At 44.0% G+C, this 288,358-nt stretch overlaps 2 protein-coding genes across 2 annotated transcripts; both read right to left on the bottom strand.

Moving 5' to 3' along the window:
* Nucleotides 1–34,206: 34,206 nt before the first annotated feature.
* Nucleotides 34,207–208,838, bottom strand: LOC123752295 (C-signal-like). Its single transcript, XM_069315143.1, has 5 exons — nt 208,116–208,838; nt 152,685–152,736; nt 124,905–125,113; nt 75,827–76,060; nt 34,207–36,584 (listed from the first exon to the last, which is right to left on the bottom strand). The coding sequence occupies exons 1-5, from the start codon at nt 208,245–208,247 to the stop codon at nt 36,360–36,362; spliced, it is 852 nt and encodes a 283-aa protein (XP_069171244.1). The 5' UTR covers nt 208,248–208,838; the 3' UTR covers nt 34,207–36,359.
* Nucleotides 208,839–221,453: 12,615 nt separating this feature from the next.
* Nucleotides 221,454–222,341, bottom strand: LOC138358038 (uncharacterized). Its single transcript, XM_069315506.1, has one exon. The coding sequence runs from the start codon at nt 222,339–222,341 to the stop codon at nt 221,454–221,456; it is 888 nt and encodes a 295-aa protein (XP_069171607.1).
* Nucleotides 222,342–288,358: the final 66,017 nt, after the last annotated feature.

The raw sequence follows: 288,358 nt of genomic DNA on the forward strand, positions 1-288,358 counted from the left end.
TAGACCCTAACAAGCGACTGTCCACAATCACCTCTGCCATAAATTCTGCAGCCACCCAAACGCTCAGGAAAATTTCAGGACATAGGTCCGGCAAACCACTTAAACCGTGGTGGAACGCGGAATGTGCACGAACAGTCGCTTTACGTCAATGAGCCATCCAAAAACAAAGACGTCAACCCTCCCTACAGAACTGGATCAATCTCCAGCGGGCCACACCAGCAGCCGAAAAAAAAACATACTATCAGCAAAGCGAGCATTATGGGCAACATTCTGTGATAGCCTCACACCCACCACGCCACACTCAAAAGTCTGGGCTATATTTAACAGCATTAAAGGTCGCCCAACATTCCCCCTGATGATCAACAGTTCACTCTGTCAAACGCCTCGGGAGCGTACAAACGTTCTTGATTGAATGCCTTAAAGTTACCCTCTCAACACCATTCCTTCATGCCCAAGAGCTCTCCCTCAGACAAGAAATTGACCGTGGCGTACCGCTGCCCATGCTCGGCGTCGACAACATGTACACCTTAAGTGAGCTACAATTAGCCTTAAACCGCCTACCTATTGGCAAGGCACCTAGAGAGGATGGAATTCCATATGAACTCATCAAATATCTTCCATCGACTGCACATAGCACTCTTCTAAACTATTACAATCTATGCTGGACTCACAGAAAAATTCCCTTACAATAGCAGACCAGTATTATTCTTCCTTTCCTTAAACCAGGGAAAGACCCATCCCAACCTGCGTCATACAGACCTATCTCCCTACTATCATGCCTCAGTAAAGTCATGGAAAGGCTAGTACATACTCGCCTCCAATGGTACTTTGAGTATAATGATATTATACCATCACTCCAAGCTGGTTTTCGACCGCAGTGCTCCACACTTGATCAAATACTCTGCCTTGAACATGAAATCTGCAACTCTCTCAGAAGCAGTAAATATTGTCTTGTTGTCTACCTAGACATCAAAGGAGCTTTTGATAGCATTCCTCATACTTGCCTCTTGGCAAAGCTTGCATGTTTAGGCGTACGGGGAAGATTACTTCTATGGTTACAGTCCTATCTCACGAACAGGACCTCCAAAGTCTTTATACAAGGCGAGTTTTCCGAGGCATCCCAATACAAACAGGAGTCCCACAAGGCCCCATAGTAAGCCCATCCCTATTCGCTGCATTCTTAGCAGATTTGCCTAACACCCATCCTGTTCACCTCTCGGCGTATGCTGACGGCTTAACGTTGTATTATTCATACACCGTCCTGCCTAATACAGTCTCAACAATGCAAACAGCACTTGACCACCTCATAGATTGGACACAACGATGGGGCCTTCAAGTTAGTACTACCAAAACCTGCTATCAGATTTTCACTAAAAAAAGACTACTTCATCTACCCAGCAAACACAAATCATCTAGAAAACATTCGTCTATCTCTTCCCATAGGTGTGGGAATGATTTGCATTGAAAATGGTGCAGGAGAGCCTTTGAGAAACTTTTAATCAAAAAATCCAAACACAAAGGTTTTATAATAAATTGTTTTTTACAACTATTTTGTTCCTAATGTATTACAAATAGTTTTTACATGTTTAAATATAAAATTTATGGTGTTTTTTGTAAAATTCATTAATAAATTGTAAATGATATTTATTGGCTCAGTGAAACGTTCAAAATCCATTTAGTTATAATATGATCAGAAAAAAGTAGTTTTCCAAATTTTCTAAAAATCACTCTTTTTAACACAATTTGACTCCATATGCATTCCACTAAACACTAATATCATGTTTAAATATATAATTTATGTATTATTCCCTAAAATAATTTATATAAATTATAAAAGTTGCTGGAAAGTGGTGTGAAAGAATCTGAAAACGTTTTGTTGTCTTATATATTGCCGTGTTCTTATTAACTATGTCTCAAGTGCACACTTTATCAAACAAGAAGATTAACATTCGTCAACCCTTAAAATCTTATATGTTATCTTGCTGGTGCAAAATGGGTGAATCTTTAAGAACAGCTAGTATCTATATGACAAATGGTGTTTTCCCTAACTCAAACAATGTAGGGTTTATTATTCTACACATATCTCTAATGACTCTTAGATGTTTACATTCTCTGAAGTATAATTGCGAAGGCTGTGTCCGTCACTCTCACCACAGATTCTTAAACTCCTCTCTGCAGGTGCAACTATAATTAATTTCCATTCTGAATCTCCATGGACATTTGTATCCAAAATGAAACCAATGTGGTTTCAAATAAGACAAATACATGAGTTTATGATAAATTCGTTTTCTGTGATATAACATTGATATGCTCTTTTTTCTTTAAACCGCATACTAAACTAAATCACGATCGAGAGTATATATTGCTTTTTAAGAATTAATCTCCACCACTGACCGCCAATTAAGTGCTCACATCAACAGAATTGATGTATAAATGGTCAACGCTCAACAGAGTTAGTATAAATGGGGTTAAGTCAGAGCGGGATAATGTTGTAGGTTGAGTACCTCAAGGCTCTGTCCTGGGACCTCTGTTGTTTATAATACTGTATATATAAATGATTTAGATTCAGGTTTGAGTAACAACATTTGCAAATTTGCCGATGATACAAAAATCGGTAGGGAAATAACACAGAAGAAGACTCACTATCTCTTCAAGTTGATCTAAATAGAGTTTTGAAATGGGCAAAAGGTTGACAGATGCAGTTCAATGCTGATAAATGTAAAGTTTTGAGGTTAGGTAATGATATGATAGAGTTACAAGATACGAGATAGATGGTGTTGTGATTGCGAAGTCGGGTATTTCGAAAGGGAACTTGGAGTTATGATTGAGTTAATTAGGTAGTACTTAGTTTTAAACTGTTATAGATAGGAGCTGCCTGGTATGGGCCCATAGGCCTTCTGCAGTTACCTTTGTTCTTATGTTTTTGCCCTGTAACCTAAATGGTTACAGAGGCACATATATGGGCTTAGGGACTGAACCCCACAATACATTTAGCTAACCTGGTTACAATCTTGATGATATAGTTACAAAATTCAGTATAAGTCGTGACATTATCAATGGGTTCGAGATCAACCACAATTACAGTTTCTATGCAGGCGATGAGTACTCACAATAACCTTAAGCGTCAAAACAAAAATGTGTATACTCTTTTTACTCTCCTGACCTTAGTTCTTGAGTTACGTATTTCATTTTGGTACCAACGTGTTCGCAATAAAATTCCCTAGACGAACATCAGTAAAAAAGGTCACGAAAGGTATATGGATACCAGCATCAAATAAATAAGTACGTAGATGACTCGCCGTGAGTTCCCAACAGCAACAAAATGTTTTTACTCTTGGGATTGTTATTACTTCCACACTTGTCCTACAGCGTTAATTTTGGTATCAATGGACTCACAATGAAATTCCCAACACGGTGATATGAATATAAATGTAGAATAATGGTCGCGGCCCACCCGCAAAAGTGTGGGAAGTGGCGGAACTGTTACCCAGTATGGGTGACGTGACGACACATGTGCGATACAGAGCTTTGAAAGTTTCTAATTATTTCACTGTCCTGACACTATTATTCTATGTACGTCATTCATTTTTGTGCCAATGTGTTCTCAATAGAATGTTCTATGAGCCCGTAGGTAAAAAAGAGCAACAAAGCATAAGATAGAATAGCACCAAATATAAAACAACGCTGAAACATATCAGTGAGCGTCAAACACACACGAAATGTTTTTACTGTTGTTATGTTTGTCAAGTTTATACTTGCTGCACACAGTTATTTTTGGTTGTACATTGATCGGAATAAAATTCCTTAAACAGACATATGCATATAATACATGATATGGGGGAAGCATTACCAGTATAAACGGCTAAAGTCACCCACCTGCAACCCGTTTGGGACACTCATGATCAGTTGTGTTGTATTTGTACAAAACAAAGGCATTATGCAATGCCATTTGCAGGAAACACACGTTATCTTTTTGGTCCACTTGTGAGTTTTCCTGGTAAAATGGTAATTCCATTTGATCGAAGTGGTCCACACCTTTCATGAACTTATTGTACCATGCAGCCTAGTGGTGAGAAAGAGAATCTCATGGCGCGCAGTTTGAAACAAACCCAAAGTAAATCGGATTAAAATTGAATTTTATACAAATATTTTTTTGAGGACATCATTTTATGTCCACATTGCGGAAGCGGTTAGGCAAACAGGACTCCAGGTGATGTCCTGATCCGCATAATTAAAGTATAAATTGTGTTGAGAAAAAATAAGAAAAAATGGAAAAAGGGGGAGGGGGAAACATGGCAGAAAAAGAGTAAAAATACAATTTGGTCAAAAAACAGCATTGTTTAAAATAGAAAATATTGTGACGGTAACGCGTTGGTGTTCGGCTGTTCAAAGCTAGGGGTATGGCCTCGTCACATAGAATAAAAAAAAAATAGAAAATCTGGAACTTCATCTGTGGTAAGGTAAGGAGAAGACACACAAAACGCAAGTAAATTTTAACAATGGAATTTTAATTACGCTAGATAAACAAAACATGAATAAAATGGACATACAAATTCGTATAATAAAATCAATCAATCAAAATAATAAGAATAATTAAATAGCAAAATGAAAAGTTATGTTAAGACAAGTGAGCAATAACAAGCTGTGCAATATGCAATAAAATGAGAGGTGCGGGAATATTGGCTTTAAGCTATCACCTCTCTTAGTGCACTTAAGCCAAAGCTCAGTCTACCAGGAAGAAGTGTTAACCGTATGAAAGCACTGAATATTCTAAGGACTGAGGTCGTGGCGGCCCCAGACATCGAGTAGTATGGTGGGTGGAGTGCAGTTGCAGCCAGACCGGCGGCCAATCAGCGAGTAGCCAGCAACAAGACAGGTAGTTTGGCGGTTTGAGGCTGAGCAGGTGTCCCTGGCTGCATACGTTTTGCGCTCTGGCAATCCTTGGAGATGTTGTTGTTGTTGTTGGACATTTCTTCCATAGTAGTTTTATATATTTGTTGCGACGTATTTTTGGAGGGAAGAGCAGGCTCAATCTCTTGAAGGAGATTATCGTCACAACTCTCCCCCGAAGCCTGCGGTTCTGGAAGAAGTACGTCGTTATGTGGTGGAGTAATGGATGGAGTCGCTTCTACTTCATAAACTCTGGAGAGATCATTGGCTAAGATGTTGTCGGAATCTTGGTATAGTGTGTCTCCAGGTTGAATTTCTGCAGTTAGCAAGCCCATAGTAGAAGACGTTGAGATGAGAAGTGGGCGTGCTGCTGGAGGTGTAGGGTGGTGTGGTCCGTGTTGATGGTGGACCGAGCACTTTGCAGGTGTGGAGTGAAGTGCTGGAGCTTCAGGATGATGAAGAGTAGCTCCTTGCCAATGGTTCCGTAGTTCCTTGTAGCAGTAGTCGCTGACAGGTGTATTCTTCTCGCCTCGTTGCTGCATCACGACACCACCAACGTCGGTACCACTGGCTTCGACATGGAGGATGAAGGGCTTATTTGACGAGGTGAGAGTGGAATTAGAATAGGGCAAAGGAGCACGATTATTATCCTGAAAGTATTTGGGAAGAACATTAAGGATTTCGGAATTAGAAAGCGCCGACTCCTTGTCAGTGCTTTCGGGAGGAGAAGCTGGGAAGGTCTCACTGTGGATGTAGGGTTCTGTGAAGGTAGAACAGTTAATCAGGACAGTGGGAGGAGTACCATTATATTGTTTCAGGAGGTTGACGTGGCACAGCTGGGTCTTCCGCCGCCTATCTGGAGTCTCTATGACATAGTTGTTGTTATTTCTGCACTCTTTGAAGCGGTAGGGTCCTGAAAACCTGTTTTGTAAAGGTGAACCTGGGATAGGGAAGTATGCTAGAATGAAGTCTCCTGGCTTAAATTTTCTTACTTTGCTGGTCTGGTCGTAATGAGTCTTCATCCTCTCCTGGGCTTTCAATAGATTATCATGGGCAAAGCGGTGGACTCTCTCTAGAATGTGTTGAAGGTTTTGAAGAAACTGGGGCACATTCTGATGCTCACTGAAGGTGGCATCTCTGAGAGAGTCTTTGAAAGCCTTAAGGGGAGTACGGCACTTACGGCCGTAGAGCATCTCATAAGGAGATACTCCTGAGGACTCATTGGGGAGACTTCTGTAAATACACATTATAAGGTCGATTTGCTTATCCCAATCCTTAGAGGTTTCACTACAAAACTTTTTCAAGAGTGCTTTGATAGTCTGATGACTACGTTCAAGAGAACCCTGTGAAGCAGGATGATAGGGGCTGGACAATACCTGTTTGATGTTGAACTCCTCCAGTGTCCTTTTGAAGAGATCACTGGTGAAGTTGGTACCACAGTCGCTCTGAATCTCCCTGGGAAATCCGTATTGAGTGAAGATCTTCAATAGATGTTTTACAACCGTAGCAGCCGTGATGTTCTTCACTGGAACTGCTATGGGAAATCTGGTGGTAGGACACAGGATGGTTAGGATGTAGGCGTTACCTGAACTGGTCCGAGGTAAAGGACCAACACAGTCTATTATGAGTCTGTGGAAAGGTTCCGCAGGCACCTGTATGGGAATCAGTGGCGCTCTGGGAATGGAGATGTTCGGTTTGCCTGCCATCTGACATGTATGACACTGTTTTACGTACTGTTTGACGCTATTTACCATACATGGCTAGTAGTAGTCTTGACGAATTCCATGGTAAGTCTTGTTGAAGCCGTAGTGGGAGAGTGCTCCATGGGCCAGATGTAGAATAGTGGGCCGCAGGCTGGTAGGAATCACAAGTTGTTCGATGTTGGCCCAATCGTCCTCCTCCTTCAGTTTACTGGGTCTATATCTGCGGTAGAGCAAGTCGTTCTCTAGGAAGAACCCAGGAATACTGTCGGGTTGAGTCTCAGCCTGGAAAAACAATGGTGTTAAAGTAAGATCTTCCCTCTGCAACTTACGGAACTCCAACTTGGTCAGATGCGGGGGTAGTTTCTGAGGGTCTTGAGGGACAGCGGTAGCAGTAGAGTCAGCTGGCTGTGGACGTGCGGCTTGTGCACGGGTGGTCACGAGAACCGGAGGAGAAACTTCATCACTCTCTTGAACCTCTGCTGGAACATACGCTAGAATAGGGTTACTTGGCACAGAGTTACACACCTGGGGTTTGTCCATGACGATCAGGTTGGTCGGTTGCAGGTCTTCTGCCAAGTCGTTGCCTAGGAGAAGTTGCACTCCAGGCATGGGAAAAGGCTTTTCCCTGACGGCGACTTGGACTTCTCCGTTCACGTAGGGACAATCCAGGTGGATTCTGGCGAGAGGGTATGGAGTGGTAGCAGTGAGGTCAGTGATGAAGACAGTTTCTCCGGTGTAGACGATGTTGGGCACAGCCGACTTCAAGATGATCGATTGAAGAGCCGCTGTGTCCCTCAAGATCTTCAATTTGAAACGTCCCTCCGGATTTGAACCGTTGGCAGAGACAGTTCCAGTATACAGGTGGTTACTGAAAAGAGAAAGATCATTAACATTAACACCAACATTCATCACAGGCTTACCGGGCTTAGGAGGAGTTAGTTTGGGTTTCTGTGGGTCAGTGGTTCCCTTGTATTGAGACTTACCACACTTGTCTATGGTATGTCCATAGAGTCTACAATACTTGCAGTACAGTTGCGAACCAGCTTGATCGGGGCTCACTTTCTCGTAACTGTACCACGACTTCTTACTGGAGGATGGTTCGGGTGTCAGCCGGTGGATGAGGCTGTAAGTGTCAGCCGACTTAGCACACTTCAGGTAGTCGGTTTCTTCTTTATCTGCTAAGTAGAGACGGACAGGAGGCGGCACACGCCTCAAGAATTCTTCAACTAACATCAGGTTGACGAGTTCTGTAAAAGTAGAGACATGTGCTGCTTCCAGCCATTTCATGAAATATCTCCGTTTTGTGTTAGCAAACTCAAGGAAGGTAGTGGTACTTGCCTTCAGGTGGTCACGGAATTTCCTTCTATAACTTTCAGTAGAGAGGAGGTAGGCGTCCAACACTGCTTGTTTCAGAGTGTGGTAGTCATTCTCAGACGCCAAAGTACTGAGTGTGACTGCAGCTCTACCTGTAAGATGGACTCTGAGAAGTGTGGCCCATTGGTCGACAGGCCAACTGAGTTGATTAGCAAGGGTTTCAAAGGTGGTAAAAAACACATCAACTTCTGCTTCTACAAAGGATGGCATTAACTTACTTGCATGCGATATATTAAAACTGACGGGAAGATTGGCAGTAGCTTGCTGGCGTTGAGCGAGGTGTGAAGTTTCCAACGTGTATTCTCGTTGACGAAACTCTAGAGCCAGAGTCGCTTGTTGCTTGTCATGTTCGCGTTGCATCTCCAACTCGCGTTGTTTGGTTTCAAGCTGTACTCGTTCACGTTCACGGAGTAATGCGACCTCACGTTCGTGTTCTTCTCTCCTCAAGGCAGCTTCGCGTTCTTGTTCTTCCCTTCGTATGGCAGCTGCTTCCCTTAGCTGCTCACGTTCAATCTTGGCCAGCTCCAATTTGAGTTTCATCGTTGCCAAATCAGTTTTATCTGCAATATAGTAAGTTTCATGAGTTTCAGAGTCTATCGTACCTTGCTCTAAATAGTAATCCAGCAACAGGTTGTGTAGGTCATTTTTGTTGGCTTGGTAGGGAACTTCTAGTTGATACTCATGTGCAAGAGTTTGTAATTCAGTCCTCTTGGCACGACTTAAAGTCCCTATTTCACCTGCTGGATCTGCACGGAAAGCTTGGAGACGAAACATGGTGAATTTAGCAAATAAAGGTACAACGAATATTTAGTTATAATGAATGTCAGAAACAGGACAACGTGGCAACTGGTACCTATCCTGTGGGATCTTTAACAATTAAAGTTAAGTAAAAGATGTTAAATGATTAATTTAAATCAAGAGCGCAGGAAATCTTGTACCCGGTACGCATGTAAGAGGATAAGGGCAAGAAAATCCTACTAACAAATGAAACAGAGTTTCGAAAACAAATGAAACAGTTAATTGCCTCAAAAGTAAAATTGGTAGTCCAAGGATGTAGGCATACCTTGCCAAGTCTCTATAGGACATAAAGCAAGTTTTTCCTACTGAATTTAATATGATACTTACAGAATTAGCGAACTTTTGTGCTCTGAAAAAGTAAGCTAATTCCCTACCGTTGTATGTATCATCATCTCTGACTGACGTGTAGGGGTGCGAGGTGTCAACTGGTGACGAGAACTGCTGCTGAGGTCCCAATTCAGCAACTAAAGTTCGAGCTAGAGGAACTATGGCCCTCTTTGTCCTCCTACAGTCAGATTGCAGAAGATTGGGTGCTCTTGACCCGGGGCAGACCACAGTACCAGGGTACCAATATGATGATCTGTCAAAATGAGAAATATCCAAGGGACAAAGATGGTAGACACGAGTAATAACACGGAGGGAGAGATGACCAATTAAGAGTATGACTGCGGCCTACAGTCACCACGTAATCCAAAGTTGTCTCACCTTCACCATATGTTACTCTCGTAATGCACAATACACCGCACCATATAAAAATGAAATTGAATATGAAAAATAGTAAAAGCTTCGTTAACAAAGTTAAATACGCTTACCATAAATTACCACTTGGCACCAGTACCTGAGTGAAGCTCCTAGGACAGGCCCCCATATAATATGTGACGGTAACGCGTTGGTGTTCGGCTGTTCAAAGCTAGGGGTATGGCCTCGTCACATAGAATAAAAAAAAAATAGAAAATCTGGAACTTCGTCTGTGGTAAGGTAAGGAGAAGACACACAAAACACAAGTAAATTTTAACAATGGAATTTTAATTACGTTAGATAAACAAAACATGAATAAAATGGACATACAAATTCGTATAATAAAATCAATCAATCAAAATAATAAGAATAATTAAATGGCAAAATGAAAAGTTACGTTAAGACAAGTGAGCAATAACAAGCTGTGCAATATGCAATAAAATGAGAGGTGCGGGAATATTGGCTTTAAGCTATCACCTCTCTTAGTACACTTAAGCCAAAGCTCAGTCTACCAGGAAGAAGTGTTAACCGTATGAAAGCACTGAATATTCTAAGGACTGAGGTTGTGGCGGCCCCAGACATCGAGTAGTATGGTGGGTGGAGTGCAGTTGCCGCCAGACCGGCGGCCAATCAGCGAGTAGCCGGCAACAAGACAGGTAGTTTGGCGGTTTGAGGCTGAGCAGGTGTCCCTGGCTGCATACGTTTTGCGCTCTGGCAATCCTTGGAGATGTTGTTGTCGTTGTTGGACATTTCTTCCATAGTAGTTTTATATATATGTTGCGACGTATTTTTGGAGGGAAGAGCAGGCTCAATCTCTTGAAGGAGATTATCGTCACAATATGGATTGACATTTTGGTGGTTAGGTAGGTTACATTGAGTTAATTAGATAGTACTTAGTTTTTATCTGTTATAGATAGGAGCTGCCTGGTATGGGCCAATAGGCCTTCTACAGTTACCTTTGTTCTTATGTTTTTGCCCTGTAACCTAAATGGTGCATTTCCCGCTGCCTTTCCTCGTAACTCATGCCTCTTAGTTCTGGGACTAGTCTAGTGGCATACCTTTGGACTTTTTCCAGCTTCGTTTTGTGCTTGACAAGATATGGGCCACATGCTGGGGCCGCATACTCCATGATTGGTCTTACGTATGTAGTGTACAAGATTCTGAATGATTCCTTACTCAGGTTCATGAACGCTGTTCTGATGTTAGCCAGCCTCGCATATGCCGCAGACGTTATTCATTTTATGTGGAGTTCAGGAGACATGTTTGGTGTGATATCAACTCCTAGATCTTTCTTTCTGTCCGTTTCATTAAGTACTTTATCTCCTATTCTGTATCCTGTGTCTGGCCTCCTGTTTCCACTGCCTAGTTTCATTACTTTGCATTTACTCGGGTTTAACTTCAACAGCCATTTGTTGGACCATTCACTCAGTCTGTCTAGGTCATCTTGTAGCCTCCTACTATCGTCCTCAGTTTCAATCCTCCTCATAATTTTTGCATCATCGGCAAACATTGAGAGAAACGATTCTATACCCTCTGGGAGATCATTTACATATATCAGAAACAGTATAGGTCCAAGGACTGACTCCTGCGGGACTCCACTCGTAACGTCTCGCCAATCTGAGTCCTCACCCCTCACACTGACTCGTTGTCTCCTGTTACTTAGGTATTCCTTGATCCAACGGAGCACTTTCCCTTTCACTCCAGCCTGCATCTCCAGCTTTTTCACTAGCCTCTTGTGTGGCACTCTATCAAAGGCTTTCTGACAATCCAAAAATATGCAGTCTGCCCACCCTTCTCTTTCTTGCCTTATTTTTGTTACCTGGTCGTAGAATTCAAGTAACCCTGTGAGGCAGGACCTGCCATCCCTGAATCCATGTTGGTGCTGTGTTACAAAGTTCTTTCGCTCCAGGTGCTCCACTAGCTTTCTTCACACAATTTTCTCCATCAGCTTGCATGGTATGCAGGTTAGGGACACTGGCCTGTAATTCAGTGCCTCCTGTCTATCCTCTTTCTTGTATATTGGGACTACGTTAGTTGCTTTCCAAATTTTTGGCAGTTCCCCTGTTGCCAGAGATTTGTTATACACTATTGAGAGTGGTAGGCACAGTTCTTCTGCTCCTTCCTTTAGTATTTGTGCTTATGGCCGAGTGACCAAGACCAAATTCTTTTTCCTAATGAACTTAATTCTTTGGTACCTTCAATAAAATTCACATGTGAAAATGAAGAGAATGGTACTCCTACGTTTTTGGACATTATGATTCATAGAGTCAATAGAAGGTTAAAATTTAATGTGTATAGAAAACCTATCAACGTGGGGTCGTTTGTTCATTATAATTCGAATCATCATAGTAAAGTTAAACAGGCAGTATTTTCAGGAATGTTTCTTCGAGCTTGGACGGTATGCAGCCCTGAGATTTTTGATGAAGAGATAGCTAAAATATATGAAATTGGGAAGAGTTTTCAGTACCCTAAGATGTTTTTGGATTGTTCGTTTGGGAAAGCTAAACGTACGTTTTATAATAATGTCTCCAAAGCGAAACCAGAAATTAGAAACTCATTGGTGGTACCTTATGCGATGGGATTGGAGAAACTTTCCCAGGTTTTAAGAACCTTAATATCAATTTGGTGTTCACTAATAATAAATTCAAGTCTAATTAAATAAAAAAAAAACCCTGGTACAGCAGGTTGTGTGTATTTGATTCCCTGCAATGATTGTGAGTCTGTGTACTTTGGACAAACAAGAAAATCCTTACAATTACGTATGTCCCAACATACTTATAGTATAAGAACTGCCCAAACGTCTAATGCTTTGTATCTACATACAAGTTTGTGTGATCACACTATTAATTGGGATGGGGTGAAAAGCAGTGCCAATTGCAATGGCTTTGTGGAACGGAATTTAATTGAGTCTGCCCTAATTAGTCAATGTCCAAATCTTCTCAATGTTAGTACTGGTATGTACAAACTTGACCCTGTTTTAAGTTAAAATATTGCACAACAGTTTAAGAAAAAACTATGATAGTTATATTGTCTCATAACAATATTATTTTAATATTTTATGTAGGTTCAATGAGGCTTTTTCTTTAATCTTTTATTCTGACCGCTTAAATTCTTCTGACCACTCTTAGCTAATCTATATCTTTTTCTGGTTAATTCTTACCCCAAGAAGATAATGGTCAGGATCTAGTGTCTGCCTCCACTCTTCCTTTGTGATTTCTTTCAGTCAGGTGTTGACAAAGGCCCAGATCGGCCGAATCTTTCATCTCTCTTTCCCATTTCTCTGTGGATTTTCCGCATACAAATGATCAGTCTTTAGTGATCGTAAATTGCACACACACATATATATATATATATATATATATATATATATATATATATATATATATATATATATATATATATATATATATAACTTTAGAACACTTTCCCACCAGGAGACTCACCATATATATATATATATATATATATATATATATATATATATATATATATATATATATATATATATATATAAATATATATATATATATATATATATATATATATACATGTCGTACCTAGTAGCCAGAACGCACTTCTCAGCCTACTATGCAAGGCCCGATTTGCCTAATAAGCCAAGTTTTCCTGAATTAATATATTTTCTCTAATTTTTTTCTTATGAAATGATAACGCTACCCATTTCATTATATATGAGGGAAATTTTTTTTTATTGTAGTTAAAAATAACGTAGATATATGACCGAACCTAACCAACCCTACCTAACCTAACCTAACCGATCTTTATAGGTTAGGTTAGGTTAGGTAGCCAAAAAAGTTAGGTTAGGTTAGGTAGTTGAAAAACAATTAATTCATGAAAACTTGGCTTATTAGGCAAATCAGGCCTAGCATAGTAGGCTGAGAAGTGCGTTCTGGCTACTAGGTACGACATTATATATATATATATATATATATATATATATATATATATATATATGTCGTACCTAATAGCCAGAACGCACTTCTCAGCCTACTATTCAAGGCCCGATTTGCCTAATAAGCCAAGTTTTCATGAATTAATGTTTTTTCGTCTACCTAACCTACCTAACCTAACCTAACCTAGCTTTTTTTGGCTACCTAACCTAACCTTACCTATAAATATAGGTTAGGTTAGGTTAGGTAGGGTTGGTTAGGTTCGGTCATATATCTACGTTAATTTTAACTCCAATAAAAAAAAATTGACCTCATACATAGAGAAAAGGGTTGCTTTATCATTTCATAAGAAAAAAATTATAGTAAATATATTAATTCAGGAAAACTTGGCTTATTAGGCAAATCGGGCCTTGAATAGTAGGCTGAGAAGTGAGTTCTGGCTACTAGGTACGACATATATATATATATGATCGATGTTCCCTTCGGGAATCTTAATTTTAAGATGAATAGGAAAACCAGGGATATACTGAACATCTTGTTTCAGATTCTTTACTTTAAAATGCATAACGTTTCGAATACTTCTCGTATTCATCATCAGATCTAAAAGGAAAAACAGAAATCACAATCAAATAACTGGTAAACAAAGAACTCATACTGAATATAATTGCCTATCAAAGAAAGGAAAATGCTTAAAAAACAAAACACTTAAGCGCACTTAAAGTGATCAATACAAATAAAACTTACTAACTGTCACATATATTAAAGCTAATTTAAAAATCCATTAAACTACAAGATGAATTTTATAACTACTAAAACAAACCATTCTATTAAACTTACGTGAAGTGATCAGAAGTGAAACTTGATACCTAACACATAGATACTAAACACTATAACAAATATTTATATAATTACTACAAATCCACAAAAAATGTATGTAAAATACAAACAGAATAAACGACAATTATAAAGTACTAACCAAAATCTTATAAAAAACTCAAATATTAAATAAAATTAAATACCAAAAAATGTATTATATATCCTAAATAAAAGATTATATTAATGTACAATGTCAAGACTTGAAATAAGTAAGAAAGGGCAAAGACATGGTAAACTAAACAAAATTATAATAAAATTAAACTACCAAAATGAACTATAAATCAAATTACAGGGCCTACTGTGCACTATACAGTGTACAATTGAACAGCTGAAAGGTTGCTATTCAACAGAGGCCGCAGCTCCTTTATATATAAGGATTCCATTACTCTCAAATCTGACTGGCCATTCATACAAGTATCCAGAATTTTAAAATCAGATTCCAGCAGAGAATGATCAAACTCATAACAATGGTTTCTAATCTCCGAAAATGCTGGTTTAGACAATGGTAATCCAGTCCTAAAAGATAATCCCCAGTGCTCAGGTATCCTAATCTTAATGTTACGAATGGAACTCCCGATCTATCCAGCATTACAGCTGGAACAGTTATACATATATACGACATTTGAGCACAAGGGGGGTAGGCACTTTATCTTTAAATTTAAAATAAGAGCCTATGGTATTTGAGTTGACAAACATAAATCTAAAGTCTACTTGAGGATAACACTGCTGCAACTGTCTCCTCAAACGACTCCTTACAGAAAAGCTAATAGTGCCATAAAATGGTAATTTAATATATTTAAGATCCCTTTCCACTGTAGTAATCCTACACGATGGATGAAACTTCTTATTTAAGAAATTCCTTATACAGGTATAAACCATATTCAAAGGATAATCATTATTTGAAAAAAATTTCATGAGAAAATTAATTTCTTGATCAAAGTTATTCCAATTAGAACACAAAACAAAGGCCCTATTCAGTAGAGTGTTAATTGCATTTTTCTTAAAAATATCAGGAACAAAAGAATTAAAATTTAAACCTAAACCAGTAAAGGTTGGTTTCCTAAAAACATTAGTGTTGAACCCATTAAGGTTATTCACTTTTACATCAAGAAACGACAATGAATTATCAACTTCACACTCTGCAGTAAAACGTATATTACTATGTTGTGCATTAAGATACTCTCTAAATTTTTCAATATGACATTGGTCCTTAAATAACAAAAAAGTGTCATCTACATATCTCCTGTACAAGACTGGTTTAAAGGCCGAAGGACAATTATCAAGCCAATTTATTTCATTAAAACTCAAATAAGCATTAGCTAGTGCAGGACCTAAAGGAGACCCCATTGCTACTCCAATTTGTTTATAATATTTATTATTAAACATAAAGATGGAGTCTTTATCTGCTATTTCTAACAGCCGTCTGAATATTTTACTACAAAATCCAGACACTAAGTTAGTGTCAGCAAATAATTGATTTACACAGATGTCAATGGTTTCCAACAAAGGAATATTAGTAAAAAGTGATTCAACATCGAAACTGGCCAATATAGTTGGGAACTCAAAATTTAAAGAGGAAAGTTCTTTTACAAAATCCTGAGAATTTCTCACAGTAAGTTCATTATGCGTTAATGGTTCTAATAATGGAACCAGAAACTTGGCCAGTTTATAATTAAAAGTGCCAATCGCTGATAAAATAGGACGAATTGGTGTACCTGTTTTATGAAGTTTAGGTAACCCATATAAGATGCCTGGCTTAGAGCCAGTTGCAAGTAATTTAGTATAATCAAAAAGAGAGTCTTTCAGACTTCTTAAAACTCTATTCAGTTTATCCTCACATTTCAAAATATACGAAAATGGGTCTATATCAACCAACGTAAATTTAGAGGGGTCTTCTAACAACCTTTTTCACATACTCTAACTTGTCCAAAACCACTATACCCCTACCTTTATCTGGTCTAGTAATGCAAATACTCCTATCATTCTTTAAGCCATTAATACACTCCAATTTCCTTTTGTCAAAAGGAGGGAATGTAGATTTATATTTACCAAAGTCATTAAAGACTTCATGTGCTAAGGAGGAAACAGTACTGATGATATTGGTCCAACTATAATTTGTACCAATCCTTAGGGTACAAGTTTTCAATGTATTGCATAACCGCTCAAAACCTAAAAAATGATTAACAAATTTAGGTTTTTCACACGTCAACCCGAAGTCTAACCCCCAGAGAGAAAAGTTCTTTCTCAATGGGAGACAGAACTCTCTTTGAAAAATTGAAAACCACCTTATCAGGGTCCACCAAATTAAATGAAGGTATACCCAAGTTACGCAATTTCTTCCCGTGAATAAGTCTACATTTTTCAACACTTTTATCATTGTAATTTTCATATTTACATTTTAAGGATGCAAAATCAACCAAGAAAACCAAGATCTTGAATTTCTCCAAGTTCACGTGCAATTCACTTTTCAACTTATTTACCCGCTTCTGCTTTTCAGAAATTTCAAAGTCCAACAATCTTAATAACAAAGAATTATATTCACTTGTTAACGCAAATTTGTCGGAATAAACTTTAAACCTGAGGAATCTTGGGACCAAACGATGCGCCTTACAGGTTTGTAGAAATTCCAAATCCAAGTGAGCCTTCTTAACTGCAAAATCCACTTTTTCTATTCTTCTGTATAACGTAACTATAGGTCTTCCGTATCGTTTTAATAAAATATTTATGATCATTGTTCCTTTCGGGAATCTTAATTTTAAGATGAATAGGAAAACCAGGGATATACTGAACAATTGTTTCAGATTCTTTACTTTAAAATGCATAACGTTTCGAATACTTATCGTATTCATCATCAGATCTAAAAGAAAAAACAGAAATCACAATCAAATAACTGGTAAACAAAGAACTCATACTGAATATAATTGCCTATCAAAGAAAGGAAAATGCTTAAAAAACAAAACACTTAAGCGCACCTAAAGTTATCAATACAAAACTTATTAACTGTCACATATATTAAAGCTAATTTAAAAATCCATTAAACTACAAGATGAATTTTACAACTAGTAAAACAAACCAATCTATTAAACTTACGTGAAGTGATCAGAAGTGAAACTTGATACCTAACACATAGATACTAAACACTATAACAAATATTTATATAATGACTACAAATCTACAAAAAATGTATGTAAAATACAAACAGAATAAACGACAATTATAAAGTACTAACCAAAATCTTATAAACAACTCAAATATTAAATAAAATTAAATACCAAAAAATGTATTATATATCCTAAATAAAAGATTATATTAATGTACAATGTCAAGACTTGAAATAAGTAAGAAAGGGCAAAGACATGGTAAACTAAACAAAATTATAATAAAATTAAACTACCAAAATGAACTATAAATCAAATTACAGGGTGCACTATACAATGTACAATTGAACAGCTGAAAGGTTGCTATTCAACAGAGGCCGCAGCACCTTTATATATAAGGATTCCATTACTCTCAAATCTGACTGGCCATTTATACAAGTGTCCAGAATTTTAAAATCAGATTCCAGCAGAGAATGATCAAACTCATAACAATGATTTCTTATCTCCAAAAATGCTGGTTTAGACAATGGTAATCCAGTCCTAAAAGATAATCCCCGGTGTTCAAGTATCCTAATCTTAAAGTTCCGAATGGAACTCCCGATATATCCAGCATTACAGCTGGAACAATTATACATATATACGACATTTGAGCACAAGGGGGTAGGCACTTTATCTTTAAATTTAAAATAAGAGTCTATGGTATTTGCGTTGACAAAAATAAATCTAAAGTCTACTTGAGGATAACACTGCTGCAACAGTCTCCTCAAACGACTCCTTACAGAAAAGCTAATACTGCCATAAAATGGTAATTTAATATATTTAAGATCCCTTTCCACTGTAGTAATCCTACACGATGGGTGAAACTTCTTATTTAAGAAATTCCTTATAAAGGTATAAACCATATTCAAAGGATAACCATTATTTGAAAAAAATTTCACAAGAAAATTAATTTCTTGATCAAAGTTATTCCAATTTGAACATAAAACAAAGGCCCTATTCAGAAGAGTGTTAATTGCATTTTTCTTAAAAATATCAGGAACAAAAGAATTAAAATTTAAACCTGAACCAGTAAAGGTTGGTTTCCTAAAAACAATAGCGTTGAACCCATTAAGGTTATTCACTTTTACATCAAGAAACGACAATGAATTATCAACTTCACACTCGGCAGTAAAACGTATATTATTTTTAGAAATTTAGAGAGTATCTTAATGCACAACATAGTAATATACGTTTTACTGCAGAGTGTGAAGTTGATAATTCATTGTCGTTTCTTGATGTAAAAGTGAATAACCTTAATAGGTTCAACACTAATGTTTTTAGGAAACCAACCATTACTGGTTTAGGTTTAAATTTTAATTCTTTTGTTCCTGATATTTTTAAGAAAAATGCAATTAACACTCTTCTGAATAGGGCCTTTGTTTTATGTTCTAATTGGAATAACTTTGATCAAGAAATTAATTTTCTTGTGAAATTTTTTTCAAATAATGGTTATCCTTTGAATATGGTTTATACCTTTATAAGGAATTTCTTAAATAAGAAGTTTCACCCATCGTGTAGGATTACTACAGTAGAAAGGGATCTTAAATATATTAAATTACCATTTTATGGCACTATTAGCTTTTCTGTAAGGAGTCGTTTGAGGAGACTGTTGCAGCAGTGTTATCCTCAAGTAGACTTTAGATTTATTTTTGTCAACGCAAATACCATAGGCTCTTATTTTAAATTTAAAGATAAAGTGCCTACCCCCTTGTGCTCAAATGTCGTATATATGTATAACTGCTCCAGCTGTAATGCTGGATATATCGGGAGTTCCATTCGGAACTTTAAGATTAGGATACTTGAACACCGGGGATTATCTTTTAGGACTGGATTACCTTTGTCTAAACCAGCATTTTCGGAGATTAGAAATCATTGTTATGAGTTTGATCATTCTCTGCTGGAATCTGATTTTAAAATTCTGGACACTTGTATGAATGGCCAGTCAGATTTGAGAGTAATGGAATCCTTATATATAAAGGAGCTGCGGCCTCAGTTGAATAGCAACCTTTCAGCTGTTCAATTGTACACTGTATAGTGCACCCTGTAATTTGATTTATAGTTCATTTTGGTAGTTTAATTTTATTATAATTTTGTTTAGTTTACCATGTCTTTGCCCTTTCTTACTTATTTCAAGTCTTGACATTGTACATTAATATAATCTTTTATTTAGGATATATAATACATTTTTTGGTATTTAATTTATTTAATATTTGAGTTTTTTATAAGATTTTGGTTAGTACTTTATAATTGTCGTTTATTCTGTTTGTATTTTACATACATTTTTTGTAGATTTGTAGTCATTATATATATATTTGTTATAGTGTTTAGTATCTATGTGTTAGGTATCAAGTTTCACTTCTGATCACTTCACGTAAGTTTAATAGAATGGTTTGTTTTAGTAGTTATAAAATTCATCTTGTAGTTTAATGGATTTTTAAATTAGCTTTAAGATTCAGATTCAGATTCAGATAGATGTTTATTCAGGTAAGGTATATACATACAAGTGATGTTACATTAATGGATTGATATATAGATAGAGCTAGTACATACAATGCCTAAAGCCACTATTACGCAATGCGTTTCGGGCAAGAAAAACATTAATATCTAGAACTTAATGCTAATTGAGCATAAAGAATAAAAAGTGTTGAGAACAAATACAAATAAAGATAAAAAAAAGGGGGAACATGACTGAAAAAGCAGCACAAATACAATAGGTTGACAAACAGTGTTGATTAAAAAAAAGAAAATAACGGACATGGGTTGACAATAGAGGAGTGAGGTAGGTTACAGGGAATTTATTAGGTAGTGTTTAGTTTTTATCTTAAACTGGTTGAGAGAGGTACTGTCTTTAACATGGTTGGGAAGGTCATTCCACATTCTGGGCCCCTTGATTTGTAGAGCATTTCTGGTTTGATTAAGTCGTACTCTAGGAATATCAAAACTGTATTTATTTCTGGTGTGGTGCTCATGGGTTCTGTTACAACCTTCTATGAAGCTTTTGAGATCAGGATTGGCATTACAATTTAGCGTTTTGTATATGTATAGTACACATGAGAGAATGTGCAGTGACTTAATGTCTAACATATTCAGGGATTTGAATAGGGGTACCGAGTGATGTCTGGGGCCAGAATTGGATATTGTCCTAATAGCAGCTTTGTGTTGAGTAATTAGAGGACGTAAATGATTTTGGGTAGTAGAGCCCCAAGCACAAATACCATAGATGAGATATGGATAGATAAGGGAGTAATAGAGAGTCACCAGGGCAGGGCGTGGTACATAATATCTGATCTTAGAAAGAATGCCCACAGTTTTTGAAACTTTTTTAGATATGTTTAGAATGTGTCCCTGGAAATTCAGCTTGTGGTCAATGAGAATGCCAAGGAATTTGCCATCTAATTTGTTAAAAATTTGGGTATTGTTTATTTTGAGATTTATTTGATTAGAGGATTTATTGCTAAACAGAATATAGAAAGTTTTGTCAATGTTAAGGGTGAGTTTGTTGGCAGTTAGCCACAGATGGACTTTATTTAGCTCAGTATTTACTGTGGCATTTAGAGCAAGGGGATCAGGACTGGAGTAAATGAAGGTTGTGTCGTCAGCAAATAGGATTGGTTTGAGGTGTTGGGAGGCATTTGGAAGGTCATTAATGTAGATGAGAAAGAGGAGAGGGCCAAGTATGCTGCCCTGGGGAACACCAATGTTGATGGGTAGCGTGGGAGAAATTGTATTATTCACAGAAACACATTGGAGCCTGTCAGTAAGGTAGGATTTGAGGTATTGTAGGGAGTGTCCTCTGACACCATAATGATGTAATTTAAGAAGAAGGTTTTGGTGGTTGACAGTATCGAAAGCTTTACGCAGGTCCACAAATAACCCAACAGGGAACTCATTTTTATCAGGAGCTGTATGAATCGAGTTAAGCATACTAATAAGTGCATCGTTAGTGCTTTTTTTGGGCCTGAAGCCATATTGGCAAGGGCTAAGTATATTGAGTTTGGCTACATATGAGTAAAGCTGCTTATAGATTAGTTTTTCAAAAATTTTTGACAAGTTTGGCAGGATTGATATAGGTCTGTAGTTGTTAACATCTGTGAGATCACCACATTTGTGGACAGGCGTTACTCTCGCTTTTTTTAGAATATCTGGAAAGGTTTGGAGTTCAAGTGACTTGTTGAAGAGCAAAGCAATAGCAGGGGCTAAAGATCTGGAGGCTTTTTTGTAGATTAAAGTTGGTATCTCCTCAAGGGCACCAGACTTGGTTTTAAGGGAAAGGATTATCTCATTGACGTCAATGGAATTAATAGGCTTTAGGTACAGAGACTGGGGATAGTTCCCTGTCAGATAGTCCTTAATGTCAGTACTGGAAGATGGAATATCATTAGCAAGGGATGAACCAATGGAAGAGAAGAACCTATTGAACTCAATAGCAGAATCAGAGGCTGAAAGCTGACCATCGTTATTAGACAGGAGAGTCGGTTTGTTATTTAAAGACTTCTTTGATCCCAATATTTGTGAAATTGTTCTCCATGTTTGTTTAATGTTGCTCTTTATTTGGGTAAATTTATCTTTGTAGTACTTAGTTTTGGCTCGTCTAATTATCTTAGATAGCAATAATGAGTAATTCTTTGAGAATTCTTTGGAGACAATCCCTAACCTATACTTTTTCTCAAGGTCATGTTTTTTATTAATAGATTTAAGTATTCCCTTTGTAAGCCAGGGATTGTTAAGCCTTTTGGTTGTGACTTGTTTTGTAAGCATAGGACAGTGGGTATTATAAAGGCTAAGAGTTGTTTGTAGAAAAGATTGCACTGCTAGGTTGATGTCCCCTATGTTACCTAACTCGGACTCCCAGTTGACATTATCAGCAGCCGTTATAAAATTGTTTATAGCAGTTTCATTGTGCAGCCTAAAGCTTAACTCCCTTGTTTCTAGAGGTGGTTTGCTAATGTTAGTTAAGAGAAATGTGGGGTAATGGTCTGTAGTGCTATCGGTGATTATACCTGAAGTAAGCGGAGAGGTTATATTTGTCCAGATGTGATCTAGAGTCGTGGCAGTGCTATCAGTGATTCTAGTAGGTCTAGTGATTAAGGGTATGAGGAAGCAGGAATTCATACAGTTGAGGAAGCTAACAGCAGTAGGGTGTTCTGGCTCGCAGAGGTCAATATTAAAGTCCCCTGCGATAATTAGGTGGTTTTTGTTCAGTCTGTTATCAAGTATTAGATTTCTAAGGTTTGAGTTGAATTCGGACACATCAGTTGTGTTAATATATGTGACAGTTAATAAGCTTTATTTGTATTGATCACTTTAAGTGCGCTTAAGTGTTTTGTTTTTTAAGCATTTTCCTTTCTTTGATAGGCAATTATATTCAGTATGAGTTCTTTGTTTACCAGTTATTTGATTGTGATTTCTGTTTTTTCTTTTAGATCTGATGATGAATACGAGAAGTATTCGAAACGTTATGCATTTTAAAGTAAAGAATCTGAAACAAGATGTTCAGTATATCCCTGGTTTTCCTATTCATCTTAAAATATATATATATATATATATATATATATATATATATATATATATATATATATATATATATATATATATATATATATATATATATATATATATATATGCGAACAAGCCTGAATGGTCCCCAGGACTATATGCGAATGAAAACTCACACCCCAGAAGTGACTCGAACCCATACTCCCAGAAGCAACGCAACTGGTAACTACAGGGCGCCTTAATCCGCTTGACCATCACGGCCGTCAAAAGGAAGTGGCTCAAATAGCCTCGGCTATCACTTCCTTTTGACGGCCGTGATGGTCAAGCGGATTAAGGCGCCCTGTAGTTACCAGTTGCGTTGCTTCTGGGAGTATGGGTTCGAGTCACTTCTGGGGTGTGAGTTTTCATTTTCATATATATATATATATATATATGAATGAAAACTCACACCCCAGAAGTGACTCGAACCCATACTCCCAGAAGCAACGCAACTGGTAACTACAGGGCGCCTTAATCCACTTGACCATCACGGCCGTCAAAAGGAAGTGATAGCCGAAGCTATTTGAGCCACTTCCCCGACGGCAACTCGGATGGTAATCTTGGGCATAGCATTTCACCAAATCACCTCATTCTTTGGGGCACACGTGAGGAACACAAATGCGAACAAGCCTGAATGGTCCCCAGGACTATATGCGAATGAAAACTCACACCCCAGAAGTGACTCGAACCCATACTCCCAGAAGCAACGCAACTGGTAACTACAGGGCGCCTTAATCCACTTGACCATCACGGCCGTCAAAAGGAAGTGATAGCCGAGGCTATTTGAGCCACTTCCCCGACGGCAACTCGGATGGTAATCTTGGGCATAGCATTTCACCAAATCACCTCATTCTTTGGGGCACACGTGAGGAACACAAATGCGAACAAGCCTGAATGGTCCCCAGGACTATATGCGAATGAAAACTCACACCCCAGAAGTGACTCGAACCCATACTCCCAGAAGCAACGCAACTGGTAACTACAGGGCGCCTTAATCCGCTTGACCATCACGGCCGTCAAAAGGAAGTGGCTCAAATAGCCTCGGCTATCACTTCCTTTTGACGGCCGTGATGGTCAAGCGGATTAAGGCGCCCTGTAGTTACCAGTTGCGTTGCTTCTGGGAGTATGGGTTCGAGTCACTTCTGGGGTGTGAGTTTTCATTTTCATATATATATATATATATATATATATATATATATATATATATATATATATATATATATATATATATATATATATATATATATGAATGAAAACTCACACCCCAGAAGTGACTCGAACCCATACTCCCAGAAGCAACGCAACTGGTAACTACAGGGCGCCTTAATCCACTTGACCATCACGGCCGTCAAAAGGAAGTGATAGCCGAAGCTATTTGAGCCACTTCCCCGACGGCAACTCGGATGGTAATCTTGGGCATAGCATTTCACCAAATCACCTCATTCTTTGGGGCACACGTGAGGAACACAAATGCGAACAAGCCTGAATGGTCCCCAGGACTATATGCGAATGAAAACTCACACCCCAGAAGTGACTCGAACCCATACTCCCAGAAGCAACGCAACTGGTAACTACAGGGCGCCTTAATCCACTTGACCATCACGGCCGTCAAAAGGAAGTGATAGCCGAGGCTATTTGAGCCACTTCCCCGACGGCAACTCGGATGGTAATCTTGGGCATAGCATTTCACCAAATCACCTCATTCTTTGGGGCACACGTGAGGAACACAAATGCGAACAAGCCTGAATGGTCCCCAGGACTATATGCGAATGAAAACTCACACCCCAGAAGTGACTCGAACCCATACTCCCAGAAGCAACGCAACTGGTAACTACAGGGCGCCTTAATCCACTTGACCATCACGGCCGTCAAAAGGAAGTGATAGCCGAGGCTATTTGAGCCACTTCCCCGACGGCAACTCGGATGGTAATCTTGGGCATAGCATTTCACCAAATCACCTCATTCTTTGGGGCACACGTGAGGAACACAAATGCGAACAAGCCTGAATGGTCCCCAGGACTATATGCGAAAAACGGCCGTGATGGTCAAGTGGAGTAAGGCGCCCTGTAGTTACCAGTTGCGTTGCTTCTGGGAGTATGGGTTCGAGTCACTTCTGGGGTGTGAGTTTTCATTCGCATATAGTCCTGGGGACCATTCAGGCTTGTTCGCATTTGTGTTCCTCACGTGTGCCCCAAAGAATGAGGTGATTTGGTGAAATGCTATGCCCAAGATTACCATCCGAGTTGCCGTCGGGGAAGTGGCTCAAATAGCCTCGGCTATCACTTCCTTTTGACGGCCGTGATGGTCAAGTGGATTAAGGCGCCCTGTAGTTACCAGTTGCGTTGCTTCTGGGAGTATGGGTTCGAGTCACTTCTGGGGTGTGAGTTTTCATTTGCATATAGTCCTGGGGACTATTCAGGCTTGTTCGCATTTGTGTTCCTCACGTGTGCCCCAAAGAATGAGGTGATTTGGTGAAATGCTATGCCCAAGATTACCATCCGAGTTGCCGTCGGGGAAGTGGCTCAAATAGCCTTGGCTATCACTTCCTTTTGACGGCCGTGATGGTCAAGTGGATTAAGGCGCCCTGTAGTTACCAGTTGCGTTGCTTCTGGGAGTATGGGTTCGAGTCACTTCTGGGGTGTGAGTTTTCATTCGCATATAGTCCTGGGGACCATTCAGGCTTGTTCGCATATATATATATATATATATATATATATATATATATATATATATATATATATATATATATATATATATATATATATATATATATATATATATTAGTATATTTTGGTAGCAGTCTTTCCTGTAGACATATGTTATTAAATATGACCGAAAAAGTAAGATTAATAATTCTAACTCGAATTTTCTCAATCTTTCGTACATTTCTTTTCACTGTTGGAGGTAAATCAAAAATCAATTCTCCAAAATTCATTTTTATTTCTAGTCTGACGCGACACGAGCGCGTTTCGTAAAACTTATTACATTTTCAAAGACTTTCGTTCACAAATACACAACTGAATAGAACTTACGCATCTCCGATTTTATATCTACATTTGAGTGAGGTGGAAGGGGTGATGTGGCATTAACACAAGACCGAACAAGATGTGGCATTAATAGGGTTTTAATTTCATCAACACAAGACAGAACAAGAAGTGGTATTAGTAGGGTATTAATTTCATCAACACAAGACAGAACACGAAACAATGGATATTGAATAGAAGTGTTTGTAGAAAGCCTATTGGTCCATATTTCTTGATGCTTCTATATTGGAGCGGAGTCTTGAGCTGGGTAGAATATAGTTGTGCAATAATTGGCTGTTGATTGCTGGTGTTGAATTCTTGATGTGTAGTGCCTCGCAAACGTCAAGCCGCCTGCTATCGCTGTATCTATCGATGATTTCTGTGTTGTTTACTAGGATTTCTCTGGCGATGGTTTGGTTGTGGGAAGAGATTATATGTTCCTTAATGGAGCCCTGTTGCTTATGCATCGTTAAACGCCTAGAAAGAGATGTTGTTGTCTTGCCTATATACTGGGTTTTTTGGAGCTTACAGTCCCCAAGAGGGCATTTGAAGGCATAGACGACGTTAGTCTCTTTTAAAGCGTTCTGTTTTGTGTCTGGAGAGTTTCTCATGAGTAGGCTGGCCGTTTTTCTGGTTTTATAGTAAATCGTCAGTTGTATCCTCTGATTTTTGTCTGTAGGGATAACGTTTCTATTAACAATATCTTTCAGGACCCTTTCCTCCGTTTTATGAGCTGTGGAAAAGAAGTTCCTGTAAAATAGTCTAATAGGGGGTATAGGTGTTGTGTTAGTTGTCTCTTCAGAGGTTGCATGGCTTTTCACTTTCCTTCTTATGATGTCTTCGACGAAACCATTGGAGAAGCCGTTATTGACTAGGACCTGCCTTACCCTACAGAGTTCTTCGTCGACTTGCTTCCATTCTGAGCTGTGGCTGAGAGCACGGTCGACATATGCGTTAACAACACTCCTCTTGTACCTGTCTGGGCAGTCGCTGTTGGCATTTATGCACATTCCTATGTTTGTTTCCTTAGTGTAGACTGCAGTGTGGAAACCTCCGCCCTTTTCCATGACTGTTACATCTAGAAAGGGCAGCTTCCCATCCTTTTCCATCTCGTAAGTGAAACGCAGCACGGAACTCTGCTCAAATGCCTCCTTCAGCTCCTGCAGATGTCTGACATCAGGTACTTGTGTAAAAATGTCGTCAACATACCTGCAGTATATGGCCGGTTATAAGTTCATGTCGACTAAGACGTTTTGCTCGATGGTACCCATGTAGAAGTTTGCAAACAGGACACCTAGGGGAGAACCCATGGCGACCCCATCTACTTGCTTATACATGTGCCCATCCGGGCTCAAGAAGGGTGCCTCTTTAGTTCAAGCTTGGAGTAGTTTCCTCAGAATATTTTCTGGTATGTCAAGAGGAGTACAGGCTGGATCACGATACACTCTGTCGGCTATCATTCCGATTGTCTTGAACCATTCCATTGTCATGAACCATTGTCATTCCGATTGATTGAACCAAACCATCGCCAGAGAAATCCTAGTAAACAACACAGAAATCATCGATAGATACAGCGATAGCAGGCGGCTTGACGTTTGCGAGGCACTACACATCAAGAAGTCAACACCAGCAATCAACAGCCAATTATTGCACAACTATATTCTACCCACCTCAAGACTCCGCTCCAATATAGAAGCATCAAGAAATATAGACCAATAGGCTTTCTACAAACACTTCTATTCAATATCCATTGTTTCGTGTTCTGTCTTGTGTTGATGAAATTAATACCCTATTAATACCACTTCTTGTTCTGTCTTGTGTTGATGAAATTAATACCCTATTAATGCCGCATCTTGTTCGGTCTTGTGTTAATGCCATATCACCCCTTCCACCTCACTCAAATGTAGATATAAAATCGGAGATGCGTAAGTTCTATTCAGTTGTGTATTTGTGAACTAAAGTCTTTGAAAATGTAATAAGTTTTACGAAACGCGCTCGTGTCGCGTCAGACTAGAAATAAAAATGAATTTTGGAGAATTGATTTTTGATTTACCTCCAACAGTGAAAAGAAATGTACGAAAGATTGAGAAAATTCGTGTTAGAATTATTAATCTTACTTTTTCGGTCATATTTAATAACATATATATATATATATATATATATATATATATATATATATATATATATATATATATATATATATATATATATATATATATATATATATATATTAAATATATTCAGATTAAATTATATTCAGATCTTTGCTGTGTTTAAAATATGATTATGTTGGATGTATGTTATATATATATATATATATATATATATATATATATATATATATATATATATATATATATATATATATAAACATACATCCAACATAATCATATTTTAAACACAGCAAAGATCTGAATATAATTTAATCTGAATATATTTAATATATATATATATATATATATATATATATATATATATATATATATATATATATATATATATATAAATATATATATATGTCGTACCTAGTAGCCAGAATGCACTTCTCTGCCTACTATGCAAAGCCCGATTTGCCTAATAAGCCAAGTTTTCCTGAATTAATATATTTTCTCTAATTTTTTTCTTCTGAAATGATAAAGCTACCCATTTCATTATGTATGAGGTCATTTTTTTTTATTGAAGTTAAAATTAACGTAGATATATGACTGAACCTAACTAACCCTACCTAACCTATCTTTATAGGTTAGGTTAGGTTAGGTTGCCGAAAAAGTTAGGTTAGGTTAGGTAGGTTAGGTAGTCGAAAAAACATTAATTCATGAAAATTTGGCTTGTTAGCCAAATCGGGCCTTGCATAGTAGGCTGAGAAGTGCGTTCTGGCGACTAGGTACGACATTATATATATATATATATATATATATATATATATATATATATATATATATATATATATATATATATATATATATACAAATTAGTATATTTTGGTACCAATCTTTCCTGTAGACATATATTATTAAATATGACTGAAAAAGTAAGATTAATAATTCTAACACGAATTTTCTCGATCTTTCCAATGTTTCTTTTCACTGTTGATGGTAATTGAAAAATCAATTCTCCAAAATTCATTTTTTTTCTAGTCTGACGCGACACTTGAGCGCGTTTTGTAAAACTTATTACATTTTCAAAGAGTTTTGTTTACACACACACAACTGTAAGTGAATAGAGCTTAAACATCTTCGATTTTTTATACCTGCATTTGGGTGAGGTGATATGTTACAACAGTTTTGGATGAGGTGAAAACAAACTTTCAACAAATGACAGAACACGAAACAATGGGTATTGAAGGTAAGAATGGAAGTAATTGCAGAGGGCCTATTGGACCATATTTCTTGATGCTTCTATATTGGAGTGGAGTCTTGAAGTGGGTAGAATATAGTTGTGCATTAATTGGCTGTTGATTGCTGGTGTTCACTTCTTGATGTGTAGTGCCTCGCAGATGTCAAACCGCCTGCTATCGCTGTATCTATCGATGATTTCTGTATTGTTTGCTAAGATTTCTCTGGTGATGGTTTGGTTGTGGGAAGAGACTATGTGTTCCTTAATGGAGCCCTGTTGTTTATGCATCGTTAAACGTTAAATATATACGGGAGACGTGTTCGATGTATTCGATAACGTATCCGATATATATAGGAGAGACATATATGAGATGAAATATATATTAATTTATACAATTTTTTTTATTGGAGTTAAAATTAACGTAGATATATGACCGAACCTAACCAACCCTACCTAACCTAACCTATCTTTATAGGCTAGGTTAGGTAAGGTAGCCGAAAAAGTTAGGTTAGGTTAGGTAGGTTAGGTAGTCGAAAAAACATTAATTCATGAAAACTTGGCTTATTAGGCAAATCGGGCCTTGCATAGTAGGCTGAGAAGTGCGTTCTGGCTGTTAGGTACCACACACACACACATATATATATATATATATATATATATATATATATATATATATATATATATATATATATATATATATATATATATATAATGTATATAATAATGCTGAACCCGGTGCTTGGAGATGCTGCAAAGGACCTTCTAGTGGAACTTACCAGATTCTCCAACATGTGTTTGGCTGGCGGCATCCCTGAGGACATCAGGCCTGTCTTTTATGGAGAAGCACTCTGTGCTCTAAAGAAGAAGGATAGGGGTATCAGGCCCATTGCCGTTGGCAACACCCTCCGACGCCTTGTAGCTAAGGCTGCAGTGAGATCTATCAGCCAGGAAGCAGCCACCTTGCTGAAACCTCATCAGCTCGGGTTTGGGATTCCCCTAGGTTGTGAAGCTGCAGCACATGCAGCGCGGGCTTACATTGCTGATCTCCCGGACCAGAAGGCACTAGTAAAGCTTGACTTCAAAAATGCCTTCAATCAAGTCAGACGAGACGTTTTCCTCAGGGCTGTACACAACCATTTCCGTCCCCTTTACCCATTCATCCGATCGTGCTACAGTGGGGACTCTAAGCTTCTTTTTGGGGAGCATGAAAAAACTCCTGTGAAGGTGTCCTACAAGGTGACCCCTTAGCCCTCCTTCTTTTCTGCCTAGCTATCAAAGAGGTCACTGATAGTCTGACAAGCGAGCTAAACATCTGGTACCTGGATGATGGCACTCTAGCTGGAACTCCGGAAACCATTTTGGAGGATATAAGGAAAATCCAGGAGCAGGGAGCAGCCTTAGGCCTCATTCTCAATGCATCTGGTTGATACCTGGTTGATGGGGTTCTGGGAGTTCTTCTACTCCCCAAGCCCGGCCCGAGGCCAGGCTTGACTTGTGAGAGTTTGGTCCACCAGGCTGTTGCTTGGAGCGGCGCGCAGGCCCACATACCCACCACAGCCAGGTTGGTCCGGAACTCCTTGGAGGAATCTATCTAGTTTCCTCTTGAAAATGTCCACGGTTGTTCCGGCAATATTTCTTATGCTTGCTGGGAGGACGTTGAACAACCGCGGACCTCTGATGTTTATACAGTGTTCTCTGATTGTGCCTATGGCACCTCTGCTCTTCACTGGTTCTATTCTACATTTTCTTCCATATCGTTTCACTATCATCCAAATGTTAAATAATCTCCCGCAACCCAGACATCACTGGGCAAATAGAAAATGTTCTTCCAGACATTCTCGTTGTCGAGCCACCGGACTGAACTCTCCTGGGTGCCCCCATTGGCCCACGAGCAATCGAGGAGGTCCTGGTTGCAATAATCACTGACCTAAAGAGAATGCTGGACAGGATTGACAAGATTGATGCCCATGATGCTCTCTTTCTCCTCACAAGATGCCTGTCTCTCCCTAAGTTGACCTACTTTCTGAGATGTTCTCCATCCTACAGCAGCCCTAAGTTAAATGTGTATGACACCCTTCTGAGGTCCATGCTGGTGAAAGTCCTGAACCTGCCATTGGACGACTCTCAGTGGGAGCAAGCAACCCTTCCTGTAAGACTCGGCGGCCTTGGTGTCCGCACAGCCTCCCAAATTGCTCTACCAGCCTTTTTTTCCTCCTCCCATGCATCGCACGACCTCGTCAGAGATATTTTACCTGCAACTCTGAGAGATTCAGCAGGAATACACGAACCTGGTTTCACTTAATGTTCAAATCAGTGGGATGTTCTTGCAGCCCCAGCAACCATTATAGAGCCAACAAAACAACACAAACAGTCCGGCTGGGACCACCCTCTAGTGGAAAAAGTAGCTGATGCCATGCTCAGCGTCGCAACATCAGACAAGGAGAAAGCCCGCCTCAGAGTAGTGCGTGCCCCCCATGCAGGAGACTTCCTCCTGGCAGTACCCATGTCAGCAATGGGCACGCGCCTAGATCCAGAATCCCTTCTTGTAGCAGTGGCCCTCCGCCTTGGTGCCCCAATTCACACTGAATACAAGTGTATTTGCAACAGGGTGGAAGCAGACCAATACGGACTGCATGGGTTGCATTGCGGAAGCACAAAGGGCTGGCATGCAAGACACAACGAGGTCAATGACATCATCATGAGAAGCCTCGTCTCAGCTAGGTGCCCAGCGGAGAGAGAACCTCGCATCCTAGGGGTCCAAAACCCGGATTACCCCGCACTTCGCCCTGATGGCATCACCATATACTCATGGAAGGAGGGTAGACAGTTGGTGTGGGACTACACATGTGTATCCACCCTGGCTGACACCTATGTACACTTCGGAGCTGATCCAGCAGGTGGGGCGGCCAACCATAGGGAAATAGCAAAATCACTCAAGTACAGGCGACTGGAAGGTCGCCTGTACTTGAGTGGTTGCTATGGGAACATCTTTATTCCCATAGCGTCTGAGACGCATGGCCACTGGGGCAAGAGTGCCTTGGGATTTCTCAAGGAATTGGGTTCCAAGCTCATTGACGTCACCAGAGACCCAAGGGCTTCCAGTTTTTTGTTTCAGCGTCTCAGTGTGGCGATCCAGAGGGGAAATGCTTGCTGCGTCCTCGGTTCCTGTCCAGAAGCGGAGGAGCTTCAAGAGATCCATAACCTTTAGGCATTTGTCTTGTATGTTTTGTAACCTTTAAATACACAATAAAGGGGAAAAAAAAGGGAAGGGGGTGGTAGGAGAAAAGCACACAGAAACTGTATTGGAGGGGACCTACATTCCCTCCAATGCGTTATGTGTGGTTTCCTCCGAGGCTATGGGTCCCCCTTCTTCCAGCCAGAGGTGGTACTCCCTTCCCTTTTGAAAAAAAAAAAAAAAATATATATATATATATATATATATATATATATATATATATATATATATATATATATATATATATATATATATATATATATATATAATATACTTCTTCACAAACATCAATTGAACGGTTATGACACCTCTATCCAATGGGTCCCAGCACATTGTGGTATTCTCCATAATGAACTTGTAGACCAACTAGCCAATATATATATATATATATATATATTTATATATATATATATATATATATATATATATATATATATATATATATATATATATATATATATATATATGCGAACAAGCCTGAATGGTCCCCAGGACATATGCAACTGAAAACTCACACCCCAGAAGTGACTCGAACCCATACTCCCAGAAGCAACGCAACTGGTATGTACAAGACGCCTTAATCCACTTGACCATCACGACCGGACCCGGCACTCGGATAGTTATCTTGGGCATAGCATTTTACCAAATCACCTCATTCTTTGGGGCACACGTGAGGAACACAAATGCGAACAAGCCTGAATGGTCCCCAGGACATATGCAACTGAAAACTCACACCCCAGAAGTGACTCGAACCCATACTCCCAGAAGCAACGCAACTGGTATGTACAAGACGCCTTAATCCACTTGACCATCACGACCGGACCCGGCACTCGGATAGTTATCTTGGGCATAGCATTTTACCAAATCACCTCATTCTTTGGGGCACACGTGAGGAACACAAATGCGAACAAGCCTGAATGGTCCCCAGGACATATGCAACTGAAAACTCACACCCCAGAAGTGACTCGAACCCATACTCCCAGAAGCAACGCAACTGGTATGTACAAGACGCCTTAATCCACTTGACCATCACGACCGGACCCGGCACTCGGATAGTTATCTTGGGCATAGCATTTTACCAAATCACCTCATTCTTTGGGGCACACGTGAGGAACACTAACCTCACGCATTTGTGTTCCTCACGTGTGCCCCAAAGAATGAGGTGATTTGGTAAAATGCTATGCCCAAGATAACTATCCGAGTGCCGGGTCCGGTCGTGATGGTCAAGTGGATTAAGGCGTCTTGTACATACCAGTTGCGTTGCTTCTGGGAGTATGGGTTCGAGTCACTTCTGGGGTGTGAGTTTTCAGTTATATATATATATATATATATATATATATATATATATATATATATATATATATATATATATATATATATATATAAAAAAAAGGGAAGGGGGTGGTAGGAGAAAAGCACACAGAAACTGTATTGGAGGGGACCCACATTCCCTCCAATGCGTTATGTGTGGTTTCCTCCGAGGCTATGGGTCCCCCTTCTTCCAGCCAGAGGTGGTACTCCCTTCCCTATTTTAAAAAAAAAAAAAAAAATATATATATATATATATATATATATATATATATATATATATATATATATATATATATATATATATATATATTGTCAGACCACAGAGGAAAATTAAAACAAGAATTTCCTTAATTACTTTCGTATATTAATACATCTTTAGAAGGAGTTAGTTTCATTTAGTGTTTAATAAGATCGAGATACCATAAAAAATTATTTTGTATTGTTTCTACTCTGAGTTTAACTAAAAAGTTCCATAGAATTACCAAGAAAATGGTTAAAATGTATTTTTTCTGTGTTCCCTAAGCAATTAGAATAATACAATGATTTAATATTTAAGCTGGAAACCTGAGTCTACCCTATTTGGCTTTGGGAGTTTTCTACTCCCCCAAGTCTCCTGAGGGCCATGCCTTCTGATGCTAACATGATCTCTTGGGTTGTTGCTTGCAGCAGCCTTCAGACCAACATATCCTATATAAGGTAGCAGATCCGACACTTCCTATAAGACGTTTTTTCAATTGTCTTGAGAACATCCATTTGTATTAAAGTTAACGCTGTATGGATACCGGAATACCATCTCAAGCAGAGGATGGCGGTTACCAAACCAACTATCTATTTTCACAGCGGAATTATATGCCTTGTATCAAGCTCTCCAAATCATCACAACATTACCAGTTGGGATATATACAATCTGTAGTGACTCCAAGAGCGCGATTCAAGCAATTTCGTATTCTTCGAAAACATGCAAGGAGATTGTCTACCCTTGCCTTCAACTTCTTCACAAACATCAATTGAACGGTTATGACACCTCTATCCAATGGCTCCCAGCACATTGTGGTATTCTCCATAATGAACTTGTAGACCAACTAGCCAAAGCGATGCACGACACGCCTCACCTCACCCGTCATCCAATTTCCCATGTTGCACGTAAAGGAGCCTTCAAAGATACCATCTCCCAGGATTTTGCAACAAACTGGAAAACGTTATGCTCACCTTTGCACTATGGGTCCATTAAAAAGACATGGGAAACTTGGAAACATGTCAGATATAAAAGCAGAGAAATTGATGTAACGATGACCAGATTAAGGCTGGGACACACCAAACTAGCAGCACACAGCTCTAAGTACAGAACAGACATCAACGAACTCTGTACTCACTGTCAGGTGCCTGAAACAGTCGAACACTATCTCCTGCACTGCTTCCGACATTATAGTGCCAGAGTAAATTTCAAACAAGTCTTTATCGCACTTAAAATACCCTTCACCATCGAGCATATATTAGGAGGCGGTGACCACTCGTTACAGGAAAAATACCAAATAGTCAAAGCACTGGCTAAATATCTCCAATCGACCAACAAATTGGGTCACATCTGACCCGTGCCACATTTATACCTGGCGCCACCAACAGCTAAACACAGAAAACAACTACCTCGTCGCAACGCCAAGGATCAGCTGACGCCATAAACACAACACACCGCCCTACGGTGCGGCAAGTCTCCCTCTAACACACACCTCTGTTTTAATCACCGTTCCTCTATCTACAGCACAACACAACAAGCACCTTGGTAGCTCCGATCATCTTCAACATAAACGCGACCAACAACATCAGTACTGGTGCAGTCATCGGGAGGACAAACCCTTCATGCAAACTGCACCTACTATCAACAAGAAGAAGAGAAGTATTAAAGTTATTTATTTTATATGAAGAAAGGAGTGTGAAGAACCCTGTGCCACAGATTTTCATAGTCTTCTCTGACTGCAAAAAAAAAAAAAAATATTAATTACGTTCACAAACATTATTAACATGGGATTTTTTTTGCGCCCTAAACTTGCGTTTTAGCTTGCTGCAGTCAACACCATCCTAGACCATCCTAGACATAGGAAGGACCATCCGTCGTGGCCTAAAATAAACAGACGACCTTCTGAACTCACTAATTACTAATACCAAACCAGAGCAGGAGGCAGACACAGACGGAAAAATACTGTGAAGTAGCATTGACATCAGTATTAGTATTAATTATAACACATTAAGAGTAACTGCTAATTGGGTAGCGACCGCACGCATGAAGTTGGCCTCCACTTCTCTTATAAACTATGGGATATACATTGTAATAAGAACCCAGGAAGTTATACTTATCTTTCACGCCCATACTACAGTTATGTAAAAGATTATACACTACAATTTAGACAAGTGAAATTTAGGTGTTTTGGATATATACAATTATTAGCTAACATTGTATCAAGATTTGTAAACATAGCTGCAGTTAGGAATAAATCAAATCACCAAGGCAGAATATCTCCCGTGTAGGAGATCATTCGGCCATTGTGTTTCTCAGACAAATTTCTCAGGACATTAAATACTTTGCTGATACTTTCTTGAGGAGTCAAGACTGCTGTAGGTGATGCCATGTCAGTCAGCACCGCTCCAGGGTGGATCGCCACGAACATTATACCGTCTTTCACAAACTCCAGTGACAGTATTTTTGTCAACATATTTAGGGCTGCCTGAAATAATAAATACATTGTCAATGTTAATGATAACAATGTTAATGTTGCTATTATTTGAACATAACAATAATGTTTTGAAATTCATACAGACGTTATCATTACATTTATACCTATTTAATGTAGACGCAGAGAAAGATGTGACGAGCTACAACAAGGAGCAGGAGAAGATGGAGGAGAGGAAGGCCTGATGCTTTTCTAAGAAGAAGTAGATAGAGGAAAGAAGGAAGGGGGGAACCATTATGAGAAAGCACCAAGCCATTACGACTATAGCACTTGGAAGGGATCAGAATAAGGATGTGGTAGAGGAGGGAAGGAATGATGCCCAACCACTTAAACGGTCGGGGATTGAATGCCAACCTGTATGAAGTGAGACTATCGCTCTACTGTTATGTCCAAGAGGATGGAACAGAGGAGACAAGGATATTTGCTGCAGTAAGCAGTTAAGGTACATTGATGATCGAGAGGAGTGATGTTCTGTCCTCTCGTACATTCACTAAACTGATGTACTCAATTGCCCGAACCAAACCTAACGAGGACCCACGACAAGAAAATGGGACATCACATGAATTTTGGGACCCTCCATAATTTATATTACTTCACTCTTTGACCATAAGGGCCCAAAACTAATTAATGTCTAATATTTTTACACAGTGCAATAGATATCGAAACAGAAATAGTAAGGTCACTGGCCGGTGACTCGAGAAGAAATACTAGTTGGAGCGTTGGACAGTGGTGGAGCTAAGAATATATCTGTCGTTGTGGGATTTAGCTAATTTTGAGTGATTAAGGGATGTTTTAAGAAGGATATATTAGGTGGACCTAAACATTGGAGGTGGGATGTTCTTGTGACTCCAAAGGAAAGAAAATCCCAGGAACCTAGTATACCATAAAATAACTGAGTCAGATAATGATATTCCTAAATGAATATCCATTCAATTTCTAAGTCAAATTAGAACAACAGTTTGGCTAACTTTTCTAAAAATCTTTAAAAACGAAAAAAATGGAGTGCAAAACCAATCCTTGAGGAAAGAAGAGCAGGGAATGCAAATACACATCCATGAAGGTTTTTCAGACAAATTACAAAAACAAATTTGGGAAAATCTTCTCCAGCAAGGGGTGAAAAAGTAGTGACACACGAGCCAAGAGGCGCATGCAAGCAAATTTCTCTGTTATACAATGCAGCCCTTTAATTCTTTAAACCTAAAGCTATAATATATATATATATATATATATATATATATATATATATATATATATATATATATATATATATATATATATATATATATATATATATATATATATATATATTATTAAATATGACCGAAAAAGTAAGATTAATAATTCTAACACGAATTTTTTTCTCGATCTTTCGTACGTTTCTTTTCACTGTTGGTGGTAATTCAGAAATCAATTCTCCAAAATTCATTTTTATTTCTAGTCTGACGCGACACTTGAGCGCGTTTCGTAAAACTTATTACATTTTCAAAGACTTTAGCTTACACATACACAATTGAATAGAACTTACACATCTTCGATTTGTTTATATCTACATTTGAGTGAGGTGGATGGGGTGAGGTGGTATTAATAGGGTATTAAATTCCGAAACACAAGACAGAACACGAAACAATGGGTATTGAATGGAAGTGATTTGTAGAACGCCTATTGGTCCATTTTTCTTGATGCTTCTATATTGGAGCGGAGTCTTGAGGTGGGTAGAATATAGTTGTGCATTAATTGGCTGTTGATTGCTGGTGTTGACTTCTTGATGTGTAGAGCCTCGCAGACGTCAAGCCGCCTGCTATCGCTGTATCTATCGATGATTTCTGTGTTGTTTATTAGGATTTCTCTGGCGATGGTTTGGTTGTGGGAAGAGATTATATGTTCCTTAATGGAGCCCTGTTGCTCATGCATCGATAAACGCCTAGAACGAGATGTTGTTGTCTTGCCTATATACTGGTTTTTTTGGAGCTTACAGTCCCCAAGAGGGCATTTGAAGGCATAGACGACGTTGGTCTCTTTTAAAGCGTTCTGCTTTGTGTCTGGAGAGTTTCTCATGAGTAGGCTGGCCGTTTTTCTGGTTTTATAGTAAATCGTCAGTTGTATCCTCTGATTTTTGTCTGTAGGGATAACGTTTCTATTAACAATATCTTTCAGGACCCTTTCCTCCGTTTTTGAGCTGTGGAAAAGAAGTTCCTGTAAAATAGTCTAATAGGGGGTATAGGTGTTGTGTTGGTTGTCTCTTCAGAGGTTGCATGGCGTTTCACTTTCATTCTTATGATGTCTTCGACGAAACTATTGGAGAAGCCGTTGATGACTAGGACCTGCCTTACCCTACAGAGCTCTTCGTCGACTTGCTTCCATTCTGAGCTGTGGCTGACGAGCACGGTCGACATAAGCGTTAACAACACTCCTCTTGTACCTGTCTGGGCAGTCGCTGTTGACATTTAGGCACATTCCTATGCTCGTTTCCTTAGTGTAGACTGCAGTGTGGAAACATCCGCTCTTTTCCATTACTATTTTTACACAGGTACCTGATGTCAGACATCTGCAGGAGCTGAAGGAGGCATTTGAGCAGAGTTCTGTGCTGCGTTTCACTTACGAGATGGAAAAGGATGGGAAGCTGCCCTTTCTAGATGTAACAGTCATGGAAAAGGGCGGATGTTTCTACACTGCAGTCTACACTAAGGAAATGAGCATAGGAATGTGCCTAAATGCCAACAGCGACTGCCCAGACAGGTACAAGAGGAGTGTTGTTAACGCTTATGTCGACCGTGCTCTCAGCCACAGATCAGAATGGAAGCAAGTCGACGAAGAACTCTGTAGGGTAAGGCAGGTCCTAGTCAACAACAGCTTCTCCAATGGTTTCGTCGAAGACATCATAAGAATGATAGTGAAACGCCATGCAACTTCTGAAGAGACAACCAACACAACACCTATACCCCTTATTAGACTATTTTACAGGAACTTCTTTTCCACAGCTCATAAAACGGAGGAAAGAGTCCTGAAAGATATTGTTAATAGAAACGTTATCCCTACAGACAAAAATCAGAGGATACAACTGACGATTTACTATAAAACCAGAAAAACGGCCAGCCTACTCATGAGAAACTCTCCAGACACAAAGCAGAACGCTTTAAAAGAAACCAACGTCGTCTATGCCTTCAAATGCCCTTTTGGGGACTGTAAGCTCCAAAAAAAAACAGTATATAGGCAAGACAACAACATCTCTCTCTAGGCGTTTAACGATGCATAAGCAACAGGGCTCCATTAAGGAACATATAATCTCTTCCCACAACCAAACCATCGCCAGAGAAATCCTAGTAAACAACACAGAAATCATCGATAGATACAGCGATAGCAGGCGGCTTGACGTCTGCGAGGCTCTACACATCAAGAAGTCAACACCAGCAATCAACAGCCAATTAATGCACAACTATATTCTACCCACCTCAAGACTCCGCTCCAATATAGAAGCATCAAGAAATATGGACCAATAGGCTTTCTACAAATCACTTCCATTCAATACCCATTGTTTCGTGTTCTGTCTTGTGTTTAGGAATTTAATACCCTATTAATACTACCATCTCCCCATCCACCTCACTCAAATGTAGATATAAACAAATCGAAGAAGTGTAAGTTCTTGTAGAGAGGGCAAACCCGTCTCCAGTCTAAGAGTTTCAAGCCTGGTCCACATGGGGGCTCCCAGTGCAGCTCTCATAGCATTGTTTTGGGCAACTTCAAGCTTTTTCCACTGTTGGTGTGATAGATTTGTGAGTGCAGGTGCGGCATAATCGATCACTGATCTGACTGCCTGTACATAGTATGTGCGAAGGACTTGCAGATTGGCTCCTCCAGAAAGGGAGGTTAGCGACCTGAGGATTGCCGTCCGGGCCGCAGTTCGCTCTCTCAAGTATGTGACCTCAGCATTAAAATTCATATGTGTGTCCAGGATGATTCCTAGATACTGATAGGTGTCGACCCATTCCTATTGGTTGACCCTGTACTGTGAGTTGGATGTTGGGCTTCGCTATTTTTATGGTCATGGCCTTTGACTTTAAGGGGTTGAGTTTGATCCCAATCTGTTTTGCCGCTTTACTGATGCAGTCTAAGCATTTGGGTGCAAGGCGCGCCGCATCCCTTCCTTTTATGATGATGACAAAGTCGTCCGCGTAGTTTAGCAGCCTGCAGTGATGTGGGAGTTTCAACCTCATTATTCTTTCCATTAAACAGTTGAAGAGAAGAGGGCTAAGAATACCTCCTTGCGGTGTACCATTTTCATGTCTTTTGTACTCAGAGACTGTGCCATGAAGTTTTACTCTTGCTTCTCTGTTTATGAGACAGTTTTTGGTCCAGGAGAGCAGGTTGCCTCTGACCTCTTTGTCAATGAGGCAGCAGAGAATAGCTGGGGCGCTAGCCAGTTCAAAGGCTTTTTCGAGGTCCAGGAATATCAGCATTCCTGGTCTGTCATTCAAGTGGGCTAACAGAGTTGTAATACATTCCACTGTGCCAACTCCTCTTCTATAGGCATACATATCATGGTGCAGTTTAGGCATTTTCCACTCCAGTCTGTTGAGTGCCATTCTGTCAGCCGTCTTGGCTGCACAGCTTTGGAGAGAGATGGGCCTGGGATTAGCTGGATCTTTGGGTTTTGGGATCGGCACTATGTCTGCTCTATTCCAAGCAGAAGGTCTAGTTTGAGAAGTCCAGGCTAAATTAATTAACCTTAGGTATGCAGCGTCTCCCTCTGGGCCGAGGTTTCTAATCATTTTATAGGTTATTTTGTCGGCTCCAGGGGAAATATCACAAAGGACAGCTACAATTATCAGTAAGATAATTATTTCTTCTGATCCAATCCCAGTACGGCAGGCCTTGGTGGTTGGACTAGGCCAAAACAATGGAAACTCTTGGGTTGCAAGAGCAGGAAAAGTCCTAAACAGACTACATTTAAAAAACATGATTCTTGATAGAGAGGGTGATCATCCACACCCAAATTACACTCCTTCCGCGCCGTGGGAAGAGCCTACTTTCAAAATAGTAATAGAAAATCTCCCAATGAAAAAGGCTGCCTAGGATCCGACAATCCTAAGGCGCATAATAGAAGAGCAAATGTATAGCATAGCAGTAGCAGGAGCCACCCACATCTTCACAGACGGATCGGTGGACACAGAAATTGAGAGTGCTGGTGCTGCTCTTTGCACGACCAGCGTTCAGGCATATTGGAGACTGGGAGGACTAGCATCATCAACCCAAACTGAGCTGTTTGCCATACAACAGGCATTCGCATATGTGATTGCACAAAACACTCAAAATGCAATCATACACACAGACTGAAAAGCTGCACTTCAAATACTAGGACAAAAACAGTGGAAAGATAATGTGGAAATAATTACCACCATTTTGTATCAAGGAGCAGTCGCTAAAGGCAAAGGCCTCAACATAACTTTAAACTGGATCCCATCCCATATTGGAATCCCATTAAATGAAAAAGCTGATGAAATTGCTAAATTGGCAACTCGTCATCCAGTGATACATAAAACAATTCAACCCAGCCTAGAGAACATAAAAAACATCATCACCAAAAAACTCTCACATCTCAACAAAGCCTACCTGCACCAAAGAATAGCTGAAGGTTCGCCATCTGCAACATGGTATCTTCAGGCAACCAAATTAGAAAGGTTAAATATCCCAAAAGGAATCCACAGGGAAATAGCAGTTAGGCTATATAGACTACGTCTAGGTTACAGATGCAACTGGGAGATTGGTGAACCCCGACAGAGAGAGTGCATCTTCTGCCAAACTGTCACAGAAAAGCCATTACTTCACTATCTTCTGGAATGTGAAGTAACCAATGACCTTAGAAGAGCTTTAAGAGTTCCTGAATCATGCAGTGGCCACCCTGAAGCCATCAACACAGCCACTCTCCTGGTCAACAAAGGTGTCCAGCAGCTGGACACCCTCATAAAGACTATGAAGCAGTATCCTCCCCCACGATAACAGCCTGATGGTTAAATGCAACCTCAGAATACTGAGAAAAAAAAAATTGTACCACTTACGGGCTATTCATGCCCGTGCCACCTCTTGGGTGGCTTAATCTTTATCAATCAATCAATCGTGTAAGTTCTATTCAGTTGTGTATATATAAGCTAAAGTCTTTGAAAATGTAATAAGTTTTACGAAACGCGCTCAAGTGTCGCGTCAGACTAGAAATAAAAATGAATTTTGGAGAATTGATTTTTGAATTACCACCAACAGTGAAAAGAAACGTACGAAAGATCGAGAAAATTCGTGTTAGAATTATTAATCTTACTTTTTCGGTCATATTTAATAATATATGTCTACAGGAAAGACTGCTACCAAAATATACTAATATATATATATATATATATATATATATATATATATATATATATATATATATATATATATATATATATATATATATATATATATATATATATATATATATATATATATATTGTGATGGTAACGCGTTGGTGTTCGGCTGTTCAAAGCTAGGGGTATGGCCTCGTCACATAGAATAAAAAAAAATAGAAAATCTGGAACTTCGTCTGTGGTGAGGTAAGGAGAAGACACACAAAACACAAGTAAATTTTAACAATGGAATTTTAATTACGTTAAATAAACAAAACATGAATAAAATGGACATACAAATTCGTATAATAAAATCAATCAATCAAAATAATAAGAATAATTAAATGTCAAAATGAAAAGTTACGTTAAGACAAGTGAGCAATAACAAGCTGTGCAATATACAATAAAATGAGAGGTGCAGGAATATTGGCTTTAAGCTATCACCTCTCTTAGTACACGTAAGCCAAAGCTTACGTCTACCAGGAAGACGTGTTAACCGTATGAAAGCACTGAATATTCTGAGGACTGAGGTCGTGGCGGCCCCAGACATCAAGTAGTATGGTGGGTGGAGGGCAGTTGCAGCTAGACCGGCGGCCAATCAGCGAGGAGCCGGCAACAAGACAGGTAGTTTGGCGGTTTGAGGCTGAGCAGGTGTTCCTGGCTGCATACGTTTTGCTCTCTGGCAAACCTTGGAGATGTTGTTGTCGTTGTTGGACATTTCTTCCATAGTAGTTTTATATATTTGTAACGACGTATTTGTGGAAGGAAGAGCAGGCTCAATCTCTTGAAGGAGATTATCGTCACAATATATATATATATATATATATATATATATATATATATATATATATATATATATATATATATATATATATATATATATATATAAAATATATAGATGGGAGTACCACCTCTAGCTGGAAGAAGGGGGACCCATAGCCTCGGAGGAAACCACGCATAACGCATTAGAGGGAATGTTTAGATCCCCTCCAATACAGTTTCTGTGTGCTTTTCTCCTACCACCCCCTTCCTTTTTTATTTTTTGTGCTTTATTATGCATTTGATGGTTACAAGATATACATGGGTTGATACAAAAATAATAATGCAAAAAAGTGCTTAAAGGTTTGGATCTCTTGAAAAACACAACAATGGGAAACATTGATGAATGTCACAGACGGGTTCGATCATTGTTGCAAGTCAAACACTTCTTCGAATTCCTCTGAAGTATATAAAAATTCCTCTGAAAAAAAAAAAAAAATATATATATATATATATATATATATATATATATATATATATATATATATATATATATATATATATATATATATATATATGTATATATATATATATATTATTATAGGTTTAAAGAATTAAAGGGTTGCACTGTATAACAGAGAAATTGCACTGTATATTAATTCAGTTTTCCTGAATTAATATATTTTTTCTAACTTGTTCTTATGAAATGATAAAGCTACCCATTTCATTATGTATGAGGTCAATTTTTTTTTATTGGAGTTAAAATTAACGTAGATATATGAGCGAACCTAACCAACCCTACCTAACCTAACCTAACCTATCTTTATAGGTTAGGTTCGGTCAGGTAGCCAAAAAAGTTAGGTTAGGTTAGGTTAGATAGTCGAAAAAACATTAATTCATGAAAACTTGGCTTAATAGGCAAATCGGGCCCTGCATAGTAGGCTGAGAAGTGCGTTCTGGCTACTAGGTACGACATATATATATATATATATATATATATATATATATATATATATATATATATATATATATATATATATATATATATATATATATATATATATATATATATATGCAAACAAGCCTGAATGGTCCCCAGGACTATATACAACTGAAAACTCACACCCCAGAAGTGACTCGAACCCATACTGCCAGGAGCAACGCAACTGGTATGTACAGGGACGCCTTAATCCGCTTGACCATCACGACTGGACAAAAGGAAGTGATAGCCGAAGCTATTTGAACCACTTCCCCGCCGGCACTCGGATGGTAATCTTGGGCATAGCATTTTATCAAATCACCTCATTCTTTGGGGCACATGTGAGGAACACAAATGCAAACAAGCCTGAATGGTCCCCAGGACTATATACAACTGAAAACTCACACCCCAGAAGTGACTCGAACCCATACTGCCAGGAGCAACGCAACTGGTATGTACAGGGATGCCTTAATCCACTTGACCATCACGACCGGACAAAAGGAAGTGATAGCCGAAGCTATTTGAACCACTTCCTCGCCGGCACTCGGATGGAAATCTTGGGCATAGCATTTTATCAAATCACCTCATTCTTTGGGGCACACGTGAGGAACACAAATGCAAACAAGCCTGAATGGTCCCCAGGACTATATACAACTGAAAACTCACACCCCAGAAGTGACTCTGGGGTGTTGTATATAGTCCTGGGGACCTGTTGTATATATATATATATATATATATATATATATATATATATATATATATATATATATATATATATATATATGGACGACATATTCGACCTCGAGACACAGAAGAAGGTCACCACCAAAGACACCTAACAAGCAGAACTTATTGTGGAAGGAGGAAAGAATCGAGGCAATTACAGAAGCACCATACTATCCCCAGAGCTCAAAGCAGCAGCTAAGAGCCTTCGTGAGAACAAGGAGATAGTCGTCAGAAGAGGTGACAAGATGGCAATATACGTCAATCTTAAAAAAGACGAATATCTGGCGAAAATGAACCTCATTCTCTCTGACCAAACTAAATTCCAAAGGGTAACGAAGGACACTACAGCCGAATTGAAGGCAAAGGTCAACAAATTGATCGAAACTGTGAACGCCAAGAAATCCGGACTTCACCTGCCAAAGAGTATTGGGGAATATAAGCCTGGATACGCGTATGGAAATGTCAAGACACATAAGCCTGGAAACCCACTTCGGCCAATCATTAGCCAGATACCCACACCCATGTACAGACTGGCGAAGCGACTCAACGGCTGGCTGACTCCTTATGTCCCTTGCACCTTTAGCCTGAAGTCTCCAAAGGAATTTGTTGACTTACTGCGGGGAACACGGGCCACAGGGATAAGAGCCTCGTTGGACGTAGAATCACTGTTTACCAACGTACCTGTGGATGAAACAATCGAGATGATAGTGGACAGAGTGTATCGTGATCCAGCATGTAGTCCTCTTGACATACTAGAAAACATTCTAAGGAAACTACTCCAAGCTTGTACTAAAGAGGCACCCTTCTTGAGCCCGGATGGGCACATGTAAAAGCAAGTAGATGGGGTCGCTATGGGTTCTCCCCTAGGTGTCCTGTTTGCAAACTTCTACATGGGTACCATCGAATAAAAGGTCTTAGTCGACATGAACTTGTAACCGGCTATATACTGCATGTATGTTGACGACGTTTTTATACAGGTACCTGATGTCAGACATCTGCAGGAGCTGAAGGAGGCATTTGAGCGGATTTCTGTGTTGCGTTTCACTTACGAGATGGAGAAGGATGGGAAGCTACCCTTTCTAGATGTAACAGTCATGGAAAGGAGCGGAGATTTCCACACTGCAGTCTGCACTAAGGAAACAAACATAGGAATGTGCCTCAATGCCAACAGTGACTGCCCAGACAGGTACAAGAGGAGTGTCGTTAACGCTAATGTCGACCGTGCTCTCAGCCACAGCTCAGGATGGAAGCAAGTCGATGAAGAACTCTGTAGGGTAAGGCAGGTCCTAGTCAACAATGGCTTCTCCAATGGTTTCGTGGAAGACATCATAAGAAGGAAGGTGAAACGCCATGCAACCTCTGAAGAGACAACTAACACAACACCTGTACCCCCTATTAGACTATTTTACAGGAACTTCTTTTCCACAGCTCATAAAACGGAGGAAAGGGTCCTGAAAGATATTGTTAATAGAAACGTTATCCCTACAGACAAAAATCAGAAGATACAATTGACGATCTACTATAAAACCAAGAAAACGACCAATCTACTCATGAGATACTCTCCAGACACAAAGCTGAACGCTTTAAAAGAGACCAATGTCGTCTATGCCTTCAAATGCCCACTTGGGGACTGTAAGCCTCATAGAATTCAGTATATAGGCAAGACAACAACATCTCTTTCCAGGCGATTAACGATGCATAAGCAACAGGGCTCCATTAAGGAACATATAATCTCTTCCCATAACCAGACCATCACCAGAGAAGTCTTAACAAAAAACACGGAAATCATCGATAGATACAGCGATAGCAGGTTGCTTGATATCTGCGAGGCACTACACATTAGAAATCGACACCAGCAATCAACAGCCAATTAATGCACAACTATATTCTACCCACTTCAAGACTCCGCACCAATATAGAAGCATCAAGAAATATGGGCCAATAGGCCCTTTGCAGTTACTTCCATTCTTCCCATTAATTTACCCAATATATACCCAATGTTTCGTGTTCTGTCTTGTGTTGAAAAATTTGTTCACCTCATCCAAAACTGTTGTAACATATCACCTCACCCAAATCCAGGTATATAAGATGAAAGCTGTTTAAAATTATAGCATAGAAGAACTCTGTTTAGTGTTTGCATGTTATAGTTGTGTGTGTGTAAACTAAAGTCTTTGAAAATGTTATAAGTTATTACGAAACGCATTCAAGCGTCGCGTCAGACTACAAACAAAAATGAACTTTGGAGAATTGATTTTTCAATTACCATCGACGGTGAAAAGAAACAAGAAATATTGTGAAAATTCGTGTTAGAATTATTAATCTTACTTTTTTGGTCATATTTAATAATATATGTTTACAAGAAAGACTGCTATCAAAATATACTAATATATATATATATATATATATATATATATATATATATATATATATATATATATATATATATATATATATATATATATATATATACATATATATATATATATATATATATATATATATATATATATATATATATATATATATATATATGTTGTACCTAATAGCCAGAACGTTGTACTCGGCCTGCTATGCAGGGCCCGATTTGCCTAATAAGCCGAGTTTTCCTGAATTAATATATTTTCTCTAATTTTTTTCTTATGAAATGATAAAGCTACCCATTTCATTATGTATGAGGTCAATTTTTTTTATTGGAGTTAAAATTAATGTAGATATAGGACCGAACCTAACCAACCCTACCTAACCTATCTTTATAGGTTAGGTTTGGTTAGGTAGCCAAAAAAGTTAGGTTAGGTTAGGTTAGGTAGGTTAGGTAGTCGAAAAACAATTAATTCATGAAAACTTCGCTTATTAGGCAAATCGGGCCTTGCATAGTAGGCTGAGAAGTGCGTTCTGGCTACTAGGTACGACATATATATATATATATATATATATATATATATATATATATATATATATATATATATATATATGTCGTACCTAATAGCCAGAACGCACTTTTCAGCCTACTATTCAAGGCCCGATTTGCCTAATAAGCCAAGTTTTCATGAATTAATGTTTTTTCGTCTACCTAACCTACCTAACCTAACCTAACCTAGCTTTTTTTGGCTACCTAACCTAACCTTACCCATAAATAAAGGTTAGGTTAGGTTAGGTAGGCATGGTTAGGTTCGGTCATATATCTACGTTAATTTTAACTCCAATAAAAAAAAATTGACCTCATACATAGAGAAAAGGGTTGCTTTATCATTTCATAAGAAAAAAATTATAGTAAATATATTAATTCAGGAAAACTTGGCTTATTAGGCAAATCGGGCCTTGAATAGTAGGCTGAAAAGTGAGTTCTGGCTACTAGGTACGACATATATATATATATATATATATATATATATATATATATATATATATATATATATATATATATATATATATATATATATATATATATATATGTCGTACCTAGTAGCCAGAACGCACTTCTCAGCCTACTATGCAAGGCTCGATTTGCCTAATAAGCCAAGTTTTCCTGAATTAATATATTTTCTCTAATTTTTATCTTATGAAATGATACAGCTACCCATTTCATTATGTATGAGGTCAATTTTTTTTCATTGGAGTTAAAATTAACGTAGATATATGACCGAACCTAACCAACCCTACCTAACCTAACCTAACCTATCTTTATAGGTTAGGTTAGGTATCCGAAAAAGTTAGGTTAGGTTTGGTTAGGTAGGTTAGGTAGTTGAAAAAACATTATTTAATGAAAACTTGGCTTATTAGGCAAATCGGGCCTTGCATAGTAGGCTGAGAAGTGCGTTCTGGCTACTAGGTACGACATATATATATATATATATATATATATATATATATATATATATATATATATATATATATATATATATATATATATATATATATATATGTCGTACCTAGTAGCCAGAACGCACTTCTCAGCCTACTATGCAAGGCCCGATTTGCCTAATAAGCCAAGTTTTCATGAATTAATTGTTTTTCGACTACCTAACGTACCTAACCTAACCTAACCTGACTTTTTCGGCTACCTAACCTAACCTAACCTATAAAGATAGGTTAGGTTAGGTTAGGTAGGGTTGGTTAGGTTCGGTCATATATCTACGTTAATTTTAACTCCAATAAAAATAAATTGACCTCATACATTATGAAATGGGTAGCTTTATCATTTCTCTAGAAAAAAATTAGAGAAAATATAATAATTCAGGAAAACTTGGCTTAATAGGCAAATCGGGCCTTGCATAGTAGGTTGAGAAGTGCGTTCTGGCTACTAGGTACGACATATATATATATATATATATAGTAAGATACACGGTAATCTCTCAAGTAAGAGATTCAGCCTGCTCCATCCTCACCTATTCTATCATACCATGTCTATATATTCAAGAACTGTAACCTCAAGAGCAACAACAACTACTTTTCAACGTCTAGATGGTGGACTACCTCCCCCCCTACACCACATCTCGTCACCCTCCTCGCACCTGGGTGGGAGCTCACGCCATCCCACAGAAAACAATCTCTGTGGTTGTTAGCCCGAGCTGGTTCATAGTTATGCACGACTTTGGTGCCACCTGGACGGCCATCGTTCCCAATATACAGAGGCTTGACGCTCCAGCTAGTCAGATTTCTCCTGAGTGCTCTTCTGACTAGGTCTATTGGCATACTTCGGTGTGGCAACAGATTTATGCAGTCTTAGCTCTCAGTATTCCCGCACCATTTTCTAGTATTCATAAATTAACGTGACGTAAATTTAATTGTTTGTTTGACTTGTTTGATTTACACTCTGTATCAAGCCAAGCTTGGATAATATTTTTGTTTTGTAATTTGTTTAAGGTCAGTTTTCTATTAAAGTAAAGTATTTTTAAATTTTTGTTCTGTATGTCTTATCTTACAGTTACCTCAAAGTGAAGATTCAACTTGCAGTCTTCTTTTGCAGATACAATTTGCAGTCTCAACTTTTTCTTCCGTTTTTTTGCTTTTGTTTATGTTTTATGTGACTGGCATTCCATCTGCGTAGAGACACTGCACTAACATCAATTTTTCTCATCACAATGTGTATATATATATATATATATATATATATATATATATATATATATATATATATATATATATATATATATATATATATATATATATATATATATATATATATATAGTTTTATGTTCCAGCGCCTCAGTGTCGCTGTTCAGAGGGGAAATGCGTGCTGTATCTTGGGTACGCACCCGACCCCCGAGGAGCTGGACGAAGTCTTCGAACACTGATTGGTATAATGTTATATAAGTGTGTGTTTTCTGTAAACTGTAGCGTTACAATAAAATCAAATAAAAAAAAATAATAGGGGTGGTAGGAGAGAAAAAGATTAAAGTATTCAGTGAGAATCCACAAGATCTTCTCTGAACACTATTTATTTTCTTCTTCGAGTATGTGGGTCCCTTTAATTAAACCAGTGGTGGTACCCCTAAATATATATATATATATATATATATATATATATATATATATATATATATATATATATATATATATATATATATATATATATATATATATATATATATGTATATTTATATATATATATATATATATATATATATATATATATATATATATATATATATATATATATATATATATATATATATATATATATATCAAGATGGCAGGTAAGCACTTAAATCCATTACACCATACTCAGAGCCCTAAAAAGAGGTGGGAGTTCCGGGGTATTTAACTCCCAGATACCTGCCCACCCCCCTCGTTCCTCCAAGGCTAGAGGCAGTGAGGGATCCTCACGTTTTTTGCTAAGCCCTGTTATATGGGAGAACACGGTGTCCATGCTTAATGCAATGACTTGCTTAAACCACAAGTTTGAAGTATACAACTTTTAGACACACATACACCCCCACCAGGAGACTTGAACCCTGGCCATCAAGATGGCAGGTACGCATTTAAATCCACTACACCATTGTCAGAGACCTAAAAAGAGGTGGGAGTTCTGGGGTATTTAACCCCCAGATTCCCCCTCCCCCCACCCTCACAAGCTAGAGGCAGTGAGGGATCACTCACTTTTTTTGTCAAGCCCAATTTGTCACATTTTTGTCAAGCAAGGGAGCCAGTCGGCCAAGCGGACAGCACGCTGGATTTGTGATCCTGTGGTCCCGGGTTTGATCCCGGGCGCCGGCGAGAAACAATGGGCAGAGTTTCTTTCACCCTATGTCCCTGTTACCCAGCAATAAAATAGGTACCTGGGTGTTAGTCAGCTTTCACGGGCTGCTTCCTGGGGGTGGAGGCCTGATCGAGGACCGGGCCACGGAGACACTAAAGCCCCGAAATCATCTCAAGATAACCTCAAGTAGTAGTAGTAGTAGTAGTAGTAGGCATCCATCAGTCTCAGGAGACTATGGAGTTGCACTCTGGTTGTCGATCTGGAGTGGCCTCACCAAGGCGCAAAGCCAGGGTAGGTTGATTGGATCTATCTTGACCTCAAGATAGCCCTGTTATATGGGAGAACACGGTGTCCATGCTTAATTCACTGACTTGATTAAACCACAAGTTTGAAGTATACTCTCTGTTCAACCCTGTCCACAGCTGTGGTTCTTTCTCTCTCAGTTCTACTTTCTGGGAAGCCTCACTAGGACAAGAACAAACACCGGCAAATTTGAATACATTTACTGGACAAGGCACATGCACAATACATATATATGTATAATAATATGACTCCAACACTCTATACTATTGTAGTCAGGTTGCACTCCAATACCATCAGGACTCACTCTATCATCTGCATATCAAGTGGTAGTCTATGTTGACCAGACCACACACTAGAAGGTGAAGGGACGACGACGTTTCGGTCCGTCCTGGACCATTCTCAAGTCGATTGACTTGAGAATGGTCCAGGACGGACCGAAACGTCGTCGTCCCTTCACCTTCTAGTGTGTGATCTGGTCAACATTCTTCAGCCACGTTATTGTAACTCATCGCCTGCAAGTGGTAGCCTAACACTTTGCGCACCAGGCGTGCAACCTGGTGGTGGTGTAGTGGTAAGACACTCGCCTGGCGTTCCGCGAGCGCTATGTCATGGGTTCGTATCCTGGCCGGGGAGGATTTACTGGGCGCAAATCCTTAACTGTTAGCCTCTGTTTAACGCAACAGTAAAATGTGTACTTGGATGAAAAAACGATTCTTCGCAGCAGGGAATCGTATTCCAGGGACCTGCCCGAAACGCTACGTACAACCTGGTCGTGGTGTAGTGGTAAGACACTCGCCTGGCGTTCCGCGAGCGCTATGTACATGGGTTCGTATCCTGGCCGGGGAGGATTTACTGGGCGCAAATCCTTAACTGTAGCCTCTGTTTAACGCAACAGTAAAATGTGTTCTTGGATGAAAAAACGATTCTTCGTGGCAGGGAATCGTATTCCAGGGACCTGCTCGAAATGCTACGCGTACTAGTGGCTGTACAAGAATGTAAAAACTCTTGTATATATCTCAAGAAAAAAAAAAAAAAAAAAAAAAAAAAAATCCCCGCTCTCCCAGGTGGGCTTGGGCGTTTCACGGGAGCGCGCGGAAATTCTGAAAAGTGTATTCTCTTTTCAACTTTGTCACCTCAATTTTCGTCCTACGATATTGAATTTAGTATCAATGTGTTCGCAATAGAATTGTTTAGCGGATGAAATGCATATAAGCTACATAAGTCCGGCTTACCACCCGCAGCAAACAGAGAAATTGCGAGCGAGTGACCCGGGAGCGCACAAGAGGGATAAAATGTTAACAGTCCGTTCACTCTGGTCACCTCAATTATCGTCCTAGGTCTTTCATTTTGGTATCAATGGGTTCGCAATAGAATTCTCTAGAGGAGTATATGGATATAAAATAAAAAAACCTGGTCACGCTCCACCCGCCGACGAGTTGAAGACGAGCCACGCGTTAGCCGCGAGGGAGCAGTCAGACGCCCACCTGCTACACCCTCAATTCCCGCCCAGAAATGTTTAGTATATTTTCCGGCTGCAAACGTCAATTTTCGTGTTACAGCGCTCATTTTGGTATGAAATTATTCCTAATAGAATGCTTTAGATGGATATATGCATATAACCCTCCTTTTACCAGACACTTTGCAAACACGACACTTCAGACGCTTCTGTATCTTTACTTGGGCATGGGACAAGTTTCTGTTGCGACGTTCTGATTTATCCACAATACGGGGTCTTTTTGCAGCAGCAGAACCACTAGGGATAATCAGCGTCTCGTCTTCTGACTCAGACGATGAAGGTACAGGTGAAGTGAATAGTGGGCGCCTCACACCTGATGGTCCTGGTCTTGATGGTCCGGGTGTTGCAACATTTGCTCCTGCGGCATTTACATCAGGAGCATGTGGTATATCATCATTTTCCTGTGGCCATTTACTAGGATGATAGAACAGTAGTGCTGAAAGGACTTCTTCGTGGAAATGGAGTAATGTGAGTTTCTTTCTATCTGTTGTGTAGTATTTGTACATCACATAAGCATTATGTATAGCCATTTGCAAAATATAGAAGGTCATTTTCTTCGTCCATTTGATACTTTTCCTTGTGAAGTGATAATATTTGACCATTTGGTCAAAGTGATGAACACCTTTCATGTTTGAATTGTAGTCACAGATTGCTTTTGGCTTGTTGACAGTGACCTGTTTCACTGAAGATGTTCCATCACGATTCCGCACTCGTTTTCTACATTCAACTCGTTGTGTATCTGCATTGTGGCAAGTTGTTATGAGTGAAACAACTCGCTTATCCTTCCACAAAATTATGAAAGTATTGTCCTTCCGTTTGAATACAGTTTTATCTAGCGGCAATTTACCCTTTGCTTGTATCTGAAGGGTGTTAGGTGCACCACGTTGCATTCTGATGGTACCACAGGTGTATACCCCTACTTCATGCAGCGCTTCACTCAATCGAACCGAATTATAATAGTTGTCCATATATAAATGGATAACCTTTGTTCTTCAGTGGTTCAATGAAGCCCATTACTGTTTCAATCGTCGTTTTCCTAATTCTGGCATAAATGTCAAAATCAAAGATGTAGCCAGTCTTGGATTCATCAAGCATGTAGAGCTTTATTCCATATTTATCAGGTTTATTGGGATTATTGGTCTTGAAAGTAAGTAAGTAATTATAAAAAAGAAGGCACCAAACCGGGAAGTCTATGTAGCACCATCAAATGTACGGGATAATCAGAGGGAGTTAAATATCACCAAAGACACCAATACGAGAACAGAAACGCATAAGGCGAACGATATCAAAAGTATCCGAGTCACCGAGAATACTATCGAGAGACAAGCGACCGCAGGGGACGGTCGGAAAACAAGACACACGCTCGTCCCGGAAGTGAGGATTTTCAACAAGGATATGCACGACTGTAAGAGGGACAATGCAATTAGGATAATAAGGAGCAGGGCTTCGCTCCATCAAGTGACCATGAGTTAAGCGAGTATGGCCAATACGCAACCTCGCCAGAGCCATTTCACATCGTCGGTTATGGTGGCAGGAGGACGGCCACGAGGACATACAACCTTTAAGAGAACGTAGTTTGTTACCAGTAACAGACGACCAACAAGCCTGCCAACAGGTAAGGATGGAGGAATGGATAACCGGGTAAAAGTCGGAATAAGGAATACCTACACGAGAGATGGGACAAGAGCGGACAGCCTCCCTGGCGTCAGCATCCGCACGCTCATTTAAAGAGACACCAATATGGCTGGGAACCCAACAAAACTCAACCGACTTAAATTTACTGTGAACAAGAAACAGCCAATGCTGGATCTCGACAACCACTGGATGAACTGGATTAAAGGACCCGAGAGCCATGAGGGCACTACGAGAGTCAACAACAACTACAACGGAAGACTGACAACGAGAAAGCAGGAGATGACGAGCATAGAGAATAGCATAAAACTCCGCTGTAAAGATGCTAGTCTCCGGAGGTAAGGCGGCACATATAAGTGTAATCAGGAAAAACAACAGAGTAGCCAACACCGTCTGCAGACTTAGACCCATCAGTGAAGACGGAAACGGAGTGTGAGTGAGAAGAAAAGTGCTCAAGGAAAAGGCGTTTTAGAAACGTAGGAGGAGTAAAAGCTTTAGTGATGTGAATCAAGGATGTACAAAACTGCGGAAGGGGGACTCTCTATGGGGGCAAAGAAGGAACATCACGAGGACAAATATTAGAAATACGAACGGAAAGAAAATCCTGTAATCGAGATAACCGGACAGAAAGAGGGAGGAGGTGAAGAGGAACAGGAACCACAGGAGGGGTAAAAGTTAAAGCACGAAGAAGGATGGCGAGAAGAAGGATGTTGCAAGAATCGTGCAAGATAGCGAAGACAGTAGCGATCACGGCGGTGCTTGAGAGACAGGAAGACAGTGTCAACATACAAGCTGAGGGCGGAATTCGTACTGAAAGGCTCCAGAGTTGAGGCGCAACCCAGTATGGTGCAAAGCATCAAGACGGCGAAGAGTAGAAGGAGAAGCAGACGAGTAAGCAAGGCAACCATAATCGAGCTTAGACAGGATGAGAGAGGAATGTAAAGCAAGGAGAGTGCGCCTATCCGCTTCCCAAGAAGTATGGGACAATACCCGAAGGAGGGCAAGGGCCTTAGAGCACTCAACACGGAGGTAAGAGATATGGGGAGACCAAGACAAACGACTGTCAAAGAATAACCCCAAAAGCTTCGCGGAATCTTTGTACTCAAGGGGATGACCATAAAGTGACAAAGAGGGACGAAGAACGACCCGTTTCCGAGTAAAAGTCATGGCACAAGTCTTAGTAGAAGAGAACTTGAAGCCATGATCGGTGGCCTAAAACGACACGGCATCAATCACAAGATGAAGCAGACGTTGAAGGAGAGGCGAATCATCACCCTGACAGCAAAGGGTAAGATCATCGACATAGAGAGCGGAGAAGACGCCTGAAGGAAGAGAGGAAAGAAGACCATTGAGGGCAACCAGAAAAAGAGTAGTGCTCAGAACACTAACCTGGGGCACACCTTTGTATTGCTGAAAAGAGGCAAAGAGAGCAAGGCAACCAAGCCTCACCCGGAAGGAACGACGAGAGAAGAAGCTGCGTAGAAAGAGAGGGAGATAACCACGAAGGCCATAAGAATGAAGCTGGGATAGAATATGATACCGCCAAGTGGTGTCGTAAACCTTTTCCAGGTCAAAAAGGACGGCAACAACTGAGGTCTTTGCAACAAAAGCAGTACGAATATAGACCTCCAAGTTCACCAGGACATCTGTTGTGCTGCGGCACTTGCGGAAACCAAATTGAGAAGGGGAGAGGAGGTGATGGTGTTCCAGGAACCACATCAGACGAACGTTAACCATACGTTTAAAGAGTTTGCAGACACAACTTGTGAGGGCAATAGGGCGAAAGTCCTTAGGGGATGTTCCCAGAGACCCTGGTTTGCGAACAGGGAGGACAACGGCATCAAGCTGGTCCTCAGGGACTGACGACGACTCCCAGATCCGATTATACAGACTCAGTAAATACTGAGACGTGCACGGAGGGAGATGGCGAAGCATCTCATATTGAATGCCATCGGAGCCCGATGCCGTAGAACTGTAGAGGGCCAGGGCAGAACGAAGTTCAGAGAGATAGAAGGGATCGTTATAGGGAAGTCGAAGACGAGTGCAGAAATCGAAAGGACGAGATTCAAGGACAGGTTTACGAAGAAGGAAAGATTGGGGAAGATGAAGACCAGAGCTAACAGAATGAAAAGTGGGAGCCCAGTTCGTTAGCGACCTGCAATGGGTCCGCCACAAGAGTACCACGGAGGTGAAGGACCGGTGAAACATAGGGAACGAACTTACCCGCTATCTTGCGGATACGCTTCCAGATCTGTGGCAGAGGAGGTTCGGATGTAATGGTGGAGACATAAGATGCCCAACATTCACGTTTAGCCGTACGGATGGCCCTACGGGCCACCGCACTCGCTTTCCAGAAGAAAAGAAAAGAATCGGCCGTCTACCGACGGCGGTGTCTATTCCAGGCTGCACGCTTACAGCGGACATCCCGAGCACAATCTGCATTCCACCAGGGAACGCACTTCCGTGGACCCCGAGAAAAAGAGCGAAGAATAGAGAGGAGGGCAGCGTCGAAGACAGTGTCATGAAAAAGGAGGAGAGAGCGAGGGAGAGGCAGAAGGGAGAGGTCAGAGAAAGAGCAGCATTGAGGGTAAATAGGTCCCAGTCCGCTTTAGCATACTGCCACCTAGGGAAGGAGAGGGGAGAGTGAAAAGAGAAAAAGGTAACAAGGATGGGGAAATGGTCACTGCCATTGAGGCCATCAAGAACCTGCCACGTGAAATCCAAGTAAAGAGAAGACGAGCAAAGAGAAAGATCAAAACAGGAAAGGGTAAGAGTTCGAGAGTCCAAATGCGTGGGCTCACCAGAATTCAGAAGAGACAGGGAAGAAGAGAGAATAAACAGGCATAAGAAGGCGACCTCGAGTGTTCGTCAGAACATCACCCCAAAGGGAATGACGACAATTGAAATCACCCAGCAGGAGCACAGGCTCCGGCAAGGAGTCCAGTAGGTGTTTCAGATCAGGAAGAGAAAGCGGGACACTTGGGGGGAGATAAATGGAACAAACTGTGTACCATTTCCCCACAAAAATACGAGCAGCAGAACAATGGAGAGGCGAAGGAAAAAGTAAGGGGACAAAGGGAACATCAGAGAGAATCAAGAGAGCAGAAGAATTAGGAGCCCCAGCAACAACTTTGGGGGGGGGGGAGGAGAGAACGGAATAGCCACGAAAGCGACCAGGACGAGCACCAAGCATCGGCTCCTGGAGACAGACACAAAGGGGCAAAAACCGAGAAATCACAAGTTGGAGTTCGAGGAAATTGGCGAAATAACCTCGAACGTTCCATTGAAGAATAGACGTCGACGAGAAGATGAAAGGATAACAACAGAGAACAAGGAAGAAACAAAGGCGAAAGATCAACATAGCACGTTAAAGAATATCAGGGTCGGGATCAGGTTCAGCAAAGTCAGGGTTAGGGGGCATGGGTAAACTGAGCAAAGACGGAGGGAAGGAAGCGAGATAACAGACCAGAGGTGGACGGGCGGGGTCCGGAGGAGGAGGAGGAAGAGTAGGAGACAACCGAGAGGAGCAGTCAAGGATAGCAGGAGGATGAGGGGAGGAGAAAGAGGGGAGCGCACCTCAGCAAGGGCAGCAACCGAGAGGGAAACGGGGGCCAAAGAAATCTCCATAGCAGGAACAGGGGGAGCATCCACCGAAATGGGAGGGGAAGAAGCGATAGAGGCAGAAGTAGGGGCTGAGAAAGAAAGCAAAGCCTACTTACCCGCCAGGGAGGAGGAAGGAGAGGAGCCAGGCTTACGCTTCTGACTTAAAGAGACAGGTGTCCCAGCAACTACGTACTGGGCAACGGATTCCAGCGTCTCAACAGGAGAAGCTGAACGAGAGCATACACGACGGCCGTTTGGAGAGCGATGGACATCAGCCTGCACCGACAGGCGGCGGGGAGAGTCAATAGACGGATGGGGAAGGATGGGAAGGAGGATTGGAGGGAGATGATGAAGAAGACACAAGGAGACATGACAGACCGGGTAGAAAGACGGGGAACCCCAGACAGAGGACCAGGAGGTGGACCCTTCAGGACAAAAATCAAATGAACAAAGGAGGGGGCAGTGGGCGTATCAGGGTCCAAGGCCCGGAAACGGTTGTGAGTCTGAGGAAGGTGGGAAGGACGAGGAGAGGAAGAGCGCAACATGCAAGCATAAGAGGTGTTAGCATAAGGCGGGAGCCGGCGAACCTGGCACCTCGCCTCAGGAAAAGATAAACGCTCCCGGTGTTTCAAGTTGAGGACAGCTGCCTCAAGCTTATAATGGTTACACGCACGGGAGAAGGTTGGATGGGCCTCAGCGCAGTTGAGGCAACGAGCCTGGGGAGAAGTGCACTCTGACTTAGAGTGACCTTCGCCCCCACACAAAGGACAGAGAGAGACAGTCCCAGAGCAGCGGAGGGCACGATGCCAAAACCTCCAGCACTTGTTACAAAGCCTAGGAGAAGGAATGTACTCCTGGACAGAGCACCTGGCACCAGCAAGAATGACAGAGGGTGGAAGTGTCCTACCATCAAAGGTAATCTTCACAGCCCGAAGGGGCTGACGGCGACAACCACGAGGGGGACGAGTAAACGTGTCTACCCAGAGGACAGAATGGCCCTGGGCATCAAGGATATCTCGAATATCGTCGTGGCAGTCTCGCAGATCCCGAACACCGGTCGCAACATGGGGCGGGAGGAGAGTAGTGCCAACACTGGCATTCAACTGAGCATTCTTGGAGACTCAAACAGGGGTCTCGCCAAGGCAGGATAAAGCAGCCAAGCGGGAGGCCGCATCCTGAGAAGGAGCAGCAATGACACGTGTACTGAGATGGGTGGAGTTGAAGGTGACAGAGGCGTTCACGGAATCAACAAGGGGCCTATGAAAGGAGATATCATCAGCAGGCGCAGAATCAAGAGGGAAGAGATCAAAGTATTTGGCCCACGAAGCGGGACCAGACAAGGCTTGATATGCATCAAGACGGGAAGGAATCAAGCGAGTGCGGCCGTGTTGAGGACGGCGTTGAGAACCCCCAGAGAGAGAGGGGTTAAAAGGTGCAGTGGTCACAACAAGAGACTGAGCTGTGTCAGGAGGCGAGGTAGTCACCACTGGGGGCTTGAGGCTCGACCCAACCACAGAGGAGGGAGTGGAACCGAGGGGAGTAGTCAGAGAGGCCAAAGGAGGAGCAAAGTCGGGGCCCAGTGCAGCGGAGGCTACAGAGCCCAGTCTTCCAATACGGACCTAGTAGGGGGCTTGGTCGCCCACCCCACGAGCCTGAGAAGGTAAATGAGGAACAGAATTAGACATAGGTATGAAGAGAAAAATATTCATTCACGAATGTGCCCCATACCCACCATGGAGCCACAATTAGAGGCAGGACACCAAACAAGAAGCCATCGCCGATCTTGCCGGGGCCCCCTAGGGCTGCGTCGTGAGTATACGCCCCACAAACGCCACCTTAAGAACCATCACTCCGTCGAGATCGGGTTCAGTGACGAAAGTAGGGTTGACAATAAAAGGTTCCCCTCACTCTCGACGTTGGGTACTACAGTTCTACGGGTGCAAGAGTATGCCTCCTCAAGCACCCGGGCGTCAAAATAGAAGAGGTCCAAAAGAATAACAAAAACAAGCAAAAGGTCGGCAGGAAACGACAAACAGATAGGAGAAGAGGGGGGAGAAAAACGAAACATAAGGAAAAGGAAAAGCGATCCGGCACAATTAGAGAAGACAGTAGCAGGAGCATAAGGCCACAAAAGGACAGAGGACTGTCCCATGGAGCATCACACTCAGGCAGCCGTCCACCAAGCCCCCTCACGGCGACAACGGGCCGGATGGGGAGGGGGTAGGTCTTGAAAGATAGTCGACCACGCCATGCCATTGTGCCTTCATCCAAACTCAAATTTTTCTGGGGAATGTATATTGTTTTGAACTTATTTGTGAGATATTGCATGACTGATCGAATTTTTATTAGTCTGTCTAGAGTCTGGCCTTGTGGAATGGACTTACTGTTATAAATATGGAAATACTTTCCAATCAATTCATATCGTTTACCAGTCATAAATGTATTGAAACAAGGCATATGCCACAATCTACCTGTTTGCCAGTACATTCTAATTCGTGGCAACAGGCAAATACCCATCAAGATCGTCAGTCCCAAAAATCGTTCCGTCTCTTTCACTGTCATTGGTTCCCATCTCTTGTCTCTCTCCCAGTACATGCATTTCTTTCGGAAGCAAACAAATTAGTTTCATAAGTCATATATTTCAGCAAGCTTTGAGTGAGAAATAATTGAATAAATCCCAAAGGACTGCTAGGTACAGGAACAGTCAAACCTGGTATTCCTGTAAAACTCTCTACAAAGGGTGGAGTATTGTCACTACACCACCCTTCACCAGAATCTGTTGGTGTTGGGGTATGTGTGGTACGTTTGGCTCTGGCACGAGCCCCAGTACCTCGCCTTGCACATGCGGCAGTCTCAACCTCAGACTCCTCATTTTCATCGCTATCAAAATCATCCTCTGCTGTTTCCGTGTCAATACATTCACTAACTTCATCAGTGTCAGTTTCAGCAACACTTTCATCACTAGATAACTCAGATAAATCATCAAATACAGCCGGAAATTTAGAGGGTGTGAGTCTCACTCGCTTGTACTTCTGGTGTAAACTACTTAGCTTCTCCTCCTGACGCGTTGTTTTCGCGGATTTCTTACTAGAACAGCCTTGTTCATGATCACTAGCCATCGTGGAGTAAACCCAGATACTATCTAAAGTCACACAAAGAAATATAACCACGGAAAATAGCCGAAATGTTCACACGTTCGAGATGCAAGGGGAGGCGATTCAGGTCACAACAATGGAGCGTAAACAATGGGCCTACGGCGCAGGCCGACTCGCGTGGGTGCCACATGGCCTAGCTAAGGCGACGCGCACATCTATGACGCGCAGTTTAAAATCAGTCCCCAAAAAATCGGATAAAAACCGGATTTTTGGCAAATATTTTAATGGAGGACTCAATGCTGAGTCCTCGCCGGACTTGTCCCTGTTTTACGGAGGACTCAATGCTGAGTCGTCGCCGGGCGAAAGTCAGAAGTAACCTGCAAGTTCACCAGGACATCAGTTGTGCTGCGGCACTAGCGGAAACCTAATTGAGAAGGGGAAAGGTTGCGATAGTGTTCTAAGAACCACATCAGACGAATGTTAACTATATGTTCAAAGAGTTTGCAGACACATCTTGTGAGGGGCAATAGGGCCAAAGTCCTTAGGGGGAAGTCTCCAGAGACCCTGGTTTTCGAACAGGGAGGACAACGGCATCGAGCCAGTCCTAAGGGACTGACGACGACTCGATTATACAGATTGATCCGATTATACAGATTCAGTAGATACTGAGACATGCACGGAGGGAGATGGCGAAGCATCTCATAATGAATGCCATCGGAGCTCGCCACTGTAGAACCGCAGAGGGCCAGGGCAGACCGAAGTTCAAAGAGAGAGAAGGGATGATTTTAGGGAAGTTAGAGATGAGTGCAGAAATCTAATGGAGGAGATTCAAGGACAGGTTTATGAAGAAGGAAAGATTGAAGAAGATGAGAATAAGAGCTAACAGAAGAAAAGTGGGAACCCAGGTCGGTAGCGACCAGCAACGGGTCCGTCACAAGAGTACCACGGCGGTGAAGAACCGGCGAGACATCAGGAATGAACTTACCCTCAATCATGCGGATACACTTCCAGACCTGCAGCAAAGGAGTTTCAGGCGTAATGGTGGAGACATAAAACATCCAACATTCACGTTCAGCCGCTTGGATGGCCCTACCGGCCACCGCACTCACCTTCCGAAACAAAACAAAAGAATCAGCAGTCTGCCAGCGGCAGTGTCTCTTCCAGGCTGCACGCTTACAGTGGACAACCCAAGCACAGTCTGCATTCCACCAGGGAACGAACTTCCGTGGTTCCTGAGAGTAAGAGCGAGGAATAGAGCAGAGGGCAGCATTGAAGATGGTGTCATGAAAAAGGAGGAGAGGGAGAGGGAGAGGTCAAAGAGAGCAGCACTGAGGGTAAATAGGTTCCAGTCTGCCTTAGCAAACTGCCACCTAGGGAAGGAGAGGGGAGGGCGAAAAGAGCAAAAGGTATCAAGGATTGGGAAATGGTCATTGCGATGGAGGTCGTCAAGTACTCGCCTCATGAAATCCAAGTAAAGAGACAACGAGCAGAGAGAAAGATCAAGACGGGAAAGGGTGCGAGTCCGAGAGTCCAAATGAGTGGGCTCACCAGAGTTCAGAAGAGACAGGGAAGAAAAGAGTATGAACAGTTCAAGAAGGCGACCCGGGTGTTTGTCAGAACATCACCCCAAAGGGTATGACGACAAATGAAATCACCTAGCAGGAGCTCAGGCTCCGGCAAGGAGTCCAGGAGGTGTTTAAGATCAGGAAGAGAAAGCGGGACACTCGGGGGGAGATAAATGGAACAAACTGTGTACCATTTCCTCACAAAGATACGGATAGCAGAACAATGGAGAGTCGATGGAAAAAGTAAGGAGACATAGAGAACATCAGAGCGAATCAAGAGAGCGGAAGAGTTAGGAGCCCCAGCTATTGCTGGGGGGAAGGGGAGAGAAAGGAATAGCCATGGAAGCGACCTGGACGAGCACCAAGCATCGGCTCCTGGAGACAGAAACAATGGGGCGATAACCGAGAAATCAGAAGTTGGAATTCAAGGAAATTGGCGTAATAACCACAAATGGTCCACTGAAGAATAGACATCGACAAGAAGAGAAAGGACAGCAACAGAGAACAACGAAGAAACAAAGGTGAAAAGGGAATACAGAACGTTAAAGAAGTGCAGGATCAGGGTCAGCAAAGTTAGGGTTAGGGGGCATGGGTAACCTGAGTAAAGATGGAGGGAAGGGAGCGGGAGGACAGACCAGAGATGGAGGTGAAGGGTCTGGAGGAGGAGGGGGACAACCGAGGGTCAAGGAAAGCAGCAGGAGGGGCAGAAACCAGGGAGTGCACTTCAACATGGGCAGCAATCGAGGGGAAAGCGGGGCCAAAGAAACCTCCAAAGCAGGAACAGGGGGCGCAACTACCAAAATGGGAGGGGATGGAGCGGGAGAGTCAGAGGTAGGAGGCGAGAAAGAAAGCGAAGCCTTCTTACCCGCCGAGGAGGAGGAAGGAGAGGAGCCAGGCTTTCGCTTCTGACTCAAAAAGACAGGCGTCCCAGCAACAATGTACTGGGCAGCAGATTCAAGCGTCTCATCAGGAGAAGCTGAACGAGAGCAAACACGATGGCCGTTGGGAGAGCGATGGACATCAGCCTGCACTGGCAGGCGGCGTGGAGAGCTAAGAGAAGGAGGAGAAGGATGGGAAGGAGGATCGGAGGAAGACGGGGAAGAAGACACAGGAGACATGACAGACTGGGTAGAAAGAAGGGGAACCCCAGACAGAGAGCCATGAGAGGGACCCTACGGGACAGAACTCAAAGGAACAGAGGAGGTGGCGGTGGGCGTGTCTGGGTCTAAGGCCTGGAAACGGTTGTGAGACTGAGGAAGGCGGGAAGGACGAGGAGAGGAAAAACGCGACACGCGAGCATAAGAAACGTTAGCATAAGGTGGGAGACGGCGAACTTGGCACCTAGCCTCAGGAAAACACAAACGTTCCCGGTGCTTCAAATTGAGGACGGCCGCCTCAAGCTTGTAATGTATACATGCGCGGGAGAAGATAGGATGGGCCTTACCGCAATTTGGGCAACGAGCCTGGGGAAAAGTGCACTCCGACTTAGAGTGACCTTCGTCCCCACATACAGGACAGAGAGAGACAGTACTGGAGCAGCGGAGGGTTCCATGCCCAAACCTCCAGCACTTATTACAGAGCTGAGGTGAGGGAATGTACTCCTGGCACCAGCAAGAATGACAGAGGGCGGAAGGATCCTACAATCAAAGGTAATCTTCACAACCCGAAGGGTTGACGGCGACGACCATACGGGGGACGAGTAAACGAGTCTACCTGGAGGACAGAATGGCCCTGGGTATCGAGGATATGCCGAATAACTTCGTGGCAGTCCTGTAGATTCCGAACACCGGTTGCAACATGGGGTGGAAGGAGAATAGGGCCAACACTGGCATTCAACCGAACGTTCTTGGAGACCCGAACAGGGGTCTTGCCAAGGCAGGATAAGGCGACCAAGTGGGAGGCTGCATCCCGAGAAGGAGCAGCAACAACACGTGTACTGAGACGGGTGGAGTTGAAGGTAACAGAGGTATCTATTGAATCAACAAGGTGCCTATGGAGGGAGAAATCGTCATGAGGCGTAGAATCAAGAGGGAGGAGCTCAAATTTTTTGGCCCACGAAGCGGGACCAAACAAGGCTTGATACACATCAGTATGGGAAGGAATCGAGCGAGTGCAGCCGTGGCTTGGACTGCGTTGAGAACCCCCAGAGAGAAAAGGGTTAAAAGGCGCAGTAGTCACAACTAGAGACTGAGCCATGCCAAGGGACGAGGTGGGTACCACTGGGGGCTTGGGGCTCGACCCAACCACAGAGGAGGGATGGGTGTAGTCTGGAGGGTATAAGGAGGAGCAAGATCGGGGCCCAATGCAGCGGGGGCTACAGAGCCTGGTCTTCCAACAAAGGCCGACTCAGGGGCTTTGTTGCTCACCCCATGAGCCCGAGAAGGTAAAAGAGGAACATTAATTGACATAGAGATTAGAGGAAAGAATTTCATTAACGAATGTGCCCCCCCACACCCATCACGGAGCCACAATTAGAGACAGGACACCCAACAAGAGACATGATGCCGATCTTGCTGGTGCCCCCTAGGGATGTGTCGTGAGTATACGCCCAACAAATGTCACCTTATTAACGGTCAGTCCATTGAAATCAGATTCAGTGACGAAAGGAGGATTGACAAAAGGGTCCCCCCTTTTGTCAATCGAGACGTACTACAGTTCTACAGGTGCAAGCGGCCGGGCGTCAAAACAAAAGAAGGCCAAAAGAATGATCAAAACAGGCACAAGGCCAGCGGCAAATGCCAATTAGAAAGGAGAAGACGGGGGAGAAAAACGAAACAAAAGGAAAAGGAAAAGTTGTCCAGCAAAATTGGTGAGGACAGCAGTAGGAGCCACTAAAGGACAGAGGATTGTCCCATGGAGCATCACACCCCGGCAGCCGCCCACCAAGCCCTCTCATGGCAAAAACGAGCCAGACAGGAAGGGGGGTCCAGACAGCCCAGTTGTCTTCAGAATAGTGAAAGTAAAGTGCAGAGGGGCCACTAGAATCATGACACTAGAGAAACTAGTTCCTTTGGAGCTAGCATGAAATGAATTCGCCCAAAGATTTCCCACATCTGCAGCTCCTGTACGGGGTATCCGTCCTATACGAACTGCCTCACAACAGGGCAAAAACGAAATTTAAGCAATACTACCATAATTCTGAAGAGGAGCAATGAAGAGTTCGGTAGCCCTAAATATTGGACCTCGACCTGTGTTTCTCTTCCCCCCACTCCCCTTGGAATTATGTGGAAAATTTCCACATCAAATATATAAACTCTAATGTAACTGCCATAAGATGTTGTTAATTTACATTTGTAAGTCATATGAATGTTACTGAAAATGGGGGTAATGTACCCCATGGTCAAACACAATAATTCTGCCAACGTTTTGGCTAATTTAATATAAAATACACCTATCTTAGAGATGGTTACACATAAAATGAATCTACTAAATTAAATATATAGTAATAGTTAGATTTTACCTCAAACTCATTCTTCATCCCGAATCTCGAATGTAAGCAACCTCGGGAGAGGGAGGAAAAGGAAGAGGGGTTTAACCATATTAAATGTTGTGTTGAACTAGAGCTCACAAGAGAGCCTCCCACAGTGACGACAGAAATTTACTCCCAGCGAGTTGAAGAGGACAGTGCAACTCAAAAAGTTGCTATTTGCTGCCTAAACTATGCAACTTAAGAACTAAGGGAAGTGCCAGTTCGGTTAGTCTATAGCTCAGATTAAATTGACCAATTTATTCTTGGTGTTTAGGATTAGTCGTTATAAGGCATCGAAACAACACCCACAAGGATAAGTCTCATTATTTTAACAATTTAATTTCACATGTAACACCTGTACATATATGTAATCATCAGATATTATGGTGTATCGTATTTTCACGTGCATGAGATCACATGAGACATAGTTTAGCTGGCCACACCAGGACCACCCAGATGCCATTAATCACTGGAGTTCATGTGTCCAAGGGTATCTGATGTGTGATGACCAGTCAACATTACTGAAACAGCTGAGGCCTTTATAAAGGTTCTTTATATATTTGTGTGATCTATACCTCAATAGTAATTATATCTATCATTTAATTATGATAAGATTAAAATATAAAAAAAATGTGTGAAACACCAAAACAGAAGCGGTCTTGAAACACAAACATACAAACACTAATACAGAAACATACAAACTCCAATACAATACACAGGCACTCACCAAGTTGCAAACTCATACACACATAAAAGAGAACATAAATACACACACACGAAGGAAACAGATATGGCACAGCAAATACAACCAGCACCACACAACAAGAAAAACGCTATATACTGATAAAGAAAAACTCACAGAAAGGCCACTTAAGAAACAATAAATATGATAACACATGTCAATTCCATCAAAAGAAACCGTTAAAGAAAAAAAATACACAGCAATACAGAAAAAGCAAATATTTGCAATTCACAAGACAATGTCGGACACTGCCCAGGAACAGGACTAGGAAGAATGGACTCCAACTCAAGGCCCCCTCTAAAATAAACCCAGCTGAATACCATATACAACACACAACCAGCCATTCAAAATAACAGGAGGAAGGAAACACTCATAACCTTTAAAAAGTGAGGATGCAGCTCCAAACTCACGGATGAAAGATAGGACACCACCCATCAGATGGCATAATGTCATCCGACAACGGTTAATCAGACCGATAAACGTTCCTAGAAACCCGACGAGCAGGGGGGGGGGGGACAAAGAAGCGGAATCCCCAAGAGTAGAGTCTATTACCATTACCAAACCATTAATCATGGCCTTTGCGACAACTGTCACCAGGCCCCCCCACCCCACCGAGACCCATCTACACATGGGGGACCAGAACGCTGGTAGCAACGAGGGAGTGACTTTCCCCTGTCCCTGCTCTGGGTCAACCACATCCTCAATCACCACACCCGAGTCATCTTCCAAATACTCAACAAAGGTTTTCAAAATCATGGAAACGCATCCGAGAAGCCTTTCTTTCGCCTCTTCTGCGCTGGGACCAGTGGAGCCACACCCGAAGTTTCTTGAACTCGACGTGGCCGATGCACACCATTCATTGCCAAGGGAGCCGGAGACACCTCCCGAGATGAGGGGGAAACTCCATACCTAATGCCTCACCGGCAGAGCATGTTCACCAGAGCTGCTCCCCAAAGCAGATGGGGTTAGCCACCTGGGGAGCCACGTCCACCACCACAGCAGGTGAATCTCCACCAGCACATTTGGCTGCACACAGCCTGCCAGGCGTATCCTCGACAACACATATTGGAGTGCCGGCGACCCTCGGTAGATCAGGGCACTCTAACGGTATCCGGGACATGCCCACAGACAAGCACAACGTCTGGAAATCTGGAAGACGAGACATCACCACCAGTCAACACATCCGCAGAATCATCCTGGGTACGGAGGGGCCGAAAATCACCCTCCCCTGAAGATATTGTACAAGAATGTAACAACTCTTGTATATATCTCAAAAAAAAAAAAAAAAAAAAAAAAAATATTGACACGATCAGCGGCCCCTCCCTCCTCCCCCTCGCCGTAGGAAGCTGCCGCCAGTGACCCCTGCTGGTTTGATCGATAACAGGTATGGGGCTGACCTTTATACAGGACAGTGGAGCGTAAATCCCATCAGGAGGTAACGAAGATGGAAATCTCTGCTCCAGGGACATCGTCGCAGTCTGGGTGCCAGCAAGCAACCCCTGACAGTGGCCAGCAGAGACCTAATTCCAGCAAATGCTTAAGACTTTTCCAAACTGTCCAAACAACCGGGTCAACAGCTCCTCAGGCATTTCAAAGGGAACACCACGCACCACCACAAACGTCACTGTGACACCCTGGGTTGACGACTCGAACAGTGCCTGCGTCATCAGGAAAAGGGAAAGATGGCCCTACTAACACCGATTAAGGTGTTAGTATGAACCTCTGCTGAGCAGATGCGTATACATTTTAAGAACTGCATCATGATGTATAAATTTCACCACAGCACGACGGTCTTGAAGGAGCTGAACGCCCACCAAATCGGGTAACTTGACATGTAACAAATCCACTAACGCAATTCCAATCAACGTGTGGTCCAACGATGAGGAAAATTCCAAAACATTCGACCACTGCGGCTGGGCACCAACTGAGAAGTCGACAGTAAACACGTCCACCCCCTCTAGCAGCCAGCCAGTGGACCAACCTAATTAATCATTGGAGTCGAGCTAAGTCCCAGTCTTGAAGGGGTGCTCATGTGGAGCCTATTTTTAATAGGGGAAAAAAATCACCAGCGACAAATTATGTTTAATTAGCTTAATGTTAGTAGGAGGAAAATTGCCTGGAATCGATAATCACTAAAGCTGATCTCTGCATCATGAAAAAGATGGCTGAGTAAAGGATTCTCAACGTGGTTTTACAAAAAACTGCTCGTTTACCAAATTTATTTGCATTCTTTTCACTTAAATTTCAAGTGGTTAATAGCGAGATAGATTGCAACATTCCATATCTTCACTTTATGCAGGCCTTTATATACTGCTCCTCAAGAGAGAATCATTGTACAGTTAGAATCCAATTCAGTTTTGACGTGCTACAGCCACGAAGATTTCTTGCTTGACACTGCACTCAGACCCCGGATATTTAGGAGTTAAGCGTTATTACAGAAGCCGTGCCTTGATGGCCATGTGTCTCCCATTGTCGGAAATTTCGACACTAGATTACTAACACACTATAACCAGCAAACACCATTATACTAGGAACATTACTAACCACTACTAGAGAGAGAGCAGCTCGCCTCTCTAGTCAACAGGTGCAGATCTTACTTTCCACGAGCTTCGACAATTGGAACCACTGAGTCTCCGATCAACTGAAGATCTCGTTACATTGGGTAGTATTGTACCCGGTAAAATTTAATTGTGTTACATGTATGTTGATGGCCATTAATTAATTATATATACAAATTTTGCTGGTTATGATGTACGAGAAAACCCCAGAAGAGGTAAGCCATTGTGTTATTGTTGTTGTTGAGTTAGGGGCGAACGACGATCGTGGGATCGGATGCGCCCCGGCGAACCTGTTAAGGGTGAATTGCGAAGTCAGGAAAGGCGAAACGCCAAGCCAAAACGAGAAACGAGTGACGCCAAGCTACAAGAAACTAATATGCCATACAGCAAAGAAACACACAAAGGGAGAGGCACGAGCACAGAATATAACAGGGCAAACAAACAGCCAGAGGGGCACACAGCATTTCATATAGCAAATACACAGGAAATCAGTGGACATACTTGCCCGGGAACCTGGCCCGCGGAAACCGTATATTGAACGCTTCCCAGAGCACCCAGCGCCAAGGGTCCCGTTCATCCACCAGGGACGCCATAACATCCGGAACCGAGGCAACAAACACCCGCAAACAGGAGACCCAGATGGTAGTAGTCATGAGGCGAGTAGCCGCCACCCGCCCCCACATGAAGGGAACCTGCCCACCATGAAAGTTCTCCTGTCCGTCAGACAGCAGTAACTTGGCAATCTCCGTCCAAGTGACCCGGACGGCATCACAAACGCCGGCAACACGTCCTCCAGGTATCCCAACGTGCACCCTCACAGGAGCGAATTGGCCACAGGGAACCACAACAGGGGCACCCGCGGCCCCGTGCACACCACCAGACGACAGCAGGGAACCCGGACGGCGCGCATCCTTCTGTAATGTCACCACCAGGACACACCCAGCAAAAGAGTCCACACCATCCCTGGCAGCAGAAGCCACCACCCCCCACTGCAGAGATTCCCCTGGTGGAGAAAGAACCGAAGGCACGTCTGAGACACAGGCACCAGCACCAGCAGGCACATGGACCCCCGCCACCACTAACTGCAGAGACATTGACGTATCCGCATCCACACCGTCAACACCCGAAGACCCACAGTCACTGAAGTCACGAACATCGGCCCAGGCAGAAGACGAACACCAGGAACATTTGAGCACCGGCCGGATATCGTCAGAGCCGGAAGCAGACCCAGAAACACGGGTACCACGAGCCGGATGAACCGACGCCCGACACAGAACGGCAGCAGCCTCTACCACAGGGGGAACTGGGCCACACACAGCAGGAGGCTCCGCAGCCACCCCACCACCCAGCACATCCGGGACCCGAGTCACGGACACAGGGCCAGGCGCAGCATCCGAAGACGAGGGAGAAGACACAGACGCCACACAGGGATCGCCAGGAAGGTCCACGGAAGCAGCTTGGACAGTGACAGGATCAGGCAGACCAATCGACGGTACCGCAATTCCCGGAGGAGGGTCGGCAACAACCGGAGGAACGCCAGGCGTTGCCAGGTGAGCTACAGCAGCGAATGGGACGCTCACCTCATCATCACCGGAGACTGCCTCCAGTGGGAGCGGCGGGAAATCCTCTTCTCGGAACAAGTTGACAGGAGCAGCTGGGGCCTCAGAGCATCCGGCAGCCTGATGCCTCAACAGGCCACACCGGAAACAAGTACGAGGCTGCTGGGCATAATACACCCGGACGTAGTATCCCATAAGCTGGACAGAAGAAGGTATATCAGACCGCAGGTGCATTCCCAACGTGCGAATGTTCGTTCGCCTCCCAGCATACCGCCCCGAGGAGAGCGTGTTTACCCGCACGCTGACAACAGTAGCAAACCTCCTGAAGTAACGCCGGAGGTCTTCAGGGAACTCCATGGGGCGCACCATGGACACTGACATAAGTCAGGGCACCACTGAGGTCCGAAATCGCCACAGAGCCGGCATCATCTGGCAACCTGCAACGTACGCCCTTCGTACCGACGGAGGAAGTCCCGGTACTCCTCCTCCCTCACGAACTTAATAACAACCCGGTGGGCTGTAACAAGCTCCACACCATAGATAGCCTCCACCGGCATGCGAAGCATGTCACACATCACCATCTCGATGGTTGTATATCCAGCCTTACAAGTGAACTCCAGGCCCACGGAGTTCACATGCACAACAAGGGGAAGATGGCCTCCCATGTCAGAACCGCCACGTCAACATGCAGCCAGGCAGCAACAAACTGGGAGGGCAGAGAAGCCCACATCCACCTGGCGACCAAAATCTAAGCCATTGTGTATATGTGTTTTATAATACAAAATCTCTTCCCTGATATATGTTGTGTATAGTAGTGACAGGTTACTACTTATTAGTTACTTGGCAGCTGCAGTTCAATGGTGGAAGAAATAACATTGAGCAGTCCTAGTGCAACAGGAAGTATTCACGGTCACCATTAGGGCTTAAACCAAAAAGTTTCTCATACATGAATGAGGAATATCTAGTACCTATTAATAGGTTATACACAATCTATCTTGAGATCTTGAGATGATTTCGGGGCTTTTAGTGTCCCCGCGGCCCGGTCCTCGACCAGGCCTCCACCCCCAGGAAGCAGCCCGTGACAGCTGACTAACACCCAGGTACCTATTTTACTGCTAGGAACAAGTGCATAGAGTGAAAGAAACTCTGCCCATTGTTTCTCGCCGGCGCCCGGGACCACAGGATCACAAGTCCAGCGTGCTGTCCGCTCGGCCGACCGACTCCCTAATAGATAAGCAGTGTATACATTTTACTAACCGATTTTAGCAGTAGTACTAACATTAACATTCAGTTGTTATTACCATTATCTAATTATTTGATTAATAGGCTACATACATAACTACCCGCCCCATACTTGTGAACTGGTAAACACCTAGCAGGAAGAATCATTAAAATACAGTCCACTTTTATAATATACAGTCCACTTTTAAATATACAGTCCACTCTGAGTTAATAATTATAAATTAGAGTAAGTTCAATGAATTAATAATTTAATATATAAATAAATTAACTAATCAATTCCTGCTGGAGAAATACCCAACACCCACAGGGATTGGGGGGAGTTTGATTGTATCATAATTCGTCTCGTTTGTTTGATAGGCTTTATTTTGGTAGTCACGTGGGGCTTAAGGCTGTTTACTCGTGCTGACTGTTTTACCATTTCATGGTTGTGTTGTCTAAAGTTATGTTAAATGTTTTGATATAGGTTTTTCAATATATTCACTTTACTGCTAACTACCACAACGAATAGTTGCCAGATGTTCTTACTTGTCAGAACTGCTCTTCCAACCTGTCCTCGGGCTAGGCTCGTTCAACAGGTGGTCGACCTCAGTGACATTCGTCAGTTTTTTGTTACATATTAAAACTGTTGTATTTTCTGAACTTTAAGTTAAATATTACTACATACTAGAATGTTTTGAATAGTATTATCTAATTCAGGTAAAATTAGGTTAGGTTAGGTTATTGCAGATGAGGAGTCGCAATAACGTGGCTGAAATATGTTGATCTAACCCCACTAGAAAGTGAAGGGACGACGACGTTTCGGTCCTTCCTGGACCATTCTCAAGACGATTGAGAATATATATATATGTAATAATGAATCGAACAAATCCACAAGGGCCGTGACTAGGATTCGAACCTGTGTGCAGGAGCATTCCAGACGATACCTTAATCGACTGAGCTTATGACATGGTCAAAAGAGTTGAAACCAAAGTTCTACTAAACTTACTGGATCCTGCAGACTCTCTCTGACACAAATCCAGGATTTTACACAACTCCCCCATGCACTCGAGTCTTGTCAATAGGCCGTTCTCCCTCTTCTGCCCTTACTTCATTGCACACAGAAATCACAATAACCTGATGCATTAAATGAACAAATCCACAAGGGTGCTCGCAGACGCAGGTTCGAATCCTTGTAACGGCCCTTGTGGATTTGTTCATTTGTTGCATCATGCTATTGTGATTTCTGTGTGTAATGAAGTTAGGGCGAAGAGGGAGAACCGCCTATTGACATATCTCGAGTGCATGGAAAAATTGTGTAAAACCCCGGCTTGTGCCTCGGAGAGGCTGCAGGATCCAGTAAGTTCAGTAGAACTTCGGTTTCAACTCTTTTGACCATGTCTTTGTTCAGTCGATTAAGGAAGCGTCTAGGATGCTCCCGGACGCAGGTTCGAATCCTCGTCACGGCCCTTGTGGATTTGTCCATATGATGTATCATGCTATTGTGATTTCTGTGTGTGTTATTAATGAATCTGTTGTTATGTAATCTGAAGTAATGTATCTGTTGAGGAAGTGATATATGTGCTGATGAATCGACTTGAGAATGGTCCAGGACCGACTGAAACGTCGTCGTCCCTTCGCTTTCTTGTGGTTTGGTCAACATATTATTTTGGTTCTGTTGGCTATTTGTGTCAGATGCAATTCGGCCAGAGGACGGGAACAGCGCAGTGGTCGATAAGAGTACATATGTCATCAGTTGTTCATTGATGGTAAAGTGTTTTTCATACAGAGAAAAGGGGTTTGACGACCCTTTTTACTACCCACATTGGTTTCATTACCCACATTGGTGGATAGTGAAAAAGGTTTTGCTACCCACCTTGATGACATTACCCACATTGTTGACACTACCCATATTGCTAACACTACCCACATTGCTGACTCTACCCACCTTGCTGACACTACCCACATTTCTCACAAATACCAAACATTGCTCACACTACCCACATTGCTGACACTACCCACATTGCTGACACTACCCACATTGCTGACACCACCCACATTGCTGACACTACCCACATTGCTGACACTACCCACATTGCTGATACTACCCACATTGCTGACACTACCCACATTGATGATACTACCCACATTGCTGATATTACCAATCTTGCTGACACTATCCACCTTGCTGACACTACCCACCTTGCTGGCACTACTCATATTGCTGACACCACCCACCTTGCTAACACTACCCACCTTGCTGGCACTACCCACCTTGCTGGCACTACCCACCTTGCTGGCACTAACCACCTTGCTGGCACTACCCACCTTGCTGGCACTACCCACCTTGCTGGCACTACCCACCTTGCTGGCACTACCCACTTTGCTGACACCACCCACCTTGCTGGCACTACCCACATTGTGATATTACCCACCTTGCTGACACAATCCACCTTGCTGACACTACCCACATTGCTGGCACTACCCACATTGCTGGCACTACCCACATTGCTGATGTTACCTACCTTGCTGACACTACCCATATTGCTGACACCAACCACATTGCTGGCACTACCCACATTGTAATATTACCCACCTTGCTGACACTACCCACCTTGCTGACACTACCCACCTTGCTGACACTACCCACCTTGCTGACACCACCCACCTTCGTGACACTATCCTCCTTGCTGACACTACCCACATTGCTGACACTACCCACATTGCTGACACTACCCACATTGCTGACACTATCAACATTGCTGACACTTCTCCACATTGATGACACTATCCACCTTGCTGACACTACCCACCTTGCTGACACTACCCACCTTGCTGACACTACCCACCTTGCTGACACTACCCACCTTGCTGACACTACCCACATTGCTGACACTATCAACATTGCTGACACTTCTCCACATTGATGACACTACCCACCTTGCTGGCTCGGTAGCCATAGGGAGCAGGTTGTCCTGTGAAGGCGCCCATGCTACCCTGGATGGAGGAGATGTTGACCACTGCTGCCCTCTTCACACTTAAATGTTCCTCGGCGCCACCAGCTGCTGCCCTCGTCACACCCAAGTGTTCCTCGGCGCCACCAGCTGCTGCCCTTCGCACACTAAAGTGCTCCTCTACGCCACCAGCTGCCTGACGCAGCAGGGGCAACAGGGCCTGAAATATGGTGAAATTGTACCATGGTGCATTTGCTGCTACATTTTTTAAACATAAACGATGCTTGCAAATCACATAAATATATGATAGTTAGGAAAACTACAGAACACTTTCTGGCTCATACGAGGCTGCTCCTATTTAAATCCCCCCAAACTTGCTCAATATGTCAACTTATGCTTCTAACAATTACAAGTTCCTATGTCTATTATTTTACCTGGAACTCTGTTCCATAAATTAACAACGATGTTTTCAAATCAGCATTTACCCAGGTTTTTCCCATACCCAAACTTATCCAATCTATATTAGCTATTTCGTGTTTTGATTTGTGTTGATATTTATTACATTATTAATTTCAAATTTGTTTAACACTTTCACCCATTTGTTCTCTTCAGTTACGTCAGCCCAAACTCTTCACTTTTCTAGAGAATGTAAATTAAGCTGTCACAATCTCAATTAATATGGAAGGCTTTTAATTTGTGACTTGAATTTTGTCATCCTTCGTTGAACGAGTTCAAAGAAATTTTGATTCATGTTATAGTAAAATTAAAATACAAAATCAAAAGCGGGCCTACCACGAGCAAAATATACATCGTGAATACCATTAACTGTTTTATTGCTAACGTTTCTAGAAATAAATCCCAGTGTCCCATTTGTCTCATTCAGAAAGCATTTGCATTGTGTTTTAGGCATTTCTATTAACCATGTACCCCAGATCTTTATCATATTTAAACTTCGCAGTTTCAACTGCATCCTGCTGATACCCCGTGATGATACTATCATCACTACCAAGTTAACGGATTATTCATATTTCACCGTAAAACTGCATTTGACAATTTTTTATTTATTTCAAGAGCCCATCTTGATCCATCTTAAAGTATTTAAATCTTCTGAATTTATTTCTTGCAAAGTTTTCGTATTATTTGGACATTTACAAATATTGCTGCTCAATATTTAAAAAATATTCACGAGAAACCATTAACGCTGCAGCCAGTGGATCTTAATTTATGTGAAATTGAATCAAATTTATTACATGAGTTGATGTATTGTGGTCTGTCCTGAAATTCTTTTTGACTGATGGTGAATTGTATCTGGCAATAGGGTGCAGCTTCTTTGGACGGCGCTCATGCAAAAACAAGAAGTTGAGTTGTTGTCAATTATAAGAATCTAAAGAAGACAAGAGTGAGGGCAATGGAAGGTGCCATTGGCACCTTCGTGAAAACCTCCGAACCATCTCTGCAGAGGAGGACGAGAGCTTGAGGGAGGTAGCTGCTGGCCCGACAGTGGAGACAGAGAAGTTTGTAAGTATGGATTCATGAGTTAGGTCAATGAAGCGACTCAACAAAAGTGCTAAAAGAATGTTTCCTCGAAATGACATTGACCAACACCTAAATCTTTAATTCTTTCCAGGAAGGCAACTGCAGTGGTCCACAGGGCCTTCTGTACGACTAAACGTGAAAGTAGGAAATCATTGATCTCCACTATTACTGTTGGCACCCAACTGCCTTAGGTTTAGAGGAAAATCCATTAGATTGTGGGTAAATTAGTTTCAGGCATATCGCCTGTCCTTCAACTCCATGGTTCCATTGTGGCTGATCCGGTGTTGGTCGTGGATGAACTTGGTTCGCATTATTCATCCGGTAGCTCCGGTATTTATCTTCCTCCTACTTTCCTAACTCATAAGCCCCTTACTGAATCTCGGTATTTGTACTTATATAGTCGTCTACAACTCCCTTATAACAATATGAACACCAGTCCGCTCTGTCCCACTGCAGGTCTCAGGCAGAATTGACCAAGAGATGCTCCGTCTTCTCCCTTAGTGACCCTTTTAGTATTTGGGTGGCGACATCAGTCCCAGAGTTGAGGCAGTCGTTCTTTCCCTTCAGAAACCCCGTACTCAGGGGACTTCCCTTAATGGAATTTTCGTCCCATAGCACTGACGTGTTGCAGCACAACTGATATCTTGGTCGGCATTGAGGTCAACATTCGTAATTCCTTAGCTGTAATTATCTCCATTGTAGCCGTTCTTTTTTACCTGAAAAAGGTTTATGACACCACCTGAGGATGTATTTTAGTCAAACTACATTCTTTTGGCCTTTGTGCAATCTACAGCTCTTCCTTTAAAGCTCTTTCTCTCATTGTTAGTGTAAAGAGAAGCTTGGTACTGCTTATTCTCACTTTTTTCAACTTTATGAAGGTGTTCCCCACTGTAGTGTTCTGAGCAAAGCTATTTTTCCTGATTGTATTAAATGGCAGTCATTCCTCCCTTCCATTTGGCCTTTTCTGATCCTTTTATGCTGACGATAACAATCTCTGCTGACAGTGACTCCTCCTCCTTCCTCCAATGCCAGCTCCAACTGGCGATTGGTAACTAGTCCAGGATCATCAGTCATGGCTTCATGTTCTATACAACTAAGACTTGCGCTATGACCTTACTTTTGGCGTGCTATGACAAAAACCTCCCCACTACACACTATACAAAACCACAACACCTACACATTATACAAAACTATCACAGCTACACATTATGCAAATATATGACAACTACACAATATGCAAAACTCTCACCACTACACACAATACAACGCCATCACAACTGTACACCATACAAAAATATAACCTATTCACACTATACAAAGCCATCATGCTATACACAACTATGATTACAACAAATAATATATAACCATCACCATTATATTTAAGACGAAACTCTCACTACTACCAACTATGCAAAACCATCATCACATCTCACTAATGTAATGGCGGTGGTATTGCATACCACCGCCATTACACACATTAGAAAACAGTCACCACTAAACAAACTGATATTATACCAAATGAACATCAATACACACTATACAAAACCACCACCACTACACCCAATTCCAAACATCACCACTAAACAATATACAAGACCATCCCCACTACATACTATACAAAATTATGATCACTACTGGGAGCCGGTCGGCCGAGCAAACTTCTGATTCTGTGGTCCCGGGTTCGATCCCGGGCGCCGGCGAGAAACAATGGGCAGAGTTTCTTTCACCCTATGCCCCTGTTACCTAGCAGTAAAATAGGTACCTGGGTCAGCTGTCAAGGGCTGCTTCCTGGGGGTAGAGGCCTGTTCGAGGACCGGGCCGCGGGGACACTAAAAAGCCCCAAAATTATCTCAAGATAACCACTATAAAATATATACAACCATCACCACTATACATCACACGAAATCATCACCACTGTACATAATGCGAAATCATCACCACTGTACATAACGCGAAATCATCACCACTACAAACTAGACACAAAAATCAATACTATACAAACATATTATCACTACACACTATAAAAAAATCACAACTACATACAAAAACATGTTCACTACATACAAAACCATCACCCTAAAAAATCATCACTAATACACACTATACAAAATCATCACCAATAAAATCATCACCAATATTAACAATACAAAATCATCACAACTAAACTTCATAAACAAAAATCATCACTATATACTATACAAAAAAATCACCACTGTACACAACTCAAAATCATCACCACTACACACATTATACGACCATTAACATGTTATGACCACACATACACCAGTATGATCATATTGCGGTTATGATCATACTATATGATGCGTTCAAACTGTATAGTGATATCAAGTTTGATCAGCCCAGTATCACCAATATTATTGTTTCTGTAATCTCATTTAGAAAATACTCTAGTGCACTTGAGCTCATAGAAAAAGCTTAATGTCATGTATCATGCAAATACCATTACATGTCTAGGTCTCACCTGAGCTGCCGTACGGTGTAGACATGTTGTTTGCCCGCTCTGGCAGTTTTTGGGTAGTTGCCGTTTTCGCCGGCAGGGGGTGTGGGTGTCTCTACCCTCTCTGCTGTTCCTGGTAGTGGGGACATGGCGTGTTTGTGATAGGCAGCCATATTCCAGCTGTCGTGAGGGTAAACTCCATAGGTTTGGAGTTTACTGGCCGTGCTGGTTACCCGCTTGTGGACTTGGTCTTGAGTGGCATGCTCTGGGTCCCGGTCCAGGACGTATATGGTGTCGAGCTGGTCACTGCTCGCCGTGTCATCATCAAGTTTGTGGGTACAGTGTACCGTGTGTGTACAGTGTACCGTGATTTTCTCCGGAGGTACGAGGGGCGTACTTTGAAGCTGCAGGACGGCACCGGGTCTGTGACCATTTCGAACCGTATTGGTGCTGTGACATATGTAAGTGTCCATGGCGCCCCCATGGAGTTTCCTGAGACTCTCCTCCAGCGTTTCTTCCAGAGGTACGGCTCCGTCGTCAGTGTGCGGATGAACTCGCTATCGTCTGGAACGTATTCGGGTGTGAAGACCAACATTCGGACCCTAGGGATGCGACTGAGGTCGGACATTCCGTCATCTGTCCGGCTGTTAGGGTACTATGTGCGGGTGTTTTATGCCCGACAACCCCGTACTTGTTTCCGGTGTGGCTTATTGGGGCATCAGGCTGCCGGGTGTACTGCTGATCCGGTTGCTCCCATGAATTTGTTCCGTGAGGAGGATTTCCCGCCACTCCCTCTATAGGAGGACTCCGGGAGTGAGGAGGTGAGCGTCCCATTCTCTGTTGCGGATTCCCCAGCGTCGCCCGTTGTTCCCCCGGTTGTCGCCGGCCCTCCTCCGGATGTTGCGGTGCAGTCGGATGTTACTCCTGCTCCTGTCTCTGGCCATGCTGCTCCTGTGGGTCTTCCTGGTACTCCCTGTGGGGCGTCGTCATGTTTCCACGTCTTCGGCTGCTGGACCTGGCCCTGCAGCTTCACCTCGGGTCCCTCCTGTGCTGGGTGCTGGGGTGGCTGTGGAGCCTCCTGCTGTGTGTGGTCCAGTTCCCCCTGTTGTAGAGGCTGCTGCCGTTCTGTATCGGGCGTCGGTTCGTCCAGCTAGTGGTGCCCGTGTTTCTGGGGCCGCTTCCGGCTCTGACGATACCTGGCCGGAGCCCAAACGTTCCAGGCGTTCGTCTACTACCTGGGCCGATGTTGGGGACTTCAGTGACTGTTTGTCTTCAGGTGTTGACAGCGTGGATCCAGATGCGTCGTTGTCTCTGCGGGTGGTGGTGGCGGAGGTTCATGTGCCTGCTGGTGCTGATGCCCGTGTCTCGGGTGTGCCTTCTGTTCCTTCCCCCCCCCCCCAGAGGGGCTCTCTGCAGTGGGGTGTGGTGGCTTCCACTGCCAGGGATAGTGCGGATGCTGGTGCTGGGTGTGGCCTGGTAGTGACTTTACGGAAGGATGCGCGCCACTCTGGTTCCCTGCAGTCGTCTGGTGGTGTGCCTGTGGCCGCTGGTGCCCCTGTGGTGGTGCCCACTGCCCAGCCCTTTCCTGTGGGGTTGCGACTTGAGGCTCTGGAGGACGTGGTTGCCAAGTTCGTGCAGTCTGAAGTACCTGAGGACTTTCAAGTTGGGCGAATTCCTGATGTATTGCGTAGGGTGGGCGTTACTCGCCTCTGGTGTAACACCGTCTGGGTTCCCTGTATGCAGGTGTTTGTTGCCAGGGTTCCGGATAACATGGCGCCCCCGCCAATATTTTATATTGATGCTCCTGATGTTTGATTTGTTTTGTGAAGTTTTGTTTTGTGCTGTTACTGTGCTTGCTTGTTTGACATGGTTTTGTTTTTTGTGTCTTGGTGTATGCTACATTTCTCATGCATTTACCATGTTTGTACTATGTTGTACTGTGCTGTCGGCCCTTCTGACCGGTGGTTTCTTGTTCAGTTTTGTTCTGTTTTCTATGATCTTGTCTTGTTTTTTTTGTATTTAATTTGCATGTTATGCATGTAAAAATAAAAAAAAATAAAAAAAAATTACATGTCTATAGTATGGAATGCTATGTATTGCTATATAGAACATGCTAGGTGTACTATGATGTAAAGTGTACATTTGTAGATAACTGTGGTATGACTAACAGGTATACTGTGATCTAAGTCTTACATAACTCTGGTATAACGGCCGACCTGTAACTGCTGGAAATCCTCCCTTATCCTTTCTAACCACTCAACCCCCCTTGGCGTACCGTCTCCAGCCACAATTATCATGTCTAATTTCTAATATACAAACAATTAAATGTGTTTCACAGTTTTTGTATCTTCAGTGAGATTAAGTTTAAGATCAAAATGATATATTTATCCACGTTTTGTAGAGAGGCGCCTTTCCTTATCATTCATAATTATGTGTTATTATTTTTGTTATATAAAAATAATAAATATAATTTCTACTATCATCATGTCTAATAGAAATGATTTTTTTGTGTGATTTTGTATATATCATGATATATTCTCTTGCACATTAATTCCTTGACATGTATTCTCCTGTAAGATTGTACATTGTAATACGCAATTAGGTATTGTATGATTTAGAAGTAAATGTTTGGTCTTGAACTTCTGATATATGATGGAGGAGCGTTAGTTGATTGACCAAGAGCAATGTCTCGTTCGGCCTGTCTGGCGCTTAGCGAGTCACTACCCTCTTGATTTCTAAGATGGACGGACGTGTGATGTCTAGCTCTTGATTTGAGTGGGAATTTGTTGGTTTATTGATTTCTAATGTATATGTAATTATGCTATTTGTACCCGTAGTGGATCAGGCTACCGAGGTACATCATTTATACCAGGTGGTAGATGACTTTATGTGTACATATTGAGGTGGGTACTTGAGGACTGTAAGCGATTGCTTCTGTGCTTTGATATGTTTCTGACTCCTCACCTACTAATATATATATAATGTGTGACACCACCATCCTGTACTTGTGTTTAAATTTACCAATTTAGTTTTGGGCTTGAAAATGGCTTACACCCTTTATGATTCCAATATGGTGACGAGGAGACAGAATTCTCGCCAAGGAGCGAGGGCGCCAGCCGCCTTGTGATTGGTGACGGAATTGATCAATGGGGGCAGTGCCCCAGTATGGGATGTCACAGGGCAGAGGTCCGTTGATGCTGCGAGCGCCAGTGGAGCTCAGAGCTTCACCAGCCGTGATGGAGCGCGGATGTGCATCAGTGATCTTTCCATATTGTGAGGGTCAGGGAGCCTCAGGAAGTGAATTAAGCAGCTACAGTCGTTACTACAGACGTCGAGGAAGCCTTGTAAACTACAGGGGAACGTAAGAAGGCATAGTTCAGTTGGTGCGACGGTGCCAAGAGCTATTAGCTGTCAGGTCTCTGATGGTGTGAGGGGCAAACGCTGGGAGGGCTGTGTAAAGCCTGCTGGTCAAAATACCCAGGTACAACATGTGGGCTGAAGAAATAGTGTCTAATCCACTGGACGGTTAAAGGGGCACTGTGAACGAGACTATGGAGGATTGTCTACGAGTTCAGGTGTGTGAGGGAAGAAGCCATGAGTAGTGCCAGCCTTCGGTGTCAGGAGAAAGACCTGCCATAGGGAAACGAGCAAGGGGACGATGCGAGCTACGAGTTGCTTTGAGATCCTGGACAAACTGGACCTGTTCAATGAGGGACCGACCAGCGATCAAAGGACTCCAGCTACCATAACGAGGAATCAGCTACGCCTATGTAGCAGAGAAGTTAAAGTAAATCCATTTTCCCTCCCCTTTTTCCCTTGTGTTTTTAGGTGATGTAGTTTATCAGTATATTGTTAATATTATTGATCTAATGCTAGGCTATTAACAGGATTATTATAATTATATACGTGTGGCGATAGTGATATTAGTGCATATTATTCCTACATGGACTATCCGTGATCATTGTAAAAAGACAGTATCTAAGCAGTGAGAGGAAAGGTGAACTGTATATCAATATTTGAGATAAAGAGAGGTGGCTGCCAGATCCATTTGTAGGTTGAGTGGCGCTTTAAACGATCAGCTGATTGAGTTGCCAGATACGACTTACGGAGTGGTGCTGCCTTCAGCCAGTGCCGCAGATTTTAGTCACCTTATGGACCAGTGTAGGTTTGTTTTAGTAAACACATTATTATTTTTATCATTGTGTTTACATTGACTCCTCCATCTCTTCGTCGATTAATATAATAATTGATTATCGCACCACACTATATCTGTCATTGAAACCTAGACCATTGATAATTTGTAAGACCACTAAAAGTATTGGTGGGTCGTGGGTACAGGTACCCAGCTGGCAACCTTAATTACATGTGAGTGGTAAGATTCACCTGTGAACAATTTTATGTCGGCAAGCTCGGCCGAAGCATTACAGGCTTCGAACTCTGTGACAAAGAGGAAGGTCGAGCTTCTCTACTCTCCACGGGTGCAAGGCCGTGTTGCGGACAGTGACTCAGTCCATGGTAAGACTGGGGTGTTTCCAGGGTGGTCAGTGGCACCCAGGCACAAGGGAATGAAGACTCGTGACAACACCATCCTCAACAACACAATATAAAATCCATTGTTCTAGGGCTGATAGTGCCGCATTTATCTTGTAAGATTTACGCACTTTGTGAGCCAGAAGTTGGGAAACCACTTGTATAAGTGACTGATAGAGTCCTGATGGATTTGATCTGCAACCAGGTTATAATGTCATAAAGTGTAGAGGTTTATACCCAGCAAACACAAATCATCTAGAAAACGGTCGTCTATCTCTTCCCATAGGCGTGGGAATGATTTGCATTGAGAATGGTGCAGGAGAGCCTTTGAGAAACTTTTAATCAAAAAATCCAAACACAAAGGTTTTATAATAAATTGTTTTTCTGCAACTATTTTCTTCCTAATGTATTACAAATAGTTTTTACATGTTTAAATATAAAATTTGTGGTGTTTTTTTTTTTTTAAAATTCATTAATAAATTGTGAATGATATTTATTGGCTCAGTGAAACGTTCAAAATCCATTTTGTTATAATATGATCAGAAAAAAATAGTTTTCCAAATTTTCTAAAAATCGCTCTTTTTAACACAATTTGACTCCTTATGCATTCCACTAAACACTAATATCATGTTTAAATATATAATTTATGTATTATTCCCTAAGATAATTTATATAAATTATAAAAGTTGCTGGAAAGTGTGTGAAAGAATCTGAAAACGTTTTGTTGTCTTATATTGGCGTGTTCTTATTAACTAGAGTGAGTAAGAGTGAGCGAGAGTGGGTAAGAGTGAATAAGAGTGACTGAGAGTAAGAGTGACTGAAGGTGAGTGAGAGTGCCAGAGCGTGTGTAAGTGTGAGTAAGAGTGAGTGAGAGTGTGTAAGTGTGAGTAAGAGTGAGTGAGAGTGAGTAAAAGTAAGAGTGACTGAGAGTGAGTGAGAGTAAGAGTAACAGACTGAGTAAGAGTGATTGAGAGTAAGGGTGACAGAGTGAGTAAGAGTGAGAGTAAAAGTGATTGAGAGTAAGGGTGATAATGAGAGTAAGAGTGATTGAGAGTTAGTGAGAGTAAGTTTGATTGAGAGGAAGAGTGATTGAGAGTAAGAATGATTGAGAGTAAGAGTGATTGGGAGTAAGAGTGATTGGGAGTAAGAGTGATTGGGAGTAGGAGTAAGAGTGAGAGTAGGAGTAAGAGTGAGAGTAGGAGTAAGAATGAGAATAAGAGTGATTGAGAGTAAGAGTGAGTAAGAGTTAGAATGAGAGTAAGAGTGATTGAGAGTAAGAGTGATTGGGAGTAAGAGTGATTGGGAGTAAGAGTAAGAGTAAGAATGAGAATAAGAGTGATTGAGAGTAAGAGTGATTGGGAGTAAGAGTAAGAGTGAGTAAGAGTAAGAATGAGAGTAAGAGTGATTGGGAGTAGGAGTGATTGGGAGTAAGAGTGATTGAGAATAAGAGTGAGAGTAAGAGTGATTGAGAGTAAGAGTATGAGAGTAAGAGTGAGAGAGTGAGTATAAATGGGTAAGGGTGACTGAGAGTGAGTAAGAGTGACAGAGAGTAAGAGTGACAGAGAGTAAGAGTGACAAAGAGTAAGAGTGACAGAGAGTAAGAGTGACAGAGAGTAAGAGTGACAGAGTAAGAGTGACAGAAAGTAAGAGTGACTAAGATTAAGAGTGACAGAGTAAGAGTGACAGAGAGTAAGAGTGACAGAGTATGAGTGACAGAGTAAGAGTGACAGAGAGTAAGAGTGAGTATGAGAGTAAGAGTGACAGAGAGTAAGAGTGAGTATGAGAGTAAGAGTGAGTAAGGATGACTGAGAGTAAGAGTGAGTAATAGTGCGTAAGAGTGATTGAGAGTAAGAGTGAGTAATAGTGTGTAAGAGTGATTGAGAGTAAGAGTGAGTAATAGTGTGTAAGAGTGATTGAGAGTGAGAGTGAGTTAAGAGTGTGAGGTGTGAGAGGGTAGCAGGCCAGTGAGGCAGGATGTGTGGTCACAGATAGGCCTAGGCCTAAGCCTCGTGATCTCTAATGTTGGTTTTTATATATATATGTTGGATTTTTTGTCCTGTTTCAAATTATAATTATTTAGCAGGAATGTAATAAGATATTGCACAGTATTAATGTGACAATAATATATGCATTATTTCCTTGATAATCAAACTTGTTGTTCAAAGATAATATACAAGCTTTGAAGGAAACATTTTGAGAGCGCGAGCTGGCAACACTGGGCTGGTGGTGAGAGACACATGGTTAGTTGTGCTCAGACCTTCAGTGGTGAAGGGTGTGTCCCAGCTGGCCGCCACCAGCCGCCACCCGCCGCCACCACCACCACCCACCACCACCCACTACCACCCACCATCACCCACTACCACCCACCACCGCCATCACCCACCACCACCTACCACCACCAGCCGCCACCCGCCACCCGCCACCGCCACCCGCCACCACCACCCGCCACCACCACCCGCCGCCACCACCACCCACCACCCACCACCAGCCGCCACCACCCACCACCAGCCGCCACCACCCACCACCAGCCGCCACCTGCCACCACCCACCACCAGCCGCCACCACCCACCACCCACCACCCACCACCAGCCACCACCCGCCAGCACCCACCACCCACCGCAACCCGCCACCACCCACCATCACCCACCACCACCCGCCACCACCCACCACCAGCCGCCAGCCGCCACCCGCCACCACCCACCACCAGCCGCTACCACCCACCACCCGCCACCACCCACTACCAACCACCGGCCACCACCCGCCACCACCCACCACCAGCCGCCACCACCCACCACCAGCCGCCACCCGCCACCCGCCACCACCCGCCACCACCCACCACCAGCCGCCACCCACCACCAGCCGCCACCCACCACCAGCCGCTACCCGCCACCACCCACCACCAGCCGCCACCCACCACCAGCCGCCACCCACCACCACCCACCACCCACCACCAGCCGCCACCCGCCCCCAGCCGCCACCCACCACCAGCCGCCACCCGCCACCACCACCACCCACCACCAGCCGCCACCACTACCACCCACCACCAGCCGCCACCCGCCACCACCCACCACCAGCCGCCACCCGCCACCACCCACCACCAGCTGCCACCCACCACCAGCCGCCACCCGCCACCCGCCACCACCCGCCACCACCCACCACCAGCTGCCACCCACCACCAGCCGCCACCCACCACCAGCCGCCACCCGCCACCACCAGCCACCACCCGCCACCACCACCAGCCGCCACCCGCCACCACCCACCACCACCCGCCACCACCCACCACCACCAGCCGCCACCACCCACCACCGCCGCCACCACCCACCACCACCCACCACCACCAGCCGCCACCCGCCACCACCCACCACCGCCACCACCCGCCACCACCACCAGCCGCCACCCGCCGCCACCAGCCGCCACCGCCACCACCCGCCGCCATGCCACCGCCACCACCAGCCGCCACGCCACCGCCACCAGCCGCCACCCGCCACCACTCACCACCACCAACCGCCACCCACCACCACCACCAGCCGCGACCACCAACCACCACCAGCCGCCACCCGCCACCACCACCCGCCACCACCAGCCGCCATTGCCAGCACCCACCACCAGCCGCCACCACCAACCACCACCAGCCGCCACCCGCCACCACCACCCGCCACCACCAGCCGCCACCGCCAGCACCCACCACCAGCCGCCACCACCAGGCGCCACCGCCACCACCCACTACCACCAGCCGCCACCCGCCACCACCAGCCGCCACCGCCACCACCCACCACCACCAGCCGCCACCCACCACCCGCCACCACCACAGCCGCCACCACCACCCACCACCACCACCACCACCGCCATCACCGCCACCACCCACCACAGCCGCCGCCACCCATCACCACCGCCACCACCACCCACCACCACCGCCACCACCCATCACCGCCGCCACCACCAGCCGCCACCGCCCACCACCAGCCACCATCACCGCCACCAGCCGCCACTACCACCACCACCAGCCGCCATCACCGCCACCACCACCGCCACCAGCCGCCACCACCCAACACAGCCGCTGCCGCCCGCCACCGCCCACGACCACTCACCACTACCGCCCGCCACCACCGCCGCCACTGTCCGCCACCGCCAGACACAGCCGCCAGTGTCCGCCACTGTCCGCCACCGCCAGTGTCCGCCACCGCCGCCACTGTCCGCCACCGCCACCACTGTCCGCCACCGCCACCACTGTCCGCCCGCCGCCACTGTCCACCACCGCCGCCACTGTCCGCCCGCCGCCACTATCCGCCACCGCCACCACTGTCCGCCCGCCGCCACTGTCCGCCTGCCGCCACTGTCCACCACCGCCGCCACTGTCCGCCACAGCCGCCACTTTCCACCACCGCCGCCACACTCCGCCGTACAGACTTCCCTCTCTCCGTTAGTAAATAATTATAATTGTTAGTAAATAATAAAAGAAATATAAATTATTAGATTTTTTTACCCTTAAATTGGTTTTAATATTTAAATTGAAAATAATAATATAATATAAAATAAAATATAATAAAAATAATAATATAATATAAAATAATATAATTTAATTTCAAGAAATTTAACTTTAAACACAAAGATGTGAAAAGGGTTCAGATTATAGGCTCAAACCTTTCACAAGAGATTCATATTGGTATATGAATGGATTATGAATGACTCATGTTAGGATTGTAAAGTTGCCACAACATCTCAAGTTAGTGTTAGATACGAAGGTTTTGGTTTTAAGTTGTGGAAACCTATTTAAGTCCACACACAATATCGTATCTGATACGATAAAACAAACGTTTCCAATCCTTTCAAATACTTTCCAGATATGTTGTGGCAACCTAAAATTGTTTGCTGGGTACTTCCTTGTATTATATGTGAATGCTTTGTATATGTTCTGTTTTGTTATTAAATCTGTGTAGCTAACAGGTGTTGGCCCTTGTCCTAGTAAGGCTTCCCAGAAAGTAGGAAAGAGAGAGAGAGAGAAAGAACCAAGAACCATAGCTGTGGACAGTGTAGTACGGAGTAATATTTCAGAAAAGGGGATTGAGGAAATCATACCAAAAAAGGAGAGAGTGGGGAGTCACGGCGGCTCAAGTGCGTGTGTGCATGTGACAACGAGGCTAAGTATTGGAGCCGCAACCCCTTAAACGTGTGACGTTGAACCCCTCTCCAAGTGCCAGAAGCGCCCAGGGTGATCTCCTGGTCAAAATAAGCACTTTCTGGGTTTTGGGTTGGGTTGTCCATAAGGAAAGACGACCAACATCAACAACATCATAATACTACACACTTTCAAAAAATATGACCACTACACACTATATAAAAACCATCACCACTACTTATTATACAAACCATCACCACAAATACACAATACAAAAGTATGACCAATAATTATTGAAAATTATCACTTCAACACACTATACAAAATTGTCACCACTACACACTATACGAAAATATCATCACAACACATTTACATAAATATCATCACAACACATTATAAAAAATGACTAAACAATGTTAAAAATATTTCATCTACAAACTATTCAAACTTATCACCAATATACACTGCGCAAAATCATGACCACAGCTTTCTATTCAAAATCATCACCACTACACATTATACAAAATCATCACCATTATATATAATAAAAAAATCCTCACCATTATAAATAATAAAAAAATCCTCACCACTATACACTCTTCACCAACATCACCACTGTATACTTTTCAAAATCATTACCACTATGCACCTTATAAGACCATCACCATTACACACTACACAAAATAATTAGCACTACACATTGTACAAAATCATCACACTAGACACTACAAAATCGTTACACTACAAAATGTTGAAAAACATCACTGCACTCTGTGCAAAAACATCACCACTGCACACTATATAAAAGGTCATCACAACACATTATACAAAAATTGAGTGAATTCAAAATTTTTTTGGATAATTAACCCCTTTATCTGCTTCCTCAACAGTGTCGACGGATTTGTATGTGACTGCCTCGCTGTGGATATTAGACAGAGGTAAGATAAGGTAATCAAAAGAAGACACCAAACCGGGAAGGCTATGTAGCACCATCAAAGGGCCAAATAATTAGAGGGCACTAAATATCACCAAGAATGCCAATATGAGAACAGAAACGCATAAGGCGAACGATATCAAAAGTATCCGATTCACCTAGAATTCTATCGAGGGACAAGTGACCGTGGGGGACGGTCGGAAAGCAAGACACACTCTCGTCCGGGAAGTCAGGACATTCAACAAGGATATGCACAACTGTTAGAGGGACTACGCAATTTGGACAATAAGGAGCAGGGCGGCATTCCATTTAGTGACCGTGGGTTAAGCGAGTATGGCCAACCCACAGACTTGCCACAGCAGTTTTCCACCGCCGGTTACAGTGGTTGGAGGATGGCCATGGGGACACACTACGTTTGAGAGTACGCAGCTTGTTATTAACTACAGAGGACAACAACCCTGTCAATGGGCAAGGATGGAGGAATGAATAATGGGATAAAAGTTGGAATAAGGAATACCTTTACGGGAGATGGGACAAGAACGGATAGCTTCCTTAGCGACAGTATCTGCATGCTCATTGAAAGAAACACCAATATGGCTGGGAACCCAGCAAAACTCTACTGATTTAAATTTACTAGAAATAAGAAACAGCCATTGTTGAATCTCGATGACCACCGGATGGACAGGATTAAAGAACCCTAGAGCCATGAGGGCACTACGAGAGCCAACTACAACCACAAAGGAGGAATGAGAAAACAAGAGACGGAGAGCAAAGAAAATAGCATAAAGTTCTGCTGTAAAGACGCTAGCCTCCAAAGGGAGGCAACATATAAGTGCGGTCAGGAAAAACAACAGAGTAGCCCACACTGTCCGCAGCCTTAGATCCATCGGTGAAGATGGAAATAAAGTGGGAGTGCGAAGAAAAGTGCTCAAGGAAGAGGGTTTTCAGAATCGTAGGAGGGGTAAAGGCTTTAGTAATATAAGTCAAGGACAACAAAACTTGGGAAGGGGGACTCTCCACGGAGGCAAGGAAGGAACAATATGAGGAGAAACATTAGAAATATGAACAGAAAGAGAATCCGGTAAGCGAGATAACCGGACAGAAAGAGGGAGATGATGAACAGGCGCCACAGGAGGAGTAAAAGTTAAAGCATGACAGAGGCGAGAAGAAGGATGTTGTAAGGACCGCGCAAGATAGCGAAGATAATAGCGATCACGGCAGTCCTGAAGAGAGAGAAAGCCAGTGTCAACATACAAACTGAGGGCAGGGAGTCAAACGAAAGGCACCAGAGTTGAGACGCAACCCAGTATGGTGCAAACCATCAAGACGGCGAAGAGTAGAAGGAGAAGCAGAAGAGTATGCAGGGCAACCATAATCGAGTTTAGACAGGACGAGAGAGGAGTGCAAATAGAGGAGCGTGCGCCTTTCCGCTCCCCAAGAAGTGTGGGACAAAACCTTAAGTAGGTTAAGGGCCTTAGAGCATTCAACTCGGAGGTAAGAGATATGGGCTGACCAAGACAAACGACTGTCAAAGAATAAATCCAAAAGCTTAGCGGAATCCCTGTACACAAGGGGATGACCATAAAGCAACAAAGAGGGGACGAAGAACTACATGCTTCCGAGTAAAAGTCATAGCACAAGTCTTAGACGGAGAGAACTTGAAGCCATGATCGGTGGCCCAAGACGACACGGCATCAATCGCAAGTTGAAGCCGCCGTTGAAGGAGAGGCGAATCATCACAATGACAGCAAAGGGTAAGATCATCAACATAGAGAACGGAGAAGATGCCAGAAGGAAGAGCGGAAAGAAGACCGTTGAGGGCAACTAGAAAAAGAGTAGTGCTCAGAACACTACCTTGGGGTACACCCTCATACTGCCGAAAAGGGGCAGAGAGAGCGATACCAAGCCGCACACGAAAGGAACGACGAGAGAGGAAGCTCTGGAGGAAGAGAGGGAGATTCCCACGAAGGCCAAAAAAATGAAGTTGAGACAGAATATGATACTGCCAGGTAGTGTCGTAAGACTTTTCCAGGTCAAAAAGAACGGCAACAACGGAGGTCTTCGCAGCAAAAGCAGTACGAATATAGACATCCAAGTTCACCAGGACATCCGTTGTGTTGCGGCACTTGCGAATACCAGATTGAGAAGGGAAGAGGTGGTGATAGTGTTCTAAGAACCACATCAAACGAACGTTAACCATACGTTCAAAGAGCTTGCAGACACAACTCGTGAGGGCAATTGGGCGGAAGTCCTTAGGGGATGACCCGAGAGACCCTGGTTTTCCGAACAGGGAGGACAACAGCATCGAGACAGTCAGTCTTCAGGGACTGACGACGACTCCCAGACCCGATTGTACAGCCTCAGTAAATACTGAGACATGCATGGAGGGAGTTGGCGAAGCATTTCATAATGAATGCCATCGGAGCCCGCTGCCATAGAACCGCAAAGGGCTAGGGCAGACTGAAGATCAGAGAGATAGAGAAGGGATCATTATAGGGAAGGCGAAGATAAGTACAGAAATTTAAAGGATGAGATTCAAGAATAGGCTTACGAAGAAGGAAGGATTGGGGAAGATGAGAACCAGAACTAACAGATGAAAAATGGGAACCCAGTTCGATCGCGACCTGCAACGAGTCCACCACAAAAGCATCATGAAGGCGAAGGACTGGTGAGACATCGGGAACGAACTTACCCACCATCTTGCGGATACGCTTCTAGACCAGTGGTAGAGGATATTCAGACGTAACGGTGGAGACATAAGACTTCCAGCAAGCACGTTTAGCCACATGGATGGTCCAACAGGCTACCGCACTTGCCTTCCGAAACAAAAGACTCAACCGTTTGCTGGCGGGGATGTCTCTTCCAGGCTGCACGCTTACAGTGGGTAGCCCGAGCACAGTCCACATTCCACCAGGGAACGCACTTTCGCGTTCCCCGAGAGGAAGAGCGAGGAATGGAGTGGAGGGCAGCGTCAAAGACAGTGTCATGAAAAAGAAGGAGGGCATGAGGGAGAGGCAGAACGGAGAGATCAGAAATAGTAGCACGGAGAGTAAAGAGGCGCCAGTCAGCCTCGGCAAACCGCCACCTAGGGAAGGAGAGAGGAGGGTGAAAAGAAAAAAAAGTAACAAGGATAGGAAAATGGTCACTGCCATTGAGGTCATCAAGGACCCGCCACCTGAAATCTAAGGAATGGGATGACGAGCACAGAGAAAGATCGAGACAAGAAAGAGAGCGAGTCTGAGAGTCCAAATGAGTGGGCTCACCAGAATTAAGAAGGGACAGGGAAGAAGAGAGGATGAAACGTTCAAGGAGGCGACCCCGGGTGTTTGTCAGCACATCACCCCAAAGGGCATGACGACAATTGAAATCACCCAGCAGAAGCACAGGCTCCGGCAAGGAGTCTAGAAGGTAAGATCAGGAAGAGAGAGTGGGACAGGGGAGGGGGGGGAGATAAATGGAACAAACCGTGCACCATCTACGCACAAAGACACGGGCAGCAGAACAGTGGAGAGGTGAGGAAAAAAGTAAGAGGACCAAGAGAACATCGGAGCGAATCAAGAGAGAAGAAGAATTATGGGAAGAATAGCCACGGAAGCGACCAGGACGAGCACCAAGCATCGGCTCCTGGAGACAGACACAAAGGGGCGAAAACTGTGAAATGAAAAGTTGGAGGTCAAGGAAATTGGCGTAATATCCACGGATGTTCCAATGAAGAACAGACATCGGCAAAGAGAGAGAGAGGAGAGGAACAGAGAGGAAAGAAGAAACAAAGGAACACAGCATGTTAAAAAAGCACAGGGTCAGGATCAGGGTCAGTGAAGTCAGGGTTAGGGGGCATGGATAAACTGAGTAAAGAAGGAGGGAAAGAAGTGGGAGGACAGACCAGAGGTGGACGAGCAGGGTCTGGAGGAGGAGAAGGAAGAGGAGGAGAAGGGGCAGAAAGAGGGGAGCGCACCTCAGCAAGGGCAGTAACCGAGATGGAACCGGGGGCTAAAGAAACCCCCACAGTTGGAACAGGGGGCTCCACCACCGAAGCGGGAGGGGAAGGAACGATAGAATCAGAGATAGGGGGTGAAAAAGAAAGCGAAGCCTTCTTACCGACCGGGGAGGAGGAAGGAGAAGAGCCAAGTTTCTGCTTCTGGCTCAAAGTGACAGGCGTCCCAGCAGCAATGTACTGTGCAACAGACTCCAGCGTCTCGATAGGAGAAGAAGAGCAAGAGCGAATAACACAAGCAAGAGGAGAGCGATGGACATCGGCCCGCACAGTCAGGCGGCGTGGAGAGCCAAGAAACGAAGGAGAATGATGGGGAGGAGGACCAGAGGGAGAGGAGAAAGAAGACACAGGAGATGTGACAGACTGGCTAGAAAGAAGGGGAGCCCTAGACAGAGAACCAGGAGGGGGACATTCCGGGACAGAATGGAGGGAAACAGGGGAGGTGGCGGTTGGCGTGTCGGGTCTAAGGCTTGGAAACGATTGTGTGACTGAGGAAGGTGGGAAGGACGAGGAGAGGACGAGCGCACCACGCAAGCATAGGAGACGCCAGCGAAAGAGGGGAGACGATGAACTTGGCGCCGAGCCTCAGGAAAAGACAAACACTCCCAGTGCTTCAAGTTGAGGACAGCCGCCTCATGTTTGTAACGAATACACGTGCGGGAGAAGGTAGGGATGGCCTCACCGCAATTGAGGCAGCAGGCCTGGGGAGAAGTGCACTCCAACTTAGAATGACCCTCGCCTCCACACACAAGGGACAGAGAGAGACAGGACTAGAGCATTTGAAGGTACCATGCCCGAACCTCCAGCACTTACTGCAGAGCCGAGGAGATGGAACGATGCTCCGATGAGATGCTCCTGAACGGAGCATCTGGCACCAGCAAGAATGACAGAGGGCAGAAGGGTCCTATCATCAAAGGTAACCTTCACAACCCGAAGGGGCAGACGGCGATGACCACGAGGGAAACGAGTAAACGTATCCACCTGGAGGACAGAATGACCCTAGGCCTCGAGGATATGCTTGATATCCTCGTGGCAGTCCTTGAGATTCCTAACACTGGTCGCAACATGGTGCAGGAGGAGAACAGTGCCAACACTGGCATTCAACCGAGCGTTCTTCGAGATCCGAACAGGGGTCTCGCCAAGGCGAGACCCCTGTTCGGGGTCTCGAAGTTTTGAATCCTTTGGATTCAACTCCTTCTGACGATTTTTCCCTTCATAGGCATCTTTTTGATTCCGTAGATGCCTCTGTCACCTTCAACCCCACCCATTTTGGTACCCGTGTTGTTGCTGCTCCTTCTCAGGATGCTGCCAACCACTTGCGCTGGATGGTAGAGCGACGGTCTCGCTTCATGCAGATCGGCGTTCAATCCCCGACCGTCCAAGTGGTTGGGGCACCATTCTTTCCCCCCGTCCCATCCCAAATCCTTATCCTGACCTCTTCCCAGTGCTATACAGTCGTAATGGCTTGGCGCTTTCCCTTGATAATTCCTTCCTTCCTTCGCCAAGGCAGGATAAGGCGGCCAAGCGGGTGACCGCATCCTGAGAAGGAGCAGCAACGGCACTGGTACCAAGACGGGTGGGGTTGAAGGTGAAAGAGGTATCTACGGAATCGACAAGATGCCTATGAAGGGAAAAATCGTCAGAAGGAGTTCAAACCAAAGGATGGAGGTCAAAGTACTTAGTTCACGTAGCAGGACCAAACAAAACATGGAACGAATTAGTATGGGAAGGGAGCATACGAGAGCGGCCGTGGTGGGGACGGCGATGAAGACCCGTCTCTCTCCTTTAGAGAGAGACGGGTCAAAAGGTGCAGTAGTCACAAGAAGAGATGGAGCCATGCAAGAGGACGAGACGGTCATCACAGCTGGCTTGAGGCTCGACCCAACCACAGAGGAGGGAGGGGAGCAAGGAGGAAGAGTTCGGTCTGGGCCTAAACCGGGTCCTGTAGTGGGGGCTACAGTTCCCGGTCTTCCAGGACGGTCCGACTCCAGGGCCTGGTCGCCCACCCCATGAGCCTGGGTAGGAGAAGTCGAGTCGTCATCCATGCAGCAAACCAATATCTTAAGAATGGGTTCTGGAACCAAGGGATACCACCTACCAGGGCAGCCAGGGAGGCCGAGCGCTGACCAGTGCAGGAAGGGTGTGTCGTCCCCAGCGGTGCTCCCCCTTTTCAACAGGGGAGTCCTACTACATCGTCCATTCTCCCACACTAGTGCTAAGACCCCAGACCCCCTATCGCCCCAGCCTGGACACCCAACCATCCACTCAGGGCGGAGAGGGGGGCACAGGCAACCCACACCTGTCCCAGGGAGGGGTACGTTGTAATGGGGGGGGGGGGGGGAATGAGATCGTAAAAGTAAAGTAATGTAAAGGTAAAGATAGAAGGAGAAGAGGAGGAAAGAGGGATGAAGGATGGGTGGATAGAACATGGGGGAGGTTGAGGCAGGAACTGAGGTGGGGAAGAGGCGAGCGGGAATAGAAAAAAGAGAGCAAACGGGGAGAGGGGAGGCAGGAGGGAGAGAATGAAGGAGGAGTAGAGTGATGTAGGAGGAATAAGAAGAAAGAGGAGAGTAGACATGACTGTTATCCTATTATTGATGTTATACTGACTGATATTCTAAGATGTTCTGATGTTTGCTGCCACCACCTGTGATTGAAACTAAATATAAATTTATTTTATTTAAACAATGCGACAGGAACACTGCTTAATTTAGTTATCTCTCACGTGTTCATCTAGATATCTCTCTAGCCTTAATTCTTACTTGAGTGAGGGGACATTGATTCAAAAAGGGGACTAAACAAAAATCAAGCTTGTTCTTCTACACATAGAAATTTATTAATTAAATTATTTCAATTAACATTTTGACATCTTACTATTTAACACAATATTTACCAAATTGAAAGGGGGGGGGGGGGTTCACCCACTCCATACACGCCCACACCATACATGGTTAAATGGTTCAGCTCGTCACCACTAAGACACCCAATTAAGACAATGCATTACTGACACTCTTACCTCACTAACAAGTTCACCCAGGGGTGGGTGATGGCTAATCACCCGCCTGGATGGAGGAGCTGGTTGGATGTACTCTCCCTTGCAAAGGTTCCACTCTCACTGCTCACCACACCTCGCTGGCCAAGCGAGGGGATGGGTACTCTCCTAAGCCACTACAATGAGCTCTTTGTTAAGTACTGCCATGTCAGCGGATTGAAGCTAGTCAACACCTCCCCTCATACCATCTCGCACCACCCTAACGCGCACATACGCATGCATACACACACCCACCCACAATTACAACTCACAATTATACATGAAAGAGTGCAAAATACTTGCACTGTTACAACGTGAGCCCCTCACCATGGCAAGGATGCCAACCCGTTCTCACACTTTCTTACTGTCAATATTGACTTATTAAATAAGTGCATATGTGACATACTAATTTACTGTGAAAATTTTAGTTTACCTTGAAAAGCTTCATAGAAAACACTGACCTTACCTAACCTTCTTAGTAAGTTAAGATAAGCATCCTATTGCTTCGTAATTACAATTAATACTTAACCTATACCTATAATAGGTTAAGTAATAATTGTAATTACGAAGCAATAGGATGCTTATCTTAACATACTAAGAAGGTTAGGTAAGGTCGGTGTTTTCTATGAAGCTTTTCAAGGTAAACTAAAATATTCACAATATATTAGTATGTCACATATGCACGTATTTAATAAGTCAATATTGACTATACAAAAGGGCGAGAACGGGTTGAGGAGGCACAACGGAGGGGATGTTAGACAGAACAATATTGTTAAGTTCGTAGATGTCTTTGTTCTTGGCCGCAAGAACAGCTCGTTCATTCAGCCAATCGAGATTCTTATAATTGGTTTGAATATTAGGAAATACTTTTTCAAGCAATTCTTCTACTGACATCACTAAATTGCAGAAGTTATGAGGCAATGAAATTCGTCCTGAGGTCAAATCAACCGGCACGTTTCCGTTCCCAATTTCCAGAAATTGATGTGAGAATATCTTAGCTGATGGATCGTTTTGCAGCTGGACAAGCGTATTTGTAGTTAATTTAAATGTCTTTACGTGGCACCACAAAGTAGAGTATTTCAGGCAAGCATTTATTTCGTCCGCTGGTGTCGATCGAGGAATTACAGGTAATGTTTGCTTGAAATCTCCTGCAAGCAATATTAATGCGTTCCCAAATGGTCTGATGTTTCCACACAAATCTTGCATGATCGATCAAGAGCCTCGAGCAATTTTTTGTAGTCCATTGTGCATTCATCCCAAACAATAAGTTTGCATTTCTGCAATACTTTTCCCACGCCGGATACTTTGGAAATGTTGCACTTGGGAGTTTCAATGAATTGCATGTTCAATGGCAATTTCAAAGCCGAAGTAGCAGTTCGTCAACCTGGTAGCAATGTCACAGCTATTCCAGACGATGCAAGAGCTAAGTTATGTCATTTTGTGATCGAAATGCTGCCAGAATTTATCTAATTGGGAACGTTTTACCAGTTCCACCTGGCGCATCTAAGAAAATTTCTGTATGCCCGGTATTGACAGTTTGAATGATTTGATTGTAAATGCTTTTTCGCTCAAGTTTTTGCTTAAGAATATTTGATTGTACATGCGACAACAGATCACCCGAGTTGTAATTTTGTTCACGACTCAATTCTACATCGAACGAAGCAGCAGCAGATCGATTCTGTGATGGCATTCCCAACTGATTGAGAACTTTGTTCACGATTTCTAAGCACAAATCTTCAATCATTATCAACGCTTCGTTAGAGATTTTTGCTGTGAAATCCATGTTCATATTTGAATTTTACTTGCGTATTCAATGGATAATATCTTCAGCAATGTGCGATTTATATTTCTTCCACGACTGTTGGAGATGAACGAGAGCAGGCAGTCAATATGATTGCAACAATTGCACGAATTTGATTTGGATGTGACGTGTTGGATGAATATTAATGCAAACATCCCAGTGTCGGTCGTTCTCTAATAAATTCAGTTTGACATGCCCTACGGGAAGTGGCACGTGTTACGCCGCTGACAAATCTCAATTGCTGGAAAGACGTTGGACAAGGCACATTTACCAACAGCATGCGAAGAAAGAAGCATTCATCCTGATTAGAATGCAGTGTACAGTCTGCCTATCGTAGTTTATTTGAATATGCCAGAATGTTCGTCGGCTCGCTCTCCACATTTGCGTTGTTCAAATGATTTTCTACTTGCATTCCATGTGTAATACGTAGGCACTTCCGAATACAGCAGTGTTTTTGCAAAGCGTCATTTTGACATAACGTGAAAAAAGCCGTTACCTTATTCAATTGCCTGTAATCAATACACAAGCACCACTTCCCATCCAGTTTAGGAACTAGAATCACAATTGGAATCCATTGTAGCCGGTGGATTCCAATCTGTTTATTGCACATTTGCAGCTGTGAAATAAACGTGTTGTTCATTTTCTTGTTTTCAAAACAAAAACAAAAAATACTAACAAAATATTTAAATTCAAAAGCAGATCAATTGACACATCTCAATTTCACCACCAATTGCACTGAAAAATAAGAACAGTTAAAAAAAACGAAATAAAAACAATGAAAAAAGAAACACATAAACTATACCCACGAAATGAATGGTATAATAAGCAACTCAGCTCAATTCTAAAGCAATGTCACACAAAATAATTAAATCAAAATGAAAATAAATAAAAATCTATGAAAATTAAATATATCAATGCAAACCGAACATTGAAATGGAATCCTAATATATTATGTATGTGTGTGTTGCTCTTACGTGCAACAGATGGGGCTGTTTTTCTAAAAAGCATGATTTTTACCTGTTACAGGTGTGGCATCTAAGTAGTAGGTATATAAAAACACGCACGTACTCGAATGGAATGTTGCGTCAAAATTTTAAAGCAATCGGTGAAGAACTTTTAGAGATTACAGTGTGTGTTGCTCTTACGTCCTACAGATGGTGCTGTTTTAAAAAAAAAAAAACATGTATTTTTCCTGTCATAGGTTAGGCATGCATATAGTAGGTATATAAAAACACTCGCCTATTTGAATGCAACGTTGTGTCAAAATTTCAAAGCAATCGGTAAAGAGGTTTCGAAGATTTCCCTCACATGAAAAACACATAGAATAGACAGTTTTTTTTAAACATGTTTTTCCCAGTCACAGACGTGACATCTACATAGTATATATATAAAAACCCGCTCGGATGCGAATGGAACATTGTGTGAAATTTTCAAAGCAATCGGTAAATAACTTTCGGAGATTAGCGATTTTGAACTAGCGAACATTTCCATTTTTATTTATATAGATGATACAAAATAATCAAGTTTAAATCATTTACAAGTATATCAGTAATTACAAGTAATTACAATCATAATATAATCAATTTCAATCAGGAAGTTTTAGGGTAGTTCTTCTAACTCAGGCTTTTCTCAGGAAAACTCCTGGACAAGGCATCAGCCAGAACATTTAACTTGCCAGGAATATTATGTATGTGGAGATTAAATTCATGCAAATACAACGACAACCTCGACATTTTCTGATTATGAATTTTCCATCTGTCAATGCATATTAAGGGTCATGATCAGTGTATACATCAACTTTGTTTCCATGGAGATATACCTCAAACGTCTTGCATGCCAAAACAAGAGTATAAGCCTCCTTTTCAACAACAGTGTAATTCTTCTCTGTGCTAGTGAACCTACTTGAAAAAAATAGTATACAGGATGCTTAACATTATCACATCCAACTTGGAGTAGGACAGCACCTGTACCCAAATCGGAAGGATCTATATACATTACAAAAGGCTTATCAAAATCAGGACTAGCGAGGACTGGGAATGAAGATAAGATACTTTTTAAACCATCAAAGACTTCTCGACACTGGGTAGTCCACTTAAATTTACTTCTCTGCTGCAACAAATCAGTCAGAGGTAAAGCTACCATAGAAAGGTTTTACAGTACCTATGGTAGTAGGCACTTATCCCTAAAAATCGCTGAACCTGTTTCTTGTTAGTCAAGATAGGATAATTAACAATGACATTAATTTTATCAGATAAAGGCATCACCCTACCTTGACCAACCTCGTGCCCTAGATAGACAATTGTACCCCCTGGCAAAGTTTCATTTCTGAGTGTTAATAGTAAGATTGGCCTCCTGCAACTTGGCAAACAACAATTTTAAACCCTGTAAATAGTTTTGACAGGAATCACTGGAAAAGTCATTTAAATAAGCATGACAATTGGGAATATCCTGCTGAATAGCTGAAACTTCACTAGCTCGACTTGACAAGGTCACATGACGATAACCTTTTGACAAATCGAGTTTCCATATTTATTTACAATGATCAATCTGGTCAATACAATCCTCAAGTAATGGTAAGGGAAATGTATCTACGGCAGTTACCTTATTCAATCGCCTGTAGTCACTACACAAGCACCACTTCCCATCCAGTTTAGGAACTTTTATTTTTTTTTTATTTTTATATTTTTTTACATGTAACACATGCAATTTAAATACAATAAAAACAATAAGAGTACATTAGAAAACATAACAAAACAAAACAAAATAATAAACCACCGGCCAGAAGAGCCAACAGCACAGGACAACAAAGTACAAACACGAGAAATGCAAAAGCAAAAATCAAAAGAGAAAACAATGCCAAAACAAGCAAGCACAGCAACATTATAAAACATAACAGTATATAATAAAACAAACATCAAGATGTATAACATGAAACATAACAAAAAAGCACAATAAACAACAAACAAAACAAAAATGACAAACAAGCACAACATGAAATGCAATAATAAAACACCAGTGCAAGGTACATTGACAGAAACAATACATTAATAAAAACACTCACACCAAACCAACCACCTCGCAACAAACAAAGGGAGAGCCAAAATATACAATAATAAGAAACAAACAATCCATGCAAACAAGAAAACAAAACATAGGAACACACACAACAACAAACAAGACCGGCCTGAAGGACCGAGAACAAAACACATCATAAAGAACATCATGAAATAGAAAAAGGAAATCGCCCAACACAGTCTAGCAATGCATAAGTAGTACACACATGGCAAAATAACAACACAAAAGCAAATACATGAATAAAAACGCCCTCACCAAAACACCTGCCTCGCAAAAAAGAAGGGAGAGGCACGTGCACAGAATACAATAGGGCAAACAAAAGGCAATAGGGGCACACAACACTACAGGAACATGAAATCAGCCGACATATTTGCACGGGAACAAGGCCCGGGGGAACCGCACATGGAACGCCTCCCAAAGCAGCTACCTTCCCCAAGAGTCTTGACCATCCACCGGGGACGCCATGGTATCTGGAACCCTGGCAACAAACACCTGCAAACAGGGAACCCAGACGGTGTCACTCCAGAGGCAAGTTACCGCCACCCTACTCCATATACCGGGAACCCGCCCATCAAGAAAGCTCTCCGGCCTTTCAGACAGCAGGATCTCGGCAACCACGACCACCAGAGCCTCAAGTCGCAACCCCGCAGGAGAGAGCCATTCAAAGGGCACCACCTCAGGGGCACCAGTGGCTACGGGCACACCACCAGACGACTGCAGGGAACCAGGGCGGCGCACATCCTTTCGTAAAGTCACTACCAGGCCACGCCCAGCACCAGCATCCGCACTATCCCTGGCCGCAGAACCCACCACACCCCACTGCGGAGAGCCTCCTGGCGGGAAAGGAACAGAAGGCACACCCGAGACACAGGCATCAGCACCAGCAGGCACATGAACCTCCGCCACCACCACCCGCAGAGACAACGACGCATCTGGATCCACGCCGTCAACACCTGAAGACCCACAGTCACTGAAGTCCCCAACATCGGTCCAGGCAGTAGACGAACGCCTGGAACGCTTGGGCTCCGGCCGGATATCGTCAGAGCCGGAAGTGGACCCAGAAACACGGGCACCACTAGCCGGACAAACCGACGCCCGATGCAGAACGGCAGCAGCCTCTATCACAGGGGAAACCGGACCATACACATCAGGAGGCTCTGCAGCCACTCCAGCGCCCAGCACAGGAGGGACCCGAGGTGAGACTGCAGGGCCAGGTCCAGCAGCCAAAGACGAGGAAGCAGATGACGACGCCACACAGGGAGTACCAGGAAGACCCACGGGAGCAGCAGACCCAGAGATAGGAGCAGGAGTAACATCCGACGGCACCGCAATGGTTGTACTCTTCAAGTCACTTGTGTTGTCCCGTCTTGAGTACTGCTCAGTACTCACTTCCCCCTTCAGAGCAGGAGAGATTGCTGAAATAGAGGGAATACAGAGAACATATACGGCACGCATAGACGCAATAAAGCACCTAAATTATTGGGATCGTCTCAAAGCCCTCCAAATGTACTCACTAGAAAGAAGACGAGAGAGATATCAAATAATATACACCTGGAAGATACTGGAGGGCCAAGTACCAAATCTACACAGTAAAATAACAACGTACTGGAGTGAACGATATGGAAGAAAATGTAGAATAGAACCAGAGAAGAGTAGAGGTGCCATAGGCACAATCAGAGAACACTGTATAAACATCAGAGGTCCGCGGTTGTTCAACGTCCTCCCAGCAAGCATAAGAAATATTGCCGGAACAACCGTGGACATTTTCAAGAGGAAACTAGATTTATTCCTCACAGGAGTGCCGGACCAACCGGGCTGTGGTGGGTATGTGGGTCTGTGGGCCGCTCCAAGTAACAGCCTGGTGGACCAAGCTCTCACAAGTCAAGCCAGGCCTCGGGCCGGGCTTGGGGAGTAGAAGAACTCCCAGAACCCCATCAGCCAAGTATCAACCAGGTTAATCGCAACTGCCGGAGGAGGGCCGGCGACAACGGGGCAAACAATGGGCGACGCTGGGGGATCCTCAGCAGCGAACGGGACGCTCACCTCCTCACTCCCGGAGTGCTCCTCCAGAGGGAGTGGCGGGAAATCCTCTTCACGGAACAAATTCACGGGAGCGACCGGATCAGCAGTACACCCAGCAGCCTGATGCCCCAACAAGCCACACCGGAAACAAGTACGAGGTTGTCGGACATAAAACATCCGCACGTAGTACCCTAACAGCCGGACAGATGACGGAATGTCCGACCTCAGTCGCATCCCGAGGGTCCGAATGTTGGTCTTCACACCCGAATACGTTCCAGACGATAGCGAGTTCATCCGCACACTGACGATGGAGCCGTACCTCTGGAAGAAACGCCGGAGGAGAGTCTCAGGAAACTCTATGGGGGCACCATGGACACTTACATATGTCACAGCCCCACTACGGTCCGAAATGGTCACAGACCCGGTGCCGTCCTGCAGCTGCAAAATGCGCCCCTCGTACCTCCGGAGAAAATCATAGTACACTGCCTCACCCACAAACTTCATGACGACACGGCGAGCAGTGACCAGCTCGACACCATATACGTCCTGGACCGGGACTCTGAGCATGTCACTCAAGACAAAGTCCACCAGCGGGTAACCAGCACAGCCAGTAAACTCCAAACCTATGGAGTTTACCTTCACGACAGCTGGAATAGGGCTGCCCATCGCAAATTCGCCACGTCCCCACCACCAGGAACAGCAGGGAGGGTAGAGACACCCACACCCCCTGCTGGCGAAAACGGCAACTACCCCAAAACTGCCGGAGCGGGCCAGCGACACGTCCACACCTCACGGCAGCTCAGGTGAGCTCGATATTTATTTACAGTGATCAATCTGGTCAATACAATCCTCAAGTAATGGTAAGGGAAATGTATCTACGGCAGTTACCTTATTCAATCGCCTGTAGTCACTACACAAGCACCACTTCCCATCCAGTTTAGAAACTAGTAAGAATGACGAAAACCAGGAAATTTGACTGGGCTTAACTAGACCATGTTGTAGGAGGAGCTCCACCTCCCTCTTGATTATGTCTCTCTTTTCCGATGATACTCTATACACATGCATGGGAATGGGGGTGGTGTCAGTGAGCTGAATATCATGGCTAATGACATGGGTCTGGGTAGGTACTTCTCCAAACATATTGCGACCTGTCAGTATTGCTTCCTGTAGTATTTCTTTGGTTGGATCTTGCTTGGGTTGAAGAGATATGCAGGCTGTACTTCTTGGCTTTATTAGTTGTGGTAGAATAAATGACCAGCACACAAAGGTCCTGAGGTTAAGCTTTGATATAGGTCTGGGAGGTACTAACTGGCTTACTAGAAAAGTGGCTACTACGCTGCTCTAAGGAATGACGTCATGAGGCTCACTGGCCACAGGATTGGCTGTACACCAACCGACTTGTAATTTAAAGGCTAACATCGCTTGTACATGCTACCAAGTCAACGTCTTGGGGACTCGCCGCTCTGCTACCGGAGGGCGCTGACGTTCGGCCCGGGCTGTCAGTGTTGACCTGTACCTGCTGCGTGGTGGTCGTCTTGTTGACGGTGTGGTGCGGCCATTGGCCGGGGCCTGGCGGGTGTCATGGCGTCGACTAGTGGTGGCCGTGTTCGCCGGGTCGACACCGCCCGGCTTGATTTCTCGGCCCCCATTGACTGGCCCTTGGTGGAGGTTGCCCTTATGGATGTCATGCGTGTTGAGTACCAAGATCTCTACGGTGTTGAGAAACTTTCCCCTACCCGGGTGGCGGTGACATTCTCCTCGGCGCAGGTGTATCAGCTGTTTGTGCGTCGATGGGGTACACGGACGCATGTACTTCCAGGTTCTGCTGTGACGGTGGAGGTCTCCGATCCGTGGGGCCCCCTGACGTATGTGAGCGTTCATGGTGCGCCGGTGCAGTTTCCTGAGGAGGAGCTGTCCGCCGCGTTCCGTCGGTATGGTGAGGTGGTGGGGCAGCGTCATGCCTGTCTGCTTAGTGGGCGCCTGAAGGGGCTCCGTATGGGTGCCCGTACTTTGCGCATGCGGCTCTCTGGGGCTATTCCCTCTCGGGTGGCTGTGTGTGGGTTTTATGTGCGTGTGTTCTACCAGGGGCAGACTCGCTCCTGTTTCCGGTGTGGTGAGGTAGGCCATTTCGCTGCAGCTTGCCGTGCCCCTCGCCCGGAGGACCCATCGGTTTTCCATGCGGATGATTTTCCACTTCTGCCGGAGGCTGGGGCGCCCCCAGCTGTCCCTACCTCTCCGTCTGCTGCTGGGTCCTCTGCTCTGTCTGTTGACTCTGATGCTCTCGCGGCTCCTGCTTCGGGTGCGCCTATGCTGGTGGCGGCGGAGGTACATCGCGACCCGAGTGTCTCCTTGAAATCCGACGTGTGTGGTGTAGTGCCGGAGGGCGACTCGTGTGCAGTGGCCAGTGTGCTTCCCGAGGCCAGGGGCGGTGTTGATACTGTGTCTCCTGACGGCCAGCCTAGCGGTGTTCCTGATGCTGGTGCCGTGGCGCAGCCGCCTGCTGTCGCTTGTGCTGTGCCTCCTGTGGTTGCATTGGGCTCTTCTGTTCCTCGACGAAAGCGCGCTCCGAGGGATCGGTCGCGCAGCAGGGGCCCCCCTGGGAAGAGGATCGAGGCTTCGGGTGGTGTGCCTTTGGCTGGTGCTCCTCCCTCCGCTTCTCCAGTGGTTCCTCCTCCCCCTTCGGAAGCGGGATCTGGGGATGAGCGGGGCATTGAGCGTGGTGTCGGGCTCGGGGCAGCGGAGGAAGTGGAAAAACTGTGGATGGTGTCCTCGACGCCTGGGGCGCCCTCTTCGCATGGTGTATCTCCTGTGATTTTGAAGGCGGTTCCTGGCCGGTCGTCTTCCAGGGTGCGGCAGGGGGTTGAGCCTGGTGGTGTGGATGTGGCTCCCGCTGCGGGTGCGGTTGTGTCCCCTGGGGGACGCGTTGGGTTGGGGGTGTCCTGAGGTTCTCCCGATGGCGCCCTCTGTTGTCTGTGCGTCTTTGAATGTTCGTGGTTTGAATGATCTTGGGGTCCAGTTGGGCCTGTTGGATGTTCTGCAGGAGCAGCGTGTGGATGTGGCTCTGATCCAGGAGCATAATGTTCGTGAGGTGTCTGTGCTGCAGTGTTTAAGTGCGCATTTTCATGTTGTGCTCAACCCGCCGAGGACGTCCTTCGGGGGGACGCTTATGTTGTTTTCTAGGAGGGCTTCCTTCTCCGTGCTTCACACGGAGATGGATGAAGATGGGCGGGTTTTGTTTGTGAGGGTTGAGTTTTTGGGGGTCGTTCTTCCGTTCCTGACGGTGTACGCCCCCTCGGGGGTGGCTCGCCGTCGGGAACGGGAGGAGTTTTTTCGGGTGGGGCTTCTCCCTTTCCTGCGTCATGATACGCGGAGTATGGTTTTTGGTGGTGATTTTAACTGTGTGACGAGTGCGCGGGACTGTAGTAGCGCCCGCCCGCAGAATGTCTCGGGTGCGCTGCTGGAGGTGGTGCGTTCTTGCGGTTTCAAGGATGCTGCTGTGCTCTATGGGGGCGAGTTGTCCTTTACTTTTGCTGCGCATGGGGCGCGTTCGCGGATTGATCGCGTGTATGTTACTGGCGGGGGGTGTTCTGTGTTTGCTTTCCACACTGTCCCGGTTGCTTTCTCGGACCATAGTCTCGTGGTGGTCCGGGTTGGTGTGCCCAGTCAGGTACGGGTCGGCGCGGGGTGGTGGAAGCTGAATTGTGGATTGTTGCGTTCTCCGAGGGTTTGTGGGCAGTTTCGGGTTTGGTGGGTCGGGGTTCTCGCCCGGCGGTGTGATTTTCCTTCTGTTTTAGATTGGTGGGAGTGGTGTAAGGAGCAATGTCGGTTGTTTTTTCGGGTGGCTGCCAAACGTGAGGCTGCTGGAAGGTTTGGGTTGCTGCGGTTGTTCCAGGCGAGGCTTTCGCGGTTGTATGTGCGGTACAATGCTGGGATTGACTGTTTTGGGGAGATTGCGGAGTGTAAGGAGCGTATTTGTGGTTTGCGGAGTGAGTGGGCCGAGGGTGTTCGTGTGCGTGCTCGTGTGAGTGAACGTGTTGACGGGGAACGGCTCTCTCCTTATCTTTTAGGGAAGGTGAAGGCTGCGCGGGACGGTGTTCTTTTTACGGCTCTGCAAAGGCCGGATGGGTCTGTTGTTTCGGACACCGGTGGTGTGTTGCATTATGTGCGGCAAGAGTTGGTTGCGCTCTATGGGGAGGTGGTAGGGGACGACGCGATTGCGGAAGGTTTTTTGGGTGGTTGTGCTCCGGGGTTGTCTGCTGCTGATTGTGTTGGTTTGGAGGAAGATGTTTCGTTGGGGGAGCTTTTCGGTGTGGTGAGGTCATTTCGTTCCGGGAAGGTGCCGGGCTCGGATGGTCTTCCTGTCGAGTTTTATGTTGCCTTTTGGGATGTGTTGGGTGATGTTCTTTTGGAGGTGGTCCGGACTTGCCTCCGGGGGTGCGTTCTGCCTGTATCTCAGTGCGTTGGGATTGTGCGGCTGCTCCCGAAGCCGGGCGATTTGCGGTTCTTCTCGAACTGGAGACCCATTACTTTGTTGAATGTGGACTATAAGATCCTGTCCAAGATTTTAGCTGGTCGGTGTCGCCGTGTGGTTGCGTCTGTGGTTTCCGTGGAACAGTTTTGTGGTGTTCCAGGTCGCTCGTTACTGCAGTGCAATGCGTTATTTCGGGATGTGCTTCTGTACGTGTCGGGCTCTCGCTTGTCTGCAGCGATGCTTTGCCTGGATTGGTCTAAGGCTTTTGACCGTGTTTCGTTAGCTTTTGTTTTTCGTGTGTTAGAGAGGCTTGGTTTTCCGCCTTTGTTTGTTCGTTGGGTGCGTATGTTGTACGCTCAGTGTTGCAGTCGGGTTTGCATCAATGGGTTCTTGAGTGCTCCTTTCCCTGTCCGCCGTTCGGTGAGGCAGGGTTGTCCGCTTTCCATGCTCCTTTATGTGCTCTTTCAGGAGCCTTTTTTTCGGGCGGTCAAGGCTTGTGCATTGATCCGTCCCCCCCGGCTGCCTTCTGATCTTCGGTTACCCATCTGCGGTTATGCGGATGATACCATCCTGTTCGTGGCCTCTGCTGGTTCTGTTCGGGCTGTCCAGGTCGTGGTTGAGAGGTTTGAGTTGGCCACTGGGGCCCAGGTCAATCGTGCCAAATCAGGTCTTATGGGTATCGGTGGGTGGTCCTCTCGCCTTGTGTGGGAGGGGTCTTGGTTTCCGGTGGTATCCTCTCTGCGAGTTCTGGGGATCACCTGGTTCGCTTCTTACGAGAGATCTTTGGAATTTAATTGGGGTGCGGTTTCTCGTAGTGTTGGTGTTGCGGTTGGGTTGTTGGCTGCGCGCCCGTTAACAATTTATCAGCGGGCGTTGCTTGTTACTTGTAAAGTTCTGTCACGTGTCTGGTTCGTGGCTCGGTGTTTCCCCCTAGATCGCCGGCTGGCTCTGGGGTTGGAACGTCAGGTTTATAGGTACGTGTGGTGTGGTCGTTACCACCCGGTTCGTCGCTCGACGTTGGTGTTAGCGGTGCGGGAAGGTGGGGTTGGTATTCCTGATGTGTTTACCAGGGCTCGGGCGCTGTTCTGGGTCTCGTTGCGTCAGGGTTTAGCGTTGGGTGGGGGGCTCAATGCTTTGTGTATTTTTTATTGTTCGGTCCGGTTTAGTTTTTTGGTGGATTGCGGTGTTTGTCGGGAGGTGGCCTTTTGTACCCCTCCTGTTTACTCCTGGGCGGTAGACATTCTTCGGGCAGTCTGTCGTTGTCCGGGTTATATGTCTCTCTCAGTGAAGGCGATTTATGGGGTTCTATTTTGTCGTGTTCAGCCGCGGGTGGAGTCTTTATTCCCGTGTTGGGATTGGGGGGAGGTGTGGGCGGCGTTAGGGGCGCGGTTTTTGGCGCCGCAGCAGCGGGAGTTGTTGTTTCGCATGTTGCATTTGTCGTTGGCGACAAATGACCGGTTGTGCATGCTGGGTTTGCGTGCCTCTGACGCATGTGTCCACTGTGGTTTGCCTGAAACTCAGTTACATGTTTTCTATTTTTGTGAGAGGCTGAGTGGTTTGCTTGCTTGGTTTCGTGCTGTGTTAGCCGTGGTTTGTGGGCCGGGATGTCAGGGTGGTTTTTTGCCGTTTTTGTTTTTGTCTTTTCCGCGGGGCTCTCGACGGGTGCGTAATACGCTCTGTCTTCTTGTCGCTGACTATGTGTATTGTGTGTGGGTTGGCCGGAGGGAGGGTTATGGGGTTGATAGGGTTTTGGGGTTTTTGAGAGGGCGCTTACGGTTCACCTGGTGGTGGCTGCAGCGTGCTTTTCCGGATGATTTTTGTGGTTGGTTTACTGGTGCGTATGTTCGTGGGGCTGCTTTTGAGTGATTGGTCGTGGGTTGGGCTCGTGGATGTTGGCTGTGGGTTGGTTGGGTGGGTCTTGTTCCGGTTTGTTTTCGGTCCCCGGTCCTCCGATGGGCCTCCTCGGCGGGGGTTGGGCGGGGTGTGTGTGTGTGTGTGTGGTTGTTTTGTTCTGTTGTGGTTGCTCCTGTGGGTGGGTGTTTCGTTTGGGTGTGCTTGTGTGTGGGTGTGGTTTTTATGTTTTCCCTGGCTCCTGCGTGGGCCTTTTTGTTTGCCTTGTATGGGTTTTATGTTTTGTGCATTTTTGTTCTTTATGGTATGTATGCTTATGTGCTCCTCTGTCTTTGGAGCGTGCCTCTTCTGTCTTTTGTGATTTTCTGTGTGGGGGGGTTGGGGTGCCCGGGTTATGTTTTGTCCTCCCCCCTCCCCCCCTTTTCATGTACTACTGTTCCTGTGTTATGAGTGTTTTTTTTTGCCATTACTGATTGTTATTTCTCTTTTTATGTGCCATGTACTTTGCCTTGTGCTATTTATGTATTATTTATCTGTTCTTTCTTGATTTGTGTTTTGTGTTCTGCCTTTGTATTATGTCTTTTTAATTATGCTTGAGGAAACGGAGTAAGAAAAAAGGAATGTACTCAGTTATTTCTGTTTGACTTTCAATGTATGTATTTCCATGTTTTTTGTTTAATGTAGTTTTGTAATTTTGCCTCTTAGGGGTTTCGGAGGCCTGTTGTTCTGTACTTTTATGCACCTGTGTTTGGGTTGTGGGGCTGGGCTTGTATGTGCGTTCTCCTTTTGTATTTCTGTACTTAAGGTTGTGTGGATGTGCCTATGTTTTATGTTATTTCTATTGTGTGCTATTAATGTCATGTTCTGTTTTTTGTGGTACATACTGTCCCCGTTTCTGGGTTCTCTTTTTTTTTTTTTTTTTTTTTTTTTTTGTGCCTTGTGTCATGTGTTTTCTTTCTTGGTTTTTGTTGGGTATGTTTAATGTATCCGTGGTTTACTTCCTTTGTTATATTGTCCTGTGTATGTTCATAACTTGTTTGTTCGGCGGGTGTCTGTTTTGTACGTTGTGTATTCTTTTATAAAAATAAAAAAAAAAAAAAAAAAAAAAAAGTCAACGTCCCTTGTCGACAGTCTCTAGCTAGCTAGTTACAATGATAATGAAGGACCCTTGGTAGCAGAAATAATGGCTTACATGCAAAATCTCAGATTAAAGATTGGATGATTGGATCAAGAGTGCATAATACTAACACCGCTTGGCATGTGCACAAAAATTAGAAAAAAATTGAGTCGGTGAAAACTCTTGGTAACTATGCATCAACTGGAGCAAGAGCATGAAGAACATGAGCATGTCTTAAGCATTAGGTAAGAACAATACAATTCAAAGTATTGCCTAAGAAAATTATCAACATTTTGTATTAATGGCATGTGCTTGGAAAATAATAAATTACAATTATATGCATAAATGCAACAAGAGTTATGACTTAACAACCACAGTAAATCTTATAATTAGATAACAAGATCAAACAAATTATGTACAATATTTACAAGCCATATACAAGGACTGGACCAAGAAGGCTAACATCTTAATGATAGCAGTCCGGAATCACTGGCCTCAATGTGGTTGCTAGAACAGTAATGAAACTCTTGAAGACATGCACTGTAAAAATACAAATGGCACAGTAAGCTTTTCAATGCATGTGAAAAAATACACAAAACAAAGTTGAAAGTAGTATACAGTATACAATACATTATTCAGTGATAATGAGATACATGGGGTAGTTACCAGAGTAACAACTGCAGGATTCACTTAATTATAGATTTGGCAAAAATCAACCTGTAATTCCTGCAGAGCACTCTACAACTCTGGATCTGACTGAAGGTCAGGAACAGGTGAAACTTCATGTGACCAGATGTCATCTAGGTTATCAATCTCGTTAGCACCTAGCGAATGGACATGTGGTGAGTGCACAGTTGAAACTAAAGGTCTTGATCTAAGATTATAGGTACTGGAATGGGGTTGCTCTATGTCAAGTGGTCTGTCATCAACATTAGGTGGTGTCCCACTAGAAGAATCTGTCTGGGTAAGGTCATTGACATCTTCTGCATGTCTCATCAGCAGTAATTTTAGCTAACTTCATGTGATCTAAATGTTCGTTTATGAACTCTCCTGTTAACAGACTCTTAAGTTTTTACTTGCTGCCCTTGATAAGCTCTGTTACTTTATAAGGACCTAAAAAATTCTTAGTTAACTTGTAAATAGGGCCAGACCTCTGTTGGTTAAGTACCATTACTACAGACCCAACAGTTATCTTACTGCTCTTAGCTTGAGCATTCCTTGCTCGGGTAAACTCGAGCTGTGTTTAAAAAAATTGCGGTTTTTTATTTTCTTAAAAATTAGCTGCATTTGACTACGCTTTACTTGAACAAAATCATCTATGTTATACACAGGAGCAGGGGTAACATTGATCAATTCATTAAGAAGGATCTTATCTGTACCATACATAATAGCATGAGGACTGTTTCCTGATAAACCCTTCAAGAAAGGGTCGGCTGATTTTCTGTGACAGAATGCTTACTTGACATATCTGTAAGAGCTGCAGGCTTGACAATATTTATTTTAGCACCTGAGTCAAGAAAGACTAATAAAACTCTACTATGTATGGTGGCTAAGACAAAGGAACCATCATTGAAAATTGTACAGTTCACTGCTTGTGATTTATGTTGCTTAGGTTGTCTGCGTCTAGTCTGAGACAACTTCACTCTGGTTTCGTCAACATCTAAAACTGGTCTATTATCAGTGTCCTCTTCTGCCAAGTGTCCAAATCTGTTTTGCGTAACTACTGAGTGCACAGGGAGGGCACTAGGGTTTGCTATCTTAAATTGGTTATAGAGGCGCTTTGCAAATTTCCCGACGACGTTACATGAACACTCTGTTCTCTAGGATTCTGTGACCTGGTATGGTATTTTTACTGATTTATGAAGTTATGGGAATATTTATGCTGTCTTAAACACAGACTAGGTTAGATTTGACAAATGGTTTAAAAGTATGGGCAGTAAGTAAGAATATAAATAAATTACTTGACATGAGATGTGGAGAATTTGCTGGAGGTGTGAGGCTCGCTTCTGAGGACGTTGACCTCACTTGAGCTGAAGAAATCGTGAGGGGAGGGCTTGCTCCGGTTGAACCCCAGGTGAAGAAGAACCCCCTGTTTGATATACCTTCAAGAAGAAGGAAGTGGACGGACTTCTCGACAGTGGAATAAGTTTGTGGATGTGTCAGCTTAAGTCGTCGACTGCAGGAAGAGTGGTAAAGCAGTAATGAAGCATTTTTCGTTGGGCAGCTTGTGAGCGCCATGTTGAGCATCTGCCGGGAAGCACCGGTGAATGAACAAATTCTGTGGTAAGCCCATTTTATCCAGTTAACAGTGACTGCCTGTAGTTGGTCGTGTTCCCAGCGTCCGTAGCAAGTGTTTATTGATATGTTAGGCATGTTTTGATAAGGCAGAAAGCCTAAATAAGAGAATAGAGACAAGAGTACCAGCTGAGGTGAGGAGCTTTGCGTCCTCTTTCGTCGAGATCATGGAGGCAACTGAGCGGCCGGCGCCTGGCGAGTCACCCAGGGTGGAGGATGGACCTGTCCAGATGTGGGGGAGTCACTTCACAGCATGTGAGAAGTAGGAAGATGTCGGATGGAGACATTCATTATGTGTAGTTTACTTTAGTTATATGTTTGTAGAGAAACATCTCTATTATTGTGTCAATGGGTGCAGGTTTGTCTGGGGAAAGGGGTTGCTGAGTGGACTTCGAGCCAGTAGAGTAAGTTGGTGGAAAAGACTCTAAGGCTGTTGAAGGAGTAGTGTACTCTGAGAAAGAGTAGCCCCACAGTGAAAAGTAGGACCTCGAGCTGTGAGGAAAAACAGTGAAGAGGAGTGTCACGTGCTTCTGTAATACCAGTGGTGAAACACCAGTGCTGTTCGAGGAAACTTCAAGGTATAGAAGCCTGGAAGAGCTGTAGAGAACCCTGGTAGATAATTGTGGAGGAGCCTGAAGACGTTCAGGGTAGTGAACCTCCAGGTGTAGAGAGGAGGTTCTTATTGTTTATCTATATGGAGTTGATGGAGTGTTTGAGTGTCATTGGCGTGCATGATGAAGTGGGAGGTGAGTGACTAATTTTGATATCGAGGAGTGTTTATACTGGTGTCTATAGTGTTACAGTCATAAGCTGGATTTCCTTGAGTATATTTATGTTCTAGGGCTGATAGTGCTTTATTGTATAGCAAGATTTAACCCACTTGGGGAGGTTGGTAGCATAAGTGGTGAGCCAGGAGTTGTGCTACCACTTGATATAAGCAGCTGATAGAGTTCTGATGGTAGTGAATTGCAAGCTGACTATAATAACATAGTGTTGGAGTCATTATTGTATCATGTGTGTGTTGTATAAGTCCTCTGAATATTAAATGTTCATAACCAGCAGGTGTTTGCCCTTGTCCTAGTGAGGCGTCCCAGAAAGTAGAAGAGAGAGAGAGAGAAAACACCATACCTGTGGACAGGGTGGTACAGAGTTATAATTCGAAATAAAGTGGGATTGAGGAGGTCATACCAAATAAGAAGAGAGTGGGGAGTCACAGCAGCTCGAATTGGGTGTGTACATTTGACAACAATATATTTTAATATGTGTCTGAGTCTGTGGGATTTTTCTGGCAAGGTTTGCACCAACCGATGAAAAGAAGCTATTAAATTCATTTGCTGTTTCTAAATCAGTTGCAGGTGTATAACCATCCATCCACCACATAAAACCATCAGCACTTACATAAACCTCATGTAGCCTTGTGAAGCAAGTCACCAGGTGAGAGTTATTCTGCATACCTGTCCAGAGACTGAGATGTCAGAAAAAGGAAATATATTACATAAGCGGCAGTGAGGGATTTAAAAGAGTACAAGCTTAGGATAAGCATCTGATAAATGTTAGTGGGAATAAGATGTCGACATTTTGGGGCGTCGGACGTAACGCGACGCTGGCAGACATCATAATGCATCACTTGAGTTGCCAAAGTCGTCAGGAATGGACGTACGTCACTGTGTCCTGGGAAGATAGAAGAATATGGTTCTGGATAACGTGTATGAGTAAAGGTTATAGTGTATAACAGGTGAGAAAGCTTCTGAGGACGCGACGTACATCATTTCTCAGTATTTATGAAAATATTAGAGACGACCTGAAGCCTAGTGGTGATCGTGCCTGTGTGGGTGTTACGGACCCGAGTCCATCGTCGGAGCACGGAGCAGCGACGACAACGCCATCTGTGAGTCCGCTCCCGAAACCCACTCCAAATGGACGACGTCATCTAGTGGTGACAGGATAGGCCAGCAATAAGTGTTGGATTCCTTTCCTAGTCAGCTCATGACGTAGCCGCTGCTGACCTCTGGTGAGGTGGTGCTTAGACAGTGAACACCATCTATGGAGTGAAGGGGTGGACGTTTCTGTCTAAGCAGGCTATTACTTCTGTTGAGAGAGTAATAGCCTGCCTGAGGCGTGGCAGTGTCGGGAATCGCCTTATCCGGGGTTGGCTGGTGGAAGAGACCACCCACTGGGGTGCTGTATGAGGAGAGCGACCAGCGAGTCACACGAGGCTCCTGGCTAGGGCACGCAACCCTAGTATCGGTCGTGGAGTGGCTTACACAGCGGAGCTGATCGGTACCTGCCAGCTACAGGCTGGATTGTGGTTGAAGGCCTCCACGACGAAGCACCCAGTGGGACTGTGATTTGGCTGACCTGTGGCCAGGGTAGATTCAGGGTAGCCAGCGTGGATTCATCATGGGGCCACGGAAGAAGGAACCAGGGCTTCCCAGAGTGAGCATCGCCGAATATCCAGTGTCTTCGGAAGAAGACGGAACTGTATATAAGTGTAGTTATAATCCCCGTGTGTGACTTGTTTTATATATATATGGTGGTGGCAAATATAATAACGAAGGAAAATTCTTATAATTTAGTGTGCTTGTATACCTCCCCTATTGTTTTCATTTGTATTACAGAGATCACCCCTTGAAAGCCTCTACTAACTTGGGGCCGGATTCCCAAAACTCTACTACCATCAGAGAAGAACCCGGTTGCATCCCAGTAGGGCCGTAACAGTGGGACTTTTTTTATATATCCAAAAATGGATAAGAGTAAGCAGATATTTCTGTGTGGAGCCTGCCAGGTGACTTTGTGTGCTCAGGTCAGGAGGAGAGAAGCTGTGAGAGGCAGTCCTATAGTGATTTTGATGGGCGGCCTAGTGTGACACCTCTTGGAATGCCAGAGGGCATGCGCTCTCACGTCCTGAATTCTGCTGTAAGCTCATTTAATTAACTGGTTGAATATTGACCAGGGTTTGATCGTGTGTCCAGTGATCATAGAGAACATATGTGAATACAGGGTAGATATTTTATTGAGACAGTGAGCTGATAGAAGGAGTTAGAGACAAGAGGACATGCTGGAGGCGGGAGTGGAATATCCTCACTCTCTGGAGGTTATTGAGTGACTGAAGGGGGGCGGAGCCCCAAGTGGCTGGCATGGCTTGATTCCAATGTAGCCTCGCCCGAAGGTGGGGAAGACCCATCGTAGCAGAGCTGGAGTGTTGAAAAGGATGTTGCACGGAGAAGTTTATTTATTTTATGTACATTTATTTATATTTTATTAAGAGGACATGTTATTATGGATTAATAATGGAATTACAGGTTTGTATGGGAGAAGTTAATGAAAGAACTTCTGAAGAAGAGTATATGGTGAACTCCACGTAGGAGCTGAACTGCTGGTGTGGAGCAGGACTTCAAGTTGGGGATTGGTTCCATTGATATAATGGAACTTCTAGTGTAGGGGAGATACACGTTTCCTTTGTGAAGCCGTTTGGATGAGCTTCACTGACATTCGAGTGGGACTTCATGTGCAGCAAACTGAAAGAGCTGCAAGAATACCTACCTGATTTTGAGGGCCCAGATGGATGTTCTTAGTATTGGGCCTCGAGGAATAGAACAGAGAATCATATGGACACACTGACGTATGAGGGAGTGCTATATTGCATATTGGCATGAAATGCAGTGTTAGGTGCGAGATTGATTTCTTTTCTTGTTGGAGATATATATATAGTTGTACCAGGTATTTCAGTCCAAAGCAGTGAGTGGCAGTAGGCTGTGAGCTGAAGATTGAGCGGCAGCCTAATACAGTTTATGTGATGAAGGATTGATATGATATCAGAGTGTTATCGGTTGGTAGTAGCCTAGGGTGCTGCACTGTAATATTACTTTTATATATTCTTTTGTCTATGTCTTCATGTAATAAATATTTGTATTTTAACAGCTGATTTATGCCCTTGTCCCAGTGAGGCTGTCTGGATAGTGAGAGAGACACGGTCGCAAATTGGGTGACAGTGGTCAGTAACTCATAAAGGGGGATTTAGGAAATCATCCCATAACAAGGAGAGTGTGAGGGAATCACGGCAGCTCGAGTGGGTGTGTAATCATGACAACTAGGCCAGTTTCGAGCCGCACTGCTGAATAAAGGTGACGCTGAATCCCTCTCCGAGGACAAGACGATTACAGGGTGATCTCCCAACTAATTGTAAGCACTCCAGTGTCCATTGCTGGCAGACTGACTACAGCACGAGTGTAGTTGCTGTGGTCATATCTTTATCAGGGAATGGTCGGGGTCTCTCTTCGTCGGTAAGCAAGTATCAGTTTTGTTCAAAAACCGATTTTGTAAAATCCCAAACCCCCTGATACAGTATACATTAACATGAACTCGGAAGACTTTGAAAGAGAAATTGACCGATGCACTCAGCCACTGATCCTGACTTTTGGAGTCAATGCTAATAAAGAAATGTAAAATAACAGTAGTGCGAGCGCTCAGTGTAGTATGGAGAAAAAGCCTGGATACAGGAAAGATACCAACAGCACTTAAATCATCAGATATAGCTCCTCTGCACAAGGGAGGTTAGTAAAAGTTTGGCCAAAAATTATAGGCTTTAACATCACACATATTAAATGTTTTTGAAAGAGTGAATAGGAATCAAATTTATAGTTTAATGGAAAATAATGAACAACGCAACCCAGGACAACATGGATTTAGAACGGGAAGATCCTGTTTGTCCCCGTTACTCAACCACAACAACAAAATCACAGAAGCCATAGAAGAAAAGCAAAATGCTGAAATGGTATATACAGACTTTGCAGAGGCATTCGACGAATGTGACCATTGAATGATAGCTCACAAAATGAACTCAATAGGAATAACGGGAAAAGTTGGACGTTGGATTTTCTACTCAATGTCAAACAGAATGCAGAGAGTGACGGCCAATCAAATAAGATTAAGCCCAAGTGCAGTGAAAAGGTCTGTACCTCAGGGCACTGCCCTTGCACCGCTGCTATTTTTCATTCTTATCTCGAATATCAACAAAATACTAGTCACAGCTTCGAGTCATCCTTTGCAGATGATACAAAAATCAGCATGAAAATTTCCTCTTATATGGAGGGAATACAGAGAACATATACGGCGCATATACAAACGGTAAAACATCTAAATTATTGGGACCGTCTCAAAGCTCTCAAAATGTACTCTTTGGAAAGGAGACGAGAAAGGTATCAAATAATATATACATGGAAGATAACTGAAGGCCAGGTTCCAAATTTGCACAGTAGAATAACAACATACTGGAGCGAAAGACACGGAAGGAAATGCAGATTAGAACCACTAAAGAGCAGAGGTACCATAGTCACAATCAGAGATCACTGTCTGAATATCCGAGGCCGACAGCTGTTCAAAAACAGCCCACAGCTGTTCAAAACCCTCCCAGCAAGCATTAGAAATATTTCTGCTACCAAGGTGGATGTATTCAAGAGGCACTTACATAAGTTCTTGCAAGAAGTGCCGGACCAACCAGGCTGTAGTGTATATGTGGGCCTGTGGGGCCGCCCCAAGCAGCAGCCTATAGGACCAAGTTATCATAAGTCGAGCCAGGCCTCAGGCCGGGCTTGGGGAGTAGAAGAACTCATAGAACCCTCTCCAGGTATGCTTCAGGTATACCATCACCACTAAACTGTACAAAACTATGTTCACTGCACACTACAAAACAATCCCCAATTCACAAAATACAAAACCAACACTAATACACGCTATGCCAAGCCGTCACCACTATTCACTATACAAAAACCTCACGACTACACACTATACAAAAACATCACAATGGCAACTATACAAAAACATCACAATGGCAACTATACAAAATCACCACGGCACACTATTTAACTTAATCACCACTACACACTATATAAAACCATCACCACTACTCACTATACAAAGTCTTCAGCACTACACACTATACAAAATTATTACCACTAGACACAATACAAAATTTTTACCACTACACATTATACAAAGCTATCACTACCACACACTCTTTAAAATCATCTCAACTATTCACTGAACAAAATTATCACAACTACACACTATACAAATCCATCATACTTCACACTATACAAAATCCACTATCCATATCGATCACTACTATACATTATTTAAACCATCACCACTACCCTATCTTGAGGTTATCTTGAGATGATTTCAGGGCTTTTTTAGTGTCCCCGCGGCCCGGTCCTCGATCAGGCCTCCACCCCCAGGAAGCAGCCCATGACAGCTGACTAACACCCAGGTACCTTTTTTCCTGCTAGGTAACAGGGGCATAGGGTAAAAGAAACTCTGCCCATTGTTTCTCGCCGGCGCCAGGGATTGACCCCGGGACCACAGGATCACAAGTCCAGCGTACTGTCCGCTCGGTCGACCGACTCCCTACTATACAAAATCCTACCCTACTATAATCCGACCCTGCTATACAAAATCATCACCACTACCCACTATACAAAACCATCACTAAAAAATCACCACTATACGCTCTACAAAACCATCACTAAAAAAAAACACTTCTACTGTTATGGTGCCCTCTCCAATATCTTCCCTTTTCCAGCAAGAGTCATATCTCTACATCCTGTAGATTCCCTGAGATATTCATTTGAAGGATTCATTTGAAATAGGTGGCAATTAGTAAAAGTGCTTATTTGGAGAGTAAAAATCAAAACTAAAATACCCTTACAAGGGGGCTTACGCCTCTAGTGTATACAAGATGGCAACAGGCCGACCAAGTTGCGCCAAAAACTTTGAGGGCACAGCATTTGGTGATTGGCTGGCCATAGTCACGTGCCGAAGCTGACCAATAGGGAGCCACAGCCCAATGTGACGTTACTGGGCTGCCAAGCTGAAGGCTTGCAGAACGCCTGGCGCTCAGAGTCACACAGCGCTAAGCAGAGAGTGGACGTGCGCCAGAGGTGCTCTCAAGTTTGGAGGTTTAAGAGCCTTGACCAGTGGATGCATGCAGCCTGACATGTGTAATAGCACTATGTTATAAATAATGGTGTGTGGAGCTTCTATGGGGAACTGGTACTATTAAGGGGTAAGGGTAGTTAGAAGACAAGAGTATCAAATATGGGAGAGCTAAAAGGCCCGGCCCCCAAAATAAACTATCCACAGTAGTAATAACTTGCTACTAGACCATATATGTTAGTCTAAGGGTTGATCAATGCGCTCCCACACAGGAAGAAGGGATACTCTGTAATTCATGTACTTATTTATTAACCCCTTAACAACCCCCCATATACACTCACACCAATAACAATAATAATAATAACTTTACCACACTATCTTACGTTAAAAGCCTTGGTCCACATAGGCAGGATACAAGGTTTACACTAATAACAAGCTAGGGTAAAGTACTACTGGATAAGCACTGAAGCTGGATGCAGCTTAGGGTAGTGAGACCCCACGTGGTACCCTAATACAAAACACAACACTTAGGGTTACCCAAAACACTGGCAACTACTACCCCCAGGTCTCACCAATCGTTACTACCAGAGAAGGTACACTTAGAAATCATACAATACTTAACTTAATGGTACAGGAACTTAAGGTAAGGGAAATAAGTAAGAGGAGAAGGGAGGAGATTAGGGGTGCAGCCACAGAGTAGGTCTCGTCCGCACGAACGCCAGCCAGAGAAGAACCTCCTAGCGACCAGCTAGGCCTCCCATGTCGTGGTGCCGGAAGGAGCCTAATTGATCGTGCAGCTAAGCACATTAAAGATCTTCCCCTATGCAACGTATTGTTACTTTACAAATGATTAGAAAGTATTAGTAAGCAAAGTTGGTGCCTATGTTATTATTTAATAATCAACCCCCAGCTCAGTCTTTAAATGCTCTTTGAGAAACAATAATAGTCTTACGTCTGGCAGGGAAGATACAAACAATTGCCGCTAGTGATGCACTCAACTGTACTACCAGAAAGTTTAATAGCTCAATTTTGACCTCTGGTTTCCACTGGAGAACCCAGGGTCGTAACACACTACAGAAGACTTGTGACTTTAGGGAAGTACGAAGAAACCAAGTTCCAGAGGTGTAAGGACGTCGAGGATTGTGAGCTGTCAGTCTTGAAGGAGTTGGGCGACAGAGAAGGGGCCGGAGCAGCGAGTGGTAATCCGCAAGTGGGCCGCCAAGGACAACACAGAGCTGCAGTGACCGGGTCACATCCACTAGGGACCAAAAGCAAGCATCGTGTCCGGATCTAGGAGAATCAGTCTCAGTGAAGGAATGAGTAAGGGAGACACCGACGCAGGAATCTACTGATAGGACCAGGTTGGAGGAACTGCAATTTGGGAGTGAGGACGGCGTTGACACGTTGCTTCATAACGCCCGAGAACCTGTGAGTCTCGACCAGAATGCCAAGGAGTGACCCAGGAACTGAGGACCATTACGACCATCGGAACACAGGCGACTGAGGTCAGGATGGTTAAGGTAGATCATTAATTCACTCCCACTTTCCCTTGAAAGTTAGACAAGTTAGGCCCATTAACACATATATATATTTAGCGAGCTCTTAGTATTTTAGGAGTAGGATAGGCTGTAGGTCACTGCGCATATATCTACTACCAGTGTGTCGGCAGCAGCTGGCGAGTGGGCAGGCCGTGACGGCAGTGAGTGTCGATGAGGAGCAGAGCTACACGCAGCGGAAGGGCTGAGGCCCCTTTTAATTCGCCCAGCTGATTCGAGTTGCCAGAGGAGCGCTGCTGACACTTGCTATATATTTACCCTAAACACATGTCTTTTGCATGTTTGTTGTAGTTTTCTTGTAGTAAACTTTGTTTATTTTTACCATTGACTTTCTATGTGTCCTCCATCGCGTTGATTATTCAGTGAAAGTGATAATATATTGCACCACACTAATAATATCAGAAGGTAACCCCCTGGGCTAGCAACATTATATCAGTTTAAATTAAGCTTTGCTGGGGTGCAAAGATGAGTAACCCAGCTGGTGATCAGTGGAAAGGAGAAGATTTCAGGTGAGTACCGGAGGTCTGGTACATTATTGCACATGTCTCAGTGGGCAAGCCCGGTAAAGGTGCTTCACGCTGCAGGGTCGAGGACCTGCAGTGTGAGTTGGGTTTTCTCCTCTTCCCCTTGGGTCCCAGGTCAAGTAGTGGGCAGCAAGACAAGACTTTGAAAACTACTGTCCCTGGGTTGACAGTCGTACCCCAGTAGAAGGGAGCGAAGACCTGCTGTGAGGAGTTACGCTATCACTAACATAGCAGTTCCGTTGTTTGATTGTAACTCCCGCCAGTCAAAACCAAAGGCGTTTGACACTACACACTATTCAAAACCATCACCGCTACACACAATACAAAACTATCAGCAATACACACTATGCAAGCCCCTAACCACTGCACATTAAACCTAACCATCAGCACTACACACAATATAAAACAATCACCACTTCACACTATTCGTAAAAAGAAAGGCAATATATTACAAACAATTTTTTAAAGCCAAACAAAACTTTTATTTACTTTATATCACCATAATTCACTTGTTGTTCTTAACATCAGCTCATGTGACCCTCTCATCCCACCCACCTTATTTGTTCTTCTACCAAGTGGCTTAACCCATCACTAATGCTTGGTACTATGAAGCATTTCGTTATAAACCATGTGTCACTAACGTTGATTGGTCACATGCTTCAAGAAAATATTCAACTTTCCTCTTGAACTCATAAACCCCTCGGTTTCTGACCCAAATGGCTGGGTTAGGTTTGGCTAAACGGGAGAGCGACAGTCCCGCTCCATACAAGTTGGCGTTCAATCTCCGACCGTCAAAGTGGTTGGGCACCATTCCTAACCCCATCCCATCTCAATCCTTATCCTGATCCCTTCTAAATGCTATATTCATCTCTAATGGTTTGGCGCTTTCTCCTGATGGTTCCCTTCCCTTAATTCTTGTGAGCAGGAGTTCTTCATTTAATATAAATTTTATGCACAAAGAAACCCTTTTAACGTGATGTATCAATGAGAAAATCAGTTGGAGATATATCGGCACGAGCTTGGGAGTACCCATTGTGCAGGTTCGATTCCTCCTCATGGCTCTTATTGAGTTTCTCAGAAATTGTTGTTATATAACAGTATTTTGTGATCAGAAAAACTCAAAAAATTCCAAATCTTATCTCTGATTTCAGGTTCAGGGCTCCAGATCCGAGGCCACATTTTGCCCATTGTGTGGAAGAATTCGAACAGATGGAATCACTAGCTCTGATGGATCGGTACTAGGCTATTGGGATATTATGGCAGTGAGACAAGCTTGCTGGACATTTAGCATGTATACTTTCTTCTTTAACAAGAGTAAAATCTCACTGTGTATATACCGAAATGCTGAACATTCCTCTCTGTGAAAATGTCTATACAGCGCAATCTTCCCACATTTTTATAAGTGCTTGCAAGTATGATTGCAAAAATAGGTTTGTGTATTGAGATCGCAGATTCTTATTTCAGTTAAGAAGAAAATCAATATATTGAAGACTAAATCACACACCAGAGTATGAGGAGAAGACGACGTTCTCATAAATTCCTTCTCAAAAGATTCTCATAAATTCCCTTTGAGCGGCTGGAGCCACAGATGTGACTCCAGCCGCTCAAACCAAACAATCGACTTGATAATCGTCCTGGACGGACCTAAATGTCGTCGTCTCATCTTCTGGTGTGTGGTTTAGTTTTAATATCTTCAGCCACTTTATTGCGACTCATCCTCTGCATCAATACAGATATACATTAATGATATACCGTTACTACAACAATATATATACAAAAATGTCAAAAGTTGAGGATGTGTATGAGACAAGTTCCATTACCTTTATGATCATGAGTGGTGCGGTTGTGTTTGTCTCCAAGATGGTGCTGAACATCTGTGGCTCCAGCCGTTCAAAGGGACCACCAAGCATCTGTATCTGCTTCGTTTCCGTGATACCAGCATTGTTGATGAGCAAGTTGAGACCGGATGATCCTACAGCCTCCCACACCTGGTCCACTAACCCAGGTAGACTCTCGAAGTCAACCACATCTGTGAACATCCATCCACATTTATTGTGTGTGTGTAAAGCACCACAGTGAAATAGTAAGTAGTAGTGAACGCTTTCATCCTATCAGAAGCACAGAACATCTCTGAACTACCGTCAGAAATGCCAGAGGGTCAGCAGGAAGGAGACAGAAGAGAAGCAGGTGCCAACTACCAATGAACAGCGACAAATTATTTAGATATGGGGCAAAAATTTAAACACTACCTGAAAAAAAATTGCAATTAAATAAAGATCAATGGAACACTTGACACATCACCCATAATGTATCTACACAGTAGTAAAGCCTGTTAATTAAATATGAAAAACAAAACAAACTACTCAGAGCACCTAAACAACAGAAATGCCAGCTCTCGTCCAGAGCATGGGACCAGATGTGAGTCGATGTGACACACAATCCAAGCTGCCACTAGAGTCCAGTAAGCAATTCTATTGACAAATCTGTTTAAATTTAAAGCAATTTAGGGCTGAATTCCATATTTTATTACTATATCTAACTACATTAGATTCAGTTATATTTCTGCCAATAAAAGATTTGCTATAGGTAAAAGATTTTGCATTAATCCAGTCAACAGCTATGTCAATAGGCCGTTCTGTGTGTAATGAAGTAAGGGGGAAGAGGGAGAACGGCCTATTGACATAGCTCGAATGCATGGGGGAGTTGTGTAAAACCCTGGTTTGTGTCTCGGAGAGGCTGCAGGATGGATCCAGTAAGTTCAGTAGAACTACGGTTTCAACTCTTTTGACCATGTCGTAGCTCAGACGATAAAGGCAGCGTCTGGGATGATCTCGGACGTAGGTTCGAATCCTCGTAACGGCCCTTGTGGATTTGTTCTTTACCTGTAACTGTCTCTGTATGCTTACCTGTCACTGTCCCTATGCCTGTCTGTCTGTCTCTGAATGCCTGCCTGTCTCTGTCTGTGTCTATATGCCTGTCACTGCCTCTGTATACATATATGTCTGTGTGCCTGTCTATCTCGGTCTCTGTAAGCCTGCCTGTCTCTGTATACCTGACTTATACCTGACTGTCTCTGTCTCTGTATACCTGACTGTCTCTGTCTCTGTATGCCTGCCTGTCTTTGTATACCTGACTGTCTCTGTTTCAGTATGTTGGTCTATCTTTGTACGCCTGCCTGTCTCTGGATGCCTGCCTGTCTCTGTCTCTATATGTTTGCCTGTCAGTGGATGCCTCTCTGTCTCTGTATGCCTGACTGTCTCTGTCTCTGTATGTTGGTCTATCTTTGTATGCCTGCCTGTCTCTGTCTGTGTCTATATGCCTGTCACTGTCTCTGTATACGTATATGTCTCTATGTGCTTGTCTATCTCGGTCTCTGTTTGCCTGCCTGTCTCTGGATGCCTGCCTGTCTCTAGATGCCTGCCTCTCTCTGTCTCTATATGCCTGCCTGTCTCTGGATGCCTGCCTCTCTCTGGATGCCTGCCTGTCTCTGTCTCTATATGCCTGCCTGTCTCTGGATGCCTGCCTGTCTCTAGATGCCTGCCTGTCTCTGTCTCTATATGCCTGCCTGTCTCTGGATTCCTGACTGTCTCTGTCTCTGTATGCCTGACTGTCTCTGTCTCTGTATGTTGGTCTATCTGTGTATACCTACCTGTCTCTGGATGTCTGCCTGTCTCTGTATGCCTGCCTGTCTCTGTATGTTGGTCTGTTTTTGTACGCAACCCTGTCTCTTAGACGCCTGTCTGTCTCTGTATGCCTGCTTGTCTCTGGATGCCTGCCTGTCACTGTATGCCTGTGTGTCTTTGTGCATGTCTTTATCTGAATGCCTGCCTGTCTCTATATACCTGCCTGTCTCAGTATGCCTTTATGTGTCTGCATAAATTCCTGTCTCTGAATGCCTGCCTATCTCTATCTCTGTATGTTTCCTATCTTGGTCTCTGTATGCGTGCCTGTCTCAGTCTCTGTATGCCTGTCTGTCTTTGGATGCCGTCCTGTCTCAGTCTCTGTATTCCTTTCTGTCACTGTATTTGTCTCTGTATGCCTGTCTCTCTCTCTGTATGTCTGTCTGTCCCTGTGAGCCTGCCTGTCACAAACTCTGTATGCCTGTCTGTCTATGTCTCTGTAAGTCTGCCTGTCCCTGTATTTATATACCTGTATGTCACTCTCTCTGTATGCCTTTCTGTCTCTGTATGCATGTCTGTCTCTGTCTCTGTATCCCTACCTGTCTCTGTATGCCTGCCTGCCTCTTTCTCTATATGCCTGCCCGTTTCTGTCTCTGAATGCCTGCCTGCCTCAGTATACCTGCCTGTCTATATATGTTTGCCTGTCTCTGTATGCCGCCTGTCTCTATCACTGAATGCCTGCTTCTCTCTGAATACGTGCCCGTCTCCGCCTCTGTATACCTGTCTCTGACTCTTTATGCCTACCTGTCTCTGACTCTGTATGTCTATCATTTTCTCTTTATGCCTGCCTGTCCTTGTATTCCTGCTTTTCTCTGTCTCTGAATGTCTGTCTCTTTCCATTTATCTGAATGTCTGTCTCTTTCTATTTATGCATGTCTCTCTCTTTCTTTGTATGTCTGTCTCTGTCTCTGTACGACTGACTGTACTCACCTAGTTGCACTCACCTAGTTGTGCATGTGGGGGTTGAGTTTCGACTCAATGGTCCCGCCTCTCAACAGTCAATCTACTAGTGTACAGATTTCTAAGCTCTGTCATATCTACATTTGAAAATGCTTTTATTTAAATTTTTATCTATATATTTTTTATTGATATATACAAGAGTTCGTACATTCTTGTACAACCACTATCACGCATAGCGTTTTGGGCATGTCCTTAATCCTAATATTCCCCGGATACGACCTCAACAAATCGATTAACAACCAGGTACCCATTTTACTGTTGGGTTAACAGTGGCTACAGTTAAGGATTGACGCCCAGTAAATCCTTAACTGGGACAAAAATGTCTCTGTTTATGTATGCCAGCCTGTCTCTGTCTGTAGGTCTGTATTCACCTAGTTGTATTCACCTAGTTGTGCTTGCAGGGGTTGAGCTCTGCTCTTTTGGCCCGCCTCTCAACTGTTACTAACTACCTATTTTTTTTTCTCACACACACACACCCAGGAAGCAGCCGGTATAACAGTTGTCTAATTCCCAGGTACTTATTTACTGCTAGGTAACAGGGGGCATCATGGTGAAAGAAACTCTGCTCATTTGTTTTCGCCTTCACCGGGGATCGAACCCGGAACGAGAGGACTAGAATCCGAAGCGCTGTCCAATCAGCTGTCAGGTTGTTAGGTTTGTGTCTCTTTATGTCTGACTGTATTTGTATCTGAATGCCTGCCTCTCTCTGCTACTGTATTGCTGTCGTCCTATGTCTATATGCCTGGCAGTCTCTGTATGCCTGCCTGTACTCACCTAGTTATGCTTGCAGGGGTTCAGTTTTGGCTCTTTGGTCCCGCCTCTCAACAGTCAATCAACTGGTGTACAGATTCCTGAGCCTACTGGGATGTATCATATCTACATTTGAAACTGTGTATGGAGTCAGCCTTCACCGCATCAATTCCTAGTGCATTCCATTTACTAACTACTCTGACACTGAAAAAGTTCTTTCTAATATCTCTGTGGCTCATTGAGTACTCAGTTTCCACCTGTGTCCCCTTGTGCATGTACCACCCGTGTTAAACAATCCATCCTTGTCTACCCTGTCAATTCCCCTGAGAATCATGTATGTAGTGATCATGTCTCCCCGAGCTCTTTTGCCTTCGGGCGCTGTCAGCTAGTTTCCTCAGCCTTTCCTCGTAACACATACCTCATAGTTCGGGGACAAGTCTAGTGGCATACTTCTTAACTTTTTCCATTTTCGTCTTGTGCTTTACAAGGCATGGGTTCCATGCTGGGGCCGCATTCTCCAGGATTGGCTTTACATACGGGGTATACAAGGTTCTGAATGATTCCTTACAAAAGTTTCTGAAGGCAGTTCTGATGTTAGTCTGCCTCGCATACGCCGCCGATGTTATTCTTTTGATGTGGGTTTTAGGAGACATGTTTAGCGTGATATCAACTCCTAGATCTTTCTCTCTGTTCGTTTCGTGAAGGACTTCATCTCCCATTCTGTATCCAGTGTCTGGCCTCCTATTTCCTCCCCCTAGTTTCATTACCTTGCATTTACTTGGATTGAACTTTAGTTGGACCATTCATTCAGTTTGTGTAAATCATCTTGTAGCCTCATACTATCTTCCTCCGTTTAAATTCTCCACATAATTTTTCCATCGTACGCAAACATTGAGAGGAACAAGTCTATTCCCCCTGGGAGATCCTTTATATATATTAGGAACAGTACAGGTCCAAGAATTGATCCATGAGGGATTCCACTGGTGACGTCTCGCCACTCTAAGACCTCATCCCTCACAGTGACTCGCTGTCTTCTGTTGCATAGGTACTCCCTTATCCAGTGGAGTACCTTCCCTTTCACTCCTGCCTGCATGCCCAGTTTGTGCACCAGTCACTTATGGGGTACTGTGTCAAAGGCATTCTCGCAATCCAAAAATATGCAGTCTGGCCAGTCCCTCTCTTTCTTGCCTAATTTTTATTGCCTGGTCATAGAATTCAGTCAGTCCATTGAGGCATGATCTGCCATCCCTGAGTCCATGCTGATGTTTTGAAACAAAGACCTTCTGTTCCAGATGTTCCATTAGTTTTTTTGTTGCAATCTTCTCAATCACTTTGCATGGTAAGCAAGTTATTGACACTGACGTGTAGTTCAGTGCCTCATGTCTATTACCTTTCTTGAATATCGGCACTACATTAGCTATCTTCCAAGTTTTTGGCAGTTCACCTGTTACCAGTGACTTGTTATATACCATGGCGAGTGGCTGAAACAAATCTTCTGCTCCTTCCGTCAATATCCAAGGTGAGATTCCCTCCGGGCCTATAGTCGTTTGTCACTTTCAGCTCTCGCAGATGCTTCCTCAGCTCCCCACTGGTAATTTCAAACTCATCTAGTGGTGTTTGATTAGATATTCCCTCTCCTAACTCTGGGACTTCCCCTTGCTCTACTGTGAAGACCTCCAGAAATTTCATATAGTGTTCCTCGGACACCTCCATGTCGTGCGTAGTGAATTTTTTTGCTCCTATCCTCAGTTTCATTACCTGTTCCTTCACTGATGTTTTCCTCCCGATGTGGCTGTGCAGCAATTTAGGTTGAGTCTTTGCCTTGCTTCCTATGTCATTTTCTTGTCTTTCTGCCTCTCTTCTCTCCCTGACGTATTCCTTCCTGGTGCTCTGGTATCTTTCTCTCCTCACTAGTGTCCTATTATTTATGTAGTTTCACCACGCCCTTTAACTTATTTTATTTGCTAGCTTACATCTCTGGTTAAACCATGGGGTTCTCTTCTGCATTTCATTTCTTTCCTTTTGAACTGGGACAAACTCGTCTGCTGCCTCCTTATACTTCTGTGTGATGTAGTCCAACGTGCCTTGGGCCGTCTTTTCTCTGAGCTCTGTTTCCCAAGTTATATCTGTTTGCAGTTTTCATATTACCTCATTTTTTCCTTTTCAAATTCCAGCCTTTAGTTTTCTGGGCCCTTCCTTGAAAATATTAACCCTTCTTCGGGCAAATACTCAAAAAATCAGTACGCTGTGATCGCTCATTCAGAAAGGGGCTCCATATCTGATTTCCTTTATGTCAAAGTCGTTCAGAGTGAAGAATAGGTCGAGTGTCGCTGGTTCATCGTTGCCTCTCATTCTTGTGGATTCCCTGACATGCTGACCTAAAAGTTCCTTGTCGCAACTTCCAACAGTTTCGCTCTCCATGTTTCTTTACCTCCATGTGGTTCCCTATTTTCCTAACCTATCTTTCCATGAATGAAGTTTCCCCATCAGGAGCAGGCGGGATCTATTTCTTCAGGCAGCGTGGCTGCTTTCTCAATTATAGTGTTGACTGCCATGTTGTTTCTGTCATATTCTTGTTTGGATCTTTTGTCGTTTGGTGGAGGGTTATATATCACTTCTACTGTTACTCTCAGTCCTCCCATTGTCATGGTACCTGTAATGCAGTTTTTGAAGCCCTCGCAGCAGGGGATAACCATCTCCTCGAAACTACATTCCTTTCTTATCAGTAGGGCCACTCCACCTCCTCCCCTTCCTTCCCTCTCTCTCCTTATTACAGTGTAGTCCTGGGGAAAACCGCATTTGTTATGATTCCTGAGAGTTTTGTTTCCATGATTCCAATTACATCTGGGTTCCCCACTAGTCCTCTTTCCCTAAGTACACTTGCCTTGCTTGTAATCCCATATATGTTCAAGTACATTGTCTTGAAACTGACTCTCTTCACCCTATCCTCATTTTCTGTTCATTCCGGTTTGGTAGGTGGATGAGGATTGGCTGGGGTGTGTGGGCATAGGGAGGAGAACTTTTTGGGGTCAGAAAGTGGCTGGGAGGATCTGGTATAGGGAACCTAGGAAGGTCTGAGTTGGTGTAGCTGAGAGGATCTGGGGATGGGGGTCAATTAGGGCTTGTATTCGGGGGAGTAGGAGGGGCATGTGGAAAGGGAGGATGAAGGTCATTGGTTGGAGAATGCAAGGGAGCCTGGATAAGGGGGTCGAGAGAGCAGGGGTTAGAGAAGCAAGGGGAGCCTTGGGCGGTGTGGCAGGGAGGGAGGGGAGTGTGAGAGGTCAGAGTGCTTGAGAAGAGGGTACTGGGAACGGCATGGGCTGAAGAAACAGGGGAAGGTATGGAGTGTGGGAACAGGGGGGACTGGGGTTGGGGAAGGAGGGGGGCATGGAGAGAAAAACGGGGGTCCTGGGGTAGGGGAGCATGGAGGGCATAGTCTGGGGAGGGTCTCCACTGGTTGGGGGAACTGATCGTGGGATGGAATAGCATTAGGTTTCTGTTATATTCCTCCGGGATGCTGGCCTGTTGGTCAGGGGACTCCCACTCCCCACTGAGGTTAGTGGAGATACTGCGCAACTCTATCTCTGTCTTTCGATGTCTGCCTTTTTCTGTGTCTATCTCTGTATACCTTCCTGCATCTGTCTCAGTATGTCTGCCTGTCTCTTTATGCCTACCTCTATCTCTGGATGCATGCCGGTCTCTGTCTCTGTGTGTGTCTGTCTATATGCCTCGTTTCTGTTTCTGTTTGCCTGCCATTTTCTTTCTCTGGATGCTTACCTGTCTCCGTCATGGTATGCCTGTCTGTATGCCTTGTTGCCGTCTTTGTTTGCCTGTCTGTTCCTGAATGCCTCCCAGTCTCTGTCTCTTTATATCTGCCTATACGTGTTTTCCTACCTTTCACTGACTGCCTGCCTGTCTATGTCTTTGTATGCCTTCCTGTCTCTGTCTCAATCTCTGTATGCCGGCCTTTCTCTGTCCACGTATGCCTGCCCGTCTCTGTCTCTGTATGCCTGTTTGTCTCTGTCTCTGAATGACTGCCTGTTTCTTTCTCTGCATGCCTGCCTGTCTGTGTATGTATGCCTGTCTGTCATTCTCTCTATATGCTTTCCTGTTTCTGTATGATTCCAGGTCTCTTTATGCCTCCCTGTCTGTCTCTTTTTGCCTTCTCCATTCTGTCTCTGTATGATTGTCTGTCTTTGTATGCCGGCCTGTCTTGGTATGCCTCCCTACCTCATTATGTATGGTATGCCTCAGAGTATAGTGTACCTCAGAGTATAGTATACCTCAGTATGTATGGTATGCTTGAGGTATGTCTCAGAGTCTCTGTCTATTTTTATGTATGACTGTCGCTGGGTACCTGCCTGTCTAAGTATGCCTACCTCGTCAATAAATCTGTATTTCATTCTGCCACTGTTTCTGTATGACCATTTGTTTCTGTCTCTTTATGCCTGCCTGTCTTTGTTTCTGAATGCCTTCCTATCTCTGTCTCTGTATGACTGTCTGTCTCTGAATCCCTGCCTGTGTCTGTATACCTGTCTGTCTCTGTATGCGTGCCTGGCTTTGTCTATTCATGCCTGTCTATTTCTCTGAATGCATGTATGCCTTGTTTTCTGTCTCTGTATGCCTTCCTATATTTGTATCTCTAACTGTCTGTATACTTGCCGGTGTCTGTATATCTACATGTCTCCTGTCTTTATATGCATATATCTGCTTCTGTAAGACTGCCTGCTTAATATGCCTATCTGTCTCTATATATGCTTGCCGGTCTCTGTATGCCTGTCGGTCTCTTTATGCCTGCCTGACTCTGTTTCTGTATGTCTGTCTCTGTCTCGTTATTCCTGTCTCTATCTCTTTATGCCTGTATGCCTCTATCTCTTTATGCCGGTATGCCTCTATCTCTAAAGTCCTGCCTATCTCTATCTCTGTATGCCTGTCGGTCTCTGTCTCTGTATGACTGCCTGTCTCAGTCTCTGTATACATGCCTTTGTCTGTATGCCAGCTGGTCTCTGTTTGTCTGCCTGTCTTTTTCTCTGTATGGCTGTCTCTTTCTCTGCATGCCTGGGTGTCTCTGTCTATGTATGCCTGCCTGTCTCTGTCTGCTTGCCAGTCTCGGTCTCTGTATGCCTGCCTATCTCTATATCTGTATGCCTGTCTGTCTCTGTATGCCTGCATTTCTCTGTCTTTGTGTAATGGTCTATCTGTCACTGTAAACCTGCCTGACTCTGTCTCTTTATGCCTGCCTGTCTATGTCTCTGTATGTCTGTTTTTTTACTCTTTCTCTTTATGTCTGTCTCTGTCTCTTTACCTCGAAAAATTCAACATACTAAGTCCCTGTCAGTTTGGCTTCCGTTTTCAAATGAGTATCAAAAAGGCAATTATTAGTCTGCTTGATATAACTACACAGCCCGTGACAAAAAAAAAAGAGTTCCCAAATTGGACTCCTCATAGCTACCTCTTACGTAAACTTTACCATTATGGAATCCGAGGCCTTGCCCTGAACTATATCCGATCCTATCTTAGTGACAGACACCATATGTAGCCATCAATGATATAACCTCTCCCACTCTACCATTAACCATAGGTGTGCCACAGGGCAGCATCCTAGGACCTCTCCTATCTATATAAATAAAAATGTAAATGTTCGTTTGTTCAAAATCACTAATCTCCGAAAGTTCTTTACCAATTGCTTTGAAATTTTGACACAGAGTTCCATTTGCATTCGAGCAGCTTTATATATACATACTATATAGATGTCATATCTGTGACGGGGAAAAAAACATGCTTTTTAAACAAAAAACTGTGTTTTTAATGTATTTTTATTGTGATGGAAATCTTCGAAACCTCTTTACCGATTGCTTTGAAATTTTGACACAGCGTTGCAATCGAATAGGCGCGTGTTTTTATATACCTACTATGTACATGCCTCACGTGTGACAGGAAAAAACATGTTTTTTTTTTAACAGCGCAATCTAGTGGACATAAGAGTAACACACGCAATACTAAATATGTTACGATTCCATTTCAATGTTTATGATTGCATTGATGAATGGAATTTTCATGGATTTCTATTTATTTTCATTTTGAATTAATTATTTTGTGTGACATTGCGTTGGAATTGAGCTTTACCATACCGTTCATTTTGTGAGTATAAGTATAGATGCCACTCCTGTGACAGGTAAAACCATGCTTTTTTTGAAAAACAACCATCTGTTGCAAGTATCTTCTTGAGGTTATCTTGAGATGATTCTTGAGATGATTTCGGGGCTTTTTAGTGTCCCTGCGGCCTGCTCCTTGACCAGGACTCCACCCCCAGGAAGCAGCCCGTGACAGCTGACTAACCCAGGTACCTACTTTACTGCTAGGTAACAGGAGCATAGGGTGAAAGAAACTCTGCCCATTGTTTCTCGCCGGCGCCTGAGATCGAACCCAGGACCACAGGATCACAAGTCCAGTGTGCTGCCCTCTCGGCCGACCGGCTCCCTAAGTAAGAGCAACATACTGATTTAACAATTCCATTTCAATGTTTCTGATTGATAAATTGATAAATTTATTTATTTAAATGAAATTTATATGCATTAATAAATTGAATTTTCATAGATTTCGATGTATTTTCATTTTGATTTAATTGTTTTGTGTGACATTGCATTGGAATTGAGCTGTGTTGTTTACCATACCGTTCATTTCCTGAGTATAGTTCATTTTTTAATTTGTCATTGTATTTCATTTCATTTTTTAACTGTTCTTATTTTTCAGTGATGGGAACATCAGATCATTTGATGTTCCCTATTTTCTGATGGGAACATCAGATCGTTTGGAAATGCATTGAATGAGGTAATGGGGAGTGGTGGGGTAGACGAGGAGGACAGGAGTAGGGGATGGTGGGTAGGACGAGGGGACAGGGGAGGGAGTAATTTTTTTTTTTTTTTAAGATATATACAAGAGTTGTTACATTCTTGTACAGCCACTAGTACGTGTAGCGTTTCAGGCAGGTCCCTGGAATACGATCCCCGCCGCGAAGAATCGTTGTTACAACCAAGTACTCATTTTGCTGTTGAGTTAAACAGAGCCTACAGTTAAGGATTTGCGCCCAGTAAATCCTCCCCGGCCAGGATATGAACCCAGGACAAAGCGCTCGCGGAACGCCAGGCGAGTGTCTTACCACTTCACCACGGAGACTGGTGGGGAGGACGAGGGGACGGGGTAATTGGAGATGGTGGGGGACAAAGGGACGAGGGAATGGAGAATTGTGGGGAGGACAAGGAGACCAGGGGGGAGTTGGGAATGTTGGGGAGGACGAGACGATGGGAAAGTGGGGAACGGTTGGGAGGACGAGGGGACTGGGGAGGACGGAATGGTGGGGAGAACTGGGGGACAGGAAAAGGTAACTGTGTTTCAGCAACGCACATGCATTGCTGAGCCACAGCAACGCTTGACCGGGTACAGCTAGTTCTTTATATACATCCAAGGTCTGCCAAACGTCTCTTACTTTCTGAAACCTATACTATTTGCTGACGATACCACCTTCATCTACTCTGACCTAACTCAGACACTAAATAATGTTGTAAATAACGAATTAAAAATGCCCACTCATTGATGTTAACCAACAAACTCACACTGAACATAAAAAAAGACCTACTACATTTTGCTTGGAAGCAAATCGACAAATGGAATTCAGCTTTAGATAGACAATGCTAAAATCAGCAATAAGAATGACGGAAAGTTTCTTAGCCTATACATAGACAAGAGATTCAACTTCAGCATACACAACAAACAACCAACAAAATCATAAAAACTGTTGGTTTACTTTCTAAAATCAGATATTATGTTCCAAACTCTGCTCTCCTCTCATTATACTACGCGTTAATCTCTCCCAATCTTACATACGGTACCTGTGCTTAGGAGTTCAACCACTACAAACTACCTCAAGCCCATCATCATCACCCAGCAAAAATCTGCTCTCAGAACAATAACAAACTATTTTCAGACAACTCTCTGCCCTCCTGTTTAAATCCCTAAACATGTTATATATAAACTCACTCCACACATTCTCTTGTGCCATTTATATATACAAAACCTCGTTCCTTGATGCAAATCCTGAACTGAAGCTCTTTCTTGACATATGTAATCGAACCCATAATCAAAAAGCAAGAAATAAATATTTCTTTATCCCTAAAGTCAAATTAAATCTGTGTAAATACTCTATGCAAATAAAGAGTCCTAGTCTATGGAACTCACTCAATAACGAGTTAAAAAGTTGTCCAACCTTCTCCTTATTCAGAAGTAAACCCAAAAAGTACCCAATTTCATCATCATTGTTTCCTACCTAGAGCTTCAAATTCGCTCTGTATCATGTGCTGTCCACTCCCCCAATATGTGTGCTAATGCCATACATCTTTACCGTTGACTTCACTGCCATCATCTTATATAATGGTTGTTAATTGAGTGCAAATTACTACAATGTACCAAGAAATAATCATCAAAATATGCTACAATATACTTCTGCATAATCATCAAATTTGTTTGTAATGTACCTACTAATTTTCTTCAAATTTTCTTACAGTGTACCTGTAACATTTTTCCATTTTGTTACAATTGCCTACTTTCATTTAACTGTTAGATTAAGAACCTGCCTGAAACGCTATGCGTGCTAGTGGCTTTACAATACTGTAAAACATTAATGCTAGGTATTCTAATATTATTAAATATTCTAATATTATTAAATATGACCGAAAAAGTAAGATTAATAATTCTAACACGAATTTTCTCTATCTTTCTTACGTTTCTTTTCACTGTTGATGGTAATTCAATGATCAATTCTCCAAAATTCATTTTTATTTCTAGTCTGACGCGAAACTTGAGCGCGTTTCGTAAAACTTATTACATTTTCAAAGACTTTAGTTTACAAACACACAACTAAAAATGAATAGAGCTTACACATCTTCGAGGTTTATATCTACATTTGGGTGAGGTGGATGAGGTGAAAAACGAACTTTCAACAATAGGTATTCAATGGGTATTAAATTCCAACACAAGACAGAACACGAAACAATGGGTATTAAATTCAAACACAAGACAGAACACGAAACAATGGGTATTGAATGGAAGTAATTGTAGAAAGCCTAATGGTCCATATTTCTTGATGCTTCTATATTGGAGCGGAGTCTTGAAGTGGGTAGAATATAGTTGTGCATTAATTGGCTGTTGATTGCTGGTGTTGACTTCTTGATGTGTAGTGCCTCGCAGACGTCAAGCCGCTTCTCAGCCGCCATAGTAAGCTGAGAAGTGTGTTCTGGCTACTAGGTACGACATATATATATATATATATATATATATATATACATATATATATATATATATATATATATATATATATATATATATATATATATATATATATATATATATATATATATATATATGTCGTACCTAGTAGTCAGAACGCACTTCTCAGCCTACTATCCAAGGCCCAATTTGCCTAATAAGTCAAGTTTTCATGAATTAATTGTTTTTCGACTAGCTAACCTACCTAACCTATATATATATATATATATATATATATATATATATATATATATATATATATATAATATATATATATATATATATATATATATATATTTATATATATTTTTTTTTTTTTTTTTAACCTAGAAGAGGTACCACCTCTGGTGCAAGTGTAGGGACCCATAGCCTCGGAGAAGAAAATAAAGAGTACTCAGAAAAGACCTTGTGGATCCTCACTGAACACTTTGATATTATCTTCTCCTACCACCCCTATTCTTTTGGTATGTGTGTATATTTATCTAACTTTATTTGAAAATGTCATTACACAAAAAAAGTTACAATATTGATTACATGCAGGGTGCAAGGCTGCTTGTCACAAGTTGTACAGCTCTTCCAGCTCCTCAGATGGCGGGCAGGAACCATGGATGCAGTGAGCATTTCCTCTCTGGATTACCACACTAAGGCGCTGAAAAAGAAAACTTGCAGCTCTAGGGTCTCTAGTTTTTTCGATTAGCTTAGACCCTAACTCCTTCAAAAAGCTAGCAGCACTTTTACCCCAGGCACCAAGTGTCTCTGAGGCAATGGGGACAAAATTGTAGTGGTGCTCAAGGTCTCTGTATTTACGTGACTTGGCCGCTTCCCGGTGATTGGCAACTCCTCCTGCTTGTGTAGCACTGAAGTCAACATAGGTATTGGCTAAAGTTGAAACGCATGTGTAGTCTCACACCAACTGTCTTCCATTCTTCCAGGGGTTCACCGTGATTCCGTCTGGGCGACCGACAGGCTCATCAGAGTTGCGGGACATTAGGTAACGGGGCTCTCTCTCTGCTGGACAACCGGCTGTGGTAAGGCTTCTCTTAATAATGTCATTGACCTCGCCGTGTCTTGCATGCCATCCTCCTGTCCTTTGGCAGAGAAGGCCATGCCGTCCGTATCTGTCGGCCTCTGCCTCGCCGCAAATACACCTGTATTCGGTGTGGATTGGGGCAGCGAGGCGGAGAGCCACGGCAATTCGGAGGGCCTGCGGTGTGAGACGGGTGCCGGTTGCTGACATTGGGGTTGCTAATAGGAAATCACCTGCATGGGGAGCTGCTACAGCTCTAAGTCGGGCAGTGTCATGTGGTGTTGTCGCAGCTTCTAGCAAAGTCGCAGCTTCTTGGTCGGCAATGGGGTGATCCCAGCTGGATTGCTTATGGGCTTCAGAAGGCGATGGTTGGGGTGCTGGTCCTGCGAGAGAGACCCATTTGGTTGTGCAGTCTGTGAAACTTGGATCATGTACCCCAGCCTGTTGAATTAGGTGCTCAGGTAGGATTTCCTTCACCAAGTTGTCAGACCCTACTGAAGAGGATAGGAACGCTGGTACAGTAATTTGTGTTGCTGTGCGCACGCCAAGGCCCCCGAGTCTGACAGGAAGGGAGGCCTGTTTCCACTGTAAGTGTAAGTTTCCACTGTAAGTGAAACAGTGTTCCAATATATATATATATATATATATATATATATATATATATATATATATATATATATATATATATATATATATATATATATATATATATATATATATATTGGTGTATACTGGCAGCAGGTTTTCTTTCAAACATGTTTCATTGAATATGACCGCATATTCTGTATTTATTATTTTCTGGTTTAGGGCTTCTATCCCTCTAACTATTTTCTTAGCATCAGGGCTTAATTGAAATAGGAGTTCTCCAAAACTCATTTTCGTACTTTTAAGGTGAAGAAAAGAAGTGATTTACTATAGAGTGTATTACACTTATTTGTATAATTTGCACGACGTTTCGAACCTCCATGGTTCATTCTCAAGTGAACAGATCTTACAATACTAGTTGATTTTATACCCGCATTAGGTCAGGTGATAATACAATGAAGGTGAAAAACATGGGGGGATACATAAGGGATAAATGTGAGGTGAAACATAGAGGCTGCAGAAGGCGTATTGGCCCATACGAGGCATCTCCTATCTAAACACAAAGATTAATCCAGTGTAATTGGCCTGTTATGTTGGACATTGTATCCAACATTGTATCTTACCGTGAAGAAAACCGTAAGAGATATTGAGAAGATTCGTGTTAGAATAAATAATCTTACCCTCTTGGGATAAGCCTGGTTGATCAGGCCAGCAACCAGGAGACCTGCTCAACGACCGGGCCGCGGGGACGCTAAGCCCTGGAAGCGCCTCAAGGTAACCTCAAGGTTCGGTCATATTCAACAACATATGTTTTCAAGAAAAACTGCTACCAAAATTCACTAATATAAAAACGCACGACCCAGCAGCAAGAAACCAAGCCTTCACGATAAAATATCGCCAAGATCTGATTCGAAATCAGATACATACGGCAGAAAATGAGATCAACGACAGCAAATCGCAACTACTTCATGCTACAGACCAATGGAGAAATACCGATACCGACGAAGACCTCCGTACTCGAATCGACCAACACCTCGACATCCCTACAGATCGAAATTGTCACAGCACCTGAAAAAGGATCATCGAGAAACTGACAACGTTATTTTTAGGACAAATAACGATTCCACGACCCAGCGATAACTTCTTAAACCTTGCTGGAATCAACCTCACTGAGGACCATTCACGCTCTTGAATCTGGGTATAAATTGTCACGTTATGTCCATACCAAGTGAGATGGCCCGAAAAGTGGAGTCGGAGATCCTATTGGACGACATATTCGACCTCGAGACGCAAAAGAAAGTTACCACTAAATACATTTTGCAAGGGGAACTTATTGCAGAAGGAGGAAAGATTCGAGGTAACTACAGAAGCACCATACTGTGCCCCGAGCTCAAAGCGGTAGTTACGAGCCTTCGTGAGAATAAGGAGATAGTCGTCATGAGAGGAGACAAGTCGCCAATATACGTAATTCTTAAAAAAGACGAATATCTGGCAAAAATGAATCTCATACTCTACGACCAAACTAAATTCCACAGGGTAACGAAGGACACTACAGCCGAATTGAAAACGAAGGTAAACAGATTGATCGAAACTGTGAACGCCAAGAAATCCGGGCTCCACCTGCCAAAGGTTATTTAGGGAATACAAATCTTCACTGTTGGGGATATTTGAAAAAATAACTCTCCAAAGTTCATTTTCACATTTCTAGTTATGGTCTGACGCCTAGAAGGATTTCGCAAGACTTCTCACATTTTCAAAGACAATTTTGTTTGTACTCCGTTTCATACTTATATTTGTTTAAGGGGGAGGTGAAAGGGTACACAGGGTTTTGGATGAGGTGACAGGAAACAAATCCATGGGGAAAAGACAGAACACGAAACAATGGGTATATACAAGGGTATATAACCATGGGCATACATTTAATCTGCTTGCTTCTGTGCTGGTTCGAGGTCTTGAAGTGAGTAGATGTAATTATGTGTTAATAGGCTGCTGATTGCTGGTTTTGACTTTTTTATGTGTAGGGCCTCGTTGATGTCGATTTTTCTGTTATCGTTGTATCTGTCGATAATTTCTGTGTTGCTTGTTAAGATTTCTCTGGTGATGGCCTGGTTCCGTGAGGAGATTATATGTTTCTTGATGGAACCCTGTTGTTTATGCATTGTTAATCGCCTAGAAAGAGATGTTGCTGTCTGGCCTATATACTGAGATCTCTGGGGCTGACAGTCCCCAAGTGGGCATGTGAAGGCATAGACGACGTTGGTTTTTTTGAAGGCGTTCTGTTTGGTGTCTGGAGAGTTCTTCATGAGTAGGTTGCCCGTTTTCTTGATTTTGTAATAAATTGTTAACTGTATCTTCTGATTTGTGTCTGTGGGGATAACATTCCTATAAATAATATCTTTCAGGACACTTGCCTCCATTTTGTGAGCCGTTGAAAAGAACTTCCTGTAAAACAGTCTAATAGGAGGAACAAGTGTTGTCTTAGTTGACTCTTCAGAGGTTGCATGGCATTTCATTTTTCTTTTGATGACGTCTTCAATATAACCGTTAGAGAACCCATTGTTGACTAGGACCTACCTTACTCTACAGTGTAAGGCAGGTCGTCGACCTGCTTCTAACCAGAGCTGTGATTGAGAGCTCAGTCAACGTAAGCATTGATGATACTTCTCTTGTACCTGTCTGGGCACTCGCTGTTGGCATTAAGGCACATTCCTATGTTCGTTTCCTTAGTCAGCTACCATTCCTCTCCGTGACTGTTACATCTAGAAATAGCAGCCTCTCGTCACTCTGCATCTCGTAAGAGAATTTTAACACCGATTTCTGCTCGAATGCCTCCGTCAGCTGCTGCAGACGTTTGACATCAGGTACCTCATAAAAATGCCATCAACGTACCTACACTATATAGCGGGTTTCAAGTCCATGTCAACTAAGACCTTCTGCTCTATGGTACCCATGTAGAAGTTCACAAACAGGACACCTATGAGAGACCCCATGGCGACCCCATCTACTTGCTTATACATGTGCCCATCGGGACTCAAGAAGGGTGCCTCTTTAGTGCCGGCTTGGAGTAACTTTCTCAGTGTGCTCTCTGGTATGTCAAGAGTGGTACAAGCCGGTTCACGATACACTCTGTCCATCATCATCCTGATTGTTTCGCCCACAAGAACGTTGGTAAACAGCGAATCCACACCCAAAGAGGCTATTATCCCCGTGGTTCGTGCTCCCCGAACGAGCCACGGGGGCTCGTGCTCTATTTTTTATGGACACGGAGCTTTATTTATAAGTCAACGAATTCTTTTGGAGACAGACTTGAGACTAAAAGCACAAGACACATAAGGAGTCAGCACACAGTTTAGTCGCTTAGCCAGTCTGTATGTGGGTGTGGGTATCTGGCTGATGATTGGCTGAAGTGCGTTTTCAGACTCGTGGGTCTTGACATTCCCGTATAAGAGCCTTTGTGAGAATAAGGAGATAGTCGTCAGGAAGGTGACAAGTCGCCAATATACGTCAATCTTACAAAAGACGAATACCTGGCAAAAAAGAACTTCATACTCTCCGACCAAACTAAATTCCAATGGTAATGAAGGACACTACAACCGAATTAAAAACCGAAGGTAAACATATTGGTCGAAACTGTGAACGCCAAGAAATCTGGACTCCACCTACCAAAGGTTTTTGGGGAATTCAAACCTGGTTACGCATATGGGAATGACAAAACCCGCAAGCCAGGAATTCCACTTCTTAGGTACCTGGGTGTTAGTCAGCTGTCACGGGCTACCTCCTGGGGGAGGAGGCCTGGTCGAGGACCGGGCCGCGGGGACACTAAAGCCCTGAAATCATCTCAAGATAACCTCAGGATAAGATTGGTTAGTAGGAAATCTCTTACCTTTGTTCTCGTCATTTAGTGACAAGGTAAGAAATCCCTACATTTTTTCGACTACCTTCGAGACAATTGTCTCACAATTCAAGTAGGGATCCCTCTTGTCCTTATCCTCGTCATATAGAGTACCGGGTACAGGATTCCCTACGTCCTTGAAACACTTAGTTTCATTTTTTATCTCAGTATCAATTCCAATTCACTTACCAAAGTTAATTGATGTAACCTTGACAATTAAGTTTAATCAGGATAGTTTATCGTTGCCACGTCATCCTGTCAGTCTGAAATTTCATATTTTGGTACATCCACTTGGGTATTCTCTTTTATATATTTACTATCAATCACCATGTTTCGTCTTTCCTCATTCAGACAGAATCCAAACGATGAAATGGGCACACTAGATGGTGCCACCAAGGCGGAGATGCTGACTCTAGTAAATGAGTACAAATGAACAAATCCACAAGGGCCGTGACGAAGATTCGAACCTGCGTCCGAGAGCATCCCAGACGCTGCCTTAATCGACTGAGCTACGACATGGTTAAAAGGAGTTGAAACCGAAGTTCTACTGAACTTACTGGATCCTGACGGTTTTGATCCATACGGTGAATCCTGTTTCTTTTGACCATGTCGTATCTCAGTCGATTAAGGCTGTATCTGGGATGCTCTCGGACGCAGATTCGAATCCTCGTCACGGCCCTTGTGGATTTGTTCATTTGATGCATCACGCAATTGTGATTTCTGTGTGTAATGAAGTAAGGGCGAAGAGGGAGAATGGTCTATTGACATAGCTCGAGTGCATGGGGGGTGTGTTGTGTAAAACTCTGGTTTGTGCCTCGGAGAAGCTGCAGGATCCAGTAAGTTCGGTGAGACACTGTTTTTTGCTGAGTCAAGATGTGTAGGGCCTTTAAACTATGATAGATTGAAAGTGTTATAATGTAGATGGCCTAAGCCCAACTCTATTATGTTCCATAATTGTTACAAGATTAACAGAGGCCCTTGGAGGCCCACCCCACGAGCCTGAGAAGGTAAAAGAAGAACAGAATGCGACATAGGTACGAAAAGAAAAACGTTCATTCATGAATGTGCCCCATACCCAACATAGAGCCACAATTAGAGGCAGGACACCCAACAAGAAGCTATCGCCGATCATGCCGGGGCCCCCCAGGGGTGCGTCGTGAGTATACGCCCCACAAACGCCACCTTAAGAACCGTCAGTCCGACGAGATCGGGTTCAGTGACGAAAGGAGGATTGATAATAAAAGATTCCCCTCACTCTCGACGTTGGGTACAACAGTTTTATGGGTGCAAGAATATGCCTCCTCAAGCACCCGGGCGTCAAAATAGAAGTCCAAAAGAATAACCAAAACAAGCAGAAGGTCGGCAGGAAACGACAATTAGAAAGGAGAAGAGGGGGGGGGGGAGAAAAACAAAACGAAACATAAGGAAAAGGAAAAGGTGTCCAGCAGAATTAGAGAGGACAGCAGCAGGAGCACAAGGCGACAAAAGGACAGAGGACTGCCTTAAGGAGCATCACACTCCTGCAGCTGCCCACCAAGCCCCTCCACGGCAACAACGAGCTGGACAGGTAGGGGTACACATAAGGAAGTAACAATACAAACAAAAATGAAAAGAGGAACGCGCAAAATTGGTGTGCAGCGAGGGATATTTTTCAGCCAGAATCTCCCTTCATGTGCCTCTCACTCCGTCTTAGCAGGCTCAAGCCACCTACCACAGCTACACTTGTTTTTCATCGATATTCTTACTAGTCCAGGGTTCTACCATCAACTATTGTACTAGGTCAACGTCTCCAAGTAAGGCAGTTATTTCCAACAAGAACATTACCTTATCCAGGGAGGAGAGACCAGCTCCCCCCAGCCGCCAACCATTTTGAATTTCAAACGTCCAGTGACGCTTCAGCCTAATCGCCCAGATGATTTTTGTCTGTTTTGTCTCCCTAGCTACTGTCATCGCCGCCAAGTGTCAACTCCAGCATCTTCTGCATTGTTCTGCTCATTGGACGGAGTATTTTCTACATTTCAACATTCATCTGTACTCTTCATTTCTGCAATCGTCGCCGTCGTCCTCCCATGACGTCACGGCACTCCATGACATTACAGGTAGGGTGACTGCTGGAGTGCTGTCCATGACGTCAGCACAGCCTCAGGAAACCGCCGCCAGGATCGTCTCCGGATGTAAACAACGCCGCCAGGATCACATCCGGATGTAAACAACGTCGCCACTCACCTCTCCACACGACTCCTCGTGGCTCCTGGTTCAACCTTGACGCCGAGCGGACGTCTGGATACCTCCTCCGCCTGGGAGCCGCCGGATCACGTCCTCTTTTCGCGTTTTGGCTTTGCTACTGCCGTTTGGCATCCCTCTTCAACGGCCCGGTTGTACGACGCCTGGCGCACATATCGCCTTGGGTCACGGGATTGTTGATAGATTTTTTTTTGGCATGTTCTGGCTGGTTCTCCCGTCGGGGTGACGGTGCTTGGGGGCCGGCTTGGCCGAGAGGTGCCAGGGGTTGGCGGGTCTTGGTGGGTTCCTGGTGTGCCCTCAGTCGTGGTGGGCGGCCGGCTTCTGCTCTGCCGGAGGGCACTGGATGCCTGTTTTGCATTTTAGTTTTGGGCTGAGTTTTGGTTTTGCTACCTGGTGTTCTCTGTGTGGGGCGGGGCCGGTGCTTGTCACCCTGAGAGACTCCTGGGACTCCCCAATCATCTGCCTGGCTGTGCGTTTATTTGCCGTATGGCATATTAGTTTCTAGTGATTGGCGTCACTCGTCTCGCGATTTAGCTTGGCATTTCACCTTTCTTGGCTTCGCGATTCATCGTTAACGGGTACGCCGGGGCGCATCCGATCCCACGATCGTCGTCGTCCCTAAATCAACAACAACAACAACAACACGACTCTTCGTCGTTCTTCACGTTATCCTTAGTTGTTCTGAGTATAACATAGCCCGGAGCTAAGTAAACTGTAGCTGGTACTCACTGTGCTGTACAATAAATTCGAGATAATAAGGAAATAACCCTTGTATATCAAATATTCTTTCCTCCAGTGACTTGATAAGAGGAATTGGCTGCCCATTCCTAACTCTCAGTTCATTTTTTTGTGGTATTTGGTGCAATAAGTTCCATTGCTCATTAGTAATATGCTAAGTGATTCCATGTACATTTTGTTGCAGTGCATTAAGTAGAAATAATAATTGTTTTTCAACAGTTGGAAGTGCATTATAGACAATTATATATTTTTCCCAGACCTTTAATCTAAAGTTTTCTTTCAGCATTTTATATTAAGTACTCACCTAGTTGTACTTGCGGGGGTTGAGCTCTGGCTCTTTGGTCCCGCCTCTCAACCGTCAATCAACAGGTGTACAGGTTCCTGAGCCTATTGGGCTCTATCATATCTACACTTGAAACTGTGTATGGAGTCAGCCTCCACCACATTACTTCCTAATGCATTCCATTTGTCAACCACTCTGACACTAAAAAAGTTCTTTCTAATATCTCTGTGGCTTATTTGGGCACTCAGTTTCCACCTGTGTCCCCTAGTGCGTGTGCCCCTTGTGTTATATAGCCTGTCTTTATCAACCCTGTCGATTCCCTTGAGAATCTTGAATGTGGTGATCATATCCCCACTAACTCTTCTGTCTTCCAACGAAGTGAGGTTTAATTCCCGTAGTCTCTCCTCGTAGCTCATACCTCTCAGCTCGGGTACTAGTCTGGTGGCAAACCTTTGAACCTTTTCCAGTTTAGTCTTATGCTTGACTAGATATGGACTCCATGCTGGAGCCGCATACTCCAGGATTGGTCTGACATATGTGGTATATAATGTTCTGAAAGATTCCTTACACAAGTTTCTAAAGGCCGTTCTTATGTTAGCCAACCTGGCATATGCTGCTGATGTTATCCTCTTGATATGAGCTTCAGGGGACAGGTCTGGCGTGATATCAACCCCCAGGTCTTTCTCTCTCTCTGACTCTTGAAGTATCTCATCTCCCAAATGATACCTTGTATCTGATCTCCTTCTTCCTACCCCTATCTTCATTACATTACATTTGCTTGGGTTAAACTCTAACAGCCATTTGTTCGACCATTCCTGCAGCTTGTCCAGGTCTTCTTGAAGCCTCAAGCTGTCCTCCTCTGTCTTAATCCTTCTCATAATTTTGGCGTCGTCAGCAAACATTGAGAGGAATGAGTCTATACCCTCTGGGAGATCATTTACGTAAATCAGAAATAGGATAGGTCCAAGCACAGAGCCCTGTGGGACTCCACTGGTGACTTCATGCCATTCTGAGGTCTGTCCCCTCACTGTAACTCTCTGCTTCCTATTGCTTAGGTACTCCTTTATCCAATGGAGCGCCCTACCAGTTACTCCTGCCTGTTTCTCCAGCTTATTCATCAACCTTTTATGGGGTACTGTGTCAAAGGCTTTCCGACAGTTCAAAAAAATGCAGTCCGCCCATCCTTCTCTCTCTTGCTTAAACTTTGTCACCTGATCGTAGCATTCTATCAAGCCTGTAAGACAAGATTTACCCTCCCTGAACCCATGTTGATGGGTTGTCACGAAGTCTCTTCTCTCCAGATGTGTTACTAGGTTTTATCTCATAATCTTCTCCATCACCTTGCATGGTATACAAGTTAAGGACACTGGCCTGTAGTTCAGTGCCTCTTGTCTGTCACCCTTTTTGTATATTGGTATTACATTAGCAGTCTTCCATATTTCTGGTAGGTCTCCCGTTTCCAGTGACCTACTATACACTATGGAGAGTGGTAAGCATTACAGTACCTGTGTTTATAATACAACAATAACGAGATTAATAACCCAGACGACACCGGGTCATATGCAGTTTCACCTGTTCCTGATCTCCAGTCAGAGCCAGAATTTTGTAGTACTCTGCAGGAGTTACAGGTTGACATTCGCAAAATTTATAATTAAGTGCATCTTGCAATTATTCTGGTAACTCTACCCCATGTATCTCATTATCACTGAATAATGTATTGTATACTGTATACTTCTTTTAACTAAGTTTTGTGTCTTATTCTGATGCATTGAGAAGCTTACTGTGCTATTTGTATTTTTACAGTGCATGTCTTCAAGAGTTTCATTACTGTTCTAGCAACCACATTGAGCCCTGTGTTCCGGACTGCTATCACTAAGATGTTAGCCTTCTTGGTCCAGTTGGTATATACCGTGTAAATATTGTACATAATTTGTTTTATCTTGTTATTTAATTATAAGATTCACTGTGGTTGTTAAGTCATACCTGTTGTTCCAATTATGCAGATAATTGTATTTTATTATTTTCCAAGCACATGCAATTGATGCAAGATGTTGATAATTTTGTTTACACAATACCTGTTTTGTACTGATCATACTTGATGCTTAAGACATGCTCATATTCATACTCTTGATCCTGTTGATGCAATGTTCATATATGATCTAATTTTTATGCCCATGCCAAGCGATGTTAGTATTATACACACCTGATCCAATCTTACAATTTTTATTCTGAAACTATGCATGTAAGCCATTATTTTTGCCACCAAGAGTCCTTCATTATTATTGTAATTAGCTAGCCAGAGATTGTCGACAAGGGACGTCGACTTGGTAGCATGTATGAGCGGTGTTAGCCTTTAAATTCTATATCGGTTGGTGAGCAACCAATCCGGTGGCCAGAGAGCCTCATGACGTCATTCTTCAGAGCGTGCAGTAGCCGCCTTTCCTAGTCAGCCAGTCAGTTCCTCTCAGACCTAGATACAGGCAGGATGTATAGGCCCTTGGTGTGCTGATATTTATTCTACCTCAAGTAATAAAGCCAACAAGTACATGTGTGTTACTCCAAGACCCTAAGCAAGATCTACACAAAAGGAAGTAACAATACAAACAGAAAAGGAAAGAGGAACGTGCAAAAAATATTTATTTGGTGCTGGCTGTAATGGAGATGGACTAGACATGCTTAACATTTCAAAAATGATACTGTATTTTGGATGGCAGAAAGCCAATTTCCACGTTATGTTACGTTACATTGTGTTACAAGGACTAAACAGTCACACAGTAATATTTATTTGGTGTTGGATGTAATGGAGATGGACTAGGCATGCTTTACATTTCAACAATTATATTTTGGACAGCAGAAAGACAATTTCCACATTACGTTACAATGTGTGTTACAAGATCTAAAAAAACAGTCACACAGTAATATTTGTTTGATGTTGGATGTAATGGAGAAGGACTAGACATGCTTTACATTTCAAAAATGATATTTTGGACAGCAGAAAGCCAATTTCCACGTTACGTTACATTATGTTACAAGGACTAAACAAAGACAGTCACACAGTAATATTTATATGCTAGAATAAGGTATAAGACTGTCTTACGATACTAGTTTTTCTTAAACAATTTTTTTTTTGTTTGCAGGGATATTCCTGCGCGGGCCCTAAGCCTCTGGCTGGCCCACTAAGTGTTGGTTGTTTCTGTTTTACTTGGGCGGAGTATGAGTATTTATGACTCGTGTGGTCGCTTCAGTCACAAAAATGTTAATTGTGGAAAGAACGATGTTTGCATATTGGTCACGTTACGTTACGAGGTGTAAAACACTCAATCACATTGATTTTGATATATACGGACTTGATGATCATATTATTACTTTAAAGATTGGAAAAACTTTAAACTAAGCTTGATGGTAGAAGCTAATGTCTGTTTGAAATTCGCTTTACTGCTAAGATAATGGAAACGCTGTAGATGCTACGATGGTCGAGATGACTGTCTCTCTGTCGGCCTACTCACAAAGTGAAGCAAAGAACTACTTGTGTTATTTTTATAATTATTATTATTATTATTATTATTGTCGTTGTAAATGTCTTAAGTGTTTAATAAATGAATAAAATTATATATAAAAGGGTTTATGCCCCTTAACTATTTATTGCTCTGAATACTGAGACATGCATGTAGAGTGCTAACCCTGAGGGATGTCAAGTGAACGGTTGGTGGTAAGTGTAAGGCGGGAGGGGGGTAGGAGCGCCAGTAGTGTTGATACGCTTCTCTGACATAAACATGCGACAGTCTTGTATCGAGTAGGCTAGAAGCGGCATAATCCAGATGTGAGAGTCGCTGATCCCACACACCAGGTGTTGAACTCTTGTACCTCAGAAGCGAAGATCTCCTGTGTGTGATATGATGAGGGCTGACAGTCAAAAACAACTATGAAAGCTGAGATGGAGAGGAACAGATACACACCTCCTAACAACAACAAAAAACCTAGTAACATTAAAATGGAACAGCCTATCCGCCAACCTATTTAAAAAAAAAACAAGGCGAAATAAACAGAATATCTAGAATTAGGAAGGTCCATACAATGTTACAAAATACTCACACACCCACCGATGAGAGCTAGGTGAAGGGGAGCGCACAAAGGGGGGACAGGGTGGGGGTATTGTTGACAAATACTCCCCCCCTCCCACTCGTATACCACACTTCCACTCCACCCATCAAAAAGGGTAGGCTGCTCCTCTCTCCCCTGTTTTTACCATGGACTAATGTAACCTCCTAGGTCATTGTGAGAGCTTCCTTACCCTTGTGTGTTATGTGTGTGAGGGGGGCATAAGTCACCTCTAAGATAAGGTAATACATAACTATGAAAGCTGAGCCAGTGACGAACTCAAACCTCCTAGCCATGTGGTATGGCCCATGCATTATGTGGCATGTGGTATGCGCCATATGGCATGTATGCGGAACTCCAAAAAGTGTAGGCTTAAGGGGAGGGGAGAGGAGGAGAGGGGGGGAGGGGGACATTGTTTACAAATATAATGGATACCTCACTCCCCTCTCATAACCAGCAGAGATGCGCTGCCATGAACACCTTTAATCAAGCACTCGTGTATGTCACGAACTAATGTCCCCTCTTAGAGTGTGTTGACGGCTTTCTCAACTGCCTTGAGAGACCCAACTCTTCCGTCGTGTGTTTGTGTGATATGAAGCAGTAGGTGGAGGCGGCAGTGGTAAGAAGTATCCTGTTGGAAATATACACTTCTCCTTCAAACTGTCAACTATCCTTACTGGGATCATCTTAACTTTGCTAACTAACATACCACAGACATTATTGTTTTAAACATGAGAGAAGGAGAGTGTGAGGGCCACTGCCAGTACCACCCAGAGACCTCACTTGGTGGCCCCTTCTTCGCAGACCCATCCCTAACCATACACCTTAATATATTCGGTCTCCTATTCCTGTGTTCTCATGGTGGGAGGCCTCTCCTCGCTCAACATAGACTTCTCCATCTTACATACTATTATTATTTAACTATTTTTTTTATTAATACATTAGGTACATCTGCATTAGGGCACATCTGCATTAGGGCAGCTACCCTAGACTATATGAAGTGGAATACAGTGTGTCAAAACTGCTAACTACGTGATCCTATAAAATCCCCATCACACAGGATGGTTAGTCATACAGAGGCACGTGATAAGCAGTCTGCACTGGCAGACTCCGGATGCATTTTGAGGATATCATCAACACAAGATTGAATAAGGTAACAGTGGTAATAAAAGTCCCCATCTCCCCATCTCGCAGGATGGTTAGTCATACAGGGCCATATGTTTAGTAGCCTGCACTGGCAAATTTTGGGTACACTGTGAGGATATTTTCAAGAATATGAGAGTGATTAAAGTAATTGCAAAGCTCCAGGTACCTCATGCCAACTGGTCTGAAAGGTTTAATAACTGGGCATTCAGTGATGTAGTGCGGGAGATCGTGCCGTAGTTCCTGCTCACAGAGTTTGCAACTATTTTACTATATATATATATATATACATATGCGACTTAACTCTACGGTACCAACACGTACATTTCCATATTACATACATGTACATATACTACACACTCCTGCTGCTTCACTTACTCGCCTTATCCTCTCTACACACAACTCAGCTCATTATTCAACCTAAGGACTAACACCGTGCAGGCGGGCGGGCGGGGCCACCACTCTCAACACTTGAGCTGGTTTCCCAGCGCCCCTCTCACCTGTGACAGGTGTGCCCACTGGTACACACGTCCCAGATGCCACACACGGATCTAGTCCTAACTATTATTCTACCTGAGGACTAGAGCCGCGTGGGAGGGGGCACCCATCTCACCCTTTGAGATGGTTCCCACGCCCTCACCTGTGACAGGTGTGTCCGCGGACACACCTGTAGCAGGTGTCACACACAGTTCTAGTCCTCAACCTCACTACTGCTGGAGATGTAGCACAGGCTGTAGGCAAGTTCTGGGAAGAAGATGGAAGACAGGCAGACAAACAGGATCGCAGATGAGTAGGCAGAGAAGAAGGTAGGAGAGAAGAGTAATGAGATGATGAACTAGCAAGAGAAAGATAGATAATGAGAGAGGAGTTTCTTCTTACCAAACTTGATTATCCTGAGGCGGCTGTGGTCCCTGGCCAAGCCTTGCAACTCCTGTGGGAATAACAGTAATTCATATTAACAACATCACCACAGTATTACATGTCACAGAGAAAAACAGAGATCCCCTTTTTTATTATGTAATTACAGATAATTATTCCTTTATAATTATTAAAACAATTAAAATAAATCCTTATCTGTAAAATAGTCTGCCTATTTGTCTGTCAGTACAAGATTGAAGGGAGCGAACTTAGGGCTAGTTCATTAAACTTTACAGGATCACTGGTAATTGTATTGGAGAGTGTCATACAGTTATCTGGGTTGGCCCTTTGAGGGGCGTTAAACCCTATACCCCCTGTAAAAGAGTAGACCCATATTGTACTTCATGAAGTTGCTCGATATGAATATATATATATATATATATATATATATATATATATATATATATATATATATATATATATATATATATATATATATATATATATATATATATATATATATATATATATATATGTTGTTGAACATGATCGAAAAAATAAGATTAATCATTGTAACACGAATTTTCTCAATATTTCTTAGGTTTTTCTTCACTTTCGGTGGTAATAAAAATAACAATTCTCGAAAATTAATTTTTAATTGTCTGACGACTGAACACGTTTCGTAATCCTTATTACATTTTCAAAGTGTTAATTTACACACAGATTCATCGAACTTATAAACATTTTGGGTGAGGTGATATGGTACAAAGGTTTTGGGTGAGGTGAACAAACTTATGACAAACACAAGACAGAATACGAAACAATGGGTATAAATTGGATATGAGAACTGCAGAAGGTCTATTGGCCCATAGTTTCTCTTGTTGCTTCCCTATTGGTTCGGGACCTTGAAGTGGGTAGAATATAGTTGTGCATTAATTGGCTGTTCATTGCTGGTGTTGACTTTTTTATGTGTAGTACCTCACTGATGTCTAGCCGCTTGCCATCACTGCACCTATCGATGATTTCTGTGTTGTTTCTAAAGATTTCTCTGGTGATGGTCAGGTTGTGAGAAGAGATTATATGTTTCGTGATGGAGCCCTGTTTCTTCTACAGAAGCACCATACTGTCCCATGAACTCAAAGCGGCAGCTAAGAGCCTTCGTGAGAACAAGGAGATGTGACAAGTCGCCAATATACGGTATTCTTAGAAAAGACGAATATCTGGCAAAAATGAACCTCATACTCCCCGACCAAACCAAATTCCATAGGGTAACGAAAGACACTACAGCCGAATTGAAAACGAAGGTAAACAGATTGATCGAAACTGTGAATGCCAAGAAATCCGGACTCCACCTGCCAAAAGTTGTTGGGGAATACAAACCTGGGTATGCATATGGAAATGTCAAGACCCACAAGCCGGGAGCCCCACTTCGGCCAATCATCAGCCAGATACCCACACCCACATACAGACTGGCTAAACGACTCAACGGGTTGCTGACTCCTTATGCACCTTGTACTTTCAGCGTAAAGTCTCCTAAAGAATTTGTTGACCTACTGCAGAGAGCGCAGTCCACTGGGATAAAAGCCTTGTTGGATGTAGAGTCACTATTTACCAATGTGCCGGTGGACGAAACAATCGGGATGATAGCAGATAGAGTGTATCGTGACCCAGCTTGCACTCCTCTTGACATGTCAGAAAACACACTGAGGAAACTACTACAAGCCTGCACTAAAGAGGCAGAAGTTGTAGAAGTTCGCAAACAGGACACCTAGGGGAGAACCGATGGCGATCCCATCAACTTGCTTATACATGTGCCCATCCCGGCTCAAGAAGGGTGCCTCTTTAGTACAAGCTTGGAGTAGTTTCCTTCGAATGTTTTCTGGTATGTCAAGAGGAGTACAGGCCAGATCACGATACACTCTGTCCGCTATCATCCCGATTGTTTCATCCACAGGTACGTTGGTAAACAGTGATTCTACGTTCATCGAGGCTCTTATCCCTGTGGCCCGTGTTCCGCACAGTAAGTCAACAAATTCCTTTGGAGACTTCAGGCTGAAGGTGCAAGGGACATAAGGAGTCAGCAAGCCGTTGAGTCGCTTCGCCAGTCTGTACGTGGATGTGGGTATCTGGCTGATGATTGGCCGAAGTGGGCCTGTTTACGAACTTCTACATGGATACCATCAAACAAAAGGTCTTAGTCGACATTAACTTGAAACCGGCCATATACTGCAGGTATGTTGACGACATTTTTACACAGGTACCTGATGTTAGACATCTGCAGGTGCTGAAAGAGGCATTTGAGCGGAATTCTGTGTTGCGTTTCACTTACGAGATGGAGAAGGATGGGAAGCTGCCCTTTCTAGATGTAACAGTCATGGAAAGGAGCGGAGGTTTCCACACTGCAGTCTACACTAAGGAAACAAATGTAGGAATGTGCCTCAATGCCAACAGCGACTGCCAAGACAGGTACAAGAGAAGTATTGTTAACGCTAATCTCGACCGTTCTCTCAGCCACAGCTCAGGATGGAAGCCAACAAGGTGGCAGTTGCACGCTGAATCCACTACACCATACTTTAAAGCCATTAGAGAGTAGTGATTACAGCGTGCAACTGCCACCTTGTTGGCCAGTGTTCGAGTCCCCTGGTGGGTTGAGTGACTAAAAAGTTATGAACTTCAGCTAGTGGTTTATAGGCTAGTCTGTGCATTAAGTATTTGGCACTGAGTTCTCCCACATAACAGAGCTCGATGAAAGAGCACCAGAGGTCCCACACTATCTTATTGCCTGGGAGAGGATTGGAGTTCTGGTTGGTAAAATACCCAAGAATTCCTACCTCTCGAGTCCCCTGACCGTTTTTCTGGTTTTATAGTAAATCGTCAGTTGTATCTTCTGATTTTTGTCTGTATGGATAACGTTTCTACTGACAATATCTTTCAGGACCCTTTCCTCCGTTTTATGGGCTGTGGAAAAGAAGTTCCTGTAAAATAGTCTAATAGGGGGTATAGGTGTTGTGTTAGTTGTCTCTTCAGATACCCCCAATTAGACTATTTTACAGGAACTTTTACTATACTATATTTATTTACTATAAAACCAGAAAAACGGCCAGCCTACTCATGAGAAACTCTCCAGACACAAAGCAGAACGCTTTAAAAGAGACCAACGTCGTCTTTGACTTTAAATTCCCTTTTGGGGACTGTAAGCCTCAAAAAACCCAGTATATAGGCAAGACAACAACATCTCTTTCCAGACGTTTTACGATGCATAAGCAACAGGGCTCCATTAAGGAACATATAATCTCTTCCCACAAACAAACCATCACCAGAGAAATCTTAGCAAACAACACAGAAATCATCGATAGATACAGCGATAGCAGGCGGCTTGACGTCTGCGAGGCACTACACATCAAGAAGTCAACACCAGCAATCAACAGCCAATTAATGCACAACTATATTCTACCCACTTCAAGACTCCACTCCAATATAGAAGCATCAAGAAATATGGACCAATAGGCTTTCTACAATTACTTCCATTCAATACCTATTGTTTCGTGTTCTGTCTTGTGTTTGAATTTCATACCCATTTAATACCCATTGTTGAAAGTTTGTTTTCACCTCATCCACCTCACCCAAATGTAGATATAAACTTGAAGATGTGTAAGCTCTATTCAGTTTCAGTTGTGTGTTTGTAAACTAAAGTCTTTGAAAATGTAATAAGTTTTACAAAACGTGCTCAAGTGTCGCGTCAGACTTGAAATAAAAATTAATTTTGGAAAATTGATCTTTGAATTACCATCAACAGTGAAAAGAAACGCAAGAAAGATAGAGAAAATTCGTGTTATAATTATTAATCTTACTTTTTCGGTCATATTTAATAATATATGTCTACAGAAAAGAATGCTACCAAAATATGTGTGTAAATGTGTGTAAACTAAAGTCTTTGAAAATGTAATAAGTTATTACGAAACGCGTCAGACTAGAAAGAAAAATGAATTTTGGAGAATTGATTTTTCAATTACCATCGACAGTGAAAAGAAACATAAGAAATATTGAGAAAATTTGTGTTAGAATTTTTTTCGGTCATATTTAATAATATATGTCTACAGAAAAGAATGCTACCAAAATATGCTAATATATATATATATATATATATATATATATATATATATATATATATATATATATATATATATATATATATATATATATATATATATATATGTGTGAACAAGCCTGAATGGTCCCCAGGACAATATGCAACTGAAAACTCACACCCCAGAAGTGACTCGAACCCATACTCCCAGGAGCATGTCGATTGCTTAATATACTAATATACTTGTTAATATATATATATATATATATATATATATATATATATATATATATGCATTAATATATATATATATATATATATATATATATATATATATATATATATATATATATATATATATATATATATATATATATATATTAGTATATTTTGGTAGCATTCTTTTCTGTAGACATATATTATTAAATATGACCGAAAAAAATTCTAACACAAATTTTCTCAATATTTCTTATGTTTCTTTTCACTGTCGATGGTAATTGGAAAATCAATTCTCCAAAATTCATTTTTCTTTCTAGTCTGACGCGACACGTGAACGCGTTTCGTAATAACTTATTACATTTTCAAAGACTTTAGTTTACACACACACAACTATAACCTGCAAACACTAAACAGAGTTCTACTATGCTATCATTTAAACAGCTTTCATCATATATACCCGCATTTGGGTGAGGTGATATGTTACAACAGTTTTGGATGAGGTGAACAAAACTTTCAACACAAGATAGAGCAAACTTTCAACACAATACAGAACACGGAGCAACGAGTATAAATTGGGTAAATTAAAGGGAAGAATGGAAGTAACTGCAAAGGGCCTATTGGCCCATATTTCTTAATGCTTCTATATTGGTGGGGAGTCTTGAAGTTGGTAGAATATAATTGTATATTAATTGGCTGGTGTTGACTTCTTGATGTGTAGAGCCTCGCAGATGTCAAGCCTCTTGCTATCGCTGTATCTATTGATTTCTGTGTTGTTTGTTAAGACTTCTCTGGTGATGGTCTGGTTGTGGGAAGAGATTATATGTTCCTTAATGGAGCCCTGTTGCTTATGCATCGTTAATCGTCTTGAAAGAGATGTTGTTTTGCCTATATTCTGAGTTCATTAAGGCTTACAGTCCCCAAGTGGGCATTTGAAGGCATAGACGACGTTGGTCTCTTTTAAAGCGTTCTGCTCTGTACCCGGAGAGTTTCTCATTAGTAGGTTGGCCGTTTTTTTGGTTTTAAAGTAATTCGTCAATTGTATCTTTTGATTTTTGTCTGTAGGGATAACGTTCCTATTAACAATATTTTTCAGGACCCTTTCCTCCGTTTTATGAGCTGAGGAAAAGAAATTCCTGTAAAATAGTATAACATACAGGTGTTGTGTTAGTTGTCTCTTCAGAGGTTGCATGACGTTTCACCTTCCTTCTTTTTATGTCTTCAACGAAACCACTAGAGAAGCCATTGTTGACTAGGACCTGCCTTACCCTACAGAGTTCTTCATCGACTTGCTTCCATCCATAGCTCTGGCTGAGAGCACGGTCGACATAAGCGTTAACAACACTCCTCTTGTACCTGTCGTGTCGACAGGTACAAGAGGAGGTACGACAGGTCAAGTTCATGTCGACTACAACCTTCTATTCGATGACCATAGAACAGAAGGTCTTAGTCGACATGAACTTGAAACCAGCCATATACTGCAGGTATGTTGACGACATTTTACACAGGTATCTGATGTCAGACATCTGCAGGAGCTGAAGGAGGCATTTGAGCGAAATTCTGTGTTGCGTTTAACTTACGAGATAGAGAAGGATGGGAAGCTGCCCTTTCTAGATTTAACAGTCATGGAAAGGGGCGGAGGTTTTCACACTGCAGTCTACACTATGGAAACAAACATAGGAATGTGCCTCAATGCACACATTGACTGCCAAGACAGGTACAAGAGGAGTGTTGTTAACGCTTGTGTCGAACATGCTCTCAGCCTTGTCTTTCTTTCCTTTGAAAATCTTTGAAAGTCTTTGAAAATGTAATAAATTATTACGAGACGCGTTCAAGTGCCGCGTCAGACTAGAAATAAAAATCAATTTTCGAGAATTGATTTTTCAATTACCATCGACAGTGAAAAGAAACATAAGAAATATTGAGAAAATTCGTGTTAGAATTATTAATCTTACTAAATATCATATGTTTACAAGAAAGACTGATACCAAAATATACTAATATATATATATATATATATATATATATATATATATATATATATATATATATATATATATATATATATATGCGAACAAGCCTGAATGGTCCCCAGGACATATGCAACTGAAAACTCACACCCCAGAAGTGACTCGAACCCATACTCCCAGAAGCAACGCAACTGGTATGTACAAGACGCCTTAATCCACTTGACCATCACGACCGGACATAATGAGGTGATAGCCGAGGCTATATGAACCACCCCACCGCCGGCACTCGGATAGTTATCTTGGGCATAGCATTTTTACCAAATCACCTCATTCTTTGGGGCACACGTGAGGAACACAAATGCGAACAAGCCTGAATGGTCCCCAGGACATATGCAACTGAAAACTCACACCCCAGAAGTGACTCGAACCCATACTCCCAGAAGCAACGCAACTGGTATGTACAAGACGCCTTAATCCACTTGACCATCACGACCGGACATAATGAGGTGATAGCCGAGGCTATATGAACCACCCCACCGCCGGCACTCGGATAGTTATCTTGGGCATAGCATTTTTACCAAATCACCTCATTCTTTGGGGCACACGTGAGGAACACAAATGCGAACAAGCCTGAATGGTCCCCAGGACATATGCAACTGAAAACTCACACCCCAGAAGTGACTCGAACCCATACTCCCAGAAGCAACGCAACTGGTATGTACAAGACGCCTTAATCCACTTGACCATCACGACCGGACATAATGAGGTGATAGCCGAGGCTATATGAACCACCCCACCGCCGGCACTCGGATAGTTATCTTGGGCATAGCATTTTTACCAAATCACCTCATTCTTTGGGGCACACGTGAGGAACACAAATGCGAACAAGCCTGAATGGTCCCCAGGACATATGCAACTGAAAACTCACACCCCAGATACCTCATTAAACTCATACCTCATTATGTCCGGTCGTGATGGTCAAGTGGATTAAGGCGTCTTGTACATACCAGTTGCGTTGCTTCTGGGAGTATGGGTTCGAGTCACTTCTGGGGTGTGAGTTTTCAGTTGCATATGTCCTGGGGACCATTCAGGCTTGTTCGCATATATATATATATATATATATATATATATATATATATATATATATATATATATATATATATATATATATATATATATATATATATATATTTTTTTTTTTTTTTTTTTTTTTTAATACCTAGAAGGGGTACCACCTCTGGTGCAAGTGTAGGGACCCACAGCCTCGGAGAAGAAAATAAAGAGTACTCAGAGAAGACCTTGTGGATCCTCACTGAACACTTTGATATTTTCTTCGCCTACCACCCCTATTCTTTTGGTATGTGTATATATTTATCTAACTTTATTTGAAAATGTCATTACACAAAAAAAGTTACAATATTGATTACATGCAGGGTGCAAGGCTGCTTGTTACAAGTTGTACAGCTCTTCCAGCTCCTCAGATGGCGGGCAGGAACCATGGATGCAGTGAGCATTTCCTCTCTGGATTGCCACACTAAGGCGCTGAAAAAGAAAACTGGCAGCTCTAGGGTCTCTAGTTGTTTCTATTAGCTTAGACCCCAACTCCTTCAAAAAGCTAGCAGCACTTTTACCCCAGGCACCAAGTGTCTCTGAGGCAATGGGGACAAAATTGTAGTGGTGCTCACGGTCTCTGTATTTACGTGACTTGGCCGCTTCCCGGTGATTGGCAGCTCCTCCTGCTTGTGTAGCACTGAAGTCAACATAGGTATTGGCTAAAGTTGAAACGCAAGTGTAGTCCCACACCAACTGTCTACCATTCTTCCAGGGTTTCACTGTGATTCCGTCTGGGCGACCGACAGGCTCATCAGATTTGCGGGACATTAGGTAACGGGGCTCTCTCTCTGCTGGACAACCGGCTGTGGTAAGGCTTCTCTTAATAATGTCATTGACCTCGCCGTGTCTTGCATGCCATCCTCCTGTCCTTTGGCAGAGAAGGCCATGCCGTCCGTATCTGTCGGCCTCTGCCTCGCCGCAAATACACTTGTATTCGGTGTGGATTGGGGCAGCGAGGCGGAGAGCCACGGCAATTCGTAGGGCCTGTGGTGTGAGATGGGTGCCGGTTGCTGACATTGGGGTTGGTAATAGGAAATCACCTGCATGGGGAGCTGCTACAGCTCTAAGTCGGGCAGTGTCATGTGGTGTTGACGCAGCTTCTAGCAAAGTCGCAGCTTCTTGGTCAGCAATGGGGTGATACCAGCTGGATTGCTTATGGGCTTCAGAAGGCGGTGGTTGGGGTGCTGGTCCTGCGAGAGAGACCCATTTGGTTGTGCAGTCTGTGAAGCTGGGATCATGTACCCCTGCCTGTTGAACTAGGTGCTCAGGTAGGATTTCCTTCACCAAGTTGTCAGACCCCACTGAAGAGGACAGGAACGCTGGTACAGCAATTTGTGTTGCTGTGCGCACGCCAAGGCCCCCGAGTCTGACAGGAAGGAAAGCCTGTTTCCACTGTAAGTCGCTGAGGGAAAGATTGAGGGCTTTTTCTAGTGTTGATTTCAGCAAGCTGTCGTACTCTTCTAATTTAATATTGTTGAACGATGGCGAACATCTTAGAAAGTAGGTCAGCCTGGGGAGGGACAAGCATCTGGTGATGAGGTAAAGTGCATCATGAGCATCGATGTCTTCAATCCTCTCGTTCATCCTCTTCAGGTCAGTGATCTTCTTACCAAGGACCCCATCGATGGCATTCCTTCCAAGAGGAGCACCTAGGAGTGTGCTGTCCTCAGGTTTGGTTGTATGAATGTCAGGCAAAACAACCTTTATTTGCTCTATTATGTGCTGGTTGGTGGAGGTTATTTCGCACTTGGAAGGGTTCAGAGTGAGGCCTAGGCTTGCTCCTTGCTCTTGAATTATTCTTATGTCGTCCAAGAGTGAGGCTGGGGAGCTGGCTAGAGTACCATCGTCCAAAAAACAAATGTTGAGCTTACTGGACAGGTTATCGGTGACTTCCTTGATAACTAGGCAGAAAAGAAAAGGAGCAAGGGGGTCACCCTGTTGGACACCTTCTTGTGATTCAATTTCATGTTCCCCAAAAAAGCAGAGTTAGATTCTTGCTGTAGCATGAGTTTACAAACGGGTAGAGGGAAGGAAAAAGGCGATGAACTGCACTGAGTACTGCATCCCTTCTAACCAGATTGAAAGCATTTTTGAAGTCCAGCTTTATCAGGGCTTTTTCATTCGTAATGTTGGCAATGTAGGCTCTACCTGCATGAGCCGCTGCCTCACACCCTTGCGGAATGCCAAACCCAAGCTGTTTTGGCTTCAGCATGTCGGCTGCTGCCTGACTAACTGCTCTAGCAGCAGCCTTAGCGACGAGACGCCGGAGTGAATTTCCCACAGCTATCGGTCTGATTCCTCCATCTTTTTTCCTCAGGGCACAGAGGGTAGCGCCAAAAAAGAGAGGCCGTATGGTCTCTGGTATGTTGCCAGCTAGACATGTGTTGGCGAATCTAGTTAGTTCCACCAGGAGGCCCTGTGCAATGTCTCCCAGTGCAGGGTTGAGCATTTGTTTGATATGGTTGGGTCGTAGTCCTGTGAACCCACCTGCTGATCCTGGTGGGAAGAATAAAGCTGTTTTATGCACCATGGATTCGAGCACACACAGGGGTTCTGCTCTGGTGACACCGACTAGGGGAACACTGTCGTCACGTGGAGCTCTGGGTGGGTGTTTTTCCCTCAGGGCTTGTGCTATATCGGCATCCCTGGTGGCAACTGTGTCTTCACTGGTGATGACTCCGATCGCCCCTATTGTGTTGCCTTCTTCTATTTTCTTGCTGACTGTTGCTCTGATTTTGGATGCCTCGGTTCTGCTGTTGATACCTTTCCTACCGTGGGTGTTTTTGGCACGGGTGGGGAGGGGTGCCTGGTTGTCCTCTCTAGGAAAACTATTTATAGCCATAATGACCGACGAAGCTAGTGATTTGTCTCTCCTTGCAGGGACAGCTAGGCATATGTTACCAAACAGGAGAAGGTTGTGCCATGCTTGGATGGTTCCGGGCGAGTCATTGACCTTTTTCAAGAGGCTGGATAGTTTGGCTGCTGCCTGGGGCCGGGCAGCTTTAGGTATGTGCTGCAAGGTTCCAACCGATGTTGCTTTGATGGCTTCTAGTAGATTCTCAGTCGAAATGAAGCTGTTGGAGGTGTTTTCCCTGACTGCTGGAGCGGGGCCTTGATTGATACCCTCTTTGGGAGGGCGCCACATACCCGGACAATCGGTTCCGTTGTGAGCATGCTTGCGCACATCTCCGTTACGCTTGAGTCTCCACACCTTGTCACACACTTGGCATGTGCCATACCTGTCGTCGATTGATGGCTCCTCTTGGCTGAGAGAAGCCTGGCTGTCAGTCGTGACCTGCGACATCGGCGAGCGCTGGGCGGGCGCTGGGTGGGCGCTGGGTGGGCGCCGGGCGGGCGCCGGGCGGGCGCTGGGCGGGCGCTGGGCGAATGCTGGATGGGCGCTGGGCGGGCGCTGGGCGGGCGCTGGGTGGGCGCTGGGCGAAGGCTGAGTGGGCGCTTGGCGGGCGCTGGGCGAAGGCTGGGTGGGCGCTGGGGGCGCTGGGCGGACGTAGCGTGAGAGGGTGGACACAGGGAGGTAGCGGTCGCGGTTGGGGTGGGGCAGGGTGGGGAGGTGACTCTTGGGTTGGGTAACGGTACACACTAGCGGGTGTGGGGATGGGGGGGGGGGGTCAGAGGGGTGACACTAACACGTTTGTATAATTTCGTGATATATCACTGCACAATATAATCTGGTTCACTGTGGACTCGATGCACTTAAAACACGATACCTGTTTCCCGGGAGCCGAGGTATCTATTTTTCAGGGATATTTTCATAAACACTTACACACTGGTCACCTCCCTCGACTGACCGCACAACAACACCCCATCCCAACCACCCCCCACCCCCACCACCATAACCGAGGGAGCCCCTCAGGGCGCCCTTGTTGGCCCTCACTGCAGTTCAAACGATTCCACACTGCCAATCCACTTGTTTGATTGTTTCTGGTTGCGATAGTTCACCCTGGACACTTCCCGCCACTCTCACTCCTTCCCAGGATGTTCACACTGCACACTGTTGAGTCTGGGCCCGGTGGGGTCAGGATGCCACAAGATAATGGCACATGGCCGGCAGAGCCTCCTCCCAGCGTCCGTTCCCTCTATTTTTGAGATTGATATATTTTATATATATATATATATATATTTATAATCGAAGTTCCCTTCGGGAATCTTAATTTTAAGATGAATAGGAAAACCAGGGATATACTGAACATCTTGTATCAGAATCTTTACTTTAAAAAACATAACGTTTCGAATACTTCTCGTATTCATCATCAGATCTAAAAGAAAAAACAGAAATCACAGTCAAATAGCTGGTAAACAAAGAACTCATACTGAATATAATTGCCTATCAAAGAAAGGAAAAGCTTAAAAAGCAAAACACTTAAGCGCACTTAAAGTGATCAATACAAATAAAACTTATTAACTGTCACATATATTAAAACTAATTTAAAATCCATTAAACTACAAGATGAAATTTATAACTACTAAAACAAACCATTCTATTAAACTTACGTGAAGTGATCAGAAGTGAAACTTGATACCTAACACATAGATACTAAACACTATAACAAATATTTATATAATGTCTACAAATCTACAAAAAATGTATGTAAAATACAAACAGAATAAACGACAATTATAAAGTACTAACCAAAATCTTATAAAAAACTCAAATATTAAATACAATTAAATACCAAAAAATGTATTATATATCCTACATAGAAGATTATATTAATGTACAATGTTAAGACTTGAAATAAGTAAGAAAGGGCAAGGACATGGTAAACTAAACAAAATTAAACTACCAAAATAAACTAAAAATCAAATTACAGGGCCTACTGTGCACTATACAGTGTACAATTGGACAGCTGAAAGGTTGCTATTTAACAGAGGCCGCAGTTCCTTTATATATAAGGATTCCATTACTCTCAAATCTGACTGGCCATTCATACAAGTGTCCAGAATTTTAAAATCAGATTCCAGCAGAGAATGATCAAACTCATAACAATGGTTTCTAATCTCCGAAAATGCTGGTTTAGACAATGGTAATCCAGTCCTAAAAGATAATCCCCGGTGCTCAAGTATCCTAATCTTAAAGTTCCGAATGGAACTCCCGACATATCCAGCATTACAGCTGGAACAATTATACATATATACGACATTTGAGCACAAGGGGATAGGCACTTTATCTTTAAATTTAAAATAAGAGCCTATGGTATTTGTGTTGACAAAAATAAATCTAAAGTCTACTTGAGGATAACACTTCTGCAACAGTCTCCTCAAACGACTCCTTACAGAAAAGCTAATACTGCCATAAAATGGTAATTTAATATATTTAAGATCCCTTTCCACTGTAGTAATCCTACACGATGGATGAAACTTCTTATTTAAGAAATTCCTTATAAAAGTATAAACCATATGCACAGGATAACCATTATTTGAAAAAAAATTCACAAGAAAATTAATTTCCTGATCAAAGTTATTCCAATTAGAACATAAAACAAAGGCCCTATTCAGTAGAGTGTAAATAGCATTTTTCTTAAAAATATCAGGAACAAAGGAATTAAAATTTAAACCTAAACCAGTAAAGGTTGGTTTCCTAAAAACATTAGTGTTGAACCCATTAAGGTTATTCACTTTTACATCAAGAAACGACAATGAATTATTAACTTCACACTCTGCAGTAGTAATATACGGTTTACTGCAGAGTGTGAAGTTAATAATTCATTGTCGTTTCTTGATGTAAAAGTGAATAACCTTAATGGGTTCAACACTAATGTTTTTAGGAAACCAACCTTTACTGGTTTAGGTTTAAATTTTAATTCCTTTGTTCCTGATATTTTTAAGAAAAATGCTATTTACACTCTACTGAATAGGGCCTTTGTTTTATGTTCTAATTGGAATAACTTTGATCAGGAAATTAATTTTCTTGTGAATTTTTTTTCAAATAATGGTTATCCTGTGCATATGGTTTATACTTTTATAAGGAATTTCTTAAATAAGAAGTTTCATCCATCGTGTAGGATTACTACAGTGGAAAGGGATCTTAAATATATTAAATTACCATTTTATAGGCAGTATTAGCTTTTCTGTAAGGAGTCGTTTGAGGAGACTGTTGCAGCAGTGTTATCCTCAAGTAGACTTTAGATTTATTTTTGTCAACACAAATACCATAGGCTCTTATTTTAAATTTAAAGATAAAGTGCCTATCCCCTTGTGCTCAAATGTCGTATATATGTATAATTGTTCCAGCTGTAATGCTGGATATGTCGGGAGTTCCATTCGGAACTTTAAGATTAGGATACTTGAGCACCGGGGATTATCTTTTAGGACTGGATTACCATTGTCTAAACCAGCATTTTCGGAGATTAGAAACCATTGTTATGAGTTTGATCATTCTCTGCTGGAATCTGATTTTAAAATTCTGGACACTTGTATGAATGGCCAGTCAGATTTGAGAGTAATGGAATCCTTATATATAAAGGAACTGCGGCCTCTGTTAAATAGCAACCTTTCAGCTGTCCAATTGTACACTGTATAGTGCACAGTAGGCCCTGTAATTTAGATTTTTAGTTTATTTTGGTAGTTTAATTTTGTTTAGTTTACCATGTCCTTGCCCTTTCTTACTTATTTCAAGTCTTAACATTGTACATTAATATAATCTTCTATGTAGGATATATAATACATTTTTTGGTATTTAATTGTATTTAATATTTGAGTTTTTTATAAGATTTTGGTTAGTACTTTATAATTGTCGTTTATTCTGTTTGTATTTTACATACATTTTTTGTAGATTTGTAGACATTATATAAATATTTGTTATAGTGTTTAGTATCTATGTGTTAGGTATCAAGTTTCACTTCTGATCACTTCACGTAAGTTTAATAGAATGGTTTGTTTTAGTAGTTATAAATTTCATCTTGTAGTTTAATGGATTTTAAATTAGTTTTAATATATGTGACAGTTAATAAGTTTTATTTGTATTGATCACTTTAAGTGCGCTTAAGTGTTTTGCTTTTTAAGCTTTTCCTTTCTTTGATAGGCAATTATATTCAGTATGAGTTCTTTGTTTACCAGCTATTTGACTGTGATTTCTGTTTTTTCTTTTAGATCTGATGATGAATACGAGAAGTATTCGAAACGTTATGTTTTTTAAAGTAAAGATTCTGATACAAGATGTTCAGTATATCCCTGGTTTTCCTATTCATCTTAAAAAAATATATATATATATATATATATATATATATATATATATATATATATATATATATATATATATATATATATATATATATATATATATATATATTAGTATATTTTGGTAGCAGTCTTTCCTGTAGACATATATTATTAAATATGACCGAAAAAGTAAGATTAATAATTCTAACACGAATTTTCTCAATCTTTCGTACATTACGCTTCACTGTTGGAGGTAAATAAAAAATCACTTCTCCAAAATTCATTTTTATTTCTAGTCTGACGCGACACGGGCGCGTTTCGTAAAACTTATTACATTTTCAAAGACTTCACAAATACACAACTGATTAGAACGTATCTCTGATTTTATATCTACATTTGAGTGAGGTGGGAAGGGTGATGTGGCATTAACACAAGACAGAACAGGAGGGGATATTAATAGGGTATTAAAAGTATCAACACAAGACAGAACAGAAACAATGGGTATTGAATAGAAGTGTTTGTAGAAAGCCTATTGGTCCATATTTCTTGATGCTTCTATATTGGAGCGGAGTCTTGAGGTGGGTAGAATATAGTTGTGCAATAATTGGCTGTTGATTGCTGGTGTTGACTTCTTGATGTGTAGTGCCTCGCAAACGTCAAGCCGCCTGCTATCGATGATTTCTGTGTTGTTTACTAGGATTTCTCTGGCGATGGTTTGGTTATGGGAAGAGCGTTACGCACTACACATCAAGAAGTCAACACCAGCAATCAACAGCCAATTATTGCACAACTATATTCTACCCACCTCAAGACTCCGCTCCAATATAGAAGCATCAAGAAATATGGACCAATAGGCTTTCTACAAACACTTCTATTCAATACCCATTGTTTCTGTTCTGTCTTGTGTTGATACTTTTAATACCCTATTAATATCCCCTCCTGTTCTGTCTTGTGTTAATGCCACATCACCCTTCCCACCTCACTCAAATGTAGATATAAAATCAGAGATACGTTCTAATCAGTTGTGTATTTGTGAAGTCTTTGAAAATGTAATAAGTTTTACGAAACGCGCCCGTGTCGCGTCAGACTAGAAATAAAAATGAATTTTGTAGAAGTGATTTTTTATTTACCTCCAACAGTGAAGCGTAATGTACGAAAGATTGAGAAAATTCGTGTTAGAATTATTAATCTTACTTTTTCGGTCATATTTAATAATATATATATATATATATATATATATATATATATATATATATATATATATATATATATATATATATATATATATATATATATATATATATATATATTATTAAATATGACCGAAAAAGTAGGATTAATAATTCTAACACGAATTTTCTCAATCTTTCGTACATTTCTTTTCACTGTTGGAGGTAAATCAAAAATCAATTCTCCAAAATTCATTTTTATTTCTAGTCTGACGCGACACGAGCGCGTTTCGTAAAACTTATTACATTTTCAAAGACTTTAGTTTACAAATACACAACTGAATAGAACTTACGCATCTCCGATTTTATATCTACATTTGAGTGAGGTGGATGGGGTGAGGTGGCATTAATAGGGTATTAATTTCATCAACACAAGACAGAACAAGAGGTGGTATTAATAGGGTATTAATTTCATCAACACAAGACAGAACACGAAACAATGGGTATTGAATTGAAGTGTTTATAGAAAGCCTATTGGTCCATATTTCTTGATGCTTCTATATTGGAGCGGAGTCTTGAGGTGGGTAGAATATAGTTGTGCATTAATTGGCTGTTGATTGCTGGTGTTGACTTCTTGATGTGTTGTGCCTCGCAAACGTCAAGCCGCCTGCTATCGCTGTATCTATCGATGATTTCTGTGTTGTTTACTAGGATTTCTCTGGCGATGGTTTGGTTGTGGGAAGAAATCATATGTTCCTTAATGGAGCCCTGTTGCTTATGCATCGTTAAACGCCTAGAAAGAGATGTTGTTGTCTTGCCTATATACTGGGTTTTTTGGAGCTTACAGTCCCCAAGAGGGCATTTGAAGGCATAGACGACGTTAGTCTCTTTTAAAGCGTTCTGTTTTGTGTCTGGAGAGTTTCTCATGAGTAGGCTGGCCGTTTTTCTGGTTTTATAGTAAATCGTCAGTTGTATCCTCTGATTTTTGTCTGTAGGGATAACGTTTCTATTAACAATATCTTTCAGGACCCTTTCCTCCGTTTTATGAGCTGTGGAAAAGAAGTTCCTGTAAAATAGTCTAATAGGGGGTATAGGTGTTGTGTTAGTTGTCTCTTCAGAGGTTGCATGGTGTTTCACTTTCCTTTTTATGATGTCTTCGACGAAACCATTGGAGAAGCCGTTGTTGACTAGGACCTGCCTTACCCTACAGAGTTCTTCGTCGACTTGCTTCCATTCTGAGCTGTGGCTGAGAGCATGGTCGACATATGCATTAACAACACTCCTCTTGTACCTGTCTGGGCAGTCGCTGTTGGCATTTAGGCACATTCCTATGTTCGTTTCCTTAGTGTTGACTGCAGTGTGGAAACCTCCGCTCTTTTCCATGATTGTTACATCTAGAAAGGGCAGCTTCCCATCCTTTTCCATCTCGTAAGTAAAACGCAACACGGAACTCTGCTCAAATGCCTCCTTCAGCTCCTGCAGATGTCTGACATCAGGTACCTGTGTAAAAATGTCGTCAACATACCTGCAGTATATGGCCGGTTTCAAGTTCATGTCGACTAAGACTTTTTGCTCGATGGTACCCATGTAGAAGTTTGCAAACAGGACACCTAGGGGAGAACCCATGGCGACCCCATCTACTTGCTTATACATGTGCCCATCCGGGCTCAAGAAGGGTGCCTCTTTAGTACAAGCTTGGAGTAGTTTCCTCAGAATATTTTCTGGTATGTCAAGAGGAGTACAGGTTGGATCACGATACACTCTGTCGGCTATCATCCCGATTGTCTCGTACACAGGTACGTTGGTAAACAGCGATTCTACGTCCAACGAGGCTCTTATCCCTGTGGCCCGTGTGCCCTGCAGTAAGTCAACAAATTCCTTTGGAGACTTCAGGCTAAAGGCGCAAGGAACATAAGGAGTCAGCAGGCCGTTGAGTCGCTTCGCCAGTCTGTACGTGGGTGTGGGTATCTGGCTAATGATTGGCCGAAGTGGGTTTCCAGGCTAGTGTGTCTTGACATTTCCATACGCATATCCAGGTTTATATTCCCCAATGATCTTTGGCAGGTGGAGTCCGGATTTCTTGGCGTTCACAGTTTCGATCAGTTTGTTGACCTTTGCTTTTAATTCGGCTGTAGTGTCCTTCGTTACCCTTTGGAACTTAGTTTGGTCAGAGAGTATGATGTTCATTTTCGCCAGATATTCGTCTTTTTTAAGAATGACATATATTGGCAACTTGTCACCTCTCCTGACGACTATCTCCTTGTTCTCACGAAGGCTTTTAGCTGCCGCTTTGAGCTCGGGGGACAGTATGGTGCTTCTGTAATTGCCTCGATTCTTTCCTCCTTCTGCAATAAGTTCTGCTTGTAAAGTATCTTTGGTAGTGACCTTCTTTTGTGTCTCGAGGTCGAATATGTCGTCCAACAGAATTTCCAACTCTACTTTCCGGGCCATCTCACTCGGTCTGGACATAACATGACAGTTTATGCCCAGATTTAGGAGAGTGACTTGGTCCTCAGTGAGGTTAATTCCTGCAAGGTTCAGGAAGCCATCTCTTGGTCGTGGAATTGCCATAGGTCCTCCATATAATGTTGTTAGTTTCTTGATAATCCTTGTTTCAGTGCTGAGGTGATGTGGGTCTGTGAGGATGTCGAGGTGTTGTTCAATGCGGGTATGGATACTTTCGTCGATGTTGCTATTTCTCCACTCGTTTGTAGCTTGAAGTAGTTGCGTTTTGTTGTCTTTGATTTCATTCTCTGCCTTGTATATCTGATCACGAATCAGATCCTGGCGATATTTTATCGTGAAGGCTTGATTCCTTGCTGCTGGGTCGTGCGTTTTAATATTAGTATATTTTTTTTTTTTTGGTAGCAGTCTTTCCTGTAGACATATATTATTAAATATGACCGAAAAAGTAAGATTAATAATTCTAACACGAATTTTCTCAATCTTTCGTACATTTCTTTTCACTGTTGGAGGTAAATCAAAAATCAATTCTCCAAAATTCATTTTTATTTCTAGTCTGACGCGACACGAGCGCGTTTCGTAAAACTTATTACATTTTCAAAGACTTTAGTTTACAAATACACAACTGAATAGAACTTACGCATCTCCGATTTTATATCTACATCTGAGTGAGGTGGATGGGGTGAGGTGGCATTAATAGGGTATTATTTCATCAACACAAGACAGAACAAGAGGTGGTATTAATAGGGTACTAATTTCATCAACACAAGACAGAACACGAAACAATGGGCATTGAATAGAAGTGTTTGTAGAAAGCCTATTGGTCCATATTTCTTGATGCTTCTATATTGGAGCGGAGTCTTGAGGTGGGTAGAATATAGTTGTGCATTAATTGGCTGTTGATTGCTGGTGTTGACTTCTTGATGCGTAGTGCCTCGGAAACGTCTAGCCGCCTGCTATCGCTGTATCTATCGATGATTTCTGTGTTGTTTACTAGGATTTCTCTGGCGATGGTTTGGTTGTGGGAAGAGATTATATGTTCCTTAATGGAGCCCTGTTGCTTATGCATCGTTAAACGCCTAGAAAGAGATGTTGTTGTCTTGCCTATATACTGGGTTCTTTGGAGCTTACAGTCCCCAAGAGGGCAAGAGGGCATACATAATGAAATGGGTAGCTTTATCATTTCATTAGAAAACAATTAGAGAAAAATATTAATTCAAGAAAACTAGGCTTATTAGGCAAATCAGGCCTTGCATAGTAGGCTGAAAAGTATATATATATATATATATATATATATATATATATATATATATATTTTTTTTTTTAAATAAAAGAGTACCACCTCTGGCTGGAAGAAGGGGGACATATATATATGTATATATATGTATATATATATATATATATATATATATATATATATATATATATATATATATATATATATGTATGTATATATATATATATATATATATATATATATATATATATATATAACCTCACACTAATCTGGTGCCCTCGGGAAGTGGAGATGTTTGAGATGTATATATATCTCGAAGTCTCTACTTCTTTTGTAGGGTCTGATGGTGTAGTGGGTTAAAGCATACTAGTTATGGCAGCTACTGGAAGGTAGTTGTGCTTTCTGGGTTCGAGTCTCACTGGTGGGTGTTGTCCAAAGATTGTTAATCTTCCCTTGTGGTTTATGCAAGTATAGGCTTATAAGCTGGACACGAGTTCTCTCACATTGACAGTGGCTTGACGAAAAATGCAGACTAACCTCACACTCATCTGGTGCCCTCGGGAAGTGGAGATGTTTGAGATGTATATATATCTCGAAGTCTCTACTTCTTTTGTAGTGTCTGATGGTGTAGTGGGTTAAAGCATACTAGTTATGGCAGCTACTGGAAGGTAGTTGTGCTTTCCGGGTTCGAGTCTCACTGGTGGGTGTTGTCCAAAGGTTGTTAATCTTCCCCTGTGGTATATGCAAGTATAGGCTTATAAGCTGGACACGAGTTCTCTCACATTGACAGTGGCTTGACGAAAAATGCAGACTAACCTCACACTCATCTGGTGCCCTCGGGAAGTGGAGATGTTTGAGATGTATATATATCTCGAAGTCTCTACTTCTTTTGTAGGGTCTGATGGTGTAGTGGGTTAAAGCATACTAGTTATGGCAGCTACTGGAAGGTAGTTGTGCTTTCTGGGTTCGAGTCTCACTGGTGGGTGTTGTCCAAAGATTGTTAATCTTCCCTTGTGGTTTATGCAAGTATAGGCTTATATATATATATATATATATATATATATATATATATATATAATAAGCCTATACTTTTTTTTTTGGTAGCAGTCTTTCCTGTAGACATATATTATTAAATATGACTGAAAAAGTAAGATTAATAATTCTAACACGAATTTTCTCAATCTTTCGTACATTTCTTTTCACTGTTGGAGGTAATTAAAAAATCAATTCTCCAAAATTAATTTTTATTTCTAGTGTGAGCCAACACTTGAGCGCGTTTCGTAAAACTTATTACATTTTCAAAGACTTTACACATACACAACTGAATAGAACTTACATATCTCCGATTTGTTTACATCTACATTTGAGTGAGGTGGATGGGGTGAGGTGGTATTTAATAGGGTATAAATTTCATCAACACAAGACAGAACACGAAACAATGGGTATTGAAATGGAAGTGATTGTAGAAAGCCTATTGGTCCATATTTCTTGATGCTTCTATATTGGAGCGGAGTCTTGAAGTAGGTAGAATATAGTTGTGCATTAATTGGCTGTTGATTGCTGGTGTTGACTTCTTGATGTGTAGTGCCTCGCAGACGTCAAGCCGCCTGCTATCGCTGTATTTATCGATGATTTCTGTGTTGTTTGCTAAGATTTCTCTGGTGATAGTTGTTTGTGGGAAGAGATTATATGTTCCTTAATGGAGCCCTGTTGCTTATGCATCGTAAAACGCCTAGAAAGAGATGTTGTTGTCTTGCCTATATACTGGGGTTTTTGAGGCTTACAGTCCCCAAGAGGGGATTTAAAGGCAACGACGACGTTGGTCTCTTTTAAAGCGTTCTGCTTTATGTGGGAAATGTGTGTGCTGGTAGAGGCTGGGAAGGTGTGTGCTGATAGAGGCTGGGAAGGTGTGTGCTGATAGAGGCTGGGAAGGTGTGTACTGATGGAGGCGGTGAAGGTGTTTGCTGGTAGAGGCTGGAAAGGTGTTTGTTCTGGTAGCGGCAGGGAAGGTGTGTGTTCAGGTAGAGGCAGGAAGGTGTATGCTGGTAGAGGGATGGAATGTGTGTGCTGGTAGAGGCTGGGAAGGTGTGTGCTGGTAGAGGCTGGGAAGGTGTTTGCTGGTAGAGGCTGGGAAGGTGTGTGCTGAAAGAGGTGGGTAAGGTGTGTGCTGGTAGAGGTTGGGAAGGTTTGTGCTGATAGAGGCTGGGAAGGTGTGTGATGGGTAGAGGCTGGGAAGGTGTGTGTTGGATGAGGCGGAAAAGGTGTGTGCTGGTAGAGGCTAGGAAGGTGTGTACTGGTAGAGGCGGGGAAGGTGTGTGCTGGAAAAGGCAAAATAAATGTTTGTGCTGGTAGAGGCGGGAAGGTGTGTGCTGGTAGATGTGGGGAATGTGTGTGCTGGTAGAGGCTGGGAAGGTGTGTGCTGGTAGAGGCTGGGGAGGTGTATGCTGATAGAGGCTGGAAAGGTGTGTGCTGGTAGAGGCGGAGAGGGTGTGTGATTGTAGAGCGGTGGAATGTGTGTGCTGGTAGAGGCTGAAAAGGTGTGTGCTGGTAGAGGCTGGGAAGGTTTGTGCTGGTAGAGGCTGGGAAGGTTTGTGCTGGAAGAGGCGGGGAAGGTGTGTGCTGGTAGAGGCTGGGAAGGTGTGTGTTCTGGTAGGGGCGGGGAAGGTGTATGCTGGTAGAGGGAGGGAATGTGTGTGCTAGTAGAGGCTGGGAAGGTGTGTGCTGGTAGAGGCAGGGAAGGTGTCTGTGCAGGTAGAGGCAGGAAGGTGTGTGCTGGTAGAGGCTGGGAAGGTGTGTGCTGGTAGAGGCGGAGGTGTGTGCTGGTAGAGGCAGGAAGGTGTTTGCTGGTAGAGGCTAGGAAGGTGTGTGTGTTGATAAAGGAGGGGAAGGTGTTTGGTGGTAGAGGCTGGGACGGTGTGTGCTGGTAGAGGCTGGGAAGGTTTGTGCTGGTAGAGGCTGGGAAGGTGTGTGCTGGTAGAGGCTGGGAAGGTTTGTGCTGGTAGAGGCGGGGAAGGTGTGAGCTGGTAGAGGCGAAGAAGGTGTGTGCTTGTAGAGGCTGGGAAGGTGTGTGCTGTTAGAGGAGGGGAAGGTGTGTGCTTGTAGAGGCAGAGAAGGTGTGTGTGCTGGTAGAGGCAGGGAATGTGTATGCTGGTAGAGGCAGGGAAGGTGTGTGCTGGTAGAGGCAGGGAATGTGTGTGCTGGTAGAGGCAGGGAATGTGTGTGCTGGTAGAGGCAGGGAAGGTGTGTGCTGGTACAGGCTGGGAAGGTGTGTCCTGGTAGAGGCTGGGAAGGTGTGTTTGCTGGTAGAGGCGGAGAAGGTGTGTTGGTAGTGGCGGGGAAGGTGTGTGCTGGTAGAGGCAGAGAAGGTGTGTGTGCTGGTAGTGGTGTTAAAGTGTGTGCTGGTAGATGTGGGAAGGTGTGTGCTGATAGAGGCTGGGAAGGTGTGTGCTGATGGAGGCTGTGAAGGTGTGTGCTGGTAGAGGCTGTGAAGGTGTGTGCTGGTAGAGGCGGTGAAGGTGTGTGCTGGTAGAGTCGGGGAAGGTGTATGCTGGTAGAGGGATGGAATGTGTGAGCTGGTAGAGGCTGGGAACGTGTGTGCTGGTAGAGGCTGGGAAGGTGTGTGCTGGTAGAGGCGGGGAAGGTGTGTGCTTGTAGAGGCTGGGAAAGTGTGTGCTGGTAGAGGAGGGGAAGGTGTGTGCTTGTAGAGGCAGGGAAGTTGTGTGTGCTTGTAGAGGCTGGGAAGGTGTGTGCTGGTAGAGGCTGGAAAGGTGTGTGCTGGTAGAGGCTGGGAAGGTGTGTGCTGGTACAAGCAGAGAAGGTGTGTGCTGGTAGAGGCGGGGGAAGGTGTGTGCTTGTAGAGGGAGGGAATGTGTGTGCTGGTAGAGGCGGGGAAGGTTTGTGCTGATAGAGGCTGGGAAGGTGTGTGCTGGTAGAGGCTGGGAAGGTGTGTGTTGGTAGAGGCGAAGAAGGTGTGTGCTGGTAAAGGAAGGGAAGGTGTGTGCTGGTAGAGGTGGGGAAGGTGTGTGCTGGTAGAGGTGGGGAAGGTGTGTGCTGGTAGAGGCTGGGAAGGTGTGTGCTGGTAGAGGCTGGGAATGTTTGTGATGGTAGAGGCTGGGAAGGTGCGAGCTTGTAGAGGCGGTGAAGGTGTGTGCTGGTAGAGGCTGGAAAGGTATGTGTTCTGGTAGAGGCAGGGAAGGTGTTTGCTGGTAGAGGGATGGAATGTGTGTGCTGGTAGAGGCAGGGAAGGTGTTTGCTGGTAGAGGGATGGAATGTGTGTGCTGGTAGAGGCTGGGAAGGTGTGTGCTGGTAGAGGCGGAGAAGGTGTGTGCTGGTAGAGGCTGGGAAGGTTTGTGATGGTAGAGGCTGGGAAGGTGCGAGCTTGTAGAGGCGGTGAAGGTGTGTGCTGGTAGAGGCTGGAAAGGTGTGTGTTCTGGTAGAGGCAGGGAAGGTGTTTGCTGGTAGAGGGATGGAATGTGTGTGCTGGTAGAGGCAGGGAAGGTGTTTGCTGGTAGAGGGATGGAATGTGTGTGCTGGTAGAGGCTGGGAAGGTGTGTGCTGGTAGAGGCGGAGAAGGTGTGTGCTGGTAGAGGCTGGAATGGTGTGTGTGTTCTGGTAGAGGCAGGGAAGGTGTTTGCTGGTAGAGGGATGGAATGTGTGTGCTGGTAGAGGCTGGGAAGGTGTGTGTTGGTAGAGGCGGTGAAGGTGTGTGCTGGTAGAGGCGGGGAAAGTGTGTGTTCTGGTAGAGGCGGGGAAAGTGTATGCTGGTAGAGGGATGGAATGTGTGTGCTGGTAGAGGCGGGGAAGGTGTGTGCAGGTAAAGGAAGGGAAGGTGTGTGCTGGTAGAGGCTGGGAAGGTTTGTGCTGGAAGAGGCTTGGAAGGTTTGTGCTGATAGAGGCGAGGAAGGTGTGTGCTGGTAGAGGCAGGGAAGGTGTGTGCTGGTAGAGGCTGGGAAGGTTTGTGCTGGTAGAGGCTGGGAAGGTTTGTGCTGATAGAGGCTGGGAAGGTGTGTGCTGGTAGAGGCTGGGAAGGTGTGTGTTGGTAGAGGCGGAGAAGGTGTGTGCTGGTAGAGGCAGGGAAGGTGTGTGCTAGTAGAGGCTGGGTTGGTTTGTGCTGGTAGAGGCTGGGAAGGTTTGTGCTGATAGAGGCTGGGAAGGTGTGTGCTGGTAGAGGCTGGGAAGGTGTGTGTTGGTAGAGGCGGAGAAGGTGTGTGCTGGTAAAGGCAGGGAAGGTGTGTGCTGGTAAAGGCAGGGAAGGTGTGTGCTGGTAGAGGCGGGGAAGGTGTGTGCTGGTAGAGGCTGGGAAGGTGTGTGCTGGTAAAAGCGGAGAAGGTGTGTGTTGGTAGATGGGGGGAAGGTTTGTACTGGTAGAGGCTGGGAAGGAGTGAGCTATTAGAGGAAGGGAAGGTGTGTGCTGGAAGAGGTTGGGAAGGTGTGTGCTGGTAGAGGCTGGGAAGGTTTGTACTGGTAGAGGCTGGGAAGGTGTGAGCTGGTAGAGGAAGGGAAGGTGTATGCTGGTAGAGGGAGGGAATGTGTGTGCTTGTAGAGGCTGGGAAGGTGTGTGCTGGTAGAGGCGGGGAGGGTGTGTGCTGGTAGAGGCTGGGAAGATGTGTGCTGGTAGAGGCTGGGAAGGTGTGTGCTGGTAGAAACTCGGAAGGTGTGTGCTGTTAGAGGCGGGAAAGGTGTGTGCTAGTACATGTGGGGAATGTGTGTGCTGTTAGAGGCCGGGAAGGTGTGTGCTGGTAGAGGCGCTGAAGGTGTGTGCTGGTAGAGGCTGAAAAGATGTGTGTTCTGGTAGAGGCAGGGAAGGTGTCTGCTGGGAGAGACGGGGAAGGTGTGTGCTGGTAAAGGCTGGGAAGGTGTGTGTTGGTAGAGGCGGTGAAGGTGTGTGCTGGTAGAGGCGGGGAAAGTGTGTGTTCTGGTAGAGGCGGGGAAAGTGTATGCTGGTAGAGGGATGGAATGTGTGTGCTGGTAGAGGCGGGGAAGGTGTGTGCAGGTAAAGGCGGGGAAGGTGTGTGCTGGTAGAGGCGGGGAAGGTGTGTACTGGTAAAGGCGGGGAAGGTGTGTGCTGGTAAAGGCAGGGAAAGTGTGTGTGCTGGTAGAGGCTGGGAAGGTGTGTGCTGGTAAAGGTGGGGAAGGTGTGTGCTGGTAGAGGCGGGGAAGGTGTGTACTGGTAGAGGCGGGGAAGGTGTGTACTGGTAAAGGCGGGGAAGGTGTGTGCTGGTAAAGGCGGGGAAGGTGTGTGCTGGTAGAGGCGGGGAAGGTGTGTACTGGTAAAGGCGGGGAAGGTGTGTGCTGGTAAAGGCAGGGAAAGTGTGTGTGCTGGTAGAGGCGGGGAAGGTGTGTGCTGGTAGAGGCTGGGAAGGTGTGTGCTGGTAGAGGCGTGGAAGGTGTATCGTGGTAGATGCGGGGAAGGTGTGTGCTGGTAGAGGCGGGGAAGGTGTGTGCTGGTAGAGGCGGGGAAGGTGTGTGCTGGGAGAGGCGGGGAAGGTGTGTGCTGGTAGAGGCGGGGAAGGTGTGTGCTGGTAGAGGCGGGGAAGGTGTGTGCTGGTAAAGGCGGGGAAGGTGTGTGCTGGTAGAGGCTGGGAAGGTGTGTGCTGGTAGAGGCGTGGAAGGTGTGTGCTGGTAGAGGTGGGGAAGGTGTGTGCTGGTAGAGGCAGGAAGGTGTGTGTGCTGGTAGAGGCGTGGAAGGTGTGTGCTGGTAGAGGCTGGGAAGGTGTGTGCTGGTAGAGGCAGGAAGGTGTGTGTGCTAGTCGAGGCGTGGAAGGTGTGTGCTGGTAGAGGCGGGGAAGGTGTATCGTGGTAGATGCGGGGAAGGTGTGTGCTGGTAGAGGTGGGGAAGGTGTGTGCTGGTAGAGGCAGGGAAGATTTGTGCTGGTAGAGGCTGGGATGGTGTGTGCTGGTAGAGGGATGGAATGTGTGTGCTGGTAGAGGCTGGGAAGGTGTGTGCTGGTAGAGGTGGGGAAGGTGTGTGCTGGTAGAGGGATGGAATGTGTGTGCTGGTAGAGGCTGGGAAGGTGTATGCTGGTACAGGCGGGGAAGGTGTGTGCTGGTAGAGGGATGGAATGTGTGTGCTGGTAGAGGCTGGGAAGGTGTGTGCTGATGGAGGCGGGTAAGGTGTGTGCTGGTAGAGGCTGGGAAGGTGTGTGCTGGTAGAGGCTGGGAAGGTGTGTGCTGATAGAGGCTGGGAAGGTGTGTGCTGGTAGAGGCGGGAAGGTGTGTGCTGGTAGAGGCGGGGAAGGTGTGTGCTGGTAGAGGCGGGGAAGGTGTGTGCTGGTAGAGGCGGGGAAGGTGTGTGCTGGTAGAGGCGGGGAAGGTGTGTGCTGGTAGAGGCGGGGAAGGTGTGTGCTGGTAGAGGCGGGGAAGGTGTGTGCTGGTAGAGGCGGGGAAGGTGTGTGCTGGTAGAGGCGGGGAAGGTGTGTGCTGGTAGAACCTCGGAAGGTGTGTGCTGGTAGAGGCAGGGAAGGTGTGTGCTGGTAGAGGCTGGGAAGGTGTGTGCTGGTAGAGGCGGGGAAGGTGTGTGCTGGTAGAGGCTGGGAAGGTTTGTGCTGGTAGAGGCTGGGAAGGTTTGTGCTGATAGAGGCTGGGAAGGTGTGTGCTGGTAGAGGCTGGGAAGGTGTGTGTTGGTAGAGGCGGAGAAGGTGTGTGCTGGTAGAGGCAGGGAAGGTGTGTGCTAGTAGAGGCTGGGTTGGTTTGTGCTGGTAGAGGCTGGGAAGGTTTGTGCTGATAGAGGCTGGGAAGGTGTGTGCTGGTAGAGGCTGGGAAGGTGTGTGTTGGTAGAGGCGGAGAAGGTGTGTGCTGGTAAAGGCAGGGAAGGTGTGTGCTGGTAAAGGCAGGGAAGGTGTGTGCTGGTAGAGGCGGGGAAGGTGTGTGCTGGTAGAGGCTGGGAAGGTGTGTGCTGGTACAAGCGGAGAAGGTGTGTGTTGGTAGATGGGGGGAAGGTTTGTACTGGTAGAGGCTGGGAAGGAGTGAGCTGGTAGAGGAAGGGAAGGTGTGTGCTGGAAGAGGTTGGGAAGGTGTGTGCTGGTAGAGGCTGGGAAGGTTTGTACTGGTAGAGGCTGGGAAGGTGTGAGCTGGTAGAGGAAGGGAAGGTGTATGCTGGTAGAGGGAGGGAATGTGTGTGCTTGTAGAGGCTGGGAAGGTGTGTGCTGGTAGAGGCGGGGAGGGTGTGTGCTGGTAGAGGCTGGGAAGATGTGTGCTGGTAGAGGCTGGGAAGGTGTGTGCTGGTAGAAACTCGGAAGGTGTGTGCTGTTAGAGGCGGGAAAGGTGTGTGCTAGTACATGTGGGGAATGTGTGTGCTGTTAGAGGCCGGGAAGGTGTGTGCTGGTAGAGGCGCTGAAGGTGTGTGCTGGTAGAGGCTGAAAAGATGTGTGTTCTGGTAGAGGCAGGGAAGGTGTCTGCTGGGAGAGGCGGGGAAGGTGTGTGCTGGTAAAGGCTGGGAAGGTGTGTGTTGGTAGAGGCGGTGAAGGTGTGTGCTGCTAGAGGCGGGGAAAGTGTGTGTTCTGGTAGAGGCGGGGAAAGTGTATGCAGGTAGAGGGATGGAATGTGTGTGCTGGTAGAGGCGGGGAAGGTGTGTGCAGGTAAAGGCGGGGAAGGTGTGTGCTGGTAGAGGCGGGGAAGGTGTGTACTGGTAAAGGCGGGGAAGGTGTGTGCTGGTAAAGGCAGGGAAAGTGTGTGTGCTGGTAGAGGCTGGGAAGGTGTGTGCTGGTAAAGGTGGGGAAGGTGTGTGCTGGTAGAGGCGGGGAAGGTGTGTACTGGTAGAGGCGGGGAAGGTGTGTACTGGTAAAGGCGGGGAAGGTGTGTGCTGGTAAAGGCGGGGAAGGTGTGTGCTGGTAGAGGCGGGGAAGGTGTGTACTGGTAAAGGCGGGGAAGGTGTGTGCTGGTAAAGGCAGGGAAAGTGTGTGTGCTGGTAGAGGCGGGGAAGGTGTGTGCTGGTAGAGGCTGGGAAGGTGTGTGCTGGTAGAGGCGTGGAAGGTGTATCGTGGTAGATGCGGGGAAGGTGTGTGCTGGTAGAGGCGGGGAAGGTGTGTGCTGGTAGAGGCGGGGAAGGTGTGTGCTGGTAGAGGCGGGGAAGGTGTGTGCTGGTAAAGGCGGGGAAGGTGTGTGCTGGTAGAGGCGGGGAAGGTGTGTGCTGGTAGAGGCGGGGAAGGTGTGTGCTGGTAAAGGCGGGGAAGGTGTGTGCTGGTAGAGGCTGGGAAGGTGTGTGCTGGTAGAGGCGTGGAAGGTGTGTGCTGGTAGAGGTGGGGAAGGTGTGTGCTGGTAGAGGCAGGAAGGTGTGTGTGCTGGTAGAGGCGTGGAAGGTGTGTGCTGGTAGAGGCTGGGAAGGTGTGTGCTGGTAGAGGCAGGAAGGTGTGTGTGCTAGTAGAGGCGTGGAAGGTGTGTGCTGGTAGAGGCGGGGAAGGTGTATCGTGGTAGATGCGGGGAAGGTGTGTGCTGGTAGAGGTGGGGAAGGTGTGTGCTGGTAGAGGCAGGGAAGATTTGTGCTGGTAGAGGCTGGGATGGTGTGTGCTGGTAGAGGGATGGAATGTGTGTGCTGGTAGAGGCTGGGAAGGTGTGTGCTGGTAGAGGTGGGGAAGGTGTGTGCTGGTAGAGGGATGGAATGTGTGTGCTGGTAGAGGCTGGGAAGGTGTATGCTGGTACAGGCGGGGAAGGTGTGTGCTGGTAGAGGGATGGAATGTGTGTGCTAGTAGAGGCTGGGAAGGTGTGTGCTGATGGAGGCGGGTAAGGTGTGTGCTGGTAGAGGCTGGGAAGGTGTGTGCTGGTAGAGGCTGGGAAGGTGTGTGCTGATAGAGGCTGGGAAGGTGTGTGCTGGTAGAGGCGGGAAGGTGTGTGCTGGTAGAGGCGGGGAAGGTGTGTGCTGGTAGAGGCAGGGAAGGTGTGTGCTGGTAGAGGCGGGGAAGGTGTGTGCTGGTAGAGGCGGGGAAGGTGTGTGCTGGTAGAGGCGGGGAAGGTGTGTGCTGGTAGAGGCGGGGAAGGTGTGTGCTGGTAGAGGCGGGGAAGGTGTGTGCTGGTAGAGGCGGGGAAGGTGTGTGCTGGTAGAACCTCGGAAGGTGTGTGCTGGTAGAGGCAGGGAAGGTGTGTGCTGGTAGAGGCTGGGAAGGTGTGTGCTGGTAGAGGCGGGGAAGGTGTGTGCTGGTAGAGGCTGGGAAGGTGTGTGTTTTGGTAGAGGCGGGGAATGTGTGTGCTGGTAGAGGCTGGGAAGGTGTGTGCTGGTAGAGGCAGGGAATGTGTGTGCTGGTAGAGGTGGGGAAGGTGTGTGCTGGTAGACGCGGGGAAGGTGTGTGCTGGTAGAGGCGGGGATGGTGTGTGCTGGTAGAGGCGGGGAAGGTGTGTGCTTGTAGAGGCGGGGAAGGTGTGTGCTGGTAGAGGCGGGGAAGGTGTGTGCTGGTAGAGGCAGGGAAGGTGTGTGCTGGTAGAGGCAGGGAATGTGTGTGCTGGTAGAGGTGGGGAAGGTGTGTGCTGGTAGAGGCTGGGAAGGTGTGTTTTCTGGTAGAGGCGGGGAATGTGTGTGCTGGTAGAGGCTGGGAAGGTGTGTGCTGGTAGAGGCAGGGAATGTGTGTGCTGGTAGAGGTGGGGAAGGTGTGTGCTGGTACAAGCGGAGAAGGTGTGTGCTGGTAGAGGCGGGGGAAGGTGTGTGCTTGTAGAGGGAGGGAATGTGTGTGCTGGTAGAGGCGGGGAAGGTTTGTGCTGATAGAGGCTGGGAAGGTGTGTGCTGGTAGAGGCTGGGAAGGTGTGTGTTGGTAGAGGCGAAGAAGGTGTGTGCTGGTAAAGGAAGGGAAGGTGTGTGCTGGTAGAGGTGGGGAAGGTGTGTGCTGGTAGAGGTGGGGAAGGTGTGTGCTGGTAGAGGCTGGGAAGGTGTGTGCTGGTAGAGGCTGGGAAGGTTTGTGATGGTAGAGGCTGGGAAGGTGCGAGCTTGTAGAGGCGGTGAAGGTGTGTGCTGGTAGAGGCTGGAAAGGTGTGTGTTCTGGTAGAGGCAGGGAAGGTGTTTGCTGGTAGAGGGATGGAATGTGTGTGCTGGTAGAGGCAGGGAAGGTGTTTGCTGGTAGAGGGATGGAATGTGTGTGCTGGTAGAGGCTGGGAAGGTGTGTGCTGGTAGAGGCGGAGAAGGTGTGTGCTGGTAGAGGCTGGGAAGGTTTGTGATGGTAGAGGCTGGGAAGGTGCGAGCTTGTAGAGGCGGTGAAGGTGTGTGCTGGTAGAGGCTGGAAAGGTGTGTGTTCTGGTAGAGGCAGGGAAGGTGTTTGCTGGTAGAGGGATGGAATGTGTGTGCTGGTAGAGGCAGGGAAGGTGTTTGCTGGTAGAGGGATGGAATGTGTGTGCTGGTAGAGGCTGGGAAGGTGTGTGCTGGTAGAGGCGGAGAAGGTGTGTGCTGGTAGAGGCTGGAATGGTGTGTGTGTTCTGGTAGAGGCAGGGAAGGTGTTTGCTGGTAGAGGGATGGAATGTGTGTGCTGGTAGAGGCTGGGAAGGTGTGTGTTGGTAGAGGCGGTGAAGGTGTGTGCTGGTAGAGGCGGGGAAAGTGTGTGTTCTGGTAGAGGCGGGGAAAGTGTATGCTGGTAGAGGGATGGAATGTGTGTGCTGGTAGAGGCGGGGAAGGTGTGTGCAGGTAAAGGAAGGGAAGGTGTGTGCTGGTAGAGGCTGGGAAGGTTTGTGCTGGAAGAGGCTTGGAAGGTTTGTGCTGATAGAGGCGAGGAAGGTGTGTGCTGGTAGAGGCAGGGAAGGTGTGTGCTGGTAGAGGCTGGGAAGGTTTGTGCTGGTAGAGGCTGGGAAGGTTTGTGCTGATAGAGGCTGGGAAGGTGTGTGCTGGTAGAGGCTGGGAAGGTGTGTGTTGGTAGAGGCGGAGAAGGTGTGTGCTGGTAGAGGCAGGGAAGGTGTGTGCTAGTAGAGGCTGGGTTGGTTTGTGCTGGTAGAGGCTGGGAAGGTTTGTGCTGATAGAGGCTGGGAAGGTGTGTGCTGGTAGAGGCTGGGAAGGTGTGTGCTGGTAGAGGCTGGGAAGGTGTGTGTTGGTAGAGGCGGAGAAGGTGTGTGCTGGTAAAGGCAGGGAAGGTGTGTGCTGGTAAAGGCAGGGAAGGTGTGTGCTGGTAGAGGCGGGGAAGGTGTGTGCTGGTAGAGGCTGGGAAGGTGTGTGCTGGTACAAGCGGAGAAGGTGTGTGTTGGTAGATGGGGGGAAGGTTTGTACTGGTAGAGGCTGGGAAGGAGTGAGCTGGTAGAGGAAGGGAAGGTGTGTGCTGGAAGAGGTTGGGAAGGTGTGTGCTGGTAGAGGCTGGGAAGGTTTGTACTGGTAGAGGCTGGGAAGGTGTGAGCTGGTAGAGGAAGGGAAGGTGTATGCTGGTAGAGGGAGGGAATGTGTGTGCTTGTAGAGGCTGGGAAGGTGTGTGCTGGTAGAGGCGGGGAGGGTGTGTGCTGGTAGAGGCTGGGAAGATGTGTGCTGGTAGAGGCTGGGAAGGTGTGTGCTGGTAGAAACTCGGAAGGTGTGTGCTGTTAGAGGCGGGAAAGGTGTGTGCTAGTACATGTGGGGAATGTGTGTGCTGTTAGAGGCCGGGAAGGTGTGTGCTGGTAGAGGCGCTGAAGGTGTGTGCTGGTAGAGGCTGAAAAGATGTGTGTTCTGGTAGAGGCAGGGAAGGTGTCTGCTGGGAGAGGCGGGGAAGGTGTGTGCTGGTAAAGGCTGGGAAGGTGTGTGTTGGTAGAGGCGGTGAAGGTGTGTGCTGGTAGAGGCGGGGAAAGTGTGTGTTCTGGTAGAGGCGGGGAAAGTGTATGCTGGTAGAGGGATGGAATGTGTGTGCTGGTAGAGGCGGGGAAGGTGTGTGCAGGTAAAGGCGGGGAAGGTGTGTGCTGGTAGAGGCGGGGAAGGTGTGTACTGGTAAAGGCGGGGAAGGTGTGTGCTAGTAAAGGCAGGGAAAGTGTGTGTGCTGGTAGAGGCTGGGAAGGTGTGTGCTGGTAAAGGTGGGGAAGGTGTGTGCTGGTAGAGGCGGGGAAGGTGTGTACTGGTAGAGGCGGGGAAGGTGTGTACTGGTAAAGGCGGGGAAGGTGTGTGCTGGTAAAGGCGGGGAAGGTGTGTGCTGGTAGAGGCGGGGAAGGTGTGTACTGGTAAAGGCGGGGAAGGTGTGTGCTGGTAAAGGCAGGGAAAGTGTGTGTGCTGGTAGAGGCGGGGAAGGTGTGTGCTGGTAGAGGCTGGGAAGGTGTGTGCTGGTAGAGGCGTGGAAGGTGTATCGTGGTAGATGCGGGGAAGGTGTGTGCTGGTAGAGGCGGGGAAGGTGTGTGCTGGTAGAGGCGGGGAAGGTGTGTGCTGGGAGAGGCGGGGAAGGTGTGTGCTGGTAGAGGCGGGGAAGGTGTGTGCTGGTAGAGGTGGGGAAGGTGTGTGCTGGTAGAGGCAGGAAGGTGTGTGTGCTGGTAGAGGCGTGGAAGGTGTGTGCTGGTAGAGGCTGGGAAGGTGTGTGCTGGTAGAGGCAGGAAGGTGTGTGTGCTAGTCGAGGCGTGGAAGGTGTGTGCTGGTAGAGGCGGGGAAGGTGTATCGTGGTAGATGCGGGGAAGGTGTGTGCTGGTAGAGGTGGGGAAGGTGTGTGCTGGTAGAGGCAGGGAAGATTTGTGCTGGTAGAGGCTGGGATGGTGTGTGCTGGTAGAGGGATGGAATGTGTGTGCTGGTAGAGGCTGGGAAGGTGTGTGCTGGTAGAGGTGGGGAAGGTGTGTGCTGGTAGAGGGATGGAATGTGTGTGCTGGTAGAGGCTGGGAAGGTGTATGCTGGTACAGGCGGGGAAGGTGTGTGCTGGTAGAGGGATGGAATGTGTGTGCTGGTAGAGGCTGGGAAGGTGTGTGCTGATGGAGGCGGGTAAGGTGTGTGCTGGTAGAGGCTGGGAAGGTGTGTGCTGGTAGAGGCTGGGAAGGTGTGTGCTGATAGAGGCTGGGAAGGTGTGTGCTGGTAGAGGCGGGAAGGTGTGTGCTGGTAGAGGCGGGGAAGGTGTGTGCTGGTAGAGGCGGGGAAGGTGTGTGCTGGTAGAGGCGGGGAAGGTGTGTGCTGGTAGAGGCGGGGAAGGTGTGTGCTGGTAGAGGCGGGGAAGGTGTGTGCTGGTAGAGGCGGGGAAGGTGTGTGCTGGTAGAGGCGGGGAAGGTGTGTGCTGGTAGAGGCGGGGAAGGTGTGTGCTGGTAGAACCTCGGAAGGTGTGTGCTGGTAGAGGCAGGGAAGGTGTGTGCTGGTAGAGGCTGGGAAGGTGTGTGCTGGTAGAGGCGGGGAAGGTGTGTGCTGGTAGAGGCTGGGAAGGTTTGTGCTGGTAGAGGCTGGGAAGGTTTGTGCTGATAGAGGCTGGGAAGGTGTGTGCTGGTAGAGGCTGGGAAGGTGTGTGTTGGTAGAGGCGGAGAAGGTGTGTGCTGGTAGAGGCAGGGAAGGTGTGTGCTAGTAGAGGCTGGGTTGGTTTGTGCTGGTAGAGGCTGGGAAGGTTTGTGCTGATAGAGGCTGGGAAGGTGTGTGCTGGTAGAGGCTGGGAAGGTGTGTGTTGGTAGAGGCGGAGAAGGTGTGTGCTGGTAAAGGCAGGGAAGGTGTGTGCTGGTAAAGGCAGGGAAGGTGTGTGCTGGTAGAGGCGGGGAAGGTGTGTGCTGGTAGAGGCTGGGAAGGTGTGTGCTGGTACAAGCAGAGAAGGTGTGTGTTGGTAGATGGGGGGAAGGTTTGTACTGGTAGAGGCTGGGAAGGAGTGAGCTGGTAGAGGAAGGGAAGGTGTGTGCTGGAAGAGGTTGGGAAGGTGTGTGCTGGTAGAGGCTGGGAAGGTTTGTACTGGTAGAGGCTGGGAAGGTGTGAGCTGGTAGAGGAAGGGAAGGTGTATGCTGGTAGAGGGAGGGAATGTGTGTGCTTGTAGAGGCTGGGAAGGTGTGTGCTGGTAGAGGCGGGGAGGGTGTGTGCTGGTAGAGGCTGGGAAGATGTGTGCTGGTAGAGGCTGGGAAGGTGTGTGCTGGTAGAAACTCGGAAGGTGTGTGCTGTTAGAGGCGGGAAAGGTGTGTGCTAGTACATGTGGGGAATGTGTGTGCTGTTAGAGGCCGGGAAGGTGTGTGCTGGTAGAGGCGCTGAAGGTGTGTGCTGGTAGAGGCTGAAAAGATGTGTGTTCTGGTAGAGGCAGGGAAGGTGTCTGCTGGGAGAGGCGGGGAAGGTGTGTGCTGGTAAAGGCTGGGAAGGTGTGTGTTGGTAGAGGCGGTGAAGGTGTGTGCTGCTAGAGGCGGGGAAAGTGTGTGTTCTGGTAGAGGCGGGGAAAGTGAATGCTGGTAGAGGGATGGAATGTGTGTGCTGGTAGAGGCGGGGAAGGTGTGTGCAGGTAAAGGCGGGGAAGGTGTGTGCTGGTAGAGGCGGGGAAGGTGTGTACTGGTAAAGGCGGGGAAGGTGTGTGCTGGTAAAGGCAGGGAAAGTGTGTGTGCTGGTAGAGGCTGGGAAGGTGTGTGCTGGTAAAGGTGGGGAAGGTGTGTGCTGGTAGAGGCGGGGAAGGTGTGTACTGGTAGAGGCGGGGAAGGTGTGTACTGGTAAAGGCGGGGAAGGTGTGTGCTGGTAAAGGCGGGGAAGGTGTGTGCTGGTAGAGGCGGGGAAGGTGTGTACTGGTAAAGGCGGGGAAGGTGTGTGCTGGTAAAGGCAGGGAAAGTGTGTGTGCTGGTAGAGGCGGGGAAGGTGTGTGCTGGTAGAGGCTGGGAAGGTGTGTGCTGGTAGAGGCGTGGAAGGTGTATCGTGGTAGATGCGGGGAAGGTGTGTGCTGGTAGAGGCGGGGAAGGTGTGTGCTGGTAGAGGCGGGGAAGGTGTGTGCTGGTAGAGGCGGGGAAGGTGTGTGCTGGTAAAGGCGGGGAAGGTGTGTGCTGGTAGAGGCGGGGAAGGTGTGTGCTGGTAGAGGCGGGGAAGGTGTGTGCTGGTAAAGGCGGGGAAGGTGTGTGCTGGTAGAGGCTGGGAAGGTGTGTGCTGGTAGAGGCGTGGAAGGTGTGTGCTGGTAGAGGTGGGGAAGGTGTGTGCTGGTAGAGGCAGGAAGGTGTGTGTGCTGGTAGAGGCGTGGAAGGTGTGTGCTGGTAGAGGCTGGGAAGGTGTGTGCTGGTAGAGGCAGGAAGGTGTGTGTGCTAGTAGAGGCGTGGAAGGTGTGTGCTGGTAGAGGCGGGGAAGGTGTATCGTGGTAGATGCGGGGAAGGTGTGTGCTGGTAGAGGTGGGGAAGGTGTGTGCTGGTAGAGGCAGGGAAGATTTGTGCTGGTAGAGGCTGGGATGGTGTGTGCTGGTAGAGGGATGGAATGTGTGTGCTGGTAGAGGCTGGGAAGGTGTGTGCTGGTAGAGGTGGGGAAGGTGTGTGCTGGTAGAGGGATGGAATGTGTGTGCTGGTAGAGGCTGGGAAGGTGTATGCTGGTACAGGCGGGGAAGGTGTGTGCTGGTAGAGGGATGGAATGTGTGTGCTGGTAGAGGCTGGGAAGGTGTGTGCTGATGGAGGCGGGTAAGGTGTGTGCTGGTAGAGGCTGGGAAGGTGTGTGCTGGTAGAGGCTGGGAAGGTGTGTGCTGATAGAGGCTGGGAAGGTGTGTGCTGGTAGAGGCGGGAAGGTGTGTGCTGGTAGAGGCGGGGAAGGTGTGTGCTGGTAGAGGCAGGGAAGGTGTGTGCTGGTAGAGGCGGGGAAGGTGTGTGCTGGTAGAGGCGGGGAAGGTGTGTGCTGGTAGAGGCGGGGAAGGTGTGTGCTGGTAGAGGCGGGGAAGGTGTGTGCTGGTAGAGGCGGGGAAGGTGTGTGCTGGTAGAACCTCGGAAGGTGTGTGCTGGTAGAGGCAGGGAAGGTGTGTGCTGGTAGAGGCTGGGAAGGTGTGTGCTGGTAGAGGCGGGGAAGGTGTGTGCTGGTAGAGGCTGGGAAGGTGTGTGTTCTGGTAGAGGCGGGGAATGTGTGTGCTGGTAGAGGCTGGGAAGGTGTGTGCTGGTAGAGGCAGGGAATGTGTGTGCTGGTAGAGGTGGGGAAGGTGTGTGCTGGTAGACGCGGGGAAGGTGTGTGCTGGTAGAGGCGGGGATGGTGTGTGCTGGTAGAGGCGGGGAAGGTGTGTGCTTGTAGAGGCGGGGAAGGTGTGTGCTGGTAGAGGCGGGGAAGGTGTGTGCTGGTAGAGGCAGGGAAGGTGTGTGCTGGTAGAGGCAGGGAATGTGTGTGCTGGTAGAGGTGGGGAAGGTGTGTGCTGGTAGAGGCTGGGAAGGTGTGTTTTCTGGTAGAGGCGGGGAATGTGTGTGCTGGTAGAGGCTGGGAAGGTGTGTGCTGGTAGAGGCAGGGAATGTGTGTGCTGGTAGAGGAAGGGAAGCTGTGTGCTGGTAGAGGCTGGGAAGGTGTGTGTTCTGGTAGAGGCGGGGAATTTGTGTGCTGGTAGAGGCTGGGAAGGTGTGTGCTGGTAGAGGCTGGGAAGGTGTGTGTTGGTAGAGGCGGAGAAAGTGTGTGCTGGTAGAGACTGGGAAGATGTGTGCTGAAGGAGGCGGGTAAGGTGTGTGCTGGTAGAGGCTGGGAAGGTGTGTGCTGGTAGAGGCTGGGAAGGTGTGTGTTGGTAGAGGCGGAGAAGGTGTGTGCTGGTAAAGGAAGGGAAGGTGTGTGCTGGTAGAGGCTGGGAAGGTTTGTGCTGGAAGAGGCTTGGAAGGTTTGTGCTGATAGAGGCGAGGAAGGTGTGTGCTGGTAGAGGCAGGGAAGGTGTGTGCTGGTAGAGGCTGGGAAGGTTTGTGCTGGTAGAGGCTGGGAAGGTTTGTGCTGATAGAGGCTGGGAAGGTGTGTGCTGGTAGAGGCTGGGAAGGTGTGTGTTGGTAGAGGCGGAGAAGGTGTGTGCTGGTAGAGGCAGGGAAGGTGTGTGCTAGTAGAGGCTGGGTTGGTTTGTGCTGGTAGAGGCTGGGAAGGTTTGTGCTGATAGAGGCTGGGAAGGTGAGTGCTGGTAGAGGCTGGGAAGGTGTGTGTTGGTAGAGGCGGAGAAGGTGTGTGCTGGTAAAGGCAGGGAAGGTGTGTGCTGGTAAAGGCAGGGAAGGTGTGTGCTGGTAGAGGCGGGGAAGGTGTGTGCTGGTAGAGGCTGGGAAGGTGTGTGCTGGTACAAGCGGAGAAGGTGTGTGTTGGTAGATGGGGGGAAGGTTTGTACTGGTAGAGGCTGGGAAGGAGTGAGCTGGTAGAGGAAGGGAAGGTGTGTGCTGGAAGAGGTTGGGAAGGTGTGTGCTGGTAGAGGCTGGGAAGGTTTGTACTGGTAGAGGCTGGGAAGGTGTGAGCTGGTAGAGGAAGGGAAGGTGTATGCTGGTAGAGGGAGGGAATGTGTGTGCTTGTAGAGGCTGGGAAGGTGTGTGCTGGTAGAGGCGGGGAGGGTGTATGCTGGTAGAGGCTGGGAAGATGTGTGCTGGTAGAGGCTGGGAAGGTGTGTGCTGGTAGAAACTCGGAAGGTGTGTGCTGGTAGAGGCGGGAAAGGTGTGTGCTAGTACATGTGGGGAATGTGTGTGCTGTTAGAGGCCGGGAAGGTGTGTGCTGGTAGAGGCGCTGAAGGTGTGTGCTGGTAGAGGCTGAAAAGATGTGTGTTCTGGTAGAGGCAGGGAAGGTGTCTGCTGGGAGAGGCGGGGAAGGTGTGTGCTGGTAAAGGCTGAGAAGGTGTGTGCTGGTAGAGGCGGGGAAGGTGTGTGCTGGTAGAGGCGGGTAAGGTGTGTGCTGGTAGAGGCGGCGAAGGTGTATGCTGGTAGAGGCGAGGAAGGTGTGTGCTGGTAAAGGCGGTGAAGGTGTGTGCTGGTAGAGGTGGGGAAGGTGTGTGCTGGTAGAGGCTGGGAAGGTGTGTGCTGGTAGAGGCTGGGATGGTGTGTGCTGGTAGAGGGATGGAAAGTGTGTGCTGGTAGAGGCTTGGAAGGTGTGTGCTGGTAGAGGCGGGGAAGGTGTGTGCTGGTAGAGGTGGGGAAGGTGTGTGCTGGTAGAGGTGGGGAAGGTGTGTGCTGGTAGAGGCTGGGAAGGTGTGTGCTGGTAGAGGCAGAGAAGGTGTGTGCTGGTAGAGGCTGGGAAGGTGTGTGTGCTGGTAGAGGCAGGAAGGTGTGTGTGCTGGTAGAGGCGGGGAAGGTGTGTGCTGGTAGAGGCAGGGAAGGTTTGTGCTGGTAGAGGCTGGGATGGTGTGTGCTGGTAGAGGGATGGAATGTGTGTGCTGGTAGAGGCTGGGAAGGTGTGTGCTGGTAGAGGCGGGGAAGGTGTGTGTCCTGGTAGAGGCGGGGAAGGTGTATGCTGGTAGAGGCAGGGAAGGTGTGTGTGCAGGTAGAGGCGTGCAAGGTGTGTGCTGGTAGAGGCGGGGAAGGTGTGTGCTGGTAGAGGCAGGGAAAGTTTGTGCTGGTAGAGGCGGGGAAGGTGTGTGCTGGTAGAGGCTGGGATAGTGTGTGCTGGTAGAGGCTGGGAAGGTGTGTGCTGGTAGAGGGAGGGAACGTGTGTGCTTGTAGAGGCTGGGAAGGTGTGTGCTGGTAGAGGCGGGGAAGGTGTGTGCTGGTAAAGGCAGGGAAGGTTTGTGCTGGTAGAGGCTGGGATGGTGTGTGCTGGTAGAGGCTGGGAAGGTGTGTGCTGGTAGAGGGAGGGAAGGTGTGTGCTGGTAGAGGCGGGGAAGGTGTGTGCTGGTAGAGGCTGGGAAGGTGTGTGCTGGTAGAGGTTGGGAATGTGTGTGCTGGTAGAACCTCGGAAGGTGTGTGCTGGTAGAGGTTGGGAATGTGTGTGCTGGTAGAACCTCGGAAGGTGTGTGCTGGTAGAGGCGGGGAAGGTGTTTGCTGGTAGATGTGGGGAATGTGTGTGCTGGTAGAGGCTGGGAAGGTGTGTGCTGGTAGAGGCGGAAAAGGTGTGTGCTTGTAGAGGGATGGAATGTGTGTGCTGGTAGAGGCTGGGAAGGTGTGTGCTGGTAGAGGCGGGGAAGGTGTGTGCTGGTAGAGGCTAGGAAGGTGTGTGCTGATAGAGGCTGGAAAGGTGTGTGCTGGTAGAGGCGGGAAGGTGTGTGCTGGTAGAGGCGGGGAAGGTGTGTGCTGGTAGAGGCGTGGAAGGTGTGTGCTGGTAGAGGCGGGGAAGGTGTGTGCTGGTAGAGGCGGGGAAGGTGTGTGCGGGTAGAGGCGGGGAAGGTACTCACCTAGTTGTACTCACCTAGTTGTGTTTGCGGGTGTTGAGCTCTGGCTCTTTGGTCCCGCCTCTCAACCGTCAATCAACAGGTGTACAGATTCCTGAGCCTATCGGGCTCTGTCATATCTACACTTGAAACTGTGTATGGAGTCAGCCTCCACCACATCACCCCCTAATGCATTCCATTTGTCAACCACTCTGACACTAAAAAAGTTCTTTCTAATATCTCTGTGGCTCATTTGGGCACTCAGTTTCCACCTGTGTCCCCTTGTGCGTGTTCCCCTTGTGTTAAATAGACTGTCTTTATCTACCCTATCAATCCCCTTCAGAATCTTGAATGTGGTGATCATGTCCCCCCTAACTCTTCTGTCTTCCAGCGAAGTGAGGTTTAATTCCCGTAGTCTCTCCTCGTAGCTCATACCTCTCAGCTCGGGTACTAGTCTGGTGGCAAACCTTTGAACCTTTTCCAGTTTAGTCTTATCCTTGACTAGATATGGACTCCATGCTGGGGCTGCATACTCCAGGATTGGCCTGACATATGTGGTATACAAAGTTCTGAATGATTCTTTACACAAGTTTCTGAATGCCGTTCGAATGTTGGCCAGCCTGGCATATGCCGCTGATGTTATCCGCTTGATATGTGCTGCAGGAGACAGGTCTGGCGTGATATCAACCCCCAAGTCTTTTTCCTTCTCTGACTCCTGAAGAATTTCCTCTCCCAAATGATACCTTGTATCTGGCCTCCTGCTCCCTACACCTATCTTCATTACATTACATTTGGTTGGGTTAAACTCTAACAACCATTTGTTCGACCATTCCTTCAGCTTGTCTAGGTCTTCTTGAAGCCTCAAACAGTCCTCTTCTGTTTTAATCCTTCTCATAATTTTAGCATCGTCCGCAAACATTGAGAGAAATGAATCGATACCCTCCGGGAGATCATTTACATATATCAGAAACAAGATAGGACCGAGTACAGAGCCCTGTGGGACTCCACTGGTGACTTCACGCCAATCGGAGGTCTCACCCCTCACCGTAGCTCTCTGCTTCCTATTGCTTAGATACTCCCTTATCCACTGGAGCACCTTACCAGCTACACCTGCCTGTCTCTCCAGCTTATGTACCAGCCTCTTATGCGGTACTGTGTCAAAGGCTTTCCGACAATCCAAGAAAATACAGTCCGCCCAGCCCTCTCTTTCTTGCTTAATCTGTGTCACCTGATCGTAGAATTCTATCAAGCCTGTAAGGCAAGATTTACCCTCCCTGAATCCATGTTGGCGATTTGTCACGAAGTCCCTTCTCTCCAGATGTGTTACCAGGTTTTTTCTCACGATCTTCTCCATCACCTTGCATGGTATACAAGTCAAGGACACTGGCCTGTAGTTCAGTGCCTCTTGTCTGTCGCCCTTTTTGTATATGGTGTGTGCTGGTAGAGGCAGGGAAGGTGTGTGCTGGTAGAGGCAGGGAATGTGTGTGCTGGTAGAGGTGGGGAAGGTGTGTGCTGGTAGAGGTGGGGAAGGTGTGTGCTGGTAGAGGCTGGGAAGGTGTGTGTTCTGGTAGAGGCGGGGAATGTGTGTGCTGGTAGAGGCTGGGAAGGTGTGTGCTGGTAGAGGCAGGGAATGTGTGTGCTGGTAGAGGTGGGGAAGGTGTGTGCTGGTAGAGGCGGGGAAGGTGTGTGCTGGAAGAGGCGGGGAAGGTGTGTGCTGGTAGAGGCGGGGAAGGTGTGTGCTGGTAGAGGCAGGGAAGGTGTGTGCTGGTAGAGGCAGGGAATGTGTGTGCTGGTAGAGGTGGGGAAGGTGTGTGCTGGTAGAGGCTGGGAAGGTGTGTGTTCTGGTAGAGGCGGGGAATGTTTCTGCTGGTAGAGGTGGGGAAGGTGTGTGCTGGTAGAGGCTGGGAAGGTGTGTGTTCTGGTAGAGGCGGGGAATGTGTGTGCTGGTAGAGGCTGGTAAGGTGTGTGCTGGTAGAGGCTGGGAAGATGAGTGCTGAAGGAGGCGGATAAGGTGTGTGCTGGTAGAGGTTGGGAAGGTGTGTGTTGGTTGAGGCTTGGAAGGTGTGTGTTGGTAGAGCCGTGGAAGGTGTGTACTGGTAGAGGCGGGGAAGGTGTGTGCTGGTAGAGGGATGAAATGTGTGTGCTGGTAGAGGCTGGGAAGGTGTGTGCTGGTAGAGGTTGGGAAGGTGTGTGCTGGTAGAGGCTGGGAAGGTTTGTGCTGATAGAGGCTGGGAAGGTGTGTGCTGGTAGAGGCTGGGAAGGTGTGTGCTGGTAGAGGCTGGGAAGGTGTGTGCTGGTAGAGGCAGGGAAGGTGTGTGCTGGTAGAGGCTGGGAAGGTGTGTGCTGGTAAAGGCAGGGAAGGTGTGTGCTGGTAGAGGCGGGGAAGGTGTGTGCTGGTAGATTCAGGGAAGGTGTGTGTGCTGGTAGAGGCAGGAAGGTGTGTGTGCTGGTAGAGGCGGGGAAGGTGTATCGTGGTAGATGCGGGGAAAGTGTGTGCTGGTAGAGGCGGGGAAAGTGTGTGCTGGTAGAGGCAGGGAAGGTGTGTGCTGGTAGAGGCTGGGAAGGTTTGTGCTGGTAGAGGCTGGGAAGGTTTGTGCTGATAGAGGCTGGGAAGGTGTGTGCTGGTAGAGGCAGGGAAGGTGTGTGCTGGTAGAGGCTGGGAAGGTTTGTGCTGGTAGAGGCTGGGAAGGTTTGTGCTGATAGAGGCTGGGAAGGTGTGTGCTGGTAGAGGCTGGGAAGGTGTGTGTTGGTAGAGGCGGAGAAGGTGTGTGCTGGTAAAGGCAGGGAAGGTGTGTGCTGGTAAAGGCAGGGAAGGTGTGTGCTGGTAAAGGCAGGGAAGGTGTGTGCTGGTAAAGGCAGGGAAGGTGTGTGCTGGTAGAGGCGGGGAAGGTGTGTGCTGGTAGATTCAGGGAAGGTGTGTGTGCTGGTAGAGGCAGGAAGGTGTGTGTGCTGGTAGAGGCGGGGAAGGTGTATCGTGGTAGATGCGGGGAAAGTGTGTGCTGGTAGAGGCGGGGAAAGTGTGTGCTGGTAGAGGCAGGTAAGGTTTGTGCTGGTAGAGGCTGGGATGGTGTGTGCTGGTAGAGGCTGGGAAGGTGTGTGCTGGTAGAGGGAGGGAACGTGTGTGCTGGTAGAGGAGGAGAAGGTGTGTGCTGGTAGAGGCGGGGAAGGTGTTTGCTGGTAGATGTGGGGAATGTGTGTGCTGGTAGAGGCTGGGAAGGTGTGTGCTGGTAGAGGCGGAGAAGGTGTGTGCTGGTAGAGGCGGGGAATGTGTGTGCTGGTAGAGGCTGGGAAGGTGTGTGCTGGTAGAGGCAGGGAATGTGTGTGCTGGTAGAGGTGGGGAAGGTGTGTGCTGGTAGAGGCTGGGAAGGTGTGTGTTCTGGTAGAGGCGGGGAATGTGTGTGCTGGTAGAGGCTGGGAAGGTGTGTGCTGGTAGAGGCAGGGAATGTGTGTGCTGGTAGAGGTGGGGAAGGTGTGTGCTGGTAGAGGCGGGGAAGGTGTGTGCTGGAAGAGGCGGGGAAGGTGTGTGCTGGTAGAGGCGGGGAAGGTGTGTGCTGGTAGAGGCAGGGAAGGTGTGTGCTGGTAGAGGCAGGGAATGTGTGTGCTGGTAGAGGTGGGGAAGGTGTGTGCTGGTAGAGGCTGGGAAGGTGTGTGTTCTGGTAGAGGCGGGGAATGTTTCTGCTGGTAGAGGTGGGGAAGGTGTGTGCTGGTAGAGGCGGGGAAGGTGTGTGCTGGAAGAGGCGGGGAAGGTGTGTGCTGGTAGAGGCGGGGAAGGTGTGTGCTGGTAGAGGCAGGGAAGGTGTGTGCTGGTAGAGGCAGGGAATGTGTGTGCTGGTAGAGGTGGGGAAGGTGTGTGCTGGTAGAGGCTGGGAAGGTGTGTGTTCTGGTAGAGGCGGGGAATGTTTCTGCTGGTAGAGGTGGGGAAGGTGTGTGCTGGTAGAGGCTGGGAAGGTGTGTGTTCTGGTAGAGGCGGGGAATGTGTGTGCTGGTAGAGGCTGGGAAGGTGTGTGCTGGTAGAGGCTGGGAAGATGTGTGCTGAAGGAGGCGGATAAGGTGTGTGCTGGTAGAGGTTGGGAAGGTGTGTGTTGGTTGAGGCTTGGAAGGTGTGTGTTGGTAGAGCCGTGGAAGGTGTGTACTGGTAGAGGCGGGGAAGGTGTGTACTGGTAGAGGGATGAAATGTGTGTGCTGGTAGAGGCTGGGAAGGTGTATGCTGGTAGAGGCTGGGAAGGTTTGTGCTGGTAGAGGCTGGGAAGGTGTGTGCTGGTAGAGGCTGGGAAGATGTGTGCTGAAGGAGGCGGGTAAGGTGTGTGCTGGTAGAGGCTGGGAAGGTTTGTGCTGATAGAGGCCGGGAAGGTGTGTGCTGGTAGAGGCTGGGAAGGTGTGTGCTGGTAGAGGCTGGGAAGGTTTGTGCTGATAGAGGCTGGGAAGGTGTGTGCTGGTAGAGGCTGGGAAGGTTTGTGCTGATAGAGGCTGGGAAGGTGTGTGCTGGTAGAGGCTGGGAAGGTGTGTGCTGGTAGAGGCTGGGAAGGTGTGTGCTGGTAGAGGCAGGGAAGGTGTGTGCTGGTAGAGGCTGGGAAGGTTTGTGCTGGTAGAGGCTGGGAAGGTTTGTGCTGATAGAGGCTGGGAAGGTGTGTGCTGGTAGAGGCTGGGAAGGTGTGTGTTGGTAGAGGCGGAGAAGGTGTGTGCTGGTAAAGGCAGGGAAGGTGTGTGCTGGTAAAGGCAGGGAAGGTGTGTGCTGGTAAAGGCAGGGAAGGTGTGTGCTGGTAAAGGCAGGGAAGGTGTGTGCTGGTAGAGGCGGGGAAGGTGTGTGCTGGTAGATTCAGGGAAGGTGTGTGTGCTGGTAGAGGCAGGAAGGTGTGTGTGCTGGTAGAGGCGGGGAAGGTGTATCGTGGTGGATGCGGGGAAAGTGTGTGCTGGTAGAGGCGGGGAAAGTGTGTGCTGGTAGAGGCAGGTAAGGTTTGTGCTGGTAGAGGCTGGGATGGTGTGTGCTGGTAGAGGCTGGGAAGGTGTGTGCTGGTAGAGGGAGGGAACGTGTGTGCTGGTAGAGGAGGAGAAGGTGTGTGCTGGTAGAGGCGGGGAAGGTGTTTGCTGGTAGATGTGGGGAATGTGTGTGCTGGTAGAGGCTGGGAAGGTGTGTGCTGGTAGAGGCGGAGAAGGTGTGTGCTGGTAGAGGCGGAGAAGGTGTGTGCTGGTAGAGGCGGGGAAGGTGTGTGCTGGTAGAGGCTGGAAAGGTGTGTGCTGATAGAGGCTGGAAAGGTGTGTGTTAGTAGAGGCGGGAAGGTGTGTGCTGGTAGAGGCGGGGAAGGTGTGTGCTGGTAGAGGCGGGGAAGGTGTGTGCTGGTAGAGGCGGGGAAGGTGTGTGCTGGTAGAGGCGGGGAAGGTGTGTGCTGGTAGAGTCGGGGAAGGTGTGTGCTGGTAGAGGCAGGGAAGGTGTGTGCTGGTAGAGGCAGGGAATGTGTGTGCTGGTAGAGGTGGGGAAGGTGTGTGCTGGTAGAGGCTGGGAAGGTGTGTGTTCTGGTAGAGGCGGGGAATGTGTGTGCTGGTAGAGGCTGGGAAGGTGTGTGCTGGTAGAGGCAGGGAATGTGTGTGCTGGTAGAGGTGGGGAAGGTGTGTGCTGGTAGAGGCGGGGAAGGTGTGTGCTGGTAGAGGCAGGGAAGGTGTGTGCTGGTAGAGGTGGGGAAGGTGTGTGCTGGTAGAGGCGGGGAAGGTGTGTGCTGGTAGAGGCAGGGAAGGTGTGTGCTGGTAGAGGTGGGGAAGGTGTGTGCTGGTAGAGGCGGTGAATTTGTGTGCTGGTAGAGGCTGGGAAGATGTGTGCTGGTAGAGGCTGGGAAGATGTGTGCTGGTAGAGGCTGGGAAGATGTGTGCTGAAGGAGGCGGGTAAGGTGTGTGCTGGTAGAGGTTGGGAAGGTGTGTGTTGGTTGAGGCTTGGAAGGTGTGTGTTGGTAGAGCCTGGGAAGGTGTTTACTGGTAGAGACATGGAAGGTCTGTGCTGGTAAAGGCAGGGAAGGTGTGTGCTGGTAGAGGGATGGAATGTGTGTGCTGGTAGAGGCTGGGAAGGTGTGTGCTGGTAGAGGTTGGGAAGGTGTGTGCTGGTAGAGGCTGGAAAGGTTTGTGCTGGTAGAGGCTGGGAAGGTGTGCGTTGGTAGAGGCGGAGAAGGTTTGTTCTGGTAGAGGCTGGGAAGGTGTGTGTTGTTAGAGGCGGGGAAGGTGTGTGCTGGTAAAGGCAGGGAAGGTGTGTGCTGGTAGAGGCGGGGAAGGTGTTTGCTGGTAGAGGCTGGGAAGGTGTGTGTGCTGGTAGAGGCGGGGAAGGTGTGTGCTGGTTGAGGTGGGGAAGGTGTGTGCTGGTAGAGGCGGGGAAGGTGTGTGCTGGTAGAGGCGGGGAAGGTGTGTGCTGGTAGAGGCGGGGAAGGTGTGTGCTGGTAGAGGCGGGGAAGGTGTGTGCTGGTAGAGGCTGGGAAGGTGTGTGCTGGTAGAGGCGGGGAAAGTGTGTGCTGGTAGAGGCGGGGAAGGTGTGTGCTGGTAGAGGCGGGGAAGGTGTGTGCTGGTAGAGGCCGAGAAGGTGTGTGTTGGTAGAAGTGGGGAAGGTGTGTGCTGGTAAAGGCGGGGAAGGTGTGTGCTGGTAGAGGCGGGGAAGGTGTGTGCTGGTAGAGGCGGGGAAGGTGTGTGCTGGTAGAGGCTGGGAAGGTGTGTGCTGGTAGAGGCGGGGAAGGTGTGTGCTGGTAGAGGCGGGGAAGGTGTGTGCTGGTAGAGGCGGGGAAGGTGTGTGCTGGTAGAGGCCGAGAAGGTGTGTGTTGGTAGAAGTGGGGAAGGTGTGTGCTGGTAAAGGCTGGGAAGGTGTGTACTGGTAGAGGCGGGGAAGGTGTGTGCTGGAAGAGGCGGGGAAGGTGTGTGCTGAAGGAGGCTGGGAAGGTTTGTGCTGGTAGAGGCTGGGAAGGTTTGTGCTGGTAGAGGCTGGGAAGGTGTGTGCTGATAGAGGCCGGGAAGGTGTGTGCTGGTAGAGGCCGGGAAGGTGTGTGCTGGTAGAGGCCGGGAATGTGTGTGCTGGTAGAAGCGGGGAAGATGTGTGCTGGTAGAGGCTGGGAAGGTGTGTGCTGGAAGAGGCGGGGAAGGTGTGTGCTGGTAGAAGCGGGGAAGGTGTGTGCTGGAAGAGGCGGGGAAGGTGTGTGCTGGTAGAAGCGGGGAAGGTGTGTGCTGGAAGAGGCGGGGAAGGTGTGTGCTGGTAGAAGCGGGGAAGGTGTGTGCTGGAAGAGGCGGGGAAGGTGTGTGCTGGAAGAGGCGGGGAAGGTGTGTGCTGGAAGAGGCGGGGAAGGTGTGTGCTGGTAGAGGCCGGGAATGTGTGTGCTGGTAGAAGCGGGGAAGATGTGTGCTGGTAGAGGCTGGGAAGGTGTGTGCTGGTAGAGGCGGGGAAAGTGTGTGCTGGTAGAGGCTGGAAAGGTGTGTTCTGGTAGAGGCTGGGAAGGTGTGTGCTGGTAGAGGCCGGGAAGGTGTGTGCTGGTAGAGGCTGGAAAGGTGTGTTCTGGTAGAGGCTGGGAAGGTGTGTGCTGGTAGAGGCCGGGAAGGTGTGTGCTGGTAGAGGCGGGGAAGGTGTGTGCTGGTAGAGGCCGGGAAGGTGTGTGCTGGTAGAGGCCGGGAATGTGTGTGCTGGTAGAAGCGGGGAAGATGTGTGCTGGTAGAGGCTGGGAAGGTGTGTGCTGGTAGAGGCGGGGAAAGTGTGTGCTGGTAGAGGCTGGAAAGGTGTGTTCTGGTAGAGGCTGGGAAGGTGTGTGCTGGTAGAAGCGGGGAAGGTGTGTGCTGGAAGAGGCGGGGAAGGTGTGTGCTGGAAGAGGCGGGGAAGCTGTGTGCTGGTAGAAGCGGGGAAGGTGTGTGCTGGAAGAGGCGGGGAAGGTGTGTGCTGGAAGAGGCGGGGAAGGTGTGTGCTGGAAGAGGCGGGGAAGGTGTGTGCTGGTAGAAGCGGCGAAGGTGTGTGCTGGAAGAGGCGGGGAAGGTGTGTGCTGGTAGAAGCGGGGAAGGTGTGTGCTGGAAGAGGCGGGGAAGGTGTGTGCTGGTAGAAGCGGGGAAGGTGTGTGCTGGAAGAGGCGGGGAAGGTGTGTGCTGGAAGAGGCGGGGAAGGTGTGTGCTGGAAGAGGCGGGGAAGGTGTGTGCTGGTAGAGGCTGGGAAGGTGTGTGCTGGTAGAAGCGGGGAAGGTGTGTGCTGGTAGAGGCCGGGAAGGTGTGTGCTGGTAGAGGCCGGGAAGGTGTGTGCTGGTAGAGGCCGGGAATGTGTGTGCTGGTAGAAGCGGGGAAGATGTGTGCTGGTAGAGGCTGGGAAGGTGTGTGCTGGTTGAGGCGGGGAAAGTGTGTGCTGGTAGAGGCTGGAAAGGTGTGTTCTGGTAGAGGCTGGGAAGGTGTGTGCTGGTAGAGGCCGGGAAGGTGTGTGCTGGTAGAGGCCGGGAAGGTGTGTGCTGGTAGAGGCCGGGAATGTGTGTGCTGGTAGAAGCGGGGAAGATGTGTGCTGGTAGAGGCTGGGAAGGTGTGTGCTGGAAGAGGCGGGGAAGGTGTGTGCTGGTAGAAGCGGGGAAGGTGTGTGCTGGAAGAGGCGGGGAAGGTGTGTACTGGTAGAAGCGGGGAAGGTGTGTGCTGGAAGAGGCGGGGAAGGTGTGTGCTGGTAGAAGCGGGGAAGGTGTGTGCTGGAAGAGGCGGGGAAGGTGTGTGCTGGAAGAGGCGGGGAAGGTGTGTGCTGGAAGAGGCGGGGAAGGTGTGTGCTGGTAGAAGCGGGGAAGGTGTGTGCTGGAAGAGGCGGGGAAGGTGTGTGATGGTAGAAGCGGGGAAGGTGTGTGCTGGAAGAGGCGGGGAAGGTGTGTGCTGGTAGAAGCGGGGAAGGTGTGTGCTGGAAGAGGCGGGGAAGGTGTGTGCTGGAAGAGGCGGGGAAGGTGTGTGCTGGAAGAGGCGGGGAAGGTGTGTGCTGGTAGAGGCTGGGAAGGTGTGTGCTGGTAGAAGCGGGGAAGGTGTGTGCTGGAAGAGGTGGGGAAGGTGTGTGCTGGAAGAGGTGGGGAAGGTGTGTGCTGGAAGAGGTGGGGAAGGTGTGTGCTGGTAGAGGTGGGGAAGGTGTGTGCTGGTAGAGGTGGGGAAGGTGTGTGCTGGAAGAGGTGGGGAAGGTGTGTGCTGGTAGAAGCGGGGAAGGTGTGTGCTGGAAGAGGCGGGGAAGGTGTGTGCTGGTAGAAGCGGGGAAGGTGTGTGCTGGAAGAGGCGGGGAAGGTGTGTGCTGGAAGAGGCGGGGAAGGTGTGTGCTGGAAGAGGCGGGGAAGGTGTGTGCTGGTAGAAGCGGGGAAGGTGTGTGCTGGTAGAGGCGGGGAAGGTGTGTGCTGGTAGAAGCGGGGAAGGTGTGTGCTGGAAGAGGCGGGGAAGGTGTGTGCTGAAGGAGGCTGGGAAGGTTTGTGCTGGTAGAGGCTGGGAAGGTTTGTGCTGGTAAAGGCTGGGAAGGTGTGTGCTGATAGAGGCCGGGAAGATGTGTGCTGGTAGAGGCTGGGAAGGTGTGTGCTGGAAGAGGCGGGGAAGGTGTGTGCTGGTAGAAGCGGGGAAGGTGTGTGCTGGAAGAGGCGGGGAAGGTGTGTGCTGGTAGAAGCGGGGAAGGTGTGTGCTGGAAGAGGCGGGGAAGGTGTGTGCTGGTAGAAGCGGGGAAGGTGTGTGCTGGAAGAGGCGGGGAAGGTGTGTGCTGGAAGAGGCGGGGAAGGTGTGTGCTGGAAGAGGCGGGGAAGGTGTGTGCTGGTAGAAGCGGGGAAGGTGTGTGCTGGAAGAGGCGGGGAAGGTGTGTGCTGGTAGAAGCGGGGAAGGTGTGTGCTGGAAGAGGCGGGGAAGGTGTGTGCTGGTAGAAGCGGGGAAGGTGTGTGCTGGAAGAGGCGGGGAAGGTGTGTGCTGGAAGAGGCGGGGAAGGTGTGTGCTGGAAGAGGCGGGGAAGGTGTGTGCTGGTAGAGGCTGGGAAGGTGTGTGCTGGTAGAAGCGGGGAAGGTGTGTGCTGGTAGAGGCCGGGAAGGTGTGTGCTGGTAGAGGCCGGGAATGTGTGTGCTGGTAGAAGCGGGGAAGATGTGTGCTGGTAGAGGCTGGGAAGGTGTGTGCTGGTAGAGGCGGGGAAAGTGTGTGCTGGTAGAGGCTGGAAAGGTGTGTTCTGGTAGAGGCTGGGAAGGTGTGTGCTGGTAGAGGCCGGGAAGGTGTGTGCTGGTAGAGGCTGGAAAGGTGTGTTCTGGTAGAGGCTGGGAAGGTGTGTGCTGGTAGAGGCCGGGAAGGTGTGTGCTGGTAGAGGCGGGGAAGGTGTGTGCTGGTAGAGGCCGGGAAGGTGTGTGCTGGTAGAGGCCGGGAATGTGTGTGCTGGTAGAAGCGGGGAAGATGTGTGCTGGTAGAGGCTGGGAAGGTGTGTGCTGGTTGAGGCGGGGAAAGTGTGTGCTGGTAGAGGCTGGAAAGGTGTGTTCTGGTAGAGGCTGGGAAGGTGTGTGCTGGTAGAGGCCGGGAAGGTGTGTGCTGGTAGAGGCCGGGAAGGTGTGTGCTGGTAGAGGCCGGGAATGTGTGTGCTGGTAGAAGCGGGGAAGATGTGTGCTGGTAGAGGCTGGGAAGGTGTGTGCTGGAAGAGGCGGGGAAGGTGTGTGCTGGTAGAAGCGGGGAAGGTGTGTGCTGGAAGAGGCGGGGAAGGTGTGTACTGGTAGAAGCGGGGAAGGTGTGTGCTGGAAGAGGCGGGGAAGGTGTGTGCTGGTAGAAGCGGGGAAGGTGTGTGCTGGAAGAGGCGGTAGAGGTGTGTGCTGGAAGAGGCGGGGAAGGTGTGTGCTGGAAGAGGCGGGGAAGGTGTGTGCTGGAAGAGGCGGGGAAGGTGTGTGCTGGTAGAAGCGGGGAAGGTGTGTGCTGGAAGAGGCGGGGAAGGTGTGTGCTGGTAGAAGCGGGGAAGGTGTGTGCTGGAAGAGGCGGGGAAGGTGTGTGCTGGTAGAAGCGGGGAAGGTGTGTGCTGGAAGAGGCGGGGAAGGTGTGTGCTGGAAGAGGCGGGGAAGGTGTGTGCTGGAAGAGGCGGGGAAGGTGTGTGCTGGAAGAGGCGGGGAAGGTGTGTGCTGGTAGAGGCTGGGAAGGTGTGTGCTGGTAGAAGCGGGGAAGGTGTGTGCTGGAAGAGGTGGGGAAGGTGTGTGCTGGAAGAGGTGGGGAAGGTGTGTGCTGGAAGAGGTGGGGAAGGTGTGTGCTGGTAGAGGTGGGGAAGGTGTGTGCTGGTAGAGGCGGGGAAGGTGTGTGCTGGAAGAGGTGGGGAAGGTGTGTGCTGGTAGAAGCGGGGAAGGTGTGTGCTGGAAGAGGCGGGGAAGGTGTGTGCTGGTAGAAGCGGGGAAGGTGTGTGCTGGAAGAGGCGGGGAAGGTGTGTGCTGGAAGAGGCGGGGAAGGTGTGTGCTGGAAGAGGCGGGGAAGGTGTGTGCTGGTAGAAGCGGGGAAGGTGTGTGCTGGAAGAGGCGGGGAAGGTGTGTGCTGGTAGAAGCGGGGAAGGTGTGTGCTGGAAGAGGCGGGGAAGGTGTGTGCTGGTAGAAGCGGGGAAGGTGTGTGCTGGAAGAGGCGGGGAAGGTGTGTGCTGGTAGAAGCGGGGAAGGTGTGTGCTGGAAGAGGCGGGGAAGGTGTGTGCTGGAAGAGGCGGGGAAGGTGTGTGCTGGAAGAGGCGGGGAAGGTGTGTGCTGGTAGAGGCTGGGAAGGTGTGTGCTGGTAGAAGCGGGGAAGGTGTGTGCTGGAAGAGGTGGGGAAGATGTGTGCTGGTAGAGGTGGGGAAGGTGTGTGCTGGAAGAGGTGGGGAAGGTGTGTGCTGGAAGAGGTGGGGAAGGTGTGTGCTGGAAGAGGTGGGGAAGGTGTGTGCTGGAAGAGGTGGGGAAGGTGTGTGCTGGTAGAGGTGGGGAAGGTGTGTGCTGGTAGAGGTGGGGAAGGTGTGTGCTGGAAGAGGTGGGGAAGGTGTGTGCTGGAAGAGGTGGGGAAGGTGTGTGCTGGAAGAGGTGAGGAAGGTGTGTGCTGGTAGAGGCGGGGAAGGTATCCAATACTCTTACATAGTCTGGTGGTCATGTTGTCAGAATACTCGACTTGCTAGTGGGTTATATGCTCCTGACAGTTTGAAAGGTTCGAACCTTTTATGGGTTAGGAGTATTCCTGATTCATTCTGCTTGTGGTTTATGCAATTTTGTCTTTACAACTGAGGCTCAAGTTCTCCTCTATAGTGAATTGATTTGATGAAATTCATTTTTGATTGATCAATTAAATGGTGATTTGAGTAGTATCATTAATACACATTTGTCTCACTAATAGTGTTAATATCCACTATCGTATGATATTAATACCAATGTATGGGCCTATTGGTCCACACGTTGCTTTAGATTCAGCTACTCAGAACAAAAAGTTCCAAGTATTACGGGCTATCGTGAGCCCGTAGGTTGAGGCTCGTTGGTGCCATTATCTGTATCAATAGCTGGTATTAGAGATCTCGGAATGGATGGGGGTCTTCATGGTGGTTTTCAATCCTGGAGAGCTGGCTGTACCAGTTATGGAGATGGTGGGATTAGTGTAGACCTTCAGGTCTTTCGTTTTTTCTTTGCCTGAGACTATGGCTGAGCCGAGCTGTTGTTGGAGTTTGGTGAGGGGCCTCCATGAGGAGGTTTTGTACCGAGTAGGTGTCGTATTTTTCGTACGGTGGTGGAACTTTTATTATGTTTTTCTGGACTGAGGAGTCCGGAACCTCGTAGTTGTTTTTTTCGTCTTTCGCCTCACAGCCTAAGGTAGGCTCAGGTGTTGATGATTGGTGGAAGAAGCTATTTCAGGAGCGTTGGTGGTGCTGTTAGCATTTGTACACAGCACGTCTGCAAGGGCGGCTGTTGAGATGGTGGTGGTAGGAGTGTTGTGAGCTGGAGAGGGAATTACCTCTGTTTGTGCCGCTCGGGTCATGGGTGGTTCTAGAGTCTGAGTTGAAATCGACCTCGTGGTCGTCCTGGTGGTAGTCTCGGGAGTGGTAGTGGAGGCAGTGAGTTTGTGCCAGGGGCTATGATGAGGGCCAGACCATTGGCTATGTATAATGTGTTCAGTTTGCTGACAAAACGGTGGTTGTCTGGTCTGGCAAAACTCTCTGCTAGTCTATAAGACCTGGGATAAGGCCTGCATGTGATATAAGGGGCTGCAAAGGAGCCTGTTGGGCCTTGGGTTCCCATTGTGTAAGCTGGGTCGCCTGGTGGGAGGATCCACACTTTACTAAGACTGGAAAGTCTTCTGGTCGGTTGGTGGGAGCTGATGTGGTGGGTTGAGTGCCTGGGGTTCAGGTCGTAGTGGTAGAAGGGATGTTTCTCTTGGCTTCAACCTGGGCCTTGATGCTTTCCTGTCTGTAGGAGGGTAGCAGTAGGAGATTGCGGGGTGATAATTGCCATCACAGACCAAGCAGTGATGGGTCTAGTGGCAGTGTTGCCTTGCATGTAGGGTAGTGATGGTCTAGTGGGCACAGGATGCACTTCTGGATGGGGTACTGACACTTGTTGGTGGGGGGGTGGAAGACTTCGTAGCACGTGAAGCACTGCTGAATCTCATGGTATTGTTCCTTTTTTACTTAGTGGAGTTGTATGTGTAAGCCGAAGCAGTGGAAACTTTGTGTGGCAGCCTAGGTGGCCGCTACTATGGTGGTGGAAGTAATCTTCATTGAAGATTTGTCGGTGCTGCAGAACTCTAGGCTAAATACACCCAGGTTCGCTGTAGTTTGGAGTTTTTGTTGCGGTCGGAAAGCAATCTACGGGCATGGCCTGCTGGTAAAAACAGTTCTTTCCGTCCAGGAACTGACGCGAGAAGTGAGGATGTAGGTGATGCTCCTTCGAAGTATGGCATCGATGGTCAAGAGTTTTTCTAGTTCTTCCTCACATGAAAAGAAGAGCACGATATCATCACCATCCTTACTAATGTTAGTGGGTGCGATGCCGGTAAGGTTTTTCAGGACCTTTAGAATATCGCTTTTCCAGAAAATCTGGCAGTCAAGGGGAGTAGCTTTAAGCTTTTGACGTTTGGGTTGCATTGTGTCCTCAACCAAAAGAGATAGCAGTGTGAATGTGTGGTTGGCTTATGTTGATTGATTGATGAAGATTAAGCCACCCAAGAGGTAGCACGGGCATGAATAGCCCGTAAGTGGTCCATACGATACAGCTCCAATTAATATCCACCCAAGCGCTGTCGGATCTTAGATAAATGGTCTCCTGACTACCAAGATTATTGTGCAGTCAGTGTGGTCTAGTGGTTAAGGTACCAGGTATGCCAAGGTGCATAGTGCCTCTGGTTGTCTGGGTTTGAATCCTTCCGGAGTGTGGAGTTTTCAGTTGCATATTGGCTTGGGACCCATTCAAAGTTGTTCGCATATGTGTTGCTCATGTGGCCTTACCAAGAGAGGTGATTTGATGAAATATCTATGCCCAAGTTGACCACTGAGCACTTTCGGGTCTTGGATAAATAGTCTCACGACTCCAAAGATTTTTGTAGTTAGTGAGGTCTAGTAGTTAAGGTACCAGGTATGCCAAGGTGCATAGTGTTCCTGGCTATCTGGGTTCGAATCCTTCTGGGGTGTAGAAGTAGGAAATTTTCACAAATTTCCACAATATTTCCACAAACACAAATTTTCTCAATATTTCTAGTTTTTCTTCACTGTCGGTGGTAATGGAAATATCAATTCTCCAAAACTCATTTTTATTTATGGTCTGATGCCTGAACGCATTTCGTAATATCTTATTATATTTTCAAAGACTTAATTTACACTCAAATTTATCGTACTTACACTCTATTGGGTGAGGTCTATGACCCAATAGGTTACCTCACCCAATAGAGTATAAGTACGATGAATTTGGGTGCAAATATATCTTCGAAAATGTAATAAGCCATTACGAAATGCGTTCAGGCGTCAGACCATAAATAAAAATGAATTTTGGAGAATTGATATTTCCATTACCACCGACAGTGAAGAAAAACATAAGAAATATTGAGAAAATTCGTGTTAGAATTATTAATCTTACTTTTCGGTAATATTCAATATAAAATATACTATAAATATATAAATATATTAATATTCCTAATTATACACACACACACACACACACACATATATATATATATATATATATATATATATATATATATATATATATATATATATATATATATATATATATATACATATACATATATATTTATATATATATATATATATATATATATATATATGTATATATGTATATATATATATATATATATATATATATATATATATATATATATATATATATATATATATATATATATATATATATATGTCGTACCTAGTAGCCAGAACTCACTTCTCAGCCTACTATGCAAGGCCCGTTTTGCCTATTAAGCCAAGTTTTCATGAATTAATTGTTTTTCGACTACCTAACCAACCTAACCTAACCTAACTTTTTCGGCTACCTAACCTAACCTAACCTATAAAGATAGGTTAGGTTAGGTTAGGTAGGGTTGGTTAGGTTTGGTCATATATCTACGTTAATTTTAACTTCAATAAATAAAAATTTACGTCATACATAATGAAATGGGTAGCTTTATCATTTCATAAGAAAAAAATTAGAGAAAATATATTATTTCAGGAAAACTTGGCTTATTAGGCAAATCGGGCCTTTCATAGTAGGCCGAGAAGTGCATTCTGGCTACTAGGTACGACATAAATATATATATATATATATATATATATATATATATATATATATATATATATATATATATATATATATATATATATATATTCCAGTCACTTTGACTTAGGGACTTACTGAGTGCAGCGACTTGAGTCAATATAATTGCATGTTTTAAAATTATGTTTGAACTTTTTTATTATTATTTTATATTATATTACATTTACTGTCGTAATGGGTTTTGTAGTTTCTGGTAATAGTTACTTGCCTTACCTTGAGATATCTCTGTTAACTTTACATATTGAAGAATAACAGGTGTCCGGTGAAAAGTGTCTTACCGTGGCGGTGTTGGGGTTCCTACAAGTGGCCACGACTATGCGCGGGGGATCAGTTGAAGTCAACAGCTGCCGCACCATCTCCAGCCCCAGCCCCCTGCTGCACCCTGTTATCATCACACTCCCTTCCAACATCTTTATCTTTTTCAGCTTCCTATGCTTGCCTTCTGTTTTCCTCTTGATTGACGTCGTATGGCATTAAAGTTAGTTCTTGCTCGCAGTTGAACGATTATTAACCAGAATGTTTTTCGTCTGCCTTTCGTCCTTTGCTGCTGTTTCTCTATTATCTAAAACTTTAACTGCAATAGTTGTAGACTATTGCAAACTATCACAGACTATGGTAGACTTACTGTAAAACTAAGAGTAATCTCGTTGATAATGAGAGATTAAATTAATCCCTCATTGGAACCGCTTGAGACGTCATGTAACGCTAAAGCAACATATTCTCTTGGTTACTGAATACACCTAGGCGCTGATGACGTGGCTATCAGCTACGTTATTTATTGTACGGTAACAGTACTGTTCCTGTTACCCAGAAGTTACTGCTGCTGTCTGTGACAATCGACGACAGTCTTCAATGAGCACCCGGCTATCGTCTACTTCAACGAAGCTTCCACCTCCGCTGTTGCAGATGGCTTAAGGAACACTGACGGCAGACGAAGAGGTTCCGCCAGAAATTAAGTCTCAGAGTAATGCCAGATTGCACCACAAAGTTGAGACCTTGTAGTGAACCGAAATTGTAATCACAAACATTCTGTCGTTTTATTGAAGAGCAGACGCTTAAGTGAATTTCGCTGTGTTTTGTTACACGAATATTTCTGGTAATTTCACTCTTTTTTCATTGCATTTCATTCCATGCAATAATGAATGTAATATATTAATAGTGGTTATTTTATATTTGTAAATATGTCACTTGTATATTTATATACAAGTTAAGCAACTTATATATTTATAAACTCTTGTACATGTGATATGTGAAACAATTCAGCTTCATTTCGACAGATAGCCTACTTGAAGCCATCAATGCGACATCGGTTGGAACCTTGCAACTCATCCCTAAGCTACCCGACCCAAGCAACAGCCAAAATATTCATCCTTTTGATAGTGAAAAGATCTATTGTTGAAAAAGTTCAATGACTCTCCCAAAACAATCCAAGCATGGCACAACCTCATCCTGTTTGGCAACATATTCTTAGCTGTCCTTGCAAGGACAGAAAAAGCATAAGCTTACTCAGTCATTAGGGCTACAAATAGTTTTCCAAGAGAGGACAACCCAGCACCCCTCCCCACCCGTGCCAAAAACACCCCCCCCCCCTCGCAGGAAAGGTATCAGCAGCACAACCGTGGTATCCAAAATAAGAGAAACAGTCATCAAGTAAATAAAAAAAGGCAACACTGTAGGGGTCAATAAGAGTCATCACCAGCGAGGACACATATGCCACCAGAGATGCCAATACAGCACAAGCCCTAGGAGACAAACACCCACCCAGAGCTGCACGTGAAGACAGCGTACCACCAGTCGCTGTCACCAGAGAAGAATCTCTTTGTGTAGTCAAATCTGTGGTCCATAAAGCAGCTTTATCCTTCCCACAAGGCGGGTTCACAGGACTAACACCCAACCACATCAAACAAATGTGCAACCCTGCACTGGGGTGTATCTATGGTATGTCAAGTATTGCACGTGCCCTGGGCGCCACCAATGGCGTATCTAGAGTATGGCAAGTATGGAACGTGCCCTGGGTGCCACTAGCTATGTCTCGAGGGTATGGCAAGTACGGAACGTGCCCTGGGCGCCACCATTAGTGTATCTTGGATATGGCAAGTATGGAACGTGCCCTAGGCACCATCAGAGGTGTATTTAATGTATGTGCACGCTCCATGGGCGCAACGAGTGGTGTGTCTAGGTTATGGAAAATATGGCGCGTTCCCTGGCTTGCCATATTTAAACCACTGGCACAACCAGTGGTTTATCGTGGGCTTGGCAAATATGGCACGTACCCTGAGCAACACAAGTAATGTATCTAGGGCATGACAAGTATGGCACTTGCCCTGGGCACCACCAGTGTATATATAGGGAAGACATTGAAAAACTTCAAGCAGATATTAATAAAGTTTTGACTGGGCAGCAGAAAATAACATGATGTTTAACAGTGATAAATTCCAGGTACTCAGGTACGGTAAAAATAAGAACCTTAAACATATTACAGGGTACAACACAATCAAATCTGCCCATGGTAGGAAAGCAGTATGTAAAGTATTTGGGAATAACGATGTCTGACGACCTAACGTATTGGGAGCATAACCAAGCAAATATTGGGCCAGACTGAAAAATGATAGGATAGATTACGAAAACTTTAAAATCAAAGGATTCCATCACAATGGTTGTGCTATTCAATTAACTTGTGCTATCCCGTTTTGAGAACTGTTTAGTACTCACTTCCCTCTTCATAGCAGGAGGATTGCTAAGATAGAGGGCATACAAAGAACATATACGGCATACATAGACTCGATAAAGCACCTAAATTATTGAGATCGTCTCAAAACTCTCAAAATGTACTCACTAGAAAAAGAGACGAGAAATACCAAATAATATACAAGTGTAAAATACTGGGGGCCAAGTACCAAATGTTCACGGTAAAATAACAACATACTGGAGTGAACAATAGGAAAGAAAATGCAGAATAGAACCAGTGAAGAGCAGGGGTGACATAGGCACAATCAGAGAACACTGTATAAACATCAGAGGTCCACGATTGTTCAACATCCTCCCAGCGAGCATAAGAAATATTGCCGAAAAAAACGTGAACATCTTCAAGAGAAAACTAAATAGTTTTAAGAGGTACTAGATAGAATTTAAGAAGTGTCAGACCAACCGGGCTGTCGTGGATATGTGGGCCTGCGATCCGGTCGGGCGAAGCAGACCGGCTCCCTGCGAAGGGAGCCGGTCGGCCGAGCGGACAGCACACTGGACTTGTAATCCTGTGGTCCTGGGTTCGACCCCAGGCCCTGGCGAGAAACAAAATGCAGAGTTTCTTTCACCCTATGCCCCTGTTACCTAGCAGTAAAATAGGTACCTGGGTGTTAGTCAGCTGTCACGGGCTGCTTCTTGGGGGTGGAGGCCTGGTCGAGGACCGGACCGCGGGGACACTAAAAAAAAGCCCCGAAATTATCTCAAGATAATCTCTGCAGGCCGCTACAAGCAGCAGCCTGTTGAACCAATTCTTCACAAGTCAGGTCTGGCCTCGGTCCGGGCTTGGGGGAGTAGAAGAATTCCCAGAACCCCATCAAGCAGGTATCAAGCTTGTTGAATATGGCTTGTATTGCACGCGTCATGGGCACCATCAGTTGTGTATCTAGGGTATGACACGTGCCCTGGACGACACCAGTGGTGTATCTAGGGTATAGCACGTGCTTTGGGCACTACCAGGGGTATATATATAAGGTATTGTACGTGCCCTGAACGCAACCAGTGGTGTCTCTAAGGTGTGGCAAGTATCGCACATACCCTTGTGCCTCCAGTAGCATATCTAGGGTATGGAAAGTATGGCATGTACACAGGGTGCCACCAGTTGCATATCTAGGATATTGCACGTGCCCTGGGTGCAACCAGTTGCGCATCTAGAATATTGCTTATGCCCTGGCCGTCCCGAGTGGCGTATCTAGGATATGACACATGATCTGTCGCCACCTGTGGTGTATTTAGGGTTTAGTAAATATGACACATGCCCTGGGCGCTACAAGCTGTGTATCTAGCATATGTCACGTGCCCTGGGCACCACAGTAGGATAAATGACGACTATGATCATGCACGGTATTTGCGGATGGGATGCAATTCCAGTAGACTTTATTGAGATTTAAAATTGGGTGTTCAAATCTTATAAGCTTTTCTTGGGAAAATTTAAATGAGAAAATATGTGGAAATCCCATAGGCTTTATTGTATTTTTGAAAATATATAAGTGCTACTCTGTGGTAAAAGCTAACATGTCTTGTCACTTCATGTTGTGATTCTTAAGACTATAGCTACACCCCTTCTGCCTGCTGGGGACATCCACAGTGACCCGGTTGACCCTTTCCAAAATGCTTCAGACGAATATGCATCCACTTTAGCCACCACCCCGCATGACATACAGTATGAACAAGCACCCCATCTCATTATATCCCAGTATGACGAGGACGCCATCTCAGGTGATGAAGCAGCCTTGAACAGTGGTTTCACTATATACAAATGCCAGAATATCCTATGTTATGGGTTCCCATAAATTATTATGGGCCAGCTCCACAGCATCGCTAGAAAACGTAGCCTGGACAAATATCAATAGGTGTTAGAAAGATTCAAAGGCTAGCAAAAAATATTCTAGTTTACTGGGGCATGTAACATAAGTCACCATAACCAACCCGTCCTCTTAAAAATAACGTTACTTTTCGCTCGTATGCGCACTATGGCCAAATTTGGACGTAATTTGAAATGAAATCGACTTACCAAAGTGACGTACTATTCCGTTTTCTGTTTGAGTCATCCGGCCGACTCTGTAAAGTTAGAATAGATGACCTTCAATTAACGTTTTTCATAACGTTTTGAAACTTTATGAGAATTTCCACAAGTCAGGTGTCTCTCCTTTATATATCACAAGCTCATATACAGACATTTCTCAGTAATTAACCTCTAATTCATACAATAACTAAACCAAGGTTACAATACACATCCTTACATAATAATACATATCAATACATAATAGAATATATCATGATAAACAAATAAGTCAACAGGGAATTCATATTAGCAAGGCATGGTAACACTGGCTGAGGATGGTACGCAAAGGGGGGAGAGGGGAGGGAGGGTTAAGGGAGGATTTCAAGACATTACAGGTCAATCGTTATACATAAGTATACATTGATACAATGTAAAGCATCATATACCAAAATAAATAACAAAACCTTGTCTCTGTTTTATGCATCTCACAGTACCATAATATAAATTACTAATATGACAAGAGGACAATGCAATGAACAATAATGAAAAGGATTTTACACAGAATACATGCTAGAAATGCATCAGAGACCTAAATGTATACATTTTACATCATAATACCCATATCATGTCCTAAACAGCAATACGTAGCATTCCATACTATAAGCACATAATGGTGTTTTCCAAGCTAAATGCCATTGGCCTTCTGCTATTCACTACACTTCCAATATATCCACATTATACATGGCATATAGCTTTGGTATTGAAATATAATATCCATAGGTATATTAGACATACATTGGCAATACACAATTTATACTAGTATATTGTCGAAAAAAGTTTAGGTAAATATAATAATATTTGTGATACTACAGCCAAGATATTACTATACAGTTTGAACACATCATACACCAGCTACAGTATGATCATACTGGTGTATGTGGGGTCATAACACCCTACGCAAAGAGAAAAAGGCCACTAAAGCCAACAATGCTGTCAAGGTGACCAATGCCACCACGACACAGGGTGGAGCACAACCATTTCTCTAGCACTCCTGAATAAATATGCCAGGCTGGCATTTCAATCTGAAAGTTAACAGTGATAGCAGGTACTCCTGGATGAAACGTGATCTCCCTCGTGCTTTTGTTGACCCATAGGCCTTATACGTCCTAGACACGCCTCACCCTACATCTATATAGCCACGACCCATGAAGATGCCATCTCTGTCCTAATCCAAGGTAAAGTAGATGGCATCTCATTCAGTAACGCCGACTCTCCAGCTGGCTCCAGGAGACACAAAGATAACCTTGTCACATCCTACCCCCATGACCTTGACATCTCCTATGCGAAAGAATTACCAGGTGTGTACAGTGCAAGATGCATCAAGTCTAGGGGAAAGCCACTAAACAAGATTGTCATCGTCTGGAAAAATGAGGTGCCACCCCCTTGGCACCACAACTTCCTAGGCCCCTACTTTTCAGTCAGTCCCATAACACCTTGGGTGTCCTAAGCTCTTATGTGTTTTCGATGCCAACACTTTGGTCACACAGCCAAGCTTTGTAGATCTCCAGTCACCTGTGCTTTCTGTACAGACACTCATCTAACTAAAGAATGCCCAAATAAAGACCACGATCTTGAGACAGCTGGAACCACATCCACAACTGCCAAGCACAAGTGTTCCAGGTGCTGACGGGAAGGTGTGAATGCTTGGCATAAGGCCTGGGACAAGCGTCCTTCCCCGTACAGCACAGTGGGGCAACCCACCACCACACCAGGTCGTCCGGCCACCCGAGATGACCCCCACCACCATTCCTGACGCTAACAGCTGGGCGTCCTTCTTGGGCCTGCATGTGAAGCCTGACGCCAGCCTTCAGAGTGAGATGTTGGAACTTCCAGCTTGCACGAATAAAATGGAAATTAGCATCGACAAGATCCAAGAAACACTCATGGGAATTCAGAATGGTCTCAACTTCATTGTTGATAGGTTTAAAACGGACAACCTGAGACAGTATTCAAATGATCCTCTCGCCAGCTCGAGGTGTGAGGTGAACGTCCAAGTGTCTAGTGAAATGCCTTCCAGTGATGTTAGTGTTGACATGTCTATATTGACCATAGCAAATATTGACCTCTCATCTAGTGCTGAAAGTATCGCTGTGGCGATTGTAACAAATGAAAACCCATGAGTCTTAACTGTAATTAGCAAATACACTCAATAATTCATTTCAAACAATACCTCTTGTACTTCCATGAATCATGATGAATGTGACATACTTATACAAGCGAGGAGAGGGGGAGGTAACCAATTGACCTTGGCACAGATGAGTGAACTCTTCAGCATTACTGACCCTAAACAATTGTCACTTGTAATCAATGGTTTGTAACATGTGAACCTACCTAACACTTCTCTTCGTAAAGTTCATAAACAATATTATCCACAACAAAATCACTTAAATTTCTCATGTGGATTGTGAGAAGCGTGCGTAGGAGGCTGTTTGATCTAATAATGTACGCTGATGCCAACAACAATGATGTACTCTGCCTGCAGGAACCAGACAATGCAAGCACAAAAAATAAAATGCCACCCAAACCCTCATGTTATGTATCATTCTCAAACGTTGGGTCACATGAGGTCGGTATCTTGACGGTTGTTAAAAGTAACCTAATATGTAAACATGTTAAAAACCACAATCGTGTCGGCTCATATTATCAGCATTTTCAGATTAATACAGCGACTGGCATTATTAGGCTGTGTTGATTTGTGGAACCAGTTACCGCATACCGTAGCGGAGGTGAGGTCCCATGACTGTTTGAAGCGTAGGATGGACATGTATGAGTGGAATTGGGTGGTTATAAATAGGAGCTGCCTCATATGGGTCAATAGACCTTCTGCAGTTGCCTTCATTCTTATGTTCTTCTTAACTAAGTTAATGTATATGTAAGATGCGAGCAAATGATGGTAGCTTCACTTCCAAAAATCACCAGCAGCTCTCAATCCATTGTCATGGGGTGATTTTAATGCTAGACCCACTAACTTGGGTGACACCAAAAAAAAAATACAAATGGTAAGGTTTTTGTTAAATATCTAAGAAACAATAACATGTCCGTATACAACTTTAACTTAACTAACGTCACACACCTCAGGTGTGGCAGACTTGATTATGTCATTGGTCACGGACTTATCGATAATGATGTCAAAATCTTAACTGTTGACGAATTAGTGATCATTCTGCCATCCTCAGTTCATATAACATAAATAATGTCAAACCCTAAAGTTTTGACCAAACAAATAATCAATATCCCTGAAAATTTATGCACGCACTTCAAATGCCGCATTTCTGAATGATAAAACTCTTACTGTTTTACTACTGTCAATGTATTATATGAGGACCTGATCACTGAAGTAACTGCTTTTTATGACAATATTGTAAAATCCACAAGACCTAAAATGTATTATATGAGGACCTGGTCACTGAAGTAACTGCTTTTTATGACAATATTGTAAAATCCACAAGACCTAAAATGTATTATATGAGGACCTGGTCACTGAAGTAACTGCTTTTTATGACAATATTGTAAAATCCACAAGACCTAAAATAGTGAGGAAGGGACAGAGGTGGTTCACTGACTCACGCCTTAAGCCCCTGCATGACAGAGTTCTCATGTTAGCTGAGCAGTTTAAAACACATGAAACAGCTGACACCCTCAACACATTTCTTAAGTTCAGCCGAGAGTTAAGAGAGCTAAACGAACAGATGTATAACCAGCACTGGGAACAGTTTTTGCGAGACATCAATCATGCAACATCCTTACCCCAAATTTGGAATAAAATTAAAGAGATTTCTCATCCTAGCAGTCGTCAACATGATCACCATTCACTGGCAGACTATGCTGACATGCTGCTTCAACAATATGAAAGCACTGCCAGTATAAGCAGCCTGCCCCTAGATGTACAACACCATCTGGCTAGTACCAAAATAAATCGTAACTTCAGTATTGAAATTGCCTGTAGTGAAATAGGGCCTGATTATAACTATGGCATAACCCGCTTTGAAATCAAAAAAGCACTCCAGAAAGGTAAGGCTGCCTCTCCTGGAGAGGATGGCATCACATACAATACCATGAGAGTACTTGCTGAGCTGCCAAAATAGCCCTTTGCTAGAATTGTTTAATCAGAGTCTAAGGCAGGGTGTCTTACCTGACCCTTGGACTTATAATACCCAAGCACTAATTTTAAAAAATCCAGGCCCCTCTCTCTGACGTCGTATATATGTAGGGTTCTTGACAGGGTTATGCTCGGCAGACTAATGCTTCAAATTAAGGCCCACCTTGCTCCTAACCTGAGTGATTTCCTTCCTGGAAGAAGCACACAAACTGGCTTCGCTGAATATTTTATCAGAAAGGGACCAAGCTCTCAGGTGGCATTTATTGACCTCCAAATTGCTTTTGATACAGCAAACAGAGAAATAATCTTAGAGCAACTAGCCTCTTTTGGAGTTATGGGAAGATTGTTGCCATGGCTCAGGGGTTACCTGAGTAACAGCACTGCCCGAGTCCTTTTCAAGGGGGTCAAAAGTAAACATTGTGCACCCTTTGAGTTGGGTACACCCCAGGATGATGTGCTAAGCCCTACACTGCTCAATGTTCTGATGCACAAATTATCAATTGATATTCCCACACTACCTGACGAGCCGGTCATCTGTTATGCCGATGACATATGCATTGTTGCAAATACCCAATCAGACTGCAAGCTCTATTGATTCACTCACAGCTATAAGCATTTAATGTGGTCTTGTTATCTCTATAACTAAATCCAGAGGTCTCTATTCCCAAGAGAAAATTCATGTCCCCCTAACTTTCTAGGTCAACAACCAGAACATTGAAACGTGTGGGCAGCACAAATACCTTGGAATTGGTATCAACAGTGACATTGTAAACGACCTACATGTTAAGTTAAAAGAAAGACTCAAACCACTGAAAAAAACTTACTGGTAAGAATATTGGTACAATATTAATTAAATATGCAAGATAATTCTATATGCTGTTTGTTAGATCTCTAGTTGATTATCAAGCTTTGCACCTAATTAACTTCCCTCGCCTGTGTGTTGGAAAACTTGAAGTAGTACAGAATGTAGCCATGATGTTAATTCTTGGTGCCCCGAGTTGCACAAGAATCATCAATTTGAGGGAAGAATTGAAGCTTCTAACCATATTAGAGAGAATCATGCAAGTCAACACGACCTTTTGCCTTAAAGTCATGAGAGACCCTACATCTCCTGCATTGCTCAGAGACGAATTATTCAGTGCTGTTAACACACTATTGACTGGTGCCGACATACGACTCACTCCTTTTATGATACATGGCTGAGCAAAAATGCCTACAACCTCATCAAACTCAATATTCCTTTTAAGTGCAATCTACCTGTCTCTGAAATTCATCTTTATCTGTACCCCACTATTCAAGTATCATACACACGCGTCACCAAGAAAGGTAATGAGAATCTTGCTCTTCTCAAAGCTGTTACACACGAAACAATTGCCTCCTCCATCGAAAATTTAAGATATCACGAGTATCAGGAGACATATTTTTCCTGCTCTCTCGTGCACTGAATGAAGTACGAAATTGCATAGTGCACCAGTGATGTGCACCGTGATTCAACTTTCTGAATATAACTTTTCCACAGTCGTGTTGGGAGTCGTTCGACAGCCCGTGACATTTGCTAGCTATTGATGTCATTCTGATCACTGTATCAGGTCTGTGAAGGAAATTACAGGATGGAGTTGATTTCAGGGAAATTTTTGTACAAGTCAAGTGTAGAGAGAGTGGTTTGGGGGGTTAACAGCTGTAGACTGCCCCCCCCCCCTATCACGAGTCCACCTCGTGAGAGAGGGGTTGGCATCATGAGGAAGGTGCGCCATTGGCCAGGGCCTCAGGAATGCTGAACCGTGATTGGTCAAGACGCTGAGGGGTGCCACATGGTACCCCAGGGGCAGTTTTGGCAGGAAAAAATATTCTTACCTAGAACGTTGCTATGAGAGGACGTACTTTTCCGTGCTAGGCCAAGCATTGGGAAATACCGCCTGCAACGTTACTAAAGTCACGCCTATCATCTTGCTATTTTTCCGTGTGCCGTCCGTAAGAATCCGGTAGTTCGGAAAGGTGCATGTACCGAACAGTGTCAACTTGTGTCATCTAGCCGCGTGATTGTGAGACGTCATCTCAGAGCAACTGGACTGAGTGAGGCTGTTAATTATCGGGCTAGGTTAGTGACATCCGCCGTCTATCGTCTATCGTATCTGTGCTTGAAGGTACTGCAGTCAGACGTGCTAGAGAAGGTTTCAGTGTTATGAGAGAAACCTTAAAAGTTCTAATTCGGAGGAATTAGAAAGGAACAGTGAAGGACTCCGTCTCGGGTCTCGTGTACCGTGTAACACCGTGTACTGTCGTATCCTGGGGTACTGTGTCAAGTGGAAGGGCGTGGTACCGCATTCCACCTGTTGTGCGCACACCCTGGTCTGCCTAAGCCAGCGTGTTCGCGCCACCTGGTTTCTGTGTGTGGAGCTAACCCCGTGGTCTAGGACCCTGTGCTCCACCTGACCACGTGTAGGAAGTGAGGACGCCTACGTCATCATCCAGCAGCAGCAGTGGGAGTGTGGGTGACGTGCATGTGAGTGAGTGTGTGTGGCGGGCCCGCGAGATTGACGTAAATACACTGTTTCCGTTTTGGGTAATAAAACTCTGAAGCAGGGTTCGCCACCAGTGTTCCGTCTGTCTTCTGTCCCTGTGACCACCTGGTGAGGTGAATGGGAATTGGAGACGTGTGAGTCTACCCTGTTGCCGTCACCAAGTTCAGGTTGGGCCCAACTGTGATTTTTGACGTGTGTGAGGACACCTAGAGACACATTCAGAGGTGGAGTAAAGTGAGTTATTTGCTTCTATTTTCTCAATGTGCCGTGTATGTAATTCGCTGTAATTTGATTCCCGTTTCAGCAGTGAAAGTGGTAACAGGGAGGTTTCCCTTGGTTATAAATAATTCCCATTATTATATTGGCCAGCGCTTATTTTACTGTTGTGTTGTGGCAAAGTGTGAATTATTGGTAGATAATTTACTGGGGGAAGTCATTTACAAGTTTTGCCGTGAGTGGCAAGGATGTACTGTGATGTACTGTGTTGTACCGTGTGTAAACCGTAGACAAGTTTGTCCTTGGTGGAAGGCGTTGTGTACTGTGAAGGATTCCGTGAGAATTAAAGTCAATTAACGTCACCGGGGGTCACGATTTACTTAACGAGGTCACTTGTTTCGTTGAACATTGTTGTGATTAACATAGAGACGTGTAAAGGCAACAGTCACAGTGAAGTTTACGCAGTGGAGGAATCGTCAAGTGAAGACTAACGTAGTGTTAACGATTTAACGAGCTGTCGTTAATTGATTGATTAACGTAAGGGGTTGACCGGTCTGTTATGATCGGAGTCAATTGCGCTGTAATTAAGCTGCTGTAATTCGTTGGACTGATCAGATCTGTCTGTGGACAGAGTAATTAAGCACTCGTAGCTAATTAGAGAGAATTAGTAACCGCCACTTAGTGAATTCACCAGGTGTTGATGTTGTTGTTTACACGGAGTGTGTTGTAACCTTGTGTGGTACAGTAGTCTACCCTCGTTAAGGTAATCTTGTCGTAAGACCGGAAATGAACTGTCAGTTGAGAGACAGTAGGCTTTATCAATACTCGTCTGAATTAATAGGCTGTTGTATTCAGTAATTAATTGGGAATTACTCACCGAATGCTTGACTTTCAAGTTGATGTAATTAATTGATGTACGAGTTATTGCTGCCATTTAAGTGTCGTTGAGACACGTGTGTATTAACGTAATTTTTTAAATTCAATTAGAGTAACTTTTGTTGTTGATTGTCCTGGGAGACAAGTGTTAACGTAAGATTTTTATAAGGGGTTATCATTCTTGGATTAACCGCCTTGTTACTTTTTTTTTTTTTTTTTTTACATGCAAGCATGCAAGTATAAGGCAATAAATACAATAAAAATAACAGAAGAAACAGAATAAGCAAAACAAAAAAACACCGGCCAGAAGGACCGACAGCACAGTACAAAAACAAACATCCACAGAACACAAGAGAAAATAGTGTAAACAGGCTAGCAATACACAAAATACAATAACACATAAAACAAAACAAACATCATAACACACAGGAAAGCATAAGGAGAACAAATAAAAAAGACAAACATAAAAATACAAAATTATAAAATCATAAAATATACAAGCCAAGAAACAGAAACATTAGCCATACATGGCACAATAACAACACAAACAATAAACAAGAACACGCACAACTAACCACTTGCAGTGCAAGAAATAAAAGGAGAGGCACAAGCACAGAACACACTAGGGCAAACATCATAGCCAGAGCGGCACATATTACAACAGAAGCAAATGAACAGAGAAGAAGGAGATGATATAGCTACACGCAAAGTTTTGTTAAAACATGTAAGGAACATAATAAACAGGAACATTGAGAAAACTAAAAATAACACCGGCCTGAAGGGCTCACAAGAAATACAACGCATAGCAGAACATACCACAGGTCCCATGCATACACTAGACACACAGCAATCACACAAACTACTCAGATTGCTCATACTTTTCCGGCCACTCCGCCGCTGGGAAACCAATACAATACGCCTCCCAAAGCAACATGATGTCCGGAACAGGGTGAGCATGGGCCGTAAGAGGATCAGGCATCAAGTCTGGCACACCCTCAACAAAACACCGAGCCTGCGGAACCTAGACGGTCGAGGGGCACCACGGAACAGGCTGCACGCGGTCAACAAAGTAAAACGACAAAGGGTTTTTCTTCCTCTAATACGCTACGCAGGAGGCCAAGACGATTAGTAGGGGCTTCCCCCCACGGGGCCGGGCAACGGGCAGTGCACTTGCAGCCTCCTTGGCAGTTCCACAGGGCTCCGCGGCAACCACCGGACATGTCACCTGCAGGGGCCCCCCACGCCGAACATCCTTCTTCAGCAACAACACAAGGTCGCGGCCCGCACCAGCACCCACACCACCTACATCCGTAGGAGCGACCACCCCCCACTGCGGAGAACCTTCTGTAGAAGAAAGAACAGGAGGTGAATCATATGCACAATCGTCGTCATCAGCAGGCACATGAACGTCAGCAACCACCATCGACATAAATCGCGAAGCACCCGGATCCTCCACATCATCGCCTGAAGACCCACCAGCGTCGAAATCCTTCACATCAGCCCAAGCAGTAGAAGAACGCCGGGACCGTTTGGGCTCCGGCCGCACATCCTCAGAGCCAGAGGCTGACCCAGAACCACGGGCTTCACAAGCCGTGCGAACCGATGCCCGTCGCATGATGGCAGCAGCAGAGTCAACCGCAGGGGGAACCGGGCCGCACACAACAGGATGCTCCACAGCCCCCCCAGCACCCAGCTGAGCCGAAACACCCAGCGAAGGCGCAGGGCCAAATGCAGCAGAAGGAGACGAGGAAGACGAAGACGTCGACGACACGCAGAAACCATCTGGAAGACCCCCGGGAGCAGCTGTGACAGCGACAGGGGCAGGAAGATCAGCCGACGGCACCGAAACAGCTGGAGGAGGAGCCGCACCATCAGGAACACTGCTGGGCGACGCAGGGGGAGCCGCAGCCGCACCATCAGGAACACTGCTGGGCGACGCAGGGGGAGCCGCAGCAGCCAACGGGACGTCAACTTCCTCGCCCATGGAATCCACCCCAACAGGGAGCGGCGGGAAATCATCCTCCTGGAACAGGTTCACAGGAGCGACAGCAGCCTCCGAGCACCCGGCAGCCTGATGCCCCAACAGGCCACACCGAAAGCAGGTACGGGGTTGCCGGGCATAGTAAACCCGGACGTAGTACCCCAGAAGCCGGACCAAAAAGGGATGTCAGACCTCAGGCGCATCCCAAGGGTACGAATGTTCGTCCGCATACCCATATACCTCCCTGAGGACAGCGTGTGCACCCGCACACTTACGACCACGCCAAACTGCTGGAAATAACGCCGGAGTAGATCTTCGGGAAACTCCAAGGGCGCCCCGTGCATACTCACGTAGGTCAAGGCACCACTACGGTCTGTAATGGTCACAGAGCCAGCCCCATCCGGCAGCGACAAGGAACGCCCCTCGTAACGGCGGAGGAAAGCACGATACACCTCCTCCCCCGCCAACTTGATAATAACCCGGTGAGCAGTTACCAGCTCAATTCCGTAGACGTCGTCGACCGGGACACGGAGCATGTCACGCATGACAAGCTCAACTAAAGGATAGCCAACACGGCCCGTAAACTCCAGTCCCACGGAGTTTACTCTCAACACAGGAGGGAGAGGGACCCCCATCGCAAGTGTGCGACGTCACCACCAGCCAAGCAGCAACTGCAGGGAGGGTGGGGACACCCACACCCCCTGGCGACGAAAAACGGCAAACACCCCAAACTACCAGAGGCCGGACGACACGTCTGTACCTCACGGCAGCTCCAGGTGCACTCCAAGAGACAAGTGTTAACGTAAGATTTTATAAGGGGTTATCATTCTTGGATTAACCGCCTTGTTACTTGGTACCTCGTTGATAGCAGCGAGCGCCAGTCAAGTTTTGTGATTAGAGTATTTGTTCACCGTGAAGCCGTGACAATATTGATTGCAAGCGTGCGTCACCAGTGGGCACCACTCTGTTCAGTTAGTGTCATTGTTCAGTCAGCGACGACGGGATAAGGATACCGTGGGTCCATCAGGCTGTTGATTAGCTGTTCTTGAATGTGCCACTGGAGTGACAGTAAAGTAACGTAAATTCATTGTGTAGTAGTTTTTGTTTATTTTTGTGAATAAATTGTTTGTTAAAGAAAACGGTCGTTTACGTCAAACCTTCCAATATTACTGCCCCACATTTCATGTTCTGCAACGCTTTGCCTGCTTATGTTCATATGAAGTCTGTATCTAAAGCTCGAGTCCATTGCACAGCACCACGCTTCTATAAATAAGAAGTGAGAATCCGTCGGCTACCCTTTATTAGTTGTCAACTAGGAGGAGCCAGCGACCTAAGTGACAGGTGTTACCCGTGTGGTTTCACCAGGCGGTTTGCTCCCGCAATCCTATGAACTTAGGCTTATATGTCAGACCAATCCTGGAGGATGCGGGTCCAGCATGGAATCCATATCTAGTCTAGCATAAGACTAAACTCGAAAAGGTTCAAATATTTGCCACCAGACTAGTACCCGAACTGAGGGGTATGAACTACGAGGAGCGACTACGGGAATTAAACCTCACGTCACTGAGAGATAGAAGAGTTAGGGGAGGACATGATCACCACATACAAGATTCTCAGAGTAATTAATAGGGTAAATAATCATTCCTATGAATGTTTGCTGACGAGACCAAAATTATGAGAAGGATTAAGACATAGGAGGACAGCTTGAGGCTTCAAGAAGATGTAGACAAGCTGCAGGAATGATCGAACAAGTGGTTGTTAGAGTTTTACCCAAGCAATTGTAATGTAATGAAGATAGGTGTAGGGAGCAGGAGACCAGATGCAAAGTATCATTTGGGTGATGAAATACTTCAAGAGTCAATGAGAGTACGATCTGGGGATTGATATCATGCCAGACCTGTCCCCTGAATCCCATATCAAGAGGATAACATCGGAACATAAGAACGGTCTTTAGAGACTTGTGTAAGGAATCACTCAGAACTTTGTATACCACATATGTCAGACCAATCCTGGAGGATGCGGGTCCAGCATGGAATCCATATCTAGTCTAGCATAAGACTAAACTCGAAAAGGTTCAAATATTTGCCACCAGACTAGTACCCGAACTGAGGGGTATGAACTACGAGGAGCGACTACGGGAATTAAACCTCACGTCACTGAGAGATAGAAGAGTTAGGGGGGGACATGATCACCACATACAAGATTCTCAGAGTAATTAATAGGGTAGATAAAGGCAGATTATTTAACACCAGAGGTAGACGCACTAGGGGACACCTGTGAAAATTCAGTGCCCAAATGAGCCATAGAGACGTTAGAAAGAATTTTTTTCAGTGTCAGCGTTGCAGACAAATGGAATGCATTAAGAAGTGATGTGGTGGAGGCTGACTCCATACACAGCTTCAAATATAGATAGGATAGAGCCCAAGAGAATCAGGGACCTGTAAACCAGTTGATTGGCAGTTGAGAGGTGGGACCAAAGAGCCAGAGCTCAACCCCAGGAAGCACAACTAGTTAAGTAAAACTAGGTAAGTACACAGAACACGACCTTAGACACACAGAACATGACCATAGACACTCACAGAACACGACCATAGAACATGAACATAGAACACGGTCATACAGAACATGACCATAGACACACAGAACACAACCATAGACACACAGAATATGACCATAGACACACTGAACATGACCATAGACACACTGAACATGACCATAGACACACTGAACATGACCATAGACACAGAACATGATCATAGACACTCACAGAACATGACCATAGACACGCAGAACACGACCATAGACACATACAGAAAATGACCATAGACACGCAGAACACGACCATAGACACACACTGAACACAACCATAGACACACACAGAACACGACCATAGACACACACAGAACACGACCATAGACACATACAGAACATGACCATAGACACACAGAGAACACGACCATAGACACACACAGAACACGACCATAGACACATACAGAACACGACCATAGACACACAGAGAACACGACCATAGACACACACAGAACACGACCATAGACACACACAGAACACGACCATACACACAAGCTGAACACGACCATAGACACACACACACTACCTCATTGCCTTCAATTCCATCTACTCCATCCCAGCTTCCACTGCACCCCTCTTACACTCACCCCCAAACCCCACCCAACCCTCACCTCTTTTATGCACCTCCAGCCCACATTTAACTCCTGCACCTTGTGACCACCTAACACCTTCCCCCATCTCCCTCTTCCCCTCTTCTACCCCAAAACCCCCACCTACCCCCAATTCCCCCCTAACTAATACACCCTCTCTTCCACTCCCAGCACCCATGCTCCATTCTCCTCTCAGCCCTCTGCCCCCAATATCCCTCTCACCCCCCAACCTCTCAACCTCTATCTGACTCTCAGTCTCACTCTAGTTCTCAACCCCCCTATGCTTTTCAGACCCCTAACTTTCAGACCCATTATGCCCTTCCTACCCCCCTAGATGCCCAGACCCCACATACAGGCACTCCCAGGCACCCCCCTAGCACCCCCCCATTCACCCCCACAGCCCCCACTCGCCCCCCAGACACCCCCCAGTTCCCCCAGACCCCGGTGAAAGGGGGAACTCTGACACCCGAGTTTCCAAGAAGAGTCTCAAGGTTTGGTACACCAATGCTGATGGGGTAGCCAATAAAGCAGAAGAGATAAAAGAAAGTTAGTGAGGCAGACCCAGACATAGTGGCAATAGTGGAAACTAAAATAAATGGCATGATCTCGGATGCAATCTTTCCAGAGGGGTACCAGGTGATAAGAAAAGAAAGGACACAGAGACAGGGAGGAGGAGTGGCACTCCTAATAAAGCAGAAATGGAAGTTTGATGAGCTGGAAAATCCGGGTACCAATGAAAGCACGAGCTTCATACATGGAACTCTGACAGTGGATGCGAAGAAGATTGTAATCTTGATACTCTACAATCCCTCACCAAACAGTAGAAGGCCCAGGCAGGAGTACGAGGACAGCAACAAGACATGTATAGATGAACTGCAGAGGGCAGCAACTATAGCACATAGAATGAGAGCGAAGCTGCTGGTCATGGGGGACCTAAATCACGGGAGAGATAGATTGGGAAACGAGGAACCCCCATGGCGGGGAGGAGACCTGGGGAGCGAAGCTGGTAGACGTTATTGACAGGAATTTCCTAACACAGCATGTGAAGGAAGATACTAGGGAAAGAGGAGGGGATACGCCCAGCCTATTAGATCTCATTTTCACCCAGAATGTAGAAGATATCGAGCAGTTGGAACATGAAATACCACTAGGAGCCAGTGACCATTGTGTCCTAGTCTTTGACTACATGATGGAGCTTAAAATTGTGACCAAAGGACAAGAGGTCCGGGAAAGGAGATTTGATTACAGAAAAGGGGACTACAGAAGGATAAGGGACTACCTGGGAGAAGTGCAGTGGGAGGAAGAACTTAGAGGAAAAACAGTGCAAGGTATGATGAACCAGGTCATATTGAAATGAAAGGAGGCTGAAGAGAGATTTATTCTAATAATAAAGGAAAAAAGCAGGAGGGAATATAATAACCCATGGTTTAATAGACAGTGTCAGGAAGCAAAGGCGAGAAGCAGGAGGGAGTGGAGGAAGTACAGAAGACAAAGGACAGAGGACAACAGGATTAGATGTAACAGAGCTAGGAATGATTACATTAACATAAGACGAGTGTCGGAAAGAAATTATGAGAATGATATTGCAGTCAAAGCGAAAAAGCAACCTAAACTACTACATAGCCATATAAGAAGGAAGATGTCGGTAAATGACCAAGTGACAAGACTGAGGAAAACAGAAGGGGCATATACAGAAAGCGACAAGGAAATCTGCGAGGTACTGAATGCAAAATTCCATGGAGTGTTCACAACCGAGCCTGAGCAGCTCCCAGTGTTAGAAGCGATTACCCTAGATGTAAGACTATCAGATATAGAGGTGACAGCAGAGGAGGTAATGAAACAGTTGACAACACTGGATGCAAATAAAGCTGTTGGAACAGACAAAGTATCACCGTGGATACTTAAAGAGGCAGCGCAGGCTCTCAGCGTGCCTCTGGCAATGATCTTTAATGAGTAACTTATGTCAGGAGAATTGCCCAGTTGCTGGAAGGAGGCAAATGTCGTACCGATTTTCAAGAAAGGTGATAGGGAGGAGGCACTTAACTACAGACCCGTATCACTGACAAGCATCCCCTGCAAAATACTTGAAAGAATAATTAGGCTAAGACTTGTTGAGCACCTGGAGAGCATTGGGTTTGTAAACAAGCACCAACATGGGTTCTGGACAGGGAAATCATGCCTAACAAACCTTTTAGAATTCTATGATAAAGTAACAAGGATAAGGCCGGACAGAGAAGGCCGGGCAGATTGCATATTTCTTGACTGCCAAAAAGCCTTTGATACAGTACTGCACATGAGACTGCTATACAAACATGAGAGGCAGGCAGGAGTAAGCGGAAAGGCCCTAGTATGAGTGAAGAACTACCTAACAGGAAGGAGCCAGAGGGTAATGGTAAGGGCGAGAAGTCGGACTGGCGAACAGTAACAAGTGGAGTACCTCAAGGATCGGTGCTGGGACCAATCCTCTTTCTAATTTACGTAAATGATATGTTTACAGGAGTGGAATCATACATGTCAATGTTTGCGGATAACGCAAAATTAATGAGAAGAGTTGTGACTGACGAGGATTGTAGGATCCTCCAAGAGGACTTAAACAGGTTGCAGAGATGGTCATGGAAATGGCTACTGGAGTTTAACACCAGTAAATGTAAAGTTATGGAAATGGGATCAGTTGATAGGAGACCAAAGAGACAGTACACAATGAAGGGGAACAGCTACCTGCAACGATTCGAGAAAGAGACCTGGGTGTGGATGTGACACCTAATCTAACTCCTGAGGCACATATAAATAGGATAACGACAGCAGCGTACTCTACACTGGCGAAAATTAGAACTTCATTCAGAAACCTAAATGAGGAGGCTTTTAGGGCGCTTTACACTGCCTACGTGAGACCCGTCTTAGAGTATGCCGCGCCATCATGGAGCCCCCACCTGAAGAAACACATAAAGAAACTGGAGAAGGTCCAGAGGTTTGCGACGAGGCTTGTCCCAGAGTTACGAGGGATGGGATATGAAGAGCGTCTGCAGGAACTGAACCTTACGACACTAGAGAAAAGAAGGGAGAGAGGAGATATGATAGGGACATATAAAATACTCAGAGGAATTGACAAAGTGGAAATAGATGAAATGTTCACACGTAATAATAACAGAACGAGGGAACATGGGTGGAAACTGGAAACTCAGATGAGTCACAGCGATGTTAGGAAGTTTACTTTTAGCGTGAGAGTAGTGGAAAAATGGAATGCACTTGGGGAACAGGTTGTGGAAGCAAATACTATTCATACTTTTAAAACTAGGTATAATAGGGAAATGGGACAGGAGTCATTGCTGTAAACAACCGATTGCTGGAAAGGCGGGATCCAAGAGTCAATGCTCGATCCTGCAAGCACAAATAGGTGAGTACAAATAGGTGAGTACACAGAACACGACCATAGACACAAATACCGAACATGACCAAATACACACACATAATACGGCCATAGACACACACAGAACACGACCATAGACACACACAGAACACGACCAAATACACACACATAATACGGCCATGGACACACACAGAACTCGACCAAAGACACACAGAACGCGACTATAGACACACAGAACATGACCATAGACACACACAGAACACGACCATAGACACACTGAACACAACCATAGACACACACTGAACACGACCATAGACACACACAGAACACGACCATAGACACATACAGAACACGACCATAGACACACAGAGAACACGACCATAGACACACACAGAACACGACCATAGACACACACAGAACACGACCATACACACACACAGAATACGGCCATAGACACACACAGATCACGACTATAGACACACACAGAACGCGACCATAGACACACACAGAATACGGCCATAGACACACACAGAATACGGCCATAGACACACAGAATACGACCATAGACACACACTGAACACGACCATAGACACACAGAATACGACCATAGACACACTGAACACGACCATAGACACACAGAATACGACCATAGACACACACTGAACACGACCAAATACACACACACAGAATACGGCCATAGACACACACAGATCACGACTGAAGACACACACAGAACACGACCATAGACACACACAGAATACGGCCATAGACACACTCAGAACACGACCATAGACAAAGAGAATACGACCATACACACACACATAATACGGCTATATACACACACAGAATACGGCCATAGACACACACAGAACATGACCATAGACACACACAGAATGCAACCATAGACACACACAGAACACGACCATAGACACACAGAATACGGCCATAGACACACACAGATCACGACTATACACACACACATAATACGGCTATATACACACACATAATACGGCCATAGACACACACAGAACACGACCATAGACACACACATAATACGGCCATAGACACACACAGAACACGACCATAGACACACACATAATACGGCCATAGACACACACAGAATACCGCCATAGACACACACAGAACACGACCATAGACACACACACAGAATACGACCATAGACACACACTCTGTGTGTGAGACAGAGTTACTAACCTGTGAGGTGGTTGGTAGCTTCTTGTTCTGTTTTGTGTATATTTGTATGATGCACTTTTGGGTAGTTGAACAGGTGCGTATGTTCTCGAGTTGTTTAATTAAGCAAGAAGGAGAAAGTTGGGCAGACTGCATCTTCGTGGACTGTCGGAAAGCCTTTGACACAGTACCCCATAAGAGGCTGGTGCATAAGTTGGAGAAATAGGCAAGAGTAACTGGTAGGGTGCTCCATTGGATAAGTGAGTACCTAAGCATTAGGAAGCAGAGAGGTACTGTGAGGGGTGAGATCTCAGATGGGCGTAAAGTCACAAGCGGAGTCCCACAGGGGATATTAGAGATATTAGAAAAAATATTTTAGTGTCAGAGTGGTTTACAAATGGAATGCATTATGCAGTGATGTGGGTGGAGGCTGACTCCATACACTGTTTAAAGTATAGATATGATACAGCCCAACAGGCTCAGGAACCTGTACACCAGTTGATTGACAGTTGAGAGGCGGGACCAAAGAGCCAGAGCTCAACCCCCGGAAGCACAAATAGGCGAGTACAGGGTTCTGTACTCGTGCCTATCCTATTTCTGATATACCTAAATTATCTTCCAGTGGGAATAGACTCATCCCTCTCAATGTTTACTGATGATGCCAAAATTATGAGAAGGATTCAGACAGAGGACAGAATGAGGTTTCAAGAAGACCTGGACAAATTGAACGAATGGCCCAACAAATGGTTGATAGAGTTTAACCGGAGCAAATGTAATGCAATGAAAACAGGTTTAGGGAGCAGGAGGCCATATTCAAGGTATCATTTGGGTAAGATTAAATTCTTCTAGAATCAAGGAGAGAGAAAGACCTGGGAGTTTATATTACACCAGACCTGTCACCCGAAGCCCACGTCAAGAGGATAACACCAGCTGCATATGCCAGGTTGGCCAACATAAGAACGGCAATTAGAAGTTTGTGTAAGGAGTCATTTAGAACGTCGTTGTATACCACGAATATCAGACCAATCCTGGACTATGCAGGTCCAGCATGGAGTCAAACCCTAGTCATGCATAAAACCGAATTGGAGAAGGTTTAGAGGCACACCAGACTAGTGCCCGAATTGAGGGACATGAGCTGTTAGGTGTAACTACTGAAATTAAACCTCTCGACGCTGGAAGACAGAAGAGTTAGAGGGAACATGATCACCACATACATGACTCTCAAGGGAATTGATAGGGCAGACAAAGACAGTTTATTTAACACACGGAGCACATGCACTAGGGGACTCTGAGTGAGAAACTGAGTCATAAAGACATTAGAAATATTTTTTAGTGTCAGAGTAGTTAATAAATGGAATGCATTAGGAAGTGATGTGGTGGAGTCAGACTCCATACAGAGTTTTAAGTGTAAATATAATAGAGCCGAATAGGTTCAGGAACTTGTACACCTGTTCATTGGTTGTTGAGAGGCGGGACCAAAGAGTCGAAGCTCAACCCCCGCAAGCACAACTAGGCAAGTACAACTAAATGGGTATACTGAATATGATCAAAGACACACACAGAGCACGACTATAGATGTAACACTGTAAGGTGTTTGGTTTAGTTGTATTTAAAATACATAGAGATATATGAGTCAGACAAGGATTTGAGAAGGCGCCAGTTTATCGGCCGGAGACTCACACCTCTAACCGTTAATGACCTCAAGTGACCTGAGGTCAGATCATGCAAATTTCACCTTGCTTCTGCTAATCTTATAATTGGAGCCTAGTAGCCTTCAAACATGCCGACGTTTAAGGAGTGGCTTGGTAGATTGCCTGAGGCTATCTACTTGTGGGCAGAGTTAGCTACTAGGTTCCCCAATATATACTCGGAGAGCTATCGATTCGGGAGGATAAGACAGAGAAGAACAGCAGCCAGCAGAGGAGAGAAGACGGCTTAGCAGGGAGGCTGTCGGCCGGCAGGGCGGGACAGTCTCTGTCAACTACAGACCTCCCCCCCCCTCTCAATCCAGCTATTGGCAGACACTTGGTGAGTTGAGCATTAAGGTGACATGGTCGTGTTTACATATGTTGTGTGATGATCAGGGGCAGTCAAGTTGTAGGGTTCTCAAGTTCTTGGATGATGACTCACTTTGCATATTTAACTGGAACATTTAAATTGAATTGCTACATTATGATACTTCATGTAAAATATAATTATGACTTTATTATTTAAATTATGTTTAACTTTGTTCCCTAGAGCTTTGAGTTGAGGTGAGAAAGCCTCTGTGGTTACTGGTTTTATGATATTAATGAGTACATGTTTGGAGTTGATACATGGTAATAACATCTTTTGAGAATATTGTGATACAGACAAGTTCCATTCCTTGTCTTGTATGTAATGATCATGAATGGATGGTGGCAGCATTTCGTCTTCTACTATCTACTCTTCTACTTCTACTATCTACTCTTCTACTATCTACTCTTCTACTTCTACCTATCTATTCCTCTCCCTCCACCCCTCTCCGAACTTTCCCTTTCAGCTAATGACCCTCCTCGCTCCTCCCACCTCTCTACCTCTCTCACCCCAAACCCTCACTAATTACTTCACTAGTCTTCTCTTTTCTTTCGTGTCACTTATAAGTTTATGGCAGTGAAATGTATTCCAGAGTTCTCTCTAGAGTTTCGGGTAGCTGATCCAGTTACGGCGCCTTGTAGTCTTAGCACCTAGGTAGTCAAATACCTAGGTTACAAGGTGTTGAATGAGAGAGGTTGCCTTAGGAACTCTGGGAGTGCTCTAGAATAGTTAGCTAACTGGGGACGGGATAACGGACTAGAGAGAGCTGTTTCCCCCGGCCTCGTTAGTTAACTGGGGGGGTGGAATAATGGACAAGATAGAGCTATTTCCCCCCCCCCCCCATTACAATGTTGGCAGCGGTGTTGAAGAATGTGTATGGTTGTGTTCATTTAACATTGTTCAGTCCCACGTGTCCTTTTGCCGCTCAGGCGCTATAAGGGAGATCTTGACAGGTGTTTAATATTCGCGAGTTAGCGAGTTTTTTCAGGTTAGGAGATAGTGATTCTCTGGCGTTGTGTTTTAGTGATTTTGTGAGTTTTGTGAAGTTCAGGGAATGTTCACCAGAACTTGCGTGTGTAGTGATTTATGTTAGTGATAAGATTTGGTGATTTGGGAACTTAGCGGTTGGTGGTAGTGGAGGTCAGCTGAGTGTGACAAGTGACCTCGCATGTCCCAGGGGGGACACCCAGCCTCCGCTGGTTGCCAGGTCAGTTGGGGAGTGGCAGGTGTAGTTCTTAAGTAGTTTTAAGTGGTGGTTCGGCTCAGATTATTGCGATCGACTGTTTTACTCCATTTGAACGCAATAACCCGAGGTGTACTGGTATTGTACAGCATACTAGGGGGAGGTTTAGTATGTCAGTAGACTTCACGTTGGGGACGCTCGACGTTAGATAGTCTGGTCACAGGGGTGGCAAAAGTTTGGAGTTGTTGACCCGCGGAGAAGCGAGGGAAACACTCTGGGTCACGTAGGTGGCTGTAGGTTAAGGGTGGGAGTAACGGCTATTTAAGTACGTAAGATTAGGAATGGTATAGTTAAGTTAGGCTAGTGTTTTGTCTATTAGTATTGATATTTGTTTTGTGGAGATTCATTTAGTGACAAATTAAAAGTAGTGACGACCTTATTCTCTCCTCTCTAACTTTACTCTGTTACTGTTTTATGTTCCACCAAGTCAATTTCATTCAGTGTTAATTGGATTATTAAAATTTGAGTGTAGTCGTTGCCAGGAGGAGAGCGTTATAATCGGACTGTGTGAACCCTATACAAACTACAGGGTCACACAACAAGTTAGAACACGGGTATTGTTGCCTTTCTGTTCATTCCCAGGTCAGAGCCAGAGGAGAGACGCACATACAGAAGAGGGAGACGGCTGCCTTATACCACACTCATGGCAGCTCCTCACTACCACCACGACGACCAGCCCACTACCTGGAGGTCATGGCTCCACCACCACCACCACCACCACCACCCCGGGGGACCCCCAAGATGCAGCCCTCTCGGTCGGTCAACATTGGTCTACCCAGTGGACCCTAGGACGGACGGACGGACCCCAGTGAACCCCAAGACAGACGGACCCCCAGTGGACCCCAGGTCGTTCTGAAGACGACCCCAGACGACCCATTAAAGATGGAAGAGGAACAACAACGACTCCAGTCTGTCCCACCAACATCGGTCTACCCAGGATGGACCCCAGGACGGACGGACCCCAATGGACCCCAGGTCGCTTGTCAAAGACCCATGGGAGGAGGAAGAGAGAAGAAAGAAGAGAGAAGAAAGAAGAAGCAGATAAGACCAAGCTGAGTGAGACACGATGCCTAGTGTCCCTTGCTGGTGTCAGCATCATTGCATGGAGCGTAATTGCAAGACAGGATCGTTTGCCTTAACTGGCCGCCCCTCCTGCAAGCATGTTGCTCTGTTGAGTGATTCCTCCTGTGTCGTGCGGACTTGATGTGGCTGTCAGAAGTGGCTCTCTGAAGGAGGCGTGCTGGAGCAACAGGGAGGAGAAGAGTAGGATGGGATTTCTGCGTTGGCAACTATTTGAGGTCTCGAAACTTGTAGTCCCTATAGCTGTGAAAAACCCCAATATACGTCTCTCATGGTGACTGACGTATGGCCAATTACAGATCAGCTGGGACAACCGAATTCCATTGTCCTGTACGCAGTTCAAGTAGTAACGGCTTCCTGGTTGACCAAGGGTTGTTGTGCGTTAACGACGGAGAAGCGACGGAGGCAGTTGTGTTGAAGAAATGTGGTACAGGATTATCTACAAGACCAAGCAGTGACGTCGCCCAGCCAGAGACAATGGACGTCTGTCTATATATTTCATTTTTTAGAGTAGGATGATGTATATTTGTTTAGCTAGGATGTATTTTTTTTTCGTTAATAAAGTTGTCGCACACAGCTAGCTTGCTTTAGCAGTGTTTCAAAAACTTTATTTTCGGGGAGATGGGGAGATGTAACACTGTAAGGTGTTTGGTTTAGTTGTATTTAAAATACATAGAGATATATGAGTCAGACAAGGATTTGAGAAGGCGCCAGTTTGTCGGCCGGAGACTCACACCTCTAACCGTTAATGACCTCAAGTGACCTGAGGTCAGATCATGCGAATTTCACCTTGCTTCTGCTAATCTTGTAATTGGAGCCTGGTAGCCTTCAAACATGCCAACGTTTAAGGAGTGGCTTGGTAGATTGCCTGAGGCTATTTACTTGTGGGCGGAGTTAGCTACTAGGTTCCCCAATATATACTCAGAGAGCTATCGATTCGGGAGGATAAGACAGAGAAGAACAGCAGCCAGCAGAGGAGAGAAGACGGCCTAGCAGGGAGGCTGTCGGCCGGCAGGGCGGGACAGTCTCTGTCAACTACAGACACCCCCCCTCTCATTCCAGCTATAGGCAAACACTTGGTGAGTTGAGCATTAAGGTGACTTGGTCGTGTTTACATATGTTGTGTGATGATCAGGGGCAGTCAAGTTGTAGGGTTCTCAAGTTCTTGGATGATGACTCACTTTGCATATTAAACTGGAACATTTTAATTGAATTGCTACATTATGATACTTCATGTGAAATATAATTATGACTGTATTATTTAAATTGTGTTTAACTTTGTTCCCTAGAGCTTTGAGTTGAGGTGAGAAAGCCTCTGTGGATACTGGTTTCATGATATTAATGAGTACATGTTTGGAGTTGATACATGGTAATAACATCTTTTGAGAATAATGTGATACAGACAAGTTCCATTCCTTGTCTTGTATGTAATGATCATGAATGGATGGTGGCAGCATTTCGTCTTCTACTATCTACTCTTCTACTTCTACCTATCTATTCCTCTCCCTCCACCCCTCTCCGAGCTTTCCCTTTCAGCTAATGACCCTCCTCGCTCCTCCCACCTCTCTACCTCTCTCACCCCAAACCCTCACTAATTACTTCACTAGTCTTCTCTTTTCTTTCGTGTCTCTTATACGTTTATGGCAGTGAAATGTATTCTAGAGTTCTCTCTAGAGTTTCGGGTAGCTGATCCAGTTACGGCGCCTTGTAGTCTTAGCACCTAGGTAGTCAAATACCTAGGTTACAAGGTGTTGAACGAGAGAGGTTGCCTTAGGAACTCTGGGAGTGCTCTAGAATAATTAGCTAACTGGGGACGGGATAACGATCTAGAGAGAGCTGTTTCCCCCGGCCTCGTTAGTTAACTGGGGGGGTGGAATAATGGACAAGATAGTGCTATTTCCCCCACCCCCCGTTACATAGACACACACTGAATACGACCATATACACACACAGAATACAACTTTAGACACATGTTGTAATCCACAAGTTAGTTTGAATTATTAGCTAGAGGATCATTACTACAACACTTAACGAATGATGATTGGAAGTACATGTTAAGTAGACAGACTATGGATCACATATCTAAGAAAGGTCAATGGATTAAGACCGAAGCTGTTTAGCCAAATTAATAATTCCTGGAAAGAGGAATTATTCTTCGTCAGGTTTCTAGGAACAAGATTACCGCTCTAGGGATAAGGTTAATCGGATTATACCTTCCTTGAGAGGTGGGGTGAAATGGTTGAGGTAGATGGCTGACTGGAGTCAGTCTGATTGTGGGAGTTGAACTGAGAAGTCCTCTGGATCTTCATTTGTGGCAGCAGCGAAGTGTAGCAGACAGCTATGCGAGAGCCTGATGTGATCTTAGTGACCAAGTTAAGTCTGCAGTATGTGAGTATTGAATGAAAGAAGAACCGGGTGTGGAGCGTTGTAGTAATCATTCCGTATTAGGGAATTAGGCGGAAGTTACGAGTGTGGGTGGTGATCGCGGAGGTCAAGTGGTCTATGGGTATTGGAAGTGTATTGACCTAATAGAGTATGTTAATATGTTATTATTTGTCAGAGTCTATTCTTTGTAATTAAATGACAAAACCCGACGGCCTTTATATAACTTCCATATGTTCATTCATTGTGTTCCAGTACAAACCTAGTGGTACGCCTCAAAGGTCTGGTAGGTGTAGGAGTATAGGTGGTAGTAACGGTTGCTGAGGCAAGGTGTTATGTGTTGTGTAATCGCTGTGTTCGGAATGAACCGGGGTTCAGCGTCACGACACACTTTATATATTTATTTATTTATTTATTTATTTATATATATATTTATATACAAGAGGGTACATTGGGTTTGTGAGGATACATAGCATGGTATTTACATTCTTGTAAAGCCACTAGTAAGCGCAGCGTTTCGGGCAGGTCCTTAATCTAACAGATAATTTTAAGTAGGTAAAGTCTAGCAGAATGTATAAAATGATAACAGGTACATTGCAAGAAAAAAAAAATGAGATGAGAGAGATTTGTAGGTATATTAAAGCACATCGGTAGCTCTGATTGATTGCATTGACAGCTTGATTGATAATTTAACAAAGAATAATATTGCACAAAACAGCATATTGATAGCACATATAAGAAGACAGCAATGTTCATAATAGTAAAGTTTTTTGGATTAGGTACATAAAGATTGGGAGATTGGGTAGCACTAGATACAGTGCAATTTTAAAGCACAAGATAGGAAACTATAACGATGAAATTAGTTACTTTTTAGTTTTCTTTTTGAATGAGGCAGAAGTTCGACAGCTTTTCAATTCATTAGGGAGTAAGTTCCATAGGCTAGGTCCCTTTATTTGCATAGAGTGTTTACACAGATTAAGTTTGACTCTGGGGATATCAAAGAGATATTTATTACTGGTGTGGTGATAATGGGTCCTATTACATCTGTCCAGGGAGAGTTTCAGAGCAGGGTTTGCATTTAAGAACAGGGTTTTGAAAATGTAATTGACATAAGAGAATGTGTGGAGTGAGTTTGTTTAGCTTGTTTAGGGATTTAAACAAGAGGGCTGAGTGTTGTCTGAAAGAAGAGTTTGTTATTATTCTGAAAGCAGATTTTTGCTGGGTGATGATGGACTTGAGGTGGTTTGCAGTGCTTGAACCCCATGCACAGATACCCTAATTAAGATAGAGATAGAGATAGATTAGTGCATAATATAGTGAGATGAGAGCAAAATTAGGTACATAATACAAGTACAAATACAAATACAAATATTTATTCCAGGTAAAGTACATACATACAAGGTGAGATACAAAACGTTGATGGATTTATAGCTAGAGCTAGTACATACAATGTCTAAAGCCACTATTACGCAAAGCGTTTCGGGCAGGAAAAACACTAAGACTAAAACTTAATACTAATTGAGATTAAAGTATAAATTGTGTTGAGAAAAAGGAGGGGGGTGCTTAGAGTTTTGGAGAGAAAGAGGTTAGCTAATGAATTTACATCCTGTGTGTTATTTAACTCTGATTCCCTGTTAATATTGTGAAGTGCATTTGTAAGGTTGCCAATAGCTGCTTCACTGTGTAGCCTGAATGAGTTTCTTGCTTTCTGGTGGTGTTATGTTCATGTTTGCTATGAGGAAGGTAGGATAGTGGTCACTTCTTCTGTCATAGATAATACCAGATGCAAGGGGGTAACATGGCAGAAAAAATAGCAAAAATACAATTTGGTCAACAAACAGCATTGTTTAAAATAGTAGACATCAGTTGATATTTTGGGGGCGAGGTAGGTTACATGGAGTTATTTAGGTAGTACTTAGTTTTTATCTGATACTGATTGGGAGAGGTACAGTCTTTAACATGATTGAGAAGGTCATTCCACATTCTGGGTGCCTTGATTTGTAAAGCATTTCTAGTTTGATTAAGTCGTACTCTTGGAATATCAAATAGGTATTTGTTTCTGGTGTGATGCTCATGGGATCTGTTACAACCTTCTAGGAAGCTTTTAAGGTCAGGATTGACATTTCAGTTCAGCGTTTTGTATATATATAAAATACTCATGAGAGGATGTGCAGTGACTTAATATCTAACATATTCAGAGATTTGAGTAAGAGTACCGAGTGATGTCTGGGACCAGAGTTAGATATTGTCCTAATAGCAGTTTTGTGTTGAGTAATTAGAGCACGTAAATGATTTTGTGTACTAGAACCCCAAGCACAAATACCATAGTTGAGATACGGTATAGATGAGAGAGTAATAGAGTGTCACCAGGGCAGGGCGAGGTACATAATATCTGATCTTAGAAAGAATGCCAACAGTTTTTGAAACTTTTTTTGATATTTTTAGAATGTGTCCCTGGAAATTCAGTTTGTGGTCAATGAGAACGCCAAGGATATCTGATTTTTGAGAGTATATCCACTATTTTAGATACTTTCTTAGTTATGTGTTGGATGTGGGGGCTGAAGTTGAGTTTCTTTTCTATGAATAGGTCAAGAAACTTTCCACTTTTTTATTACTGATGCTAACATTGTCTATCTGAAGCTGAATTGCATTTGTTGATTTGATTCGAAATAAGATGTAGTAGGTCTTTTCTATGTTTAGTGTTAGTTTGTTGGTTGACATCCATAAGTGGACTCTTTTTAATTCCTTATTCACAACATTATTTAGTGTGGGTTGGTGGTCTGAGTAGATGAGGGAAGTATCATCAGTAAACAATTTAGGTTTAAGAATGTTAGAGACATTAGGCAGATCATTGATGTATATAAGAAATAGGAGAGGTCCCAAGATGCTGCCCTGTGGCACTCCAACGGTTATTTGATAGAGTGGTAGAAGATATATCTTTGATGGCTGCACATTGATGTCTATCACGAAGATAGGATCAGATATAGTCCAGGGCAAGGCCTCGGATTCCATAAAGATGGAGTTTACGTAAGAGGTAGTTGTGGTTAACAGTATCAAAGGCCTTTCTCAGGTCAATGAAGAGTCATATCGGAAACTCATTTTTGTCAGGGGCTGAGTAAATTATGTCAAGGAGCCTAATAATTGTATCGTTAGTACTCTTTCGGGAGCGGAAGCCAAACTGACAGGTGCTGAGTATGTCGAATTATACGAGGTAGGATTAGAGCTGTTTGTAGAATTTTTTTTCAAATAGTTTTGATAGTATGGGTAGGTTTTATATTGGTCTATAAATGCTTATGTCTGCCGGATTGCCTCCTTTATGAAGTGGCGTTACTCTTGTTTTTTTAAGGATATCAGTAAAGGTATGACACTCTAGAGATTTGTTGACCAGCAGAGCTATAGGTGGCGCAAGGGTATGGGAGGCACTCTTGTATACAATGGATGGGATTTCAGTGATGTTCCCAGCTTTGGTTTTTAGTGAGTGTATGATGGACACAACATCTGTCGGGCTAACTGGTGAAAGGAGAAGAGAGAGTTTGAAAAGCTGCCTGCGAGATATGTGTCAATATGAGTCTGAGTCTACCTTGAGGTTACCTTGAGGTGCTTCCGGGGCTTAGCGTCCCCGCGGCCCAGTCGTCGACCAAGCCTCCTGGTTGCCGGACTGATCAACCAGGCTGTTGGACGCGGCTGCTCGCAGCCTGACGTATGAGTCAAAGCCTGGTTGATCAGGTATCCTTTGGAGGTGCTTATCCAGTTCTCTCTTGAACACTGTGAGGGGTCGGCCAGTTATGCCCCTTATGTGTAGTGGAAGCGTGTTGAGCAGTCTCGGACCTCTGATGTTGATAGAGTTCTCTCTCAGAGTACCAGTTGCACCTCTGTTTTTCAACGGGGGTATTCTGCACATCCTGCCATGTCTTCTGGTCTCATGTGATGTTATTTCTGTGTGCAGGTTTGGGACCAGCCCCTCTAATATTTTCCACGTGTAAATTATTATGTACCTCTCCCGCCTGCGCTCAAGGGAGTACAGTTTTAGGCTCTTTAGTCGGTCCCAATAGTTTAGATGTTTTACTGAGTGGATTCTAGCAGTAAAGGATCTCTGCACGCTCTCCAGGTCAGTAATTTCTCCAGCTTTGAAAGGTGCTGTCATTGTGCAGCAGTACTCCACTCTAGAGAGCACAAGCGTTTTGAAAAGTATCATCATCGGTATGGCATCTCTAGTGTGAAAAGTTCTTGTTATCCAACCTGTCATTTTTCTTGCAGTTGTGACGGCTACTTTATTGTGTTCTTTAAAGGTAAGGTCTTCCGACATGAGTTCACCCAGATCCTTTACATTGCCTTTTCGTTCTATGTTATGATTTGCCTGAGTTTTGTACGTGGTTTCCGTTTTTATATTTTAATTTTTTCCATAGCGCATGAGCTGGAACTTATCTTCGTTAAACACCATATTATTTTCTGCAGCCCATAGAAAGACCTGATCTACATCTGACTGGAGGTTCGCCGTGTCCTCTATGTTGCCTACTCTCATGAAGATCCTAGTGTCATCTGCAAAGGATGATACAGTGTTATAGGTTGTGTTCTTGTCTATGTCCGAAATGAGGATGAGAAAAAGTACTGGAGCAAGCACAGTACCCTGGGGGACTGAGCTCTTCACGGTTGATGGGCTGAATTTTATTATGTTGACTATTACACATTGGGTTCTGTTGGTCAGGAAATTGTAGATCCATCTGCCTATTTTTCCGGTAATTCCTTTTGAACGCATTTTATGTGCAATAACACCATGGTCACATTTATCAAAAGCTTTTGCGAAATCTGTGTAAATTACATCCGCGTTTTGTTTGTCTTCCATAGCATCTAATGCCATATCATAGTGGTCCAGCAACTGCGACAGGCAAGAGCGCCCTGTTCTGAAACCATGTTGTCCGGGGTTATGGAGTTGCTGTGATTCCATGTATTTTGTGATTTTTCTTCTTAGCACTCTCTCAAAATTTTTTATGATGTGCGATGTTAGTGCTATCGGTCTGTAATTTTTTGCCTCTGCCTTATTTCCTCCTTTATGAAGAGGCGCTATCTCTGCTGTTTTTAGTATATCAGGAATAACGCCAGTATCTAGGCTATGTCTCCACAGAATGTGGAGGGCCTGCGATAGTGGTTTTGTACAGTTCTTTATGAATATGGAGTTCCAAGAATCCGGGCCTGGTGCAGAGTGCATAGGCATACTGTTTATGGCTTCTTCAAAATCCAGTGGGGATAGGGTGACGTCTGATATATGATTTGATGTTGGTATCGTATCCATCAAAAATTCATTTGGGTTATCAATCTTTAGTGTGTGTAATGGCTCGCTGAAAACAGAGTCGTACTGCGTCCTCAGTCGCTCGCTCATTTCTTTGTTGTCATCGGTGAAAGTTCCATCTCCCTTTCGCAGGGGCCCGATACTAGATATGGTTTTTGATCTTGATTTTGCATAGGAGAAAAAATATTTCGGATTTCTTTCTATTTCACTGATGGCCTTTTGCTCTCTTTGCCTCTCCTGGATTTTGTATGATTCTTGTAGCTTGAGTTCAATTGTTTCTATTTCTCTACCTAACCTTCTTCGCCGTTCTTGAGATTCTATGGGATTATTCTGGCAAGATTAGCACCAACCGATGAAAAGAATCTATTCAATTCATTTGCCATTTCTAAATCAGTTGACGGTGTATAACCATCCTTAGAGAGTTTTATCTGGTTATGTGAGTGTTGTTTAGTTCCTAGGATATTAGAAATGGTTTTCCTTGTGCTTTTCATGTTGCCTTTTGCTCCTTTAAATCTATTCTTATAATATGAAAGTTTTGCTTTTCTTATGATACTGGTAAGCATTGATGAGTACCTTTTAACTACCTCCCTTGCAACTAGGCCAATCCTAAGTTTCTTTTCATATTCATGTTTCTTGTTGATTGATTTGAATATGCCACTTGTGAGCCACGAATTGTTTATTCTTTTGTCAGTTACATGTTTGGTAAGGAGGGGACAATGAGTGTTGTAGAGGCTTAGAGTTTTGGAGAAAAAGAGGTTAACTAATGAATTTACATCCTGTGTGTTATTTAACTCTGATTTTCTGTTAATATTGTGAAGTGCATTTGTGAGGTTGCCAATAGCTGCTTCACTGTGTAGCCTGAATGAGTTTCTTGCTTTCTAGTGGTGTTATGTTCATGTTTGCTATGAGGAAGGTAGGATAGTGGTCACTTCTTCTGTCATAGATAATGTGGGACATTTGGGGCTTGACTCTATTTATTTAATTATTAAAGTAATGAAATCAATTACGAAGGTCCACCCGCTTTTATAGTAAAGAGGGAAACTAATCAAATGTGATCATTAGAAATTCCTGTAAGAACCAGTGACTATGGATAAATATTAGGAAATTTAATCACTTGAATAATTAATGGGCTGTATAAATAATTTACTTGAATCAAAGCCTCAAACACCTACATTGGGGGGTTATTGCTAGAACTTCATATATGTCTAGGAACTAGTGTGGTTCGTACACCAGTTCATTGTGTAATAACCTAATCTTATGACCAATTAGAGAATCAATAGTAAATTTGTCACCAATAAGAATATAGATCATAAATATCAGAAATTAATAATTATAATAAACACGTATTATTTCCAGTGCACAGTACTCAATAAATGACAATTAAAATACTGATAATTTGAATAATCAAAGAAATACGAAAAGTCTTAGCTTGAAGACGTTTTCAAAGACATCAGTTACGAATCATCCTTGGTATCTCCGGAATTCCTCGTAGAACACTGGGAGATGAATAACACGGGTAAAGTAACAGCTCGTAGAATTCCTCACACGCGAGCTGTAAATTAAGGGATGTTACGTAGCAATGTACTAGGCTACTAAATATCTGTGTTCAAGAAATTGGGAATAAAAATTAATAGAAAATACTAACATGTGGTTTATGTCGCTCGACGTGACGACAAGCTACCCTGCTATATACAATCTCTAATGATGCATCAAAAGGGAGTTATATAAGTACTTAGCTAATAGGGCACTGTATAAGTTGAAGCTTGCCGAAACTCGCGTCCCAGGCTCTAGCGTCACAATGGCGAATACGTAGTGACTAGCTTGGCTTGGATGTCGACGCGCTTATTTGGCAGGTCAAGATGGATCACGTAGAACAAATTAACTAGTTCCGGGCTGAATGTCAGGTTAAATCTTGCTGGCAATTCACCACCACGTATCCTAGACTCTGACACCAAACGAGTTGCTCAATTCCGCAACAAGTCTTCACGCCGCACACAGGCGACTTCTCCTTGAGCTGGCGTCTACCACCACAATGGCTTCTACCTCTCCACCCCGCGTTCCGCATTCGCCACACAAATTATTTATCACAAATAATATTATTTCGCGCAGTTGTGGCTAAAATGCTTTGATAAAGACTGGGTAGTAATTCTAGGGAGCTAAATATTATTACTTTCTCGTCTTACGATGGTAAACGAGAAATGGAGATGATTTTAGTTCTCTCCATGGCATTCACGCGTGACGTTAAATTTATTACCTGATAACAGTTGTAACTAGAAACTCTCGATTTTGCATTATTTGGGAGTTATGTTATCTGTAAATAATTATCACATGGAATACTGCTGATTTTAGAGAATCACACTCAATTCTCTAACACACTGGATATAAATGTGTTTATTTTGATAGAATCTGACACAATACTGGCCTTTGGTTACGTAAGAATTCCTCCATTATTGTACAGATACAATTATTAGTTCATGTGAACACTACTGTTAGTTAATTTTAGTTACTACAGTAATTAGTAGATTTTAGTAAAAATTAATAATAATACAACAGTATTGTATTAGTGTTGGAAATTTCCAACATAACTCCGGGGGGAGATTTATCGGGTCGCAGTGTATTGTTGAGTACTGACATACCCATCCCGAAGTTAGTATTAATATTAATATGTTAGTACACACATAACGGATGTCCCGTATTTGTCAAGGACATACAAGAAACTTAAGTCTTGCCGATTTCGTGTTAAATGGAACATGTTATTTTGAATTATCTAAAGTTAATAACTAAGAAAGCCTACAATAAACTCTGTGACTGGTGTCGCTATGACATGTAATGTTTATGTTACTGAGTCTTAAAGTCTGGTAAACTCTCAGATACTCTAGACGAAATGATGTTATTAATAGCCTATACAACAATTAAGAATTAAATCACACAATTCAAATAACTGAGAATCTACTGTGATGTGAATGTTCTGGGTCATTGTGACTTGTAACTGTTTTGTTACTTGACATCACAGCACAATATCATCATGATAACTTAAATTGAATGGGAAGGTATTTGCTCTTGGTCAGAGCTATAATAGGCTTGTAGTTTCCGTTTGCATTGTTGAACAACTGCTCTTGCGGAAACATGTATTAAATATCGAAACATTAAATGATTAAGTTATCGGTAATCAGAAACTCTCTAAAGCTCACAATAAACTCAACAACTAGGGTCGCAGTGACATGTAATGGTGTATTACGTAGTCGCTAAATCGTAAGTAAACTCAGAAAAAGTTCCTAAGAACTGATAACACTATTGTATAAGTTGTATTTTACATTATTATACAATAAAGTATTATAGGGTCATTTAAGATCAAGGAGACTATGACACTACAGTAAGGTCACTGTCTAGGGTCACAGTGACTTGTAACTATTGAGTTACTAGACAACAACATCACGCAGCATCACGATCACCCCAAAATCAAATGAGGAAATTGAATTTATTGTGCACAGCCGTGCAGTAGTCATTCTGACTGATGGTACAACTAATTTGCTAACTAGCTAAGATAGTGTAAAATTAGAGAACTGAAAAGGTTTGTTCAGTAAAATCAAGAAAGATTCTGAGTCGACAGTGAGATTAGCAGCCTAGTCATTCTGACTTATGAGCTAATTGAATCGCAGCTCATAGGCTTGACACTGTAAACTTGTTAATACGAAATCCACCTTTACATGATATTGAGTTTATTAAATCAGTCTCTATAAGTATAGTCAACTGTAATTAATGGTGAGTACAGATTAGGCTAGTACTCAGTTGACACTGACTAAAGTCCCTAAACCTACCTAAATAAATGGTTTAAATTTCTAACCTACCTAAGTAAGGGAATAAGCTAATTGTGAGCAAAATGTACTCGAATTAACATTGGGAGCTGTGTTGAGCTCATTAACAGGTTGAGCTATATTGAGTTCATTAACAGTTAACAGAGTGAGCTATATTAAGCTCGTTAACAGTTAACAGGGCGAGCTATATTGAACTCGTGAACATGGGGAGCTATATTGAGCTTATTAAGCATGTCAACAGGGTGAGTTATATTGAACTCGTTAACAGAGTTAACAGGGTGAGCTATATTGAGCTCGTTAACATGGGGAGCTATATTGAGCTCATTAAGCATGTCAACAGGGTGAGTTATATTGAACTCGTTAACAGCGTTAAGAGGGTGAGCTACAGTGAGCTCGAATTAACGAGGTAGAGTATTGCATCGTTCAATTATCATGGCGAGCAGTGCTCGTGGCATGGGGAACATTAAAGCGTTCAATTGTCATGGCGAGCAATATAAGCACTCAATTGTTACGTTAATTCTAAGGTGAGCTATATTGAGCTCATGAAGCATGTTAATTAACAATGCTGATGTTTAATGATAATGCATTAAACAAAGGGAAATCTAAGATTGCTGGAAATTAAATTACTGCTACGATTAATCCTATTCAAGATAATTTGTAACATTTTCCCAACCTAAACGTTTCACGGGTTATTAGTTCTCTGTAAATTCACTTACGTATTGGTAAGTTTGCAAGTTTGTTCATGCTGCGCTCCTACAATAATTAAGCAGAAACGAAAGAAAAACAACTCAAACAAAATTGATGCAAGTATTTATCACTAACTCTTAGTGCAGAAAACATGGTATTAAGAAGGTTTTCTTGGCAAACCTCAAGCGCAAGTATTGTGGACCAGTGGTCCTATTGAATTTATAATTACAGAAATTGCTTGATGACTTCATAGTATTACTAAATTCAGGAAATGCCAGTGGCATTGAGTGCTAGATTCTCTAGCCTAACAATATTAATTACCTAGGGAGTACTAGATTCTCTAGCCTAACATTATAATTTACCTAGGGAGACTGAGTGTGGTCAATTACTACTTGTCGAGAATAATTCTAGCTCTGCAGTGGATTCAATGGCTTGATCGCTGTGACTTGTACTTGTTTGAGTACGGACCATTGGTTTTCACTGAGAGCTATGAAACATCTCGGCGAATACTAATTGCACTACATTCAATCTGAGTTTATTACTCAGCTGTATTTCTCATTTTAGCTTGCTGCTGGAGAATTGATTTACTGCTGATTAATTTGTTATTGCTGGCAGGCTTAGGCTTGTTCACATTCAGAACTTTACCAGTAAGTAAGTAGCCACCTGCAGATTGGAGCATATTCATTCCCAATCGTTTAACATGTCCAGTTATGAACTGGTAATAGTAGTCTGCTCCTATTAGTACATTTACATTGTTAAGGCGGTCAGACGTTAACTTGTTGCCAGCTAAATTAATTTCACGTTCCTGCAGGAAGTGGGCTGTGTACCCCAGACCCTTAATATTTAAGTCTAAAGGTATTTGATTTACAACAATGGCTTGGACAGCCTTGGCATGACTACCTAGTCGTACAAACGGTTGAACTACTGAGTATTCATGGGTTCCTCGATTTATCATGAACCCTGACAAGTTTAATTTTACCTGTCTGATTGGTTGTAAATTGAGTGCCTCTGCTGCCTTCTGAGTTATGAAAGTTCTCTGAGAACCTTGATCAAATAGTCCGCGTGTGGTGATCTTGGCTCCTCTGTTCTTTACTTGACGTTGGGCAGTAGGCAAAGCAGCATCCACTTGAGATGCTGGTGAAATTACGCTGTACACATCTCGCACCTTGCAGCACTGTACTGGTGTAGATTCTCTACCTCCTATTCTATTATTGACATAATTTGTCCTAACTAATTTGCACAGTGCAGCATGATGCTTGCCCCTTCTACACCTATTGCAGGTGTTCAGTGGGGTGTCACAGCTATTAACATTATGTGATTTGAGACACCTAGTACATTTGTGTAACTGATTGAGTCGTCTGACTCTTGTGTCTCTATTAGGGTAATTGGTGCATTTGTACAGAGAATGTTTTTGATTGCAAAACAAGCACATTTCCCATCCTACAGCTCGTTTAGGGGTTACCGGTTTAGGTAAAACAGTACTTGTAGGTTGTGATGGTTTTGCTGCTTGCATTTGCTTGTTATTTATTCTCTTGTGAGTACTTGGTGTACTCTGGGGAGCCATTACTGGGCTCTTGGGAGTGCTCTTTGGACTATTAGGTCTCTTAGGAGCACCTGTGGAGTTATTGGGAGTGCTCTTTGGACTATTAGGTCTCTTAGGAGCACCTGTGGAGTTATTGGGAGTGCTCTTTGGACTATTAGGTCTCTTAGGAGCACCTGTGGGGCTCTTAGGCCTTACTGATGAATCAGCGTTTGATTTATTGTTATTACATTGATTATTAGTACCCTTATTACCTGGTGACAGTGTCACGTTAGGAGTTTCAGATAAGGAAACTGATGTGGGTACAGTTTTGGTGCATTCAGATGAGGCATTAAGTGCCTGGTTTGCTGTATGATTACTCATATTGCGCAAACCTGTAAATATATCCTGCATTGGCAGGGCATTACCATTCTGGTATACATATAATTTATTGAGCGTGTCACCAGACAATTTTCTTTGGATGACAATTTTTGTCATCCACTCAGCAGTTGGGTGATCAACCTCTTTACTGAAGGAATTTAACAGTGACTCAAGTTGGAAACTAAAGGCTTGTAAAGAGTCAACTGATTGTTCTGGTGAAGATAAATCTAATAATTGGTGTACAAGGTTTATAATAGTCTTCTCATTGTTAGCACTTACTTTAGAAGGCTGGTGTGAGCAATTTTGACCATTACTTGTGTTGCTTAAGGCTTCTTGCTTAGCCTTAGCTTTAATTACAGCTTCGGCTGCTGCTGCAGCATTAGCTTTATCATTTTCTGGTTCAGATTCACTGATTATTGCAGCTTCACTAAGAGTTTCATCTGCAGCTTCACTTGTTTCTCTGGGTTCCTGTGAGGAGCTAGTTACTTCAGTAGCCTCCTGCATTGAATTTATGGAATCCAGGGAACATTGAGAAGAGTTGTCTGAAAATTGATCAGACTCTGTAAATAAATCATTACGTGAAGTTGTATTAGATGAGATGTTAGAAAATGAAGGTTGAACTTCAGTTGTTGATCCTGTATAGTGATCAGCATTGATTAGAGGATTCTCCCCATCTTGAGGTAGCTCATGTATTTCATCTGAGCTGGGTGCTTGCTCGGTTGTAGGTCTTCTACAAAAATGTTCTATCCACTCAGGATCATTTTGTTTCGCAAGCACTCTTTTATAGTGATCTAACTTCTCTTGAATGATACATTCATATTCATCAAGATCAGATTCTATCAGACATAATTCGTCTGGGTCAGTATTACTGCTAAGGAGTTTGTTCCTATTAGCCTCGATTGTCTCCATCACCTGGACATATTTTTCGTTAGCCGCCTCTGTGGAAAGGTTGAACTCAAAGAAGTCAATTGGGTTGTTTTCTAAACAGTTGTCACATTCGTCAAGTCGTCTTGACAGGTACTTTCGAAGACATCTCAGGGTAATACCGATTCTCCTTAATATTGCAGGAGTATCCATTCTGGCTGTAAATTTGAGCCTTATAGGGGGTTATATAGCTACTTGGACAGCTTTGGTATTTGCTCCTTTATGTAGAGCAGGTATAATTATTGAAAGCCTGATATTTTCTTGAGGCTGGTTGTAACTTACCTCATTTAGAGGTTAGCTACCTACCTAATAATAAGCAACTAAGATTTGAGTGGTACCTTGGTCTCACTACAGGTGTTCCTCAGCTTAGCTCTTCAAAATCAGCCTTGGATGGGTAGTGAACTTACAGTAACACTCAAAGATGTACATAGATATATGCAATAAAATATAATTACACAATAAATGGTTAATCCCACCCTTGATAGGGTCAGCACACAAATGAATAATATATATATCACTAACTAGCTCAAGCCTAGTCGTGAGAATTTCTACTTAAGAAACTACAAATTTATTTAGTCTGTGATTGTGCCAAATTCAGCACAATCACAGCCTAAATTTCTACCTAATAAAGGTTGGCAAAGATTATATTGTGGTGCAGTAATGTGCAAATAATTGTGCTGTATTTTTGTGGTTTTTTGGATTTTATAGTTTATATAATATATACACTGGTAGAAATTATGTGTATAAGAAATTAAATGAACACAAAAGAATTAATTGTGTTTGGCAAGTATTCTACTGCCGTAAATAATATCTAACTCCTGAATGCACTCCTAATTGTGGAATAAAATGTTATCAGGGTTAGTAATGATTAATTAGTATGGGATCAGCAATTTATATTAGTATACTGGATCCTAAAATGTTAATGATCCCAGACTTGACTGAATCAGTAATTATGGAATGAATTTAGGTTATAATGGACAGTCTGCTGTCAGTCATATTGAAATATTTGTATAGCCCAAATAGTTAACACATAATTGGTGTTAGTGATTAATATACAAGTTATGAGCTGTTGCTCTTGGTGACCTAAAGATTCTTACTTCAGTATGAAGTGTAGGCCTAAGTGTTGTGGGCAATTAACTGTGTCCCACGAGTGCTACCTTATACATGAAGTATAAGTAGCAATGACTTGGTGTGACTTAGGCTAACCTATGTGTTACGCTGTTGGTAGACACAATTAATTAAAATGGTTAGTCTCCCTTTGGAGACTAACGTAGTGAATACGAATACGTAGTGACTAGCTTGGCTTGGATGTCGACGCGCTTATTTGGCAGGTCAAGATGGATCACGTAGAACAAATTAACTAGTTCCGGGCTGAATGTCAGGTTAAATCTTGCTGGCAATTCACCACAACGTATCCTAGACTCTGACACCAAACGAGTTGCTCAATTCCGCAACAAGTCTTCACGCCGCACACAGGCGACTTCTCCTTAAGCTGGCGTCTACCACCACAATGACTTCTCCCTCTCCACCCCGCATCCCGCATTCGCCACACAAATTATTTATCACGAATAATATTATTTCGCGCAGTTGTGGCTAAAATGCTTTGATAAAGACTGGGTTGTAATTCTAGGGAGCTAAATATTATTACTTTCTCGTCTTACGATGGTAAACGAGAAATGGAGATGATTTTAGTTCTCTCCATGGCATTCACGCGTGACGTTAAATTTATTACCTGATAACAGTTGTAACTAGAAACTCTTGATTTGGCATTATTTGGGAGTTATGTTATCTGTAAATAATTATCACACGGAATACTGCTGATTTTAGAGAATCACACTCAATTCTCTAGCACACTGGATATAAATGTGTTTATTTTGGTAGAATCTGACGCAATACTGGCCTTTGGTTACGTAAGAATTCCAGCATTATTGTACAGATACAATTATTAGTTCATGTGAACACTACTGTTAGTTAATTTTAGTTACTACAGTAATTAGTAGATTTTAGTAATAATTAATAATAATACAACAGTATTGTATTAGTGTTGGAATTTTCCAACAGATAATACCAGATGCAAGGGGAGCTGTTATGTTAGTCCATTTATGTTAGTCCATAAGCGCTCCAAGGTAGTTTCAGATGTTTGAGTGACTCGGGTGGGCTTGGTGATTGTGGAGATTAGCATATAGGAGTTCAAGCTGTCACGGAAATAGTTAACTTGAGGGCTATTTTGTAATCCTAGGTCAATATTGAAGTCTCCACCTAGAATGATGTGATTTTTGTTGAGATTGTTGTTTATGATAAGATTCCTTAAGTTATCTGAGAATGATGTTATATTATTATTGGGAAATCCATAGATAGCACCGATAGTCATAGAGGATTTAGGGATTTACTTGAGAACTGGGCGAAGGTACATTCACAATAGTCGTCTCTATCGCAAATGCCAATATTGCAGATGAAGGTATCTTGATATTATATAGCTGTGCCACCTCCTTTTTTATTTTTTATTAGGCAGTTGTGAGTGGTTTTATAACCAGGTAAGTTGTAGAGTTGGGTATAGTCGATAATTTAGTACCTTGTGCTGTGAGTAGTGCATTTATATCATCAAAATGTTTACAAAGTGATCTAAAATTTTGGTTGTAAACTCATAAGCAGGTGCTATTTAGGAGTTTTTTTTTCAAGATTTGCTGTATATTGCCTGGAAAAGTGATGATCAACGTGCTGATTGGTGTAGATATGAGACAGAAGATTTAGATCAGGATCAATATCAGTATGCATGTAGATGCAATGGGGTCACGATACAATAAGATAAGCAAATACAGAAATAGTTAAATACTAAATCTGCTGAAAATAGAAAGTAATTATAGCAGAACACAATAATAAATGCAAATACACATAAAATAGAAACAATTAGAAGTAAAATAAAGATCACCGTAGATAGCCAGGAATGATACAGACGTTAGGTAAAAAGAGAAAACAAACAATCAGTAGAGACTGACAAGATTAATTTATAATAAAAATAATAAGACAAATAATAATCATAAAGTAAAATAATATTAAAGATAATTAACTTTATATAGCTTAGTTAAAGTTCTATAATTATTATGAACTTAAGAATACAAAATAAGATCAATAATTAATTTCAGTTAATGACATTTAAATCATATTACAATTCAATTTAAAAATAACAGGGTAAGATTATATCTAAGAATATAATTTTACTATGATACTGAGGTAGATGCTTACATAAGTGCATGGAGACTTAAGTGATTAGTTAGGAACTTTTATAGATGAGAGAACATAGTTAACCGGTAAGGCAGAGACAGCGCCTTGGACAAGGTTAAGTTAGGCTCAGTCACTCACGAGCTATTTTCACTATTGGCATTGGGCGGATTAAGGTTTTCAGATTTACCACAATCATTAAAGAAGGCTAGTAGTTGTTGGTCACACTTTATTTCATATCTTTTTCCTGTACTTTCCTTCTTTGCAATGATCGTTCCATTTCTAGTGTACCACTGCTTGATAACACCAGGATCCACTCTGCTTAGTAAGGCACTCATTTATATAAAGGTTGGTTTTTTGCTTGGCAGCTGATTGTATGAGGTCAAACTTAACAACGGGATTTGCAAGTTTGATAAGCATTTCCCTAGTGCCACGGGAACTGTTTTTATCTATCCTGACAGCTGATTTGATATCAACGTTGACATTGATCTTTGAAGTAATTAAGGCGTGGGCTACGGTACAGCAATTCTCACCTTGTTGGTCATCAGGTAGATCAGCAGAGCTAATTATCAGGGAGTCATGAAGTTGTTGCTGCTCTAGGTCGTATTCGGAAGCCGCCCGGTGCTTCTGAAGGAGATTTATTTGTTTTTTCCAGCTTTTGAAGGAAATCACTTTGTCCTGGTTGGGTTTCCTTGGCATTAATCTTGTGTATTTGATCCATTGCGTTATCTGTACCAGCTTGTAAGTTGAGAATTTCTTCGTTGTTATTCGTCGACGACTCAAGGAGGCGGTCTATAGTTTGTTGTTGTTGGGAGACTGTGGATTGGAGGGCCGAAATTGCTTCAGATTGCAGGAGCACGAGGTTGTGTAGTTTCTGCAGCCATGGGTTGCTCCTCAATGGTTTGAAGTTTGAACAGGGAGCCATAGGTTGAATGAATTCTAAAGCTTGAATTTTGAGTTGAGGGGGCTCTCTTCCAGCCCTCTCTTCGGCGGGGGCTGGAAGAGAGGGAGGGAAGCGGATGCTGTATTTACCAACATCGGCGAGGATTACAGCGGTGCCAGTGTTTCACTTAGGTCTCTTGGTGTTATGGATAAAGAGGGAGAGGCACACCTACCTTGCTTGTTGCTATGTTTGGCCATGTTTTCGGCGATAGATTCTTGGTAATGCTTCCAGAGATAGATACTTGGAGAATGGTAGTGGGGTTAGCCGTATACTGAACGTTTGGCAGCAGGGTCGTCGATAAGCAGGCACAATGAAACTTGGTTAATTGTGGTTGATTACTGTTGAGGTTCACTGTGAGTTATGGCATATGAAGTCTCCATGTACTTAACTCTTACTGGGCAGCAGTTAGGCCATGCAGTGTTGGGTGGAGACGAAATTAACACGAATTTTCTGCTGCAGTGCCAGTGCCTCCCGCCAGCGTTTTCCGCCATAGTCACTTATAGTCACTATGAGTACAGAGGTGCATACTATAGAGGTATAGACTCATTCCTCTCAATGTTTGCTGGTGATGCAAAAATTACGAAAAGAATCAAGACAGATGACGATAGACAGAGACTACAGGATGAGCTGGACAAACTGGAGGAATGGTATAGAAAATGGCTACTAAAGTTCAACTCAGGAAAGTGTAGAGTAATGAAATTAGGCGAAGGGAGCAGGAGGATAAACAAAAGGTACCATTTGGGAGGTGAAATCTTGCACGTGTCAAATAGAGAGAAAGATCTGGGGTTTGATATCACACCGAACCTGTCCCCAGAGGCCCACATCAAAAGAATGTCAGCAGCGGCATATGCTAGGTTGTCCAACATAAGAACTGCCTTTAGAAACTTGTGCAAGGAATCGTTCAGGAGCCTGTATACCACTTATGTCAGACCAATCCTGGAATATGCAGCTCCAGCCTGGAGGTCATTCCTAGTTAAATACAAGACAAAGTTAGAGAAGATTCAGTGGTATGCCACCAAACTTGTCTCGGAACTGAGAGATATGAGCTACGAGGAAAAGCTGAAGGAGCTAAACCTCACGTCCCTGGGAAACAGAAGAGTAAGGGAAGACATGATAACTACCTTCAAAATTCTCAGTGGAATTGACAGGGTGGACAAAGACAAACTCTTCAGCACGGGTGGAACACGAACAAGGGGGTACTGGTGGAAACTTAGTACACAAATGAGCCACAGAGATATTAGAAAGATTTTTTCAGTAACAGAGTAGTTAACAACTGGAATGCACTAGGAAGTGATGTAGTGGAGACTGACTCCATGCACAGTTTCAAATGTAGGTATGAAAGAGCCCAGTAGGCTCAGGAATCTGTACACCAGTTGATTGACGGTTGAGAGGTGGGACCAAAGAGACAATGCTCAACCTCCGCAAGCACAACTTGGTGAATACAACTAGGTGATTACACACTGAACATAACCATAGACACACACACACAGAATACGATCACATACATACACAGAACACGACCATAGACACACACTCAACACGACCATATACACATACAGAACACGATCATATACACATACAGAACACGACCATAGACACACACACACAGAATACGATCATATACATACACAGAACACGACCATAGACAGACACTCAACACGACCATATACACATACAGAACACGATCATATACACATACAGAACACGACCATATACACACACACACATAACACGACCATATACACACATACAAAACAGTACCATATACACACACTGAACATGACCATAGATACACACTGAACATGCCCATAGACACACAGAACACACATATGGAGAACTAAGAAGCATGACTTACGAGGAAAGGCTGCGTGAAATGCACCTCACTACACTGGAAGACAGAAGAACAAGGGGAGACATGATCACTTCCTACAAAATTCTCAGAGGAACTGACAGGGTAGATACAGATAATCTGTTTAAAACAGGTGGTACTCGAACAAGGGGACACAGGTGGAAACTAAGTAACCAAATGAGCCACAGGGACGTTAGAAAGAACATTTTCAATTCCTACTTAAAATTTTTAGTCAATCAAATGAAAATAGTCACTTATATCATCTTTTCATCATTTCTTAACTAAAATAACATATCTCTCAACTGAAAATAGTCAAGCGTAACTTCTGTCTATACCTTATTAACATTTAATATGCTTTGTGGAGTGAGACTTTCAACACTGTTTTTCACTAAAATTAATCTTGACTCAACTGAAAATAGTCAAGTGTAACTTCTTTCAACACTTTCTTAACTTCATCTATGCTTCATTCAACTATAACAAATTTGTCAGGTTCATCATCTTTGCATCATTTCTACACTAAAGTTACTCTCTGATACATCTTTATGCATAAAATTCTACTCTCATGTCATCTTTATTCACCAATGACACATTCAAAGACATTAATAATACTATTCATACCATCAACGTTATTCTCAAAGACCAAAAATACTAGTTATGCTATCAAACGTTAATCTCAGAGTCATCAAATTACACTCAGTCATCAAAGTTATTCCTTAAGTCACCTCCTAGCATCAAGTAAACTTTCTTAGACATCTTCGAGCATCAATGAATCTCTCTAATCATTTTCGTTCATTAAAAAATCTTTCCAAGACAACAATAATGTTTTGATATAACTTAATTAACATTTGCGCTATTTAAGCTGACTTGATATAAAATAATTACTTTTTACAACTTCTTTTTACATTAAATAATACTCTCACTGTAACAAACATTGTTATTCATTCAATAAATAAGTAGTCAAAAACTTCGCTTCTGTAACATATGTAATGTATAGTTTGTGCTAAACTTACTAAGACAAAGACATTTTGTAGCTACAAACAACTTTAAGTGTTATATCAAACTAAACATGTACAACTTTTAAGTACAAATAAACTTATGCACTATGCAAAATGAATAAAAATAACTGACTTTTATGTAGTAACAGCCTTTACTAAGACATTTAGAGGGAAACACTCGTTAATAACATTTAATGTCTTAAAACACGGCCCTTTAAGTAATTAGTTCACCTTTTCCCTAACAGACTTGTATTTCTGTTTATTAATTATTTTGTTAAAATATATTTTCTTAGCCCCTTTCTCTTAAAACTGTTCTCTGAGCAACAATGCATCACCCTACCTAACCTGACTTAGCTATACTAGCCTACCCTAGTATAACATATGTTGGAAATTTCCAACACTAAATACTACACTGTTGTATTTTCATTAATTATTACTAATTCTACTAATCATTGTAGTGAGTAAAATTAACCCAACGTAGAGTTCGCATGTACTAATAATTACATCTGTACAATAAGGCTAGAATTCTTACGTCACCCGACGCCAGTATTGCGTCAGATTCTATTGTAATAAACACATTTATATCCAATGTGTCTGAGAATTGAATTTGATTCTCTATAAACAACGGTGTTGTGTGTGATAATTAATTACAGATAAACTGATCTCCAACTAAATCCAAATAGAGCGTTTATAGTTATAGCTGTTATCTAGTAATAAAATTAACGTCACGCGTGAATGCCCTGGAGAGATTATAATTCTTCTCCATTGTTCGTTTACTATCATAAAACGGGCAAATAATAATATTTAACTCCTCCAAATAATAAACCCGTTCTAACCCGTGCATTTCAATCACAACTGTGAGAAATGATAATATTCACAATAAATAATTTGAGTAACAAACGCGGGACGCGGGGCAGGAGGGAGGAGACGCCAGTGTACACGAGGCAGAGTCCGCACGAGGTGACGCGTTCGTGAGCACATGTGACAACACGCTCACGACGAGACGCCATTGCCCAGCCACCAGGGTAGACACCATCAAGACCTCTAGAAGAAAGTCGCCACTGTGAGGTGTGAAGAACCTTTGCAGACAATACCTTCACTGGTGTCAGTGTCATTCACGGAACCTGTTAAATTTGGTTCTGTGTAACTCCACGTGACCGGCCAGTGAAGTGCGTCAGTATCTAGAATAGGCTAGACCGGAGCCTAGGACGCGAATTTCGGCAAGCCTTAACTTACACAGTGCCCATATTAGCTAAGTATCCTTATCCTTATTTGATGCATCTAGTAGGGGGTAGGTTTATAGCTGGGTAGCTTGTCGTGACGACGTGCGACAATAAAAAACTACAGGTTATTATTTTTCTGATGTTTAATCTCGTTTTCATGAACATAGATTTCTAGTAGTTTAATTTGTTACTACTGAAACTAATTTGATTTACAGCGTGTGTGAAGAATTCTCCGAGCTGTCATTTCCCATGTTAATCAACTCCCAGTGTTCCATGACGAGTCCAGGGGAATCAGAAGATGAGTCGTAACTAACTTCTAAGGAATCGTCATTAAGCTAAGATTTCTTTGTATTCCTTGAATTATTATCTGTACTCTTTTACATGCAGAACCCTGTTCATTGGATTAACATGTGTTTATTATGATTATTATTATTCATGTTCATAACCTATGTTCTCATTAATGATAACGGTAATAATTTCATAAATATTCATAGGATTAGATTATTATACATTGGACTGGTGAACGAACCACACTAGTTCCTGGACGTACTGAGTTCCAGTAATACCCCCCCAATGTAGGTGTTTGAGGCTTTGATTCATTTAATTATACAGCCCATTAATTATTTCAGTGATCTTATTCTCTAGTATTTTATCCATAGTTACTGGTTCATCTAGGAATTTTCTAATGATCACATTTTCTCAGTTTCCCTCTTTCCTATAAAAGCGGGTGGTCCTTCGTAATTAATTTTACTATATTAATATTTAAATAATTAGAGTCAAGCCCCAAATGTCCCACAACATATAATAACTTATCTACCTTACCCTATACTTTACCTGAGTTAACCTTTCCTAATGTAACTGAAACTGTATCTCTCTGAAACATCAACTCTTCACTTATTTACACAGACAACCCTCTTTTACACTTACAGATACACACCAGAACTTTTATATTACAGTCACAAACATATATAGACTTACATAAAATACCACATGACACACCCACTTTCGCATAAATTGCATTAATACTTACACAAAAGATATGTCACAGTTTCATTTACACATACAATTACATTCACAATGTAACATAAACTTATTTAATTTCATACAGCACTGAGAAACACATGCACTCTTACACAAACTTTCACTAAACATACGAACTCTTCCTTCTATACGAAACATGTAGAAACTTACACAATTACAATTAGATACTCAAACATAAAACTTGCAAACTTTTACAAAACTTACACGAATACTCTGTTCACTAACCTACATAAACACTGACTTGCACACACACACTTATTCTCTCTGTTCAATAACTCACTTTCTCAAACTTTCACAAGTCCTCTTGTATACACAATTTCTTTCAAACTTACGCAAATTATGTAAATTTAGTCAAACATGTAAATACATTTATGTACTATTGCAGATCATATGTACTCTTAGACAAACTAGAACAACTCTCGCAAACACTTAGACACTGAAAATCCCTTACACATATAATAATTTCTGAACATTACATAAAACCCATATGAAGCTATTTAGATATCTTATCATAATCCCTTTCTTATGACTACTTCCTCCCCTGTTTGTTCTTCTTCCAATCTCTCTTATTCCTCGTAAACTGTTGTTGAGCGTCCTTCCCTAACCTAACCTAACCACCCCCCTACTCCTAACCTAACACACCCTAACCTGACTTTTACTTAGTTTATATTTTCTTGTACTTTTTCAAATAATTTATAGGATTGTCAAATTATGACATCTAGTCTTTACATATATTCTTAATACATTTATCAAAATAAGTCTTCTCATTCATCACTCTTATGTTTAGGTCCCCAAGAATAGAGTCCATTTATTCAATAACCTATGTTTATTTGTCATTTTTTAACATATTGCACAATAACACAATAATACAATATTTGTCACCAATTAACACATTAAAGTTACGCATCTTAGTTGTATATATATTTTTCTTCAGGACACTAATGTTTTGTCAATGTCTCAAATTCATTTGTTCATTCTAAAGAGTTAATTGCTCAAATTGGTGTTTATGCATTTCATAGGATTTTGTTAACGATCGGGTATTTATACGTTTCAAAGGGTTATTTTCCCAAATGGGTGTTTATACATTTCAATTGGTTAATTGCTCAATGGGTGTTTATGCATTTCAATGGGTAGTTATTAATAATTTGGCATTTAAACAATTCAAGGAAATTGATTAAAGATAGGGTGGTTTGTCATTTCAAAAGATATTTGTTAGAGATGTGTTTTTAAGCACTTTGTACGTTTTAAGTTCGTCCAGTTGTTCATAAGTTCCTCCGTTGTTTATTTTCTTATGTTTGATATAATTTGGTCTTATTCTTTGCCCTTTAACCTCACCTCTTTCAGTTCTTTGTGTTTTTATTGTGTTATATATTTTTTGTTCATATTATTCAAGTTTTAACCTAACCTTTCAGATATAGTTTATTTGTTTATTAAGATAGACATATTTGTTGAATGTATTATCCTTAAAATAACCTTAGAGGTATAGTGTTTGCTTAAGTAAATTCTAAAATTTTCACATTGTAAAATTTTACTCAGATCCACCTTCCCTCTTAACCTTTCCTTCCTCTTTTACTTTGTTTCTCATATAAATGCATGTGTTATCTTAGTAATAATAATGGAGATATCGTATAAAAGAATCAGATTTGATTTACTACGTCGGAAATGACTATGTAATAAATCTCAAGGAAATTGATGGAATAATGGTGGAGTTGTACGAATGAAGTAAGGCAGGTACAAAAGACAATGCTCAGTAACTGTCTTGGTCTGATTTACTGAGTGAAAAATACAGCGGGTTTAAGTCTCAGGGTATTTGGTTAGATAGGAACAAAGTTACATTAGTAAACTAAGGCAGGGACAAGAGCTGAAGTTTGGTATTTGCTTTTGATTTGTTTTAAAGTGTCTCAAAATACAGTGGATTTTAATTTCATGAAAATTGGACTGACAGTAGTGATTATTCTGGAGATAACTACTTATTTTCTTTTATTACTATGTCTACAGTATGTCTTAAATTGGGCTAAAATTGTGCTATTAGTAGCAAAACTTCATTTATAGATCCAGGTACAAGAACCCACTTCTGATACTGCGAATTACTTTTCCAAATATCTTAATAAGTCCTAGTTTATTTTTGCTCAATAAGAAACCGCAGGTTTAAGTAGAGACCGCAGGTGTTAGTAAAATTCTGACAAAATTAATTCCAGTGATACATCTGAAACAATCGAGAATGAAATATTTGACCTCAAACGAGGCGGAAAATATTTGACCTTGAACGAGACTCTGAAAATACTTGACTGAAAAAATAAGTCCTAAACTGGACACTGAAAAATAAAGTCATAAACAGGTGGCAGGTCAACGGGGAATAAGACTTGAACAAATTTAACCCGAAAAACAGGTTGTAGCATATTCCAAACTAAAACTCTGAAAAAAATCAGTATTAAAACCAGTGTGCGACATAACCCAAACTTGGGGGAAAAACTATGGTCAGCAGCACTAAGTTTTTGAGAGGTAGCTAAATACGGTGGTCCGCAGCGCTAAGTTTTGGGAGTTAGCTAAATACTGTGCTTTGCAGCACTTAGTTTTAACAAATCGAAAACTTGCCGCTAAGCTGCCAATCCTAGTACTGGCGTCAACCACTGCTCCAAGTGTTGATGGTATCAACCACTGCTCCAAGTGAAGATGGTATCAACCACTGCTCCAAGTGATGATAGCATCAAACACTGCCCCAAGTGAAGATGGTATCAACCACTGCTCCAAGTGATGATAGCATCAAACACTGCCCCAAGTGGTGACGGTATCAACCACTGCCCCAAGTGGTGACGGTATCAACCACTGCCCGAAGTGGTGACGGTATCAACCACTGCCCCAAGTGTTGACGGTATCAACCACTGCCCCAAGTGGTGACGGTATCAACCACTGCCCTAAGTGGTGACGGTATCAACCATTGCCCCAAGTGGTGACGGTATCTACCACTGCCCCAAGTGGTGACGGTATCAACCACTGCCCCAAGTGGTGACGGTATCAACCACTGCCCCAAGTGGTGACGGTATCAACCACTGCCCCAAGTGGTGACGGTATCTACCACTGCCCCAAGTGGTTACGGTATCAACCACTGCCCCAAGTGAAGATGGTATCTACCACTGCCCCAAGTGAAGATGGTATCTACCACTGCCCCAAGTGAAGATGATATCAACCACTGACTCAAGTGAAGATGGTATCAACCACTGCCCCCAAGTGAAGACGGCATCAACCATTGCCCCAAGTGATGACGGCATCAACCACTGCTTCAAGTGATGACGGCATCAACCACTGCTTCAAGTGATGATGGCATCAACCACTGACCCAAGTTATGGCGGCATCAACCACTGCTTCAAGTGATGATGGCATCAACCACTGCCCCTAGTGATGGCGGCATTAACCACTGCTTCAACTGATGACGGCATCAACCATGGCCCCATGTAACAATCTTTATATTTTATCCTTACACGTTGATGGTGAGAAGTAAAGTAGCATTAGTAGTAGGCATCCTTCAGTCTCGGGAGACTATGGAGTTGCGCCCTAGTTGTCAATCCTGGTGCAGCGTCTGGTGTGACTGATGAGGCCAATCCGAGAGTGGCAGTCCATCCAACACTGAACACAAACGAAGGCTGATTCTGGTCTGTCTTCCTGGCTACCGGCTGTCTTTCTGTCTCTTTGCCTTCGATTTCTTGGCAAGCGACTCCTCAAACATGGAGAGACCCCTCTGAACAGACCCAGGCTGAAGACTGGAAACGGACTCAGACCCAGCCTGAACGGTCTGTGGCCAGCGTTTCCCACGTAGCAAGATCGACATTCATGGTTTTCAGGTCCCTCTTGATGGGTAGATCTTTGTACCATAGCTGGGGTTTGCCTGTTCGACGCTTTGCCTGGTCAGCTCTCCATACAGGAGATCCTTGGGGATCCTGCCGTCGCCCATTCGCTTCACGTGCCCGAGCCAGCGTATTCGTCTCTACTTCAGCAATGTGTACATGCTGGTGATTCTAGCTCTTTCAGGACGCTGTTGTTCGTCACCTTGTCCTGCCAGGTGATGTCCAAGATGTGTCAGATGCAGCGCATGTGGTAGGCATTCAGCTGTCTTTCCTGATGGGCGTGTAGTCTCCAAGACTCACTACCATAAAAGAGAGTACTCAGGACACAGGCCCTGTAAACCTAGATCTTTGTATACTCAGACTCCTATTGTTGGCCCACACTCTCTTTGTCAGTCTGGACATGGTAGTAGATGCTTTACCTATACGTTTGTTTAGCTCCATATCAAGAGAGAGGGAGTCAGAGATTGTGGACTCCAGGTACAAGATGTCGTGAACGACTTCCAGTTTGTAATCGGAGATGCCGATGTTAGGTGGGGAGTCCACTCCTTGCACCATAACCTGTGTTTTCTTCAGGCTGATGGTGAGTCCGAAAACCTGAGGTCTTTGGCTGACTGGGCGGTGACTGATGCGTCAGCAACAAACACCTCAGCCGAACCATTTTTTTTAACATTAAGCCTGGCGAGGTTAAAGAGCTTTCCATCCGACCTGGTCTGCAGGAGATGTTTCCGGGGTAGATCCGAATGCGTGCTGCAGCATAACTGCGAAGAAAATCCCATATAGGGTTGGAGCCCGGATGCAGCTCTGCTTTACTCCACTTCGAACGTTGAATGCGTCTGATGTTAAGCCATCAAAGACCACGATGCCCTTCATGTTCTCGTGGAAAGATCTGATGATGCTGAGGAGTCTGGGTGGCATCTGATGATGCTGAGGAGTCTGGGCTGCATCTGATCTTGAGGAGGATCTTGAACAAGCCATCCCTGCTGACGAGATCGAAGGCCTTCGTCAGATCTATGAAGGTTACGAAGAGTGGCTGCTTCTGTCCCCTGCAATTCTCCTGCAGTTGTCTGAAGGGGAAAGACCATGTCGATAGTGGACCTGTTAGTTCCGAATCCGCGTTGTGATTCTGGATAGACTCTCTCTGCAAGTACTTGGAGCCTCTTCAATGTGACTCAAGCAAACAGATTTCCGACAATACGGAGGAGGAAGATGACACGGTAATTATTGCAGTCAGCCCTGTCACCTTTCTTCTTATACAGCGTGACGATATTGGGGTCCGCCTCTCCTTCTTCCCAGCAGAGGCAGAGTATTTCATGCAGCTCCATGAGCAGGTTACCTCTGCAGCACTTCTAGGTCTCAGCAGAAATGCCGTCGCGCTGATTTGGACAGGCTTTGAAGGCTGCCAAGGCGCGTTTCTCTTCTCTTCAATGACAGGTGTCATTTCTTCTGAGTGAGCATCGAACCAGTCTGCCGACTTGCTGTCTTCTTGGCAAAGGTGGATATGGCAGCGTTGAACACAGTGTCTCTGAAGTGCCCCTATCTTTTACAGGCGGTGACCCCGGCCGGGCCAGGGAGAGCTTCCTCGAGCACATGTGCAAAATCTTCTACCTTGTCCTGGTTGCAGGTTTTGCTGGAGTCGAGGCGAGGTCTGCCCTCCTTTTTCGAGTGGTTAAACTTCTGTATTTGCAACTTGACCCTGCTACATACCAAGGAGTGGTCGGTGTCACAAACAGCACCCTGGTAGCTATGCGTAATCTTGACGCTGGGTAGACGAACATACCTGGTAAGAATCAGGTCAAGCTGGTGCCAGTGATCTGGGGTGTCTCCAAGAGACTCGGTGTTGAGGCTTTGAGCCGAAGAACGTGTTGGTGACACAGAGACCATAAAGGCAGCAGAGTTCTAGCAGACGTTGCCCGTTCTCGTTCATCCTCCCTATGCTGAATTGGCCCAGACATGTGGGCCAAATTTTGTGATCGGCACCCACTCTGGCCTTGAAGTTGCCGAGGATGAACATGGCTCCTTTACAGGGATTCTCGCTATGACTCTGTTGAGGACATCGTAGAATTTTTCCTTTGCCTCTGCTGGAGAAGTCAGGGTTGGTGCGTATGCACTAATTACATTGACTGGTTGTGTTTGGGAGTGTTATTGCAGAGACAGAATTCGTTCGGTTTCCCCCTTCGGTGGCATAATGTGTCCTAATTCTGCATTCCTGATGGCAAATCCCACACCGTGTTCTTTGGTCTCATCAGGAGGTATTCCTTGCCAGAAGAAAGAGAATGCCCTCTCTCTCTCTCTCTCTCTCTCTCTCTCACACAGATCATGATCCTGGAAGCCTGGTCCCTTGTAGAACAACAATAACCATCTGCAGTTTGCTCAGCTCTCAATCGATGATTGCTGTTTTTCGGGTGTCGTTGATTTCTTGCAGTTCGTCAGAGAAAACTAGTGTCAGTGTTCTGACGTTCCATGTGTCAAGCTTTAGGGGTGTTGATATTTTCATTTTGGGTTTGGTATTGATTGTTGCAAAGTTATCGGGCCGCTTGTCAGTTTTCATCCTAAACCCCATGCACCCAGTAAGGTTAACAGACCGTGGCGAGGCAACACGTTATTGGATGGGATTTACCATCCAATTATTTTATTATATTTTATCCATACACCTTGATGGGGAGAAGTAAATTATAGTAAGGATGAAGGAATATGAGAGGAGGGGGTGAGGAAGGAGAGGGGGGGCTAGAGAGAGAGAGGGGAAACTAGTCTGAGAGGCAACAGAAAACGAGGGGTGAACGGGAAGATGAAATTCAGGAGAGGAGGATGGTATAGGAGGGAAAATTGGGGGAGAAAAAGCTAAAGAGAGTAGGGGGCTGTTACTGACTGGTGATGTTAAATGTTAATTTCTTTAAATACATGCTTTACTAATCGCCGCCACCACCCTATCATTCAACTAAGAGCTTAACAAGCTTATTAAGCAATGTGACAGGGCAAATTACTTAAGGCCTTTTACTTTACACTTTCTCAATTCATGGTATATTAATTTAAAAAGGAATGAACTCTCTAGCAATTTAAACCTTAGTTTTGTACTTATGGACTCCTTGCCTACTTACTATTTTAACACTGACTTAATTAACACAAGCAATCAACCAATCCATATATATCCAACTGTAAAAGGCTGGTTTAAGACTCCACTAACACTCGTCACCACTAAGACACTTCTGGTTTGTGGCGATGCATTACTGACATTCTTACCTCTCAACTCAGATGGATGTACCGTAGGTGGGTGACTAGCCGTCAGGTTGGCGATTGCCCGAGAAGCTCGATGGTCATCTTTCTATGCAAGGCTATCTCTCACTCTTTCCTAAACTGCTCTACAGAGCATATATACATGCCCCTGCCACGCCCCATATCAGGGGGGGGGGTTGCTGCAACTCTGTGAGAACGTGTAGGGTGGTCTGGTTCCCAGCTGAGTCAGCTTAACCAGGCATTTTCATTTAAAAATGTTTGCACCCCTAACCATTAAGTCAGCATTTTCAAGGACTCTGCAAGAAGATCCGAGGTCACTTGGCGGACCTTTCAAAGAGGGTCCAATGGGTGTCATTAAGTTTGTTTGACAAGACTATCGTGATTAATATTTTAATTAGAAACAGCTGTCTAGGATCTAACCAGCTCCTGGCTCGCACCACAAATTTCTCCACATATACTCACACACAAAATTACACATTCACAACTCACAAAATATAAAATGGGTCAGTGTAATGCACTTTCACTGTTATGCCCTAGTGATGATGGCATCGACCATTGCCCCAAGGCAATGATGTTGATGTTGATGGCAGCATCAACCACTGCCCCAACTTATGAGGACATCAACCACTACCCCAATGGATAAATGGATAAGAATAGTGGAATAGTACCCCCAACAAAATGGATAAGAACAATGCAATCTTTCAACTTAACCTTGGCAGCATCAACCACTGCCCCAACTTATGAGGACATCAACCACTACCCCAATGGATAAATGGATAAGAATAGTGGAATAGTACCCCCAACAAAATGGATAAGAACAATGCAATCTTTCAACTTAACCTTGCCTAATAGAACTTAACCTAATCTGTCCAAATATAACCTAACCCTAACCTAACCATGAACAGTTAGTATAAAACAGCAGTAATTACGTCGTTATTAAGTGACTAGCTGTACCCGGCCATGCAGTGCTGTGGCTCAGCAATGCATGTGAGTTGCTGAGCCACAGCAACCTTCCCCTTTCCCCAGTCCCCCCCCCCCCACCAATTCCCCCCTACCCCGTCCCCACATCCTCCTAACTATTTCCCAATTCCCCCATCCCCTCGTCCTCCCAACCATTCCCCACTCCCTCACGCCCATGCCCTCCCCACCATTCCCCAATCCCTTTGTCCTCCCCACCATCCCTTTGTCCTCCCCACCATTCCCCCATTCCTTTGTCCTCCCCACCATTCCCCCATCCCTTTGTCCTCCCCACCATCCCTTTGTCCTCCCCACCATCCCCCAATCCCTTTGTCCTCCCCACCATTCCCCAATCCCTTTGTCCTCCCCACCATCCCCCCATCCCTTTGTCCTCCCCACCATCCCCCCATCCCTTTGTCCTCCCCACCATCCCCCCATCCCTTTGTCCTCCCCACCATTCCCCAATCCATTTGTCCTCCCCACCATTCCCCCGTCCCTTTGTCCTCCCCACCATCCCCCCATCCCTTTGTCCTCCCCACCATTCCTCCGTCCCTTTGTTCTCCCCGCCATCCCAAACTCCACCATCCCCTCGTCTTCCTCGCCATCTCCCACTTCCCTGTCTCCTGTTCCTCCCCCTCTCCCCTGTCCCCTTGTCCTCCCCACCATTCTCCATTCCCCTCTCCCCGCATCCCCACCATTCCCAACTTCCCTGAATCTCGTTCTCCTCACCGTTATCCCCTCCCCTGTCCCCTCGTCCTCCTCTCCATCCACGCTCTCCCATCCCCTCGTCCTCCCCACCATTCCCCACTCCCTCGTTCCATGCATTACCAAATAATATGATGTTCCCATAAAAAAGTTGGGAACATCAAATGAACTGATGTTCCCATCACTGAAAAAAAGAATAACAGTTAAAAAAACAAAAAAAGATGAAAAATGAAAAAATAAACTATAATCATGAAATGAACAGTATTGTAAACAACACAGCTCAATTCCAAAGCAATGACACACAAAATAATTAAATCAAAATTAAAATAAATCAAAATCTATGAAAATTCAATTTATCTCTGCAATCAAAAAAATTGAAACGGAACCGTAACATATTTAGTATAGTGTGTGTGTTGCTCTTACGTGCAACAAATTGTGCTGTTTTTGAAAAAAAAACATGTTTTTAACTGTCACAGGTGTGACATCTATTTAGTAGGCATATAAAAACGCACTCGTATCCGAATGGAACATTGTGTAAAAATTTCAAAGCAATCAGTGAGGAACTTTCAAAGATTACAGTGTGTGTTGCCCTTAAGTCCAATAGATGACACTGTTTTTGTTAAAAAAAAAGCATGTTTTTTCCTGTCACAGGTAATGCATGTTTATAGAAGGTATATAAAAACACACCCATATTCGAATGGAATACGAATAATGTGTCAAAATTTAAAAGCAATTGGTAAAGAGGTTTCAAAGATTTCCCATCATATGAAAAACTGTTTTTTAAAAAACACATTTTTTCCCGACATTGACGTGACATCTATACAATATGTATATAAAAACCCGCTTGGATGCGAATGGAATGTTTTGTGAAAATTTCAAAGCCACCGGTGAAGATCTTTCGGAGATTGGCGATTTTTAACAAATGAACATTTACATTTTTATTTATATTAACTAGTTGTACCCGCCCACGCATTGCTGTGGCTCAGCAACACATGCGTGTTGTCCCCACCACCCCAACTCCCCAGTCCCCTTGTCCTCCACACCATTACCTCCTCGTCATCCCCACCATCCTCACTCCTGTCCCCTCGTCCTCTCCACCATTCCCCAATCCCTCGTTTGATTCATTCTCAAATGATCTGATGTTCCCATCAGAAAATTTGGAACATCAAATGATCTAATGTTCTAATCACTAAAATATAAGAAAAACGATTAAAAAACAAAATAAAAACAATGAAAAATAAAAAAATAAACTATACTCACGAAATGAACGGTATGGTAAACAACAAAGCTCAATTCCAATGCAATGTCACAAAATAATTAAATCAAAATGAAAAAAAAATCGAAATCTATGATAATTCATTATACCAATGAAATTGGAAACAGTGAAATGGAATCGAAACATATTTAGTATAGCGTAAGTTGCTCTTACGTGGAACAGATGACGCTGTTTTTAAAAGAAATCCTGTTTTCACCTGTCACAGGTGTGGCATCTATACTTATACTCACGAAACGGATGGTATGGTAAACAACATAGCTCAGTTCCAACGCAGTCACATAAAACAATTAAATTAAAATGAAAATATATCAAAATGTATGAAAATTTAATGTCAATGCAATCGAAAACATTGAAGTGGAATCGTACCATATTTAGTATAGAGTGTGTGGCTCTTACGTGCAAAAGACTACGCTGTTTCTTAAAAAAAAAAAATCCTGGTACAGGTGTGGCATCTATATTTATACCTACGAAATGAATGGTAATGTAAACAACACAGCTCATTTGCAACACAGTGTCACACAAAATAATTCAATAAAAATTTAAATAAATCAAAATCTATGAAAATTAAATGTATCATTCCAATCGGAAACATTAAAATGGAATTCGTTACATATTTAGTATAGCGTGTATGTTGTTATTACGTGCAACAGATGACACTGATTTTGGAAAAAAAGGTTTTTACCTGTCACAGGTGTGGCATCTATATAGTAGGTATATAAAAACACGCACATATTCGAATGGAACGTTGTCAGAATTTCAAAGCAATCAGTGAAGAACTTTGGGAGATTACAGCGTGTGTTGTTCTTACGTCCAACAGATGGCACTGTTTTTTTTTTTTAAAACATGGTTTTTCCTGTCACAGGTGAGGCATGTATAAAGTAGGTATATAAAAAAATGCGCCTATTTGAATGCAATGTCATGTCAAAATTTCAAAGCATTCGGTAAAGAGGTTTCATGTTTTTCACATGAAAAACACAGTTCAAAAAAACATGTTTTTTCCGTCACAGACGTGACATCAATATAGTATGTATGTAAAAACCACTCGGATGCGAATGGAACATTGTGTGAAAATTTCAAAGCAATCGGTGAAGAACTTTCGTAGATTAGCGATTTTGAACAAACGAACATTTCCAGTTTTATTTGTATAGATTACTGTGAGCGTATATACACCATGAGGGCAGGTTGCTTATTCTTAGGAGTCGGTTTAGGACCATTTTCTCGAATGGTCTTAAACTGTCTCTTGATTAGGCTAGGGAATTGCTATGATTATAATGTAGATCCATGAGATCATAGGTTCCCAAATACTGTATCTCATGTTAAACAGACAAAGAAGAGGGGTTCCCTGGGACTAAAGGAAGCAAATGCAATATGTCATAAGTGATACCATCCTCACCGGGGGATATCGCTATACCTTTGTTCATGGCCGAGAGTAATTGAAACTCAGTAAACAACACTTTGCATTCATCTTCCTTGTGCAGCATGAAGTCAACAAACCTTTCTCTATAGCCGTAACTAGCAATTACTTTTAACTGTGTTTTTTGGGGAGATGTTTATTGAAACTAGAGGTTGTAGCCCAAGCCTCGACTAACTCGTTTTACCTGTGTAGTTGATGTGACAATTGGCCGATCTTATCTCCTTTGATTCTTTGAATATCCTTCCATGTCTGGCTGACAGGGTGTGAGAGTTTAAACTGTTGATAAGTTTCCCAGTTATCTTGCCTGTGTGAGATAACTGGGAATGGGTAACTGTGACAAATAACTGAATGGATAATTGTATTGGTTAACTGGGAAAAATAAATTCCCAATTATGTCATGTGCTCCATTGCCTTGGCCAGAGCTCTCTGAAAGAGCTGCAGCTTGTCTGTCATGCAGTTTTCGCAATATGCAAGTCTAACTCTTCTGGCAGTGTGTTTGTTAATTTGCTGTTTAGAGTCATTGTAACAGGCATGGTGTTTATTAGTATTCAATAATTTTTGCTATTGAATGGTATGGGGTGGCCGACCTAAGGATCAGGGAACATCTGAATGATATGTACTAGTACGTTGTTAAATATCTCGACAGTGGAGGGATCATTTATGCTGTACGTCTCTGACACATAAGAAACCACGTCTTCACGTCATGCTGGGAGAATACTGAACCGCGTGCATTTAAATATGCCTCGAGGCAGTATGGCATTTCCGATACATCCAGTAATCAATCTAGCGTTGTGATCGGATAACAAATGTGACAAGAGGCGACGTGCACCAGGCGTGGGAGACGCTGAAACAAACACAGAAGTTTAGAATGCCACCCACCCATTTTCAGATTTTAATCGTTCACATGTAAGTACCATCAAGTAAAAATAGTGTTTATTCATATTTGGTATCAATTTACCAGAAATTACAATGTTTCGTTTGATTAATTCTCGTCCGTGAAGAAAAGACCATTGTGAAAGCCAGCGAGCACTTAAGTAAAGGAGTGCCCACAATCCTTTTTACAAAGGCCATATGAGGTCATGAGTGCAATGTCAGACGTCGTTTTTGTTAATTAATATTACCTATTTGGTGTTTAATATATACAGATAGTATAACTATCATATGACGAATATAATAAGAATTTACCCAAAAACCAGCCAAGGTTTAGCGCTCAATATTTTCGATCTTGTTTTTGTTGTTGATTTAGAGGCGACGACGATCGTGGGATCAGATGCGCCCCGGCGTGCCCATGAAGGGTTAATCGTGAAGCCTAATGGCGAAATGGATGTTGCTTATCGGCAGAAACTAATGGGCCTCGCGAAATATAAACACACAGACCGGCAGATGATTGGGGCGCACCAGGAGTCCCTCAGGGTGACAAGCACTGACCCCATCCCACACAAACAACACTGGGTAGCAAAACCAAAAACGCCTCCCCCCCCCCAAAAAAAGAAAAAACTAAAACCCAAGTCATCCAGTGCCCTACAACACAGCAGAAGCCAGCTGCTCACTACGGCTGAGGGCACACCAGGAACCCATCAAGACCCACCAACTCCAGACACCTCTAGGCCAAGCTGACATTGGACACCATCATTCTGCCTGAAGAACCAGAAAGAAAATTCAAATCCAAATTAAAAAATTCAAATTCAAATTCAAATTCAAATGTTTATTTAGCTAAAATACGTACATACAAGGAGTGATACAAATATTGATGAATTTATAGACAGAGCTAGTACATACAATGCCTAAAGCCACTATTACGCAAAGCGTTTCGGCAAGGAAAAACACTAAAGACTAAAACTTATTACTAATTGAGATTAAAGTATAAAATGTGTTGAGAAAATATAAAAATAAAAAACGGGGGGAACATGGTAGAAAAACAGCAAAAATACAATTTGGTCGACAAACAGCATTGTTTAAAAAATAACAGAAATGGGTTGACATTACAGGGGTAAGGTAGGTTTTAGGGAGTTAATTAGGTAGTGCTTAGTTTTTATCTTATTTTTTCACTCAATCAGCAGATATCGGAGCCAACGAGAAATGAAAATATTTTAGATCTGGTCTTTACAAACAATGAAGACATTATCAGAGACATGACGATATCAGATACTACATACTCAGATCACAAGCTCATTAAAGTGCAAACTACCATCAATACTCAGAATAGACCTAAAACGTTGATAAAGCGAGAGGGGCTATTCAGTAAATTCAATTTTAATAATAAAAGGATAGACTGGGAGATAATAAACAGGGAACTTACAAACATTCCATGGGAAACTGTTCTAAGTAATACAAGTCCTACAGAAGGAATAGAAAAACTGACTTCGGAAGCATATCAAGTCTGTCTGAAATATGTTCCTTTGAGGAAAGCCAGAAAGAGATCCAACGTAGAAAGAGAACGCAGACGACACTATAAACGCAGGAAAAAAATAACGGAACTGCTTATGTAGACACGAATTTCCCATCAAAGAAGGAATAATTTAAATAGGGAGATTGAAGAAATCGAGCGGAAATTGAAACACTCATATGAAACTGAAGAAAGGCAGTTAGAACAGAAAGCAATTCAGGAAATAAAGAAAATCCAAAATATTTCTTCACATATGCGAAATCAAAAACCACTGCCAGCATTGGACCTATTCGTACAAGTGAAGGTTCATACACGGAGGATGACAAAGAAATTAGTCAAATCCTAAAAAAGCAGTATGAGGACATGTTTAGCACTCCAATAAACAACATGAAAGTGGAAGATCCAGACAATTTCTTTATGCGGGATATTCAAACCCCTGTAAATATAACTGATATCAACACGAGCGCACTAAATTTTGAAAGAGAAATTGAAAACATGCCCATGCACTCGGCCCCAGGTCCAGCCACATGGAATTTAATATTTATAAAGAAATGCAAAGTGCCTGTAGCACAGGCACTCGGTATAGTGTGGAGGAAGAGCTTGGACACAGGGGAGATACCAGATGCACTTAAAGTAGCAGACATAGCCCCTCTACACAAGGGAGGCAGTAAAGCATTGGCAAAGAATTATAGACCAGTTGCACTAACATCGCACATCATAAAAGTATTTGAGAGAGTGATTAGGAGTCAGGTCACCAATTTCATGGAGACCAATGACCTTCACAACCCAGGCCAACATGGATTTCGAGCGGGAAGATCGTGCCTCTCACAGCTACTTGAGCACTACGACAAAGTCACTGAGGCATTAGAAGAAAAACAGAATGCTGATGTGATACACGGACTTCGCAAAGGCTTTCGATAAATGTGACCATGGCGTGATAGCACACAAAATGAAGTCAATGGGAATAACCGGTAAAGTAGGACGCTGGATACTCAGTTTTCTGTCAAACAGGACTCAGCGAGTAACGGTCAACCATATAAAATCTAGTCCAAGTGCAGTGAAAAGCTCTGTACCTCAGGGTACAGTCCTTGCACCGCTGCTTTCCTTATTCTCATATCAGATATAGACAAAAATACAAGTCACAGCTTCGTATTATCCTTTGCAGATGACACAAAAATCAGAATGAAAATTATCTCGGCTGAAGACACTGAAAAACTTCAAGCTGATATTAATAAAGTTTTCGACTGGGCATCAGAAAATAACATGATGTTTAACAGTGATATACTCCAGGTACTCAGGTACGGTAAAAATTAGGACCTTAAACATAATACAGAGTACAAAACACAATCAAATGTACCCATAGTAGGAAAACAGCATGTAAAGGATTTGGGAATAATAATGTCTGACGACCTAACGTATAAGGAGCATAACCAAGCAAATATTGCGACAGCCAGAAAAATGATAGGATGGATTACGAGAACTTTCAAATCCAGAGATCCCATCACAATGGTTGTACTCTTCAAGTCACTTGTGTTGTCCCGCCTTGAGTACTGCTCAGTACTCACTTCCCCCTTCAGAGCAGGAGAGATTGCTGAAATAGAGGGAATACAGACAACATATACGGCACGCATAGACGCAATAAAGCACCTAAATTATTGGGATCGTCTCAAAGCCCTCCAAATGTACTCACTAGAAAGAAGACGAGAGAGATATCAAATAATATACACCTGGAAGATACTGGAGGGCCAAGTACCAAATCTACACAGTAAAATAGCAACGTACTGGAGTGAACCATATGGAAGAAAATGCAGAATAGAACCAGTGAAGAGCAGAGGTGCCATAGGCACAATCAGAGAACACTGTATAAACGTCAGAGGTCCACGGTTGTTCAACGTCCTCCCAGCAAGCATAAGAAATATTGCCGGAACAACCGTGGACATCTTCATGAGGAAACTAAATGTATTCCTCCAAGGAGTGCCGGACCAACCGGGCTGTGGTGGGTATGTGGGCCTGCGGGCCGCTCCAAGCAACAGCCTAGTGGACCAAACACTCACAAGTCAAGCCTGGCCTCGGGCCGGGCTTGGGGAGTAGAAAAATTCCCAGAACCCCATCAACCAGGTATCATGCAGTGCAGTGCAGTGACTTAATATCTAACATATTCAGAGATTAGAGTAGGGGTACCGAGTGATGTCTGGGGCCAGAGTTGGATATTGTCCTAATAGCAGCTTTGTGTTGAGTAATTGGAGGACGTAAATGATTTTGGGTACAAGAACCCCAAGCACAAATACCATAGTTGAGATAAGGAAAGATGAGGGAGTAATAGAGCCTCACCAGGGCAGGGCGAGGTTCATAATATCTGATCTTAGAAAGAATGCCAACAGTTTTTGAAACTTTTTTTGATATATTTAGAATGTGTCCCTGGAAATTCAGTTTGTGGTCAATGAGAATGCCAAGGAATTTGCCATTTATTTTGTTACAAATTTGGGTATTAATTATCCTGAGATTTATTTGATTTGAGGATTTATTGCCAAACAAAATATAGAAAGTTTTGTCAATGTTGAGGATGAGTTTGTTAGCAGTTAGCCAAAGATGGACTTTATTTAGATCAGTATTTACTGTGGCATTAAGAGCAAGCGGGTCAGGACTGGAATAAATGAACGTTGTGTCGTCAGCAAATAGAATTGGTTCGAGGTGTTGGGAGGCATTTGGAAGGTCATTAATGTTGATGAGAAAGAGGAGAGGGCCAAGTATGCTGCCCTGAGGAACACCAATGTTGATGCGTAGGGTGGGAGAAATTGAATTATTCACAGAAACATACTGGAGCCTGTCAGTAAGGTAAGATTTGAGGTATTGCAGGGAGTGACCTCTGACTCCATAATGATGTAAATTAAGAAGAAGGTTTTGGTGGTTGACAGTGTCAAAAGCCTTATGCAGGTCCACAAATAGCCCAACAGGGAACTCATTTTTCTCACGAGCTGCATTTATCAAGTTAATCATACTAATAAGTGCATCGTTAGTGATTTTTTGGGTCTGAAGCCATATTGACAAGAGCTAAGTATATTGTGTTTGGCTAGATAAGAGAAAAGCTGCTTGTAGATTTGTTTTTCAAATATTTTTGACAAGTTTGGCAGGATTGATATAGATCTGTAGTTGTTAACATCAGTGAGATCACCACATTTGTGGACAAGGGTTACTCTCACTTTTTCTAGAATTTCAGGAAAGGTTTGGAGTTCAAGTGACTTGTTGAAGAGCAATGCAATTGGAGGGGGTAAAGATCTGGAGGCTTTTCTGTAAATTAAAGTTGGTATCTCTTTAAGGACACTAGACTTGGATTTTAAGGGAAAGGATTATCTCATTAACAGCAGTGGAATTTGCAGGCGTTAGGTACAGAGACTGTGGATAGTTACCTGTAAGATAGTCCTGAACATCAGTACTGGAAGATGGAATATAATTTGCAAGGGATGACCCAATGGAAGAGAAGAACCTATTGAACTCAATAGAAGTATCAGAGGCTGTAAGCTGACCATCGTTATTTGACAGGAGTATTGATCTGTTATTTAAACTCTTCTTTGATCCCAATGTTTGTGAAATTGTGCTCCATGTTTTCTTAATGTTGCCCTTTGTTTGGGTAAATTTATCTTCGTAGTATCTAATTTTGGCTCTTCTAATTATTTTAGATAGCAATGACGAGTAATTCTTTGAAAATTCTTTGGAGACGATTCCTAACCTATACTTCTTCTCAAGGTCATGCTTTTTATTAATGGATTTAAGTATTCCCTTTGTAAGCCAAGGATTCTTTAGCCTTTTAGTTGTGACTTGTTTCGTTAGCATAGGACAGTGGGTGTTATAAAGGCTGAGAGTTTTTTGAAGAAAAGATTGCACTGCTAGGTTGATGTCCCCTATGTTACCTAATTCGGACTCCCAGCTGACATTAGCAGTAGCAGCTATAAAATTGCCTATGGCAGTTTCATTGTGCAGCCTAAAGCTTATCTCCCTTGTCTCTAGAGGTGGTTTGTTAATGTTAGTTAGGTGAAATGTGGGGTAATGGTCTGTAGTGCTATCAATGATTATCCCTGAAGTAAGTAGAGAGGTTATGTTGGTCCAGATGTGATCAAGAGCCGTGGCAGTACTATAAGTGATTCTAGTAGGTCTAGTGATTAAGGGTATGAGGAAGGAGGAATTCAAAAAGTTGAGGAAGCTGGCATCAGTAGGGTTTTCAGGCTCGCAGAGGTCAATATTAAAGTCCCCTGCGATAATTAGATGGTTTTTGTTCAGTCTGTTATCTAGTATTAGATTTCTAAGGCTAGAGTTGAATTCGGACACATCAGTGTTAGGAATTCTATAGACTGCTCCCACAGTCAGGAGAGACTCAGCACCCTTGACTCTGAAACTGGCGAAGATATACTCCCCACAGTAGTCTCTAGTTCTAATTACTTTTAAGCATGTTAGTTCTTGGTGGTAGTAAAGAGCAGTACCACCACCTCTCTGAATTGGTCGACAGTTGTGAATTGCTGAGTAGTTCGGCATGTTAAAGAGTTGAGTAGTATCCTATTTTAACCACGTTTGAGTAAGTATAATAAAAGAGAATTTCTTGCCAATAGTTTCAATCAAGGCACTAACATAATCGAAGTGTTTGCTAAGTGATCTTACATTCAAGTTAATTACAGAGATATTGTGATTATGTGTTAATACATTGTTTACATCATATGCTGTAAAATATCTGCAATTTTGTTCATTAAAGTGATGATTGTCATAGATAGTGGATAAGAGGTTTAGTTCTGGGTCTATACTTGTTTGCATAAGAAGGCTGGTTGTAGGAATACTAGGCAAGAATAGCAATTACAAAATTAAATTTTGATATAAAAGGCGGGAAAGAATGAAAACATCAACAAGACTATACAAGACAAACACAAAATGAAAAAAGAAAGAAAAATGAGGTAGATTGCTTACAAGTACTCTCAGGTACACTGTAAGTAATAATTTGCATTTTGAGACACAGGCAAGCCAGGGGTACAATGGAGATAGGGAGTATGGCGAGGCTAGGCAACCTAGGTAATAAATGAAAGCAAAGAAAAATTTGAATAATAAACATAGGCAAATTTAATCTAATGATTATTAACTATGAATAGTTTAGTTATGATCCTATAATTAGTAAGAACTAAAGAAAATATTAATGCACTCAATTAATTAAGTCCAATAAATGACTAATATAAATTAATTTAAAAAAGTGTAACAAAGAGACTTAGGATACCTAGCCCGCACTAGGTGACAAGGGGGGTTAATTATGTTGACTCAATGAGAGGGATAATAAGGTGAGACAAACCACATTGGGAGAGGAAAGTGTTGAGGTTATCCTCAATAGCAATTGTAAACATTTTACCTTCTGAAGTCATTCTCACTTTAATCATGCAATCTCTAACGAAGCACTGATGAATCGCATCTAGGTTTTGATAACGGATTTGACGCAGGCCGTGGAGGAGTTGCTGTCTTTTTCTAGTCAAGCACTCGTTGATGTAGATTTGATTTCGTTTGGATGCAGCTGTCCGGACAAGATGCGATTTTAGGGTTTGGGAAGCTAGCTTCAGGCAAATTTTACGCTGGTTTTGTCCTGATGGATTCTTTTTGCCTACTCTGTAGGCAGCAATATTATCTGTTTTATTTAGAGTGACACGCAATTCGTCTTTTATGAGAGCATGAACTGTTTCAATACACTTTTCACCTTCACGTTCCACAGGAATATCGTGGGACGACACAACAACAGAGTCAAGCAGCTTTTGCTGATCTTGTTCATCCTGGGAGATGGAATGTTGGGCGGATAATGTACTGATACATGCAGTCATTTTATTGAGAGCTTCCTCTTGCTTTTTTATGGCTTCAACAGTTTTCAGACGTATGTTTTCCTCACGGAGATCATTCAAGTCATGCTGGAGTTGATCTTGGCTAGCTTTATAGTTTCCAATATCATTGCGAAGAAGGGTTATTTCTTGTTGTTGATGAAGGTTCACGCGTTTCGCTTGATTCTCAGTTTGAAGACTCAGGATGATCGTATTTTGAGTCTCAAGGACTAGGCACAACTTTTTGAACCACTGATTCTCGCCCCAGTTAAGGAAGTCCAGTGAGGGACCAGAAGAACGCTTGAATTTCGTAAAGTAGGATGTAAGCGTGGAATTAGGAGAGGATTGGGAGGACATAGCTACCTGGCTCAGTGATGGGGTAGAGGGGAGAGTAGCACAGCAGCCTCGGACCCCAGAGCTTCCAGATGGAGAAACACGAAGGCTGTCAGTGTTGGTCGGGATGGATGCCTTGTTAGGGGCTTTGTTGCTCTTATTTCCCTGCGCAGTCTTGTTTTTGGGAGACATGATTGGTTGAGAATGGACTGGGGTATATGTTGTGGCTGAAACTTGCGTCAGGCAGCACGGAGGCGGGCAGGGGCGGGCAGCAAGCACTGGTACTCACAGCCGGAGAGGATTGTTTTGAATTTTGTTTGAGATGGAATGAGTTGATTTGGATTGGTTACTTTGAATGTGTTATGACATGCTTGGATTCCATGTACTTAGCTGCCTGTGGGTGGTGGTTTACATCATCTGGGGGTAGTTTGAGGGCTGAAATACAGCTTAGAGTGAGGAGCGAAGTCAACAGCGTCAGGTGACGGTCAGGTAAAGATCACCTTATCTTGGTTTATCTTGAGGTTATCTTGAGATGATTTCGGGGCTTTGCAGTGTCCCCGCGGCCCGGTCCTCGACCAGGCCTCCACCCCCAGGAAGCAGCCCGTGACAGCTGACTAACACCCAGGTACCTATTTTACTGCTAGGTAACAGGAGCATAGGGTGAAAGAAACTCTGCCCATTGTTTCTCGCCGGCGCCTGGGATCGAACCCAGGACCACAGGATCACAAGTCCAGCGTGCTGTCCGCTCGGCCGACCGGCTCCCATATATAATGGGATATACTGATATAATGTTCAAGATAAAATGTTTAAAATGAAACAACTATTACTGTTGACCCAAAGTGATATGTGCGCCAGGCGTCGTAATAATAAGGATCGCTGAATGGGACTGCCAAAAGGCAGTATAAAAATCCAAAATCGCAAAACAGAACGTGATCCGGCGGCTCCCAGGTGGCGCAGGAGTCCAGGCGTCCGCCCATGGTTAACGTTGAATCAGGAGTCCGTTTTCGTTCTTTGTGGAAATTGGGAGGTGTTGTGTGTACACCGGCTGCATTGATTTTATGAGGCGCCCATTATGTATATCACATCACTGAGCTTTATTTAATAACTATATGCCTGACAAGTAGGAGTTTTAATGGCTAATAGTATTAGTTATAGTGGTTTTTGTGTTGACCAATCATTTAAATACCAAACGTATAAATTTTGTGACTGAACTAGTAGAAATATTTAGGTGCGATCTGTCTTCTGTACCAATTGACTTGTATCCTGAAATGAGGGGGGGTACACGTGTTCGATTTTCTTCTCAAATTTTAAGTTTCAGTCAAATTTTGTGGCTTCATAAAATGGCCTTCGCATTGAAATTCTTTAATTAAAAGAGGTTTGACCTTTAAAGACCTTGTCGTGTATTGTTAACCACTGAGTACCAGTCAGTGTGAGAGTTGGTTTTTAAGTAATGAATTCAGACACAGGGATTGCGCCTCGCTATGGCTTGTTGACGAGTGGAGACTAGACACTCCGCCGCAAGCCAACCATTGTTATAGGTCTGCTTGCTTGCAAGTGCAGTGTTGTTTATCTTCTGCATATTAATTAGTTTGCTGTTGGTTATGACGTCTTTTTGTTGGTGTAAACATAGTATAAAATAATATGGGGTTGGGATCATGCACCATGCATTCGTCTACACAAGGTAAATTTAGTGTTATTCCTGTCTGCAGTGATTTGTCTTATATGAGTTGGTTCAAACGATGTTTTGTATCATGTTTGGTCTTTACGTACTTAGCTGCGTCATGGTGAGTATTACATCATCTGGGGTCGATTACAGCCCTTGAATCAGCTGAAATTGAGGAGCGGCATTTTTATCAGTTTTGAGATTTCAGGTTATTATTAATATTGATGATCTTAAACTGAAAGAATTTAAATTGATAGCGTGACAAGCAGGAAGGTATTTGCTTGGGAGATATTTATAAATTTTTAATTGTTTTTGTCAGAGATAGGTAGCTTGTGCATGTATCTGGAATCCCGTTTTCGAATCCAGGGTGGGACAGAAATAGTTCCCCCACGAGTTTTTTAAACTAATGGTTCTGTTCACCTAGCAGTTAACCCTGGAAACACTGTTAACCCTGGTCGTGATGGTCAAGTGGATTAAAGCGTCCTGTAGATACCAGTTGCGTTGCTCCTGGGAGTATGGGTTCGAGTCACTTCTGGGGTGTGAGTTTTCAGTCGCATATAGTCCTGGGGACCATTCAGGCTTGTTCGCATTTGTGTTCCTCACGTGTGCCCCCAAAGAATGAGGTGATTTGATAAAATGCTATGCCCAAGATTACCATCCGAGTGCCGGCGGGGAAGTGGTTCAAATAGCTTCAGCTATCACTTTCTTTTGTCCGGTCGTGATGGTTAAGCGGATTAAGGCTTCCTGTAGATACCAGTTGCGTTGCTCCTGGGAGTATGGGTTCGAGTCACTTCTGGGGTGTGAGTTTTCAGTCGCATATAGTCCTGGGGACCATTCAGGCTTGTTCGCATTTGTGTTCCTCACGTGAGCCCCAAAGAATGAGGTGATTTGATAAAATGCTATGCCAAAGATTACCATCCGAGTGCCGGCGGGGAAGTGGTTCAAATAGCTTCGGCTATCACTTTCTTTTGTCTGGTCGTGATGGTCAAGTGGATTAAGGCATCCTGTAGATACCAGTTGCGTTGCTCCTGGGAGTATGGGTTCGAGTCACTTCTGGGGTGTGAGTTTTCAGTCATACATACATATATATATATATATATATATATATATATATATATATATATATATATATATATATATATATATATATATATATATATATATGTCGTACCTAGTAGCCAGAATGCACTTCTCAGCCTACTATGCAAGGCCCGATTTGCCTAATAAGCCAAGTTTTCTTTTATTAATATATTTTCTCTAATTTTTTTCTTATGAAATGATAAAGCTACCCATTTCATTATGTATGAGGTCAATTTTTTTTTATTGGAGTTAAAATTAACGTAGATATATGACCGAACCTAACCAACCCTACCTAACCTAACCTAACCTATCTTTATAGGTTAGGTTAGGTTAGGTTAGGTAGCCGAAAAAGTTAGGTTAGGTTAGGTTAGGTAGGTTAGGTAGTCGAAAAACAATTAATTCATGGAAACTTGGCTTATTAGGCAAATCGGGCCTTGAATAGTAGGCTGAGAAGTGCGTTCTGGCTACTAGGTACGACATATATATATATATATATATATATATATATATATATATATATATATATATATATATATATATATATATATATATATATATATATATATATATATATATACATACATATATACATATATATATATATATATATATATATATATATATATATATATATATATATATATATATATATATATATATATATACATACATATATACATATATATATATAAATATATATATATATATATATATATATATATATATATATATATATATATATAAATATATATGTCGTACCTAGTAGCCAGAACTCACTTCTCAGCCTACTATGCGAGGCCCGATTTGCCTAATAAGCCAAGTTTTACTGAATTAATATATTTTCTCTAATTTTTTCCTTATGAAATGATAAAGCTATCCATTTCATTATGTATGAGGTCAATTTTTTTTTATTGGAGTTAAAATTAACGTAGATATATGACCGAACCTAACCAACCCTACCTAACCTAACCTAACCTATCTTTATAGGTTAGGTTAGGTTAGGTAGCCGAAAACGTTAGGTTAGGTTAGGTTAGGTAGGTTAGGTTGTCGAAAAAACATTAATTCATGAAAACTAGACTTATTAGGCAAATCGGGCCTTGCATAGTAGGCTGAGAAGTGAGTTCTGGCTACTAGGTACGACATATATATATATATATATATATATATATATATATATATATATATATATATATATATATATATATATATATATGTCGTACCTAGTAGCCAGAACTCACTTCTCAGCCTACTATTCAAGGCCCGATTTGCCTAATAAGCCAAGTTTTCCTGAATTAATATATTTACTATAATTTTTTTCTTATGAAATGATAAAGCTACCCTTTTCACTATGTATGAGGTCAATTTTTTTTTATTGGAGTTAAAATTAACGTAGATATATGACCGAACCTAACCAACCCTACCTAACCTAACCTAACCTATCTTTATAGGTTAGGTTAGGTTAGGTAGCCGAAAAAGTTAGGTTAGGTTAGGTTAGGTAGGTTAGGTAGACGAAAAACAATTAATTCATGAAAACTTGGCTTATTAGGCAAATCGGGCCTTGCATAGTAGGCATAGAAGTGAGTTCTGGCTACTAGGTACGACATATATATATATATATATATATATATATATATATATATATATATATATATATATATATGTCGTGCCTAGTAGCCAGAACGCACTTCTCAGCCTACTATGCAAGGCCCGATTTGCCTAATAAGCCAAGTTTTCCTGAATTAATATATTTTCTCTAATTTTTTCTTATGAAATGATAAAGTTACCCATTTCATTATGTATAAGGTAAATTTTTTTTATTGGAGTTAAAATTAACGTAGATATATGACCGAACCTAACCAACCCTACCTAACCTAACCTAACCTATCTCAATAGGCTAGGTTAGGTTAGGTAGCCGAAAAAGTTAGGTTAGGTTAGGTTAGGTAGGTTAGGTAGTCGAAAAACAATTAATTCATGAAAACTTGGCTTATTAGGCAAATCGGGCCTTGCATATTAGGCTGAGAAGTGCGTTCTGGCTACTAGGTATGACATATATATATATATATATATATATATATATATATATATGTCGTACCTAGTAGCCAGAACGCACTTCTCAGCCTACTATACAAGGCCCGATTTGCTTAATAAGCCAAGTTTTCATGAATTAATGTTTTTTCGACTACCTAACCTACCTAACCTAACCTAACCTACCTTTTTCGGCTACCTAACCGAACCTAACCTATAGAGTTAGATTAGGTTAGGTTAGGTAGGGTTGGTTAGGTTCGGTCATATATCTACGTTAATTTTAACTCCAATAAAAAAAATTGACCTCATACATAATGAAATGGGTAGCTTTATCTTTTCATAAGAAAAAAATTAGTGAAAATATATTAATTCAGGAAAACTTGGCTTATTAGGCAAATTTGGCCTTGCTTAGTAGGCTGGGAAGTGCGTTCTGGCTACTAGGTACGACATATATATATATATATATATATATATATATATATATATATATATATATATATATATATATATATATATATATATATATAGATATGCGGAAAATCCACAGAGAAATATGAAATGAGGTGAACGTTTCGGCTTGTTAAAGCCTTTGTCAACACCAAACTGACCAGACTGATTAGTCAGTCTGGTGTTGACAAAGGCTTTAACAAGCCGAAACGTTCACCTAATTTCATATTTCTCTGTGGATTTTCCGCATAAAATGATCAGTGTTTTGTGATCGTCAATTGCATATATATATATATATTGTGACGATAATCTCTTTCAAGAGAGATTGAGCCTGCTCTTCCCTTCAAAATATGTCAATATACAAGATAATATAGAAGATACGTCCACCAAGTATCGCCAAACGTTTTGCCCAGAGAGCAAATCGTACCCAGCACACAGTGACACCTGCTACCTTCCACCGCCGTAACCACCAAACTGCTCATCCTTTGCCTGCCTATCGCTGATTGGTTGGTGTCCCGTCGCACCTGCCCTCCGCCTCCGCCACAAGTTGACGTCTGGGCTGCAGTGCGCTAATATCGTCAGAATATCTCAGTGCTCCAAGCAGTTGACATCTCTCGCTGGTAGACTAAGCCTTGGCTTTCGTGTACTAAGGGAGGTGGCAGCTCGAAGCCGGTATTCCAGCACCACTAATACTTTATTTTGCTATCACTGTAACTCACTTGTCTTAACGTAACTTTTCATTTGCCAGTGATTATTCATATTATTTTGTTTGTTGACTTGTCTTTAATATTTTTATGTGATTAACTTTATTTATGTCTTGTTTTTCTAGAGTAACTAAAATTTCATTGTTAATTTACTTGTGTTTTGTGTGTCTTCCCATTACCTTACCACAGACGAAAGCTCCAGCTTTTCTCTTTTTTTTCTATTATGTGACGAGGCCCTGCTCCTAGCTTTTGAAACAGCCGAACACCAACGCTTTACCGTCACAATATATATATATATATATATATATATATATATATATATATATATATATATATACATATATATATACATATATATATATATATATATATATATATATATATATATATATATATATATATATATATATATATATATACACATATATATATATATATATATGACCGAAAAAGTAAGATTAATAATTCTAACACGAATTTTCTCAATCTTTTTAATATTTCTTTTCACTGTTGATGGTAACTGAAAAATCAATTCTCCAAAATTCATTTTTATTTCTAGTCTGATGCGACACTTGAACGTGTTTCATAAAACTTATTACATTTTCAAAGACTTTAGTTTACACACACACAACTATAACTGAACAGAGTTTAAACAGCTTCGATTTTATACCTGCATTTGGGTGAGATGATATGTTACAATAGTTTTGGATGAGGTGAAAACAAACTTTCAACACAAGACAGAACACGAAACAATGGGTATAATATTTTGTAAGTTGAAGGGAAGAATGGAAGTAACTGCAAAGGGCCTATTGGCCCATATTTCTTGATGCTTCTATATTGGTGCGGAGTCTTGAAGTGGGTAGAATATAGTTGTGCATTAATTGGTTGTTGATTGCTGGTGTCGACTTATTAATGTGTAGTGCCTCGCAGATATCAAGCCGCCTGCTATTGCTGTATCTATCGATGATTTCCGTGTTTTTTGTTAAGACTTCTCTGGTGATGGTCTGGTTGTGGAAAGAGATTATATGTTCCTTAATGGAGCGCCGTTGCTTATGCATCGTTAATCGCCTGGAAAGAGATGTTGTTGTCTTGCCTATATACTGAATTCTTTGAGGCTTACAGTCCCCAAGTGGGCATTTGAAGGCATAGACGACATTGGTCTCTTTTAAAGCATTCAGCTTTGTGTCTGGAGAGTTTCACATGAGTATGTTGGCCGTTTTCTTGGTTTTATAGTAGATCGTCAATTGTATCTTCTGATTTTTGTCTGTAGGGATAACGTTTCTTTTAACAATATCTTTCAGGACCCTTTCCTCCGTTTTATGAGCTGTGGAAAAGAAGTGCCTGTAAAATAGTCTAATAGGGGATACAGGTGTTGTATTAGTTGTCTCTTCAGAGGTTGCATGGCGTTTCACCTTCCTTCTTATGATGTCTTCAACGAAACCATTGGAGAAGCCGTTGTTGACTAGGACCTGCCTTACCCTACAGAGTTCTTCATCGACTTGCTTCCATCCTGAGCTGTGGCTGAGAGCACGGTCGACATAAGCGTTAACGACACTCGTCTTGTACCTGTCTGGGCAGTCACTGTTGGCATTAAGGCACATTCCTATGTTTGTTTCCTTAGTGTAGACTGCAGTGTGGAAACCTCCGCTCCTTTCCATGACTCTTGCATCTAGAAAGGGCAGCTTCCCATCCTTCTCCATCTCGTAAATGAAACACAACACAGAATTCCGCTCAAATGCCTCCTTCAGCTCCTGCAGATGTCTGACATCAGGTACCTGTGTAAAAATGTCGTCAACATATGTGCAGTATATGGCCGGTTTCAAGTTCATGTCGACTAAGACCTTTTGTTCGATGGTTCCCATGTAGAAGTTCGCAAACAGGATACCTAGGGGAGAATCCATGGCGACCCCATCTACTTGCTTATACATGTGCCCATCTGGGCTCATGAAGGGTGCCTCTTTAGTACAAGCTTGGAGTAGTTTCCTTAGAATGTTTTCTGGTATGTCACCAGAAAAGGTGACCTGAAGGTCACCACCAAAGACACCTTACAAGCAGAACTTATTGCGGAAGGAGGAAAGAATTGAGGCAATTACAGAAGCACCATACTGTCCCCCGAGCTCAAAACGGCAGCTTAGAGCCTTCGTGAGAACAAGGAGATAGTCGTCAGAAGAGGTGACAAGTCGCCAATATACTTCATTCTTAAAAAAGACGAGTATATGGCGAAAATGAACTTCATTCTCTCTGACCAAACTAAATTCCAAAGGGGTAACGAAGGATACTACAGCCGAATTGAAGGCAAAGGTCAACAAATTGATCGAAACTGTGAACGCCAAGAAATCCGGACTCCACCTGCCAAAGATTATTGGGGAATATAAGCTTGGATACGCGTATGGAAATGTCAAGACACATAAGCCTGGATACCCACTTCGGCCAATCATCAGCCAGATACCCACACTTATGTACAGACTGGCGAAGCGACTCAATGGCTTGCTGACTCCTTATGTCCCTTGCACCTTCAGCCTGAAGTCTCCAAAGGACTTTGTTGACTTACTGCGGGGAACACGGGCCACAGGGATAAGAGCCTCGTTGGACGAAGAATCACTGTTTACCAAAGTACCTGTGGATGAAACAATCGGGATGATAGCGGACAGAGTGTATCGTGATCTGGCCTGTACTCTTCTTGACATACCACAAAACATTCTAAAAAAACTACTCCAAGCTTGTACTAAAGAGGCACCCTTCTTGAGCCCGGATGGGCACATGTATAAGCAAGTAGATGGGGTCGCCATGGATTCTCCCCTAGGTATCCTGTTTGCGAACTTCTATATAGGTACCATCGAACAAAAGGTCTTAGTTGACATGAACTTGAAACCGGCCATATACTGCAGATATGTTGACGACATTTTTACACAGGTACCTGATGTCAGACATTTACAGGAGCTGAAGGAGGCATTTGAGCGGAATTCTGTGTTGCGTTTCACTTACGAGATGGAGAAGGATGGGAAGCTGCCCTTTCTAGATGTAAGAGTCATGGAAAGGAGCGGAGGTTTCCACACTGTAGTCTACACTAAGGAAACAAACATAGGAATGTGCCTTAATGCCAACAGTGACTGCCCAGACAGGTACAAGACGAGTGTCGTTAGGAGGGTATCCGACCGGAACTATGAGAGTTGTTGTAGGGTATTCATAATTTATTATCCTGATACATGTGAAAGGTGCTGCAACTAGGCCAAGTTTCAGCATCTCAGCCAAAATAGAGAAGGAGAAAAAATAATTATACAATTTTTCAACAATGTTCAATTGCTTTCACAGCCCACAATTGTGAACCAAAATCATTTCTACGACACTCAGCTATGACCTTACTATATAATAAAGATTTGCACCAAGGATTTTTATCCCAGATGTATTTAGTGCAATAATACAGATTTTTAAAAGTTTCCCAAAAACGTATGCAACAAAATGAAGTGTATCATTATTTATAAAATCAATAAATCTACGTAGATAAAAAAAGCTACATGTGTTTTTAGAGGCGTAAACTCTACATATAATGTGCAAGTTTCATGTAAATTGAATAATAAATAAAGGCTGTGAGGGCAGATCTAGTTGTAAAAGTTGGAGTGGTGTAGCGCGCCGCGACAAGTTACTTTACTCGCGGTCACGATCTTCACTCATGACAATGCGTGATTTACGCATTGCGGCCAGCTCGTACCTTCTATAGAGAGCTCGCATGCATCTAGCTTTCA

This window comes from Procambarus clarkii, chromosome 81 (assembly GCF_040958095.1).
Source record: "Procambarus clarkii isolate CNS0578487 chromosome 81, FALCON_Pclarkii_2.0, whole genome shotgun sequence".
NCBI classification, from domain to species: Eukaryota; Metazoa; Arthropoda; class Malacostraca; order Decapoda; family Cambaridae; genus Procambarus; species Procambarus clarkii.

What these genes read in the sequence shown, in the direction of transcription:
- LOC123752295 (XM_069315143.1), bottom strand. Translation starts at nt 208,247, where the DNA reads ATGTTGGAAGGGAGTGTGATGATAACAGGGTGCAGCAGGGGGCTGGGG. An exon ending in GGAACCCCAACACCGCCACG is followed by an intron (nt 152,737 to 208,115) that starts GTAAGACACTTT and finishes TTATTCCCACAG; the next exon opens with GAGTTGCAAGGCTTGGCCAG. An exon ending in CACCACTCATGATCATAAAG is followed by an intron (nt 76,061 to 124,904) that starts GTAATGGAACTT and finishes ACCATATTTCAG; the next exon opens with GCCCTGTTGCCCCTGCTGCG.
- LOC138358038 (XM_069315506.1), bottom strand. Translation starts at nt 222,341, where the DNA reads ATGGGCGAGGAAGTTGACGTCCCGTTGGCTGCTGCGGCTCCCCCTGCG.